This window comes from Xyrauchen texanus, chromosome 20 (genome assembly GCF_025860055.1).
Source record: "Xyrauchen texanus isolate HMW12.3.18 chromosome 20, RBS_HiC_50CHRs, whole genome shotgun sequence".
Taxonomy (NCBI): domain Eukaryota; kingdom Metazoa; phylum Chordata; class Actinopteri; order Cypriniformes; family Catostomidae; genus Xyrauchen; species Xyrauchen texanus.
In genome coordinates this window covers 9,741,752-10,030,109 of record NC_068295.1, presented here as the reverse complement: position 1 = coordinate 10,030,109, position 288,358 = coordinate 9,741,752, and the positions used below count along the sequence as shown (strand labels likewise).

At 38.7% G+C, this 288,358-nt stretch overlaps 1 protein-coding gene across 4 annotated transcripts; it reads left to right on the top strand.

Moving 5' to 3' along the window:
• Positions 1-49,714: 49,714 nt before the first annotated feature.
• Positions 49,715-286,936, top strand: LOC127661124 (adhesion G protein-coupled receptor B3-like). 4 transcript variants are annotated; one of them, XM_052151697.1, is made up of 31 exons: positions 49,717-50,490; positions 52,365-53,130; positions 167,958-168,068; positions 171,349-171,510; positions 175,204-175,368; positions 178,899-179,063; positions 182,308-182,472; positions 183,584-183,685; positions 196,212-196,318; positions 197,480-197,674; positions 203,339-203,407; positions 209,935-210,043; positions 221,030-221,176; positions 227,490-227,565; positions 231,489-231,591; positions 233,094-233,137; positions 244,099-244,225; positions 245,885-245,988; positions 246,094-246,196; positions 267,094-267,244; positions 270,221-270,290; positions 270,742-270,808; positions 271,321-271,406; positions 272,690-272,788; positions 273,799-273,970; positions 274,513-274,608; positions 276,106-276,145; positions 279,255-279,934; positions 281,262-281,297; positions 281,865-281,969; positions 285,888-286,936. In XM_052151697.1, the coding sequence occupies exons 2-31, from the start codon at positions 52,380-52,382 to the stop codon at positions 286,074-286,076; spliced, it is 4,596 nt and encodes a 1,531-aa protein (XP_052007657.1). In that variant the 5' UTR covers positions 49,717-50,490; positions 52,365-52,379; the 3' UTR covers positions 286,077-286,936. The 4 variants fall into 4 exon arrangements, with proteins under 4 accessions (XP_052007658.1, XP_052007657.1, XP_052007659.1 ...); XM_052151698.1 differs by lacking the exon at positions 281,865-281,969 and having other exon boundaries at positions 49,715-50,490; XM_052151699.1 differs by lacking the exon at positions 167,958-168,068.
• Positions 286,937-288,358: the final 1,422 nt, after the last annotated feature.

Here is a 288,358-nt window from a genome sequence, read left to right as displayed (position 1 = left end):
AAATTAAATACATTCATTGCAAACTATTTATATTCTTAGAATTAGCATCATTATGCAGCCCACTGTGTGCCCACTACTTGACTCTGTGCACTGATTTCTTTATGACCATTTGAGCGTTATTGTTGAAGTGCTGACAGGCGTAGCAACATTGTGAACAGCATTTCAGCATTTATTCAAAAGTCTGTGCATTTCTTGTGAGTCCCCTGTTTTCATTTTAGATATGCAGAATGTCTTGTGTCTGCTGGTAGAGGCTCTCTAAAAAAATTAAAAATTAACTTGCAAAACTTCAAGTCAAAAAGCCCATTTGCTCTTTCCATTTATGCCATTTATGTCCAAATTATCTTCTGCAAGTAGAGCTGAGTCAAAAAACATGGTTTCATCTCACTAGGCAGTTGCTTAAAATTTTTACGATTTTCTCCTCAATATCCAGATTGATTTTGCAACTTAGTCTCATAGAAAGAACGTTACAATAAATACATTTGTGCAAATTGAGATTTACATACTGCTTTCTTGCTGCAGTTTCCAGGTGAAATGAACACTAGAGGCATTACAACAACTGTGTTTTATTTACTTTCACACAAATCATGGGCAATATGGCTGTATATGACTTTAAATACACGTCTTTTTCACACTATTACTCACACCCTGCTATGTTATATCAAAACACTTTTACCGTAACCCTTTATTTGAAAAATGATAAGTTTTAGCGCTTGTATTACAGATCCACCTACATTTACATACGTATTCCAACATGATTAGCTTCCATTCTAGCGCACCTGATAGTCTGTTGGATTATGAAACAGTCTGAGTTTGAGACCATTGATCTGATTGAAGTTGTTGGTCACCTAAAACCAAGCACATGTTCCCTGGATATCATCACTCCAAATTTCTTTAGAAAAATCATTGACACGGTTGGTACCGGTCTGTTATTGGTTGTCAACAATTTGTTTATCTAACATGCTGTGATGTCACCATATCTAAAAAAACAAACCTTGATCCATCCTCTCTGTCAAATTTCTGTACTATTTCAAATCTACCTTTTATTTCCAAAATCATTGAGAAAGTTGTATGGATTCAACTACAATCGGCTGTGAATTCTATCCATGCAATTTTTCAATCAGGTTTTAAAGCTTTACACTGTACTGAATCTGCTATTTAAAATCAGTGGGCCTTCGAGGCACAGTATTACCGTGGTTCCACTCTTATTTGTTTAATAGGTGGTTCACTGTTCATAATGTCCATGACCCTGCCTCTAATATAACTTTCAATTGCGGAGTTCCACAGGGATCGATACTTGGCCCGATGTTGTTTTTTCTGTATATGCTCCCTTTGGCTTCGATTTTTAATAAGTATGGAGTGTCTTTTCATCTATACGCTGATGACACTCATTATATCTTCCTATAAAACAAAATGATAAACACCCCTTACAAACTCTGATGGCTTGTTTAAATTAATTAAAAGTATGGCTTATGTGAAATGACAGTTCCTTCTTTAACCTAAATGAAAATAAACTGAAATTATAATTTTTAGGCCCAAGGAATATTGCACTGTAGACCTGGACCTAGGCTCTCTGGCTTCATATAAAACTGACTGTGCCAAAAACCTATGTGTTCAGTTCGATAACAATGTAATTTTGATAAACAGATTAGTACATTCGTAAAGTCGTGCTTTTTCCACCTTTGTCTACTCACTAAAGATATACCCTTTTTATCTAAGAGCAACTTTCAAACTGTGACTCATGCTTTCATTACTTATCATCTACATTAATGCAACTCACTTTATTATGTGTCTCTCAATCGTCCCTTTCCCGATTACAGCTGGTGCAAAACGTTGCTGCCAGACTTATCAAGGGGACTGCAAGTACGAGTCAGTCACACCTATATTAATTGCATTGCACTGGCTTCCGGTTAAGTATAGATTGATTTAAAAATGTTACTGTATGTTAATAAAGACCTTAATAATTTGACCCACAAATATCTGATTGATTTGCTCCATCCATATACACCATTGAGAAATCTGAGATCTTGTGATCTTGGCCTATTTTCTGTGCCTAGATCTAGACTTAAAAAAAGAGGTGATCGTGCATTTAGGGTCGCCGGTCCTAAACTATGGAATAGTCTACCTCTACCTTCAATCACAGCATTCAAATCTGTCCTTAAGACTTACCTGAGTTCTCTGGCTTTTAATATCCCATAATCATTGTGAATTTAATATTTTATGTGTTTTTACCTTGTTTCCAGTTATATCTGCTATAGCATTTTGTTATTTTTATACTGTACAGCACTTTGGTCAACCTTTGCTGTTTTTAAATGAGCTTTATAAATAAATATTGATTGATATAGATTGATGACTCCTACGGTTCTACAATGCACAATTATAGCTGGCCAAGGTGGCTAATACTATTCTTTATAAGGTTTTCACTTGTTTCTACTGGATTTTATTTAGCCAAAAACAATAATGATACAAATTCTTAAATATGGATTATTATTATTTTAATACCATCAACTGATAAAGCACAATAATCATGCACTATGTTGAGTTATTTACACAGTCTTTCCAATTTTTTTCTTATTGGTTGTCCGGTTTCATAGTATATACATGTAAAGGAGTTAAATGTAAAGGAGGAGGCGAGAACCGGCTTGACGATACAAACAATATTTTAATGAGAAACTTAAAAGACAAACACACACACACACACAAACACACACACACACACACACACACACACACACACACACACACACACACACATATATATATATGACGGACATGTCCATAAACTATCTCTCTCTCCCGCACAATCCTCCGCAGTCGGCCTTTATCCCTCTCGGAGGCTTGATTAGCCTGATAAGGGACCGGGTGTGTATAATCACGACCCGGCCCTGCCCTCCGCCCTGCCACAATACACTGTGAAAGTACGAGCAAGAAAAATAAATGTCAATGGTTTTTATACATTTACATAATTTAGTCTAATAAATAATGAAACTATAAGCCATATACTGAAGTATGTAAACATGTTTCCCAAAGTGTTGTTATTAAACGCTACTATATTAAAAAGTTCAGAATCCACAAGGAGGTATGCTGCCTGCAACTTCCTGTGTGTCTAACACAACTGTTTATTTCTTGATTTATTATTAGTCCCTAAATAACCACTGTTCAACGCAGATCTTAAATGTTATTTTATTCACTAATTTAGTCTTTAATTTGACAATAAGTTCTGGTCAAGTACTGGCTGCTGCATTGGACAGTATCAGGACATCATTATAATGAGACAATAAATGAAACAAAAATAAAAATTAGGCTAATGAAATGGAAGATTCTTTTGAAATGCCACAGTATTGACTATTGATGGTTTAATGTTTTTTTTTTCTTATAGTAAAATTATTTTAAATCTTTTAAGGCATTGTCTTCATTACAATGTAAATTAGTATTATTTTTACTTGCGCTTGCACTTGGGCTTCTGCTGTAGCATGGTACTCATATAAATTTGTAGTGATGCACAGAAATAAAAATCTTGGCCAAAGCCGAAACCCAAAATTCTGGACACACTAGGACAAAAAAATTAAACCGAAAATTACTATTTTAATTTAGACTTTGTTTGGAATAATAATTTTTTTATGTTCTTATTAGGGATGCAGCTACACCACTTTTTCTAACTACGCATTATTTCATTAAGCAATAGAGTAGACAGAAAGCAATTACATAAAAATGTGTAGCCTACTAGGAAAACCTTTATTGTTAACCACTATAATGGATACTGCAGTATCCAAATTAACAGTAATTCCAATGAAAATTCAGAAAAGCCAGTTCTTTGCACATTTTTTTTTCATATTGTATCTGGACTTGTAAGTGGATTCAGTTCCCCATCTGTTGCTCACTCGATTTTGTGTCGAAGAAGCGAAACTAGGGGTCTCTCTTGAGTGCCTTTTGCATCTCTGATCTATGAGAAAAGTCCAATGAGAAATTGTCAGACAAAATTTGTATGTCCCACCCCGGACATACGGGTATAAAGGAGGGGAAATGCATCTGTTTCATTCAGAAACTTTCTTCGGAGCCGATGGTTGTGTATGCAGCTCGCTGCAAGTCACACACGGTTCCTCTCATCTCTGAGCTATTACTGTTGGATCTACGGCGCATATCAGCGGCTTTCTCCCTTCTCTGCACAGCAGTGCATTTTGCCCCTGGGCGCTTCAACAGCACAACTAAAAGAGTTGATTTTCTCTAAAAGAGTTATTTTCGCTAAAAGAATAATAACACAGCTGGCGTTGAACGTCCTTTTCAGGACGTGTCTTTATAAAGATGCATTTCCACCCCTGTGTAGTTCTCCGCTTCTGACGGCCACAGGCGCTGTCTCGTGTGTCTGGGCTGCGATCACACCGAGGCAGCGTTTGTGGATGGCTCATGTTCTCACTGCGAGAACATAACCATGGCAACATTGTGGCCGCGGCTTTCCTTCAACAGAAAGAACGCCACTCCAGCCACCCCCTGTGTCGTTCCTTTTTCCCACAGGATTAAGGACGACGCAGCTGGCGATGGAGGCGATCTGGGGATGGCAGCAGGCTCGGTTCTGCCGGGTACCCCCCCGCGAACCACCCGCCCCCGGCACGCTCGTTGCGCGAGGAAACAGTGGCTCGCCAAATGGCCACCCTGCCTATCCTCTTGAGCCCCCAGAGCTGGATGAGCTCATCGCTGCATCGGAGAGCGGTCCGGCTTCTGACGCGGATGACTCGACTAGGCTGCCGCCTTCGGGCCAGCATGCCCAGTTTGAGTCTGAAGCCCAGATGTCCGACATGCTTGCCCAGGCCCTGTGCTCCCCTCCAAGGCCTGTAGGATGATGTCTACACTGACCTCCAGAGCCACTGGACAGGCCACTGGACAGGCCGCTTCCGCCCTGCATGCCATGCCAGTTCTCCACGGTGAAATAGCAGACAGAGGCCATCTCACACATCCTGCCCCGCCGCAGACCTGCCGCCATGGGCCATTCTCCGTCTGCTCGCCGAAGGCGTCCTCCTATGGCTAAGAAACATGCAGCTCTGCCTCAACCCGGGCCCAGCTCTCAGGTTGACCTGTTCGCCTCCCGAGAGACCTCCCACTGCCTGCTCTGGTACTCCCGAATGGAGGCTCAACTTGGGGCAGACATGCTGGCACACAGCTGGCCCATGGGGCTGCGCAAGTACGCATTTCCCCCAGTGTGCCTTCTTGCACAGGTGCTGTGCAAGGTCAGGGAGGACAAGGAACAATTCATTCTAGTGGCTCCTTATTGGCCCACTCGGACTTGGTTCTCGGATCTTGTACTCCTTGCGACAGCCCCTCCCTGGCGAATTCCCCTGAGGAAGGACCTTCTTTCTCAGGGACGGGAAATCTGCACCCAGACCTCTGGAACCTCCACGTCTGGCCCCTGGATGGGATGCGGAAGACCTAGCTGGTCTACCACCTGCCGTTGTAGACACGATCAACCTAGCCAGAGCCCCCTCTACCAGGCAACTTTACGCCCTGTTGTGGCGCTTGTTCGCGAATTGGTGTTCTCCCGGGCTGAAGACCCACAGAGGTGCGCAGTTCGGTCAGTGCTATCATTCCTGCAGGAGAGGTTGGAGGGGAGGCTGTCCCCATCCACCTTGAAGGTGTATGTAGCCACTATTGCGGCCCACCACGACACAGTAGACGGCAAGACTTTCGGTAAGCACGATTTAATTATCAGGTTCCTAAGAGGCACCCGGAGGTTAAAACCCTCCCGGCCAAGCCTGTTCCTCTCCTGGGATCTCTCAGTGGTCCTCTCGGCCTTCAGAGACCTCCCTTCGAGCCGCTAGAATCAGTCGGACTCAGGGCCCTTTCCCTGAAGATGGCCCTCCTGATCGCGCTCGCCTCCATCAAGAGGGTCGGGGACCTGCAAGCGTTCTCTGTCAGTGACACCTGCCTGGAGTTCTGTCTGGCAGACACTCATGTGATCCTAAGACCATGACCGGGCTACGTGCCAAAGGTTCCTACCACTCCCTTCATTGACCAGGTAGTGAACCTGCAAGCACTGCACACTTACCTCACCCAGGTGTGGTTTCCGCAGGGTCTTTTCCCCTGAAAGAATAGGAACTGGGTAAGATCACCTTCCCCGATGCGTATGATAGCGTTAAGATGGCCCCAGCATAGAGAGAGAAAAGGCGGGGCTGGTGTGGCCTGCTCCCATGCTTGGCACGTCGCCTTGTTCCCCCCTGTCAGGGGTAATGAACCAGAAGGCTCTGACGATTTTATGGGGCATGGGGGGAGGGTACGTGCAGTCTGACACAGCTGGTCGCTTTGGCACTTAAATTACATGCCCGCTCCTTTGTCAGTAGTACACGTACATGGCTCAGTGCATGGCGTGATTTAAATTGGACCCCTAGTGTCGCTTCTTCGACACAACGTTGAAGTGAGCGACAGACGGGGAATGTCTTGGTTACAGATGTAACCTCCGTTCCCTGATGGAGGGAATGAGTCATCGTGTCCTCCCGGCCACGTCACTGTCTTTTGTGTAATTGTTATAGGATATCTGTCTACTTTTCTTTATGTTTTGGAACTCAATCAACTTGTGATAATTTGTGATCTATTATTATAGTTTTTAATACTACTACTACTAATAATAATATACTATTCATTATATTATACAATAAATATATATATGTTTTTTTTTTTGTCATAATTCTTAACTTTAAAACCCTCTGACTGGTATTTTGGTGGAACACTCTAGGACAGTGGTTCTCAACCTTTTTGACTCCAAGGCCCCCCACTGTCCAAGACAATATTTGACTCCAAGGCCCCCTCACCCGAAACTAGACTTGTCTAATTAAAATAATTATTCATGGAAAATTTTTGATTCTAGATGTTTCAGAAAGAGCCTGTTTATAATTTGTACATAATTTGTAAAGGTATTTTTTAGCATTTGAAATAAGTAGGATTATTTTAATTATTTTAATATTTCTTATTTTAAATACATTTTTAAATACATCTCTTGGAAGTGTTACGCGGCCCCCTAGTGGGTACCGGCCTCCTGGTGGAGAACCACTTTTCTAGGAAGACTTGAGTGTTTGTGTGTAGGCTATTCACAGTAGTTTTAATATCCTTTTCATTCGAAATCTAGTGAAATGCTTCTCCAGTGATATTCTGAATGCATATTATATAAGCGAACCGCATCTATATTTGAAATGTTGATTGTGTAGAGTGCTCACATTTCTTCCTGAAAGCACAAAAAACAGCAGCTATTCACAAATCCAGTGCATGCTATGAGAGTATATAGAAAGAGCAGCGCTCATTCACTGATGACATGCAGTGGGCATGCAGACTACATATTTATTTATTAAATGCAGCATTTTGCGATTCACAAAACTATCGCATGGCTTTATAAGAGACTTTATATCATACATGAGATATGGACTACTTTAATGGTGCTTTTAGGGTTCTTTTATAAAATTTTGTAGCTTGAGAGTTACAACAGTCACACAATATCGGAGCACTGGAAAACACAGGAGAACGCTTTTCATTAATGTGCTAGTAACCAAGAGAGCAACCGCTTCATCACTTCTGGGAATGTGGATTGCACTCAGTAATGTTTTCCCTCATTTAAAAATGTTTTCTTCTAAAGAAATTAGTAGTATTTTTTAAACATATGTATAAAATAATGACCACTCATTTGAGATGAAGGGTTCAGTCATATCAGTAACCTTGTAAAGGTCTTTTATTCAACAACGAGTAGGGGTACCTCATGGGGGCAGCCATGTTAGCCTCACATGACTTACTGAATACTATGGTTAATCTCAGTGACTGCACTATTTTTAGACACTTTCATTCATGGAATAAATTTATCCTGGCTTACTGTGAATTTCTACAGTGGCATTGGGACCTGAAAATGTCTGTGTTTGAATGATGCTGCATCCATACTCTTGTTGTTCATGTGAATTTCTCGGTAATAGAGGTTCACGTATCTCAGTGGTCTCAACTTTATGCACAGCCTTGCTGCTTTCATTATATGTAATTAAACCAGGATCTTTTCACATAAACAATCCTATTACTCCATGTCAGTGTTTCTGGTACCGGATTTTTAAATTAATGGTTTCCGTTCAAATTTACGGCCAATATTTTCAGACTTTTTTTCATCTTTCGGTTGAAATTTTCAGCAGCTGAAATTTGGTGCATCTCTTCAAATTTAGTATGGTAGCATTCATTTTATTTGGCTCTCCCTTAGATTAATTGATTATGCTTGTATAACTTTTGATAAAAGTGTCTGCTACATAATAAATGCTAATGTAATCACTGGTTACCCATTCTTAGCACATACAAGCTCTGCCATACATATCTAGGAAAAGTAACCTGTATCTTGTTTGCCTCCTTATATGGTACTAGCATTTGTCAGATGTCTTCTGCTAACTTAATCTAAATAGTATCATAGACACCTAGACAGTCCCAAAGACACTGAGCTTGCACAATAAATACAAAAACCCTGTTTTTTTTGTAATAAAAAATTTAGTAATCAAACTAAATTGTTATCTAGAAACAGAAGCCATGTCATTTGGAAAGCTTCCATTTGAGACAAGAAATCAAATGGCATCAGATTGTAAGAGAAAAGTCAAGCTGTGAAATGCATTGCTTATATCAATATAGTTCCATATAATTTTGCTATATAACCGCGTGATTATGGCAACGTTTTAACATAAAGTGTTAAAGTCATAACCACCTCTAAATCATGACCTGCATAAATTGTATATGTTTTTTAGAGTCAAACAGCACCGCCAGACCATTCTCAGCACTGCTCCAGATCTTAAATTATCTCGAAAAACCCTGTGTTAACAAATGCGATGTACAAAGACACACAGCTTCATTTACATGCTGCAGCTCACTGCCTCAAGCTTACACAACAACCAGCCCCACAGAAAAGGAGTTTGGTAAATATGAGGCTGGCGTTGAGTCAGTCAGAACACTTCTGAATGGGAGATCTCTCTCTTTGCCTCTCTTGATCAATTACACGCATATACCCCATGCAGAGGAGATTGCTGTGTTTGCCCAATAGCGGTGAATTACTTTCAATGTTCACAAAATAACCATTAGGCTTTGAGTTGAGCTGTGTGGCTTTTTGTATTAATTGCATGGCTTTTATGTTCTTCCGATTTGCAAGATTGAACTAAAAAGCAAATAATATGGAATATAGCAATACATTGTGGTCCTCACTTTGAATAATTGGAGATGAAAACTTCTCATTTGTAGCCATTAGCCTTTTGCCCAACGTTTTTCATTAGCATAATCGCAATCCATTTGAAAACATTTCCTTTGTATCAATAAGCATGAATAAACCTCAAACCTGGAACCCTGTGGATTTGAAGAATTAAACAATATTTTTAAATCAAAACACCTTTTATATCTTAAAACACAGGAATGGAGACCCAGTAGGAGGTATAGATGTGAACAAAAACTTTGTAGCCACTTTTTACACTTATTCCCTTAAAATAAATAAACACAATCCCAATGGAGATTCTTACATAGCTCTTTAAAGTTTAGCTTTGTTAATGAGATAAGCTAAATTAAGTCTTATTCCCATAGTCTCGCCTAACAATCTCTTTTGTTTAATAATGTTTAAAATAATGGCAGCCTGACATGATAGTGAGCTATTATAAAAATCCACATGATGGTCTAGAGGTGATCCAAATTTTTTTTCTAATTCTTTCTAGGAGTAATTTTTTCCAAGGTCATTTTGACAGAAGTGTTTAAAAAGATGTTTTTATTCCTTTGTTCCATTTATTATTATTATTATAAAAAAAATAGTTTTTAAAAGAGTTAAAAGAGTAGATTTTAAAAGGAGCTATCTGTTTTTGGTCAAGCAATTCTAGATGGAGATTGTCCAGGAAACCTGTTTGAAAACATATAATTTTTTAAAATTCCATTTGATGACACTAATGGCTCAGAAATGACACAATTCAGCTTTATTAACTTTGAACATATTCCTTAGGGAAAATGTCTTCAAATTTGTAAAGATAAGGCACAACAACAAGAACTTATAAATTGCTTTTTCTTTCTTTTTTTTTTTTTAAATGAAAACTTTTTGCCTTGTATAAACTTTTTAGGAGATAAAAAGAATAGAGAAGCACTTCAGGGATTTTCCAAAGAGAGTAATGAGAAACTATCTTACATTTTATGTGATTGCTATGTCTTATGTCTCAAAATGTATATCTCAACTGGTTGTAACAATGTTCCCTTCAATTGTGGAAGAATAATCCACAAGTAATTATCAGAGCTCCAGAAATAAGCTTGTTCTTATCATAACACTCCCTTCCTCACAATTTTCTTGGTCTTGAATTAAGCAGTGCATTTCAAGAGGAAATTATATGTCAGTGTTGAAGTAGCGGGGGATCATGGAGCCAAAATACAATAATATGGCAAAAAGAGACAATATGTAAGGTGATGGATCATTAAAAAAACATTTTGCATTAAATCATGACCATCTTTGGCAGATAATTCATCATTCTAATACTTTTTGCATGGGTCATAAAATTTCACAGCATGGATGTTTAGTGGGTGTTGGGTTCTGCTAGTTTTTTGAACGCCACCCAAACTGGAATTTAAAAAGATCAGAAGCTAAATATTTGCTTTCAAATATTTCAACAATAGCCACTTTTCTACTATCAACCGAATGGTGTTCAGTGTATGTTGTGAAACCATACCATGCCATGCTGGTCCGGGCCAGTTTTCTACTGCGGTGCTTGAATGTACGTAACAAATAAGTCAGTTGTCTACGGCGTGAGAGGTAAACATTGGAGCGAGTGCACTATGGAGGATGATCGCATATTCCAGTTTTTAGGATTGCTTTTACCCTGGTTTTTATTATGTTAAAGCACAGGAAAGACATGTCCCATGATGCAAAAGCAATGAGAAAAAGGCAAAAAGTTCACAATAATTTGTTGAGGGATTGTGCGCCACCAGACACAAAGAACGATAAAAGTTCCCAGACTAACTAAAAAGGACATTTTTTGACAAAATATTATAAGTGTTTTAATGAGCTATATAATGGTGGAGAATAATGCGGGCACATTTTAAGCTTTGTTTTGTGAACGAATGCATTGTCAATTTTGTGTATTTTTGATGTTAATTTTGTATGCGAACGCGCCGAACTGAAAGGCACAAAAAGCCCGTCTCAGTTCAGCACGATTAACAAGTTGCTAAATAATGTCTAAACATTTGGTGCCACTGTTGAGTGATAAAGTAAACTGCAGTTCATAATATTAAAATTGCTTCTGTGAAGACGCGCTATATTTTAATATTACAAAACCCCCTGTTCAGAACGATGTTCTTCTGTCGGGGGATAGAAGATTGAGGGAAGCGATGCTCCTTTTCTCATCTTAGTAAGGCCTGAGATTATAAACGTTATAAAATTACTCCTGGTTTACATTGACGTAGCCAATCAATCGAAAACCTAATACATTTTGAATAAGTGCTATATTTCTAATGTGTATGGGAGCCGAACACAGACGTACAATTCCTGTTGTCCACATTTACTCGTAGTGCAGGAAAAAAGAATCTGCCACGCCGTGTATGTGAAGCATAGCACCAGAAAGAAAAAAAACAGACCCGCCGAGGTTTCAATTGAATAATTGTGATTTTGCAGAAAATCCAAGCATGAGAACTCTCTCCCTGATTTGACATCACACGGGAGTGTTATTCCGCAGACAAACACTAGAGGGCAGCCTGTAAGTGCTTGATTAGTTCTCAAGTTACTCCCACCCCATGACGTCATCTTGCGCCTGCGCAAGTACGCCATCGTGTGGACATTAGCAGACAGGTCCTATATATTTATTTGATTTAGTTCTCAAGTTACTCCCACCCCATGACGTCATCTTGCGCGTGCGCAAGTACGCCATCGTGTGGACATTAGCAGACAGGTCATATATATTTATTTAATTTAGTTCTCAAATTACTCCCACCCCATGACGTCATTGTGCGCGAGCACAAGTACGCCATCGTGTGGACATTCATTGTAGGTCATCTCTTTTCTCAAACCCTATCTCCTTGTGAAGATTTACAGGGCGGTTTTGACTGTCAATCCATGTTTGCAGTTACAAGCTTTGCTTGTGCTAATATTATTGGATGTTAAACAATTCTTCTACCTCCGACTGTTACACTTAATTGGTTTCAAACAAGATTTGAATTTAAATTTAAAGTTAAGTCTCACTACAGTGACTAATGCCCACTTAGAGGAAATGGCGCCCCCTTTGGTGGCCTTCCCTGCTAAGTCGGTTTATCACTTCCTTCCTCCTTGCGTTCTGTTCTAAAATGGTCAATTTCCGGTTGGTTTATTTCCGATGCTATCACTGATATCTTACAGCAATCGTGATTATCATCAGATATAATTCTGATCTCTAACTTTCCTTACACTTATTCAAATTTGGTTCGAAACAAACACATTTCGAATGTAAATTTGAATTAAGTCCCTCATTTCAATTATTATTAATTAATGTGATTAATTATTATTAATTATTTGTAATTTTTTTTAATTATTTTTAATTATTTTTTATTTTTTCTTCTCATTTTTATTTCCCTTTTTCTCTCCCTCTTTGATACGCTATTACGACTGTATCCTTACTATCTTAGATGCTACTTGACATCCTTTTACACGCTTATTTAAATTGAGTTTAACAAGTTAAATATAATTTAAATTAAGTCTGTCTGTCCATTCTGCCATTGTTTACTTCTGTCTTTTCTTGTGGTTGGATTGGTTTGATAATTAACATCATTATCAAATTTCCTCTTTATTTATCATTATTTGGTAAAGCTTTTGCCTGTTATTTCTACGCACATAATTACTCAATTTGGTTTAAACAAGAAAGCCTTAATTCACTTTAAGACTTTCACTTGCTAAATCCTGTTCTGTATTTGCATGTAGAATTCCCTAGTGTGCTGTGGTGATTCGACAGTCATCTCTGGTGGTTCCCAGCAAGCTGGTTTGTCCGACCGGCGTTACCGACGCTGGCTGTATGTGAATCTCGGACTCTTCTGTCTCTTTTCATTGGTGCGGCACGCAACGACATCAGCAATTTGGCCCTCCAAAGAGAGTCAACCCCGTCAGTTGACACACACGGCAAGTTGGAATAATTACCTAAACCAGGGCCTAAAGAGGGGCCACTCTTACGAGGGTTCTAGGGAAAATCCAATCTTGTTGTGCCATCTGACAGTTGACACCTTGGTGTTGCCGGTTGTGTTTAAAGTCAAGTTGTTTGAGAGGGCGCACCGTGATAGTGGCAGGGGGCCCGGGGACACTGCGGTCAAGTGTTTGGAACCGTTGGAAAGATTGACCACACGCTGGTCCCCAGCAGAGTGACACCGATTCACCCCAGACAAACTAAAAGAAGGTAAAATCCATCCACCAGTATAGGCCACATAATAGTAGACATTCCCCCGGTCATTTAAGCATTTGACCCATTTCTTTTCTGTTCTTTCTCTCCCCTAAGCCACACCATCTTCCTGGGGTTTATACCTTGATAGCGCCCCACCCTGTTGGTCCTATCATAAACCCTAAAAGTGGTGGTAGACTTAGGCCCTTTTTCTCCTGCCTATCTATTCCTAACAGTAATTGTGTTCTATTTTACTCTGCTGTTCTGTTCTGTCGTGGTGTGTACTTCCAGTTCACATTAAGACAGAGCCTACAAGAGCCATCAAGGAAAATCTGAATAAAGAGACAAACAGGCAGCCCGCATCCTCAGATAACCCTTGTGGGCTGCCGCCTTGTCAAATTCTTTATTTAGACCTGCACTGACCCGCGAAATTCGGCCCACTTAACTGTCTCACTGTCTACCCCAGTTAGTCAAAATTACGGCTTATAGTAGCCACCTCATTGTAACTCGCTAACCCTACGCATACTTGCATTGGCCTCTTTGTGTGTGCTGTTCTTTTCTCTCGCCTACAGTAAGCCAGTATGTCCCGTTCGTCCAGTCCCGCAGCCCACTGGGATCACCTCAAGGCCTGTTTGAGTGCAATGACGGACACCGTCCTACCCAAGGACGCCAGGGACCTACAGCCCCTAGGTCGAGAGCAACTGGACGCCGAATTGGACAGCCTGATGGCCCACGATCCAACACAGAGCTACGACCACAAAGAATGGACCAAGATCTTCGGAAGTCTTGCCCACAATCTCATCGCCCAGGCACGGATAAATGAGCAAAGCAACCTCGACCTGGAGCAGGAGGCCGCAGCGTTAAAACTCCAAGCTGAGGAGGCCCGTAGGAACCAAGCCAAAACTCAGAATCATCTAGATCAGCTATGCCTCGAGACCAAGGAACAGCAAGATGAAGTAGAGAGACTTCAAAATGCCCTGGAAAATCTTCTCCTGGATACAGACCAAAGAGAACAGACGGAGAGAACAGCCAGAGAGGAACTCGACGAAAAGCTGCAACAAGGCGAGTCTCTCCTTGCAAGAGCAGAGACTGCACTAAAAGACAGAGATGCTAAAGCCAGGGCCTGTGAAAAGCACCTGAACATGGCCCGAGCTGAAATCCATGAACTTATTCAGCACAGAGACCATCTCCAATATGAACTTGACACTGTTCACAGAGAACTGAAACATTCTTATAGACTGCAGAGCGAACAGAAAAGGGAAACGCACACCACAGAGTTTCCCCTGACCAGTAAGACCAAGCTTTTCAGCCAAGAGCTCAGAGCTGAAAAGGGGGGTGAAAGCCCACTGTTAAACATGTCAACAACCAGCCTCCAAGAACCCCCGTCAGCAACAAAAGGGTGGGAGCCCGCACACCAAAGCCTGGTCACTAACCACGGCATGGCTCCCAAAGAACTTGACAAGCTGGCCAGAAACATCCCTACTTTCACCCCAAATCCTGCAGGAGGCCACGACGTGCACGCCTACCTGCAAGACATAGACTTTCACTTGCACACTGTTCCCCACGTGACCATGCGGGACAGATTGTACCTGCTCAGAATTACGTCTAGCCATGACGTATGCAGCTTCCTAGACCGTCAACCAGAGACTGTCAAAACAAACTACCAACAGCTGTGGCAGGCTTTCATCAGAGAATTCTCTGATCCAGAAACTGATCAAGGACTCATCGCCGCCATGAACCTCAAGCAGGCTCGGTGGGAAACGCCACAGGCCTACTACGGACAAATCCAACGAGCCTACTTCGGAGCACGAAATGAACCGGGCATGGAAGAAGATGTCAACTTCAGAACCTTGGTTCTCCGAAACCTGCATCCCATAGTGAGACATCACTTAGGGATCCTGGCCTGTCCTCACAAAATGCCTACCCAACAACTGCAAGACTTGGCCCATAAAGCTTTCATCAAGCAGAAAATTGCTTCTGAAAAGACTGTAAAATTCCATCCATTTGCCCTGTCACTGATCAGCGCTCTGAGCAAACTCTAGAGGGCGCCCAACAGCACCACAGTAACAGAACTTTTAACAACGAGTCAAAACCGTTGCAAGCCGGCAGAGGGCAGCGCAGCTGTGATGGTGCTCGTCCTAAGCACCAGAGCGGGCGCTTTGAAAGATCCTACGGCAGCCCACGGCCCCCCCACAACCAAAAGGGTGGAGCCACGTGGGAAGCCAGCCGACGGCCCAGAAAGAGCCGAACCCCATCGACGAGAACGTCAAGCCCAGACAGCCCGCAGTGGAACACCTCTCGGCATGCCTCCGGCAAGTCCGAGCCTACCCCGCAGAAAAACAGTGATGCCACGGCGGAGACCGCAGAGATCCTGAAGGTTCTGAAAGAGCTTCTTCATAGAACACCTCACAAGAAAGACAAAGAAGGCAGGCCAGACACCTCATGACTAAGTGTGAGGCCTGAAACCAACACCCTGCCTGACTGCCCTCCTACTGAACCAAGCACCCAAATCACCGCTCTTCAGAAACAGACTACTGAACCAGCTATCACGTCACCAAGTGACAGTGACACCCACTCACTGCAGTTGACAACCACTCATCCTGCAGCTGACAACCCAATCCGTCACACCAGTGACCAAGCCCCTAAGATACCAGAAAGTGCTGTTTTGGTTGTGTGTCTCTGCACCGAGTCACCCGAGACCGACCCTAACTGCTTATCGATCACCACACAAGCCCCAACACCAAAACTCCTGGGGAATCTGATCGAAAAGGGGGTAGCACGAAAACTCTATCTCGCCATCACTGTGGAACATGAGGTGAGACTCGAAGCCCGGGGAGACACTGGAGCAGATCTCACTTTGATATCAGCTGAACTTATTGAAAGACTCAAATTTGAAGCCAAGAGGCAAAATCAAACTCTAAAATCTCAAAATTGTGTGCTAAATGTACAGTCATACAGCCAAAATGACGTCCGGCTTGAACAGGTATCTCCCATTCACTTGACAATTGGTCCTATGAGTGGGGTACACCCTGTGTACATCTCGCCGATGAACACATATCCCCTCCTTATCGGAAAAGATCTACTAGACCGCTTCGAGCCCATGCTGGACTTCAGACAGCTGAAGATATGGGCTCAAATGCGAGAACCTCTCCCCCTTCAGCCACCCGGATCACCTGAACCAGACTGTCAGGTCACAAAGGTCACGGGAACTCTCACAGCCAACCACAGTGACACAGCATCAGCACCCGAGCGAGATTCAAGTTCGCTACTCTGCACATTTCAGCTCACCCAAGACTTTGACTCCTTCTGCCCCAAGGTCACAGCTGACCTGCACTTGAATGGTGTAACTGCCACTGACATCATACTTGCACTATGGGCAGACAACTCAGCCATCAGCCTCTCACTATACAATAATCTCATTGAAGACACACCAGACCTTCCATCTGCCAGCAAGCGCACCCGTTTCCCTTTGAACTCAGGTCCATCAACAATGGTGACTGCCAAAAGGATCTGCGCCTTGAACTTGAAGTGGAACTACCGGTGTCTGACCCACTACTTCTTAGTCCTTCCAGACCTGCCCCATGATGTCTACATTGGAGCAGACATTCTGATTCGCCTCAACACTCATGTAGACATTATTAATGAGGTCTTGTGGGCCCCACTGACTTTACAGCCTCCTGTGATTCCAACCAACACTGCGAACCTCCGGTCAGGCCAGACCATTCCAGAGGTCTGCACCTTGGTCAACGAACAGGAAGCTGTAGTACCAGCATTCACCAAAGGGGTCACTGTTCGGCTCAACATGCGCTGTGGTCAAACCCTAAACCACACGCTGGGTTTCTTTCAACCTTCACCCGAATGCGTTGAACTTGGACTCACGCTGGAAGCCACGCCCCTGAAGTGTCATCCCGTGCTGTTTACATCCTCTTCAACAACTGCATGGCAATGGACATCACAATTCCAAAAGCCTACCGGGCAGGATGGCTAGTGAGCCACGGCTTTCATGACTTTGAACTAACATTACCAATCATTGGGCCCATCCCAGCTTCAATGATACCTGAAGGACACACAGACAACACCGTCTTCACAACCCCCTTCAAGATCATCTCCATAACTTCAGTCATGCCAGTGGACAAAGACCAGGTATGCAGAACAGAACTGACAAAGGACCAACACCTTGCAGTATACACAGTCTCCAAACAGCCTGCCTGCGAGATTGATGACACTGCCACACCTTTGCCTGCCAACACGACAGACGACACACCGACAGAGGAGCCGTATCCAGGATTTGAGTCTCAAGTTCAGCAAATTCTAAATGACGCTGACGCACTTAATAATGATGCAGATCGACAAGAACTCAGACGAGTCATTTACAAGTTCAAAGCATCATTTGCCAAAGACTCTTTAGATTGTGGTCTCACCGAGCTCCACACCGTGCGCATCCCAACGCACCCTAATGCTCCTCCCACGTTTGTCAGGCAGTACAAGATCCCCATCGCGTCACACGAACCAGTGCAAGAGATCATCGACTCCATGCTTGAAAAAGGTGTCATCCGTCCATGCAACAACACCTATTCTGCCCCCATCTGGCCCGTCCTCAAACCAAACGGCAAGTGGCGACCCACCATTGACTACAGGAAACTGAATCAACAGGTGCCACTGTCACGATGGTCCATGACTCAGCTGGAGCAGGAAATACCCAGAATCAGAGGAGCCACCATCTTCTCTACACTCGATGTGACCTCTGGATTCTGGACCATACCAGTGCATCCAGAAGATCAGCACAAGCTAGCTTTCACTTTCGGAAACAGACAATTCACTTTCACAAGGTGTCCGTTCGGCTATGCCAACTCACCTGCTGAGTTCAACATCTTCCTGAACAAAGCATGCCCAGATGCCAGAACAAGAGGCAATCTTATCTACGTAGACGATGTTCTCATGAAAAGCACAACAGTGGCTGACCACATGAAAGAAATAGACTATGTTTTGAACCAATTGTCCACTGCCGGCGCCAAAATCGCCCTCCACAAAGGACAGTGGTGCCAAACCAAGGTCAACTACGTGGGCCTACTCATAGGATCACAGGGCATCGAACCACAGTCCAGCCGTGTATTATGGGTAAATGACCTGCCGTGCCCACCACAACACTTCAAGCTGGGCCCGCAGTCATCACAGTATGCGGAGGTTGCAGCCATTCTCATAGCTCTGCAAATGTCATCGACCCATAACATCAGAATACCCCTGATCTGCACAGACTCCAACTACGCCAGACACAGTTTCACATGCCACCTTACAAACTGGAAACATGATGGCTTTAAAACTTCGAACGGCAAGCCTATCAAACACCAACACCTGTTCCAAGAATGTGATGACATCACAAGAAATCACAACATGATTGTCTACTGGAAGAAGGTGAAAGGACACTCAAGGCAACCAGGCCTTGACAAAGACTTGAATGACCAAACCGATGCACTTGCCAAGTCTGGCGCACTGCACGGTACTCTACGGTCACCTCCAACCCTCCCGCCCACCTTGAACGTTGCAGTGATAACCCGTAGCAAAATAACTTTTCCTGCAACAGTGCCACCCTCACAGCCTCTAACGCTGGCTCCGCAGATGTCAAACAACGACATAGCGGACATGCAAGCCTCTGACACATCCATAAAGACTTTCCTAAACCACCTCTCTGACCCCACCAACCACCCTCTACCGCCGTCTGACCTCACTGACAACCCGTGCCTCAGACGACTGCATGACATAAAGCACATGCTGCATGTGATCAACAACATTTTGTGGTATGCACCTGATGACATCACAGCGCCAAGGCTCGTGGTGCCACAGTGCCTAAGGGGGGTCATGCTAAGTTATGCCCACGATGCACCATGTGCCGGACACCATGGCACCAGAGCCACTTATGAGAAACTGAAACAAGTGTCATACTGGCCCCGCATGCAGGAACATGTGACAGAATATGTTAGAGAATGCCTGGTTTGCTGCCAGTTTCAACCGGCAAACCCAAACCACAGAGCTCCACTGCAACGCAGGAGAGTCACATTCCCATGGTCAGACCTCCAAATCGACTGGGTAGGACCTCTGCCCAGGTCGACGAGGGGCAACAAATACTTCCTCACAGTCGTGTGCCAGTTCACAAAGTGGGTAGAGTGTCTTCCAGCACCCAACGACACTGCCCAGACCACGGCATACCTCCTGATGAACCACATCTTCTCCAGGTTCGGACTGCCCCTGAGAGTCAACTCAGACAGAGGCATTCACTTTACGGCCAAAATTCAGACTGAGATACCACAGCTAAAAGAGCAACTCACCACGCAAAGTGCATCCCTGCAGACCATCGGCAAGACCTTGAGAGGAACTGTGGTAATTCGCAACACTCACAGCGTTCTGCTGAACCAGACAGTGAACTCCATGAAACAGCTGTTTACTGTCTTCCAGAACGACTTTGTTCAAACGCAGCTGGTCACAGCCCTGATGACAGACATGCTGCTGGAAGTGAGCTCCTCCATTGACAGCCTAGCCATGGGTAGAATTCCACCATACCCAATACCCTTAAACCTTGTACAAACCGCGCTGGCTTCCGCCATCACAACGACAACTGACCCGTTACAACTACACCTTGCCTACTCTCTGGGTAGTGCCATCCCACTCTACATCGACCCCGAGCAGAGGGAAGTGGGTTTTCTCCTGAACCTACCCATCATAGAGTCAAGCCAAATCTACCGGCTCAAGGACATTGTCAACATCGGGTTTTGGAAAAGTAACACACACATCAAGATCCACACCCCAGATGTGGTGGCCTACCACGACAGCGACCCACGGCTGTACCTGGCCCCAAAACTGCACATGTGCACGTTGACCAAAGACATTCACTACCTCTGCCCCAGTAAACCCTTCCTCAGAGACAACACTGACGGAATCTGTGGGCTGCAACACCTGGGCAGCGATATTCGCTGCCCCGCTGATGCCAAGCCTCGCACTCAAGTCACCGAGACCCAAGCCGAGATCGTAGGCGACAGGTGGCTCGTTAACACTACTGTGCGCACAGCTACACTCACCTACAACCAGCATGACACCGCCACCCGTCTCACTTTGCCCAACCAGAGCATGTGGATTCAAGTCCCGAAAGGTGCCATCCTCCACCTCGATGACCTGGCACTATACCATCTCCCAGGCAAAGAATACGAAACAGAACTGGACATCCCATCTTTTTTCCAGAATCAAAACCTCACCCTAGATCCAGAACTGGAACTGTGGATTGAAAGGGGGGGGGGGCTTCCAGTTAATTGACATTGCTCCTATCGACACAGCCCTCCAAGCCTTGTCTCGAATGCCCATCTTGACCACCTCACCTGTTGTCCGAGCCTGGACCGCAGCTGACACTGCGCTGTGTATCTCTATGGGAATCAGCCACCTCCTGACACTAGGCCTGGCCTTCCTCCTGTACAGGAGGCTCAACGAGATGCAAACATCCACAGCCAAGCTCACGAAAGCCATGTCTGTAGGTTTCCGACGGAACCCCCGGAAGGAGGGGACCACGACAGAGACCACTTTGAACCTCACTGAATTGAGCCCTCCGTCTGAATAACCACCTGCTACAAAACCCTCATGATTCACCTGCCATCCGCCATTGTGACGATTGTCGCCCGATGATGTCTCCAACAGGGACATCACCTGGCGAAAAGGGGGACTGTAGCGTCTGGAGGAATCAGTGAAGTATAATCATTAACTCAGCCGGTCCCGAACAATAAAGAACCCACTGTTAAAACTCCCCTAATTACTGCAATAACGCCGACTAGTCTCCACAGCACAATGTGCTATTGACAAAGAGACAATGAACTATTGACAGGAAATCCTCGTGCCTGCTAAGCCCCCCCTTTCCCATACGACTCGCCTCACACCGCATGTTTTACCATGTGAGATCTTGAATGTAAAAATGTGTGTGTGTGTTTTTCAGTTTTAAACTTAGAAATGTATGTCTAATGAAATATGTTTTAATCCCTGTGTGTTTATTTGTCTGATGATAGATCAAAACTAGTTGAAATTAGTTTAGTAGTGTAGTAAAACCTGTTATAGTTAATAAGAGGCCTTATATGTAATAGCCTAACAGTGTATATCCACTTTTAAGGGTACCAAATATACTTTTCTTGGTATCAAATTAAACCTTACGACTTGTCCTAGATGAATATAAATATAAGATCACCTTAGAATGGTATTTCGGCTATGTTTACCATCTTTTGAGTCATTCAGCCCAAAATCTCTTACCGTCATAAACCCGGTCATAAACATGCAAATGAGCCTTGACGGGACAAAGGAATCATTCTCCTGCCCAAAGAAAGAAGAATTTTACGACCTCCAAAGGAATGTTAGAGAGGGCTGACGCTCACTCAATGCATACTGAGAAGGAGAAATGAACCCTTTTTAATCCTATATATCCTATATATATATCCCTGTGATAAATGTATTAACATGTATCTAATGTTCCATCTCAGGATTTTCCTAAATGTTGTTTGATCTATGTTTTCTTGTAAACTCTAATGGGTTAATGTTTCAGACTTTGCATACTATGGTTAACCGAAATCATATGTGTGTCATATTTGGTCTCTATAACTTGGTATTTTGAAGATTGAAATGACTGTGTACATGATATATCGATAAAAACATCATATTAGTATTACAAGAATATTTCCTAGTTCTAAGAGGAACACTCTTAGGACAAAGGGCAATAAACCAAATTCCCGCCTGGAACTTCCACTCTTCTTATTGGTCGAGCCAATGAGAGGTGGGACCCGTTTTCGAAGGGTATAACTTGCATCAACACTGGCCTTTCGAGCTCTTCCTCTCTTCTCTCTTATCTTCTCGTCTTCTTGGCTGCTCCCAACTTCCCCACTTCACTTCTGGACCTCCCTTGGACTTCTCCCGGACCTCTTCAAGCCATCTTACATCTCTCACTTCTCCTCCCGATCTTCTGCAACCCTCCGGAACCCTCATCAACTATTCAACAGTCACCCTCAAAGACGCTTCGAACTTCTCAGAACAACCCTTCAACTCTCTCTTCAATCTTGCTCAGCTGCACACAAAAGTCCCTTGTGCAAGTATTATTTCATCTGAAATTCAAACGCGTTAAAGTGTGTAATTCCATTTGCTGGCTCTTAAGGGTTAACTGTTGTAATAAGTTGCTATCCTTAATAATCTCTTTATTTTCCTTATTGCTTCTACTCTGTTTATTTTATGTTTATTTTATGTTACATGTTAAGTGTCTGTTTGTCAAGTGTAGTGATATATTCTAGTTCCTTGTATTAAACCCAATTATATGCTTGATTGTCTGTGTTTGTTGATCATAAAACAAAGCCTCTTTAATGTGCGATTTTAAGCTACGAGCTGATATTATCAAGGTAAGTTAACGTGCTTTGATGAGTAAGCTTATAACTAAGAATAAACCTTCAAGGGAATTGATCAGGAATATTTAGCAAAGCTGTTCGCTGGACGAACTGACTGGTTGCGGTAGCCTACGGGTCAATTCCATCACGGGGTTATTAAAATTAATATAGCTTGTCTGCATAAAATCTATATTCCTAATTAATTATAATTCATTGTGTTTAATTATCTATATATTTTTGAAGCAGACTCTTGGACTATATAAGCCCTTTTTGGGACGTTTTTACATGTATTGGTGTCCGGGTCACATCGTATGATTGATCATTGATAACTATCAGTAATATCGTTCATACATTCCCCAAACTGACCTGCATACCCTACAGTTAGTTAGCATCATCTACCTCTCTGAAGAAAAAGACATGTAGAAAAATAATGTACTATAGCCTACAAGTTAAAGCATCATCATAAAATCATGAAGATACACCAAACATTTAACAAAATTGTATTAACCTCACCATAGCAAACTTTGCCAGCCACCTAGAATCAGATGAGTTACCTTGGCATTGGCGATTTGACAATCGTAAGTCGCCACATACTAAAACAAGAAATCCAGGCTAAGAGCGGTTTGTAATCGGTCCGTGCCGAACTGTGCTCAAGTGGAAATGCTACTGGAACCGTTCCTCACCATGCTCAGAAACGTTCGACCCGAAGGTGGAAAAGTGGCAAATATTGCATTGGAACTTTCACTGTAGTCATCATGTGCATACATGTTGCGACTTTCTCCAAATTCTTTGCATACAAAATGTTGTCATATCTCACTACACTATTTCCCCAACAGTGCTAACACTTTCTTTTTCTTATAAAATCTCTTTTCAGATTCAGCATCAGATTTGAAAAAAATATATTTTTTTTTAAATAGCATGCTTGTTCTACAGGAAATGCTGTGTTTGTTTTCCTATGAAAATTATGTTAGAGAGGGTTTGTTTTTACCTTGAATACCATTGAAAGGGACCCATAATGCATCTGAATTACATTCAAATAAAAAAATATATATATATATTTTCCAAGCTGTCTCTGTACATGCCTGGGATGAGGTGAGAATTCTCCTTGCAACCTCGCAACATCTGCGATTTGGTACGTTGAGAAATGGTCTCCACAGGGAACCGGGGTGTCTCGATCAGTGATTTTTAAATTCACCTCTGGACTGAGCTCCTCCTACTCTGGGACCACCGTCACCAAAGTCACATGGACTGTCTCTCTCCATAGATTTAAGAAGATGAGGGGGTAAATCTGATGTGCTCCACCTTTATCTGTACGCGTCACCTCATAATCGACTTCCTTGACTCGCCGCGTGACCTCAATGGGCCCTTGATACTTTGGGTGTAATTTAGAGCTTGAAGAGGGTATTTTGGACTTTATCTCCCTGTGTAAATTCCTGTAGCCGAGCCAGCCATTATACAGATGGTATTGACGTTCTTAAGCCTGAAGCAAATTCTCCTGTGATAGCTGAACAAATGTGTGAAGTTTTGCACTCAAGTCAAGAAAGTTTTTGCCGTTTGAAGGTCCCTCCTCCCAATAATCCCTCACAACATCTAAGACGCTGCGAAGTTTACACCCATACAATTATTCACATGGGAAGAACCCTGTAGAGGCTCGCGGGTCCTCTCACACTAAGAATAACAGTGGCTCAAGCCACTTATCCCAATTTCGAGTATCTTCATGCACAAACTTACGAATCGTGTTTTTCGACCAAGCTGTCCGTTGGCGTGTGGTACATGCTTGTCCGAATCGATTTCATATCCAATAATTTGTACAGTTCACATAGTGTAAATATGAAAATAGTGCCTTGATCAGTGAGGATTTCTTTTGGAATATTAGTCCACCAGAACCAACACAAAGCGATGTCCACGTCTGCACTAATGTCCTGATGAGGTCCATACCAATTCTTTCGAAGAGGACCTCGATCAAAAGAAGTGGGCACAAAGGTACTCTTGGGGTGGCCGCAGACTCACCAGCTGACATTCTCAGCATTCTGAACACCACCTGTGAACATATACATGAATGCCTGGCCAATAGAAAAGGGCCATTAGAAAATGTAGTGTTATTTCTCGTCCTAAGTGCCCCGCCATCGGATTATGATGAGCCATCTGGAATAACATTTCCCGACAGCTCTTCGGTATCAACAACTGGGTTGTATCCCCTTTTGTCTGAGCGTCCTGTAACACTCGATACAACCGATCATTTATAATTGAAAAGTAAGGATATGCGAGTACAATGTCTGATTGGAGCCATTGACCGTCAATCATTTTTACTTGAACAAAGGCGTGCTTAAGGGCCTAGTCTCGCATCTGCTCCAGATATCCCCAGAAGGGAAACCTCTATGGGCTGGGACTTCCCCCTCCCTTGCGTCATCCTGACGCAAAACTGACACAGATGACCCCAGCTTCACCCCCTCATCCATCGAGTCTCAAAACACACACAGAAACACTTTGGTGCAATAATGACTGAAATGCCAGCCAATTCAAACCCAAAATCAGCAGATGGGTGAGATGAGGATTATCCGCCACCTATATTATATATTTTTGCCCCTAAAATTGAATTGCCACAGGCAATAAGGGATATTTGTGAATGTACCCATGTACACACCTCATGTGCTGTAACTAAAGCCTCCTGTTGAAATAAGCATTGTTGAATCAAGGTTTGATTACAACCCAAATCCACCAAGGCTCGATATGTACCACCTTGAATACTCAAAGGTGTCTGGTAAGTCCCTGCTCAGTCTGGAGTGGTATTTGGCATGTAGGGGACCCAGACCAACACACCCACGTTCATTGCCAAACATTGGTCCTGGAACTGGCCCAGCTCCCCGCAGCATCAGAAAACCAGCCCAGACTTTCACCCACACCTGCGGCTACAGTTTCTTCAAGGGGCGGGTTTGGGGGAATTAACGCCCATCTCCGGGAAGCAGGGATGGGAATAGGGCGACGTAGGGGAGGGGAAAAGCTTGGCCATCACCCGGATACCTGTCAAGTGGTCCTCAGCCAGGCAGACTGCATCCTCCAGCTAAGTGGGGTGGTGACACCGGACCCACTCCATGGTCCTTTTGGTCCATGGATGATTCCCCTTGCATCACTGTCCTCCACTAGCAAACCCCTCTGGCAGGCATCCCGGAGCTGCTGAGCAAAAGCAAATGGGTGGTCTATTTCCCAGTAGGTCAGCACCCAAAAGCACTGATGATGTTGCTCTGGGTCCCGGCTGACCCCCTGTAGGATGGCCCGCTTCAGATCTGGGTACTCCAGCAGTTTAGCCACCAGCAGTTGTTGGGCCGCAAGCTGAGCCTGCCCCAAGAAAAGCGGCAGCAGGAGGACCGACCACTACATCCAGGGCCAGCCCGATCCCGAAGTGGACCACTCGAACAGCTCAATGAAAGTTTCAGGATCGTCCTAAGGACCCATCTTGGCAAAGGTGAGCTGAAGTGGGGGTCTTGTGGTTGGGGTCGCTACTGGAGTTCCAAAAGCTCCAGGAGGGCCTGGTGTTGAGTCTGATGGATACCAGCAATGGTCCTGGTGATGTCCACCAACAGCAAGGACTCCATATTGACTTGTCTCTCTCAATTCCTGTTTTTGGCACCAATGTAACAAGATTCAGGAATGAGGAAGTGGGAGATGGTGATTCCAACTCTGGGATGTCACTATTTTATTCACAAAATAAACACATTTGCTTGTTGAAGCTTCAGTTAAAACACTCAAACATTGCCACACGGCAGTGGCCAACACACAAGTTGCTTCTCAGCTGGGCTCTCTCTCTCCTGACTGCCGCAGTCTCCTCTCCTTAAAAGCCCTAATCACTCCTCACTGAAACACAAGACAGGTGTTAAGCCTAGGTGGAAATCATTCATAACTCATCTCCCCAGCCATGCCTCCACCTCCACAATAATGTACTGTGGTTTTGTTAGCCCTTGTTCTGTGTTGACATTTTTTATTAAATTTTTTACTTAGTTTCCCGGTCAAAAATGACTGCCCATCAAAAATTGGTTATAAATCTCTCGTTATGCTATATTATCACCAAATATTGGATTAGATCTTTTTTCAGCTTGTTTTCTTTCAAGTAGCGCAGGTTTTGTATTTCTTTTTGGAGCTTATTGATCATAGACTTCATTGACATGAGCTTATTCACCTCCTTTTTTTTGTGAAAAAAATAATTATTTGTGGATAATTTTGGTAATAATAAATAAAATATGAAAACTTTATGTACTATTTGTTACACTAGTGTGCTTTAATGTTTAACCTGGAAGTTTGTTTTGAAATGCTTTTATTTTGTACAAAATTGCACAAAGTCACACTTGTGGTGTTCCCAGTCAAAAATTTGCAGCCATTGAAAATTAATGGGGAAGATCAAAAATAAGAGAAAAATTGAGTGTTCAGGAGCATGTTCATCATGTTCATGTTCACATATGTGCACGTGTGCTTGCAAACATTAAGGCCTCGGACCTGTGCTCACACACATACACACGTGCACTAACTCACACATACACACACACACACACACACACGTGCATGCACACACAAACATACACATGCTCACGTACACGCACAAACTCTTTTGAGTATTACATGCTTTTTTTTTTTCACAGAGATGAACTATTCGATCCATCCAACATTAACACAAACACACACAGACACACACACAAACACATGCGCGCGCGCACACACACACACACACACACACACACACACACACACACACACACCAGAACTGTCTTTGCCCCACAGTGACCGCTCTCCAATAGAATCTTTCTTTGATGATCTTTCTTTCAACAAGCATTGTGTGTTTTAAATGCAGATCACACATTTGCAAGGCACATGCAAAAAGCTATTGTCAGTCATTTGCATGATTACACAAAACCACCAGGTGTACATTGATTTGGTTTGTTGAAGATTAGAAATTATTTCAGCAAAATGAACAGAGTTGGTATTTTTGTGCCATGAAATGTTCTTTATATGACAGTGTTAATGTGTAAATAGAGTTAGGCCAGTTTACTTTGTCACAACGGTCAGATTTGACAGGGTACACAACAAGTGTTACTTTGTGCCCCTTTTAAAAAGCATTTCTAAAAAAAAAGTCTGTTTTTCAAAGACAGTTCTGGTGTGCATGTGTGTGTGTTTGTGTGGTAATGTTGGATGTATGTTGGTCACAGTAGGATAAAGTTAATCTCAATGAAAAAGAAAGCATGAAATATTCAAAAGTTTGTGTGTGTGTGTGCGTATGTGTGTGTTCAAGTGTACATGCATGTGTGTGAGTATGTGTTAGTGTGTATGTGTGTATATGCACATGCACAGATCTGAGGCCTTTATGCTTGCAAGCAAACATGCACATATGTGAACACCAGCATGTAAGAAAGCATGTAAAACTCTGTGCATGAACATGGGCATGTGTGTGCACGTGTTTGTGTGTGTGTGTATGTGTGTGTGGGTGTACAGATCCGAGGCATTTATGTTTGCAAGCACACAAATCTAAAAATACCCCCCCCCCCCAACGTATAAACACATTGCGATCGAACTCATGAGTAATGTTAGATTAACTAAATCATGACAAACAATATTAGCTTCAACAATCCTACCAGAAAATATTTCCAAGCGGTATAGCAGGTAAACAACTTTGCCAAACAGTAAAAAACAAACAAACAATTAAATCCACTAGGAGATTGATTTCACTCCGCTGCTGTTCTGAGTCTCCTGACTCTTGAAACCATGACCGGTTTGACTTAACAGCTGTCGCACTTGCTTCCCGCTTCTCGTAAGCTTTCTGAGCTTATGGATATGATATAAACATGCAAGGATGAATGACGTATGTCTGCGATTTTGCGCCAAATCTGACCAGACAGCTCAAAATCTCTCAAAATACAAATTTATTTTGTAGGCTTATTGTAGTAAATCGGTGTATGACAAGGACATGGTTTTGAACTTGGATTTTTTTATGTGCTCACTCAATAATGAACTTTTAATAATTGTCACCAAACAAAATAAAAAATAAAATATATAGTGCAGGTTTTAAAAGCATTTGTCTGATGCATGTGTATATGTGTACACATCCTTAAAAAGCCATTGTAAAAATTCTACTTCAGAAAGATCAACGAATTAAATAGCAAAATGATTGCTGTGGACTTTAGTCCAATGATAGGCTTATGATAAATGATATAGAAATAAACAATATATTGCATTCTAAAGGCATTTTCTGTATTGTGAAATAAACTCTTTACTCATCTGCCACAATAATGTAATATATTTTAATAATTGTAATAATTGTATTTGTTATATAGTATTGTATAATAGTCTAATTTTTCAATTTAGTTTTAATTATTTAATATATAAATGCTGAATTATTTTTATTTGGGGGCCTCCCTCAGCAAATGTTTTAATGCGATTAATTGCGTTTCTCAATACATTTCTCAATGACACATGTTGTTACAAAACATGCTTATCATTGTAAGCATGCGTATAATATTTATTTATGATTTGCAGCTATACTCTCCACATAGACTCCACAATTTCCCACTTTCTTATCTTCCTATTTTAATTATTAGAAAGAGGAATTTTCCAGCCTATTGTCTGCAAGTAAGGCTAATTATTTTATCACAAAAAAATGAATTACTGTTGCTGCATCTAGAGCAGCGCTTAGTGCTGAAAGTCTTTTACACAAGTGTTGATGGATGTCACTTGTGACATACTCAGAATCATTTATTCAATACCCGTAAGTTAGATGAGGGAGAGACACTTTCCAAATTCGGAACAAATGCCTTGTAATCGCTAAATAAATGTTATTGTGAAACCGGTATTCTGTTGCTCTTTTTCAATTTAGAAAAAGAGCAACAGGTGCTCTCATTCATTCACAATACAAGATGTTATGCTTGGGAGAAATTTGTCGGCAATCTGTGCAGAGTACACCCCTGGGCGCTTCGACAGCTTTAAAAGAGAATATATTCTGAGCAAAGAGTATATTTTCCACTAAAAGAGCACGCATTTACGGACAGCGTCTTTTTAAAGATGCCTTTCCATCTTTGTGTATTTCCTTGGTGCGGTCGTTATCTCTCTACCTCTGACTGCCATGATCGCTGCCTAAAGTGCCTGGGCCATAATCACGTTGAAGCAGCATTCGTGGATAGTTCATGTTCTCATTGCGAGTACATGAGCATGGCAACATTGCTGACATGGCTTTCCTTCTTCCGGGTGAAAGCTACTCCAGCTGCCCCCTGCGCCGTGCCTTCTACCTAGAGGTACAAGGCCGGGTCGGTTGACACTGGAGGCGATTTGGGGTCTCCAGTGGGTACGACTCCACCGGGTAATCCCCCACGGACCACCCATTCCCCAGCACGCTCGTTTGCACCAGTCCGGTTCTGGGATGAGACAGGCAGCTTACCTCAGTGTCAGCTTAATGTCTATTTTGGAGCTCACGAAATGGATGAGGTTTCGATAGCAGCATCGTTGAACGCTTTGGTGATGTTGGACACCGAGGACTCGACTGGGCTGCCACTTTCGGTTGTATGTTTTCATGAAATCATCAGTTTTTTTGGTAATTTCAAGCATTGCCTTCATTCCTCAAAACAATGATAGACTTATACGTTTCTAGAGAAAGCTGTTTCTTTTTTGCCATTTTGACCTAATTTTGACCTTAAGACATGCCAGTCTATTGCATACCGTGGCAACTAAAAAACAAACACAAAGACAATGTTAATCTTTATTTAACGAGACAAATAGCTTTCAGCAGTGTTTGATATAATGGCAAGTGATTTTCTAGTACCAAATTAGTAATTTAACATGATTACTCAAGGATAAGGTATTGGCGTGATGGCTGCTGGAAATGGGTTCTGTCTAGATTTTTATCAAAAATTACTTTTTTCAAATAGTGATGGTACTTTTGTTACATCAGTAATGTAATGACTGTACTTTGTGATCAGTTGAATGGCACTTTGGTGAATTAAAGTACCAATTTCCTTCCGAAACAGCAAAATCTTTACATTATTCAAAACATTTGGCGGCCATAAATATATATATATATATATATATATATATATATATATATATATATATATATATATATATATATATATATGACGACCAAATGTTTTGAATAACTTACAGATTCTGCTGTGTATATATATATATATATATACACAGCAGAATACACAGAATACACTATACACAATAGTTAGTTCAGGTCTTCAAATCTGATTGGACGAGAGATGTTCCATTGTCTGACACGCTTCACTGTGTGTATTACTCCACTTCTAAACTAAAGTGTAAGATCAGTGCATATCTGTTAAGAACTATGGTTTCTCTTTTTTTTTTTACATTACATATGTTAGCCAGAAGTTGGTGGCCACATGCATTTTTATGACCGTACTTAGTTTGTTTCTCATTTTTTGAAAAGTACATTGAACTGTTGTATATAAGCAATTTCACAATCTTTGCCTGTGGCCGAATCACAGCAGTGCTGATATCTTGTTCGTGTGATATTGCATAAATATATATATATATATATATACATACATACACACAAACTTTTAAATGTAGTTGGTTAAGACATTTTCAAATCTGTCTTCTTCCTTATAGTAAGTGTTTTGAGGTCTCAAGATCGAATTGTGTGAGGACCAAAGGAGAAAGTGTTTATTAACTGATAATCTGCCCTTTTAACTCGTAATTTGTTTAAAAATGAATAAAAGTAATTTTCGTTGTAGCGAATCTAGTGTTCATTTCACCAGTAAACTGGTGACATACATACAATGATCCACCTAAAAAACAAGTTTGCAACAATGCATTTATAGTCACCTCTTCCTATAAGACCCAGTAGTATGTTGTTCAACTCCATTAGCTTGAGTCATTTGTTACACAGCCTTCACAGAGATGGAGGCATCTCAGTAGACAGATTGTTACTCAAACAGTGAATTTAGATGTGCCTAGATGCCTTCCTACCTGCTTACCTGATTGTGGAATATTTACATAGATGGTTGGTTGGTGCAGAGTTCAAAGGAAAAGAACGAAGGGCCCATAGGATTCATGTGGCGTTGGAGCATTGTCTCAGAAGCAGTGCTGGGGAAGAAATGCCTTGATTTAAATTTTGATTACAAATCCAGCCATGGCACAGGCGAATGCCACAAGATTGCAGGATGACAAGCAGAGGGGGGAATTAAATGAAAGATGATCAAAGATTTTCATTTAAAGGGATAGCTCACCCCAAAATTAAAATTATGTCATTATTTACTCAACATAATGTTGTATGCAGGGGCGAAAATTTCATAAAAATGTTGGGGGGGACAATAAACATAACAATTCTCAAGAGCAATTTTTTAAGGGGACACCAAGGTTATTTTGTTGTTGTCTTATTTTATTTCTTAAACAATTATTTTAAGAATGTATCATTATATTATTTACAATACACATATTTTAATGATGAATAACTTACAGAGGAGGTTGGGGACATTGAACCGGAGTGGGCAATGTTCAAAGCTTCCATTGCCGAAGCCGCGGTGGAGAGCTGCGGCCTCAAGGTTTTAGGTGCCACAAGGGGTGGTAACCCTCGAACACCGTGGTGAACACTGGTGGTCAGGGAAGCCGTCCGACTGAAGAAAGAGGCCTTCCGGGATTTGTTGTCCTGGAGGTCTCCGGAGGCAGTTGCAAGGTACCGACAGGCCCGAAGGGCTGCGGCCTCGGCCATGAGGGAGGAAAAGCAGTGGGTGTGGGAAAAGTTCGGAGAAGCCATGGAGAAGGACTTTCGGTCCGCACCAAAGTGCTTCTGGAAAACCGTCCGCCACCTTAGGAGGGGGAAACGGGGAACCATTAAAGCTGTATACAGCAAAGATGGGACGCTGTTGACCTCAACCGAGGAGGTTATTGGGCGGTGGAAGGAACACTTTGAAGAACTCCTAAATCCCAACACGCCCTCTATGGTAGAGGCAGAGCCGGAGGATGATGGGGGATCAGATTCTATTTCCCTGGGGGAGGTCACTGAGGTAGTCAAACAACTCCGCAGTGGCAAAGCCCCGGGGATTGATGAGATCCGACCAGAAATGCTGAAAGCTCTGGATGTGGAGGGGTGTCATGGATGACACGCCTCTTCAACATTGCGTGGAAATCTGGGACAGTGCCTAAGGAGTGGCAGAACGGGGTGGTGGATCCCTCTTCAAAAGGGGGATCAGAGAGTGTGTGCCAACTACAGGGGTATCACACTTCTCAGCCTCCCTGGTAAAGTTTACTCCAAGGTGCTGGAGAGGAGGGTTCGGCCGATTGTCAAACCTCAGTTTGAAGAGGAACAATGCGGTTTTCGGTCCTGGCCGTGGAACGACGGACCAGATCTTTACTCTCGCAAGGATCCTGGAGGGGGCCTGGGAGTATGCCCATCCGGTCTACATGTGTTTTGTGGATCTGGAGAAGGCGTATGACCGGGTCCCCGGGAGAGACTGTGGGAGGTGCTGCGGGAGTACGGGGTGGGGGGGGGTCCCTTCTTAGGGCGATCCAATCCCTGTACGTCCAAAGCGAGGGCTGTGTCCGGGTCCTCGGCACAAAGTCGAGTTCATTCCATGTGGGGGTTGGTCTCCGCCAAGGCTGCGCTTTGTCACCAATCCTGTTTGTGATATTCATGGACAGGATATCGAGGCGTAGTCGGGGTGGGGAAGGTGTGCTGTTCGGTGGGCTGGGGATCTCATCGCTGCTTTTTGCAGATGATGTTGTCTTAATGTCATCATCGGTCCGTGACCTTCAGCTCTCACTGGATCGCTTGGCAGTCGAGTGTGAAGCAGCTGGGATGAGGATTAGCACCTCTAAATCTGAGGCCATGGTTCTCAGCAGGAAACCGATGGAGTGCGTACTCCAGGTAGGGAATGAGGTTTTGCCCCAAGTGAAGGAGTTCAAGTACCTCGGGGTCTTGTTCACGAGTGAGGGGACAATGGAGCGGGAGGTTGGCCGGAGAGTCGGGGCAGCAGAGGCGGTATTGCACTCGCTCTATCGCACCGTTGTCACGAAAAGAGAGCTGAGCCGAAAGGCAAAGCTCTCAATCTACCGGTCAATTTTTGTTCCTACCCTCACCTATGGTCATGAAGGTTGGGTCATGACCGAAAGAACTAGGTCGCGAGTACAAGCGGCCGAAATGGGCTTCCTCAGAAGGGTGGCGGGCTTCTCCCTTAGAGATAGGGTGAGGAGCTCAGTCATCCGTGAGGAGCTCGGAGTAGAGCCGCTGCTCCTTTGCGTTTAAAGGAGTCAGTTGAGGTGGTTTGGGCATCTGGTAAGGATGCCCCCTGGCCGCCTCCCTAGGGAGGTGTTTCAGGCACGTCCAGCTGGGAGGAGGCCTCGGGGAAGACCCAGGACTAGGTGGAGAGATTACATCTCCACACTGGCCTGGGAACGCCTCGGGGTCGCCCAGTCAGAGCTGGTTAATGTGGCTCGGGATAGGGAAGTTTGGGGCCCCCTGCTGGAGCAGCTGCCCCCGCGACCCGACTTCGGATAAGCGGTTGAAGATGGATGGATGGATGGATGGATATTTTAATGATATTATGGGGGGGGTCCTGACCCCCCCGCGATTTCCGCCTATGGTTGTATGTATGAATTTCTTTGGTGGAACACAAAAGAAGATGTTTGTTGGAATGTTTCCCTCAGTCACCATTCTCATTTGTTGCAGTTTTTTCCACACATTGAAAGAGTATGATGACATTCTCCCTAACATGCCTTTTTGTGTTCCATTAAAGAAAGAAAGTCATATGGGTTTGGAACAACATAAGCATAAGACATTTTTGTCAATCTTTAAGCATAGATTTCAATTTTAAATGTGCTAAATTTAGCAAGGAGAGGGAAGAGTTAGGTTAGTGGTAGAGGGGTAAACAACAAAATATCTCAAGATTATTTTATGTTATGATTATAGGTGTATGTTATTTGCTCTGGGCATTTGGGACCAACTTAATAAGAAAAATAGTAGTATGTGGAAAACTAAATCAATTTCCACAGGAGAAAGCAAAACATGCATTTACGTATTAACATCTTTATGAAGTCAAAATGACTTTTCTGTATGTTTAATTCAAAGACAATTAGAATACATTTCAAAATACATATCACAATAAATTCTTCACTGGAGTATAAAATTATACGATTATTAGATCAGCAATGTTTGTATTGCATAATCAGTTCCTATAGATTAAGGCATTGTAAAATCTAGGTGCTCCAGAGATTATTCTCACAAATTGACCTTTTTGGCATGTACCAACTTTTTGTGAAAGTGATTTGCTTACAAGAATGCCAGATACAAAGAAACCCCTTCTGCATAAAAAGCTATTATTAATTTGATAACAGATAAGTCTACAAAGAAAAACAATAACGTGCAAAAAAGTAATAATTATAGTAATAACTATATAGTATGCCTAAACTCAACAAAATTATATTTTTGGGTAGAATATGGAAATTATTTGTTCTTCATGAGAGCTTAACTCTCATGTTCTGTTGAGATTTATGTCACTTATTTTATGTTTGGTGTCCAAAAGATCGTAATGTACAGTGTAAATAATAATAATAGTAATTTAAAAATGTACCCCTTATTTTCCCTTTCAGATTTGTTTAAAAGGTTCCAGTGACCTAAAAAAAAACATTGTGGATTGTGCTGATTCGATATTGTCTTGAAATTATAATCTGCCAATATATATATATATATATATATATATATATATATATATATATATATATATATATATATATATATATTATTTATTTATTTTAATTGGTAGCCTATATTAAATGTTTTTAGTCTTTTCTTCCTGTGATGGGGAGGGTCAGACAGAGGCTACAAGAGTCCAAATGTAATTAAATTCCAGATTTCACTTTGAAGGATGCAGCGCTTGCATTTATTTAATTAAATTGTATTATTTTGAAGTTTTATAATCACATTCGGTGATATCACAATTCCTGTCTATCCACCCCCAAATTTAAGACCTCTTTAAATAAAAATGTAGACTTTTGTTGTATCATTTAAGATATTTAAGATTTTTTATTACCTTAAATTTTGGAAAACGACATTTAAGAAATGTTATGACTTTTTAAGGCTCTGCGGCAACCCTGCTTAAAACTAAAAAAAAAAAAATTTAAGGACATTTGAAGCATGTTGTCAGGTTGAAATTGAGTTTATAATCAGTTCCCAAGTAGATGGGAAAAGTTTATGAAGTATAAATCTGATACTTTAGTATTATGTATATATATATATATATATATTAGGTCTGTTCGTGATTAATCGCATATACAAATATTTAGCCCCTCATATAACAATAATTCAATATATAAAGATTACACATATTTATATCAATATATAATTATACATAGTTATCTTTAAATATTTAAAAATTATATATATATATATATATAATAAAAAATATTCAGATAATTAAAATGCATTACATTCTTGTAGCAGAAGAGTTAATCATTGATAAGACAATACAAAAAGCGGCTTTAGAATACATGTATTGTTTACTACCATATTATTGACCCTAAGACAATCATTGGCATACAGTTCACAGCAATCCATTTCACAAGTGAATTTGTCAATCCGTTGGAGATTTATTATGAGGGCTTGTTTAAGAGCCCTTCAATCTACACCTGCGTCAGACATGCTTGTGTAGCGTCTCGGGTGCGTCGCATCATAAACATAACATTTTTAGTTCCCTGTTTCAAGTTAAATATAGTTTAATACTCAATCTTTAAACACATCTTGAGATCCCTTAGTTCGCATCTGCGCTCCTTCAAGTGTTTTGAACGCAAGAATGTAACGTAAGTTTGTGTTGTTCTTCCTACTGAAGTGTTTTCTTCACTGTATAAACTGTGCGTTGCTCATACAGCTGATATTTCACTTACTGCCCTTAAACTGGTGGTACTGCAAGCTTGCATTTCTCAGGAATCTTCCTTATTATGGTGCGATTAATTGCGTAAATTTTTTTAACGCATAATATTTGGTCCAATTAATCACACTGAATTAACACGTTAAATCATATATATATATATATATATATATATATATATATATATATATATATATATATATATATATATATCAGTAATCAAGATGGCCTTTCAGACCCCAAACAAAACAAGAGGGTTAAATAGTAATTCTCAGTCTTTTGACAGAGAACCAATGAAAGTCACCCTAGCTTCATTCAGGATAAAGAGTTAATATAAATGCTCATAATATGCAAGAAAAAAAAAAAAATGCCCAATGATATAGATGAAGGACCATCTTGAAAAATGTCATGTGCCAAACAAGTTCAGTGTTCCTGTCCAATATTATCTAAACTCTTGCTTGAAGGTCAAATGTGCTATTGAGCCGCAGAAAAGTTAATTTTGGCTAAGCAAACAGCCAGAATAGTTTAGAATTTTCATATCATTCTATACTATTAATAGATTTGACTAAGATTTTTGTGGGCTGTGAAATGGTCCTTGATACGCTTCAAGAATGTGATGCCTCAGGTGTAAGTGGATGAAGCAGAACAGAGATGCAACACACTAGAATCACTTGTGGGCACCATGGCATCTTAACATAGAACATTAAGCTGCATCAGTGCTGGCCTAATTCTGCTGCCCAAAGACAAACATGTAAATGTCAACTCTTCTCTTTTTTTTTTTTTTTTCCTCCAGGGAATTATCCAAGTACTGCAAAATTGAAGGATTGCTACAATTCAGTGACATGTTCTCTGTGATGTTGATGATGTGCCTTGGAAAGAAAACCTTGAACATTTCAGTATAAATTTAATGAGGAAAAAAAATCTAAGCTGTGCTATGCTATGAATTGGTCATGCATGTTTTTAACATGAAGGATTAATTAAGTGCACAAATAAAAATGAGCTATGTGAGTGTATAAGGAGATAATTGCTTGTGTACTTATGTATTGCCTTCTTTCATAGTACATATATACACTAATTGCAGTCCAGTTTTAAAAAAATGTCCTCAACAATTAACCTCTTCAAACAAGGGCCTAATTATACAGTATGAGTTTTGTCGCAGACTATGTCTTTGATGTATGAGTTAGATACTGTGTAACCAAGCTTTTGAGCAGCAACATTAAATTACAGATTATGTCTTAAGTGAGCCAATACATGAGAGAAAAGAATATTTTAAGATAAAGCCTTGAAACATTTTAAAATCTAAAAAATTACAAAAAACAAAATCACATTACAGCACAACTACATCAAAACATGAGTATCACTTTCAGACAGTAATTTGCACAGTAAGATACATCCACATGACATTATCTCAACAATCTGCCAGAATATTACCAGTCATGATATTTCATCTGCAGCCAGTAGAAACTGTTCAGTGATGCTCAACAGTTCCCTCAATGGGCCTCCAGTAATGTGGAACAATATTCCAATACTCAAGTTTTGGAGAAGAGGGCAAACAGTCACAGTAGTCCATAAAGTTAGCCTCATACTAAATTCTGATACAACCCTTCTCGTTCTCTGCCTGTGTTCCCACAGTTCTGCCTTTGTCATGAAACAGACATTTCTCTAAAGTTTTGTTGGCTGCCTCCCACACTGTGTAATTGATTATGTAGATCTATTCATGTCTCAGAGTGAGGGATTCAGCAATTAATTCAACAGCTCTGAATAATAGCTGCTGGTTCATCTCGGGGAAAGCAGTGGGCTGAAACAATAACATTGGCAAATATGAAGCAAAGCAATAAGAAGTTGGACTTTAGGAGAAAGTTGACATGTCATTGGAATATACCAACTCTTCCTTCACGGGAGGCATTTCTCATCCTTCAATCATTTGGAACTGTACGAAGGCTAAAATACCTCCAAACATGTCTGTTGTTTGAGTGATGGAATGTTAGCTTAGCTTCATGAATTTGCAGTAGAAGATTCAAAGTTTGCAGCAAAATATACAGTAGGTGTACCCAAAATAATTTTCTCTGCTCTATTCTACACAATTTGGTAGTTTAAGTTGTGCGAGTAGTATGTTCTCACAGAAAATGCAACAAAAAGAATTACACTACAAGTACCCTGGATGATGCTCTTCTTTTACTGTCAAAGGGAAGTGTGTAATGTTGGAAACTTCATTCAAGGGGTTTGCGGTATAAGGGGCGGAATTACCTGGCAACTGGCAAAACTTCAGTGAAGACAGCACCTTACAAATATGAGTTGAATGTTTTACCATCACTCCACACTGTGTGAATATGTTCATTATTTTAGATATAGCATTAAACACATCACATGTGTTTGAAATGTCACTTCCATCAGCTGTTAAATGGCAAATGCTTCCATGTAGTAAAAAACAGTTAAGGGTATAATTCGGGACGATGGACACTATTTTAAGAGCACTAGCGCTAACTGCAGCACTGCACCATAACTCATAAGCGCAATGTCAATAGGTGTGGCAATGAATTATTGGTATTTTGGCGCAAGTGGGTCTAGCCGCAAAGCTCATTTAAATGTGAAAATTATCAGTGTTGACTTTGCTGCAAGTTTGCAGAAAATTTGCCATGAACTCTCAGTTTTCATAAGGGTTCTTCTGTAAGTGCGTAATGTATAGTGCATCATTTGGGACACAGCATAAGTGTTGGATTACAGATGGCTATCGTGCTACAACTAGCAGCAACACATCGAGTGCATTTAAAAATGTAACTTAAGGCAATAAAAAAAGGGTAGTGTTTCATTTAAGACAAAACTACACTTTGAAAATGTATACATTAGATGGCTGAGTGCCATTGTAAGTGGTTGATACCAAGCTTACAAATGCAACATCTTTGGGATTTTGGACACAAATGACTTCCATATTGTTGTGAATCTATTTTTTGTACAATCCTTACTATGGGATTTCAGTGGGGGAGGGACAAAGTATCCATTAAAATGTCTGCCACAATATCCTGCCATGAACAAAAATTCATTTGAAATATTAATGTACAGGATGTTGTTTGGATAAACAAGGATGGATGGATGTGTTTACAGTATGTGTGTGTCTGTGTGTGTGACAGAGAGAGAGAAAGAGAGAGAGAGAGAGAGAGAGAGAGAGAGAGAGAGAGAGAGAGAGAGAGAGAGAGAGAGAGTTGTTTCTGAATTTCCTTTCATCTCAACATTTCCCCTGACTCATTTTCAAGATGTCTAGTGGGAAGAATCTACTGTCTCGTGTCAACTATATTCAGAGGCAAAACATTTCCGTTGATGTGTGTGTGTTGATGTGTGGGTGTGTATTTGTGTGTTTATCTGGTTGGGGGAGTAGGAGAAGTGTAGGTTGGAGATCATCAGGTAATAACATTTGAATATTCAGATGGCATCAGTAAACTGTGATGAAAATGTATAAAACACAATATTTCTCTCAATACTTTCTCACTAAGACATCGTAAAGATTTCACATTTCTTTTCCAAGGGCAAATTTGGCCATTGGGGTGGAGAGTATATGGTCATGACATAGCAGAGAAAGACACAGTGGCTGTTGCAGTATGATATTTGGCCCCTGTTCTGCACAGAAGACCCCCCTCATAGTGTATTCATGTTTCAATAAGACTTTGAATAGATCTCCCCCATCACAACTCACTGAGCTGAATGCTCCCAAAGCTCCCTGCTCTTCATTATGGCCGCTGTATGTGGGATGCCTCTGGGTCATTCCTGATGTTTCTCTGGCCGCCTGAGGAGTATTTCTGATACAGCACTCATAGCCCGTGCCAGAACAACCAAAGGCAGAAAAATGCAATCTGTGAAGCAAGATCAATGATTTTTAATGAATGAGAAGTGGTGATTTGGGATTAGGGATTTTTTGGGGGGTAAGATTGAAAGATTCCATTACATTTGAGATTCTTTTTTTTATTGTTTGTGGACTGCCGGTGGAGCCTTCTTCCAATTCTTTGAGTGATTAATGTTCTTTATTAAATTAAAATGTGAAAGGACTATTTATAATGGAATAAAAGCTATTTTTTGGACTTCAAGGTACTTTGTTCAACTGGTTGGGATGATTTATCAGTGTCATCATTATTACTAGCCTAAATATTTATGTGTATTTGTGTATGCCTCTTTGCAGGGGTGGAAAGAGTACTGAAAAATCATACCCAAGTAGAACTACTGTTACTTACCAAAAATAGAATAAAAGTAGCTGTCCTAAAAACTACTAAGTAAGAGTAAAAGAGTAGCTCATTTAAAAGTACTCATGAGTAGTGAGTATTGAGTACCAAGTTGCAAAACCTATGCCACATTATAATGAACATTGTATGCCAACTTTTAAAATACATCACTTATCTATGATAACCACTACATGAATCTGTTTCCAAAAAATAAAAGGGAGAAATGATAACATAAATGAAAAAGTTATTTTCAGTAGTCTGATCACCATTATAAATCGTAATGTATGAAACAATTGCATTAAAATCAGTTTATGTGTAGAGTCTAAATTTCCCTTAATGCTGACAGAGCATTATTGTTGAGCATAAAACATGTTCAAACCAAAAAAATGCTAAATAAGCAGGATCATTTGGCATGTCATGTCCAGCACAATAGAGGAGGTAGAGTAGGCATGTTGTTTGGAACAGGGGCAACATCATGCTTAAAAAGGAATAATTCAAACAAAAATTTAAAGTTTCTCATAATTTACTCACCCTCATGCCACCCTGGATGTGTATGACTTTCTTCTGCAGAACACAAATTAAGATTCTCAGCTCTTTTGGTCCATACAGTGAAAGTGAATCAGTGCTAAAAGATTGAAGCTCCGCAAATCACATAAATCAGCATAAAAGTAGTCTAATCCATGTGCCTCCAGTGGTTTAATCCATGTCTTCAGAAGAGGTACGATACATGTGATGAGAAACAGATAGATATTTAATTATTCTTTTTACTATTAATTCTCCTCCCTGCTCAGTGAATCTTCACTTTAACTTTCACTTTTTCTTGTGTTTTTGGTGATTCACATTATTCATGCATATTGCCACCTTCTGGGCAGAGATAATAATTTCTAGCAAAAACTGTTAAAATATTGAAGTTTTTGTCACCCACACCTGTCATATCAATTCTGAAGTCATGGATTAAACCACTGGAGTTGTATATATTACTTTTATGTGCTTTTTGGCCCCACTTCACTTACATTGAATGGGCTGAAATGGGGGGCCACATTGTCCTCAATGTTCAAGATTTAGTTCTTGTATCTTTTAGCCAAGATATAGTTGTGTTCTCAATGCATGATGCACAATTTTCTGAAGTTTGTGACTGGTGGAATGTTCTGCTGAACTATTGCTCTGCAAATGTTGATACATTTGATCATGTCATTGATTATCAATGACATGATACATATATTTATAAAGGCTAAGAATAATTATAAATTATTTTATCATCTCTACTTTCCTGTTAATTTATTATACCAATTAACACACTCTCGATATCAGGGGTCAGTATTATTAAAAAGCTAACAATACTTTCAAATAATACTATTATTAAAAATGTCACTGTTTTTACATTAATACTTTAAAAGCTACTCAAGCTATTCAGCCAAAAGTAGAGAGTGGTTTTCTCGTTTTCCTTGTTATTGTTGTTTGAATAGCCTTTATATGACAAAGACTACTAGACAGAGCTCAATTCGGTAACATGTACACTTCAAGTCCAACATTTTGATGCAAATACGCTTTTTGTCCCACTGTTTACATTCAATTTAGACATAAACAACTGTGTTTACATTAAAACCTCACCAAGACGGGCATTGGCGGAATTCTAAAGTGTATTTGATCATTTAGGCGCATTAGCGCTCAAACATTAGCCGCCTGTCAATCAAACAGCACGCAAGTACAGACGTGAGGAAATAAAAAGTCAGTCTTTTATATTTAATCTAGATCAACCAACCAGTGGTGCTCTTGATATCAAGATTGATGTAATGAACACCCATGTTCTAGATGTATAACATAGGCTAAATATAGAAAACTAAAAGTTTGATCGAGGACATCTCTCTTTTTTCAGATAAACATCTAGATAATTGTATTGCTCAGCCCTATTGATAACATTGCATTAATCTTTCACATCAAAACAATAATCTCAGTGATAGATAGTTAAATTACAGGCTACATTATAGACACACAGAATTTAGTAAGCAGAAAAATGATATTTATATTGATATGTTTCTTCAAATTAAAGGTAGCATTAATGCTGATATCTGGCTTGAGCAAGTTAAACTCACATGACACGATCAAGCAATTGGCCTTTTTCACTGCGAAAAGCCCTTTTAGGTGCTATGTTCAGGTGTTGAAATGTGTTTGAGGAATTCTTCACAGACGGTGGGAAAATAGCTTAGTAAAAGTACAGTTACAGCACTTAAAATGTACTCAAGTAAAAGTAAAAGTATAGAATTTTTAAACTACAAAAAGTACAATTCTTGGGGTAGTTAATTGTAGTGCAGTTGGTTGTTAATTACAGTAACGTGAGTATTTGTAATTCTTTACTTTCCACCCTTGCCTCTGTCATCCTACTCGCCTAATGTTCACCTTATTTTGCTTTTTTTTCTCTTAATAATGCTGGTAATTTTGGTCATTTATAAGCCACTGTGGCATACATTAGAGTTATTTAGCAGAGTTGGAGTATTCAAGTTTGGATTCGGACTCGAAGCTAGACCATTCAAAGCTTTGTATGTAGTTAACAGAATTTAAAAATGAATATGAAATTTAACAAGTAGCCAATGTAACGATGATAAAACGGGGCTAATATGATCAAATTTCTTGGTTCTCGTTAGTACTCTGAATGCTGTATTTTGAAGTTTATTTATTGAGCTTGCTGGACATCCTCCCAGTAATGCATTACAATAATCTAGGTCATGAATGTATTAATTTGTTTTTCGGCATCAGCAACAGAGAGCATGTGCCATAATTTAGCAATATTTCTTAGGTGGAAGAATGCTGTTCTACAAACATTGGTAATATGATTTTCAAAGGACAGATCGGTATCAAATATGGCACCTAAGTTCTTCACAGTTGATGTAACAGTACATCCATCAAGAGTCAAATTATATTTTAGCTGCTTATTTTGAGGTTTTTGGTCCAATAAAATAGTTTTGTCGGAATTGAGTAGAAGGAAATTTCTGGCCATTAAATATTTTATTTCATTGATACACTGCTAATTTGTAGAATTGTGAAATCTCATCAGGTTTTGAAGAAATTAAAAGTTGGGTATCATCGGCGTAACAATGGAAACTTATTCCACGATTCCTGATATCTCCCAGGGGAAACTCCCAGGGGAAACATATATCTCCCAGGGGAAACATATACAAGGAGAAAAGCAGAGGCCCTAATACTGATCCCTTTGGCACTCCATACTTTACTTTGTTTGGTTTGGCAATTCCTTATTTACATAGACAAAGAGGTAGCAGTCTGCTAAATAGGACCTAAACCATGCTAATACATGTAACTCCACAAATGCCAACATAATCCTCTAACCTATTCAAGAGAATGTCATGCTCTATCGTGTCGAATGCAGCCCTAAGATTCTGAAATTACAGGAAATAGCTTTTCATGACCTATGACAGCAAAGGATTGAAGTTGCACATGAGGACAATGATGAGACATTGTTTTCTGAGGTGCAATGACAAATTATTTCATAATTCCAATTTTATTTCTGATTATTTCAATTTTATCAGTAAATAAATTCATGAAGTAATTACTCTTGTGATGCAATGTAAAATATGGTTCTTTTGAGGCTTTATTCCTAACCAATTTAGCCACTGTACTGAATAAACACAGAATTGTTGTGGTTATTTTCTATGAGTTTACTAAAATATGCTGACCAGGCAACTTTTAGTGCCTGTCTGTAGCTACAGACCCTATCCTTCCATGCACCACGAAATACTAATTTTGTATTCTTCCACATGCACTCCATTTTCCGAGCTGCTCTCTTGAGAGCATGAATGTGATCATTGTACAATGGTGCAGGGCTTATTTCTTAAATTGTCTTTAATCGAAGGGGGGCGACACTATCAAGAGTACTAGAGATGACTGTATTTATATTTTTTATTATTTCATCAAGTTCTTCTCGGCTTTGGGGTTTAATAAGTGTATGAGATAGATATGGAAGATTATTAGTGAAGCTCTCTTTAGTGGTCGAAAGAATAGTTCTACCTGAACAATAGCGTGGTGTAGATAGAGTAACATTAGCTGATCGCAGCATGCAAGAGACGAGGCAATGATCCAAGATGTCATCACTCTGCTGCAGAATTTCTATATTATCAACATCAACTCCATATGACAGAATTAAATCTAGCATACGATTATGCCGATGAGTTGGTCCTGTTACATTTTGTCTGACTCCGAGTGAGTTGAGAATATCGATAATATCAATAATAATAAATGCTTATCCCAATGTGTCATTTTCATTATCTATGTGAATGTTGAAGTCACCAACAATTTAAGCTCTATCTATAGTAACTACAAGATCTGATAGAGTGGTGTCGCTTTGCTGAGCGAGTATGCTGCCGATACGTCACCCAAATGACCTGCTGTGGGGGCTCTACAGTCGGAAACAAATTGTGTGTTGCTCTCTGTACTACCCACATCCGAAACAGTATCTACCGGCTTCTTTTTCTCACTGACCTCCACGAGCGTTTGGATGCGTGTCTCCCTCACGCAATTGTTTGTTGTTGTTGGTTGTTCTTGATAAGTGGTGCTTTGAGATCGATACAATAATCTGTGTAACACAGAGGAGAAAAACAGTTGCGCATTGAAAAATACACTCAGGTTAATCGCGATAAAAACAGAAAGCGGATGCACGTGGAAAATGCACTTATAAGAGAATAATGCAGGGGGAAACCCGATGCATGCTGAAAAAAGGCTGAAAACAGATATATAAGCAATGCTAAAACAATTAGCAGGCTACAAACACAGACTCAAGCTAGGCGCCAGCAGCAACAGGTAAAATACACACAGATGAAACAGTAGAAAAGCGGAAAACCCTGAAACACGCAGTAAAATGTCAAAGGATAAAATTATGAATGTATGAGAATAAGAATAAACAATGCTAAGCAGGCTACAAACACAGCGTGCAGCATGCCGTCAGCAACAGGAAGTCCAGTGATGTTGTAAGACTTGTCTGACATGTTGCACATGTTCATGGGAGCTCTTGGAGAAGATAAGTATATCATCAATGAGATTAATTTAGTTGGTTATGACATTTTTATTTTCGTTTTTCTTTTTTTATTAATTGTAAACCACTGGGTAACTTATGCACGTCTTTATTTAGCCTACATCTCTGACACTTCTGAAGGACAATTCTGTTAAATTTATGACAATAAATTATTATTCTCCATGTTTTTATGGTTAAAGCAGAGCTCAGTGAAATTTTATTTGGTTGGTATTTAAAGATTTCAGACTAATTGCAGACCAACGCGGTTGCCGCTGAAGCAAATATCAGTTATTATAATTTTTTTAATCTTCTGTGGCAGCAGCTGCAAGACACACATGGAGGCTTCGGGGATTTAAGTACATGAGCATCACGCAGAATGGCCCTGCATTGTGCGGTTTCCCGCAAATTAACTAGAAAATCATATCTTTGACGATATGGCCCTAATACTATCAGTGGGCTTTTCCAGTGTTTTTGGATGTAGCATTTGGAGTCCGTGAGATGTAACTTATCAGTATAAATCTCAGTATAGACTTATAAAAGGAGTAAAAATAAAAAATGTGTTAAAATTTGAAACATTATAACCTTGGTTGTAATGACTAACGCAGCTTTCACATTCTTTAGTCTATGTTTAACATATTGATGTTGAGTTTACAGTTACAATTTTAATTCAGATTCAGGAACAGATTTATTCGGACTCAGACTCGACTCGGCCTGTTATGGAATCTGTCTTGAGTCTGACTCAGCCCCTTTTGGACTCGAACCAACACTACAATTTAGTATTTTTTTTTTTTAAATGTTAACTACTACCACTGTTTCTGTCTCATCTGTACATGCTTTTATGTATTTAAAGTAACATACATTGAAATACTTTTTATTTGTTGTAGGAAACCCCTTACTGATAAGTAGCCTTTGGTTATCTTATGTAAATGACAAGGCAACAAACACAATTGAAATGGCTTTTATTAGCTATTAATGGATCACACAGGTTTATAGAATAAAGTTAAAAAAAAAGAATTACATTATATGTAGTGTATTAAGAAACAAAATAGAATGAAATTGTTTTAACATTTTACAGGGATTATGGACTACACAATTTTATAGTTAAACTTATTTTATTGCGCACATTCTGAAGATCAAAATGAGTAAAAATAATTAACTTTTACAATTAATTTCACACCATGAAACATTGTAAAAAAAATAATTAATTATATATTTTCAACAACACAATACACTTCCAACAACCAGTAGTGTAATGATAAATAAAAGGATGGGTAAACTATTTAGTTATTTATTATTTTAAGTAGGCTATAACAGTCACCACAACCAACAACAGTCTTCTGAGTGCAACTACAAAAACAGCTGTAACAACCAGAACTGACATCATTACATCAACGAGTGTCCCAACGTGCAATCAAAAGTCATAGATGCACTTGCAGTCTTTATGTCAACTTGCACACATTGGTCCAAACACCGGAAATACGTAAGACAAGTGGGTAAGTATAGGAAGTCCAAAACTGCAAGTGAGGGTATTTGGACAGGGACTTTGTTTAGTTGGAGCTTTATATCAGTACTGATTCTTATTGAGTGCACACCTTGACAGATTGCTACTGCCAAATGTCTTTTTATAAACTTTATAAACGACAGCAGTTATTGTGTCCTTTCTGTAAATGTGTTGTACACCTCCTGGTGGTTTTGAAAACACTTCAGCTTCTCTGTCAATTATCCAATTTGGTGCTTCTAAAACAAGATGCACTGTGTGGGAAACCTTTCTCATTTAACAAAACAAATGAGACCCTATAACTGAAATGTTTATGTAACTAATTATTTTTACTAAAATTGATTTTTTTTTTTTATTGATTTTTTTTTAGAAGCTTTTACACGATGGTCGTCACTGGCACTGACTTAAATCAGTTATTTGAAATATTTCATTAAAATATTTTTATTAGAATTTCAGTGCTGTTGAATATCAAATGAAGGACTTTCAGAGCATTGCATAATAAGATAAGTTTTTTATGATTTTATAAATTATAAGATATGTTGCCATTTTGCATGTATTTTGCCCATGCAAATAACCTACTTAATTTGAGAAATATTGCATTTGGATCCATAAATATTGCAGGATAATATTCATAAGCAAGCAGGGCATATCAACCATTAAATACGGATTATATACCCTCTTGATGTTTAGAAACTTTTAGTTTTAGTTCATAATTTACACATTTTGAATCTGAGTGCCAAATTGTGATTTGTGTAACCTTTTAATAACACATTAAACATTAAATAATGATGTAACAAGTCAAAGAATTACAGCTCACAACAAAACCACTCTCCACGGGATTAACTCTGTGGCCTGTTAGTTTTGTTCACTTGTTGTCGGAACATAAATAGAGCAGGTGTTTGGACACTTTCTGACAAATAAACCAGATTTATAAAACAATATGAAGACAGTTCCCAAGGCAAAGCCATTAAAGCACATAATAATGGAAGCTACTCTCCGAGGTCAAAGAAACAATGGATGTGTCAGCATCGTCCAAGTCATCTTACATTTAAGCCATGCTGCTTTTGTTTATCGTGCTGAAATAAATAGGCCTACTAACGCCTCTAGAGATCAAAGCTCCGGAGCTGTGGTCAGCTTCCCTCTGATCAAGTTAGTTTGATGTTGTAATGACCTTGTCAAAGGCTAAAAACACACAAGAAAGCCTTGATTAGAGTTCATGAGATGAAGCCATTGTTCCTCCAGCCATGTAGTGCTGGAGTAACCCAGTAATTATATGAATCATTTAATCCGTATGCCATGAAAATATTACTGCAGGTTGTTCATATCTATTATTTAGGTGGAAATTATTTAGGTGGAAATGTCTATCTTAAAAGCCATGAGCTATTTAAATAAGTTATATCAAACCTATTTAGACACAAATATGGGATAATAATAGGTTAATGACCCTAAATGACCTTCAGGCGACTATAAATGTTCACATTGTACATCTTCTTTATTATTTTAAAGTCAAGCACTTTTAAAAATAGATTTAAAAAAGAGAAGTACAATTAAACAGTAAAAATACAACTTCGCACAATAGGCCTACCTTTTGCACATAAAATAGAAGCTGATTTCACTGTGGGAAAAACCTGTTGTTAAGAACGCTATCTGTATTTCATTATTCTTTGACTAGAGCATTGCTAATCACTGTAGCTTATACAGCTCTATAACACGCCTAATGGCGCATAGTCTTCCGACTGCAACGTGAACATCTGTTCGGAGACCTCCATCCATCTCCAACTCTTCTAATCCCCTGAATGCGCGAAATTGGGCATGCATCGGATGCCGAAAATTATACATAACCAAAGGCGCCATACTGAATACTGGATAGTCTTTCTCCCCAAATGAATATATTTCGCGTAATTCGTGTAACTCTATTCGGCGCACCTGATTCGGATCAATAATGCCATTGCTACTTCATCCAAGGCGGCTGATTGCTCTTAACACAATTTTAAATACCGCAAATCCACAAATTATGCATATTTTTCTTCTGGTAAAAAAAAAAAAAACATTTTATCTAATGCATGCCCTCGGTGAATGCCCTCGTGATCTCTGTGAAATACAGGTGCATAATTCAACATGACTCATGCACTGTTCACAAAGGAGTCATTTATTTTCCATTCGGCATTTAGGATAAACAGTCTACTTATAAAGTCCACCAATGGCTGTTGTGAGTTTATGCATCTCTTCAGAAGTTTTTACAACTTACCGACTTAGCAACAGCTCAAATAGAAACCCGAGTGGCACATATTTGTAGCTCCCAAGTCTATTTAGTCCACCAAGTTAAAAAGGTTGTGTCACGAATGCGCACATTTTGTAAAATTATCATTGGCTCCAATTTTTATTACAAAGAATATATACTTTTTTTTAATTGCTTGTTCTCATACCAAAACAATTCCTTATGATGGTAATATTCGAAAAAGGAGAAAACAACTTCACACGCCACATGCGAAAAAAATATTCCAAAGACTTTGTTATTATCCCACGCGCCTTCGTTGACCTGCAATAAAATAGTCCATTTAAAATGATTCGGCGGTTGCAGAAAAGACACCGTGCAGTTAGTTCCAGTCCGAGGGACATTCCTCTGCCTTGATTTTCCAATAAAAAGAGTTTTTGTGTTATCCAGGGGAAGGAGGGTGCGATGGTGAGAAACGTCCATACGTGCCTTATCTTAGTGGCAGTGACGTGATATTGCAGCTCCAGTCCTGAGGCTCGGCGAGAAAGCGCTTTCCATCTCACTCCACAGCGAGTCAGCTGCATCCTCCATCCGTCAAGGATTGCGCTCTATACCTGCTACCCAACCTGAGTATCTTTTGAGGGAAGGGCAGACAACGACTAATGATCAGTAGCCTAAGAGATTCGCATTTATTTCGCAGACAACATTTTTAGCCCTCGTTCTGTTGTATGAAAGCATCGTTGCTTACTTCTGTTGCGCTCTCTCATTACTTGGTTCAATTGAGGTTGGAAAAAAGGAGCGAGATGATGGTCCAGCCTGGAGTCTAATGCATTTTTGCTCATTGCGACTTCTATCATCGGCGATGGGAGATACTGATTCGCGAGGGAGCGACACGTTTCATTTCTAAAGGATGTTTCCAAGTATGTGGGAAAAATAGCCATAGCTTTCAGAGTGCAAGGTAAGTCCAATTTATTATTATTATTATTATTATTATTATTATTATTATTATTGCTATTAATAATAATATTTCTTATTATAGAAAGGTAGATGGATAGATAGATAGATTGTTGGTTTGTACGACATGGCCCTTGCCCAAGTTTATTCCTCTTAATTGCATCTTAGAAATCTTAAGTTCATTGTATCTGATTAATGCAATACAAACTACGTGAATATTTAAGAGGACTGGAACGTTACACCAGGGTCAGTGCGAAGTTAACCGACGACAGACAAAATGACATAGAATGGAGCTTCGGCGCCGACTCTATACCACTAATATTTTTTTGGTGGTTCATTTGACCACGTTCATATTTAGACCACCCTACCCACCAACCATCGGCAATCACGGTCCACTTCTTATGGGTTTGGAAGTATGGATATGAAAACAGGTTTCAAGCGACGCGACAAAAGAATAAAAAATAAAAATAAGAAAAAACAAAGCTGCATACACTGCAAGCGCGCGACGCGACGTGGATTGGGGCATAAAGGAAAGTAGCGCGCGATGGTTTCCAATGTGCGCCAATATTGTTGCGTCCTATATGTTAATGTATAAACTCTCTGTATAGGTATTGGGCGCATATTGTGATGTCGCACAAGTGGTGCCGCATTTAAAGTGATCAAGGTATGCATGAGAATAAATGTCCAATAAAATGCTCAGATTGGGAGTGCTCGTGCTGTGATACTGCACAGCTGCAATCTCTCTAAGTCGTCCTCAGACGAGCCTTCCATCGTTGCCTCCAGGCATCCCGATTCTCCATGCATCCGGCCAGTTCGTTGGTGCTCTGGGCTCCTGTATCCCTGCAATGCCTGCAGAATTCATGCAAAAAGGGCATCGAATAGCCTTTTCCCCTGATCTCTCTCTCTCTCTCTCTCTCTCTCTCTCTCTCTCTCTCTCTCTCTCTCTCTCTCTCTCAATCCAATACACTTTCACACAGCATACATGATGATTAAATGTGTAACGTAACCGCTCGTCGCAGAGATAGACCCGTCACATTAAAATCAAAGTTTTGCCTCATAGAAATGAGAGAGTGCATTCAGTAGGCTAATGCTGCTCTCATCTTAAATCCACCACGACACTATATGCCAATCAGGCAATTGCATGATCTCCCCTTGTTGACGGAGACAGAAATGTAATAAAAGTAAATATATAGGTATTATTATTTTTTTTCTTCACCAAACCGATTAGAAATCCCAACAGATTCTGAGCAGACTAAGATATGTAGATGGTATTATGCGGTCAGACATAATGTAGATCACTGCCGAATTGCAAGACCATGGATACTGTCGACTGAATAAAACATGTTTAATCGTGACTTTGCTTTTAAAAATATATTTTGTTTGTGCCATCTAATCTCAGCCTTTTTTATCCTCCCTAATGAGTGAGTCTCGACTGAATATACGGGCTATAAAGACATTCTATAGCACTTATCACTGTGTCCGACACTCTCATTTATTATTAAGTAAATATCTTTCAATGCATAATCATGGTATGAAATGACAATTTGATCACCATATTATGATGCTGTTTTATCCTGCCAGTGCAGATGCCCAAAGTTATTACCCCCAATTTAATAAACACCACAAGGTGGCAATGTTTATCCGAAATGTGTAAAATTCCCATGGAAAGAATCATATGAATCTCTAAAACGGAGATGGTGACTTATCCACAGTTCATGATTGAAAATAGGCAGCACATCTGAACAGTACAGGTAAGTGTTTGTTTTATGCAAAGCTTGGGAGATTCAAGAAGCATTGTTGTCATATGAAAAAGCATGACAAAGCATCATTTCACATCAAACATACAATAAAGGTAGAGTATCTCTGGTTCTCTTGCAGGCCAAATGACATAGGATGAAGGCTGTTCGTAATCTGTTGATTTATATATTTTCCACCTATCTCCTGGTTATGTTTGGATATACTGGTGCCCAAGATTTCTGGTGTTCCACGCTGGTGAAAGGAGTTATCTATGGATCTTACTCGATAAATGAAATGTTTCCCAAAAACTTCACAAACTGCACGTGGACGTTAGAGAACCCAGATCCTACCAAATACAGCATCTACCTAAAACTTTACAAGCGTGAAATAAGCTGTTCCGAATTTTCTCTGCTGGCTTATCAGTTTGATCACTTCTCCCATGAGAAGATCAATGAGCTGTTGAGGATCAACGAATCCATCGTGCACCTGTGTGATGATGCCAAGAATCTTTATGTATTTTTGCATTATGACAAAAATTTTGTGCAGCTCCGGCGGGTGTTTCCATACGATTATAATGGATTGACCATAAAGAAGACAGAGGAAGAGGAAAGATCTGTAGTGGAGTTTGTGGTTTTAAACAAGGCCAGTCCAAGTCAGTTTGGATGTCAAGTGTTATGCACGTGGTTGGAAAACTGCTTGAAGGGAGAGAAAGCAGAATCGTGTGGAATAGTCTACGCTAAATGCACCTGCCCGCAGCATTTAGGCGATGGGGATTCGGAGAGCGTGCTGATGCTCAGTAACGTGGTGTTGCCTTTAAATCCCCAAACCGAAGGATGCCTGACTCCTCAGGTGCGTTCTGCGCAGGTGTGCAATCTGAGTGCAGAGGTGCGACGTCCATCCAAGGAGGGTGAGTATGACAGCTGCTGGCCTTTAATGCTGGAGATCATTTCACAGCTTAAATATACTGTGTGTTTAGGGTGCCCCCTTTGTACTCCTTCACCCTTCCATATGAAAGAACACAATTACAGCTCTGCCACTGATATCTATGACCTCTTTGTTCAATTTTAGATAGATTTTTGATATATCTGGGTGCACCAAACAGTTAAGATCTCACTTGATGTATTTTATGTTCTTATTTGATCTGATATGTCAGAAGTGTAATACTACATGGATTTTCTTGGATGGTTGCTAATTAATTAATTAATTGGATGTTAAGTTACAGAGGTAATAAGTGTAATGTATATTTGCTTAATGCATTCTGTTTTATTTATAACAATCTTAAGTTCTTCTACTGCAGAAGTGTGACATGTTTCAACCATTTACTAATAAAACAAGAGGGCTTTGTGTATTCAAATAGAAATAAACATGACTAATGTACAGTTTGAATCCCCAAAATATGCTTGGGTTACTGAGAGGCATAATACTGTTTTACATTTTTGGGTAAGCTTTTACAATGAAGAGGGTCATTTACCATAGTTGAAATGCCATACTTAGCCTTTTGGCATTTAAATGTAATTGTTATGCTGCTGTTGGCCTTCATGAATGATGAGCGCCTTGTCACACGTCCATCAGCTGCTCAGCTTTGACTCACCACGGATACTGGCAGCAACAGATTGCCACAAATGCCTTTGCAGGAATTCATTGGCAATGCAAAAAAACTGTGAACATTTCTGAACCAAACGATGGGGGAATGATGCATAATGACTTGTATTGAGGTCACAGACGTTACAGATAATTAGCATCTGTAATATTTCATAACTGGCAACAGATAGAGATCAACTGGAGACAGGAATGACCCAGCATACTGTGAGAGGACAAAAGCTCACACAGTTGACTGACTGGGAATGGATGCAGACACTTTCACTTTAATTTCAACACAGTGATTAAAAAATAATGAATAATGGGGTGGCGAGAAAGAGAGAAAGAGAGAGAGAGAATAACCATAATGTGGCTTGCTGAAAATAATACCCCCCTAGGGAGAAAGTGGCATCCTTCCAGATCAAGTGGAACACAGTGCTTTAAAATTGTCAAGGTTCAGTTAGGTTAAGTAGGCCCCCAATTTATTTTTTCATCCCTCTTTCACATAAGCTTTACATTCCATTCCAAACGGTGTCATATTCCATTCATGATCTGGTAGCTTAGAGTGATTTTAATTTTATTGTAGACTCCTTGTGATGTTCTAAATAGGAATCGAGCCTGAAATTGAGATTAAGCCATTGATTATTTTGCTCCCCAGTTATTGTGTGAGTATTTTATTGTTGCATATCACTCTATCCATATACATTGTAAACAGAATTTCCACTTCACAGCATTTTTGTATGACGTTACCTTCATAGGCATTTGAAATACAGCTTTACTATTAAAAAGTAATGTTTCACGCTTCTAACGGAACACACATTCAACTTTCAGCTATCTGCATGTTTAGAGAAGCTTATATCCACTAGCTTATTTTTTTTTTCCACTCCAAAGATTACACTGAAAGCTTCTATTTATAGGTTGAAGGCTTTAGTGGATTGCTATCACAGGTTTTTAAAAGAGCTCACAACCCCGCTGTAGTTTCAGAATGGAGATTCTGCCCTCCCGGATGAACATTTAACGGTATAAGTCTTCAAACAAACTACAACATAAAAAGATCTGTGCGGAGTGGGTCCTAAATAAATGGTCGTCTTTGATATCCCTCAAGCCTGGAAGTGTGCATGGCAACAAAGCGTGGCCTTTGAATGGGGACAATGAGAGGATCACTAAAAAGTGGTTTTCTGGTTCATTGCACTCTGCGGGATGATATCCAGCTAGCCAGCAAAAACATGAGCTTGATTATACTTTATGATAACACCAGTGTTTAAAATTCTGCCTCACCGAGGATGAAAGTAAAGTGTTTTGAAATGTAAAAACATATTAGACTTGTGTAATGGATAATTATGATGGTGTTGCACATTAAATGCACTTGAGCAGGCATTAGGTGATTGTAGTGATATTGCAGTAACTGTTTGGATTCATTGTTTATTAACACAAAGTGTTGGTTGAAAGTGGGCATTGAATAGGTAGATATATTTGATACAACTAACATTATAATATCAGCAAACAGTTCTGAAATTAAACATCTGAATAGTCATTTGTGTGATGATACATCTTTGATCACTACTAATGTAACAGTGTGTAAGCAAAGGCTTTTCGACACTTTAGTATGTTTGAAAGTTTTAAATACAATTAAGATTAAATTGTTTGTTTGATCCTATAAAGGACTCAATGTTTGTACATAGTCAAAAGGGTTCATTGAAAAAATTTGGCACTTTTTGCTAAAAGTTTGACTAGAAAATGTAAGCTTCATTCACATCATTGAAATACATCAAATTTCAAATGTCAGTGTTGCTGCGGTTGGGAAAATGGGATGCCAAGGTTAGTTTCGCACCAAAGGTAGTCTATTATAGAGGCTGCCACAATTTATTCACTGCTCCAGTTTTCAAGTTCATATGATTTTGTTGTCGGATAGTTTAAAGCTATGTTTTATGGGGATATGTTTGGTGACTAGATGAGGTAGTTAGTGTAGCTCATGGAGAATGGTCCAAGTAATGCCAAGGTTGAGGATTTGATTCTCAGATGATGCATAGATGGATAAAATGTGTTCCTTGAATACAAAGCAAGTTGCTTTGGATAAAATTATCTGCCAAATGTGTAAATTAGGTAGCGTTAAAGCTATTTAATGAGTGTTATTTTACTCTAATTTTGTTGATGAGTCTATTTGATGTCCATATTTTATATTGTTTCAAAATAGATCGGCACACTTTTAAAATATACAATTGATCTCCGTCAGGCACCCATTTACATCCAAACACTCTTTTAAATACCTTTATTAACACTAATAAGGCAATCATGTTCATCTTGTGGTAATTAGAAGTATTGTTATTGAAATAATTTAAAGGAATACTTCACCGAACAATTCTGTCATCATTCATGTTTTTCCAAACCCAGATTACTTTATTTCTTCTGTGGAACTAAGGAGATTTTTGGCAGTATATTATCCTCAGTCTCCATTCACTTTAATTACATGTTTTGACCATACAATGAAAGTGAATGGTAACTGAAGCTAACATCTCTCTTTGTGTTCCATGGAAGAAAGTAAGTCATAAGGGTTTGGAAAAAGATGGTAAGTAAACTTTGACAGAATGTTCATTTTTGGTGTTATTTTATGCCACAGGAAGATTATAAAGTATTTTTATGGATGTCTTTTTAGGAATGGTCTCCATAATGCTCATTGTTCTGTATTATGGCCATAAAAGGGACGTGGCAAGCAATCCCACATTCTTATTTGCAAGAGTGCTGTTTCTTCTCTATATCTCTGTATCATCTCCTCTCCAGGCGTAGTGACACTTGACTTGATGTGATACTGTAGCTCAAAGTCAGACGCACCAAATTGTGTCTCCTAAATTAGTCACAAATGAAGCCCTGCTGTAGAAGATGAGCAACTTCTCGGGGCTGTTTCTCATTATTCTCTATCTCTCTATCCACCACCAGTCTGCCCTCAGACATTAGTGGCCGTTTGCTCTTTTGCCTGACCATTGTTGGGGAAGAAACTTGCCTAGCTGCACTGCAGGGTCCAGGCCCTCGTGCTGGGATCTGTTTGGGGACTGATCTGTCACTTTGTGCAAATGACCCTTGACAGGCCCAGGGCCCCTGAGTATGTTGCGAAACAAGAAAGGGGAATTCGGCTAATGTTAATGAAGTGCAAATCCACAGAGAGTCTGTTTGTGCTGAGTCATGCACATGTGATGATACCACTGTAACTTAAAATCAAAATGTATGTGTGGTTACTAATAAGAACGAAGACTGAGAGTATTTATTTAGCATTTTGGGGCTTTTAGACCCAATTTCTTCTCACTAGATGCAGCACAACGAATAGAATAGAATGCAGGTGTCTAGAAACATATTTTTTAACTTGACATAGCATCGAAAAAACTTTAACTTTCTAGTGTATAGTCTATGTATATTTACATAGAAAACCAATTTAATAATTGCGACTTACAAACTCACAGCAAATTATTTAATAACTGAATTAATTAAATAATGAACCTCTATATGTTCCTGTACTATGTTTAAGAACAAAGAAAACACTCCAGGTAATAGTGGCTATTTTCAAATTTAATATCAAACAAAAATATGTGTGAACTACCATTAAAAGAACATTCCAGCCTCAAAGACAAGTTAAGCTCAATCGACAGCATTTGTGGAAACAAATTCTTTCGACTTGTCCCTCCTTTATTTAAAAAAAACAAAAATCTGGGTAACAGTGTACCACTTACAATGGAGGTAAATGGGGCCAATCCATAAATGTTAAAATACTCACCGTTTCAAAAATATAGCCACAAGACGTAAACAAAATGAGTGTTAACACCACTTACTATCTGTGCAAAGTTATATCCAACTTTACAACTTTGTTGCCATGACAACGTAATACCTTTAACCCTAAATCGACCTTAAAAAATTGTTTAAACAACTAATACACAAATTTGAATAGAAGAATTATTGTAAATCTTTAAAAAATTATAAGATTCACTTGTCTGCCTTTAACCCCTCCAATAATTGGACCCATTAACTTCCATTGTAAGTGCCTCACTCTAACCTTTTTTTTTTTTGTGGTAATCAACATTATTTGTTGTATTGATTTGTTTCGTTTTATATGACATCACAACAGTCAAGTCTAAGCTTTTGTAGAATTAAGGTTTACAACTTGTAATTACAAGTTCCTCAAAGATGTAAATGTTTTTTTACAAGTTGGAATCTACGGTAATTACAAAATCTTGTGAACGCACCATTAGTAGAACAGCACTGGGGCGCTTCACTGTTTGTATCACTCAGCTTGTTCCATACTGTCAGTCTGTGCATTGCTCGGCACTGTTGATCCTGCTTTAGCTTAGTTTGGAACTCTTTTCATTAGCAGAACACATATAGGCAAAATAACTAGCTATATTGTGTCTAAAATGTAAGTTACCTGATATGTTAGTATCTTATTGTTAATAAAACATTTGTTTAAAAGCAATGTCACACAATACAGACTGCAGTAGTATTGAATATCTGCACAGCTATGAATGCAGAATCACAGATGATTTTCAGTGCAACAGTACTTTTGCTTGTGTGTGTTACGAATGAGGCAGCGAGGAGAGAGGATCTAAATGCAGGACTTCTTTATTAAATGAACAAACAAATAAACAAAGGAAAAACCCTCAATGGGGAAATAAACATAAACAGAGAACTAGGGCAAGGAACACAGACCAGGCTTGAACTACATTCAACGAACGACAAGGAGTGAACAAAAAGCAGGGCTTAAATAACCAGGGAGTGATGACTGAATTAGACACAGGTGAGAACAATGAACAAAATGGCAGTGGTGATGGCAGGTGGATTCTGGGAAGTGTAGTACATTTAACAATGACAAGTGAAACCCAGGGCAGACAACAAGGGAATCGTGACAGTGTGATATTGCTGCTTCATTTTCTGGCTTGTGAGTGTGTTGAATATAGCATCATTGTGCTGAAAAAATGCTGCTGAGTTTTTTGTGGACTTGAATTATTCATGGATCTTTCTTATCGTTATCTTTATTGATCTTTGCAGAGACATTTGTCTTGAACAAACTTTCTTGTTTTATTGTTGCAATCAAAATAATCATCAAGACATTGAAGATAACAGTGCTTGTTTATTGGAGGTTTAGAAGAGTAAGCCCCTTTGTTGATGCCAGGGCCCAACAGAAAGCTCTGTATCTCCACGCCATAGTGTGGCCTTTTATTCACTTTGAATCTTGCTTAAGTCGATCAGTAGTCACAGTGCATCAAGTTCATCACCATTGTTCCCTCAACTTAGAAGCCATCTTGAGTTCCAGGAATTTCTCGAGGGGAGAATGCCTGCGTCCATCTTTATTCTTGTTTCTTTGCTCTTTTCTTGGCCAAATGTCAAATGTTATGGCTGTGCTTGAGGGGTCTTGGCTTTATGGCCATTTTTTTTAAAGTTCATGTGAAACACTGTTTGCAACTGAGTTTACTACCTTAATCGGACAGATTTTCCAGTGAAACAATGTATATTAAAGAGAAAAAAGCATAGGATGGGATTTTATGCATCAGGAATTGATTGGATTGTGAAAAGTGGGAATGGCTCCAGGTGGTTGGAGGGGAGGAGTTGAAAAAGTAAGAGTAATTGTCTGTCATCAGCTGAAAATAAATTATGTTAATGGCAGAGGAAAGTATTACATTTTGATAATAATGATAATTTTTTTATTTAGAAAACATGCACCAATGGATTGAGCAGAATAAGTACAGTTTGAATGCATGTTCATGCATTAAAAAGGTGTCAATTCTGATTTAATGTTGACTTTAAAGGGTGTAAGACTCCCTTATAACATCCATCCATTAGAATTGCATTTTCCTATGGGATGCAAAGCCTCTGTGATTGATGGATTATTTGTGAAGCTCATATCAATCAAATCCATATAAATAAGACTCCCTCTAAAGACTCACATAATGATACCTGCCTACTGTATGTTAGTTTTTGCAAAGCCAGCATTTTCTTTTCAAGCATTGAGCAAAGAAAAAAAAAGAAAAGAAAAAACAAAACATTAATAAGCACTGGCAGCCTTTCAGAGTGTTCAGCCTTTAAACGTGATGAATTTATGCAATTTCTGAATATCAGTACTCTAAATAGTACAGTATGCGTCAGACATACATCATACAATAGCAACAACACAGCAGAAACAAATTAGGCTATTTTAAAAAAATCGCAAAATTGTCTTGACTATTTTAAAACTACAGATTTTGCTTAGCAGACTCCAAATATAGCTTTCTGAAAAATGAGTGAAATATCAAGACAAACTTGTTGAAGATTAGTGGGGATTATTATATTATAAACTCCTCCCACACAAAAGCAGTTTATTCAGTGTGCTAATGCATCTGCTCCATTGACTTTCATTCAAACATAACAGCCCTCTGGGATCCCATCGCATTACACATTTTTTGTATGAAAGCTCCCCATGGGGAAATATTATTAAATATTAATAATATATTAATAATCATGATGATGATAATAATAATCTTTACACACTTTTTATTTTCTAATATTATATTATATATTAATAAAAAATATTATATATAAAATATTATAATATATTACGTACTATTTTATAGTGGTGTCATTTTAAATCTTTGTTCATGTTCGGTTGCATGCTGAATGTTAACTTATGTACATAAATGGCATACATGCACCGTCTATTTCCATGTCATCCACAGGCCCATTAATGTCTCTGAAAGGAAGGAGTATGTGTGACAGCTCTGTGTGTGATAACTTGTAAACGTCTAGTTGGTGTTGGATGCCAGAAGACAAAATGGATAACAATTTTTCAGGTGCTACATAGCACAAAATATAGCACTTCTTTTACCATCTCTCAAGCCCTCGTCTTTGCAGTTAATCTGTTTTGTAACACTTTAGGACATTCACTTCATATCTGATTGTTCTGAAATAGGGACCACTTTGACTATATTCCTATTGAAGAAATATTATTCAGCACTATACAAAAATCAATGAATGTTATAGTTTTCTTGAATATAGTTGCCATTTCTTCTAAGGAATCAATATATTGTCAGGTTGTTTTATGGCACTAAAAATAATTTCTCCTGCACATTATCCTGTTGAACAGAACTGTCAAAAATGTGTGCATTTTAAATTAAATTCAAATTAAAGTGTATAAGGAAATGGTAGCCCTGATATTCTACGTTGAAATTATATTTGAGTTGTAGATTCTACTGTGTTTACACAGCAATCTGGTGCATTGCTGTAATTGATCACGTGGACAAACAGACATTTCAAGGCACCTCTTGATCTGAAATGTTTTGTGTATATTAATAAGTGAAAACTGAAATGTACATATTCAAAATGCCGGGAGGCCAGTTTTGCCTGTATAACACTATTCCGATTTGAGCATATTGAATATTTTTACAAAAGCTGAAAAAAAATCAAAAGGATTTAATTATAATATAAGTATATTTTGGTATACATTATGATATTACAAAAAAATATTAAACCATATTGAATTAACATTGATTGTCATGCGTTAATATTTATGCAAATGAATTTACATATCCCAGATCATTTCCTTTTAATTTATTTTCTTTGGTATGCTTGAATCTTTACTCTGCTAGTCAGTTCCTCCCCACAAATGTTTGGCAAGTACATAGATGCTTAGATTGCCTGGGAGGTCCCTGACTGCTGAATGACCATATGGTCCTGTTACTAGCATCATCATCAAAATGATGCTCTCATAAAGCATAGGACATTTGATGGCTTCTGATTGTAGGATAACACCTTGAAATGGTCATTCAATCAGCTTTCAGGCACAGTGACTGCGTCATCAGTTAGCAAAAGTGCTGAGATCTGTGTGAGAGAACACTCAGGAGTCTGATTTAGGCTGGTGGTGTTTTTGTGAATCTGAGAGAGTAAGCAAACTGTTTGTCATTCTCATGTTCACTGTGTGTGCCTATGTACTGCACTTTATTGCTGTTAATTTGCATTTCTCAGACCCATAGGAAACCCATTGAAACAAAATATCACATACTGTATGAGAGCATTTCAAAGATAGTTAACAAAAGATAAAAATTGTTCATTATTTACATTTACTAACCCTCATGTTGGTCCAAACTGGAATGAATTTCATTTAAGGTCACCCATAAAGATTTTTAGCTATATGGAAAAAAATATATTAAATGAAAGTGAATGGGGACTGAGGCTTGCATTCTGCTTAACATCTCCTTATTTTAACAAGATTATGTGGATTGTCAAAACATTGATATGAGATAACCCCTGATTTTAGGTGGCTTTTCTGTATCTATCAGGATTATTCTATCCTGGAACAGTTGTATAGTTAAAATGACAGAAAACATTCTGTATATGTGATAGCTTGGTAGTGAAATTACGGTTGCCTGCTAATTTCCATGTCAAAAGTTGTATTCAGAATGGCTTTCTGTGGAGTTTTTGAGGGGTTTCTCCAGTGACAGATTAGGCTGAAGTTTTTTAAAACACTCATTGATTCATTATTATGCTTTAGGCTGACCTTAATCAGAGACCATTCTGACCCTGCATTTGTCACTCTCTTATTAAGTGAATGCAGTTTGCAACAGCCATTGTACTTGTAGAAATAAGCATTAAATAAACATGCTTAATTAAAGAATTCCCCATTTGGAACCCATGAGGTCATACAGTATCCTTTGAATCTTTAATGATCTGCTAGAAACAATCATTACAGCTTAATATTTTATACCTTCTTTTAAGTTGTTTTGTACACATAATAACTAGGGGTGTAAAAAAAAGATTGTTTCGTATTGTATCGTACAATAAAATGCTTACTATACAAAACTGTATGTATCGTGCGATACATAAACAAACACATTATAGTGTAATTAAAACCAATCAACTGAAAATTGAGAGCTGCGGAACAGTCTCCTCCTGCGAGAGGCGGTGCTGAGCGCTCTTAGGAAAACAGAGCCACCAGATAAACACACTTCCAGTACACGGGTGAGAAGATTGATGGTAAGCGGCAAGTACATTGTACTGTAGCGGTACAGCTTGTCAAATTTGCCAAACATGACCTGGTGCTACAGTACATCAAATCAGTGGATTTGTGAGGCAGAAAAAGCAGCAGTAACGGTCGCCTCTCCCAACCGACTCTGAGCGTGACATGCACAGCAAGACACACATAAGATATGAGTCAAAACTGTTTATTCAAAAAACTAACAATGTAAGAAACCCGTGATTACATGAGATATATAATTATCTGCTTTTGACTTCAAAATGTTAACAGCTTTGAGAACAACTCTTGCGCACGTTATAAACTAATAGCGGCAGTCAAAATTACATGCAAAGTGAAACGGGGAAGAGGGAAAACAATTACGTGTGCAATCTATTTTTGCTTAAGCCGCTAAATAATGTTGGATTAAGTACATATATCGTAAAACCAGAGGTCAACTTACTTTCAAGGTTTTTTTATTTATTTATTTATTAATGTTTTGTCAACACTAAATAACATTGAATGCTCAGATTGTTAACGGGGCTTTAAGAGAACAAGGCATGATTTACTAAAAAACTACTTTAAAACTATTTGTACTGAGAAAAGTGCAATATAAATGACTAAAGTGTAGATAAACTTATTTTCTAAAGATAAACATTAACATTTTGAGTTCATATTAGTTTCATTCAACAATCAGACTAAATAAATGCAGTGCTGTTGTTTAAGTTACTTAGAGCTCTGAATTCTGTTGCTAATGTCAGACACTTTTGTGGCATTTATGATTCAAAAACATTTATGTTGAATCCTTGATTACATTTGATCAATACATTTGTGGGTGTTCATATCAAGTTGTATCGGCCCGCATCGTGAGGCTAAGCATCGTTACATGCCTAATAGTAACATATACGATTGTTTGTTAATGCATTAGGTATATTCGTTTTTTTTTTTACATTACATATGTTAGCAAGCAGGAGGTGGCAAAAGATAATTTTTGTGTGTAATATGAGCCAGTTAGGTGACGTGAAGTGAACCCATGTCAGCTGTTTACATACAACATCTCTTCGTGATCGCGTACTGCACTTACCACACTGCACTACTAAAGCTAGGAAATAGTTTTAAATGGCTTTAAACAAACAACTTCAGCATTACGGCTCATCACAGCTGAGACACAACAGACTGATTAATTACACAATGGGTGCTTTTTAAAATGGCGGAGGACATTGTGGTTTATATAGTGGTTGACTCTTAATACCCCCGCTTGACCTTCAGAAAGCTGACAGCATCTCTGCTTGGGTGTGGCAACAGGTGATCGCACACGCTCAGTCTCTCTCTTTCTCTCTCTCTCTCTCTCACACACACACACACACACACACACACACACACACACACACACACACACACACACATCCATCTTTGTTTATCCAATAACTTGTTTGAAACACCACAAGCAGTGACAGTTTTGAATTACTAACAGAGGCTTGTTACGCATCATTTAGTTTGAACCAGCAATGGCAGATTGTGATCCGTCACGTAAGAAAGTAGTTCCAGACACAAATTTTTTTTTTATGACTGTACTCAGTTTTTCCTAATTTTTTAAAATGTACTTGTTCATTGAACTGTTGTATATAAGCAATGTAACACTCACAATTGTGCTATATGGCCCAAAATCAGCACTGCTTTGATTACCTACATATGTATATATATATATATATATACATGTATATATATATATATATATATATATATATATATATCACACAGTATATTAGTAAATGTCTAAATAAACATTAACCAATATTAAAAAATGCTCTAAAAGTATTGTTCATCGTAGTTCATGTTAACTGTTGGTCTACAGTAACTAATGTTAAGCATACAGTACAAACTTATTGTAATGTCTTACCAATAAAATGTACTGCAGTATTATGATAAGACTGCTACAAGTTTCTATTTTTTACTCATTAGGAATCATGAACTAATACTGAACTAATACTGTTTATTTTTAACAGCATTTATTAATGTTGGTTAATGTTAATTTATGAAAATACCATGGTTTAATGTGCGTTTATGTTTGTTCAAAATGGATAAACCAATATTAAAAAGTGCTATGAAAGTATTATTATTAGTAGTTCATGTAAACGAATGTAGTTTACTAATGTAGTTCAATAAGTACTACAATCTTATTGTAAAGTGTTACCCATATTATTTATGTCCATTGCCATTGTAGTTTTAGTACAGCGTGTAATATTTGTTAGCATAGATTGTCATGGTGTTCAATACAATATATAAGGCTATTACAGAATTAATATGTTGTTTTATAAGACTGTACAAGATTTTGTATGAGATTTTTGCAATGCAAATGCAATCATGTCAGGACTGGAGGAATTTAGAGTTGGAACAATTGAAGTGAGAAAAAAATGGCCTGTACTTAAATCTGTCCGGCTGCTAAATACACAGTGTGCCACTTTTCTTGATTTTCATTATATTAAATGACTTGAGTTTGTCACATGATGTCGGCCAAACAGGGATTTACAAGCAGTATTCCAGAGAAGTTTCTTCTCTTCCAGGATCCATTAAAGGTTATTCCAGAAAGCCTTGTTGTCTCTGTATGGAGAACTGCATTGACAGTTAGTTTATTGACATCCCTACTTTAGCATCCAAGTGGGAGGAGCAACATTGAAGACAGTAATTACACAGTGTTATGTTATTTCAGTTATTTAGATTTTTGGGGGGGGTTCTCAGCATGGCAGAAATTAAGCCCACTTTACTATAGGCTGATGAGAAATCCTCCATTACTATACATTTACCTCTATTTATCTGAAAAGAATAATGAGCAGGTCCTCCATTTCACATTACTTGGAATTTTAGTTCATTGGCATCTCTTGGGAGGACCTTCTGAATCTAGTTGGCACAGTTATACAGCAAGGAAAGGCAAATTGGACGGCTCAAGGCATCGATTCTGTTCATAACCTTTCAGAGTGTGATACAGCAAGGTTACTTAGCTGATCAAAACGTATTTGGCTATTCGAGCCAGTACATGAATTTGATTCAGATTTGATCTGAATAGCTGACAGTAAGCCATTCCAAATGTGCTGGACTGATTTGTACGGACAGAGGATGGGGTTGAGGCTTTAGCTGGATAATTCATTGCTAACTCACATGCTTTGTAATGATAATAGTGACATCCGCCGGGTGCTGACATCCTTATGAAGGAAAGTTTTTGTCATGCACTGAGAAAATAGCTTGAACAAGAGGATATATGGAAAGCATTTTACGTTTCCTGTTAAACGTTTGACATTCCCTCTGCATAAAAAAATATTTGTAGACTATTGTTTCCCTATCTGTCACTCACTCGACGTTGTGTCATTGTAGTGACACTAGGGGTCGCCCTTGGAAGCCCCAAACACCTATGATTCTTCAGAAAAGGCCAATGGGAAATGGCAAGTGGAATTTGCATGCCACTCCCCCAGAAATTCAGGTATAAAAGGAGCTGGCTCACAACCACTCATTCAGATTTTTTCTTCTGAACCGAGTGGAGCGAGTTCCACTGTCGTTCCATTCTCTTCATAACAATGGGAGTGGTTCCACCGGGCAAACCCCCACGGACCTCCAATTCCCTAGCATGCTCGTTTGCCCAAGTCAAGTTCTGGGATGAGCCAGGTAGCTCGCCTCAGGGCGAGTTTAATGTCTCTTTCGGAGCTTGTGAGAAGGATGAGCTCTCGATCGCAGCATCAGAGAGCAGGTTGGCACAGTCGACCTTCGACACAGGTAGACCTGTTTGCTTCCTGGGAATCCTCCCACTGCCCGCTCTTGTATTCTCTGACCGAGGCTCCCCTCGGCACAGATGAGCTGGCGCACATGTTAGACCTAAATTAATGTTTAATTAGACCTACTGTAATGTATACAGTATTTTCTCTGTAAAAATAATTTTCTTTACACTGGAAGAAATCTTTTTTTACGGACATATTTTTACAGACATTTCAGCTTAAAATTTCATGTGAAAAACATTTTGTTTACCTTCATTTAAAGGAGAATGTCTGTTTTTGTCAGTAACACATATTAAGTAACAGTGAAAATGTAACGAACATAAACTGAACATAAAATACATAATAGCAGGAAATGCTGCATTCTGAAGATGAGACTATTAATCGGCAAAGCAAGAATATTTCATTTTTAAAATGGCCAGATATTGGTCAAATAATAATTTATCTGTAAATTAAATGATCTTAATGGTATATGTTTAGATGAATATTATACTTTTATTAAGGTCTTACTTTAAGAATTGGTAAACTAAGAAAAATAAGCAAATATTACTCTAAAATGATCCGCTCTGTTGCGTATTCTTTTGTGATTATGACCATTGTTTTTGTGTTATTTATTGCAGTCTCTGAATAGATCAAAAGAATCATGTTGACATTGACCATGCTGTGCTCATGTTTACTTGGTTGTATTTGTGATGAAGAGTTTCTTCAGGAATAGATGATGAGTGAGGCCACCACATCAAAGAATGTGTCAAATGTGCTTGTGTTGTCCTTCATACTTCAAACACACTGCCATGAATATGAATATATGTGCTGCCAGGCTCAGCAATATGTCTGTGAAGACACTGAACCTTACTTCATCACTTGTTGTGTCTATAGTTTGCGAATATTTGCTTTTACTGTGCATTATTTCAATACAGGTGGAAACTAAACAAAATTCTCAAAGCATAATCAATATTGTTACGATCCCTGGTTGTCTGCCCCGTGTTTTCCGTGTCACCGTCACCATGTTTCCCGGTCATCATCACTTTGTCATTGTTCGCACCTATTTATCGTTTGTAATCATCCTGTCCTTGTGTATTTAAACCCTGCTGTTCCTCCATTCCATTGTCGTTTGTTGTTCCCACTGTTTTGATGTTCCCATGTTCGATGTTTGATCTGCTGCCTGTCTTGCCTTGTTTATCGTGCCGTGTTAATCCAGTCCGTGTTCCTTCGTTGTTTTCTTGTTTTTGTTTCAGTTTGCCCATCGTGGTTGTTTCATTTGTTCATGTCTGTTTATTTCCACCGTTGTTCAATTAAAACCAATTAAAATCTGCACTCATAACAAATATAGATGTTTTCTCTTTAGCTTTACCCATTTCATGTTGACATTGTTCAAATTAGACCATTCATATTTAAAGGTTTAACTTTTTTCTTTCTTCTAACAAATCTAAAAGAGTTTAGATAGTAATCTGCAGTTACTTTTTTTTATTAGTGGTAGACAGTGTCACAGTTGCACAACATTGCATGGCAATTACAGTGAGCAGAAAAGAGAGTTTGCCATTAACATCTAACCTTTTTGAGATTTTTGAAATGAGATTGTTAGACACAAAATCTGTTGGAGCTGCCTATGCAGAGCTGAAGGAAGCTTTCAATGGGTGTTCATTTAGCACTTTTGGACATAATACGTTTATGTGAATAACTCATCCTTTTGAGAATTTGAGCTTTTTGGAACATCATGCTGTTGTTGACAAATCCTTGGAGGTCATGTTAAGCTGTAATAAATATTACTGTGAGATCAGCCATTTGTGTTAAGGCTTGGCAGAGAAACTGATTCTGTTTCGTAAATAAGTTAGATTGTGATGGTGATAATAATTGCTCATATCTTATGGGGATTTATTCACTGTCACACCACCTGCGTTGTATATCTGGTATTCTGGGTTTAAACAAAGATGAAATAATAGTGAATACTACTAAATAAATAAGGAACAAAATAGGGCCCGAAATTCAGGGTTGCAAGTAACAGGGTTGCTAATGTAGCCAAAATGAAGCTATCATTCAGTAGGGGCTTGAAAGTTGGTTTATAGCTATTGATACATTTATATTTCCCATAAACAGGGCTGGGAGATTTACTTTTAAAATGTAATATGTTACAAATACAGATTACATAGTGAAAATGTATTCTGTTACATAATACAGTTACCTTGATAAGAAAGTAATGTAATCAGATTGCTTTTAGTTTTACTTTTTGGTTACCTCAAAATTGGATATGTGAAAAGCAATATTGTCTCAAAGACTTTTAATCATGCCTTCTGAATGCAAACAAACTGTATTTGAATAATGTTCTGAGTGATGTAGCTATTATTATACACAGTATGTGTGTGTGTATATATATATATATATATATATATATATATATATATATATATATATATATATATATATATATATAAACATGAAAAACAGGGACAATGCCAGGACACATTAATAGGAAAACAGAATATGTTCAAATGTAGAACAACTCTGCATTTTTAACCAAATCAATTGCTATGTTACAGAAAATTGTTTATTTTCTCATCAAATACAGTTAGAACAGATGCACTGAATTATGTCTTGGTTAACATTAAACAAAATATGACAGGATATTCCTCAGATTCAAAAACACTGCCATGTAAAATGTTGCTATGTATTGCATTTAGCATGTAGACTAATTGGCATTGACCATTCATTAACTTAACCTACTTTATCTTCTTTATCTTCATTATTATTATTTTTAGTGTGTCTTGATTAAATTATTCCTACTTTCTATGAGTTTTCAAATGTTATATTTGCCAGTTTTTCTCCCATACTTTTGAACTGTTCTTAATAATACATTTATAATAAGTATCAAAATCAGATAAATTATCAATTGCATTTTCCCCTAAGAACTTTTTCAATGAATTTGGTATTCATGTGTACAATTAGGATTTTGTTCAGCAAAGAAAAAAGAAATGCCATCCCAATTAGTTACAACACTACAGTGCATTTCAGAGAACAATTTTAGAGTTTCACCTCATGTTAAGATGGAAATGAGAAGTCACACTAAAGATTCTACAGTAGGTGTTCCGGAATACTCACCGTTCGCAAGGGGGGGGTTTCTCCGCTTTTGTTCCCACGAAATCCATCGAAAGACTGTTTCTGTTCATACTGTTGTAGTCTGATGCCGAATTAAGGAACACTTATGACACATTTTTGCTATCCTAGATAACATGATTTTCATATGGGTCTTACCTTTAAATGCTTATTTAAATTACGTATCGGCTGCTTGGAAGAACAGTGCATCTTCACAACTGGAAGGAATAAATTGCACTGAACTTTAATGTTGTTTCACTTTTCTGAAGTGAAGTTGGAAATTTCACAAAAATAATAATTTTTCTCCATTGGCCATTGCGATGAAACAGACCCTTAAATGGTTTGACCTCATTTGGAGTGTTGATGTGAGACAGGTGTTATTTATACGTGTGACAGTAAATCACGCTAGATTCACATGAGTCATGTGAGAGAACCAGAAGAGATCTCCAGCATGATTCTGATCAAATTTGTACCACTGTAAAGTAACCAGCAGTCTTTATCATTTTATGTCAGGAGGATCTTTTGTTTATTTTTTTATGTATTGAAAATTATATTCCTGCTAGTAATCTTAATTTTTACCAAATGTAACTAATCTAAATATGTTGAGTTTTTATGTAACTGTAATGGATTACAGCCTACACTTAATTACATTTTTTGTATCCTGATTACGTAATGCAATTACAAGTATTCTGTTACTCTCCAAGCCTGCCCATAAAGTAAAGACATTTTTTTTGATTGTTTTGTTTTTCTTATATACAGGGCTGAATGGTTGAGTTTGATGAATGGTGTTGACACAACAATTTGTGTTAAAAATGGAATAGGTTCAAATTATATAACTTTTTTGGTGACAATTTTAAGGAATGTAACATTTTACACATTTACATTTATGCATTTGGCAGACGCTTTTATCCAAAGCGATATACAGTGCACTTATTACAGGGACAATCCCCCCGGAGCAACCTGGTGTTAAGTGCCTTGCTGATTAACAGTTATGTGCTTTAGCCCACTACACCACCACCACTTCCACATTTTATAAAATATAGAGAAAGACATGCTGTGAAGTTATTTTCAATACACTGATCACCATTTTTAAATGATAATGTATGAAACAATTACATTAAAATCAGTTTATGTGTAGTGTCTAAATATATATATATATAATCAGGGTTGGGAGGGTTACTTTTGAAATGTATTCCACTGCAGATAACAGAATACATGCTGTAAAATGTAATTTTTTTATGTATTCTGTTAGATTACTCAAGGTCAGTAACGTATTCTAAATACTTTGGATTACTTCTTCAGCAGTGGCAGATTTTTTCACTTGTTTTGTCTATAAAAACTCAAAGTAAAAATACATTATCTGAAAAACCTAAATAACTTATGCTGTGTTGTTTCTAAAACAAGATCAATAAAATTGATGTTGTTTTAAGGATTTTTTGTTATTTTTACAGGGAAAAAAATACAAAAATGATTATCAAGAATACTTTCTAGAAAAAAGAAATTATGATCCAACATGAATTTTCTTGATAAAAAGTATGATTGTGCCTGGTAGAAATAGAAATAGCATTTTAGCTTAGCGTAAAGCTGACAATTTACACAAGGTTTATTTCTATTTCTTCTGCTCCAAACTTACATCAAACTTAATTTTCTGTATGCTCGTATGAATGTAACACTTCATAAGAAAGTGTTTCACTGCTGTTCAAATGCACTTTGGATCACATCATATATATGTATATATGTTTTATATCTGAAAGGATTAAAAATATTAAATTAAACAAGTGACAATAAAATGCAAAGTAATCTCTTCAGTAATCAAAGTACATTTTGAATGTAACTCTATTCTAAATACCAATTATGGAATACAGTTACTTATATTTTGTATTTTAAATGTGTAATCCCGTTAAATGTATTTAATTACTCCCCAACCTGTATATAATAGTTTATGTAACATATCTAATAGGTCTGACAACAAAAACTGGATTTCTCTAATGCTTAAAAAAGTAATTGGACATTAATGTGACTTATTTGTGGAAAGTACCAGCAACTATTTTAAAGATGAAAATGGTTAAAAATAAAATAAAGTATAAAACTTCAAGTTGTTTGAAGGTCAATACAATAGCTACAACAAGCACATGAATAATGTACTTTTGGAAATCCAAAGTACACAACCACACACTGTTGCAAGAGACCAAAAGTAAACAAATTAAAAAGATATTTCATTAGCCCAATAAAGCATTAAAATGGAAAAGAGGGTTATTTATCCCCCTCATTATAATGTAAGCAACAAGCGTATGCTCACAAATAAAACTCGCTAACCAAGAGAGAGACCTCTTCAAAGAATGAGTAATGAGATTAACTGGCCTATTATTAATGGTACATCCATAAAACAGTAATGCGATAGGACAAACAGCAGAGATGAGAGTGTTTCTCAAGGACAAGTCAACGGAGGCTTGGTCATCCAGGGAGAGCTGATAAACACTGAGACTGACACAACCTTAGTTGAGCAAGGCTGCACTTTAAAGTCACCCTGGGAGTCCACATGGAATGCTCTGAATTGTCAACGGGTTTGTCAAAAATGCTTGGTTCAAAAGTGATTATTTTCTGTGATACCCTCCACTGGATTATTTGAGGGCAGGATTTGTCGAGTCTCTGTGTTTTGGAATAAGAAAATGTGCACTTATCGTCATGCTACATATAATAATTTACTCTTGTAATAAAATTGAATAAGCAATTGTATTTCGCTTGAAAATAGAAATTGTTGTTGTAACTGTCATATGCTGATAGTGAAATTAAAAAAAAGTAATTATGGGTTAGTGCAACAGTTACTGCAAGTGTACCCAAATTGTCTGTGAGTTTCCATAAGAGAACTTGGCAATTAAAACACAACTTCTAAATGTGTGTGTCAACATCGAATGTGTGCTGCTATCAAACTATAAATCTATATAATAGTATCTTGCACAATAAGGGTCCAGATAAGAGTTCCTTTATGGAAGTTTAAAAAAAAATAAAAATAAACTGAGGTTGGTAAATTGTTATAAACAAGGTTTGTCAGATATCACAACATTAAAATGCAGTGTAGCCCCCTTAAATTATTGCATACATTGAAGAAAATGTAAATTGAACTGTTGTCACTTTTAGCATCAAAATTTCAGCAAAAAGCCTTTCAGTGCAGTGCCATTTATAGAAGTTTTGCAAATTTCTATTAAGGTCAGCATTTGCTGCATATTGTCTCTGAGAGACATGTTTTGCCCTGAATACATTTTAATTAATTAATTTAAATTGACTTCCTAGACAGTCTGTCTCATTTTGGCATAATTGTTTAAAACATGACATAGCTTGGTAAGATGTGTTGATTTTGGCATGAGGCAAGGAAACAGGATCTTTTTCATCAAACACAGAGGGGCCCACTAATATATAATTATAATATATATATATATATATATATATATATATATATATATATATATGGAGGTTTGGGCTTTTTGGAATATATTCAGTATTGTGTTAAAGTCTTAGGCACATCATTTTAACAAAAAATTCCTTTTTCAAATAGAATAGAATAGAATAGAACAGAAGAACAGGGAGCCCTGCTGATGGCATGTCCCCCACAGAATCCCCCATTGGACACTGAATTTGTCTGGGATTACATGAGATGAATAATATTATTAAATAGGTAGAAAAACTCCACGAATCTGGGAACATCCTCTGTGCCAAGAAAAACTGCATCCAGGTGTACCTAGGAGAATTGGGGCTGTTTTGAAGGCAGAGGTGGTCACACCAAATAATGATTTATTTTTTTATGTTTACTGGACTTTCTATGATGTTAATTGATCAATTAAAATAATTTATGGCATTATTTTTTGAGAAATCCTCACTATGAAACATATTTCACAAGTGCATAAAACGTTTGCACATTATTGTATATAGATTTAGTTTTGTAATAAGGCACAATCTATAAAAAGCCTACTTTGTGCTGGAAAGATTGACACTGAATTGAATGTGTTGTAGAGACTCTTTCTCAAAATAATGTTCCCACTTGCAAAGAAGCAAGAGGCAAAAACAATTAGAGCGGTGATGATTTTCCTTCCTAAAAAACAGGAAAATGCAGTACACACACTGACCTTGGTTCGAGTTATTTTTAAGATTGTTTCTCAAGGCGTATGATTATTCTCTGAAGCGTCATGCTTAAAGTAAATGATAATTTTTTTGTTCCCATGTGATTATACTAACAAATGCTAATTTCATTTCCACCTCATGCATAAGCAGTCTCCTCTTGCTTTTACAATTACAAATCCTTTGATTACTATCACAAGTAACCTTGGCATTATCTATTAGAATCATCTTTGATGCAATGGAAACTGGAACATGAAAGAAATGTCATCAATGTTTATGGAAAGCATCCTCATTCGGTGGCGTTCTCCTCTAAAATGCAAATGTTGCAATGACACTGATTCAGGAAATTGTCAACTTTGTTTAATCCTTTTATTTTTCCATACTGTTTGAATAAATACAATCAATCGTGGCTGTTTCAAGGCTGATCGCGTTCAATTAAGGGAAGGAGATAGGAAATTACCTGGAGCCTGTGTTACATGTGCATTGTGGTGTAAGGTAGCAGGTTGAGGTGTTCCAGCAAAAGTCTGGTTTGATTTGATTTGGCTGTTGAGCTTCATGTGTAGAATGAATTAAATGTGCCAAAAGGGGGGGCCTGGGTAGCTCAGCGAGTATTGACACTGACTACCACCCCTGGAGTCGCGAGCTCGAATCCAGGGCATGCTAAGTGACTCCAGCCAGGTCCACATTCAATTCCAAATCAAGGCATTAACAAATTTGATCAAGTCTGCATTATTCTTTTACAGGAAGCGAAGAAAAGGAATATTAATCTGTTTTAAAACAGTGTCGACATTTTTCAAGATTTAACTTCACTTTAAATTACTAAACCAGTATTTAGTTGCATAACCATTGTTTTTGATAACTGTTGCGCATCTGCGTTGCATCGAGTCAACCAACTTCTGGCACCTAGAAACAGGTATTTCAGCCCAGGATGAATGAACTACATTCCACAGTTCCTGAGAGTTTTTGGGTTTTGCTTCAGAAACTGCATTTTTAATGTCACCCCACAAGTTTTCAATGGGGTTGAGATCATGATGATGTTTGGTGTCGTTGTCTTGTTGAAACAACCATTTCCCAAATAGGCCCAATACCATCCATCCATCCATCCATCCATCCATCGTCAACCGCTTATCCTGTAGGCCCAATACCATGGTATGAAAATCATCCTCATACCATGATTTTTGCGCCACCATGTGGCTTGAGATGACGTAATGTCGATGACCACTAGACCCGAAAATAAAATTTTACTCTCATCAGTCCACAGAATTTCGACCATTTCTCTTTGGGCCAATCGATGTGTTCCTTGGCAAATTTTAACTGATTCTGCACATGCCATTTTTTCAACAATGGTGCTTTCGGGGGCTTTTTGCTGATAGCTTAGCTTCGATCAAACGTCTTCTAACTGTAACAGTACTTACAGGTAATTTTAGATCATCTTTCTGGAGGTGCTGATTGGCTGAATCTTTGCCATTCTACTATTCTTCGATCCGTTTTAACAGTAGTTGCTCATTTTCTTCCACGTGTTTTGGGTTTTTGTTGCCTGTTTAAAGCATTTGAGATCATTTTAGCTTAGCATCCTATAATTTGATAAAAAAAATGTGCCAAAAGGTAACGGTTTTTCAAACAGCAGGAAAGGTGGTTAGTGTCAATGGAGCTGATTTCTTTTGTAGGACTGTGAAAATCCCAGGAGCAGCATTTACAGATATACTCAAACCAGCCCATCTCTCACCAACAATCATGCCATGGTCCAAATCACGGAGATACATTTTTTCTCCCATTCTGATGGTTGATGTGTACATTAGATAAGGTCCTGAACTGTATATGCATGATTTTATGCACTGCACTGCTGCCACACGATTGGCTGATTAGATAATCGCATGGATAATTGTTTTTGCCAGATGGGCTGGTTGAGAATTTCTGTAACTGCTGATCTCCTGGGACTTTGGCACACAACAGTCTCTAGGATTTACTCCGAATGGTGTAAAAAAAAAAATCCAGTGAGGGGCAGTTCTTTGTATGGAAATGCCTTGTTGATGAGAGAGGTCAACAGAGAATGGCCAGACTGGTTCAAACTGACAAAGTCTTTGGTAACTCATATAACTGCTTTTGACAGGGCGGAGGGCGGGGCTGGGTCGTGATTTTACACACCCGGTCCCTTATCAGGCTAATTAAGCATCCGTGAGTGATAAAGGCTGACTGCGAATGGTGGTGCGATAGAGAGAGAGAGAGCTGCGCCATCATGTGTGTGATTGTGTCTTTTGTTTAAGTTTATCAATAAAACGAATCGGTTACCTTACGTAAACTCGGTTCTCTCTAGAAGAGGGAACGAGTATTGCGTAAGCTAGCTTACGCTACGGGAAAGATTCATCTTTTCTGAGATATTGAAGCCAAAAATTATCCTTAATTTTGTATCCATTGTCAACGCAGTGCAGCAACTGCATACCTTGAGCGGGCTAGCTTGCGAGCTCATAGGTTGCTCTGCGGCAACTGCTGCAGCCTATAGGCGAACTTGAGTGAACTTGCGTCCAATGACAGGCGCCCGCGCCGTCACTGTATCAAAGCCCGCCAAAATGGCCGTGGCTAGGGTGCATATAAGCGTAAGTTCATAGGCTGGAACCCTGGTTTTCATTGAATGAAGCGAAAATCGCTCGTGGCGCGAGCGCGGCCGGCTACGCAATACTCGTTCCCTCTTCTAGAGAGAACCGAGGTTACGTAAGGTAACCGATTCGTTCTCTTACGAGAGGTTCTCTCGTATTGTGTAAGCTAGCTTACGCTACGGGAACCCATTGTCAACGGCGTGCGCGCCAAGCATCCACTGCATGAGCCCCGGGGGTGGGGGGACCCGGGGGAGCCCTTGTGAGTGGGGAAATAATATTTGGCCAGCAAGAGTGCGGGCCAGTGTGTGTGTAATACATACGCACATAGTGGGAAGGAAAAGACAGAGCGGCGGTGCCGGTCTGTGTGGAATGTGTCCCATCAGTGCAGCTCACCAGGGGAGCTGTAGCGTATTAAACCGCTAGTAGTTTTGCCTGCAGGGCGGGCACTTCCAGATTGTAAAATCTGACAAAGTTGGAGGGGGAAGCCCAGCCTGCTGCCACACATATGTCGTGAATGGAAATCCCGCTGGACCATGCCCACGAGGAGGCCATGCCTCTAGTGGAGTGAGCCCTAATGCCTAACGGGCATGGTAGGTCTTTTGACGCGTACGCGGCAGCAATAGCGTCCACTATCCACCTAGACAGTGTCTGTTTCGAGGCGGCGAGACCCTTGGTGCGCCCTCCGAACGAAACGAAAAGCTGCTCAGAGCGTCTGAAAGAGGCGGAGCGCACAGTATACAATCTCAGTGCTCTGACTGGGCAAAGGAGATTGGCGTCGCGTTCGCTATCGGATGCTGGCAGCGCCGATAGGGAAATTATTTGTGCTCTGAAAGGAGTACCGATCACCTTGGGGACATAGCCGTGTCTAGGCTTTAAAATGACCTTGGAGTCACTTGGTCCAAACTCAAGACACGCAGCGCTGACAGACAGCGCGTGAAGGTCTCCCACACGTTTAACTGATGACAGGGCAGTCAGAAAAATGGTTTTGAGTGAAAGGTATTTCAAATCCACGGATTGAAGCGGTTCGAAAGGGGGGGCTTTCATACTACAGAAAGATCCCAGATAGGAACCGATGGGGGGCGCGGGGGGTTCATCCTTCTAGCGCCCCTGAGGAAGCGGATGACCAGCTCGTTTTTTCCCAGTGACTGGCCGTGCAGGGGTTCAGCGAACGCCGCGATGGCCGCCACGTACACTTTGAGCATGGATGGGGATCTGCCCTTATCCAGCAGCTCTTTTAAAAACACGAGCAGCGACGACACCCCACGTGTCCGTGGGTCCAGGTCTCTGTCGGTGCACCATTTTGAAAACACAGACCATTTGGACGCATAGAGTCTTCTCGTGGAAGGGGCTCTAGCATGTATGATAGTGTTTATTACTCCTTCTGGCAAAGCGACGGGTAGTCGTTGATCACCCAGCGCTCTGGGTGGGGATGCCAGATCGTGCCGCGAGCTTGAGAGAGGAGATCTGCTCTCACTGGAATGGGCCACGGGGCTGTCAGTGACAGCTGCGTAAGCTCCGGCAACCATGTCTGATTCTCCCAGCGCGGGGTTATGAGGAGCACCGAGTGACGCGTTTCCCCGATCCTCTGCATTACCTGTGGCAATAGCGTGACGGGAGGGAAGGCGTAAAGCGGGCAGTTGGGCCAGTCCTGGGCCAGCGCGTCCTCGCTTTTCGAGAAAAATACTGGGCAGTGAGAGTTCTCTTCTGACGCAAAGAGGTCTATCTCTGCTCTGCCGAATATGCTCCATAACTTCTGAACTGTTTGACCGTGCAGGGACCATTTCCCTGGGGAAATATTGTCTCTGGACAGTCTGTCTGGGCCGTCGTTCAGGTGGCCTGGCACGTGCGTCGCCCTCAGCGAGCGCAGGTGGCACTGGGACCAACTCAGTATGCGTTTTGTCAGATGGAAGAGGTTCCTGGATCTGACACCGCCCTGACGGTTTAGATAGGATACCACCGATCTGTTGTCCGAACGGACCAGGACGTGGTGACCCTGAATGACCGGGAGGAAGCGCACGAGCGCGTACTCGACCGCTATCATTTCCAGACAATTTATGTGAAGGAGCTTTTCCTGAACTGACCATAGGCCAAAAACCGGAGAGCCCTCGCAGACCCTGCCCCAACCCGTGTTGGACGCGTCTGTCGAGATGACTTTTCGACGAGATACAGCTCCCATCGTCACTCCCCACTGATACCATTCGGCCACTGCCCAGGGCTGCAGAGCTGAGATACAGGTCTGAGTCACTCTGATCGGCTGGCGTCCCGTGGCCCAAGCCCGGCGAGATGCGCGGGTGTTCAGCCAATGCTGAAGCGGGCGCATGCACAGTAAACCCAGCTGAAGTACTGCTGCGGCTGAGGCCATGTAACCTAGCATTCTCTGAAATTTTTTCAGAGGCGTGAGGCTGTTCATCTGAAAGGACACGGCTAGTCGCTGAACACGGCGCGCGCTGTGTAGATAAGCGAGCCGTCATCGCCATGGAGTCTAGTTCTATTCCAAGGAAGGAAATTGCCTGACTGGGCTGTAGTGAGCTCTTGGTCCAATTGACTGCAAGACCCAAACTGTTCAGATGACTGAGGAGAACTGTCCTGTGAGACAGAAGCTCCGTATGTGACTGTGCCAAAATCAGCCAATCGTCCAAATAGTTCAGAATTCGCAAGCCCTGACTCCGCAGGGGTGCGAGCGCCGCATCCATGCACTTCGTGAAAGTACGGGGTGCTAAAGACAGGCCGAACGGAAGGACGGTGTATTGATAAACCTGGCCGTCGAAGGCGAATCTCAAGAATGGCCTGTGACGGGGATTTATCTGAATCTGAAAATAGGCATCTTTCAGATCGAGAGAAATAAACCAGTCCCCCTGGCGCACATGCGCAAGGAGTTTCCTGATTGTAAGCATTTTGAACGGTCTTTTTGCGAGCACCTTGTTCAAAACCCTGAGATCTAATATTGGTCTGAGGCCGCCGTCTTTCTTGGGGACAAGAAAATAACGGCTGTAAAACCCCGACTCGCTCAGAGAAGGTGGCACTCTCTCTATGGCCCTTTTGCACAGAAGGTTTGCTATTTCTGAACGAAGCATGCAGGCTGCTTCCGTGTTCACAGTAGTTTCGAGCTGTGCTCTGAAGCGGGGAGGGCGGCGATCGAACTGTAGCAAATAGCCCTGTTTTATTGTGCTTAACACCCATTTGGATATCCCTGGGATAGCTTTCCACGCTTTGAAGCGTAACGCTAGAGGGTGAATGGCCAAGTTGCCCTGATTGCCGCACACAGCGAGCTGAACAGAATGTGTGAGCGCGCTTACTGTGCTTATGCATGACTGCTCGCAGACAGCAGGGACAGGCTGTTCTGTGAGTGACTTCCCGATTGAGGTAAATGGGGAAAGAGTCACATCTGTGAAGTGATGCGCGAGCATAGTCACGGGCATGGGACTTACATACAGAGAGGTGTTTGCTGGCCGTGTGACAGAGCGGACAGAGAAGGGGCGCGCGCACGGATTCGTGGGCGCGTTTATTGACTCTAACACTCGAGCTGGCTGTGCCTGCTTTATGTGAGTGGGCTCTGATAGGGACACGGGAAGTGTAATGCTTGTGTGTAGGGGTGAACACTGGATTGTGGGCACATTTTCTACACATAAGGCATGTTTGCTTTTCACAAAATTTCTTTTGTTCGCCATGAAAACGCCATTTGAGTGCAGGCAAGCAGGCAGTATCACCGGCTTGTTGGCTGCTGAATCCACCACTGCAGTAGCCTGAGAGAAGGGGACTGACAGGGGGCAAAGCTTTGACGGTGGTCTGGCCGCGGCGGGACTGAGCCGTCGTTTCCTTAACAAAGCTAGGAGGACTTCGGTTGCTCAGGTTTCAGCGAAATCTTAGGCCGAGGCCCGCGGGGGGGCGGCGGTCTGCGGCGGCTGTCTGAGCGCCTTCTAGGGCGGCCGCCCTGTCGACGCTGAGAAGTCTGGCTTTGCTGAGCTGGGCACTGTGAAGAGGCTCGTGCAGGAGGCTGGTCACGTGGGCGGCCTGCAGAGGAGCTAGCGCGACGAGGCAGGAAGAGATTCATGGCTTGGGTGGCTTTCTGGACTTCCGAGAAACGGTCAACAATGCCACTCACCGTGGAACCGAAGAGACCGGACGGAGAGAGCGGCGCGTTGAGGAACGTGGAGTGCTCAGCTTCTCCCATATCGGCTAGCGTTAGCCATAGGTGTCTCTCGGTCACAGTCAGCGTGGCCATGCACTTCCCTAGGGCTTGGGCTGCAGCTTTGGTGGCGCGAAGGGCGAGATCCGTCGCGCTCCTTAGATCTGAAACAGCCTCTGGGTGCCTGCCTTTCTCATCCCATTCTCGGAGAAGGTCCGCTTGGAGGATCTGTAAAACGGCCATGGAATGCAGAGCAGATGCGGCTTGGCCGGCGGCAGCATAGGCGCAGCCAACACAGGCAGAAGTAGTTCTGCAGGCCTTAGACGGGAGCACTGGCTTAGACCGCCATCTCGCGGAGGGCGGGCAAAGGTGTGCTGCTACCGAATCCTCGACCGGGGTGATGGAAGAGTAGCCCCTCTCGGTGGCGCCGTCCACTGAAGTAAGAGAGGTGGAGACATGGGATCATTTCCTGGCCGAGAGAGGCGCGTTCCACGATTTAGAGAGCTCGGCGTGGAGTTCCGGCAGGAAGGGAGCGGCCCGGGCCGCGGGCGCCGCGTGGCGACGGCTCTGAAGAAAGCAGCCGTCGAGTCTGTTGGGAGCCTGCTCAGAGGGCGGTGAACACTCGAGCCCGAGGCGGTCGACGGCCTGTGTGAGGAGGCACGTTAGTTCTTCCTCGACTCCGGCGCGGGTTCTGCTGGATTCCTGGGCCGAGGAGGAGGCTTGGGAGCCTGACCACTCCTCGCTGTCCGAAGCCATGATGGAACAGCAGCCCTTATCCACCGCCTCGTCATCCGAGATGGCAACAGTGCGGCCGCTTGGCGGCAACTGCGCGTCCGAGGGAGAGGCTCCGGCGAGGTAGTCGCTTCTAACACCGGTTCCGGCAGCCTTTGGGAGCAGCGCTTCTTTCTGCGCAGCGAAACGAAAGGCGGCGCGGCGGCTTCGGTTTTGAGTGCTCCGAGTCGAGCCCGCAGGGTCGACATCGGAAGCTCCTCGCAGAGGTCGCATCCGCCGTCTGCGAGGGCGAGCTCTGCATGTTCCAGTCCCAGGCAGAGAGCGCATATGAGGTGGCGGTCTCCGGCGCTGAGAGGGGCACGGCATGAGGCGCAGGTGGTGCGAGGCATCTTTAAAAAGACGCTCGTTGCTCTTTTTGTGAAGTTCGCTGAGGAACTAGCTTGCTCTAAAAAGGATACGTCACTGGATGGCGTAGCTCGCAGGACGGCTGAAGGTGGCGAAGACGGCCGGCTTCTTCGAGCGCTGTCCAAGCTTGCTAGATGCCCCTCGAACGGCGACGCGGCTTCTGCAGTTCAGAGATGCGAAGAGCTTCGCTGAATAGATGAAAATCAGAGTTCCAGCCTATGAACTTACGCTTATATGCACTCTAGCCACGGCCATTTTGGCGGGCTTTGATACAGTGACGGCGCGGGCGCCTGTCATTGGACGCAAGTTCACTCAAGTTCGTCTATAGGCTGCAGCAGTTGCCGCAGAGCAACCTATGAGCTCGCTAGCTAGCCCGCTCAAGGTATGCAGTTGCTGCACTGCGTTGACAATGGATACAAAATTAAGGATAATTTTTTGGCTTCAATATCTCAGAAAAGATGAATCTTTCCCGTAGCGTAAGCTAGCTTACGCAATACGAGAGAACCTCTCGTAAGAGAACTATTATTTATATTTTAAAGCCGGTTCTTGCCTCCTCTTTTTCCTTATTCCCTTTACACTACTCTGTACAACTGTGGTGAGAAGTGTCTGTGTGTGTGTGTGTGTTTATGTGTGCATATGTATATGTATATATATATATATATATATATATATATATATATATATATATATATATATATATATATATATATATATATATATATATATATATATATATTAGGGCTGTCAATCGATTACAATTTTTAATCAAATTAATTGCATGGTGTCCCGATTAATTTATCGCATATGCAAATATTATATATATATATATATATATATATATATATATATATATATATATATATATATATATATATATATATATATTTTTTTTTTTTTTAAATATTGCCCTTAGTCTTTCTTTACTGTTTTACTTTTATCAGATGGCCCAGATACAGAGACAACAAGAGTGCAGATTGAATTAAATCCCAGATGCAGTTTATTGTGCTACTCCAGACCCAGTCAATAATTACACATGGAACTCTTATTTTGAAATGTCTGCCGAGCTCGCTCCCAGTTTTGAGCTCACTGATGGATGTTTCACTGAGAAAGTGAATCTGATTCAATCTGCTAACCTGAGCTCTTGAGTTGAAACATTCAGTTCTTTTCTGCTGATTCATGAAAAACATCTGGTTCAAAAGAGTCATATGTTTACAACTCTCTTGCGCTGGATTTGTTGTTGCGTGCGATGCAGCGAGCTCGGCAGAAACAGAACGGGTGAAAAACGGCACAAGACACACTGCCGCTCTAAAGATGTATTCAATAATTTACAATATTATATCTGACAAAACCGCATATGAATGCACATAACCCGACTGTCGCCAATGGCGACTAGATTTTAAATGATCGTTGCAATCAATTATTTTTGGTCGCATATGTAACCATTTTAGTCACAGTCTGGTGAACTGAAAGAAGGTAATTTTATCCTTTTACCTTTATAGTACTGCAACTTACATGTAAATGTACACATGTATTGTAAGTCTTTAAAGCAGACGATAAAGGAATTCATATTGGCAAAGATCTTTCATACAAGGTAATTTTCTGTTATCATGACTGCCAGGACTTCCAGACTAAAGCTCAGTGAGATGTCCAACAACCAGACACCCTACGCCCGTACATTGACTGAAACACTTTCACAATAGGTAACCTGATTATGGCATTTCAGTATTGCTTTCTGACATTTGCCTAGATGGGTAAATCTAGTTCACTGACAATAAAAAAACAAAGCACAGAGAATTCAATACATTCCCTCAATACTGGGAGCCCATAAAAGCATGTAACACCTCTTGCAGTATCACAGAGGAAAGTAGAACTCAAAGCACACAAGTCATAATGGGATGTGACAGACAAATCAGAGCCACCCAGGAAATTGTACCCACACAAAGAATCAATAGCAACACCCCACCTGAGCAGCCTTTCCTTTCCCTTGCCCTCTATCGCTGTACCTCATACTTTTAGACAAAAGGAAGCTGAAGACAATTTTCCCAAAATAATTTTTTCCTTTGATATAGTAGGATTGAGTGGAATAGGTGGCAGCTCATCTCCGAGGATACTTTAAAGTGACGCATGTAACTTCATTACCAGCATAACCAAACAGATTTCCAAAACTTCTGTCTGTATTCGAAATAGCACTAATATTCTAATCTTTCTATCTCTGCAGTATATTGTATACTGTGCACAGTATTCCTATGTAGTATTTGCCAAAATATGCACACAAAAAAAGCAGAGCATACTGTATAGTACAATTCAATGCACTCAACCTGACTTTCCATTTCAAGCGGTTTTATTATCTCATTTTCATTCATTTTTGAAGACATTTTCTTTAAAAATTTAATTGAAAAATAATTGAAAGATTTAATAGAGGAGCACTATTTGTGTGTGTGAGTATACATTGCAATTTCAGGTAACCATAGCATTTTGGATGCAGCCTTTAAAAGTAGCTGCGTATGTAGACAGTAGACTGCAAAGTAATAGAGAAATAGAAATAGAGCTGAAGTCTACTATTACTTAGAATATGTATTAAACTCATTTGTATGTAAACTGATTAACAATTTAGATATAAAATTAAAAGTGAGGGAGGGCTTGTAATGGGGGTACTTTTGGCCCTGTGACAAGTGGGGCCTGCTAAGGTCCTCTGTGGTTTAGCCTACTCATTGTGCTCAGGGGCGATAGAGCCCACACATTAATTTAAGTGACTGCCCTGATATGTGGTTTAGTGATATTCTCTAGGGGATGATGGTGTGAGAGAAATACCATGATCTTAGCAATCAGCCCATTTACTTGTGATAGAATCTGCCCCCCTATCAGTTCATTGCCAGCAGAAAACCAAAATACACACACGGCACTCAGTCTGGTTGAATATCGGTATGCAGTAGATTGATAGTAGTAGTTGGTCCTCATCACCACTGGGCCAGTGAGACAATTTAACACTAGTAGGTACATGTCACACCTCATTCAGATACTAATTTGAATTTACCGTCAGTTGTCCAGTAACCTAATGAGTGAAAAAACACAAGAAATAATCCTTTTTTATTATTATTGCATTTGGGTAAGTCCCACAAAGAAACACCTTATTTTATTATATTAAATAAAAAACAGAGATAAACAGCAGCAGTTAACTAAATGTTTGCTTCAAGTAGGACGTAAAGTGACTACACAGGGTCTGAAATGGGAAATCGTTTATTTGAACTAGTACATTACATGAACTGTCCGAACTAACTGATTCTCTAAAATCAATTGGACTTTCCATTACTACACATAAGCTTATCAGTGAATCGCTTTTTAACTAATCCATTTACATAAACTGTCTAAATGAACCAAGTCACTTCAATTATTTGGACTTCCCAACACTACGAGCAAGGGCAGTATAGATGAAAGTGTTTGATTACTCCCTCAGCTATATTACTGTGTGCTCAGTACAATGTGATTCAATTAAATCAGGGAATTAATTATTTGAACAAGATCATTATATGAACCATCCAATCTAACTGATTCTCTCAAATTTAACACACTTCCCAATGCTACATATAAGTGAATCAGTGAATTGTTTTAAGCCAATTTTTAATTAATTATCCAAACTAAATGATTCACTTAAATAATTTGGACTGGTCAACGCTATGAGAGACAGCGGATTAGGTGGGCACATTTGATTATTCAATCTGTTGTATTACTGTGTGCACAATACAATGCTATTCAAGTGAATCGTGGACTCAGATATTTGAACTTTTTCATAACATGAACATCCGAATGAACCTAAAGACTTCTAAAGATTACATACAGGTACAAGTTAATCTGTGAATCATTTATAACCAATTACAGTACATTAACTATAAAAAAACAAACTGATGCACTTAAATGATTTGGACTTCTCAATGCTATGAGAGGCAGTGGTTTATTACTGTGTGTGCTATATAATGTGATTCAAGTGAATTGGAAAATATAATTTTGAATTTTGAAATGAATTGGAAAAATGTAATAATTTCATTACATAAACCGTCCGAATTAACTGATTGACTGAAATCAATCAGACTTCCCAACGCTCCATAATTAAGTCATTCATTTGAAATTTACTTAAAATGAAAGATGAAAACAAGGAACAAATATATAAAATGCAAATGAAACAGCTTTATTGCTGTGTTTAAGTAGTGCAGTTTAAAACAAATAGGGCACACTATCTTTAATTTCTCCCATGTCTAACATGTTTCCAATGAGAAATAATGATTGTTCTCATCTTGATTATTAGAATAGTCTGTTTCTCACTTTCACTATACACAGTAATAATGTAATGTCATGGTTACTGTTGTAACCTCCATTCCCCGATGGAAGGAACGAGACATTGTGTCGATTGTAGTGACACAAGGGGTCTCTTCTTAGAGCTTTGCTTACCTCTGAACTTGAACTTGAGAAAAGACCAATGTCTGCCGGACCAAACTCCAGACAAGTGTCACTGACAGAGAACATTTGCAGGTCCCCAACCCTCTTGATGGAAGCAGAGGAGGGCCGTCTTCAAGGTGAGAGCTTTGATCTCGACTGAATCAAGCAGCGTGAAAGGGGTCTCTGAAGGCCCGAGATGACCACTGAGAGATCCCAGGAGGGGAAGAGGCTTAGCCGGGAAGGGTTCAACCTCCGGGCGCCTCTTAAGAATCCTGATAATCAAGTCATGCTTACCAAGGGACTTGCTGTCCACTGCGTCGTGGTGGGCTGCGATAGCAGCGACACACACCTTCAAGGTGGAGGGGGACAGCCTCCCCTCCAGCCACTCCTGTAGGAATGAAGCACTGACCTAACTGCGCATCTGGGTTTTCAGATCTGGAAGAACACCAATATGCAAACAGATGACACTTGAGGGCGTAAAGTAATCTGGTAGAGGGAGCTCTGGCTTGGTTGATTATGTCTAAGACTGCAGGTGGTAGACCACTTAAGTCTTCCACATCCCGTCCAGTGGCCATATGTGGAGATTCCAGAAGTCTGGGCGCAGGTGCCAGAGGGTCCCCGTCCCTGAGAATTTGCCAGGGAGGTGCTGTTGCGAGGAGCGTGAGATCCGAGAACCAGGTCCAGGTGGGCCAATAAGAAGCCACCAAGGTGACCTGTTCCTCGTCCTCCCAGACCTTGCACAGCACCAGTGCAAGAAGGCTCACTGGGGGAAATGCGTACTTGCGCAGCCCCCGGGGCCAGCCGTGTGCCAGCGCGTCTGTGCCGAGAGGGGCCTCCATTAGGGAGTACCAGAGCGGGCAGTGGGAGTTGTCTTGGGAGGCAAAGAGGTCAATCTGTGCCCTGCCAAAGCGGCCCCAAATCAGCTGGACCACCTGGGGGTGGAGCTTCCACTCTCCACTGAGCGAGCCTTGTTGCGACAGCGCACCCGCCATCGTGTTGCAGTCGCCAGGGATATGAGTGTCGAGCAGCGACCTGAGATGCAGCTGACTCCAAAGGAGGAGATGGCGGGCGAGTTGTGACGTGACGGGAGCGTACGCCACCTTGGCGATTTATGTACGCTACTGTGGCGGTGCTGTCTGAATGGATCAAGACGTGCTTGCCCTGAATCAGCGGGAGAAACCTCCGCAGGGCAAGGAGTACAGCCAAAACTCAAGGCAGTTGATGTGCCAATGCAGGCGGGGCCCCGTCCATGAGCCAGTGGCTGCGTGCCCGTGGAGTATGCGGATGCCCACTTCCCGTAACGGGGCAAGGGCTGCCTCTGCGACCTTGGTGTAGTTGCGAGGGGACAGGAAAAGGCAGAAGGGGAGGACCTTGTACTGATACGCCTGGCATCGAACGCGAACCGTAAGAAGTGTCAGTGTCGAGGTAGAATGGACATGTGCAAGTACGCATCCTTCAGGTCTACCGCCGCGAACCAATGTTGAGATGGCCGCATCCGTGATTGCAAGGTTTTGGTTCCGGGGTGACAGGAAGTGAGGGAATTTGGGTACCGCAGCCTGAAGGGGGGTGTGCCGATGAAAAAGGGAGAACTGAGGATTCTTCAATTCCAACAGCAAGCTCTCTTGCAGAGTCGTGTGTCACACAGCTCACTGATCACACAACCCTTTGCCTCCGAAGAAAAAATCTGTCATTCGCTCGCCCTTTATACCCATATGTCTGGGGCGGGGCATGCAAATTCTGTATGCCAACTTGACATTGGCCTTTTCTCAAGTTCAAGTTCAGAGGTGCACGAGGCTCTCAGAAGGGACCCCTTGTGTCACTACAATCGACACAGTGTCGAGTGAGTGACAAGGGGAACTACAGTTTAATTTCTCCCAACCTTGAACAAAATATGTTCTTATTTTTTACATTAATGGTACAGTGTGGTTCCTTTATGCAGAACTATATGGATGCTGGTTGATGGATATCTCTGTTGAGGATGTTCTAGCTCTCCATGTCAAATGGCTCAACCTGCCTCGTTAATTGTGTTAGCTCATCAATGGTACTTACTTATTCTCTTAAGGATTCCCATTGCCATGGTAACCATTCTGAACCTGATCTGAATTATGTTGGGGGGAAAAACTGAATAGTAGAATCTGCATTTTAATTTGAACATTCATCTTATTATGGTGAAAGGGCAGTTTAATAATTAAGGTGTTTAATTGCATTGCTACAGCTCTCCGTAGCTGCACTGGGGACATTATGGAAATCCATAGAGTGAGCGGGCATATGGCACTTCATAATTTAAATGGTTATTTTTGTCTGTGGTTTGTCGGGTTGCTGAAAAATATGCAGGAATGTTGAAAATAACCATGGTGCATAATTTGTTGGTTAGATGGTTGGTATATGACACTGTTCTCCTTTTTTGGGTATTGATGCAGTGAATTCAAAATGTTGTGCCTGAATATGTATGACTTTAGTATCCAACTGCAAATGCACTCTTAAGATGGTGGTCATGGGAATGTGTACTATTATCTTTGTATGTAGTGGAAATAAGCCAAGGCTGTTGTGCTGGATTGACTTTTGCTGTTTAAAAACAAAATATTCTTTGGCTGAATTAATTCAGTTTCATACATGGGTCTGTCCTACTATGCAGTACATTTTCATGTCTCAATATGGGATTAATCACTAAACTCACAATTTTAAACATGAACATTTTTAATTTCACTTCTTTGAGCTAATGTTGCCATTTTTTTCCATGTCCAGAGGTGCTTTTAATATGAAATACAGTGTCTTATAATATAATTCTATAAAAGTAACATTATATTTGATCAGCACAAGTCTAGTCAAATGTATTTGTATTGTGCTTTTCACAACAGGCGTTTGTCACAGAATGGGGTGTTTAAGGAAGGACCCAAGTGCAGATGGCATCAATGAGCTTTTATTTAAAATAGAAAACAAACATAACCTCTCTCGAGGGAGAAAAAGAACACAAACAAAACCAACTGAAATAAATACATGAAGAACTGAACTGAACTGAACTGAACTGAACTGAACTGAACCGACAAGGGAAGGGAACCAACCAACAAATGAAACAATACAGCAAAGGACAGCAAACAGGAGGCGCTAATAAAAGGAGAGAAATCAAACAGGTTAACAAGGGACAGGTGAAACCAATAATCTTATTATGAACAGACAAGGAGGCATATAGAGGCAGACATATCAGCAGAGACAAAGGCAACATGTGCTCATGGCAAACCACAGACAAGATGGGACATTTGTGTGAGGGTTCAGCCACAAATAAACAGGCACCAAGACTGAAGCAGCCGAACCCCAGCACAAGACATCGAATCGCGACCTGGATATGCACCACAAAGTGAGTGCAACATGAAGCACGCCCGATGTCGTGGTAGACAAACACAAATCAATTGACACGGGTGCCTGCTGCAAGAATGACATAAGAGTAATGCACTCATGCCAATAACCAACAAGAGAAGAGAATGCATGACAGCGACAGAAGGACAAGCCATGCACTCTCAAATAGACTAGACAAGATACTAAACAACAGTGTCAGAGCTCAGCCACAAAAAACAAAACACAATTAACATAAGTGGCTGAACATTGACAGCGTTGTTTCAAAGCACCTGTACATGGAATTATGCTATAACAAAACATTTATGAATATAATGCTAATATTAGTTATTTATATTTAGAATTATTAGTGGTTAAAATTTAAGTGTTGCAGGTCAATGATTAAACAGATTGATTTTATATTAACTATATTTTTTTGTGTTAAAGTACTTGAAGTCATCCCGAATTAACTGAAGAAATACACATAGATGCATTGTCCTTTGATTTTGGCCGATGAAGGCTTTTGTTAGTGGTTAATTAATTTTCTATGTAGTTTAAGAGAATGCTGACCACGTTGATATAGGTATCATTCAGTGAGGAGCATTGCAGTCTGGCTGGAAGGTTATGGCAGATCATTTTGGTGAACATCATCCTGAACCCATGCTTCAGGCAGTGGCTCATGAAGAATCCCATGTCTATGAGTTTGCCTCAATTCAACCTCTGTGAAGTCTGTCTTCGTAGACTGAAGTGAAGTCTGGCTGGCACATGCTGAAGTTGGTCATCATCACTCAGCAACGCAATGGGAATCAGACATCATGCAGGACGAGAGATGGATCTTTCAGGCTCTGGTTTTTAAATAGAATAGAATTAGCATAGATGCCATTAAATTTGAAGCAGGGTTAAAGAATAAGACAAGTGTTCTCGGTTCCAGCAGACCTAACTAAACAGCATGGCTGTGAATTGAGGGATAAAATAGGTATATGCCTGGCTGACTAGATAAGTCTTTAGTCTAGACTTAAACTGAGAGAGTGTGTCTGAGTTCCAAACACTGCAAAGAAGACTATTACATTGTTAAGGATCCAAATATGAAAATGATCTCCCTTCTTTTATTTTGATATTCTCTGTATTGTTAACAGGCTGGTGTTTTGCGATCGTAATGAGCATGATGGATTATAGTGTGACAGAAGGTCAATTAAGTACTTTGGAGCTAGACCATTCAAAGTAATTAACAGAATTTGTATATTAATACGAAACTCAACAGGTAGCCAGTGTAACACCGATAAAATAAGGCTGATATGATAGTATTTCTTGGTTCTAGTTAGCACTCTCGCTGTTGCATTTTGAACCAACTGAAGTTTATTTAATAAACCTGCAGAAAATCCACAAAGTAATGCATTACAACAATTTAGTCTTGAGGTCATGAACACATGAATTAGTTTTTCGGCATCAGAAACAAATAGCATGTGTCATAACTTTACAAATATTGGACATTTATTTCAAAGGCTATCAAATATAACACCTAATTTTTTGGGTTGTAGAAGTTGACATTACAGTACATCTATCAAGTGTCATTATATTTTAGCATCTTATTTTTTTTTGGTTTTTGTTCTAATTATGAGTAGTTCTGTTTTATCAGAAGGTATAATATATTTAGTAGAGTATAGAAGATTAGATAGAAGAGTAGAAGGAAATTTCTAGCCATCCACTCTCTGATATAATTTATACACTTAGTTAATTTGAAATATTGCAAAATTTCATTGGGTTTGGAAGAAATATAAAGTTGTGTATCATTGGTATAACAGTGAAAACTAATTCCATGGTTCCTGATATTGTCATAGTTGGGAGGACATTCACTTTTCTAGTATTTTCAAAATAAATGGGAGATTTTAAATTGGTCTATAATTAGCCAATTCTCCTGGATCAAGCTTTGGTTTCTTGATAACCTGTTTGATAACTGCCAGTTTAAAATTTCTTGAGATGTGCCCTAAGGATAATGAGGTGTTAAAAATACTAAGAAGTTGTTCTGAAATTACAGGAAACACCTCTTTTAAGAGTTTAGTCGGTATTGGATATAACTTGTTATATATATCCTGTTGTATAACATGTTGTAGATTTTGATAATTTTTGTTAGCTCTTCCTTAGCTATAACAGCAAAGGATTAAAGTTGCTATTAGTGAATGATTTTAGTCTTCTGGGGTGCTGTGGCAGATGGATGCATAATTCCAATTTTGTTTCTGATGATTTCGATTTTATCAGGAAATAATTTCATAAGTAATTAGTATTATGTTGCAATGGAATATCAAAATTCTCATTAGAGAGTATTATTCTGCCTTCACATGTTTTCTGAATTACTGTATATACATTTACATTTATGCATTTGGCAGATGCTTTTATCCAAAGCAACTTACAGTGCACTTATTACAGGGACAATCTCCCCGGAGCAACCTGGAGTTAAGTGCCTTGCTCAAGGACACAATGGTGGTGGCCGTAGGGATCGAACCAGCGACCTTCTGATTAACAGTTATGTGCTTTAGCCCACTACACCACCACCACTCATATACAAGTTTCCTACTAGGAAGTTGCACATGAACAACCCCTTAATTAATAATTACAACTGGGAAACTTGAAGAAACTTTGATACCAGAGTTTTAACGTGGCGAAGGAGAGAGGATGATAGGCTTGATTAACTTACAGCTAATTGTAAGCTCTTGTCATTTCGGTAATATACATTTATGTTAATCAGCAAACATTTGATGTATATTGCACATTTTTACACCAAGTAAATAGCAAGTTATTGACCAAAATTACATTATTATCAGCAAGCGGACTGAGTAGCATGTGCATTTTCAATCCCTCATTAAGTAATGGCTAACTTTAGCTCTTTATTTCATTCCTGATAGGCACACAGTTATTTTCTTACCATTTTGTAAATTATTAAGTGCAATTGTAAGTGCCTGAGGGTGACCAGAGCAAAATTCTGAGAGACTGGTATACACTTTTATACAAATATGTCTACATTACAACAAATTACTTATTATTAATCTTGTTTTTAAAAGGTTGTTTTTAAAAGGTTTCTAAAGGTTAAGAATTGTATGAGTCCAAAAGGTACTGCATAACAAGAATGACCCCAAATATTGTTTTTACTAATTTTATGCAAATCCATTTAGTATAGATATAATTGGAACAAATATTTTGTGTTATGCTTAGAATTTTCTCGATGTCAGACGGCAGTTCTCAAGTCAGACAGATGCTTGTCCTCAAGTCCACGAGAGCACTTCACTGCATCTTTCATGCTCATGAGATCAGTGTAGAAGACCTTGGCTGTCATCAGCATGTTGCTTCAACACTGTGGTGCTGTGATTGCAGCTTCCTTCTCTGATTAGTAGTGACAAATTAGAGAAAGAAAACAGTGAGTAGGATCAGTATTCTGTGTGTGTGAATAGTCTACCATTTGGCTGAATGAAAATAAATTATATATTTTTCCCTTGCCAATATGGATATCCATTAGTGGTGGATTGTGCGTAGACCGTTTTATATTTTGGAGTCGGCTACTGTATGTTCCTCTCAAAAGCTCTTATTTAAACTACTATTTATGCAGTGGAATTGCTTAAAAGTCTTGCAGGATTGTGCTTTACAACATGCAGAATATCAGGCCTTTCCTTTCCAAATATGCTGCACCTCTCCTAGTCCAAGCTTTTGTCATTTGAAGACTGGACTACTGCAATGCTCTATTTGCAGGCCTCCAGCTAGTGTGATTAAGCAGATGGACCAAAATGCAGCGATGCATCTGGTCTTAAACCAATCAAAGCGGGATCACGTATAACCCCTTTTGATTTCCCTCCAGCTGCCTACATCATAATTAAGGCTTTGACTTTGGCCTTCAGGACAGCCAATGAAACAGCACCCTCTTCTGTGCAGTCAATGAACGTGCAGTGCCTGGTGGTCCCATCTCAACGAAGCACGAAGTCCATTTCATGATCATTCACTTTCTCTGTTCCTCTGTGGTGGAATGAGCTGGAATGTGGTGGAACTCCACCCGATCTGCTGAAACCATTTCAACATTCACAAATCTACTGTAAAAATGCATCTCTTCTGTGAGCACTTAACCAATCCACAAGCATAATGGCACTTACCATGTATTAAAAACAATCTCTTTCTTTGTCTGTCTTTTCCTTCTGAATTTTGTATGACAAATTGCTTGTTATGTTAATGCTTTCATTTGCACTAGGCTTGATTACTGCAACTCTCTATACCTGGGAATTAGCCATTCTTCTTTAGGTCCCCTTCAGATGGTTCAAAACGTGGCTGCTAGAGTTTTAACAGGGGCTCGAAAGCGGGAACACGTTACCCATATTTTACGGTCTTTGCATTGGTTACCTGTTCACTATAGAATTTATTTTAAAGTGCTCATATTGGTTTTTAAGTCTAGAAACAGTTTAACACCCTCATATCTCTCTGACCTGTTAATAGATTACCACCCAGTGAGAGCTCTCAGGTTCCGCCGATCAAAGCCTTTTGGTGGTTCCAAAATCAAAGTTCAAGTCTAGGGGCGATCGGGCATTTGCAGTAGCAGCTCCCAAACTTTGGAACAGCCTACTAAGTCAAATTAGAACTACCCCCACACAGCCTATTTTTAAATTTAAACTAAAAACATTTTTATTTGATTTGGCCTACAATTTATGATGTGATGCTTCACTGTATTTGCTCTGTTTTTGTATTATGTGTGACTTTGTGCTGATTGTATCTGATGGTAATTTATGTTTTATTGTACAGCACATTGGTCAACGGTAGTTGTTTTTAATAGTGCTCTGTAAATAATAAATTGATTGATTGATTGATTGATGTTCCTCAATTGTAGGTCACTTTGGATAAAAGCATCTGCTAAAAGACTAAATGTAAATGTACTTAAAGGGATAGACAGAATTACAATTTTTGGGTGAAATATCCCTTAAAAGCAATTGCCAAAGATACAGTATCAATCTACACCTTGTTGCGATGCTGAGGGTTTTGTTTCATTGGCAGCAAAAATGCTTTATTAAACCCTGTGTGTGTGAATGCGATAACGCTGTGATTATGGTCAGTGTTGCTTGCCAGAATGGTCAAGTGTAACGGGCTAATCAGTGTTGTTTTTACTCCGCTAGAGTGTTGTTCACAGCTGTTCCTGAATCAGCCCCCCAAGGCTGCATATGGATCACACCTTTGACCCCTACTGCAAAATTCCCAAGCACAGAGCCCCACCAGCCGAGAGCTATTTTGTTCATGATCAGATAGCTGCTGCAGTCTCTGACCCATGGGTCAGTGCTGCGGGTGGGTGCTGGCATGGTCTAAATCACCGATTTAATCAGTGATTGCTCACTCTTCTGTCCAGGCTTATCACAGTGGGGCATGCAAGAGGGCTGCATGCTTGGACAGACCTTTTATCAAGAGTGGCAATATATGTGGGATCTCCATTGCATCCTTAAGTTGAATTTCACTCTCCATTTCCCCTCCACATTGCATGCCCCCTCCAGTGCATTTCATACTGTCTTTAATTTGCATAGCTTATGGATGCTGGATGGAAAGAAGCTTTCTTTGAGTAGGATGGGTCCTGACATATGTTGCTGGTACAGCAGTAATGTGTGAGCAATAGAGGTTAATGAATAACAGCTTATTGGCACTCATTTGTCCCAGACAACTGGGGTGCATTTAGAGGTTAGCACAGACACACCATAGTTAAACAAAGAGTTAGCTTTTCAGTCATATTTTCACACCTTGTTTATTCACTGTATTGGTGGAGGCCAAGTGATTTCAGAGAGAGAGAGATAGAGAGAGAGTGTGAAATGAACAATACATTAGATTCAAATGATCAATAAGTCAATAGATTGATTTATTCAAAATTTACGGTGCACCTGGTTACATTTGTTTGTGCATGCATTTGTTTCAAATTACAGTATAGAACAAACCTAATGCCATTTACTTGAAGACCAAGAAATTGTTTGTCAACTTAAATTCTCTTTCCTGTGGTGATGTGTTTTCTATTGAAACAGGACGTTTGGCCATGTCGTATTGAAGGACTTTTCTTTAAATAAAAATTACCAGTAACTTTTATTTCAGACTGATCTCAATGTTATGTAGCAAATTAGATGAGCTCAGATGTAGCCTACATAAATTGCCATGGTGGCGTACGCGCCCGTCACATGTCACAACTTGCCCGCCATCTCCTCCTTTGGAGTCAGCCGCGACTCAGGTCGTTGCTCGCCACTCATATCCCTGGAGACCATAAAACGATGGCGGATGCGCTGTCGTGACAGGTCTCGCTCAGTGAAGAGTGGAGACTCTGATTTGGGGCCACTTCGGCAGGGCACAGATAGATCTCTTTGCCTCCCAAGACAACTCCCACTGCCTACTCTGATACTCCCTAACGGAGGCCCCTCACGGCACAGACGTGCTGGCACACAGCTGGCCCCGGGGGCTGCGCAAGTACGCATTTCCAGAGTTAGCCTTCTTGCACTGGTGCAGTGCAAGGTCAGGGAGGACGAGGAACAGGTCACCTTGATGGCTCCTTATTGACTCACCCGGACCTGGTTCTCGGATCTCACGCTCCTCACGACAGCGCCTCCCTGGCAAATTCCCCTGAGGAAGGACCTCCTTTCTCAGGGACGGGGCACTCTCTGGCACCCGCACCCAGACCTCTGGAATCTCCACGTCTGGCCCCTGGACGGGACGGGGAAGACTTAAGTGGTCTACCACCTGCAGTCTTAGACACAATCAACCAAGCAACCAAGAGATGCGCAGTACGGTCAGTGCTTCATTCCTGCAGGAGAGGCTGGAGGGGAAGCTGTCCCCCTCCACCTTGAAGGTGTGTGTTGCGGCAATCGCAGCCCACCATGACACAGTAGACGGAAAGTCCCTTGGTAAGCACGACTTGATTATCAGGTTTCTTAAGAGGCGCCCGGAGGTTGAACCCTTCCCGGCCAAGCCTGTTCCCCTCCTGGGATCTCTCAGTGGTCCTCTCGGGCCTTCAGAGACCCCCCTCCAAGCCGCTTGATTCAGTCGAGCTCAAAACCCTCTCCTTGAAGACGGCCCTCCTGATTGCACTCGCTTCCATCAAGAGGGTTGGGGACCTGCAAGCGTTCTCTGTCAGCAACACTTGACTGGAGTTCGTTCTTGTAGATGCTCACCTCATCCTAAGACCACAACTGGGCTATGTGCCCAAGGTTCCTACGCCCCCCCTTCAGGGTTTAGGTCGTGAACCTGCAACCGAAGCTGTCCCGGGAGGAGGCAGACCCAGCCTCTTTGTTGCTGTGTCTGGTACGTGCTTTGCGTACCCATGTGGACCGCACGCAGGGCTCTAGATGCTCTGAGCAGCTCTTTGTCTGCTTTGGCGGTTGGCGGAAAGGGAACACTGTCTCCAAACAGAGGTTAGCTCATTGGGTTGTTCATGCTATTTCCCTAGCCTATCACACTCAGGCTATGGTTTACCTACAGTAACCAAAGTTGAACTGGTTGAATGGTATTTATAGTAAAACCATAGTATTATGATTATAATTTTTACTACCATAGTTTTCATTTTCCTGTATTATTACTATGTTTTCACTACAAATATCATGGTTAAAATATAGTTACTGTAGTAAAACCATGGTAGATATTATGTTTATGAGACTTATTCAGATACCACAGTTAGTTGGTTAGTAATACCATGATACATATTGTGGGTATTGTGGTTTTACTACAAAAAACATAGTTTGACTATGGTTACTGTAGTAAAACCATGGTTAATTTATTGCAAGGGAATGCAAAGTTATTGCGCTGGGACGCAAAACATATTCAAAAGCATTTGAAGCTTATTGCCAAAGCATGCAAAACTACTTCAGAAGAAGCATCTAAAGGGCTTAGTACAATGTGAAATTGGTAACAATAGGTAGAAAGTTCTTCAGCTAAAATCGATCTGTGCTTACCAAAATTCAAAGTACTGCCCCCAGTTGCCGAATCTGGTAGTGTTGTTGAATGTATGGGCAAGTGTAAGCTCCAGTGGTACCAAAATCAAGTTGTACAGCAAGTTTTTTTTATTTTATTTTTTATTATGTAATACATTCAGGAGGAATGCATAATTCATGCCCTAACCCAAAACCCCTACACTAAATCTAACTCTCAGTGGAATAAAAATGTAATCTTATAGGAAAAATTCTACCTCCGAATCACACTCATCATTGATTGTGAATGCGATTACTTCCTGGTTTTCATGGGACCAGAACCTGTGTCTTTTTCTCAGTGTACATTCTTATGAGTTCTAATGTTCTTGTGGACTTGTTCGAAGTCATCAACCACTGCCAAAGTTCAAGTCCAATCAAGTCAGAATTTCAAGGATGCTGCGGGAGGTGACTTGTGGGCAATTACCCATTTGAAGTCCCAGAAGTCGTAGTGGCATTACGGTGGCAGACGAAGGACATTTATCTTTGTGTTTTCAATAAATAATTGCCCACTGTAAGCTTGCGATAGTTGAACGGCTTGGGAGAGTTGTCATACTCTGTCAACATTTGTTATTTTGTTGGGTATAATTTCAAAAAAGGAATAAACACATGCAGGAAGTGGTGTGATGAAAATAATGCTGTTACTGGTATGTGATAATGTTAGTAGTTCTCTCACTAGCTACAAATGTGCTGGGGCGGGCAATTGCACAACAGAAAGAGCGCAGCTCATCTTAAAGCTCAAAGTTTGTTCTTCCATGGCAACTTGACAAGACTGGTCTTCATATGAACACAAGATCATTCTTTGCATTCTTAGCATTGAGGAAAAACCCTGTGTCTCTGAGATGATCACATTTGAATGAATGCAAAAATGCCTTATTGGAGATAAAAGCCACAAGCCTCCATTTTCTGTGGCATACAGTATTTTTAAGCACTTTGACAAAACCGCAGGCATATCTCCTCTATCCATATTTAAGCTTCTCAGACATAGATAATTACAACCCTGGGTAGATAATAAGCTGAGTGTGCCAATAAAATATTTCTCATACAGATTGTTCCAGCTCACAGATTTTGAGCCTCTGAAATATAACATGTGTTTGATGCATGGTCTGTTTAAAGTGCTTGAACAATTAGCACAAATAACAGCTGGGCAGGATAGCGGTGCATCACAAGGGTGCCTGCTTTTTTTCATTATTTACACATTGGACTTATGGCTGCTACTGTACATTTTCAGCATATCCTGAAACATGGCTAATTGTACAATCTGTTTCTCTTTAGTCTGTCAGAAATTAAACTTTGTTGGTTTTACACTTTTTCTTTCTTTCTCTGTTCTTTTATCTACACATTATTTGATTAGGGATGATGGATTGATCTTGTACTATCAGTGCTTTCTGTACTGATGTTGTACCAAGAGGGTTGATCCTCCTTTTTCTCACTCGATTTTGTGGCCATTAACATCCACTTACTTAAGTGCTTTCCAGGGGATTCTGTGATGTTTTGAGATAATAACAGTCTTTATGATGTTTTTTAGTGTCAGCTAAAGTATGACACTAAAAACAAGTAATGGGCTTTATTAAGTATTTTGGAAAACAGAAGAAGAATAAAACATTTGAACTTTTGGTCTGTTTTGTTTGGAACACTATTAATGTAAAGTGTTAGACAGTAAAATCTTGGCCCAAACTGGCCCAAATAATCATCCCAATACTGTGTGACTGGATCCTGTGGTCATAAAGGAAAAAGGAGTAATGGTAAAGAATACTATAAAACTTGATGATCTGCAAAAGTTTGTAACACTCGTTTTCTGCGATTAGAATATGTAGGCTTCCTATAAGTGAGTGGGAAGTGTCAGCTGAAGCAAAGTCTGTCTTTGAACGATGTCTTTCTGCTCCAAAAAGGACAAAAAGGTTTCCATTGAATTATTGAACAACTCTGGTTTTGCATTTGCTGTCAGCATTTAAAGTGGGCAAAACTGAAAGTTATTCAAGTTTGCAATTCTGCAGGGACACAGGACATCGACCGATTCATTTTTGATGGGTGTTATACCACAACAGTGAAAACTTTAGTTGACAGCCTGTGAATTCATGTAGAGCCGCTGTGCTGCATTACACTCAACAAAGACAAAGTAGGTCATGTTCCTAGACAAATATCTTTTGTTAGGTTATGTTAAATTACGTTATGGTTAGGGTTGTGATTGGCTGATTAAATGTTATTCCAGGAACAGCAAAGGCATTGTTCCTGGAACATGTCCCTCTTGTGTAAATTTCATTGCTAGTTTATACAGGCATAGTTCATCTAAAAAATTATAATTCTGTCATTATTTACTCAACCTTTTGTTGTATGACTTTTGTTCATTTAACACTGTTGTTCCAACCATTCTCAAACAAACTCTCTTGTCTTAAGAGTAATAATAACTAAGCAATTTCAAGTCAAATTCATCCAATTTAATCCAAATTTGGTACCCAGATAGTTTAATAAATTATTTAAGCAGTTATAAAAAATATATTTGCAGCAGTGTATAAATGTTTAAAAACAATTCATTTTAGTGTTCATTTGGTCTGTTAATGTTCGATTTCTATTATTGCTGGGAAGGATGAGTAAGCAAAAATATGCTCCAAATCAAAAGATCTATTTGCATATTTTAAATTGCTGAAGTAAATGTCAAGAGGTTCTGATTTATCATTGATGTTATTGAGTTTTATTTTGCTTGTGTATGGAAGAGCTGGCATGCAAACATTCCTCCCTCCCCCTTTTAGCTTAAAGCAAAAGACGTTAATGTTAAGTTGCGTTTCATGCCTAGCTGAATTGCACAGCTGAGATAACTTGTTGGGTTTCCCCCCCATTCATTCTTACAAATTATGAATTGTGAATCATAGTGTATGCAGAGATGAAAGCAATGTGAGGGCATGTTTTCACCCTGCCGGATGAGTGATATTGGCAGCCCCTTCTGCTTTGTGTGCCCCTAGTTATGATGATGCATTAACAATAATTATTCTAGCCATGTGAAAGGGTCTGGATCAGAATATAAGCTTATCCAAGAAGAAAAACTATGAGACAATAATGCATAAAGAAAGTGGTACTTGCAGGCAGATCATGTGACCATTGGAAATTTCATCACTCGCAGTGCTGTGGGTTGAATTGCATCAGCAAACCATTTCATTGTTTTATGTTCTGAGATTTGAGCGAAACAATTTTCCCTCTTTGTGCACTAAACTAATTGACAGTGCTTTGTGTTTTTATGTCTGATGGTTTCTAAGCTTTCACCATTCCAACATGCTGCTAAAGCAAAATCTTATAAGGTCTAGATTTAATCTGATCAAGAGAAGAAAATGTGACAGATGTCTACGCTTTTTTCTAGATGATAAAAGTGTATCCTTTGTTACATATCGCTGCAGTTTCCAGGTAAAATGTCCTTTGAGTGGGGTCAAAAGCAGGTTTTATTTTTCCAATACAGATCAGGCTTTAATAAGATTTAAAAGGCCAAGAAAGTTCTATTCTAACCCCTGACCCTAATTTACGCATGATCGTGTTTTCCCCATGAAAACAGGTAGTCTAAATGCACATGAAAGATGAAACATTTTAGAAAAGTGTCTTTAGGAAAACAGTTTTTTCTTCAGAAGCCAGATTTTACATTGGACATAAAGTGGCAACTCGACACAGTACCAAAATTGTTTACCATACGAAAGTTATCTAAAATGCCCTTAAATTGTACATTGAACTGTATTCGTTTAAACCACGAAATTATGCCAAATCACCATAGAGTTTGATTGGATGCACAGCATTTGATGTCATAACCAAAAGAATTGGGAAGCATTTTCTCCTCCCTTTTAAAAGTTGGAAAATAAAATTGACCTTGCTATCCCAAATCTGCACAATTGTCTGGTTAGTTGTATGTTATTATTTGCATTTTGCATTGTTTTATCCATGCTGGATAAAACAATGCAAATGCAAATGCACAAATGCAAATGTGACCCTATCAGAACAGACCAGTGACCCATTTTTTGGTCTCAACCAATCAGTTGAGAACTACAGTGTTAAAATACTGGCAAGATAATAATCTTATTCACCACATTACACTGATCTGAACTACAAACCGTTCCTGTCTTCACTGAAAAATAAATGTACTGATCCCTTTTTTTGGAACTCTATGGTCCTAAAAAAGTGCCCGATGTGGTCTTCTACTGTTGTAGCCCATACGCCTCAAGGTTCAACATGTTGTGCATTCTGATAAGCTATTCTCAGTGGTTCTCAAACTTTATTTTGTCCCATGGCACACCTTTGAAAATATAAAATGTACAAGGCACACAATTATTTTCTCAAAATACAATGATGCAGACATCCTCATAATTGTGAAATAGTGTAATAAACCCAAAAATTTAACTCGAAAACATTTTTTAGCAAAACAAAAACAGTTAACAGTTAATTTTTATAATGAATCATTTAAGTGCTTTTAAATGATAATTTGATGCTTTGCCAACAATACAGCATGTTTCGTTAACCTAACTAACCTAAGGCCTACACACACACACACACACACACACCAGAGTTACCGCTAAGATATTTTGGTGCTGGCCAACGTGTTCGGGAATGATAAAGTGGAAAAAATCTGGTACTCATTTCTTTGTTTATTTTCCACTGTAAACAAGATTGACAATCCATAATAATTTGATATAGACTAATAGTGACACGATTAATTCATATGAACGATAAATGTTTTTTCATTATAGCTGCTTTTTCATAAAAACATTTTTTTAAGTCTATCATGGATCATCTAATGAAAAAAAAAAATCATGAACAAAGGAGCAAACAAACAACGAATAAACTGCAGTTTGCCAAATATCTTTTAGTTCAATGCTGAAACAACAAATTGTCAGGTTTTGTCAAAACATTCTCACCTTTTTTTCACCTAATTTCTTTGGCTCTTTATTTTTATGACTATTGCACAAAGCACAAAAGCATTTTGCTGCCAAGTGAAGTAAATGTGTCTAGTGTTTCTCTACAACTTGAGATTTACATAAGCCTGGTCTCCTTCTCACCAAATGATGGCAATGCAAGGCTTGTTTATTGAGATTCTGAAGTGAGAAGCTTGTCTAGAAGCTTCTTCTGAACAACCTCTGTGCCAGCAATTAAGCACTGTTATCACTGAAATGGCATCACACTGTACATTTGTGGCATCAACTAAAGAGGTTGCTGAGGCAACGTGTTAATATCTTCATCAGACATTTTGTCTGACAGTGTTTGAATTTGTTGGAAATTAATTACCGGCTAACGGAAACCTTGACACACACATGTATGCATGCATGCAGTCCATCATGTCTACAATTGTTTCCCATCAATTGTTTGAATTACTCAGTGTCTTTCTTTATTAATTAAAGGTGCTTTGTAGTCAGGTGGTGTTTCAACTTACTGGGTACCATTGAATTGTTTGCCAGCTTCTCTCTACAAATGAGACATTTGGGTAGTGGAGAAGCAGTGTCACCCAACTATGTAAAGCCCAAGGTGATGTAGCTGTCATGGTATTGCCTTTTGACTATTTTCAATATTCTTTCTTTTGGCTCACACTCGAATGAAGTTGCAGAGGATGTTTCGGGGTCTCTTCTTTGTCCTCCTTTGTCCTAGGTACCTATCCATGGTGCTGGGCTTATTAGCTAAGCCTAGTTAGCTTGCTTGCTAGCTGCTACCAATACTGTTTACTTTCAAAGTGTGTGGTTAGCAATATCACGTTGCCATGATTTAGGCTATTTAGGTTGTTAGATTAGGTCTTCTTAATTTTCTTTGAGGTATTTCATTTTTAAAATTGCACATGAGACAAAATATTTTCAAATATATCTTTTTTTACAGCACATATTTCATGGAATAATTAAAAAAGTTTATTTAGATTGTAAGGACAAATTCCACAGCACACCAGCCCACCTCCCATGGTACACCAGTGCACACCGTTTGAGAACCCCTGATCTGAGTTACCGTAGCCTTTCTGTCAGCTCAAACCAGTCTCTATTGATCTGGCTCATCAACAAGGTATCTCAGTCTGCAGAACTGCCGCTTTCTGGATGTTTTTTTTTTTTTTTTGGCACCATTCTGAGTAAACTCTAGAGACTGTTGTGTGTGAAAATTCCAGGAGATAAGAAGTTACAAAAATACTCAAACCAGCCCGTCTGGAACCAACAATCATGCCACGGTTGAAATCATTGAGATCAGTGAGATTTTCTTCCCCATTCTGATGGTAGATATGAACATTAACTGAAGCTCCTGACCCATGTCTGTATGATTTTATACATTGCACTGCGACCTCACGATTGGCTGATTAGATAATCACATGAATAAGCAGGTGTACTGGTGTTCCTAATAAAGTGCTCAGTGAGTATATATCAGAACTCTTTATTAAAGCTAAACTGATATCACAGTGCAGAAAAAGTAATGAACACATTATAAAATATAAGAACTTCCCTTTAGACGAAACTGAATTTAAAAACATCTGTCTGTCACCTAAGGTTTTGTTCATTATTATCTAATATCCAAGACTGAATTCAACTCTGAATGTCATATCTAGAATATTAAATTCTATATAGACTTTATATTGGATTGTAGATTTCCATTAAGAGTTCTGTTGTGCATTTTCAATACAAAGAAATGTAACAGACATGTCTTGACCTAGATTTGGTTGCCATAATTGTTTTTCTGAAAAACGAATCTGCATTCATGTGAATAAATGACTTGCTATACATGTTGTTGCAATGTTCTTCTGGGACTAAACAGCACTGCTTTTTATTGTAACTACATTGTAATTTTTAATGTCCTAATCCATATTACTAAGTGTGTGTAATTTCTCAACCTACTGATAATACTATTCAAATTAACTTATTAATAGGACACTTATACTGTAGATATCTCTGCATGTTAAACTAAGATTTGTAACAGTAAATTGTCTCATTGTTTGAATGAAGAGGCATACAGATGATACAGTATGTCACTCTGCATCCTGTAATCATGCATGGTCTTATCTTTTGTAAGATTTAATATACATTAATATCTATCTGTAGTCTTGCCAACAGTCCTAACAGATGCTTGCATACTAACTTGTCCACCCTTGATTAGAGCAAACACCATATGGTGCCCATTATAACATAAAAATAGATATCCACTGGTTATGATGGGTAGTAAAACATAACCTCTTCTAAACATAGAAAATTAAGAGTTTACATATTTATTTTTATTATATTAACATTATAATATCATCATATTATATTTCTCAATATTCTCCACTCATAATTATAAAAACTGAAGAGTGCCTTGCAAAATACTGTTAGCCATTTGTCTCATTTAACTGAATTATCAATTCTACTTATAAATTAATTTCTCTGTGATACTTTTATTTCTAGGCACTAAAATGTAATCATTTTATTGCAACATTGTATGTTAGAAAATATTCTTGTTTGCAAAATTATACAGCACCTTTATTTCAGAAGCTCTTAATTTACAAAGAAGAAAATATTTCCCTAACAAGAACAAAATTGCCTGAAATTGGCTTCTTCCTGTGAATCATTACAATAACTATCACACTTTATACTTTCTGGATAAATCCCTTCAGTTAAAGAATTATGAATCGAATGACTGCTGTGGAAATTAAGACTAAAGAACATAACAAGGAAATTTAAGTACAACAAATGCATAAACTAGGCAAAGGGTACAAAACAATATCAAAGTTTTGTATATCCCACTGGGCATTATGAGCAAGTTATAGCTACACCAAAGCACTGTGAATCTGAGTAGAAACGGTCATCTCTCAAAACTCTCTCTGTGAACAAGATGAAGACTTGTGAGAGAAGCCACAGAAAGTGCTAAAATAATTTTGAAGGAGCTACAGAGTTCAGAAACTGAAAATAGAGCTAAGGTGCATCAGTCAACTAAATAAAAGGAAGTTTACAACACCTGGAGAAAGCTATCTGTTAGCATTCTGATTCATCTCAATGGCAGTTGCTTGGTTGGGACATGCCCACTTCCCCTGGGCAAAACGTTTATTAAAACATGATGAAATATTTTAAACATATATGTTGCTTGCAAAATTGTATTTATTTTTTGGTCAGAACACACTGCTATTTTTTAATGGCAGTCAACTGAGACCAGCCCGACCAGCCCATGCAAGCATTACTAAAAAAAATCCATGTGCAAGCATGTCTGGTGTTTGGCAAAAAGCATAATAGTTACTCAGTTGGAATATGGTGACATGTTTTGTGGTCATTATGGGAGCAGGATGGATCCATTAAGGGGAAATTTCATACAGTCATATGAGTCAAATATCATGCCTACAATGAAGTATGGTAGTGATATGATCATGCTGATTTTTATTAGAAGGCATGACCCATCTTGTTAAAATCAAAGTAAGAATGGATAGTGCAAATGTACTCTCTCAGTCTGCTGAAGAACTAGAGTTTGGGAGAAAGTCTTTCGGCAGAATGAACACAAGGACAAATGAACTGTGGCTAAAGTACAAAAAGATAAATATTCTACATTTTGATATCAAAGCCTGTTTAAATATGGTGTTAAGTGCTAAGTATTTGACTAACCCGAACAACCTGGAGCAAATCTGCTCTACACTGAAAAAGTGGTAAAATGTTATTCTTACATGATCTGACTCTTAAAGATGACTTAATACGACCTTTTTATAAGCTGACGCAGTCAGGTTGATTAAGTCGTATTAAATTATATTTTTGACTTGAATGGAACCATTTGAAGGTAACATTTTTTAATTTCCAAAACAGGTTTCCAGAACACATCCCATCTTTCATTGGTTGGCCTAATGTAAACATATATATGTATTTATCTTGTGTAGGCAAAGACTTCAGATTAAAAGGTTGCACCTCCAAATCTCAAATGTTTCCAAATGTAGGACCATAAGCCATTTCAGCATATATAGTTAATTTAAACATACCATAAAACATTTGTAACAGACACATCATTGTATGTAATTCAATATGGTGAAAAAGGAAGTAATCAGCTGTTTTTCTTTTAGCTTTTTCCTGAAGAATGAGGTGGGATGCAAAGAGATAGTAATGAAACTGTTGGATGACTGATTTAGTATTAGCAAAGCGTAGCCTTGCTATGGAGTTAAAGGTTCTCTTGCTGATTGAAAGGATGTGCAAATATCAGCAGTTGATATCCTGATATTAAAGTTGCCTTGTTTGACAGCAGCACGACTCTGGAGGATGAGTTGGAGGAAATGTTGGTTTAAACCAACAAGCAATTCAAATCATGGACAAAGATTTGACTTGTCTTTGGAAGAATTTTTAAATACATTTATACACATTAAATACACAAAACAATAAACCGACAATAACCAGCAGTTAGTACTATAATCTACTCCTGCTGCTGTGTAAAACTTGGCTTCATTGATCAATAATATTCAGTGGCACAATGGCAATCATGGCAGAGTGGCAATCGCATTTTGTAACTGATGAGAATTCTCAGGATTTTGAACCGAATTTTAAGAGTGAGTTCGGTTAACCTTTTTTGTGTGAGCGGAACCACACTGGACCACTAGTTGACTGTCATGTCAAACATTTTGGTATACATTTTGCACTGCAGAGCTGATGATTGTATGTACGTGTTGTGTTTCTCCATGTGGGGTTTTTGGATCTTGAAGAGACAAAAATATGAGCTATGTGTCGTCTTGTAGTTTGGGTGTGACCCATTCAAATCCAAACATTCAAAGCTGCTTTTTGTTAATTACGATAAACTTGTTTGTAGATTTTCAACAGTGACATGATTTTCTGGTGTTATGAAAGTTACCAGCTTTGATATTTACTTTATTAATGTCACTATAGTTACAGACATTATTTGCAGCTTTAACGAGATTAGAAAATGAGAATGCCTTCGGTTACTCATTCATACAGTCGATCTACTCTATCCAAGATGATGTTGTATGAACATGGCAATTCAAGAGTCACACCTGTTAGTAAATACAGCTCTCAATCCCACATTCTGACTTTGTGAATATGGCCAGAAACAACTTGTTCAAACCATTCAATGGATCAAACATTGCTCTCCTATACTAGTCTAATTGATATTGTATCCTCTCCAAAATTCCAACTTGCATAGACAAGGCTAATAATTCATCAACATTTTCTGCTTTCCCTTTTTTGCTATAATTAGCATGTCCCCTGGCATGTTGTTGAAGTCATCCTGACATCTCAAAGCCTTAATTTTGCTGCTCTGACTCTTTCATACCAACACCTGAGTCACCGCCGGGCTCTGACTCCCCATTGGCTGGACTGTCTCAGTGCTTCTGCCTCATTACCATAGATATTTGAAGAGGAAGATGCCTCCAGCTCAGCCAAGAGGTGTCACCTGGTCCTGCAGGACTCTGACCTTGTGTTAATCCACAGGGAGGCGCAGTACACCGCAGACATTTTTACAAGGTGGAAAAGAAATGTGCGGTCATGGGGTGTTTATTTATAGGAAGAAGGGTGAGTAGTGATTGGAAATTCAGCATTTATTTCAAACGAGGTGTGTACCGTGCCAGAGCCGTTTATGTGCAAGGGCTGTGTTCGGTGTTATGCGAACGTATGCATGAGGTACTTAGATTGATTAGTTAGATTTAGCTTTGAGGCTTGTTACCACCAGTGATGTGTGAGAAACAATAATAGCACAGCTATTCATAGATGGACATTTTTTTTTTTTTTAAAGAATTGTTACAATTCTTTTACAGTTCCATGGCAAAAGCTAAATTTAGCTAATTTTAGCTGACCACTTTTCAATGTCTTGTTTTTTTACATTGTCATATTGCTTAATATTGTCATGGAATGTAACCAGGGCATGCTGAGTGACTCCAGCCAGGGCTCCCAAGCATCAAAATTGGCCCGTTTGCCAGGGAAGATAGTCACATGGGGTAACTTCCTCATGGTCACTATAATGTGTGGTTCTTGCTCTCAGTGGGGCATGTGGTGAGTTGTGCATGGATGCAGTGGAGAATAGCGTGGGCCTCCACACGTGCTACGTCTCCGTGGTAACATGCTCAACAAGCCACGTGATGAGGTGCGCGGATCTCAGACGCAGAGGCAACTGAGATTTGTCCTCCACAACCCGGATTTAGGCGAGTCACTACGCCACATGAGGATTTAGAGCGTATTGGGAATTGGGCATTCCACATTGGGGAGAAAAGGGGAGAAAAAAAAAACATTGTCATGGAATGTAGTGTCAGTTCCCCTTCTGTCATTCACTCAACATTATGGAAGGACGCAATAGAGCCTGTCCCTCCAGCCGAGGTGAAGAAAGGGTTCTACAGCCCTTCATTGTATCAAAGAAAGGCGGTGGGTTACGGACAATCTTTGACCTGTTATTTCTCAACCGGGCCTTTCACAGACTCCCATTCAAGATGCTGAAGCAGAAGAGCATTTTGGCGTGCGTCCGGCTCAAGATTGGTTCACGGCGGTAGAACTGAAGGATGCATACCCTCATGTCTCGACACATACCCTTCCTACGGTTCAATTTCGACAGCCAGGTCATCCCCTCGCGTTTTCACGAAGATCGCAGAGGCAGCTCTTGCCCCATTAAGGGAAGTGGGTGTCAGCATACTTAACTACGTCGACGACTGGCTGATTCTAGCGCACTCTTGAGAGTTGCTCTGTGCATGCAGGGACCTAGTGCCGAGGCACCTTAGCCATTTAGGGCTTCGGGTCAACTGGGAAAAGAGGAAGCTCTCCCCGGTTCAGAGCATCTCTTTTCCCGGCATTGTGTTAGACTCAGTCTCAATATTGGCACGCCTCACAAGTAAACTTGCGCAGTCGGTGCTGAACTGCTTGAAGTCATTCAGTTGGAGGACAGCGGTTTCACTGAAACACTTTCAGAGGCTCCTGGGGCATATGGCATCCTCAGCAGCAGTAACACCGCTTGGGTTGATGCATGTAAGACTGCTTCAGCACTCGCTTCAGACTTGAGTCCCGAGGTGGGCATGATGCCGCAGCACACATTGCGTGGTCATCACGCCGGCCTGCCACCATTTTTTCAGCCCTTGGACAGATCTTGTGTTTCTGTGGGCATGAGTCCCCCTACAGCATGTGTCCAGGCGCGTCATGGTTACGACAGACGCCTCCAAGTTAGGCTGGGGCGCCATGTGCAATGGGCACACTGCTGCCGGCTACTGGACAGGACTGTGGCTGTTTGGCACATCAACTGCTTTGAGTTGCTGGCAGTATTGCTTGCCCTGTGGAGGCTATTGCTGTTGATCCAAGCATTTTGGAATTTGTTTGGCTCAGAGAGTCTTCAGCAAGGGTTTGGCAGCAGCACTAACGCCGATGAGATTAACAGGACTCAGGGTGTCTGCTTATGTACAGTAGATGATCTACAGTCTGCCATTGCAGCAGCAAGCAGAGATAGATACGAGAACGCTGGTGTCTCATTTAGTGAATAAGGTATTCAAAATAAAAGAGAAAAAGAGCTGTCTGATGGCCTCACAGGAAATAATTACCTGGGTCTTGGTTTGAACTCCAATCAGTATCTAGCGTTTCTGTCAGATGAACTCATTGGATTGATTTGCAGTTGTTTGTCCCGTTTTCAGAAAGGGAAAATAGTCACATTCAGGGTGTGTCTACGCCTATTGGGTCTGATGGCCTCAATTGTGCGAGTCATTCCTTTGGGACTTCTGCAAATGAGAGAGTTTCAGCATTGGAATGCAGCGTTGCACTTATGTCCTCACCTTCACTTAAACTGCTGTGTAAGAGTGACGTCAGAGGGGATGCTCACTCTCCATCACTGGAGACCCATCACACACAGGTTGGGGCTTGGTGTGTGCAGGCAGAATCGTGAATAGGGTTTGACCCGTCTAACTACAGAACACACACTGACTGGATTTACTGACTAAATCTCTAGCATTGAATCACTTTTTACATTTCCTTCATGACCACATTGACACAGACACATTGTTCCATTTTTATGTTCAGTTTCAGATGTTTTGTTTTCTGCAGGAACTTTTAGATAAATTCAAGGCCTATTCTACTGTCAAGGTTAATCTCGCTGCTATATCAGCTTGTCATGGGGGAATGGACTACAATACAATGTGTCAACACCCATGCAAGATGTTTGAACAGGGTGTCAAAACCTCTGGTTCCGTCATGGGATCTGTCTGTGGTCCTGAACACATTTTCTCAGCCTCTCTTTGAGCCAGTTGAAAGTACAGAATAAAATCTCCTTTCACTAAATTCACTAATTGGGTTAGTGAACTACATGTTTTGTCAGTTCTTCACTCTTGTATGCACTTTGAGGTGGATTTATCGAGAGTGTCTCTTAAAATGAAACCAGCCTTTATGCCTAAGGTGAGCGACTGTAAGCCGGTGGATTTGCTAACTTTTGTCCCGCCACCTTTTTTGCTAGAGAACAAGCAGCTTCAATGTTTGTGTCCAGACCCATATAACAACAGCACCTGTCTCATTTGGATAGTAGAGGCTTGTATAATACCCGCCTTTTAACTATGTTTGAGAGCTCATTCTACCAGAGGCATGGCTACCCCATGGGCGCTGTTTAAAGGCATTTCAATCCAGGACATTTGTGTAGCTGCAAGTTTGGCAATGCCTCACACTTTCGTCCGATTTTATAGACTGGATGTCACAGAGCTGTCATTGGCTCATTCAGTACTTGGTGTGGGTAGTCAGTCTGCCAATATGTAAAAAAATACAAATGCACACACAAATAAACAATAACAAAATGAAGCACAAGTGTGTTATTCCCCCATATCCCATAGCTATATCCCATAGTGAGATACTGAACAAGAACTTTGAAAGAGAACTTTAGGTTTAGGAACTTTAGACTCCCTCATCATTGCTGTGATTGGCCTGTCAACTGACAGACTGGGTGTTATTGGTGCTTCCAGGATTGGCCATGACCGAGGTGTTACCCATAGTGAGATACATCACTTCTGTTATCAGGGAACTGGGGGTACGTGAATAACCTAAATATTTGCTGTAATTTTCTTTCCCTTTATTTTTAGATCAGATATTTGAAGGTAAAAAAGAAGATGAAAACAGAAGTGGGGTTTCAGCTCTTCATAATTCGACAACATTTTTCCAGGAATTTGACAGGACATGTGATTAGTTGTGCTAATAAATTAACATTGCTGACACACTTAGAAGTTTCATTTGTGTATAATATTTACTTTTAAATGTGTGTACTGTTGTAAGATTAAGTATCAAGCACCATAAAAAAACTATACACAAATATACATAGGCTTTATTTTATATCACAAACACATCCCATGATTTGATATTTGCAAGACAATTGTCGGTTACAGGTGGCATTAGAGGGAGGGACATCTGTTATCCTGAGAGAGAATGACTATACATTTTAAATGTGTATATCTGTTTAAAGTGAATTTAGTCAAGATTCAGGAGCTCACAAGCAAATAGAAGGCCTCAAACTTAAAAGATGTGTCATAAAAGCCATAAACCTCTCATTTTGATTATACGGGGTGTTTAAATAAGTCCCTGTTTATCAGTTTAACAATACAATTAGGTCGTTTTTGTTCTCTTTGACATACTTTTTTTATACTGTTTAAAAGTGAAGCATCACTCTATGCCCTCATAGTGAGTCTTTCAGATCTCCAGGGCTTGATCGCTGATCATTTCCCATCAATAGAATTGCTTGCAGTTCCATTCCAACCAATTTATAGGGTTTTTTGTACAATCATTTTGATTGTCCTTTAGTACTTTTAAGCGTTTACTCACGTCAGTGTCAGGAAATGGATTGGGTCCTCTGGAGCACACATCACATTCGAGCTTCAATGTTTTGACACTTTGTCAGAGCACTAATTTAGATTAATGGTTTAAAGAGGAGCTGCAGGCGATCTACAGGCTGATGTTGACAGGCCGTCACAGCAGAGTGGTTAGTGCCTCAGAAAAGAAGGCAAACCCTGTGAAAATGTATGAAACGAAAAGCCTTAAAGTTTATGCTTGAGCCTGCACAGTGAGAAGTTTATCCAGTAGTGGGATGGAGGCATTTGGGTAGAGCTATGCTCGGCAACTGCATAATTTAGATGCATTTCATGTCTAGGTGATCTTTCATGCAGAGAGCTGTCAGTAGTTTTAGGGGGTTAGTGGCATTTTCAGGAATATCTCCTATTCAGTTGGAGTGCATATATTTATACACACTAAATACTTTGGTAAAAAGGATTTTTATATATATATATATATATATATATATATATATATATATATATATATATTTGAATTTTATCTCTACAAACAAATTAAAATCTTGCAGATTTCAAGTTAGCATAATAGCTCTAAAAAGTTTACTTTGCTAGAGAAATATGAGAATAAAGAATCCAGTCAATGAATTTTTTTTTTTCATTTAATGAAAGAAAATGTTATCTCATTAGTATGTGTAAGTATGTACATGTACAATTTGTGTATGTTTGCATATATATGTAATATAACTTTCAACATCAATGTATTAAATAATGGTTCGGGTTCACTACAAGTTGAGCTCAATTGACAGCATTTGTGGCATAGTAAACAATTGTATCACTCTAAAACTATGTTAATGTATAATATTTATATATTATTGCTATGCGTTTGAAACGATGTGCATTTGAATGTTTATGGACTGACCCTAGTCACTTTCACTGTAAGTGCCTCAATGTAACCGCGATTTTTGCTTTTTTGCAAGTAAATGAAGAATGAGTCAGAATAATTGTTGGGAGTTAATCAACAATAGCTGGGTTTCCATCTAAATGTTTAAAAAAATGTATGAGCATATCTAAAAAACAATTGCGCTTTTCCATGAACTGTAAATGCGCAATATCTTTGTCATGGAGCAGCTGAATGAATTCTTTGCTTCGGGGAGTCATGTATTTGCTGTAATAAAGCAATTGTACATCATGTTATTAAATGCTGCCAGGAGACATTGCAGAATATGTGCAATAGCTCACATAATGAAGGCTCAAATGGCTATTCCCATTCGCCGACAGCCTCCATATACCTGGGAGCGCCCGCGCTCAAAACAGTTCTGGTGGATTTTGAGGACCCACTTTAACGACGATCTGTGGGTGGAGCACTTTCGACTAACCAGGGCTATGTTTGAAGAATTGTGTGGCAAGTTTGGGCCTTTCATTTAGCCAGTCAGGTCAAGCTCTCACACACCTATACGATCTGACGTAGGCCTACACATTGCCATCTCGCTTTACAAATGGTCATAACACGTCATCGTCCATGCAAAAAAGCCATTTCCATCACTTTAATGTGCATTTAACTAATGCAAAACTCTAGACAATACACCTCCACCTAGTGCATTTATGCAAATTTTGAAAGTTTATTCGCATATCAAGTGTTTCCATTCAGGATTTCTTATTTTCAAAATGCGCATAAAAATAGTTGGGTGGAAATGCAGCTAATATGCCTCAAATTCTGTTGATGGAGCCTCACTTGTATTAAACCCGGAACATTCCTATAACCAGGATTGGCGAATAACAAAATACAAGTAACGGGAATACGTATTTAAAATACAAAATATAAATAACTGTATTCCACAACAGTTACAATTTAAATAATTGGTAATTAGAATACAGTTACATTCAAAAAGTATTTTGATTACTGAAGAGATTACTTTGCATTTTATTGTCATTTGTTTCATTTAATATTTAGTCCTTTCAGATGGAAAACATTTAAATGATGTGATTCAAAGTGCATTTGAACAGCGGTGAAACACTTTCTTATGATGTGTTATATTCATACAAGCAGAAAAAATGTCATGTAAATTGTCAGCTTTACGCTAAGCTAAAGTGCTATTTCTAGTAATTTTACTTGCACATGATACCAGGCACGATCATATATATATATTGTTTTTATCAAGAAAATTCTTGTTGGATCATAATTTATTTTTTCTAGTAAGATCATATCCTTGATCATCATATTCAATCATATTCTTGACAATACTTTTTGTAGTGTTTTCCTGTAAAAATATCTATAAATCCTTAAAAGAATATAAATTTGATTGATCTTGTTTTAGAAACAACACTGCATAAGATATTTAGGTTTTTCAGAGAATGTATTTTTAACATGTGTATATTGTTTTTCTGTACTGGCAGAGTTTTTATAGTCTAAACAAGTGAAAAAATCTACCAGTGCTGAAGAAGTAATCCAAAGTATTTAGAAAACGTTACTGACAATGAGTAAATCTATGAAATGTGTTAAAAATTACATTTAACAGCATGTATTATGTAATCTGTAGTGGAATATATTTCAAAAGTAACCCTCCCAACTCTGCCTATAACAGCACTTATGTTTACGAATCCTTTGATGTTCAGAGAAATAGATATGTTTTTTTAAAAGATTACATTTCTTTAAGGCATTTAAACGTAGTTAATGCACTTACCTAATTTTATATTATAGCAATTTAATCTCATAGAATGAACATTACTATAACTACATTTTTGCAAACTGAGTTTTATGTTTTCAAAATTTTGCTGCAGTTTCCTGGTGAAATGAACCAGAGGTGCTACAACATCTGTGCTTTTTTATTCACTTCCACACAAATCACGGGTACTATGGCTGTTTATGACTTTATAAACACGTCTTTTTTGCACTATTACTCACACTCTGAAACACATTTCCTGTGATACATCATTTGAAAAACAACACATTTTTAATGCTTGTCTGACAGACCTGAGACCGAGCTTTGAGCCCAGCCAAGGGCATGAAATGACGTTGTTCAGTAAATGTTCTTTCATGTTGAAATTGCTTTTAAACACGATCGGTTAGGTTTAGGCATTGGTTAAGGGTAAGGATGTCTGTTTTGTTAACCTCTTATTTATCTTTTAGGATACTATTGGTTAGGTTTAGGCTGTTTTACTCATTAAAACATCCATCTTAATGTTCAGCTTACAGTAAATCCTTGTCTGATTACAACATAATTTCACTCGCTTTTGGCACCCCCCTGGACAGGAAACATTTCTCAATTATTGAGATTGCTTTTCTTTCATGCTTTGTTTGTAAATATATAACTCCAATAACATCAATGAATGATGTGTTCTCTCTAAAACTCAGCCAATAACTGCTCAGTTCAATGAACAGTAACTAAACCCTCTTTCACGCCAATGTAGCAAATTCTGCAGGTTTGCTTCTAACAATGGCTCCTTTTTAGAGTGCATTTCAACTTTCCACCCAGTCACATCACATTCTTTTCCCCTTTTCATTCATTATTTCTTTTACTCTCTGTTCCTTTCTTCACCATCTCTCCCAAAAGCATTTATTGCCTGATCCATTCAGTCCAGCTACTCTCCATTCTGGTCACAACCCCTCCTCCTGTGGTAGGATGTTACCCTTAGTCAAATAAGCTCTCTCTTCCAAACAAACACACACACACACACACACAAACAAGTCTCTTTCACGCCTTGATTTGCAGATTTGGTTCCCTCTCAAAATGCCCTTCATATACAGGCAACATGGACAAGGAAACTCCTTTCTTTTAAGAGCAGCCTTTCAAGCAGTCAGGTCGGAATGTACATTCTTGAATCAGGTTGCCTAGTAATGTTAAAATGTGGGAAGAAGGGAAACAAGCCAGTCTTTGATGTAATTATGTATTTACCTTGCTTTTAAGTGTCTTCTGTTCTCTATTGGATAAATAGTTCATTATTTTCATCTTTCGAAAATAGGATGCATTTATACAAATACATGTTTATCTGACTCAGTCAAAGACGTTTAAATGGTCCTGGGTGTCCCGGTGTGAAGAAATGATGTTATTTGGTGTTGTGGATGGATTTTATGTGCTATCTTATTGATGCATTTTGTATGTTGTAGTGACAAGGTTTTCCAATGTCTTTGAGACAGATTTAGTTTAAAAGCTCAATAAATAGATCCAGGGAAGAATATTTTCAAAACAACAAGAATAGACAGAATAGCCTCACTCACTCAATTGACTGCAATATGAACTATGCAATGTGCAATTGACTTCTAGAGTATTAGAAGTGCTTAATAAATGTGTTTTAAAAAAATACTGTCAACAAATGAAGATATGGAATGTGAAGGCTCAGATGGAAACTGCATGTGATAATAAAATATCAAACCATTTGTAAATTAATTTCACTTTTTTAAGCCATTTAGCAGTTACTTTTAACAAACTAGGCAATTTAAAATAGTATATTTATCATTTTATTATTTAAAACCTAACAAACCTCTTTTGTGTGTGTGTGTGTGTGAGCGTGTATTTATCACTTTGTGGGGACCAAATGTCCCCATAAGGATAGTAAAACCCGAAATTTTTGACCTTGTGGGGACATTTTGTCGGTCCCCATGAGGAAAACAGCTTATAAATCATACTAAATTATGTTTTTTGAAAATGTAAAAATGCAGAAAGTTTTCTGTGAGGGTTAGGTTTAGGGGTAGGGTTAGGTTTAGGGGATAGAATATAAAGTTTGTACAGTATAAAAAACCATTATGTCTATGGAAAGTCCCCATAAAACTTGGAAACACTACATGAGTGTGTGTGTGTGTGTGTGTGTGTGTGTGTGTGTGTGTGTGTGTGTGTGTGTGTGTGTGTGAGCAATTATTTGCTTGCAAAGTGCTGTTTTTTTTTAAATGTCACTTGGCTTGATATATGTTCATTTAACAAAATGGCATTTGTGCATTTTTTTTAATGTTTTTTTAAGTAAAGGTGGCTTAAGTAAAGATAAGAACTTTTGGGAACATTGTACAGTATGTATAACTGCAGCAATTTTTGTGTTTAGACTATGACATCGTTGTAAATGCACATTGTACGTACAAAGCACTCACAGCTACAGTGCTGTGAGCATTATAGAGTATATGTGTGTATTGCAATAAACTAAGAAATGGGGAATTGAAAAAGGTATTAGGGACAGTTTAAAGGCAAGAAAATAATATGGCCAGTTTTCTGGAATGCACATTTTGGGAAAATGGTCCAGAGTGGACCGTAATTCTGCTCTTTTCCCATTAGAACTTTAATTTCAGACATTAAAGCATAGCAGATGCGACTTGATCCTTGCTCTCAGTTGCTTATTAATCATTCAAGCCACTAAACCAGCGTGGAAATGGAAGAGAGATGAACTGGGCAACAGGGACTGTGTAAAGCACTGAAGAGAGCCGGGCAGAGAAGGCAGTATAAAAGCAGAAAGACAGAGAGAGCTCCACTAAATTAATCTAACCAAAAGTACCTACCTAGAACACTAGTAAAATTTATCCAAAACACAAAGTAGACTAAAGTTAGACAGATCCCTACAAATAAACTAAAAATTGTCTGAATATTTTGTATATACTATTTTATTTTATTACAAAATAAATAAATTAATGCTATAGCTGCCTAAAAATAGACTATAAATTGCCTGAATATTGTATTTACCATGTTTTATATGTAAATTCATACACATTTTATTTTTATTACCATGACCCTTTCTTTTTATACTTAATCTTATTTATTTTCTGTTTTGTCTATTTCGGTACTTTAAGTACTTGTACTGGTGAATATGCTAAATGTGAACAATCTTGCCAATCAAAGCTTTGTTGACTCTGACTACGATAGAAAGAGAAAGAGGGAACAGAAACAGAAGCTTGAATTTATTTTTCTTTAGCTGAAATTCCTAAAGGAAATTCTTAAATATGTTGATGAAAGCTGTGTTCGTGTTTACGGGGTGGACGGGGTGGATGTATGGGGGCATTGTTGTCATGTTAATTTGCTGGATGGGTGTGTCATTCATACAGCTTTGAGTGTCTCTTTCTGAGAGCAACAACAAAAAAGAAAAAGGAGGGCAATCATTTTAAGATCCGTGTGGGTCAAAGTCGTGCAAGGTGAATTATTAATAAGATATATGATGAATATTTCCACACCGATATGCCTGGGGTCCACAGAAATGCTGACCGTGCCGACTTAAAATTAAAGTACTAGATTTTGCATTCATTTATGAATTAAAGCTGAAGTATGTAATTTCTGTAAAACTAGCACCACAATGGAATTGCAAAAATAATCATTGTTTTCAAAACAGCTTTCTGAAAGCGCCCTCTGCCTACAAAGATATAGTTCCACCTCCAACTCACGCCATTGGTAATGTTGTTGGGAAGGGTCTTAACAGGAGCCGTCCTTTAAAACTAAAACGTGTTTCTGCAGCACTAGCCTCACCAAACGGAATTGCAAAAATAGTGATTTTTTTTTAATCAGTTTTCCCGAAAACACTACCCCCCATCTTCCAATGAATGAATAAACAGATAGTCCCACCCCAAACGCTTCCCATTGGATTAGCCGGGGTTGCTATGTGAGGCTTGTCAGGAACTGAAAGGAGAGAGTATTTTAACATTTAAAAAATTACACATTAAGCTACGATATATGCAAATCAGAAGATTTGCATATTTGCATTACATTTTTTTACTGTTACTTTTGTATAGCTGCCTCATCCATTCGGAAATTGGATGAAATTATGAAATTGTGTTTGTCTGGTTATATCGAGACCTGTCTAATGACTTTACCTAATTGCATTTAGCAGGTCTCCTCTGCCAGAGGGACCTACTTAAACCAGTTGATGTGTTTAGATGTGACTGAATTATAAAACAAGTTGACTACGGGACTCATTCCCTCTTCTTGCTTGACCTACTTACTTAAAATAGGTCTGCTGCCAACTTTGAGAACTAGCAATAGAGTGTGGTAGTCACTGTTGATAATGCAAGTTTTAATTAGAATACTGGAGACAAAGGTCACATTGGTTTTGTTTTAATGCATCAGGCGGCCTCACTAACACCACAAGCAGTTTGATCTCTTATGATCTTTTAATTATTTTGGGCTTATCTGGTAACTCACACTACTAGTTGAATGTAAAGAGAAAATATAGCATATATTTATTGTTTTAACCTGTTTTGGTGAGGAAATTACTATTGCATTGGCTTAATGGGTTTTTAAATACTGTGAATTGGTGTATATATTTTATGGTGTAGAATGTGAACATCAGACTCTACAAAATTTGTATTATGTCTACTTGATATCAACTGAACTGGCAAGCTTTGTTCTGATTCGCTGAGTAAGGGTGCATAGATTTATATCAGTTAGCCAGGAAACAAAGTCATGCTTAAAAGGTACCGGACTGATACCATAAATACTTCTTAGCAAAAAGTCTGAGGCTTGTGACATCAAATCTTTGAAGGATTTTTAATGCATTTTGCATTAAGTAAAGTTATACTCGAGCACAACTGTATATTCAACTTTGCATGCAGAGTTTGTGAATGTTTGTAAATCTGTAATTAATACTTTTGTACAGACATAAATTCTGACTACAAAGTATACAATACTTCTACTAATTTCTTTGGTCTTGTCTATACAACAGAGTTACCATTATTTAAACAATTTACCCAATTTTTCACAGCTACCTATTATTGATGTATCGTTGAGATCAGATTTACCCACCTCTAAATGTCATGTAAAAAATGTAAACTGTGGTTGGTAATATTTCATGTCAGTCTTCAGTCTAAGTGAGCGGTTCCTGGCCAGAATAAGCTGCAAAATGGGCTAGATTTTATACAGAGAGATAAAAGTCTAGTTCTGCAAGTCTAAGATCTCTCAATCCACTTGTTGGAGAGAGTTTGTATGCAACAGATGGAGTGAAAGTTGTTGGGCCTTTGGTGGATTTTGAGTCTTGCAGATTGCATGCAGAAACAAAAGCCCTGGACTAACAGTGTTAGTTTTGGTTTGTCCTCTTGGGATTTTGCAGCACAGATATAACAGCATCTCGACTTAGCTTAATGTTAGAAATAATTTGTCTACAATAAATTATGCAGCATTGCAAATGTAAATAAATTAATCATGGCTGACAAACATGTCAAGACATGTTAGCCAACCGCAGTCAGCAAATAAAAACACACTTGAGATAGACACTGCTTTTTACCATTCTTTGATTGGCTAGTGTTCCTCTGACTCTTTGACACTGTTTAGAACTGGAGCCCTGTTTTAAGGGTGCTAGCACTAAGCACAATGGTTTAAGTCATAAGTTAGTGGGCATTGCCCACTAATGAAGTTTTGGCAATTTTGTGCAAGCATGCACGCTAAGTCTAGGCTCAGGTTGGTTTGGCGAAATTATGGGGCTGGATCAAGTGCAATTTAATTCTGAGGTACTTCTCCAGCACCATCTGTGTGGTATTACATAGTCCATGCCCTGTCAAGTGCCAGCGACATAATCATAGTAGCACATTTATAAAAAGTTGGTACTGTAATGAACTGTATGCATGCAATGAAACATTTTTAATTAATTTACTGAAACACAAAAAAAGCTAAAATATTTCTAATTTCAAAATGAAATAGCGAAGTGGTCAAAAAATCATGCCAAATCCAAATATTTTACTCTCTCCCACTTCTTTACAACAACAGGTTGAAAAATACCAATACAAATTAGATCATAAATACAGTTTTGAATATAAACATAACCATAACGATAATTGAAAAATAAAACATGATCTATGGATAGTTTAACACAAATCACATAAAGAGTGATTGTCTTGGACATAATTTAATGTTCTACTGTATTTTTAGAGTTTGGACATGAACTTTACTACCATCTGCTGCTGAAATATACAATCTGCAAATGCAGACCTTAACTTTACACTGAGATAAGACCTGCTTTTGAAACATCTTAGTGCAATGACTTATTTCTCAGGAAAATAGCAAATTGCACTTTGCGCCACTTCATTACAGTACACCCACAGTTTGCCGTGAGGAAGAATTAACTCTCTCGTGAATATTGGATAAGATGTTGCGCACGGTCTTAGCGTGTAGCACTGCACTTTGTGTGCATGAAAATAGAGCCCCTTGTATTAAGATGCAGCTTGGGTGATCTGATCAGATGTGGTCATGTAAGACATCGCTGTTTACATCTGGTCACTTAAATGCATCTCCTGTGACCACGGATTTCAAGGTGATTTAATGACAACATACGTCAGTCACTGTACCAGTATGCTGCTGCATTATAATAAATCACAAAAAAATCATAAAAGACAAAGAAAGTGTCCATGAAGTTCTCATGCTTGTGTATGTGTCAGCTTTTTCAAATTTTCAGATCAGACACCTATTTTCTTTTAAAGCCACTTGTAATTGGCAATGTTTTATCTTTTATTTTAGCACAGCAGTTGATTGACAGGTAAGGGGTGGTGCTTTGCTGCTATCCAGGATGCATCTGGATGGATTAGCGTTAACACCTCAAATGGGGTGTGGTCGCATGTGTTTTAAACTACCTCTGTATGTGGTGAACATTAAAAAAACATAAACACCCTGTTTACACCTGTATATAATGCTGACCACTTGTGATCATCTTGCACATCTTAATACCATGTGCAAACTGGGTCTTTTTTTGCTGTTTAAACGGCAATGGTTGTCACAGAGATGAATGTGATTTTCTCAGGACACCTAATTAAGTGATTTCTGTCAGGTAGTAGGAACATTTTATGCATAGTATTCCAAAAAAATCTGATTTTGTCTGGACCTGTGTATAAGTAAAATGATGTAACATACACATGTTAGCTTTAAATTTGTCTTATAAGTTTGTATTGAGTGCAATATTAATAAGGGTTCATCTGACAGCATGTATGATGATATTATTGCCCAGCCAGTTAAAAATGACCTACTTACAAAAAAAAAAGAAAAGAAAAAAAGTGCTTTAAACACGGATGATCAGATTCATGTTCATTTATTTAGGAAATAATTTATTATCACATATATGAGATTGTGTATATTGAGAGGCTATTTGACTTCTCAGGACCCCGAGAAAGAAGACAGAATTGCCCTCATTTTATGTCCTTCAATTTGTGCAGCGTTTAATAAATTCTTATTAAATTAAGAAGGGCAATCTTCCAAGGACACAGCCTTCTTACACTTTACGATTAGTGAGAAAAATAAATGCAAACTGCTTCAACATAGAGGCGCTCTTATCCTCTCCATGAAACTTAGATGAGACTGAGCTATGGATAGAAAATATTACACTGTTTGTCTCATGGAATCTGCTGTTTACAGAACTGTTAAAGATGTGACTCTGTAATGCTTAAGTGATTGAATCTCACCAAACTTACCATATTTGACCCCAAAGTTCAAATAAAGAAATAAGAAATTATCTATGTTTTGGAATCATTAAGAATGTTTTTTTGCATTGTGACATTACTTTTATTTCTTTTAAGCATATTCCTCCCTCTCCAAACAATGCAAAAATATCTATCTTATTTTAATAGAGTAACGATATAATTAGGGATGCACCGATACCACTTTTTCTCTTCCGATTCCAATATTGGATATACATTTTTTAACTAATTGGGTATGCTCTTTAATATGTAAAGAAACACAAACCTCTAATTATTATTTCAATATAAATGTGTAGCTTATTAAGAAACACTTTATTATTAGTATACTGGATAATGTTGCGGCAAAATTAACAGTATTTCCAGTATAAGTCATCAGTTGAAAAGAAGCATTTATTTGGGGGGGCAAAATTTTTTCAACTTGTATCTGGACTTAATTTCTAAACTGGTTAATCTGTTTAATTTAGTGTGGCAGGGCAGAGGGCGGGGCCGGGTCACACTTAGCAAATAAAAATATATTATAATAGTAATATATCGTAATATATCTCAATCGTGCACCTTTAACTTTTAAACCCTCTTGCTTTTGTTTTGACATTCTGAACTCTCTAGGAAGTCCTGTATGTGTCTGTTTGTAGGCATGTTCACAGTAGTTTAATTCACTTCTTATTCAAATTCTGGTAAAAAAAAAAAAAAAGCACCTCCCGTGCCATTCTAAATGCATATTATAAGTGAACTGAACTATTGAGCATCTACATCTGAGATTTTGTTCGTGAGTAGCACTCAAATATTGTGCACCGCGTGAAGGCTAATATAGCCGTGGGTGTGTGTAAACAGAGCTGCGCGTGCATTTTATATATTTACTTATTAAACAAAGTCTTTTGTGATTCACAGAGCTATCGCACACCTTCAAGTGGCTTTGAATAAAATGAACGAGTCTAATTGTGTCTAAAACACAATGAATACTACTTTAATTGTGTTTTAATGGTTCTTTTATGTCATTTTTTTTAGCTTGACAGTAACGAACATGACTAACACACTGTATCGGATTTGGATCGGGCTTGTCGGGCCGATACCCGGTCCATCTAAGAGCTTCAGTATCGGATCAGTATCGGATCAGTACATTCCTATATATAATACATTATATTATACACTCACTGAGGACTTTATTAGGAACACTATGATCCTAATAAAGTGCCCGACATGGTCTTCTGCGCTTGTAGCCCATCCGCCTCAAGGTTCGATGTGTTGTGCATTCTGAAATGCTATTCTGCTCACTACAATGGTACAGAGGGGTTAACTGAGTTACTGTAGCCTTTCTGTCAGCTCGAACCAGTCTGGCCATTCTCTGTTGACTTCTCTCATCAACAAGGCATTTCCAGCCAAAAGAACTGCTGCTCACCAGACAGCCCATCTGACACAAACAATTATGCCATGGTCGAAATCACTGATATCATTTTTTCCCCATTCTGATGGTTGATGTGAACATTAACTGAAGCTCCTGACCCATATCCGCATGATTTTATGCATAGCAATGCTGCAACACGATTGGCTAATTAGATAGTCGCATGAATAAGTAAGTGCAACTAATAAAGTTTTTCGTGAGTGTATAATAATGTAATGATATTCTATATAAGTATTTATAAATGATGGTAGTTTTTGTTGGCACTGACATTAAGTTATACTTATTTAAAAAAAAAATAAAAAAATCTTGTTAAAGTACAAATTTTGTGGGAAGTACAACCAAACTCTTATTAAAATGTTAAAATGTTAAAAGTTGACCTGGGCATCACATTATGACCCGGTTTCCATGAGATTTACTCTGTGCTGTTTAAGATTAAACAAATGGCCAGGTCCAATCAAGCAAAGCTAATTTATTGATTGTTTAATGATCTATAAGCTGTTCTGTGTAGTGAGCAGAAAATAGAGGGTGTGCACATACACACACACACAAATCTGTGATTTGTAAACCGTATTCACGCAATCAACCTTTCAGCCTAATACCACCTTGTCTTAGGTAAAGATAGCCATCAATGATGCCAGAGATACAGGAAGCAATTAGGCTTGACACATTCACATGATTAGCGTTCCTGTTGTTTTCTGGTGCTTGAAAATTTCATACACAATGGAACTGTAATTCGAAGTGCTTTACATAGAAATGATAAAGAAAAATAAAGATACATTAAAGTCCATTTTAAATCATTTGAGAACAAGAATTATACAGAGCCACGCTTATGCACACATAGTAGGGTCATTTCAACCATGAATTACATTTTCATGTTCAAGATTGAAATAATTTCTTTCTACATAATACCACAATTACGTGAAGAAAGTCTCACCTTGGTATGAGCAGGTTTGGCCATTTTTGCCATGTGCTGGGATTTTTTGAACTTCCAAAAAGAAAAGATGGCAAACTATTAAGAAATTTTCCACTTGTTTTCTGTTTTTTAAAAAAAATAAATCATTCTCGTATTTAAATGTTTCAAACAAAACATGTTTTCTCAGGAATATAATTTTAATTGTTAAGCAATTGTATACGTTTTTCATTTGTCCTCAATATGACCTCCATCCTCTTTAACAAAAGCCTGTTCCAGGCAGTGACATCATTTTAAGTAGGAAAATAAGAGCACAAATTCAGTATTAGCAAAGCATCTGAATAATTATGTGATGTTTTATGGTATTAGTTAAATTGCCTTAAATAAATATTCCACATAATATAACACATATTGTTATGAAAATATAAATATTTTAAAAGGTGGTTAAAAATATCAAAATTAACTTTAAATTGACACACATTTGTAAGCTAACACTCAATCCATCTTTAAGCAACTAACTTTAACTCTTTTTTTTTTTTTCCTGATAAATGTCTTGCCATTGTGCAAATAATCAATTCATAATTATACTTCATTTTAAATGTCTGAACTTGACTATAGAGCATATTTCTGAAAGTTTGGTGTACCCTTTTTTTTAAATGCTTCTGTAGTTGTACAATACAAACACATTCATTGGTGAACGTTACGGAGCTCAAAAGGGCACCGCATAACAGGAGTAACCTGATTGATGTTGTCTGTTCTATAAGGAAAAATAGCATAGGTGTGTCAGTGTCCTCTTTTCAAGCACACATTCCTTTAGCCTATTGAGTGGGATACATGGGGGATTTGAGAGAATGTCAGACAGGGTCTTTGGGAGTAATGCAGCCCAGCTGACAGGAGGTCAGTCAGGCTATTCAAGAGCAGTTATTGAGGATCTAGGGAGTTGACGAGTCTAAAAGGCCCTTCCACTTTTCACTCTCTGCGTTGTGTCTCTCACTCGGCTGCCTCAGCATTGCTAGCTGTCTAGGAGAACAGCACACATTGTGCAGGCAGATAATGCACTTCAATCTTCCTTAATGTCACAGCGGATGGCACTGCTCTGAAAGTAAGCTAAAGACCATTTTTTCTAATGGCCTCTGACTTTAATAATTCAGAGCAAATATTAAACGTTTGAACATTATGGATAAAATATAGTGTTTATATTACAGTACGCATTTACATATAGGTTTTTGGAGGCTACTTCTTTTGGAGGCAACAATTTTACCAGCTTATCTACATCCTTATTTATCTATTTTGTTTTTCATTACATTTGCATTTATTAAAAAGTATATTATAAGCATAACAATTTGAGTAAAGGTTAATATATATATATATATATATATATATATATATATATATATATATATATATATTCACTCACTGAGCACTATATTAGGAACACTATACTAATACTGGGTAGGGCCTCCCTTTGCTCTTAAAACAGTCTCAGTTCATTGTGGTATGGATTCCACCAGATGTTGGAAACATTCCTTTGAGATTCTGGTCAATGTTGATATGATTGCATCACACAATTTCTGGAGATTTGTCAGCTACACATTTATGTTGCGAATCTCCCGTTTTTCCACATTCCAAAAGTGTTCTGTTGGATTCAGATCTGGTGACTCGGAAGGCCAATTAGAACACACGTTGTCATGTTCATGAAACCAGTTTTAGATGACTTCTGCTTTTTGACATTGTTCATTATCATGCTGAAAGTAGCAATTAGAAGATGGATAAATTGTGGCAATTAAGGGATTCACATGGTCAGCAACAATCCTCAAATAGGCTGTGGCATTAAAGCAACGATTGAAGCCAAAAGTGTGCCAAGAAAACATTCCCAACACCATAACACTGCCACCAGCCTGGAATGTTGACACAAGGCAGGTTGGGTCTATGGATTTATGCTGTTGGTGCCAAATTCAGCTGTGTGCCTCAGCAGATATCAATATTCATCAGACCAGGCAATGTTTTTCCAGTCTTCAACTGAGCCTGTGCCCACTGCAGCCTCAATATTCTGTTCTTGGCTGACAGAAGTGGAACCCGACATGGTCTTCTGCTGTTGTTGCCATCCGCTCTCAAGGTTTGATGTGTTGTGCATACTGAGATGCTATTCTCCTCATTACAATTGCACAGAGGGGTTATCTGAGTTATTGTAGCCTTTCTGTCAGCTCGAAACAGCCATTCTCTGTTGACCTCTCTCATCAACAATGCATTTCCATTCCAACAAGGCATTCAGTGCTGCTCACTGGATGTTTTTTTTTTTTTTTTTGCACCATTCTGAGTAAATTCTAGAGATTGTTGTGCATGAAAATCTAAGGAGATCAGAAGGTACAGAAATACTCAAACCAGCCGGGCTGGCACCAACAATTGTGCCATGCTCCAAATCACAGAGATCAAATTTCTTTCCCATTCTGATGGTTGATGTGTTAACTGAAGCTCCTGACCTGTATCTGCATGATTTTATTGCATTGCACTGCTGTCTCACGATTGTCTGATTAGATAATCACATGAATAAGTAGTCATACAGTGCTCATTGAGTGTAAATATAACCAGATAGAATTAAAATATTTTATGATCCCTGGTTACAGTATGAAGTAAATTGTTATTTTTCTTTTGTAATTATTTTGTGTTTAATTGTCTGTACTTTTAGTTTGAAAGGACGGTGTTGATGGAACTTTAAGGGAGCGTTGCCCCTTTAAAATCGAAGCTTTGGTGACTAGATGTCATTACACACAGACATGTATATCTATCTGGCATGTATATCTATCTGCTGTTTGACATGCTTTGATCTGCTGTTTGATTTGGGGAAATGAACGCATGTGTCCAAATTCAACTTCGAGGCCCTTTGTTAGAATGCAAGCTATTTTTGTATGAAACTCTCCAGAGATATATATATATGTGTGTGTGTGTGTGTGTGTGTGTGTGTGTGTGTGTGTGTGTGTGGCATGGGGAAAGAATTGCACACAGAGCTAACAAATATAAAAATAGGGGTTTTATTCTGATGGAGTGGTAAAATTGGTTTTGCCCAATTAGCCTTCATGACAATTCAATTCAATGTGCAATTCTTATGTAGCGTGGGGATAAGAATTGCACATGATGAAGTTGATTTCTTGCTCAATATTTGTGTGTGTGTGTGTGTGTGTGTGTGTGTGTGTGTGTGTGTGTGTGTGTGTGTGTGTGTATGTGTGAGCGTGTATTTATCACTTTGTGGGGACCAAATGTCCCCATAAGGATAGTAAAACCCGAAATGTTTGACCTTGTGGGGACATTTTGTCGGTCCCCATGAGGAAAACAGCTTATAAATCATACTAAATTATGTTTTTTGAAAATGTAAAAATGCAGAAAGTTTTCTGTGAGAGTTAGGAGGGGATAGAATATAAAGTTTGTACAGTATAAAAACCATTATGTCTATGGAAAGTCCCCATAAAACATGGAAACACAACATGTGTTTGTGTGTGTGTGTGTGTGTGTGTGTGTGTGTGTGTGTGTGTGTGTGTGTGTGTGTGTGTGTGTGTTATATTTTTATGCTTACAGGAAATCAATGAGCCAGTGCCAAATTCTGTTGAAAACAATTGTGAGTCAAGAATCACCAGGCACTTTGCTTGAGTTGCTGTTCAAATATAGTGTTCAAAATTGGTCACTTATGAGGTTCCATTACATTATGATGTTGCATTTAGGATGCTGCCTATGTAGGCAGTAAACAGCAAGGGGGAGGGCAGATAGGGTGTTGTGGATGGACTCTAAATTTGATCCATTTCTCATGCCACATCAAAACATGACAGGGTGAAGTGTGTCGAATGATAAGCAGTTGCTTGTGACCAACGGAGAATGTCGGACGCTTAATTGCACCCATTAATGAGGCTTAACTTTGCGATGGTAGGCGTCGGCGACATGCGCATTAAGAAACAATTAATTTCCAATATTGCCGTTATCTTGGCTGCCTCTGTGGTACATCATTGATTAGTCATTTCATGCTTCATTTACATGAGCCACACTAACAGCAATATTGGACTGCATGCCATGGGGAATCAAAAAGCAATGTTTTTGGTTTTTTTTCCTTTTGCTTTACATGCCTCACTAGACTGTCACATCCATTTTGTAGTGCAGACTTTAGGAGATTATTTAGGTCTATGTACAGTGACTTTCAATAGTCTGTGTCCATTGTGAAAATTCTACTATTTTGCATTTTTTTCTCATTACATTTACATTTGCATTTTAATACAGATATTTTTCTCATTTACAAATATATTATCAGCATAACAATTTCAATGAAATGTTCAATTTATATATTTATTTATTTTCTTTCAGTACATATGTCCCCAAATACTGGCGTGGACTGGAAGTTTGTGCAAAATCTGATGATCCATGATTATCACAGCAGGATTTGAGAACATTCCAAAGAACATGTTGTGCTTTAATGGAATCAAGGAAATCTAAAAGGAGTTAACATGGTCACATGTCACATATATTTGAATAGTGACACAGAAATCATACAGACTCTTAAATATTTTGTATTAATTTAACATCATAATGTTTCTTTGCTTTACTTTTTCAAAATTAAGTTAAAATAAAAATGGTCACGGGTGCTTTGACATGGTCAGGAAAATGAGTGCCTGAAAATGACCGCCTGGTGAGGATGTGGCCACCGTGTAGAATATTCCTCATCAGCCATGACCTATTTAAGAAAGCGGACATCATTGTGCACCGCCTGTCCTGCTTGGCCAGCTGTCTGTGTGATTTCTTAGCAGTACGTTCAGTTCCCAGTGTGTTAGGGTGTCAGATCCTTATTCGGATACATAAATAAAGGAATGATGTTTCTGCATTGATGTGTTTTATGCGGAACACTCAGTTTATGCAGCAAATTCACTAAAAAGTCAACAGCAGCAGTGTTGCATACAGCATTTCAATGCTTAAACCTACTATACATCTTATTCACTGTCTGACTGTGGCAACATTTTTGCGAAATATTACGTGGTCCCTTACACATATCGCAACAGTTCAGAGGTGAAATGTCCACTGTCATTTAAATCAATTTAAATGTTCATGACATACTCTTTTTTTTAATATATACTTTTATTATCATCCCTGAGGTCCACTTATAATCAGGGGCGAAAATTTCATTAAAATTTGGGGGGGGACAATAAACATAACAATTCTCAAGAGCAATTTTTGAATGGGACACCAAGCTTTTTTTTGTTGTTGCCCCGTTTGCATTTGTATTATTTTATTTCTTAAACAATTATTTTAAGAATATATCAATATATTATTTACAATACACGTATTTTAATGATATTTTAGGGGGTGGGGGGGTCCTGACTTATAATGTTAAAGTTTTTGCACCAAAACAGTCATAATTTAGTCTGTTTTAAGGTGTTTGGCCCTTTAAAACATAAATCACTGTTATGATTGGCTTACATTGGGCAGCCCTTCCAATACAGCCATATTTGAAACTCAATAAGAAGAAAATGAACAAACTCCACACAACATTATAAAGCTACATTTCAGGGTTAACACATAACGTACACCCAACACATTTAATCTGAATGTATCAAACTGTTCAATCAAGCACAGCATAAACTATCAAACAGTCATGACATTTGAAACACTCGTGAATGGAATTCGTTACTTATGGTTTTTTTGGTCTAATATTCAAATTTTAACTGCCTCATCATTCATTAGCAGTTCCTTTGCAAAGTTTGAATAATATTGTGACTGGTTCACAATCAATCCATGCTGATATGAGCCAGAAAAACATGCAGTCCATGCTTAAATGTTCTTAATACTCAAAAGTAATACATTCCACAGTGATGTTGGGGTGCTTCAACCAGTTTCAACAGGCCAAAGCAGAGATGCTGTCCTTCACCGAGTGACATCTCACATCATCCCAGTTTGTTTACACACAGAACGGCATGTGTTTTCCCAGGCAGTGGCACAGCAGAATGAGACAAGTTTTTAAAAGTTGTGATTGTGTGGCTCTTAAAATGCAGTACACATTACCGGTGTTGTGCAGAGATGCATCGAAACGATCAAAGACGTCCATCTAGTGCATGCGTGTAGAAAAAGATTTAAATCCAGGTGACACACCCATCTCTCTCCTCTTCACTTGTGTGACTGACTGAGTGCCTGTGCGTGGGGCCAAGGGTGCAAATAATGAAAAATACGCATTGATTTCTTGCTGAAGAGGCAGTCATATGCAGATGTAGTTGGTCCTTGTGATGTCACATGTTCCAAAAATGATTTTGTTCCAAAAGCTTTTTTTGCAGCTTGATTTAAATAAATGCTCATTTTCTATTAAGGAGGAAGTTTTCAGTTCTGAAACGTACAGAATGTTTGTGGCATTAATTCTTTTAGTGAATTTGGGTGCGAAAACAACACAGACAGCATGTATAAATGCACAATGCTATTAGCAGCCACAATTCGATCCTAGTGAATTCCACCCCACATTCACAATATGTAACCCCAGGGTTCCCTATCTGTCACTCACTCGACGTTGTGTCGATGTAGTGACACTAGGGGTCACTCTTGGGAGCCCCAAACACCTCTAATTTTGAGAAAAGGCCAATGGGAATTGGTGAGTGGAATTTGCATGCCACTCCCCTGGACATACAGGTATAAAAGGAGATGGCTCGCAACCACTCATTCAGATGAGCCATTGATTCGCAGAGAGCTCTTGGGGGGCAGTGGTGGCTCAGTGGTTGAGGCTCAGGGTTACTGACCAGAAGGTCGGGGGTTCAAGCCCCAGCACCACCAAGATAACACTGTTGGGCCCTTGAGCAAGGCCCTTAACTCCAGGTTGCTCCGGGGGGATTGTCCCTGTTATAAGTGCACTGTAAGTCGCTTTGGATAAAAGTGTCTGCCAAATGCATAAATGTAAATGTAAAAGAGCTGAATTCCACTGCTGGTCCATTCACCTCACTAAGAAGCGTATGCTGTTGGATATATGGCACATTTCAGCGGCTTTCTCTCCCTCTGCACGATTGATGCAGTGTATGCCCCTAGGCATACCCTATTGTACCCTATTGTGCCCCTATTGTGCTCCGATTGTGACGAGTTACGAGGATGGTCAGAGGGCCCCTCATCCCCATTCGCTGACCCATCCTATACCGGGGACACGGAGGGAGGTAAGTGCTTCAAGGTTCTCCTCACTGCAGCCACGAGCTTGGGATAGCGAAGCACAAATCGAGAGAGTGACAGAAAGGGAAAGTCTTGCTTACAGTCATAACCTCCGTTCTCTGATGGAGGGAACAAGACGTTGTGTCCCTCTTGCCACAACGCTGTACTACCTGCTGAAATGTCTGGGACCCTGTCTCGGCTCCTCAGCATAAAACCTGAATGAGTGGTTGTGAGCCAGCTACTTTTATACCCTTTTCTCAAAGATCAGAGGTGTTTGGGGCTCCCAAGTGCGACCTCTAATGTCACTACATCTAAACAACGTCTCGGTCCCTCCATCAGGGAATGGAGGTTACGACAGTAACCAAGACTATTCTTGTAACCCTGAATGTCATGTGCTGATCTGTCATCTCTATTGAGAACACACAAGCATCTCTACAGCCATATTCAATAGCAAGATGAGTCACAATATCTTGAGTACTCTATCAAGTAACAAGTTCTATCTCACATGTTACCTTATTTGCAGATCATAGAAATCTGTCCTAGAAATTTTACCAAGCCACACAGTGAATATTTTATGTCCTGCTGATTCGTGCGAGGTATGCGTGTCTCTGTGTGTGTTTGTTGGGGTGGGAGTGAAAGCAGCACTGATAGAATTTTAATAACTCCAAAGTATTGTAGGTTTCAACTGAAGCTGCATGGCTCATAGTGACTATGCAAGTCACTTTGTGTTTGTCCATGCAACTTATGGTTACATACACACCTGAAATATCTACACTGCATGGAACTGCTTGGAAATGTCAAATATAAATAATCCTGCTGCTTACTGCAACATGCAACACATATGTGTTGGATTTACCTATATAACAACTAGGAGGGGAAATCAGCAGGGACCTGGTGCAATATTATATTGGTATCTGGGTTGATAAGATTAAAATTAAATAATATTTCATAAGTTCATAAAAATATAATGTTTAGTTTATTGCGATTCAAAACAGTGATATAGTGCAATCTTTTGCTCACTTATTTGTCATTCATCTTCATCGGGCTTCAGTGTTTAGCACAACAAGTGCTGAACGTTATATTTTAATTTAACATAGAGCCATACAGGTGTTTTTCCTCCCAAAAATATTTATGAAAAAAAAAAAAAAAAATGCTGGCTTGCTAAAAATATAGATATATTTTTAAATGGAATATCAATGATGTACTGTGAGGCAAAATTACATGATTCTTTGAAAATGTCCCTTTACACCTCCAATAAAAATCTGTCACTCAACTGGTAGAGCATGGTGTCAACAACACCAACGTTATGGCTCAATCCCCAACGATTGTACGTTGTTTTGTTTTGTTTTTTGGATACAAGTGTCTAGCAAATGTTTTATGCTATAATTACAGGTCAATTTTGGTATTAGCAAATCCATATTGGCCCCAAATTGAACAACTGAGAAAAGTCTGTAGTACACATCTGTCATAAAGACAACGTACTGTACATCATTCTCATTTTTAGCTCATAGATTATGCTTTAGCAGTGGCACTAAGTGACAATAAGCAATTTTCATTGTTTATTTCTAAAAAATATTAATGCTCCGGATAACATAATGTGAAAAATGTTGTCTTTAATGTAGCTGTTTTGATTGGTGCGCACTGCGCAGACAGGATATGATTCAGTTGCTTCCAGCAAGAATTGTTAATAACTCTAATGTTAATTTGTCATTAGTTCCTTTCAACCAAATAAGTATTGACCAAAAAATGGAACAGACAGTGTTCCATGTGGAATCTAATTAGCAAAATTAGTGAAGCATTTTTTGATGGCACTACAAAATAAAAAGTGCATTTTTGCCACAAATAATGAGCTGTGAATTGTAGAGCTTATTAAAATGTATGCAATTTCAAGATGCAATATATAATTGTCTCATAACCAACTTCTATTTAATTGAACTGTTCAAATAATAGTCCCTGTGTGTTGATTCAATGTAAAGTTCTAATTCAACAAGAAACAGGTGTGAATTAATGTGAGACAGGAAGAGTATTTTCAGAAACAATGCTGCTGGAAACAGATTTTTACAATTGTACGTGTTCCTTCTGTTACATTAATTGCTTTTGAAAATAAAGTGACGGCTATTACTTTAAAAGCTATTTGAAAAATGTATGTTTCTTTATTACCACATGGGAATTATACATTGTTAATCAGTATGTCAATAGATATTTGTCTGTATAAAAATTATTATGGATGCAAAACAAAGAAATGGAACAGAAATAGAATATTTGAAATTAGGCAAATACTGTTGATAAAAATGTATGTACAATGCAGTATGCACATTGAGATATTGTTGTATATCGTCAGCAGTCAGACAATTAACAATTCTATGTAAACAGAAGCATTCTTCTCTTTTCAGAGTGAAAGCCTTATAGGAGGGAGATATGTTATTATAAAAATAGTGCATTTTTCATGTAAAATATATTTTAGATTTTACACCTTCAACAAACGTGAACCATTTCATTTAGTTATTTCTCCTGTTTACCAAGTAATCTATAGAAAAATTGTTAATGTGAATGTCTGAACAAGGCACACGATTAACATGTTTAAAATCAAGCAATAAGCCATGACGTAACAACAGTGCACTGTAAACCCTAATAAGTTAGCAGAGCTCAAACAATTTGAGGTATTCAGTTACATAAAATTAGTTTAAAAACTCCCAAGTTTTAGTTAATAGAACTTTCAGATTTAAATTCGTGCTACATATGCATGCTAATTGCTCTAAACTTGAAATATTGAGTAAGCAACTCTTTCTAGTAAAGCAAACTTAAATATCTAGTACTAGCTAGTACAGTGTGTGCTAGCATGCTGAATGCATTCTAAGGGGGCTTTCACACTTGGTTCGATTGCCTGTTCTGAACCCGAGTTCGATTGCTCCCCCCCTCCCCCCTGCCCCCGATGGACTGTGTTCACATTATATATTTGTATCCGAACCGCGGTGCGCTTGCGTCATCAAGCTGCAGCTGGTGCGTAATCGTGTTGCTTGATAACTGCGAAATGAAAAGGCGTCAAAATTCAATGAATAGACTTGCTCGGTTCACATTTGTTCTTCTTTTTTTTTAACCTTTGGTTTTGTTTTCAACATCAAGATACAGAAACACACTTGCGTCTGTCTGCCGCAAAAATACTGAAATCGTTCAAAAGACAGCGGGCTGTCCGCTGAAGACAATTTTTGCGAAGGCAAGCAGAAATCATCTCTCTGCTTGCAGTGCGTGTGCGTGTGCGTCAATCCCGCTTTTCGTCAAGGTAAGTGTATACACACACACACGCACACTCGCACGAAAGTAAACCCTTTCTGCTCATTTTGAAAGTGACGCGTGTGAGACTGACGACCACATTATACGTCATCAATAGCGGTTCACTTCCGCGGTTTGGTTCGATTGCGTTCATATCAGCAGCGAACCGTACTGGAGTTCACATGAACCGTACCCCAGACCACCTTTTTAAGCGGACCCGAGTACGGTTCGCGGGTGCGCACCCGAGTTCGGAAGACAGCGTTCACATCATCCAAACGAACCGAACTCTGACATCATTCGAACCAGGGTGCGCACCAAAAGTGCTAGTGTGAAAGCCCCCTAATTGAAAACACTATGCTCTGATTAGCATAGCAATTGCTCAACGAGTAAAGCAGTATACAGTAAAATAATGATGTCCAGTTTGTGAACTAATCGTTCTTTGAACCGGTTCTTTTTAGTGAACGAGATTAACTAGTTCACCAAATCGGACTGAATCGGTTGAAACAGTTCGCATCTTGAGTCAACACTGATGCACAAGTTTCTTTATCTTAACCTGTCTCTCGGATGTGCCTGACACTCAAATCGAATTCGGACTGAAACAAAATGAACCGATAACCGGGAGTAATATGATCCTAGAACTGGTGATATCTGCTTTTGCCAACATTTCTTCGCAATTAACTGCTCCAACTAGTTCATAAATCGGACTGAACGCTCGGGTTGTAACAGCTCTTGAGTCAACAGTACAATGAGTTGCTCATAACAGTTCTCGAGTCAACAGTACACTGAACTGAGAATCGCCTCTTTCGGAGGTGTCTGACATTCTGAGAACCGATGAGCTGCTGACCTTGAGCATGTGTGTGTGATTAAGGGGCGAAATGTATGTTTCAGGTGCATTTTGTTAAACAACGGAGAGTTTATTTACTTCATTGTATTAACGTTTTATCAATGTATGAAGATGATTCAGTCTACAGATCTTGAGTCAACAGTACATTGAATCGTTCGCAGCAGTTTTCGAGTCAACAGTACACTGATCCGAGGACAGCAGTTCTCGGATCAGCAGTACATTGAGTCGATCACAGCAGCTTGTGAGTCACCAGTCCACTGAACTGAGAATCGCCTCTTTCGGACGTCAGTGAGCAGCTGATGAGCATGCGTGAACTGAGGATGAAGATGTAAACAAATTTCACCAAGTACTGGTGATGGTGGCGTAGTGGGCTAAGCGCATAACTTGTAATCAGAAGGTCGCTGGTTAGATCCCCACAGCCACCACCATTGTGTCCTTGAGCAAGACACTTAACTCCAGGTTGCTCCGGGGGGATTGTCCCTGTAATAAGGTCACTGTAAGTCGCTTTGGATAAAAGCGTCTGCCAAATGCATGTAAATGAGTATTGTGCATGCAGATTATATCTGGAAATGTGATGAGCTGGATCATGGTTTTTGTAAAAAAGGGTGAGTTGATTAAGACTAGTTTAATCACTTTTTATGGTTTAAATGTGTATAAAATCCACGTTTGTATATCAGTGTCAGAATTGGGTGCTTTGGGTGCAACATGTTAATGTAAAATGTATTGTATGATCACTGATTGAAGCTCTGATGACAATAAACACCCTTATTATTATAACTTAATTAAATAAAATATAATCAGCAGTATGCCTTTCCATATGGCATTATTGATTGTGTTTGTGCAGGTATTCGACGACACTGGCATCTTAGCATTATATATAGTGACGTCCAGGGTTGGGAGGGATACTTTTGAAATGTATTCCACTACAGATTACAGAATACATGCTGTAAAATGTAATTTGTAACATATACCGTTAGATTATTCAAGGTCAGTAACATATTCTAAATACTTTTCAATGGTTCTGACTATAAAATCTCTGCCAGTACAGTAAGACAAAATACACGTTAAAAATGTATTCACCGAAAAACCTAAATATCTTATGCAGTGTTGTTTCTAAAACAAGATAAATGAAATTGATCTTGTTTTAAGGATTTTTAGATGTTTTTACAAGAAAAAAATTATATTTTTCCCTAATATCAAAGATCATACTAGAAAAAAGAAATTATGATCCAACGTACATTTTCTTAATAGCAATATATGATCGTGACTGGTAACATGTGCATGTAAAATGGCTAGAAATAGCATTTTAGCTTAGTATAAAACTGACAATTTACACAAGGTTTATTTCTATTTCTTCTGCTCCAAACTTACTTCAAACTTTCTTCTCTGTCTGCTCGTATGAATGCAAAACATCATAAGAAAGTGTTTCACAGCTGTTCAAATGCACTTTGGATCACATCCATTGTATATATACATTTTTCAATCTGAAAGGAATAAATATTAGATGAAACAAATGACAATAAAATGTAGTAATCCTTCAGTAATCAAAATACTTTTTGAATGTAACTGTATTCTAAATATCAATGATTTAAATTGTAACTGTAGTGTAATACAGTTATTTACATTTTGTATTTTAAATACGTAATCCTGTTACATGTATTTCGTTACTCCCCAACCCTGGTGACGTCACTATGTGATGACGTAAATTAAACTTTTTTTTTTTTTATTTTTTAAACCAGTTCATTCAAATGAACCATCTGAAAGAACCAGTTCACAGACTAAAATTGGACTTCCCATCACTACTATAGAACAATCTTAAATTGTACCTGTCCTCAACCTAAGCTCTAGATCCACTATTCACCATAAAGGTAACCCCTAAAAACTTTAACATAAAAGAAACTCTTCTAAATAATAACACAACAAAAGCTTAAACACTGCAAGTATCCCTCTTTCGGGGGCAGTGGTGGCTCAGTGGTTGAGGCTCAGGGTTACTGACCAGAAGGTCGGGGGTTCAAGCCCCACCACCACCAAGATGCCACTGTTGGGCCCTTGAGCAAGGCACTTAACTCCAGGTTGCTCCGGGGGGATTGTCCCTGTAATAAGTGCACTGTAAGTCGCTTTGGATAAAAGCGTCTGCCAAATGCATAAATGTAATGTAATGTTTCCATTCATCTTGCACAAAGGCTTTATACAACACACAATTGTAACATTTACTCTCACTGATCCCTTGCCCAGTTTCAGTTAAATTTAAGTTTCTGTAAATTTAAAGAGGCAAGTTAATTAAACTCAAAACAATAAAACAATCCAGGTTACTTTACAGATGTATGTTTCGTGAACTCAAAAGAAAGAGAAAGTTCTAAAAACTCATCAAGGTTAATTTATTTGAACTAATTTGTATGATTTAAGTTTCCCTACTCAAAACAATTAATTATTTTGAGCATTAGAGTTTACAGTGTGTGCAATTCATACTTTTGTATTATGGCTACAGACGAGGCTAAACCAACTAGCATTTGTATTGGAACTATCTGTTTTATAATCAGTGATAAAGCAAACCAGAGAAAAGTTTGGTGACCTGTTTTATCCTTAAGTGTGTCCTCTAATGAATTTGAATCAATAATCTGCACATTATGGATAAGAAGGCTCTTGTGGCTGTCTTCCCAATGTTCTCTGCCCTTCTCTCCTGTGTCTCTTTAAATTATGGATTGAGTATAGAGTATTTGCTTCAACATGAGCTTCATCAATGAGACAAGGCAAGTAAGGCACTGGACATCTTCCACATGGCTGCCTTGTGCTTATGACAAAGTGTTCTCCAGGTCTCATAGATCAAGAACAGTGGTCAGTGTGTAGTGTAATGCAAGTGACAGGAGCAGTACTGCAGTGGGAACATGAATTATGTGAGTTCCATCACTCAACGTGCTTGAGGAATTGTGCACTTGTAATAGTGTGTGGCCATTACAAAACCCTGTATTCTGAGTTAAATAGCCAGGTCCATTAAAGTGAGGCTTTCTATCTATCCACTCTATAGGCGATGCCTCACTCTCTTTGTCTTTCTAACAGCTGCATCTCCAGATCTGTACCTGTATGTTCATATGTCAAAGCCATGAGGGATGATTCTGTATTTTTAAATTTCAATGTTAAAGGTGCAAGAAAGTGTGGCATGTTCCACATGGCAGCTAGCATCACTTAGCATAGACCTTTTTAGAAGTGGCAATTAAGGAATATTAAGGGTTGAAATGGTTGATTGGCTGGTTTATTTTGCCAAGTTCTCTTGCTATTCCCACGATCTCCATGAAGTTACAGGAGAAGGAGACGACTGCACAGATTCCTTGATTTGTCAATCATAAGATCTTATTGCACTGGAAAATCAAACAACCCGATTAATAATTCTGTATTTGGTCCCCAAAGCTTTTAAAGAGAATATTAATGTGTTTCTAGCAGAAATGCAGCGAAAGTACATGTTTGTAAAATGCATGTACATGTATGATGTTTTACAGTTTTTTATGTGTGTTTTACATGTCTTTGACCATCCTAGTCAATCTAACTTATAAATATAAAGTTGTGTTTAAATTGTGTGAATTATTTTATTGTACATTCCCAGAAAGTACAATAAAAACCAGCTATCATTGGCTGCTCGCTATATTCAAAAATGCCTTATTTTGTATAATTATTATCACAGTGTTGGGAAGTTACTCTTACTAATTACTTCTTTAAATATAGTAATTCGATTACTGATTACTGCAACAAAAACATAATCACATTACTAAACCATTTACTTTTTAGTTACTTTTTACTTTTAAGTTTTACTTTTCTAAAACACTTTTCACAGAAACATTTTTTATTTTTTTTGCTCAGTGAAATAATATCTGTATTTCTATGTTCCTGCACTTTCTCACAATAAACATCAATTATATATTGGTTGTCATATGCCCTTCAGCTGTCACATAAATGCAACGAGGCACACGTGTACAAAATTCTAGTTTGAAGTCGACAGAAATTAGACTACAGTGTTTTTAGAAATATATGTAACCCAAGTAATTTACCCAAAATTAACTTCATTGAAATTCAGTTACTGTTATATGATTACTAGAAATAGAATTGAATGCATTACACTACTTTTGTTTTTTACTAAAAGTAATTAGATTACAGTAACTAATTACATTGTATCAGATTTCACCAACACTTTTTGATTAACACCATGATACACAGTTTTTAATACATAAATCAATATAAGGTCTTAAGATACACATAAATCAATACATAAACTGTATAAATGTATTTTGTACAAAAATACAATAAATTATTAAATGGGCATTACACAGATATTATGTCCTCGAAATGCATAACACCATGAACATGATATTTGTAAAAGGAAAATGCACTTTATTGATTTGTTTCTGTTATAAGGGAAATACTACATTCATTATACAAAGCAGAGTTGTTGAAAACCCAATGTCACCCATTTCAATACATTGAAGACAACAGTGAAAACAAATGATACCAGGCAGAAATCGGCCATGGTGTGTTATACGATGTTGATAAATACCTGCTACATTTAAATGTGCAACCTTGTATTCATGTCACAGTTAATTCATAAAGTCATCAGTGACTCAGCAACTGGATCAAGGCCCCTTGCTTGTGCATGGTTTCATGTTCTTTGTAAACTGATGTACGTCACATCAGGGAACTAGAAATAAGGACGCTATTGAATAAAAACAAGGTAGCAATGTTTTCCTCATCGGTGTAGACTAGAGTTCTGCAGGGTGGGAGCAGACCAGCAATTATGTATGGATCAGTAGTAGTAATCAGCTCTTACTTTAAATGATGCATGCATGCTTTACTCTTATTGCCGAGTTCACCAATTGTACAGAAAAAAGTTACACTGATCTAAGACTTATACATCACCTGGTATCTTGTCTGTTCATCTAGAAAATAGTCCAACATCATCCAGTGATTAAACAGCATGTTAAGATACTGGGGAGAGACATTAAAAGCGCTTTCTTGTCCTGTTGAACCGTGTTAAAGAAAAGGAGAAAGACATGTTTTTAAAAACCAATCTTGATACCATTAGAGACCAGGTTGATTGATGGCCCATACAGTAAAAAGATGAAACAAAAGTATTCTGACTCATTCTGGTTGCCAAACTTAGTGGAACATGTCCATATTTAATGTGATGTACTAAACCAGTGGTTCCTCTGCTAGGACATCTATGTGTAACGCGAGCCAGCTGGTAGATAGCTGTGCAGTGTGTAAAACCTCACTCTCCTGACCTCTAGAGGTGCACTAGTGACTGATGCTAGAGGCTGTAGCCTTTAGCCTCCTTGTTAGAGCACCTGCCTCCCACACCCGAGACATCTGTTTGAGTCCCGTATGGAGCGGGTAGAACAAGAGCGTCACATATGCACCTTCATACATCCAATAAAAATTACCTTGGGACCAGTCGGTAATTACAGAGAGTTTGGCCGAAACAGACCACTTTTATTAAAATTAATGTGAGAAATTGGATTGGCCAATATGGTGGGTTTAGAAAAGGAGCTAAGTAAAAAAGCTAATCACATTTTTGATAGAGACATCGGCCATCAAATAACTCAAGAATGAGCATGCACATTAACTGGATCAGCCAATGAACAGTGATCTGAGCTAAAGATGCACTATTTATGATATCATTGTTTTCAGATTTTACTGCTCATTTAAAATATATTATTTGATCATAATCTTGACCAGCCGTTGTTCAATCTTTCACCATTCGAGTATAAAGGAGCTGTACTTGTATGCCACTTGTTACCAGAAAAAATAGCCTCCAGGTTGTCTTACTTGCCTTGAAAGATAATATTCATCCATTTTTAAGTGTGTCTGAACACTTTGTGGGGCCACTTTACAGTATAATACTGAAATATAAACATTCAGTGCATTTGGAGAGCATGCTTCCAATATGAATTTAAAATCAGATGAAGAATTAATTTGGTGTGCAAAACAGTCAGTCATGGCTGATCAGATTCTGTGGGAGGTTCTGAAGCTGCAGGTCACATCTGTGAACGCCCTCGCAAACTGTTACCCATGATGCACCAGAAGCTAAGCGAGAAAATATGTTGTAGAATATTACCAAGCAAGAGGGGTGAGGTGGAAATGTTTTAACAAATGTGAATAGCGAGAGCTTGCACAGCCCCATAAATTAATGAACTTTGCTGTTGCAATAAAGATTAAAATATAATCTTTTGATACATTACATATATCTATCTCAACTGGTAGGTGTGGCAGTAGATACACCAAGTTCAAGGATTCAGTTCCCAGATAATACACATAATGATAAATTGAAATGTAATACTAATAGTTATCTCAAATTGTAAAAATGTAGTTGAGTCCAAGTCACGAGTCAAATTTTAATTGACTTGGACTTGCCACAGACTTGGATGCATTTTAACTCGGATGTGACTCGGACTTGAGCCTTTAGAACTCTGAATTTTTTTACAAGTCCAGCCAAGTCCATGGCATTTGTGATGCATTGACAAACAAACAAGCAAACACATAACATTACATAGGGTGACCATACATCCTCTTTTTCCAACTTGACAAAAACCATTTGGCCTGGATTTCAAAATTGCCCTAAATGTCCGGGATTCGGCTTTGTCTTCATAATGATGTGCTCTCTACAGTTAGTACTATCATACATTCTGTGTATTTGATACTCCACCTAATTTTTCACGTGCATATGTCCTTACGTTATTCTGGCTGAGAGCAGCAGCAGCGCACACTCTTTCAATGTACTTTCTCTCTCCCGCTATGTGTGTACGGGAAAGGGATCACCACATGTGCTCTGCCGCTCTCTTCCAGAAACATCAATAACATAAATACACTTTTAAAAGTACTTTCCTCAACTCTGAAAATTATTAAATAGAACAAATATTTTATCAGAATCACGTTACTATGCAAAGCCATTTCTAACTAAAATGTTGACTATATCGAGACAAATCCAAATATGCTACATATTAGGGATATTTAAAATAATATGATGGATGAAATAGACCATGGACATTGTACAACTCAGTCTGTGACATATTTGTTGTGCAACGTCTGTGTGATGTTACCTGTAAAGCTGGCACTTGCGTTTCAATGGCAAAAAAGTTGTAAAAAATACAATCAAGGACAAAAGTAAGGAGAGAAGTCTCTATTCACCTGTTATCTATACTAAATATAATGTAAAAAGGACAACACATCTGTTATGTATACCTTGTCTTGTTTCACCGTTGCCCTTTGTTTATCATTTTTGTCACTTTTGTAATTCCTTAGTTTTCACTTTTGTCCCTTTTTTAGCTCCATAGTCTCCCTGTTAGCTTTCGTGTTCTCCGTTCATTGTTTTCACCTGCCCTCGTTAGTTGTCTTTGGTTTTAGTTTATCACCTTGTTATCTTGTTTGAGTTCTGTTTGTTCATTGGTTCCTGTCTACCTATGTCCATGTATTTAAACCCTGTCTGTTTGTTTCGTCGCTGTCAGTCGTTGAATGTTGCTAAGCCTGGTCTGTGTTCCCTGCCCGAGTTCTCTGTTTATGTCCCATCGTGACTGTTTTCTTTGTTCCCGAGTTTTCCGTGTTCCTGCCTTGTTTGTTTGTTGTTTTGGTTAATAATAAAGTTAAACTGCATTTGGATCCGCATCTCCTTGTCTGCCTTCGCTGCTCAATCGTTACAGAACGACTGACCAACCTATGGATCCAGCGGTTTTGCGAGCTAGATGCCGCTTGCTCGATCTCAAGCAGGAGGACCGCCCTGTCGAGGACCACATTCAGGACTTTCTCCGTCTGGCGAGCGTCTCAACCTTTCCGGACCCAGCCTTGGTGGTCTTCTTCAGGGACAGCTTGGGCCCGTCGCTGAGGGAGCGGCTGCCACAGGCGACGCATGGCTGGACTCTCTGCGACTTCCTGGTGGCGACCCTACTGGTGTGCGAATCACCGCTCGCGGTGGGCGTTGCTGAGAAGGACCCTACCTCACCGTCCACAATGGTGTCTCTTCAGCCACCCCCGGCGCCCCCTGTAACACCAACTCCACCTGTCAGCGAGGTCACCCTCACGCCAGTCGCCTTCCATGAGCCAGCGCGGCCCACTTCGTCTGCCCGGAGGAGGGAGAGAAGACGGGCTTCCGCCTCCCGGCCTGCGCCTGCCCCGGTCTGCGAGCCAGAGCCCACGCATGTCACTGTGAGTTAGCCAGAGCCCACGCACGTCACTGTGAGCGAGCCTGAGTCCTCGTCAGCCACGGTGAGCGAGCCTGAGCCCTCGACCGTCCCCGAGCCAGCGCCTGTAGCCTCAGACGTCAGTGAGCCAGTGCCGATAGCCTCAAACGTCAATGAGCCAGTGCCTGTAGCCTCAGATGTCCGTGAGCCAGCGCCTGTAGCCTCGACCGTCCCTGAGCCAGCGCCTGTAGCCTCGACCATCCCTGAGCCAGCGCCTGTAGCCTCGACCGCCCCTGAGCCAGCGTCTGTAGCCATGACCGTCCAAGCGCCAACGCCTCCCGAGCTTTCCAGAGCTCCACCTCCCGAGCTTTCCAGAGCTCCGCCTCCCGAGCTTTCCAGAGCTCCGCCTTCCGAGCCTCCCGAGCTTTCCAGAGCTCCACCTCGTGAGCTTTCCAGAGCTCCGCCTCCCGAGCTTTCCAGAGCTCTGCCTTCCGAGCTCCCCGCGCTTTCCAGAGCTCCGCCCTCCGAGCTTTCCAGAGCTCCGCCTTCCGAGCTTGCGAGAGCTCCGCCTTCCGAGCTTTCCAGAGCTCTGCCTCCCGAGCTTCCCGAGCTTTCCAGAGCTCTGCCCTCCGAGCTTCACAGAGCTCCACCTCTCAAGCCTCTCGAGCCTTCCAGGACTCCACCCCTCCTGCCTCTCGAGCCCCTCGAGCCTTCCAGGGCTCCGCCTCTCGAGCCTTCCACGGCCCTTCTCCCCGAGCCCCCTACGGCTCCACCTCCAGAGCCTCCTACGGCTCCACCTCCCATGCCTCCTTTGGCTCTGCTCCCAGAGGCTCCAGAGCTTTCTAGGGCTCCGCCTCTCGAGCCTCTTACGGCTCCTCCTCCAGAGCCTTCTACGGCTCCACCTCCAGAGCCTCCTTCGGCTCCACCTCCTGAGCCTCCTACGGCTCCTCCTCCAGAGCCTTCTACGGCTCCATCTCCAGAGCCTCCTACGGCTCCACCTCCCGAGCCTCCTACGGCTCTGCTCCCAGAGACTCCTGAGCTTTCTAGGGCTCCGCCTCTCGAGCCTCCTACGGCTCTGCTCCCAGAGACTCCAGAACTTTCTAGGGCTCCGCCTCTCGAGCCTCCTACGGCTCCTCCCCCAGAGCCTCCTACGGCTCCGCCTCCCGAGCCCTCTAGGGCTCCGCTCCTCAAGTCTCTTGAGCCTCCCAGGGCTTCGTCTCTCAAGTCACTCGAGCCTTCCAGGGCTCCGCCTCTCGAGCCTCTCGAGCCTCCCAGGGCTCTGCCTCTCAAGTCTCTCGAGCCCCCCAGGGCTCCGCCCCTCAAGTCACTCGAGTCTTCGAGGGCTCCGCCTCTCAGGCCTCTCGAGCCTTCCAGGGCTCCACCTCTCAAGCCTCTCGGGCCTTCCAGGGCTCCACCTCTCAAGCCTCTCGAGCCTCCTACGGCTCCGCCTCCAGAACCTCCCAGGCCTCCTGAACCTGCCCCTGTCCGGTGGCCTCCTCCCAGGCCTCCTGAACCTGCCCCTGTCCGGTGGCCTTCTCCCAGGGCCCCTGACCCTGTTCCTGACCTGTGGCCTCCTGCCAGGCCTCCTGACCCGGCCCCTATCCTGTGGCCTCCTCCCAGGTCTCCTGACCCTGTTCCCATCCTGTGGCCTCCTCCCAGGCCTCCTGACCCAGTCCCTGTGCTGTGGCCTCCTCCCAGGCCTCCTGACCCGGTCCCTGTCCTGTGGCCGCTTCCCAGGCTCCCTGACCCAGTCCCTGTCCAGTGGCCTCCTCCCAGGTTCCCCAAACCTATCTTTGCCCTGTGGCCAGCTCCCAGACCACCTGAACCTATCCTTGCCCTGTGGCCAGCTCCCAGACCTCCTGAACCTATCGTTGCCCTGTGGCCAGATCCCAGACCACCTGAACCTGTCCTTGCCCTGTGGCCAGATCCCAGGCCTCCTGAACCGGTTCCTGCCCTGTGGCCAGCTCCCAGGCCTCCTGAACCGGTCCCTGCCCTGTGACCAGCTCCCAGGCCTCCTGAACCGGTCCCTGCCCTGTGGCCAGCCCCCAGGCCTCCTGAACCGGTCCCTGTCCTGTGGCCATCTCCCAGGCCCCCTGACCCTGTCTCCCCTGTACCCTCCCCCAGGACTTCCTAAACCTGTCCCTTTGTGCCCCCAGGGACTGCCTAATTGTCCCCGTGGACTGTCTCATTTCCCTTTGTGCCCCCGTGGACTGTCTCATTTCCCCTCGTTGCCCCCCTTGGACTTCCTGCCTGCCCTCGGTGCCTCCTTGGACTTCCTGCCTGCCCTCTGTGCCCCTTGGACTGCCTTCTTGCTCTTGCGCACCCCCTGGTCTGCCTGTCTGCCCCTGGTGCCATCATTTTGTTTTCTGTGGGTTTTTTGTCTATGTTTTTTTTTTTCTTTAGGATCGTCTGGGATCCGATCCTTTGAGGGGGGGGCTCTGTTATGTATACCTTGTCTTGTTTCACCGTTTCCCTTTGTTTATCATTTTTGTCACTTTTGTAATTCCTTAGTTTTCCCTTTTTTAGCTCCATAGTCTCCCTGTTAGCTTTCGTGTTCTCCATTCATTGTTTTCACCTGCCCTCATTAGTTGTCTTTGGTTTTAGTTTATCACCTTGTTATCTTGTTTGAGTTCTGTTTGTTCATTGGTTCCTGTCTTCCTATGTCCATGTATTTAAACCCTGTCTGTTTGTTTCGTCGCTGTCAGTCGTTGAATGTTGCTAAGCCTGGTCTGTGTTCCCTGCCCGAGTTCTCTGTTTATGTCCCATCGTGGCTGTTTTCTTTGTTCCCAAGTTTTCCGTGTTCCTGCCTTGTTTGTTTGTTGTTTTGGTTAATAATAAAGTTAAACTGCATTTGGATCCGCATCTCCTCGTCTGCCTTCGCTGCTCATTCATTACAACATCAGCTCTAAGAGATTTTTTCCAAAAATATATCTTAACTTTAGGGAAGTAGGCTATACCTGGACACAGCAGGAGGACTGAAAAGTGTGAAGTGTGGTAGAATAAAAATACATTTATAATGGTATCTGACCTTTTCTGTTTAATTTGATGTGCATTATTATTATTAAATGTTTTAATATTAGCATTTATTAAATGTATTAAAAACATTAAATATATTTAATAATTTACATTACATGTATTTCACCCATGATCTTAGATAAAACTAAACTAAATTGAATGGACAAATTGAAAATGAGGTAGAAAAAAAAGAAATTAAAAGTCAAAATAATAATTAATCTGTTGACTTTTTCAATTATGTGTTGATGTTTCCCCTCCACTCAAACATATATTTGAGTGTAAGTGAAAGTGATACTAATCATAAAATGTGAATATGAAATGCAACAGAGGTGTTTTTGTTGCATTTATATTTGCAAAAAAATTTTCTTAGTTGTGAAGTTTAAAATAGGCTTAAAATATTAATGGACTCGGACTCAGACTCAACTCGGATGTGGACTGTTATAGACTCAGACTTGAGTTAGACTCTTCCTCTTTTGGACTCGGACTCGACTCAGACTCGATTGTTTAAAGACTCGGACTTGACTCGGTCTCGACTAAGGTGGACTCAAACCCAACACTACTTGAAATGTCACATTGAAATGTCACATAACTCAAATATATACATTCTTTAAATTTTGGCTTTGAGTAATACTAACTCAAAATGTACAAAAATTGTGGCTGTGTGAAATACCTATAAGTAGAGTTGGGGGTACTCGAGTTCGGACTCAAGTCCGAGTCCAATTTTAATGGACTTGGACTTCTCATGGACTCGGATCCATTTTTACTCTGGCTTGACTCGGAATCAAGCCTCTCGGACTTGGGATTTTTCGGAGTCTGGCCGAGTCCATGACATTTGTGATGCATTGAAAAACAAACATACAAAAATTATTATGTAACATAGGGTGACCATACATGCTCTCTTTTTCAAACCTGAAAATAGCATCTAGTCGGGATTTCAAAATTGCCTTTAAATGTCTGGGATTTGGCTTTGTCTTCATAATGGTGTGCTCTCTACAGTTAGTACTATCATACATACTGAGTATTCGGTTCACACGTGTATATGTCCTTAAGTGAGATTATTCTGGCTGAGAGCAGCAGCTTGCACTTTTTCAAAGTACTTTTTCAGCTCTCTCGACTGCACACTTGTGCTGTATGTGTGTGCAGGAAAGAGATCGCCATTCGCCAGACATGCTCTGCTGCTCTCATCCAGAAATATCAATAACGTAAGTACACTTTTTAAAGTATGTTCCCCAACTCTGCAAATTATTAGATAGAACATATGTTTTATCAGACTTATACGCAGTCATTTCGTACTGAAATTGTTGACTTTATCATGAAGAAATCTAATTTCCTCTAATCAGGGACAAACTTGAGCAAAAGACAAACACCCACAGGTGTCGGGCAGCTGCCTGTAACTCTCTCTCTCTCTCGCACTGCCGTCTCAGGTCGCCTTTACCCATCTCAGGCTTAATCAGCCTAATTAGGGGCCGCGTGTGCGGAATCACAGCCCAGCCCGCCCTCCACCCTTCCGCAATGTGCTATACCTTGATTCAAATAATTAAATAAAACAATGATACTTAAATCACAGATGAGTTACTTGTAACTGGAAAACATTACTTAAAATAATAAGTTAAATTTACTTGAGCCAAATAAGTACATTTGCTTTAAAAAAGCATGCAAACATGTTCTAAAAATCAAGTAAAGACAACTTATTCAATTTTATCACTTTTATTTTTAATTTTTGATTTACAGGTTGAACAATTAAAGCAAAAACAATATTAACAGAAGGAAGGAGAAGGAATTATGCTTAAATACATTGTAGATGTATGTTACATGGCATATACAACTTTATATGGCCCCGGGGTCGTTACAATATCCACGCATATTCTCAAATATAAATCATCGTATACTTGCATTCCTAAAATTATATGTATGCACTAACCCCCCTAAAAAGAAATAAATAAATAAAAGAAAGAAGGAAGGATAGAAAAAGAAACACTGAACAACAAAGCCAAACTGGTGAGGTTAACCATTCTAATAGCCATTACTGTTTACTTAGTTAAAGATGTCTTTACATTCTTTATATATCAACCACTTTTCCCAGTCCCTTTTAAAAGCACATTTTTTCATCTTTAAAATATAAGTTCTTCCATATCCATGATTTCTTCAATAATTCCAAACCATTGTTTACACTTCAAACTTATTCGATTTTAAAATGTATCTTGAATGCACAAGAAGTTGCATTTGGATGTGTACAGTTTTCCCAAGGTAAGAAAAACCTGTAAATATGAGGTCATTTTGAAATTCTGGAAAAGTTATGAACATTATAAAATCTTAGGAAGTCATGGACGTTTCTAGTTTTGCTCAACTTGCTCTAAAATGGTTTTCATTCTCTACAAATGACTGGAAAATTAATAGGAATTCATTGTTCTAAAGGAGTGGGAGCCTGTAATATTTTAGTTTAGGTATCATGACTACATACATCAAAACATCATGAATGCTAAAATAGTCTATGTATAATTTGACAAATGCAATGTGATATGAACCTCAACCTATTGCAAATTTCTTGTTACATAAGAGATAATTTATGCTCCTCTCACAAATAATCTTCTTAAAATTCTTCTCTTTGCAATCACTATCATTAGCAAGCCTATCTCGCAAGCACAGGCATCAATAAATGCCTGCAACACAATGCATGAATCCCCTCAAAACATAAGAAACAGTAAGAACAAATCTAAAATTGTTTTACCTTTAAAATTGCCACTTGAATTCAAATGTATGATGTAATGGGAAAACAAATATAATGAACAGATGATGTGACTGGAACTATAAGAAATGCATTAAGACTTCATGCTGATGTGTTGTTCTTTTTTGTATTTATTTTTTTATTTTTTTGTGGTTAAATGTGCTGGAATTGATTATCAATAACACTTTTTGGTAAGTATCTCAAGGCTGTGGCATTTAAACCACCGGGACAGAACACTGCATCAGAATACTAACATTGTTTGTAGTTTTATTAACTATTTTCTTCTTCTTTCCTTTTTTTCTAAGGGAAAGAAACTGAATCTAATATATATGTGTATATATATATATATATATATATATATATATATATATATATATATATATATATATAGTATATATATGTGTATATACACATATATATATATATATCTATGTATGTATATATATATATATATATACTGTACACGTGTATATATATACTGCATATGTATTGTTATTATTATTTTTAAATTATTTGATAACTTGATATGCTGGCGCATAATAGCAGTTTGATGAAAACTGAGTTAATGAGAATTACAGGCCTTCAGAATGGTATCATGTCATTTAAGTGTAATCTGAAGCATATCTGCAGATATACAGTATGCAGCGCTTTAGCTCTTTCATGAGTGCCGTCTCTAATAAATCTGGCAGATTTATTTTGTGCAAATGTTTTAGGCACCTAAGTGAGGAGAAATTAAACTACTGAAAGGCGTGTATTTGCTCCGAAGCTTATTGCCTCTTTGACGTTAGGCTCAGGCCCGGTTCCAGATCAAAATCATTATGGGTGCTTCTGAAAATAGTGTGGGTGATCTGTTTAAAGCGGAGACGTATCATATTACACATGTTTTAAAAGATTACATTTTTTAAATGCTACTAAATCAACGAAAATAAACTATTTTAAAAGTACATACATTTATTGCATTTTTCTGTGCATGATCTGTCATGGAAAATGACAGCAAAATGCTGTGCCTACAAATTAGTACATCCTGATTTCCAAAATAATTTGTTTATCAGTTTAGATGCAGGGATTTTGTGTGTTTGTGTGGAAATATTCTTTGTCAATATACAGCCTTACATAGCCTATTCAACTGAGCAGGGCTGTGCATCTATTTTGGCACAGGGGCCACATCAGCCTTTAAATAGAACATGGAAGATAGAAGATAGAAGATAAAAAGTTCTGCACAGTTCTTCCATCTTTTAAGCCCAGAATGTGCTGATTGTGACTGTTGTCATCACAACAACATTCCGCAGTCAATATGGCCACTTTATAACAAATAAAATAATAATATGGCCAATTTATACCAGACCAGCTTCCAAGATTGCCAAAATCACAGTGACTGACTAGTTATTTATCAACATACACAGTTAGAATGCTGAAGTAATCTAACTAAAGAGATTCAAATCTGCTTCTGCACTGAAACAGTGAGACTGGCTATACACTTATCATTATATTCATAGCTCACACATATCTTTGATGTATTCAGTTTCTTATTACTGGAACACTGTATTGGTTCAACTGCATGTTCTTGTGTATCGGCCCCTCTTTTTATGTGTCTATTAAATCATTTAACAGTCGTTTTATTGTTTGTTTGCATTTAACAACATTACACAAGCATAATATGCCCGTGTTTTATACATTTCTAAAGCAGCATATTGCAGTCCACATTGTGTGACTTGAAGAGGTAAGAGTTCAAGTTATTTCCTCATCCCCAATAATAGGATACAAAGCAATATTTGCTCATTATCCTATTTCTGCTTATCTCTAATTCTGCTGATTTTATGACTGATCTTTGATATCAATCTTGTCTTATTGAGAATGAAGTCAAATTTCCCTCATGAAACCCACATAGGTTTTAAAACACTGTAATTTTATTAGATAATCTTGATAACATTGTGCAAACAGTTTAGCTTGATAACATTATGCAACAGTTTATGGTCATTCTACAACTATTATATAAGTCATATCATGCAAGTTATAACTATACACATTCACATCTTGACTTGTGTATACTGGAACATCTCCTTATGGTTTAACACGTGTCTACAAACAATACAGAATGGCAGTAACAGCAGCACGCCCTCACCCACTTCATTCATTTTTGGCTTTTTTATTCAGGTTGAGGGGGTTTTGTAGATCAGTGATTACATGAATCGATCAGACATCTGCATTTTTTTTCACTTTTCTTGGTGCAAAGGGCAAAATGGCACATTTACCTATTTAGATGGATATCAAATGCTAAAACTACAGGGAATTATAGTCCTTACCAAGAATATAATTTACCATCTGTTGTTATTTATGCTTGAGGACTTGCTATTGGCTGTTGTTATTGCATCATTAATGAGGTATGTGTGTGCAGGATTTGGGGACTGTTTGTGGGTGTTATTAATTAACATTGAAAAGTTATGGGGGGTGATAGGTATGTTTTGGTTTAATGTTAATTATGTCGTTTATGACATTATGAAGTCACTGTGGGTGAGATTAGTGTTCCTTTGAGTTAGATGTGATACTCTGTGACATAATGTTGACTAGCAAACATCTTGTAAAAGTTCTGATATAAGTGAATCAAATGAATTGGTAAACAATTTAGTAAATTATTCTGTATTTGAAATTCCTCATATTGCCACATGCTAGTAATCCTGCTGATGAAATTAAATGACTTAACCAGTATGACATAACCTTGGAAACTCTGTGTCATACCAAATTGTTTGTTAAGGTTTCAAAACTTTATGAAGTGTGTTTCTAAAGCGCTCATCACTTGTTAAAGTTTGCTGATGACTGACTTTTTTATTGCTTTAGGGAGACATCAGTTTGATCATTATTTTCTATCAAGAATAGGAAAGCAGCTAGTAGTCACTCCTTTTCAGTCAATTCCCATGCTATATTATTATTAATGCGTGCGCCAGAAGTGTGCATATATTTTTGTCAGCCAAAATTCCATTGAGGTGTATGCTAAAAGTGTGTGTGTACTCAAGATCATGCGTGTGTCTCAGCAACAGGGCTCCTTCAGCAGCACTGCATAGATAGATAGCAAATAGAATGCACCATCTAAGTGATGTATGCGGTACTGCAAGATGAGCTCATTGTGAATTTCATAGCAGACTGAAATCCCTATACGTACCCCAAAATGAAATGTAGATTCAATAAATTACAGTTAGATTCAAGAGTCCATTTTCTTTCTTTTCTTTTTCTTTTCTTTCTTTTTTTTTGTATTGCTGTCTGCTAGTTTTCTGCCACCGGTTTTACATACATCAGGATGCTGGATCAATGTTAGTTGGTTTCCGTTCAGGCACAGTTGATAAAAGATGATAAGTTTTGCATTTATGAGAGATTATTTATTTATGGATAGCTACATGTATCATTATTAATATGGTCACACCTACAATTTGGTGACCTTTGAGTCCTCAGTACAAGTAGTGGTATTTATGATGTTTTATTTCAACCCATTGCAATTTGAATAAGCTTGTAAAAATGAATAAATAGGCTACAGTTTGTAATATTACACACTGATGTGGGCCTATAATTTACATTTTAAATAATGAAAATCATTTTAATTTAATAATGCATCTTAAATATTTTTGACAAAAGAGCTTTTTTCAATAGCTTGTATTCTTTTGTGGTAAATGTGTAATTTTAATACTGATTGTGGAGGTTTTTGTGTGTGGCTTGTTATGATTTTCAACCTCGTAATTTCATGATACTGTGACCTTTAATCAAAGATTATTGAAGATGTTATGAAATTATCTTTCTCTTTGGAGGTGGACATCCGCCATGCAGCAAAATAATGTTGGAGTTATTTGAAGTGTGTAACTCTTCTGTTTTGATGATGTTTTCCTTTATTTTGTGATGTTAGTCCTATTTTGTTAAGGATAGCATGTCCAGCCTGTTATTGTCCACTCTGACTCTGCCTACCTAAGCCAGTGGGCATCTGAATTTGTCAAGTCATTTAACTTGGTCTGTATGATGTATAAAATCTTTAACATGTCCCTTTAATGATGAAACATACAGTAAATATACTTATACATGTTTATTCCATTTATAAAGGTTTGCCAATATTATTCTAATTGATCTTTTTGTAGCAGAATTAAGGTTAAAGGTGATATTTTTGATGTTCAGATATGTTCTTCTGTTACAGCTTAATATGCAGAAGCAACTATAAGTCATTCATAGGTTGACTTTTTCAACATTAACATTGAGCATCCATGTCTGCCCAAAATAGCAACATTATCGCAACCAATTACATAAGTTAGGGGCGGTACTATTCACTTGATAGACAACTGGCAGACTTGGGAAACCTGTTTGAAAAATAGATATTTTTTGCATTTTCACACTTCACCTTTAAATAAGGAATTTGTACATTCTTACAATAAATTAATTTACACTTATTCAAAGTACACTGGTATAAGGAAAACAATGCACATGTTACTTTGCTTTAGTAATCTGCTGTTAACCACACAACCACAGATGGTTGAGTTTTGGGGCATATTTTTTGCCTCCCTGCTGAAATTGCACATGCATTTGTCTGACTCATTGGTCATGAGTGATATAAAAATGATTTCGCTGTAAGCAGAGCATGGAACATACGCAGACCTGATATTGGAAATGTAAAAGTCAGTGAGCTATGAAACAGGCCCTATCTTTATACGTCACTCTGGCCAAAATCAAAATATTACCCAGTGTGCTGTATAAAATCGGAATTAAGGGGTATGCTACATTTTGTAAAAGTGGCTTTAACAATTGCATGCTTGATGTACCAGATTATTCCGATAATGCACTCTTCCAAAATTGACGTTGCCCTGTAACATTGCTTTCATCATCCTAACAAAACAACATTTTAGTACAGTTAAAGCTCTCATAAATCAGCTTCCCTGTTCTTTCCTATGCAATGCAATGCAAAAAAATGTAAATAAAATGTGCTTGCTCAACTTTTCTATCTGGTTTTCCGGCAAAAATATCTAACCATCTTTTAAACTAGACACAAAGACGTGAGGAGCAATATGACATAAGACATTAAAAGGATAGTTAATCCAAAAATATTAATTCTGTCCTCATTTACTTACTGACATGTTGTTTCAAACTTGTATGACTTTCTTTCTTCCATGGTATAAAGTGATGTTCATACTTCGTCACCATTCACTTTCATTTAATCTTTTTATTTTATTTAATGAAAGTGAATTTGAGCAGAGTTTGAAACCTGAAAACAGCGTGCCATCTTAGAATGATGTTGGTGCTACATTCCGAGCATTCCCTGCTTCAAAATTAAGAACTTACTCTGGGTACATATGAAGGTAGATATGTGAATTTTCATTGCTTTAAAGTGGGAATTTTTGCTGTAGCACAGAATCTCTCACAGGCCGCATGCTGGACAGAGTTATATGATTAGATGACTAGCTCAGATCAGGGTTGTCGGAGACTGAGTGTGGGCACGAAAGAGGAGTCTCATTTCATGCAAGGTGGCACGCATCAGTCAGTCAGACTGTCTGCTTCCTCGAGTATGCGAGCACTCAAGCAGTCTGTTTCAATCCTGGAGAGATAGTCTGATAAAGTGTTCGCCATGTGTGAAGTAGGTTATAGGAGTACAGAACACCACAGTTAACCAATTAACTATGTGTCTTGTGACCAACGTCATGCCACAAGAACCAAAGAGGTTTGATGTTATTGAGGTAATAACTTTCGGTTAGTAAATATTTTGGTCTGCTTATCATACAAAGTAATCATATGCCTTCAGAAGACTTGGAAAATGATTTAGGAGTCACATGGACTACTTTCAGGTGCTTTTTTAAAGTTGATGTATGTCATCTTTTTGGATGTTAAAATACTTTCTCGTATCCCAGCTCATTATGCAGAAAACATTATAAGTAAACAATTCTTACGTTTATTTCCCCAGCTCTATTGCATTTTCAACATTCCTCTGTTTGTTTTGAGAGACCCATTCAGCCCGACACAACAACGTTGGCTCAACCAATGGCATGAGTTTGGGGTGGGACTATTTGTTAGTTTGGCCAATGACAGATGAAGTGTGTCTCTATGTCTCTATTGTACGTCAATCAGCGATCGCAACGTTCTTTAAATTGAATAGTTTTGTCTTCCACAGAAGACAGAATGTCATGTGGTTTTGGAATTTTTGAGTGAACTATTGCTTTAAAGGATCACCCACAAATGAAAACTCTCCCATCGTATTTTCACCCTTATGCCATCCTGGATGTGCATGACTTTCTTTCTTCAGCAGAAAAAAAAAGGTTTTTAGATGAATATTTCAGCTCTTTTGGTCCATACAATGCAAGAGAATGGGTGCCAAATGTTTGAAGCTCCATAGGTCACATAGGTCAGCATAAAAGTAATCCATAAATCCAGTGTTTAAATCCATATCTTCAGAAGCGATATGATAGGTGTGCGTAAGAAACATAACAATATTTAAGTCACATTCTTCTTCTTGTGTTTTTGGTGATTCACATTATTCATGCATATGCCCCCTACTGAGAATTTCAAGTAAAATAGACTTAAAAATGTATCTGTGTCTCACCCACACCTATCATGTCACTTTTGTAGATATGGATTCAACCACTGGAGTTTTATGGATTACTTTTATGCTGTCTGTATATGCTTTTTGAAATTCCAAAATGTTTGCACCAATTCACTTGCATTGTATGGACCTACAGAGCTGAAATGTTGTTCTAAATATCTTAATTTGTGTTTTGCAGACAAAAGAAAGTCATACATATGTGGGATGGCATCAGGGTGAGTAAATAATGAGAGAATTTAAATTAAACTATTCCTTTAAAGGGATAGTTTGTGTGTTTTAAGAGTATCAGAGGGTTAGCTTAGCAAAATGCTAACAGAAAACTTTATCAACGTTAGTTGAGTCTCATGTGTGCTTCGCATGAGAAGCCCATGGATTGGTTACTGCCTATGTAGGCCATTCCAAATCGCTCACATCTGAGGTTACATTTCAGTTAGGTGCTGCCTTTTTAGGATGCCGCAAACAGTATGTGTACTCAGTAAACAGCAAGTCATCTCACAAGGTTTTGTAACAGAGTCTGTCTGTCTGTGTGTGTGTGTGTGTGTGTGTGTGTGTGTGTGTGTGTGTGTGTGTGTGTGTGTGTGTGTCTTTTAAATAATATTTCAAAGTTCTTTGTGCTTGGAGATATCTGTGAGTCAATGTTTTATTGAAACAATATGAGGACACAGGGTTTGCTGACTGACTGGCCATTTGTCATCTGAAACTTATGATTTTGCTCCCCTCTCTCCTCAACAGACGGTCTGTGATCTGTGCCCATATGCTTTATTACTGTTATTATCATTATGTGAATGAAATATTCACACTGGTAACTGTACATAATGGATCATTGCGTGACAGTCCTTCAGATTAGAATACCGCACATTTTGCTGCTTCAATTCTTTTTATTCTTTTTTAAATAAATGGCCAGTATAAAATATTCTGGATATTGATGCCTTTAGAAATCTTTTGAGCCACCATGAACCTCATATCTTCCCCACAGTGGTTTTGTAACGACTATTTCAGCTAGCGTATTTGCCTTAAATCCCTGTGTCCCCAACATGGAGCATCAGCTCCATAAAGCAAGCATTTAGGCTGAATTGAATGTGATTGCCAACAGCGAGAGCAGTGGGCGGACAGTTCTAGTCGTGAAAAAAAACGCCCTCCCACCTTATGCTGTAACCCCTCAGAAAATAAATGTCGAGTTATTTTGAAAAAGCTTTTCCACTCAAATCAAGGCCAAACACGATTGCTCAACGCAACAGCAGCCTGAAATCGTTCAGAAACTTTGTGTCACATGAAAGTATAATGGACAATGAGAACTAAAGGAAAAGTGCAACACTGTTTTTTAAAAGAGATGTTTTCACATTTAAAAGGATCTTTCACGAAAAAAAAATAAATGCTGTCGTCGTTTACTCACCTTTATGTTGTTGAGCAGAATGGCAGCGTCAGTCACCCTTCTCATTCATTGTATGGAAAAAGATACAATGAAAGTGAATTGTCACTGAGATTGAGTGGTCACTGAGAGGGATTGGAACAACATGAGGGTGACTAATTGATACCAGAATTGTCATTTTTGGAAGAACTATCCCTTTAACAAGTCATAAGTGCGCCCTTAAAATGAGGTTTGCTTCTATCAACCCCTGTTTTCCCTCTTGGAATTGGGGGGAAAAAAGGTGAGATGGTGGTTCCACGATACAAGATTTGTGACTGGGTGGGAGGGTAAATTGCTTGTCTAGAACTGAAAGTGATGTATGAGGCAAAGCTTTGAAAGGTTCTTTAAGGCGTTGATAAATCTCTGTCCTCCCATCTTGCTGCTTTTAATTTGAGTTAGATGCTCAAGCACAAACCGTCTCCATTTTCTGTGCATCGACAGGCCAGTTTCTTGGGAGTCCGTGAGTACTGACTCACATATCCTCTTTCCTACATTGTGCTAGACAAAATGGTTCCTTTAAAGAGAGGTTTATTTTTGCAGTAGTCCATTAAAAATGGATAAAACCATAAGCAAGAACTACAACCCAGGCAGTGGGTTATTGGTGGTGTTTCTGATGGGGAGGTTTAATTATGCACAAGGCTTAAGGCACAAGCTGAGCAGTGGAATCTCAGCGTTCATTTCAGTCATTGTTTGAGTTAAATTAGCACTTTTGAATTGATTAAATTTGTGGTGAAATCCCTTCCATCTATAAAATATTTTTTCAATTACGATAGATAGAAAAAATGGTGGCCGTTATTTAAAAGAAATGTGTATCACAGAAAGGGTAGCATGCAAGGTAACAGTATATATAATAATCTATTTGTTTTTTTTTCAATTCAATTACATATATATATATATATATATATATATATATATATATATACACTCACCTAAAGGATTATTAGGAACACCATACTAATGCTGTGTTTGACCCCCTTTCGCCTTCAGAACTGCCTTAATTCTACGTGGCATTGATTCAACAAGGTGCTGAAAGCATTCTTTAGAAATGTTGGCCCCATATTGATAGGATAGAATCTTGCAGTTGATGGAGATTTGTGGGATGCACATCCAGGGCACGAAGCTCCCGTTCCACCACATCCCAAAGATGCTCTATTGGGTTGAGATCTGGTGACTGTGGGGGCCATTTTAGTATGAACTCATTGTCATGTTCAAGAAACCAATTTGAAATGATTCGAGCTTTGTGACATGGTGCATTATCCTGCTGGAAGTAGCCATCAGAGGATGGGTACATGGTGGCAATAAAGGGATGGATATGGTCAGAAACAATGCTCAGGTAGGCCGTGGCATTTAAACGATGCCCAATTGGCACTAAGGGGCCTAAAGTGTGCCAAGAAAACATCCCCCACACCATTACACACCACCACCACCAGCCTGCACAGTGGTAACAAGGCATGATGGATCCATGTTCTCATTCTGTTTACGCCAAATTCTGACTCTACCATCTGAATGTCTCAACAGAAATCGAGACTCATCAGACCAGGCAACATTTTTCCAGTCTTCAACTGTCCAATTTTGGTGAGCTCTTGCAAATTGTAGCCTCTTTTTCCTATTTGTAGTGGAGATGAGTGGTACCCGGTGGGGTCTTCTGCTGTTGTAGCCCATCCGCCTCAAGTTTGTGCGTGTTGTGGCTTCACAAATGCTTTGCTGCATACCTCGGTTGTAACGAGTGGTTATTTCAGGCAAAGTTGCTCTTCTATCAGCTTGAATCAGTCGGCCCATTCTCCTCTGACCTCTAGCATCAACAAGGCATTTTCGCCCACAGGACTGCCGCATACTGGATGTTTTTCCCTTTTCACACCATTCTTTGTAAACCCTAGAAATGGTTGTGCGTGAAAATTCCAGTAACTGAGCAGATTGTGAAATACTCAGACTCAGATATGTAAAATCACAGGTGAATTTATCTTCCCAGTCCTACCCCTAAACCTAACCCTCACAAAAAACTTTCTGTATATTTATATTTTCAAAAATCCATCGTTTAGTATGTTTTTAAGCAATTGGAATTATGGGGACACTAGACATGTCCTAATATACCACATTTATAGCATAATACCCTTGTAATTACCAGTTTGTAACCAAAATAAAAATCTTCGTAAACCAGGTAAATCCCCCCCCCACACACACACTCATACACACATAATGTAATGTATATGGAACTCTTATTATGATTAGTTTTATTCAAAGACTCTTATTTTGAAGTTTGATCCTTAGTCGTTGATCTGTCTTCCTTCAAGGTTCTCTCCCTTATTGTTTCCAGGAGTGTCTCATTTACCTCTCGTGTATTTAATGCCCTCATGCTCATATTGTTGGTTCTTCTGTAAAGTATGCGGAGTGGTAGAGTTCATGTTTTCCACTGCCTTTCCTTGTTTATATTGGCATACATCATTATATATTATTGTCCTTATAAGAATTTTAAGACAAATCTGGTCAGATTTTCTCACCTGCAGAAGTTTTCTATGTTGAGCTGCCACTCTCATGACATATTTTGTCTGTTTCCAAGAGGATAGTTTTACTGCTAAGAAGTTTCCTTATCATAGCTTTAGAACTTAATGGTGTTCTCACTAACATTTCATTTAAGTATCAACTTTAATGGCCAAAAAACAAAAACTAAATTAAACCGCAATAGTGACTGCATCGTTTCCCCGAAATCAACTGCTTTGAGCTTATGTCACAATTATACAACTGGACACATAGCTAGAGAGTTCAGCCTTCTCTCATTAAGTGTATTATGCATGTCATGTAGCCAAGTTTGAATGGCTGCTGTTTTGTAGCTGTTACCATATTGTCATATTTCATGGAAAAATGGGCTTCATTGAGTTCCGCAAGGTTGAGTTTGTCCGTCAGGTCTGCTATTAAGCACCTTCCATATGAGAGAAGCTATTCTGCATTTACTCAATACCAAGAGCTTTCAGTGTGCTTTGGTATATTACAGAGTGCAGAGGCAAACGTTGAAAAATCTAGCCCATACTCTCCCTCTATCTGGATCATTATCATGTGTGAACAATAATCAGTTCCCTCATTTTATGCAGAATTTTAACATCATAATTTAAAAGGCTCTCTGTGCTTTTGAATATGTATGTCTCCATGTATGACACTGAGAATGAATCTCAAGTTATTTATGCAGGTAACCCTTTCAATTCATTGGGGGCAAAACTAAGAGCTCTAAAAATTATTTTTCTTGTTCCTTTTTCAACAAATGGTCAGTGAATGGAGGTGCTTAACCTTCAGTTGTTGTTTGTTGTCAACCTCAGGATGTCAAACTAAACATATGAGCTGTTTTATATTCCATTAATTTTACAAGAGGTTTGCAAATTTTGCCAAAGTTACCATAATTAGGGTCTAAGTGGAGTTTAAAAAGGTGTGGTTAAAAGGTCCAAATGATGTTACTCCTTGGGTGTCTTGTTTTTAAGAATTTTCTTGATAAGGAAAAAATAATGCAACTTTTTTGTAAAGGGTTAGGGTTTTGTTTGGGTATTAATTAAATAATTTAAATAATTCAATAGTTTTAGTCCAATTGACTGAATATGAATTCAACTGGTAATGTCGAAATTGTCCAGACCTCTGAGATAGGACAGGCCAAAATTATAATTTTAAGGGGGAGGGGTACAGACATCTGACAGCTAATTTAATATTGTGTTAAATAATAGTTCGTCTTTAAAAAAACAAAAAAAACAAAACATTTGTGCCTCTAATTCCTTAAAAATGTAATAGGGCACCGAATTGTCTGTCTGTCTGTCTGCAAGCCTACATATAATTTCACTGCTCTTTATCTGTCTGTCTGCAAGCCTACATATAATTTCACTGCTCTTTAGCCATGGCACAGAAAGTGTGCTGGAGTCTGCATCATGCAGGGCAAATCTCTTTAGACAGCATGTTCCCTATTTTTCAAGTCATTGTCAGAGTAAAGAGCAGTGCTATCCATTCACATCTACCATGGTTAAAGAGGCAGAGCATAGATAGCGGTCTGCTTGGACTGTAATATAGATAGCTCAGGAGCAATCTATCATGTGTAGCTACTATGTGAGAATGCACAAAAATATTTCTGTTCCAGCATCAGAGGCCCCCATTTATACCTGGAATTAACATGAACAGTTTTTGGTGATTGAATCACAATCATATAGCACTTAACTACATTAAACGGCATGTGGAAATGCACTAGATTAACTGTGATCAGATCACTGAAACCACATTTGCTGTACGTAGGTAAATGCAAATGTTTTAGTTATCGGTGCACTAATACATAAAGGGATAGTTCACAGAAAAATTAAAATGCTGTCATCATTTATACACCTAATGATTTTTCAAACCATGGCCAGGTCTTTGGGGGTGGGGGGGGGGGGGTGCTAGGTGCATGGGCTGAGCGTCATGCATCTGGTACATGTTTGATCACCACAGCTGCTGTGGGCCACTGGCTTTATTCTGACAGTACCCGTGCTGAACCTCAGATGAAACAAAGGACACGGGTTATCTTGAATCATAAATCAAGCAAGGGTTGTTTCTTTTTTTTTTTTTTTTTTGTGGCCTGGCATCATCTCACTGGATGTTTTTTCTTTGTAGTTCAAAAGCCCAAGAGTTTTGCTCAAGAAAAAAATGTCAAGGCAAAAACAGCACACAGGTTCCAATATACAAGCATATAAATAAAGAAAGAACTATATAAGGGAATGCACTTCACAAGTCAACATGAAATGAAAACAGACCGTATTTTCTTTATTATATAGCGTTGCTGGTCTTAATGTATATTATTCATCGGTGCAATTATTATTATTTTTTATTTTTTTGTCTTTTATAATCTTTTATAACCTCTGAAATGTTTTTCTTTTTGGCTGACTTCACAAATAAATCATACTTTTTCAACCCCGCAAAAAATGTGCCTCCATTCCGGTAAAACGCCCAGTTTTCACAATCCAATCAATTCTTCATGGATCAAATCATGTCCAGCTCTAAATTATTTCTTATTGATTATCATGTTTCACTTGTACATATATACAATTATGGTAGAAAGGTTTGAGAACACCTTTTCATTGTTGAATTTAAGGGGATAGTTCTGTCATCATTTACACTTCCTCATGTTGTTTCATCCCTTATATGATTTTCATACTTCCATGGAACACACAAGGATACATTTTATAGAAAATTGATGCTGGTGAATAGGAATTGAGGCTGTTATTCCCTAATATTCTACCTAACATCTCCTTTTGTGTTCTATGTAAGAAAGTCATATGGATTGGGAACAAAATAAGGATGAGTATATGATGACAGAATTTTCACTTTTAGGTGTACTATCCCTTTCAGCACTCTAATGCTCTCTCAAAGCAAAGTTTTCATGTGCATTCACACCAAAGACTCCGTACTCTTCACAGATCTTCACACTTCAAACATTACAGCTGGACTGATTAGAGCTTTCACCAGCACATCTCATTTCAGTGCTTTTGTGGATGTGTTTGATGAGCTCTTCATCAGTTGGATCTAGTGTACAGATTGAGGTCTATGATTTCAAACCTTGACCTCAGATGTGCTAAACACCATCCTCTCAGTTTTCTGTAGCACCACTATGAGCTTACGAAAATGTAAGACTGGTCAATGGTATGCACTTATATAGAATTTTTTTTACCTAAACAGTATTCAAAGCTCTTTACACTGTGTCCCAATCACCCATTCATACACCAATGGTGGTAGATGCAAGGCGCCAATGGCTGCTATGCAAGGAGCTAGCCTGCCATTGGAAGCAACTTGGGGTTCAGTGTCTTGCCCAAGGACATTTCAGCATGTGGAGTCATGTGGGCCAGGATTCGAACCACCAATCCTGCCATTAGTGGCAACCCGCTCAACCAACTGAGCCACAGCCGCCCCTAGACTGGGAAAAGAATGTTATAAGACAATCAAAAATTGATTCACTGATGCATCATGATTCTCAAATGATTCTGGATTGATCCATCTAAATTCATGATCAGAAATTTCAATGTATTAACAATCATGTTTATTGAAACAGCATATATAGGAAAAAACATTATAGATACAGATAAGTGACGTGTGGTGTGCAGCACTGCTAATACGGCATACGCAGTGATATTTAGGCTATACCATTAAATGTGTGCTTACACTGTTAACAAATATCCAGACAGGACAGAAGACTAAATATATGTTTTATTTTACAAATTCTTGAAGAAAACAACCAAACAACGTTCTGCATCATGAACTCTATGTTTAAGGTATACTCAGTATTTTTATTTTATTTATTCTTTTTTGCTAATCATTAAACTTTTGTACAGAAATAAATAATAATATATAAAATATATATATAAAAAAGTGTAATATATAGTAAATATCTTTAAAATGATGTACTCACATTATATTTTTATTACACTATTTTGGTATGGATTTATGCAGAATCTTTACACAGAATCTTGCAACATGGCACCTTTTGTCACACACACCAAACACATTGATTGTGCTGCATTTATACCTCAGATCCACACTGGAACAGAGTGTTCCTCCACCGAAAACGAGACTTTTGAAAACAATTTCTATAACAGCATACTTTGGATCACAATGGCGTTAGGAAACTAAAAATGTAGTTTTCGAGCTTGAACAGATTAGTGTGGATGTGGACTTTAACTCAGAAAAGATTTGCGTCCCTATGCTGTTGCTTAAAATTGAGATGAATTGACAATTGTTATGGAATCTTGACTCCCTGAATCGTTTCAAATCGTGAGGTGTCTAAATACTCCCACACTTTATATCCATTAAGAACCTCTGTAATATTTAAAATGAATGATAATATTCATGTCTCCAAAAAAAAATTGCCCTAGGTGTGGATGTGGATGTGGAGGTGAGTGTGAGTGTATGTCTGTCTATGTGTGGCCCTGCGATGGACTGGCGACCTGTCCAGGGTGTCCCCCGCCTTTCGCCCAATGTTAGCTGGGATAGGCTCCAGCCCCCCCCCGACCCTGTACACAGGATAAGCGGTTGACGATGAATGGATGGATGGATGGATAATATTCATGGACCTCTGTCCATTTGGAATAACTAGGGATTGAGTAGGGAAAAACTGGTAAAACATAAATAACAAGCTTTATTAAAGCTTATCTGCTAGGCTCGTGCTATGACTTCTTGCGTCAACTATGTGACATTTAATTGACTTTTATTGGATTTGTGGCAAATAACCACAGATCCAACACTAATTACTCTACTGTCTTTAAATAGTATGATGTTTCAGATTTTAAGTTGTTTTTTCTCTATATATCCTCTTCTGGCTCACTGTTGCCATGGAAATGTGCTATTATGATGCTAAGGTATTCATTAGGTCTGGAGAGGGTTTACGATTCTTCCATTGAACAATTCAAACTCAATCAATGTAGCCTAATATAGTTTACTGTCTCTAATGGAAATTTTCTCTTAAAACATGAATGTGTTCTCTTAAGTGAAGTATATTACCTATTGCCAACCAAGAGTTTCATTTTGTTTTTCCATCCCTGATGAAAACACCAGCTTAAGCCAGCCTGAATTTCCATGCTTTTATGCTGGTTAGTGCTGGTTTGATGCTGGTATATTTGGTTAACTAAGAATATTTAGCTTGTTTAGCTAGTTACTGGAGGCATGAAGGAAACCAGCATAATGCACAACATACACCGATCAGCCATTACATTAAAACCACCTGCCTAATATTGTGTAGGTCCCCCACGTGCCGCCAAAACATTGCCAACCCACATCATCATTCTGAGATGCTGTTCTTCTCATCACAATTGTACAGAGTGGTTATCTGAGTTACTGTAGATTTTGTCAGCTCGAACAAGCCTGGCCATTCTCTGTTGACCTCTCTCATCAACATGGTATGTCCATCTGCAGAACTGCTGTTCACTGGATGTTTTTTGTTTTTGGCACCATTCTGAGCCAATCCTAGAGAATGTTGTGCATGAAAATCCCAGGAGATCAGTAGTTACAGAAATACTCAAACCAGCTCGTCTGGCACCAACAATCATCCATGCGATATCAGCCAATCATGTGGCAGCAATGCAGTGCATAAAATCATGCAGATATGGGTCAGGAGCTTCAGTCTTTTTGACCATGGCGTTATTGTTGGTGCCAGACGGTCTAGGTTGAGAATTGAGCCGAACAGTCTCAGGAATTTACTCCGAATGATGCCAAAAACAAAAAAAAAAGTGACCGGCAGTTCTGTGGATGGAAATGCCTTGTTGATGAGAGAGGTGAACAGAGAATGGCCAGACTGGTTCGAACTGACAAAGTCTATAGTAACTCAGATAACTGCTCTGTACACTTGTGGTGAGAAGAATAACATCTCAGAAAACTATTCTGAAATGTGGGTTGGCAGTGTTTTGGCAGAACAAGGGGGACCTAAACAATATTAGGCAGGTGGTTTTAATTTTGTGGCCGACTGGTGTATGCTGGTGACCATATGATCAACAGTGTTTAAACTATGATATGATGTAGAAAGTATATTAAGTAGACATAAGATATACTTTACTTGTAAGCATACACTGTACACTACTATATACATATACTATATGTAACTACAGTATATACTAGGGCTGGGTATTGATAAATATGTTTAGATTTTTCTTTTTTGATGAACTATTCGTTTAACTACTTGACATCAAAATGTGAAAGAGAATTTCCATGCCAGGACTGAGTCAAAAAGTTACACCCATTCCCATATTTAACATCTTCAAATGCCACTCCAGTGTGCCATTGTGTACGTGAAATAAAAATGGATTGCTTGAGACAGCCCCTTGCCACCACACTAACACATTTTTTTGTGACTTTTATGTGGTAGTGCTGTAATCTATAACGTATGTTCTGTGGGCATTGATGAGGTACAGTAGTGCTAGCTGAAATGAATGTGGTTTTATTTTGTGTTACATTGGAAAAAGGAAAAAGGGTGTTGTTAATGCTCTTGAGCACACATGGGTCAAGGACAGTGCCATAAACATGTGTATGTCCAAATTACTCTTGCAGCCCCAGGTCTGAATTCTTTCATTCTTGCGTTGCATTTGGTATAGCTTATAAATACAGTGACTTTGACCTCAAACCTTTGCTTCTTGCGTGTGTGTCCTGCTGTTGGATTATAAAGGTTTCTGTTTTTGAGGGTTGAAATCTGCATGGACACAAATTAGACACAACCAACAACTTTGTGCTGTAATTTTCTCCTACATCAACAAAGTAATTCCCAATTAGCAATGGAAGCATGGCTGTGTTTGATTATGTTTGATCTGTCTCAGCACCATCTATGAAACATGTATCGAAAACAAGACTGCAATCCCCTAAAGAGAAAACAAATGTTTTATACATGGTTTGAGAAACTATCAAGAAGTTTTAAAAGGCGTTTCAAAGAGGGGTTAGCAATTACTGTATACCCGCTTTGAAGCTTTTCAAATCAGAACACCATATTTATAGTGACAAAGCTCTTTTGATTATTAATTGATTTCGATAAGAACAAAGACAAATTAGACATATTGTTGTGCTGGAAAAAAGTGTACTTAATCCAGAATGAATGATACACAGCTTAGAATACATTTGCAAGATAATTCATCTTTTGATATTCCGTTAGATATAAGAGCACGTAATTCCTTTACTAATTCTGGGTCTTAACTAACTAATTATTCCAAAAGCCTGGATCTGTTGCAAAATACTGTGGATCAATATAGCATGTCCATGCCACCTCCCTTCACCACCCCACTTCCCTTCCTCTGTGGCTTTCAGACGGCTTACACATTTTCCTTTTCTCTTTTTTTTCCCTTTCTTTTTTATTTTCCCTACTGGGGTGGGAGGGGATGGGTGGAGGTTAAATCAATGTCTTGTTGAAAATCCAATGCAAGTTGATTTTGCATGTGTTTCTATGTGTCATAGCTGTGCTTCTAAGCTCAATTAATACTCCCAGCTCACCACTGATAAACCGTCCTGTGCACTGTTCTTTACTTTTGCTATAAACCAGAAAGATAAAAGACAACAATGAAGAGTTAAAGTTGTCCATGTGTGATTTCTTTTTGTTTTGAAGCCATGTACTGCCAAGTGCGACCCACTCTAAGTTGTGCCAGAATTGTACTAAGCTCTTTTTGTTCCTTTCTATCTCTGTTTCTGAAGATTTTGTATCAAAGCCTAGTTTTTCATGAAACTCTATTCTGTCCCTAGAATATGGAATGATCGGAGAACATACTGTTAAAAGTCAGCGACCAAGATCAGTACATGACACAAAGGGCCAACAGGAGCGAGATGAGTCTGCTAAATTTATGGCACAAACTGGTAATATAATAGTTATGCTTCTTTCCATTCCTATGTAAACTAAACTTAATTTTCATCTTAAGTCACTTGCATGCTCTCTTCTGTACTGCACTTTTAAGTGACCATGTTTATTTATCATATTTATTTTTGTCCCTCTACCACTCTATTAATACGTTTAGAAAAGCAAGGCAGAATTATCCATCTCAGCATACTGACAAATATAAAATGTCCAATTGGATTTTCTGGTTTCAATTTGTTTGTTTTTTTCCTATGGCACAGTTAGACTTTTTTAATCCACTAAAAGCAGTAAATATAACCCAGATTTTGTTAAAGGAGAGATTAATTAAATGACAAACAGTCAAAGAGAGCAGCAAACAATGTCAGTTTAAATGAAACATTTGTGGCACTCAGCTTATGCATAGTAAGATGCTTAGTGCCAAAATAACCTTGAAACAGTACCTTTAAAGTGCCAAATTATATATATAAAAAAACAAAGCCTGTAGAAACCTGAAAATAAAATTGTTGCATTATAATGATTTTACTTGGTTTTACTTTGCTTTACTTTTCCTGTTTTTGTTATGTTTTCCTTTTTTTATTTACTTATTCTGCATGTACTATCGATGGTTTATAGCTATTTTGGGGAGGGACGTTAAGCATTATATTTTGTTTATTTTTGCACCTTTGTATATTTGTGACATTTGTGTCATACTTAATATCGTTTGAGTTGCAAATCATTGTGCACACTAAACCTTAACGACCTTGTTTCCATTCCAATCAGTTTCTGTCTTTTTATGTGTTCATTTATTTATTTATTTACATTTATACAAATATGAACAGAATGTCATTCATCCTGCATTTTCTTGTACCACTTCATCCAAAGTTGATCCACCTATCAATCAAATCTAATCTCTGAAGATGGCAGAGATTTTAATAAGGCCATAGTTTATGTACTGAAGGGCATGCCAATAGATTCTCTAGAATGGTTTGCCCATACAAACCAATATTGAGTGTATTTGCAACTAAAAAAAGTTGCATATTTCTTTCCAGAGCAGATATACTTATTTCTGGTCAGTATGCTTGTCAAACTTTAAATCAACAGTGTTTTAAGAGATTTGGCTTACAAAAATAAAACTAATTCCACCCATTATGTTTTGAACACCATTATCAATAGGCACAATTAAGACTTCAATGGTTTGAGTCAAACATTTTCCTTGACATACTATCATTTTAATCAGCAATGCATGGCAATTGGATTGTTATATTGTGGATACTGATAAAATGTTCTTTTAGGGAGACAGTTTGCCTGCTTATTATATGTTTTACAGTGTAAAATAAAAATACAACAATTCTCTGGAAATCAAATGTCTTGTTAGTATTTGGTCTGGCCATGCTATTGCTTATTGGGAATTGCAGCTGTTCCAGAGTTCAGTATTTAATCACCAGAAAGCAACTGATGCTTTTAAACCAACAATTATATAAACCATCTAAACTTCTTATAGCAATCACGTATTGTAATGCCAGCAAACAATGCCAATGATTGAACTGACATTACAGTTTGTAAATCATAATGTTTTCAACTCAGTACTGTAATCAAACGGATCTTTGATTGTTGTATTCGACATAAAAAGTCCATCCCCCAAGTGAATTTTAAAATGTGACCAATGCTATCGAAAATTGCTATAATCTGCTGAATATTCTTGGGATATCCAACCCAACCCATTCTTTTTTTAACAATCTTCAATCCTAATTGATTTTGCCTGACAAGTAGGGTATGAATAAATCCAAGAGAAAAAATCGCTGTCTAGACTAAGGTTCATATAGTCGGTCTGTTTTGCGGTGGAACTGTATTTAGTAGAAAACTAACGCTCATCAATGGTCATTCTCTAACTTAAAAATTTTAAAATAAATAAATAAATCATGTTGCATGCATTCTGCATAGTTCTATCATATTTTTTACATTTATTTCATCTATTAGTTTTGTTTGCTGTTTTCCTTTCAGTTTAATTCATCAAATTGGTTGCATGCATTATTTTACAATATAACTATGAAGTTAAGCCTTAGTATTTCTTATGCTGCTAATACAGTGTTAGCTCACATTATAATATCACGTAGTGGCCTTAAAGTAAAGTTGATATGATCCTGCTTTGAAGATGTAAGCATTTTTATGTAAGAGTTATTCATAAATGTTTACAATGAAGATGAATGTTTTATTACTGTAGTAAAATAACAAATCTCTCAATAGATATTTGAGAAGTTTATTACTGTTTATTGATTTAATATGTATATCATATATAGGCCACTTTAACAAAATCTTTTCTATCTTCCAGAACTGGGTTGCTTAAACGTTTGCCTTGATGTATTCATTCCTGCAGAGTTTTGTTCTTACTTGAATTAAACACACCTGAACCAGCTATGTTCGGAAACAGCGTACTACTATACTACTCTTACTATCACAGTATATGTTATGTATACTGTACACAGTATGAGTATTTTCTGTATGCACAGAATACCTGGATGACAGACTTCATTTGCCAAAATGTGCAGTATACAACATCTTAGTAAATAGAATATGGTATCCTTCAATGCAATATGCTCAAATCGACTTTCCATTTCAAGAATGATGGATGAACTGTGTAAGAGCAGCAACATTTATTTCTTTTTTTACTACTTTTTCAGTCTTTTTTTTTTTTTTAGACCTATTAGTTGATTTGGCTCACAAATGTTAAGACATTTCTACCCCAAATTGGATTGAAACTACAAAACAGCCATACTTATTTATTAGATGACAACTTTACGCCACTTACTGAACAGAATATACAAAACGATGAGGCCATAAGACCAATATAGGAAGGTCTTGTGACATCAATGTAGCAAATAATATATACTGCACATTATTCAGTAAGTAGTAAGCTAGTATTCCATTCCAAAACACAGCCAAGTGCTAAATTGAGAATAGCGTACTACTCTTACTATTTCTGCAGTATAGCCAGTAAGCTATACTGCTAACAAGTAGTAAGGTACTTAAAAAAACAGACAGGTGTGTTTAAACTCTAAACTCTGAGAAAACTTGATCTCCTGGAGCAGGACTGAGTGCCTTTGCTCATGCACAATCGAGCCCTGAAAGTCATTCAGAAAGGATCATATCAAATATACACAAATTATGCTCATATTTGGGCTCATGCCACTTTAAAGTCTTTAAGACTTCCTAAGCAAAGCCCCTACTGCTCCTACTGGCTCCACCCCCTCGGGGTGTCACATGACCATATTACTGCTTTTAACTGGTGTCACCCTTCTCCTACAGGTGACCCTGGTGCTGAGGAGTGGTCCCAGTGGAGCTCTTGCTCAGTTACATGCGGTCAAGGATCGCAGGTGCGAACAAGAACATGTGTCTCACCTTACGGATCACACTGCAGCGGCCCTTTAAGAGAGTCCAGGTTGTGCAATAACACTGTCCCCTGCCCAGGTAGTGTTAGTCACAGACACTGGACTATCCTTCAGAGTCTTTTACTGTATATAATGTTCATTATCATTATTATTTATTTATCTTCATGTCTGCTGTGATATTCACACTTTTCCTTTTATGTTGTTTCATAAAGTTTCTCATTCATATCTCATTTGTCGCTCTTTTCATGTCACTCTTTTCAATGTATGACTAAGCCAAGCTTGTTGTATAATTACAGCACAAACTTTGCTGAAATACAAAGCAAAACTCGTTCGAAGTCCGTAAGGTTTGAATTACCCTCTTGTTTTAAAATCTTTAATTACTCAACGTATCAACCTTTCAATTCATAATTTTTTGGAGGTGCTAGCTTAATGGAGTTGTCTCAGTGATACCTCAGCAGCATTGAACTTGCTGTCACGAGCTACCTGGACTTTTGGGATTTTAAGTAAAGGGCATGAAGAGAGACTTTTTTCTTCATCATGAGCTCTAAAACTGCTGTTCAGCTCTTTTAGGACTTTTCAGGATTGGTAAATTAATGCTGTTTACATGTTACCTCAGCAGCATATTGAACTTTTGTCACAAGCTAACTGGATTTTTATTTTAAGTAAAAGGGCATGAAAAGAGACTTGTTTGTGTATATTGTTAACTCTAAAAATGGCAATTCAGCTGTTTTTAAGACTATTTGTATGGGTAAATCCATATGCCATGAATAATGTACAGAGCAATCTACATATATCTAACTGGCACATATGTTAGAAAAATGTGGAAATTGTTATTGTGACTGGGAAATCATCATTGTTACTTTTGGTAAGTTGATTTGTCAGATCAGCAGCAATCCATACTGGCCCTTTATGTATATACTATATATTTAAAGTACCAGACAGACAGACCGATAGACAGACCGATAGATAGACAGACAGACTTATTTTACATTCAAGATTAATGATGGTGTTCACATTTTGCCGTGGGGAGCAGAATTTCATTCAGTCTTTGAACAAGGAGAGCAAAAACATTCCCAAAAGCTTGAAAGCAGCTCAGATCAGTCCGGTTTTGGAAAAGCCTGTGAGGCACATTTAAATGACATGAGGCTGGACTGCCCTCCTAGTGCTTAAGTGAATGAAACTAAGACCACCATGTCCCTTGAATGCTCAAATAAAACCATTTATTTTCCCTCTGGACTATCTTGGACTGCAGCCTAATTGAGCACAACATTGCCTTTCTTTTGAAGGCAACCCTTATTTACATGCTTTTTCTGTGTAATGCAGCCAAAAAAGAGAGGATTAGAGAAATAAATCTATGGACTAGCACACTAGACTTTCACACTATGTGCTTTATAGTTTGTGAATGTTCATATAGTTACATTTGGCTGAATGTATGGTGGAGCACCAAATAAAGACATAACTCATCACAGCCAATCCGAATTCCCCTCTGTACTCCTGAGACACTTCTCAAATCAAATCAAATCAAATCACTTTATTGTCACACTACCATGTACACAAGTGCAACAGTAGGTGAAATTCTTGAGCAACATAGCAATCATGACAGTGACGAGACATATAACAATTACAGTAAACAACATACTTACACAACACAATTTACATATCAAATGTACACATACTTACACAACACAATAATTATATACAATGCACAGTAAACAATACACACAATATAGAATACACAATATACAATATACTTCTAACAGTGCACTGGATTTATAAGAGGATATATTGGATAATTTATTAGAAATACTAATGTATTACCAAAGACAAGTGTCAGTCTAGTCCAGTGGTTCACAGCTGGCTTTGCTTCAGGACCCAGATTTTACCTTGGGCATCAAGGGTCAACCCAACACAGTACGAAAATTGTCCTTTAACTTAAGCATTTCAATTTGTTAACATCATTGATATTTATTAAGCATAAACTGCATAGGCTTATTAATATGCAAACATTTTTACATGACATAGCAAGTAAACCCATATGCAGTCTGCGCCATACACTAAAAAAAGGGAAAGAAGCTCTTTTGAAAATACAACAACAGTACACTTAAAATCAAATTGCTGATTCATGTTTGAAATGAGAACATAATTATATAGCGTAAAGTTCAAGTGATATTCTAGTGATATTCAATCGTCATTAAAAATGTATATGATCACATTGCTATAAAATGTTCAGACTTCTAAGGGATGGTGTTCACTAAATGTGATTTTTACTGTTTGCTCAATTAACTTATTTAAAATGAGCAACTTCGACAGAATTCTTTAGAATTTGGTCTCAACTTAAATTTAATTGTGTAAAATCCATCTGTTCACTTACTCCAATTGTGTTGGGACTAAGTGAATAATATTTGCTGCATCAATAATAGCTAAAATCGAGCAGGGAATTTCATTTCCCAACAGGCTTTGCATGGGACTGGATTGGGAGGGTACATTTATTATTATTAAAATTAATTGTTATTTATGCAAAATGAAACAAAATTAGTGTTTAATGTTCTGTTATGATGGGATTTAGAGTAGTTTCAACGTGTTTACTTTTTTGGAGGATTCCATTGTGGAAAAGAGTGGAGCTAATGGTTAGGTCGAGGTTGGCTGCGTTACTACTGAAAACGTAGGGTGTATTACTTTTCTCATAAAGCAAATACTGAGAGATCATCAGTATTGACAGATCCCCAATAAGTATATGACTTATTGGGGATCTATAATCTCTCTGAAGCACCGTACCTGGTATAAAGTACAAAAAAGATATTTACAGAATAATATGCTAATGTCAATAGAGTTATTTGGAATGATCAAATTTAAGTTAGGTTAACTCGAATAATTTAGTTTTTTGCAACATAAAGTTTTTTTTTTTTTTCATATCAGTGAAACTGATTTTGAAAAAACTTAATCCAACATTTTTCTTTTCTTTTAGTTTATTATCTTTTACCTTACATTGTAATGGTTTTAGATTATCAGGGATGTCAAGCAACCAAGATACTAAATAATTTGATTTAACACACCAATCAAATTATTGACATCAACAAAAGAAATGGGAAACATTTTCTCCTACTTTTGAAAAGTTGATAAACCTATTCATTTTGCCAGCCTTATTCACAATTACAGTATATGGTTATTTATTTGCATTTAGCATGCTGTTCAGTAGTTAAAACAGGCTTCTTGTAATGGCAAAGTCATTGAGCTGGTTTTGGAGATGCCTGCTTTCCCTGAGTGCTTCAACCAGAGTTTGTTTTTAATTAATGCTCTTTGAGTGGGATTGTGGTTTTCATTATACAGTAAGAGCATTAGAGAGGGGGATTTGATGTTTGGGGGGGGGGGGGGGGTGTGCCCTGCAATCTTGACACTGATGACTGGATTAAGCCTCAGTAAGTGCGCGCGCAGAACGCACACCTGGGACTTTGATTAAGTACACTGAGAAAGGCGAGACGAATCGGGCACGGCTGCAGAAGCCCTCCCGGCACGTCTTTCATCACTCAAAGACAAAAGAATGACATCAGGCATGGAGCTCTGGATGGGGGTGGAGTGGTAACGGATTGGAAAAGGTAAATTGTAAAGAAAAGGGGAAATGATGCAGTTGTTTTGATTCATTGCAGTGGTGTAACAGCTGCAGATAAACAGACTCACTGAGTTAGTGCTGAAGGTGTTGTTTGGGGGATGGTGTGTGTGTGTGTGGGGGGGTGTTTGTACTGTATGTGTCTTAACTCTTTTCCTCTGTTGGCAGTGCACGGTGTGTGGGAAGAGTGGTCTCCATGGAGCCTGTGCTCCTTCACCTGTGGGCGGGGACATCGTACTCGCACTCGGATGTGCACTCCGCCTCAGCATGGAGGAAGAGCGTGTGATGGACCTGAGACCCAAAGCAAACTCTGCAACATTGCTCTCTGCCCAGGTCTGTTTGCTTGTTTTTTCCCTTCTGTCTGGTCAAGGTTACCTCATCTTGTCTGCTTCTTTATGTAGTCTCATATCGTCTCTACTCTTGTCTCTACTCTATTCTTCTCTACACTTGTGTCAGCTTCACTCTACTCGGCTGTATTCTACTCTACTCTTTTTTTGTGACACCAGTGGTTCTCAACTTTTTTGACTCAGAGGCCACTTATTGTTAACGACAGTTTTTGAAGACCCAGATTCTTGAAGTTCCAAAAGAAAATACTTATCATGATTAATTTAGTGTTTCCAGATGTTTCAGGAACTGTTAGTTTATATGTTGTAGGCCTTCATAATGATTAAAAAAAATGTCTAACATTAAATGGAGTTATCATACAGTACTTCAATATAACTTTTTTAAATAATTTCAAGACATCTTGAGGCCCCCTTGGAAGTTTTCTAAGGACCCTAGTGGTTCCCGGCACTCTGGTTGAGAACCACTGCTCTAGTCTACACTACTCTTGTCATGTCCCATCTCTACTCTCGTCTCTGCTCTGATCTGCTCTACTCTACTTTCACCTTGTCTAGTCTCTATGCTACTCTTCTCTCATCTCCACTCTACTCTCATCTTATCTCATTTATATGCTTGTGTTATCTGTAGCCTGCTTTTCTCTGCTCTACTCTGCTCTCACCTTGTCTCTACTCTATTCTTGTCTCAGCTCGTCTCATCTCATCTTGCCATTACTCTACTCTTACCTTTTCTCATCTCTACTCTACTCTACTCTCATGTCTCGTCTCGTCTTGTCTCCACTGTACTCTATTCTTGTCTTGTCCGAACTCTACTCAACCCTATTTTTGTCTCGTCTCTACGCTAGTCTTCTCTATTCTCCTATACTCCAATCTCATCTTCTCATATCTTGTCTTGTCTTGCCTCTACTCTACTATACTATACTCTACTCTGATCTTGTCGCATCTCCACTTAACTATACTCTACTCTTGTCTCCTCTCTGATCTTCACTACTCTATTCTTGTCTTGTCTCACCTTGTCTCATCTCCATCTACTCTACTCTTGTCATGGGCCAACTACATTCTCTCCTCTCCTCTCCTCTCCTCTCTTATCCTCTCCTCTCTGTGGTGTCATTCTCTTCCAAATCCAATGCCTCACTTGTTCCCTTGAGCCTCTTGCTTTTCCAGCTGTTCTCTAATCATTATACATTTTTTTTGTGAATTGAAGACCACTCTACTAATTTAGATGCGGTTTGTGAGTTACTGTCCTCTGTGAATGATTTTGTGGAATTAGGCCTGACATCAAAGCCCCTCCTGTCTATAAGGAATCAAAGCTCATCTCACATTGAGGTTGCCTTGGGGAGTAAGCAGCAGCTTGCCAGTGGTGAAACATTACAGGATCAATTACGGAATTGTTTAATACACGGGACAGAGTGGGAATGGATGCGCTCACAAGCCTTCTTGGTATGTTGAAAGCAACCACGTATGGTGTGCAATAAAACCCACAATGCCGACAGAAGTACTGTTTCAGACTCAATATAAGCACAGAGCTGAAGTGAAAATCACATAAGCACAATTGCCTGTGAATGATAGGCACTTTAGAGATAGCTGCTATACACTGTAAATGTTTTGCTTTGCCTGGATAAGTAACAGATTGTCCAATCTTGGGTATCTTTGTTGGTCTGATGCGTTAAATGTCATATTCAGCAAAAAAATAGAAGAGGCAATTAACCTGTCTTTACACCTTTGTGTTTTGTTTTGTAACATCAGCTCACCCAGTGCATGTGCTGTTGCCAAATTCTGGATTGCATATTTTGGTTTGAAGCTTTTAAAGTTGACGTCAGAGCTCTCCTGTGATGATAAACTCAATTTTCAACAAATTTCCTTTGGATTCACAGTGGAAGCATCGTAATGCATCACAAGCCGAGAATATTCAGATTAAGAGTAGCTTTTAGTGGGTCATGTTGGCTTGTTGGTGAGATACAGGCCAACATGTCACTCAGGCAGTATTATTACCTCTTTCCTCAGGGCTAATGGGGTTATTCAGGTTATTCAGGGTAATATACATACACTGTATTTTAAAGATAATTTTGTAAAAATCCAAATAACTTTACAGATCTTTATTTTGAAGGGTTTAAACAATGTTTGCCATGATTGTTCAATGAACCATAAACAATTAATGAACATGCACCTCTGAAACGGTCATTAAGAATCTAACAGCTTACAGACGGTAGGCAATTAAGGTCACAGTTATAAAAACTTAAGACACTAAAGAGACCTTCCTACTGACTTTGAAAAACACCAAAAGAAAATTGTCCTCGCAGTTGCAGACCACGTGTAACAATGCCTGCACAAGATCGGTACATCCGAATATCACATCTGCAGGACAGGTACAGGATGGCAACAACTGCCTACAGTAGGCCTCTTGTAAGACAGGTCCTTACCAGACATCACCAGCAACAATGTCACCTATGGGCACAAACCCACCTTCGCTGGACCAGACAGGACTGGCAAAAAGTGCTCTTCTCTGACGAGTCATGGTTTTGTCACACCAGGGGTGATGGTCAGACTCACATTTATCATCGAATGAATGAGCATTACACAGAGGCCTGTACTCTGGAGTAGGATTGATTTGGAGGTGGATGGTCTGTCATGGTCTGGGGCGGTGTGTCAGCATCATCGGACTGAGCTTGTTGTCATTGCAGGCAAACTCAACACTGTGCGTTACAGGGAAGACATCCTCCTCGCTCATGTGGTACTCTTCCTGCAGGCTCATCCTGACATTACCTTCAAGCATGACAATGCCATCAGCCATACTGCTTGTTTTGTGAATGATTTTCTGCAAGACAAGAATGTCAGTGTTCTGCCATGGCCAGCGAAGAGCCCGTATCCCAATCCAATTGAGCACGTCTAGGACCTGTTGGATCGGAGGGTGAAGGCTAGGGCCATTCCCCCCAGAAATGTCCGGGAACTTGCAAGTGCCTTTGTGGAAGAGTGGGGTAACATCTCTCAGCAAGATCTGGTGCAGTCCATGAGGAGGAGATGCACTGGAGTACTTAATGAAGCTGGTGGCCCCCAGATACTGACTGTTGTTTTGATTCTGACCCAACTTAGGGACACATTATTCCATTTTTGTTAGTCACAAATCTGTGAAACCTGTTCAGTTTATGTCTTAGTTGTTGATCTTTTTATGTTCAAACAAATATTTACACATGACACTTTGGATGGATGGATGGATGGATGGATGGATGGTGTAAAATAAGTGTGTATTTCTGAAATTTTGTGTAAATATCATTGGCCATCATTATTATTATTTTTATTATACTGCATATATGTGCATTATATCAGCCATTAGCTACCCTGCTCTGTAGATACGGTCATTAGCCTTTATAAAAACCTAAATCTGTGGACCCCTTATCATAAGTAATTTCAGCTTAATCAAAAGATCTGCTATGTTCCAAACACAGCTCAGAAAAACGTACTCACTTTTCACCACAATATTTTCTTTCCTCCACTTGCTGTTTTTGCGTTCTGCATGGGCGCCTGCAGTTGACGGGCAGTGGCAGGAATGGAGTGCGTGGAGTGATTGTTCAGTGACCTGTGCCAATGGAACGCAACAGAGGAAGAGGCAGTGCTCGGCGGCTGCTCATGGGGGATCTGAGTGCAGAGGACATTGGGCGGAGAGCCGAGAATGCTCCAACCCTGAGTGCACAGGTAACACTTAGAATTGCCTTCTGAGTATCTTTAAAAGGATAGTTAACCCAAAAATGTAAATTATGTCATCATTTAATCCCCTTCCCGTTTTTCTAAACATAAATAACTTTCGTTGTTCTGTACGATATGAAAAGAGATTGTGATGAGAAGGAGGGCAGGGCCAGGCTGTGAATCGGCTAATCAGCCGGGAGGGGGATAAAGACGAGCCGGAGGAACCAGTTTGAGAAAGACGCACGCGGCCGCCCTGCATTTTTGTTTCTATTGGTTTTAAGTTAAGTTTGACATTAAAACTTTGTTTAATGTTCAGCCGGTTCCCGCCTCCTCCTTGCCCATCCTTTAACTGTTACAGTGGTGCCTGGGAAGGAGGAGGGATGCGCTGTCGCAGAGTCTTCACCGCATCCGTCCACCAAAGGAGGAGCTGCGGCCGTCTGCCTGGGGACAGAGGGGTCACTGCCAGCCTCCAAGAACTGCGGCCATCTGCCAAATAAAGGGGACGAGCAGTTCCATCCGCCAGGGGCTGGAGTAATCGCTGTAGTCTACCGGGATAGGAGCAAGCTGGCTTCCGCCAGAGGGCAAAGGAGCGATTGAGGAACGGGTGACAGCGTGTCCGGGAGCAGGCGAACACGTTTTTCTCTCTCTCCTCTCTCTCTCTCTCTCTCTGTCACACCGCACACTCTTTCCCTCTCAACTTTCCCTCCACTCGTCTCTCCCAGGGTGCCAGACAGGCGGGGAAGACCTGCCGGCAAGCACGGCCAGAAAGGCAACGTCCCCCCTCTCAGGAAGGGAGGGCAGTGCGTCATGCTGGGGGTTTCCCCGACCTGAGTCTGGTGATGGAGGAGTGTGACGAGGAGGGCGGGGCCGGGCCGTGAAGACACACGGCCGGCCCTGAATCGGGCTAATCAGCTAGGAGGGCGATAAAGACGAGCCGGTGGCACCAGTTCGAGAAAGACGCATGCGGCCACCCTGCATTTTTGTTTATATTGGTTTTAAGTTAAGTTTGACATTAAAACTTTATGTACTGTTCAGTCGGTTCCCTCAGTCATCATTCACTTTCATTGTATGTAAAAAAAATAATAATTAAAGTGAATAGTAACTAAAGCTAACATTCTCTCTATCAACTCAGTTTGTGAGAATTTTATTGGGCCAAACTGTGTATATGCCCTTCAAACAAGATTATAGTCACAAAAATGTTTGGTCCAATTTTCCAGAAGAGAAAAACTGTACATCTAAAATGCCTATATCTAAAGAAAAAAGTATTTTGTTACGTTTAGGAGCACTCTAGCATAAAGATGGCCCCAAAAGCTAATTGACATAAATAAAAAGCCACAAAACTCTACCCACCCTGTTTGCCATGACATCATCTGAATTGTCACCAGGTCTGTTCTATATATGTCCCATACCCACAGTCTATATGTGCTGATGGTAGACCATGGTGGTGGGTTTCTTATGAGGGCAGATAATCAGTATGCCTGGCAGGTAGTTCTCTGAAACACAAGGGTCCCTCAGCATGTAAACACTGGGGCCCCTCAGCATGAAATTGTAAGCTGTAAGAGAAGTGGTTCATGATAACAGACAATCAATGTGAGATTGGAGCTGCTTACATGGTCAGATTGCTCTGTTGAAGCATCAACCACAGCACATGCAATATTTATATATATATACTGAGTATATGTATACACAATATCACCCTTATATAATTATTTACAAGTTATATCTGAATTATCTATATATTGTATATGTAACTTTACAGTGCCTGCAAGGCAGCAATGTAATGATATTTCTAAAACATTCTGGTTAGTGGTTTATTATAAATCCCTAACCCTAAGTGAACCTCTCAATTACACTAATTGAAATTAGTAGAACATTCAGCATTTAAAATGCAACCAATAGTGATATTTGCTTACTGAATTGTGATTGGCCCACTTTTCATTGGCCCCAACTATTTTGGGGCCAATGAAAATAGTCTTGCTTCCTTGCATATGTTTACCTTTTAGCCAACTTACAACTTTACACAGTAACTAAAGTATATTTATGTGTGCAGCCAATTGACAAAAAGATGCATTCTACATTAAGTGTTATGACAAGGGCAAAATAGCGCAGCATCATATTTATTTTGTTTCACAAGAAATCACTTTCAGATATGGCTTGATTTCATTATAAATATTATACAAATTATAAATATGATAAACTTGTACATTTTATCATAACATATAAATATGATCAAATATAGACTGAAATTATAAGAATTGTTTCTATTTCAGTGGTAAGAATATTATTTAAGAATATATGGCTTGCACGCCATCAGATATTGAGCCTTCTTTGAACTGGAATATTAAAACATCATCTCCAAGATGTGTTTGACACTTTTATTGAGGTTTTTTGATTAAAGAATTTATATAAAGCCATGTAGTTTAAAGAGAGGCCGCATATCTCCCAGTGCTTTTATATGGTTTGACCCCTATTTATTTATTGATTTCTGAGTAACTTTTCACCGTCCCCCACATAGTCTTAATGTTAACTTAAATGTGTCCTTGAACAGAAAGTACATTCAGTACATGTGAATGGTGGTCTACAGGTGAATATACCCCCTCTCACATATGATTTATAGCACAGCTGAGGGGTACATCTGCCTTTTCTATTTTTTCCTTTCCAATTCCAAGATTCAACATTTTATGCCATTAATTAAATGCCCGTAAAATATCCCAGAGCCTTTTAAAACTGTATCATAAAATGTGTTCCAGGACTGGCAAAGTGAGAACAAATTATTATCCCTGTTGCAGGACACCCTCATGCTATTAAAGCAGAGGCAAATATCTGATCATTGAAAATATCTTGGGAATTATTTTATTTATTAAATAAAGGGATTTAAATTTTATGGCATCTCGGGATGTTGCAGATCATTTCAACGTGACGAGCCTCTAAGCAACTGGTTGATTTTAATGCTCAGGCCCTTTTTTTTCATGAGTATATTTTATAATGTTCCAAACTACATTTCTTGTAATTGTCTTGAGCTTTCACAGAGGTCGGTTAAAAAACCGTTCAAGAGTTCATATCCACATAAAGGTTTAATCTTGATATTACTTTAAAAGGGATGATTATTATGAAAGCTAGAATGTAAAAGAAGATAAATAGGATAAGATAATTCAAACAGATATCCCAAACTAACCCCCGCTCAGGTGTTTACAATCTATTTAAATATGTACTGACACTTTGTACATCTATCTTTCTATCTATCTATCTATAGCTAATGGTCAGTGGAACGCCTGGGCACCATGGAGTGGGTGTTCTAAGTCCTGTGACGGTGGTTGGCAGAGGAGGGTGCGTTTGTGCCAGGGGCTGGCGGTCACGGGGCAACCATGCGATGGTAGCGGGGAGGAGGTCCGCAGATGCAGTGAGCAGCGTTGCCCAGGTAACCCTGTAGATAATTGAGAACCAAGAGTCAATTATGTTAGAATGGGATGAAAGGGGTGAATGAGAGACGGCTGCGGGGATAATCATCTTTTACGTTCAGAGAACCATGTACGTTTTTGCACTGCATCACTATTCATGTGAGAAATAATGATTGTACACTGTATCTATATGTTCCATCGAGGGGAGTAAAGGTGGTCACCAAAATGTTGGCCAGTAATTGATGTTTATGTCACATAAATTATGGAATGTTATTCCCATGCAAAAGAAACAGAAACTCTATGGAAATGGTGGCTATGCTTAGATGTATTTATGCATAATACTGTTTATACATATGTATGTTACATGTACACTCACACCAATAGTCAAGTCAAGTCAGTTTTATTTGTATAGCGCTTTTCACATCACACATAAATTTAAAGCAGCTTTACAGGAAATCATGCATTAACAAAAAAATGAAACTGTAATATCTTATCATTCTTATAATAGTTATCATTGTGTAGCTTGATTAAATATTATTGTAAGCTTTGTATAGAAATTAAATAATTGAATAATTATTGTATTTAGAACCCCTGTGAGCAAGTTGAAGGCAACTGTGGCAAGGAACACAAAACTCTGTGTGTGTGTGTATATATATATATATATATATATATATATATATATATATATATATATATATATATATATATATTTACATATATTAATTTGCCCTGTCAGATGTGCTGCCACACAATTTAATCAACAATTCATTTGGAATAATTATAGTTGTTTATGTAATGCAAATGTTATAATATATCGCCTTACAAGTTATGCACTATAGTAAAAGTGTTCATATGTCATAAGATAGCATTGTGTGAGGAACAGGACAAAAAGTAAGAGTATATGAACTGATAATCTGCTGTAATCATCATTTGAAAGGGAATAAAAGTTGTTGTTGTTCCAACTCTAGTGTTCATTTCGCCAGGAAAGTGCTGAGATACAAAAAACAAGCCACATAAAAATCATTTTTCAAAAATGTTAATATATTCATGTGATTCTATGAGACCAGGTTGTAAAAAAACATTCTTATAAACTTATGTCTAAATGTATGTGTTTTTTTTCCTGAACCACAGCTCCTTATGAAATCTGTCCAGAAGACTATGCCGTGTCTATGCTGTGGAGAAGAACTCCCTCTGGGGAACTGGCCTTCAACAGGTGTCCACCCAACGCCACAGGTAAGAAATGCCATGACAGTCAGTAACAGAAACAGCTAAACTGTACAGGCGATCAGACAATGCACCAAATCACACACACACACAAAGACACAAATAAAGAATAGAAGCCCGTCACAGTCACTTTCAAAGAAATAAAAAGAACACAACTTTTTTATTGTGCTTTTCTCTAGCAGTGCATTTATTTCAGTGGAGTTGAAATTATTCATAAATTCAAAAGGCTACGATGACAAATGTTTCTGACGAGTGTGTTCAGCTACACTGTGAATGCGTTTTAATGGTTTATGCTGTGTGTACCTTGAGATTGTTGTCATTTGCATACCATGGAACCCTACAGCATTTTGTCAACAGCTTTGCGAGGCAGCTTTCTGCGGTGCAGATGAAATATTGAGGGAAAGCAAAAAACGAGAGTGCGTTCTTTCAGCAAGATATAGTGGCTCCAGGTCTCTTTCTCTCTCTCTTTCCTTGGACCGGTTGCTTTTTCTCTAAGATTGCTGGTTTGAGTCGTACTAATTGTGGTCTGAGAATGGCAGAAGTTCTCAGTGTTGTGTTGTTCTCAGTCGTGCTTCTATTATCCTCCTGATATCTCAGGACTGTGGCACCACTCTCCTGTTGTGAAGATGTTATGCCATTCCATATAGTGTATTTGAAAGAGACTGAAAGATGCACCACAGACGCCAGAGATAACCGCAAGCCGCTTGGTGCAACTGGAACTAGCCAAGCAGAGACTGATTACAAATGTGTTTGTGTGTGACATTGTGTTTAACTATAGTTTTATTGTTGTCAGTGGATATATTAAAGGGATTGTTCCCATAAATATAAACATTTTGTTATTTACTCACCTTCAAGTTGTTCCAAACCCATAGGACTTTCATTCTTCTGTTGGTCCATATAATGCAAGTTAATGTGACCAGATCTTTGAAGGTCCAAAAAGCATATGAAGTCAGCATAAAAGTAAGTCAAGTCAAGTGTTTTTTATTTTCGTTCAACCATATACAGTTACTACAGTACACAGCGAAACAAGACACCGTTCCTCCAGGACCATTGTGCTACATAAAACATCATAGGACAAACACAGAACCACATGAGACTACACAGACTAAATAACATTCCTACATAAAGTGCACATGGAAACATGTGCAAAAAGTAAGGGACAGTACAATAATTACTAAAAGGAACAAAACTATAAGCACTGTACGATTCCAGTAGTTAAATCTAGATCTTCAGAATCGATATATGTGTGGATCAGAAACAGATCGATATGTGTGTCCTTTTTTTCTATAAATCTGTACTTTCACGTTATTATTCTTTTGTTTTTGGTAATTCGCATTATCGGTGAATATCGCCACCTACTGGGCAGTGAGGATAATTTGTAGCAAAAAAGTGCATACATATTGATCTGTTTCTCACCCACACTTCTGACAGTATGGATTTATCCACTGGAGTCTTTTTGATTACTTTTATGCTGCCTTTCTATGCTTTGTGGAACTTCACATTTCTGACCACAATTCACTTGCATTGTATGGACCTACAGAGATTCAACATAGACTTTCATTGCATTTTGCTTACATCTTCATTTCCACAAAAGAAAGAGAGTCATACAGGTTTGGAACAACACAAGGCTTTGTAATAATAAATATTAAGATACTTTAATAAGATATACACTGGCGGCCAAAAGATTGGAATAATGTACAGATTTAGCTGTTTCTGAAGTAAATTGGTACTTTATATCACCAAAGTGGCATTCAACTGATCACAACTTATATATATATATATATATATATATGATGTTAAAAACAGCACCATCACTATTTGAAGAAAGTCATTTTTGATAAAATTTAGACAGGCCCCATTTCCAGCACCCATCACTCCAACACCTTATCCTTGAGTAATCATGCTAAATTACAAATTTGGTACTAGAAAATCACTTGCCATTATCTCAAACACAGTTGAGAGCTATTTGGTTTTTTAAATGAAGCTTAACATTGTCTTTGTATTTGTTTTTGAGTTGCCACAGTATGCAATAAACTGGCATGTCTTAAGTTCAATATTAGGTCAAAAATGGCAAAAAAGAAACAACATTCTCTACAAACTCATCAGTCAATCAGTGTTTTGAGGAATGAAGGTTATACATTGATTGAAACTGCCAAAAAACTGAAGATTTCTTACAAAGGTGTACACTACAGTCTTCAAAGACAAAGGACAACTGACTCTAACAAGGACAGAAAGAGATGTGGAAAACCAGATGTACAACTAAACAAGAGCATACGTGCATCAGAGACTCTAGTTTTAGAAATATACGCCTCACATGTCCTCAGCTGACAGCTTCATTGAATTCTACCCACTCAATACCAGTTCCCTTCCGAGGGAACTCGCACTGCGTCGTTGAAAACGACTCTTTGGGGAACGCACCTTAGCGTTCGCCTCTGAATTATGAATGAAACTATTCCAATCTTGATTGGTGTTGCGTCATGACGTAACATGTGACGGCATAACCGGATGCATAAAAGTGACGCCGGTACACACACACATCAGCTTTCGCTCGTCAGCAAGCGCTCTATGTTGAAATTGTTTGTCTTATTTGGTGTTGTTTGTCCGATTTAAAAATATTATGGCCACCAAACAGTTCAAGAAGTGCATGCACCCCTGCCCTCGTTTCATTACGTGTAGGGACACGCACGCTTTATGTGTGAACTGTTTGGGAGCGCAGCACGCACAGGCAGCTCTCGAGGGATCTGCCTGTGAAAGTTGTGAAGCACTACCCATGAGAGTGCTGCGCTCCGGTTGGCGTGCTTTGATGAGCACGGTCAGGCTTGCGTTCCCCACGGTTTTGGTCCCGCGTCTGTTGAGGCAGCGCGGCGATTGAAATCGTGGGGTTCGCAGCGGATTTTGCAGATGAGAATGAGACTGCTGCGGCACGTTCTCATTCTTCGTTTGAGGATCCCGAGCCTACTGTGAGTGGTGCAGAAGCCCGCGTCGCGCTTCTTCTGCCCATGATCAGGTCCCGTTGCTTGAGCTCACTGCTTCCGAGGAAGTGGATATGCTCAGCATCGATCGCGGACGACCGTGAGCCAAGCACGCCAGTTTTTGGCCAAGCTTATGAGGAGCTGATTGAGGTTGTGACGCGTGCGTGGCCAGACTGAATATCAGCTGGCCACAAAATGAGCAGGGAACGCAAGTTGAAAGCAAATTAGACGTGCGTTTCCTGCGGCACAGATCAAAACCTCAGCGCCGGGGTTTGCCGTTTTCCCGATCTCCACAAAGATATCTAAAACGAGATCGTGGGGTAAACCGCATTCGTCCCGTATCTCCAGCCCCAGTGTTTGATTACAGACGATGTTTTGGGGGCACGGGATATGGGCTAAAACCCGGCGCTGCCTAGTAAGCCCTGCAGAGATACATCTGCTTTAATAAGTAGGGCTTACATGGCCGCACACAATCGGTGTTGGTTTCCGCCGTCTCTGACGCTTCGGGCCACATCAATTTCCAGCGAACGCACACCGTGCCGTTCGTGTCAAAAAAAATAAATAAATAAAAAAAATACAAAAAAAAATAAAAAAACCCAACAAGCATCAATTGTGGTCACAAGAACCGTATCGACTAAATCCTGCCGGTTTCCCGCTTCAGGAAGTCGAGAGGCTGGTTCCCTTAGTTGAAGCTTCGGGAAAGAGGTCCTACCGAGGTGGTAGAACCTCGGAGGGCTGTCCCCCCCTCCGAGGTTTTTGCACTGAGTCCAGTGTATGTTTATTTTTGGTAAATATATATTTTTTTGGTTTAATTTTGGAATTGTTTCTGTGACACTTCACTGAGAGTTCGTACACCCCTACTACTCCACTGGCCTTTAATAAAAATCCTCTTTGGGATGATATCTGAGTCCTGAGCCTATCTACCATCTCCCCTTGATCTCTACGGGACACATTATGACAAATGGTTTCCCGAAAGAGGTCCTACCGAGGTGGTAGAACCTCGGAGGGCTGCCCCCCCCCCCCCCCGAGTCCTCAGGAAATCGGTGTCGGTTCCCGCCGTCTCTGACGCTTCGGGCCACATCAATTTCCAAAAAAAAAAAAACACACATCAGTTGTGGTCACAAGGACTGTATCGACTAAATCCTGCCGGTATCTCGCTTCAGGAAGTCGAGAACAGTGCTCGAAAAACACCCGAGACCAGCCTCGAGAGGCTGGTTCCCTTAGTAGATTTTGTAGAGGCATGGAATCATCTTCCCAACATATCTGCATGGGTCCTGCATATAATAAAATCAGGGTACAGACTGCAGTTCGGGCACCGCCCCCCCCCCAAATTCTCTGGGGTGGTGCAGACTACAGTGGTTCCGGAGCAGGCTCAGGTGATGGAACAAGAAGTGCAATCTCTGCTGCTGAAGGAGGCCATAGAACGTGTTCCTCATTCAGACAGGGAGTCCGGTCTTTACAGCCGGTACTTTATAGTTCCAAAAAAGGATGGGGGGTTGAGGCTGATTTTAGATCTCAGAGTTTTGAACCGGCCTTTGAGGAGGTTCAGGTTCAGGTTCAAAATGCTTACCATTCCTGTCATCGTGAGTCAGATCAGATCCGAGGACTGGTTTGTCACGATAGATCTAAAAGACGCCTATTTTCATGTACCCATCCTTCCATGTCACAGGAGGTTCCTGAGGTTCGCTTTCGGGGGCGAAGCTTACCGAACGGTTCTTTGCTAGGCCGAACGTTTCTTCCGTTCGGCCTAGCACTCTCTCCCCGCACATTCACCAAATGTATGGATGCAGCTCCTGCTCCTCTGAGACTTCAGAGCATCCGCATACTGAATTTTATCGATGACTGGCTCATTCTGGCCCAGTCTCGAGAAATGGCGGTTCGGCATCGAGATGTCGTCCTTGGCCATATTCGAAGTTTGGGGTTGAGACTCAACACAAAAAAGAGTGTGTTACAACCATCCCAGTGCACAACGTTTCTGGGTGTTGTGTGGGACTCGGTTACGATGCAGGCACGCATGTCTCCTGCACGTATCGAGTCCGTTCTGGCGATGGTGTCCGGGTTAAAACTAGGCCAGGCCATCACTGTAAAGCAGTTTCAAAGACTGCTGGGCCTCATGGCAGCGGCATCCAACATTATACCTTTGGGCCTTCTACACATGAGGCCCCTCCAGTGGTGGCTGAAAGCCAAGGGGTTTTCCCCCAAGGGGAATCCATTTCGTATAATCAGAGTAACGCGCAGATGCCTTCGTTCTCTGCTAATATGGAAGAAACCTTGGTTCCTGTCCCAAGGGCCAGTGTTGGGAGCGTCATGTCGCCGGAAAACCATTTCGACAGACGCCTCCCTCACTGGCTGGGGCGCGGTCATGGACGGCCGCTTTGCCAGGGGTCTGTGGCAGGACCATCATCATTCTTGGCACATAAACTGTCTAGAGATGTTGGCTGTGTTCAGGGCTCTGAGGAGCTTCCTTCCAGACATCTAAGGTTACCATGTCCTAGTACGTTCGGACAATACATCAGTGGTAGCTTATCTGAACCAACAAGGGGGACTCGGATCGCGCCCTCTGTGCAGACTGGCGCATCAGATAATTCTTTGGTCCCAAGGGAAAATACTGTCTATCAGAGCAATGTATGTTCCGGGGGTTCAGAATCAGGGAGCAGACATCCTGTCGAGGCAGGGGCTGAGGCCCGGGGAATGGAGACTTCATCCAGAGGTGGTGAAGTCGATAAGGGACAAATTTGGACCATCAGAAGTGGATCTATCCGCGTCTCGAGGGACGTCCCACTGTCCACTTTGGTTCTTCCTCTCACATCCAGCCCAACTGGGGTTGGATGCCATGGTACAGGCCTGGCCGAGGCCTCGCCTGTCACGCATTTCCCCGATCGCTCTGCTCCCGGGAGTCCTGGAAAGGGTCCGCCAAGAGGGCATCAGTCTACTTTTGGTTGCTCCGATGTGGCCGGCCCGAGTATGGTTCTCAGACATAATTTCACTCCTGATAGCTCCGCCACGGCAGATTCCTCTGAGGAGGGATCTGTTGTCTCAGGCAGGGGGCACAGTTTTCCACCCTCGTCCAGAGCTGTGGAAACTGTGGGTCTGGCCCCTGAGGGGTTCAGTACCTAAATGCTGGTCTATCAGCGGGGGTGGTTGAAACCATACTTGGCTCTAGGGCTCCGTCTACTAGGAGATTATATGGCCTCAAGTGGAATGTGTTCTCCACTTGGTGTAGAGAACATGAATTAGATCCAGTTAACTGCCCGGTGGCTTCAGTTCTGGAGTTTCTTCAAAATCGTTTCTCTGCGGGTCTCTCCCTTCCACACTTAAGGTGTACGTGGCTGCCATTTCGGCTTTCCATGCACCACTGAGTGATGGGCCTCTGGGGAGGCACCAGCTGGTCATTCGTTTTCTCCGTGGTACATGGAGGATGAGACCGACAACCAGGTCCAGGGTTCCTGCCTGGGACCTGGCGGTGGTTCTCGAAGGGTTATCCCTGGCCCCCTTCGGACCCCTTCAGTCGGCTTCGCCCAAGGACCTGACGTTCAAGATGGCTTTTTCTTAGCTATTACCTCTCTAAAGAGGGTGGGAGATCTTCAAGCCCTGGCAGTAACACCAGCTTGCTTGGAGTTTGACCCTGGCGGAGTTAAAGCCATTCTGCACCCGAGACCTGGCTATGTGCCTAAGGTGCCTTCTAACGCGCACGGTCCACGGTCCTGCAGGCTTTTCATCCTCCACCTCATGTGTCGGCAGAAGAAGAGAGGCTCCATTTGCTCTGCCCTGTCAGAGCTTTGGTCATTTACCTCGAGAGGTCCTCTTCTTGGAGGAGGTCGGACCAACTGTTAGTGTGTTTTGGGTCACCTAAGAAGGGGCTCCCTGCCTTGAAACAAACCATTAGTAATTGGATTGTTCAGGCTATTATCTCGGCCTACAGGTGCGCAATTTGCCTTCACCCTTGGCCATAAGGGCTCATTCAACTAGAGGCATGGCGTCCTCTAGGGCTCTCTTATCGGGAGTGCCCCTCCAGGAGATCTGTGAGGCAGCCGGTTGGGCTACCCCGCACACTTTCATCAGGTTTTATAGTCTGCACCTCCCTAGTACGCCTGGCGCACGTGTGCTCTCGTCCTAGTTGAGTGCCTGAGTTCAGTTTCACTCTAGGGCAGGCCTTTTTTCGGTGCGTGGCCTAGTGGGCATTCGTTCCCCAAAGAGTCGTTTTCAACGACGCAGTCGCGAGTTCCCTCGGAAGGGAACGTCTCGGGTTATGACTATAACCCTTGTTCCCTGAGAAGGGAACGAGACACTGCGTCATCCTGCCATGCCCCTCAATGCCTGAGAGCGGCTTGCTTCATCGCTAGGCTAATGTGTGTGTGTACCGGCGTCACTTTTATGCATCCGGTTATGCCGTCACATGTTACGTCATGACGCAACACCAATCAAGATTGGAATAGTTTCATTCATAATTCAGAGGCGCACTCTAAGGAGCGTTCCCCAAAGAGTCGTTTTCAACGACGCAGTGTCTCGTTCCCTTCTCAGGGAACAAGGGTTATAGTCATAACCCGAGACGTTTCATGTACAACAGTAAAAGAAAACTCAGGGGTGAAGGCCTTATGGGATGAATTGCAAAGAAGAAGCCACTTTTGAAACAGAAAAACAAAAGGAAATGGTTAGAGTGGGCAAAGAAACACAGACATTGGACAACAGATAATTGGAAAAGAGTGTTATGGATCTGAACCCCATTGAGCTTTTATGGGATCAGCTAGACTGTAAGGTGCGTGAGAGGTCACATCTATGGCAAGTGCTACAGGAAGCGTGGTGTGAAATGTCACCTGTGTATCTAGACAGACTGACACCTAGAATGCCAAGGATCTGCAAAACTCGTATTGCTGCATGTGAAGGATTTTTTTCATGAGAACTCTTTGAAGTAGTTTAGGAAGTTCTGAATGTTTTTTTTTCTTTATTTTTCACATTATTAATGTCTTGACTATACATTGTGATCAGTTGAATGCCACTTGATTGTGAATAAAAGTACCAATTTCTTTCCATAAGAGCAAAAATATGTACATTATTCCAAACTTTTGACTGCCAGTGTACTACATAATTTTATTTTGTTTTTTAATGGTAGAAAAACTAATGATGAGAGTTCAATTGAAATTAATGTTAAATCGTGTGCTGTTGCATACTGTGTGTAACACATTCCACTCCACATATCCTCAGAAGAAACAAGTAGAATTTTAACACTGAATGGCCAATTCCCATGTGGATTGTTTTGTGTTCATGGTGATTATGTCACATTGTTATCAAGGCTTTGCAAATAGGCTGTTTTTGAAGTATAGGGGAAGATTTTGTTTTGTGAGTCAGGTGTTCCTTAAAGCCATGGAAGCAAAAAAATGGCACATTTAATTCTAAAGGTCAGAGAGAGAGAGAGAGAGAGAGAGAGAGAGGAATATGGATAGGAAAACTAAATAACAATAATAATAATAATAATAATAAAAACAATTATAAATGTATAAGTGGAACAAGTGAAAAATTGAATAGTGAAAAAAGTATGACATGACCCCTTTAAAATCATGCTGGAATTTGCATGAGGAAACAAGAACTTTTCTCTTTTGCCTTGTCCCATTTTTGAGTGTTTCTGATTGCATGAGATTTGTGTGATCTTTGTGTGTATGTGTATGAGATTAAATCTTGTTTGGCCCCTCAGTGGTGCCGTGTGGGTTTTAATGGTGAGATCTGAGGATGGGTGCTTTAATCCAGCTCTGTGGGGGGTTTTCCGTGATCTGTGAGCATGCTGTCCCTGCATGGATGACTCAGCTTGGGGGCAGGTACTCTGGCTGCAGCTGCATCTCAGGTGGGCTGAGTGTACGTTACGATGTTGGCTGGGTAGCAGGCGATGGAACTGTGCTTGACTGAGAGCTGATAAGAGAGACTGTGAGTGGAGTGTGCGTGGTGGATGGTTGATCTAACAGCGAGGTGCGCAAGATGTGACAAAATGTGTTGGATACGCTCTGACGGTTGGAGGCGAGGAATTTTGTTTGGAATTGTGTACGTATGTGATTTTGTTTATGTTTGTTTATTCGTGGCTTACAAGTGTGGGCGACAATCTTGTTGATATCGCAGGTTGCAGGGTTTCGTTCGCAATAACCAAAAACAAAAAGTCTAATCCTTGCATGACAGCCCATGTAGGTTAACATTATTATTCTATGAGAGGGAATTATGACCTACTCTTTAAAGCTGTGGTTCTTAATTGGTTTTGCTTCAGGACCCAAATTGTTTTTTATTAGGACCCACCATCAAGTGGTGACTCAGCAGAGTGCCAAAACTGTTAATCATACAAAAAAGTGCCTTGAATTCAAACTTTTCCACATCAAACTCAAATGTATTCATATCACTGCATAGGCCCAACGGTGTTGGGGAGTAGTTAACTAAAAGTAGCAATGCTACCAATTTTAAGTAATGAGCTTAATTTTCTAACCAGTAGCTGTATTGTCACAAAACTTCCACAGAAATTGTTCATTAACTTAAGCCTTGACCACCCTTTAAGGGACTTTACCAGAAGTCCTGGTTTAATTTTTTTTAAGCAAAATATTTTGTTAAATGCTGCTGTTTATCACTATATTTCCAGTAGGTGTTTTCTAGTTTTATTAATGTATATTAGTTTAGTATACACAAGTATACATTTATGTTCATTTTGATGATGTCACTCTATTTCTTTAACCCCTAAAATTTACCTTGGTTTTACTACTGTATATTACTTTTGTAGTAACCATGTTTTTTTTAGTTTTTTTAGTTTTTTGGGGGGTGTTTGGTGGAACCAAACAACCCGTGATCAATTTAACCATGCTCAATTTAAACATGGCTTTATTGCAGTTATACTGTAGAATTCGTATAGTAATAATGGTTTTACTATAATAATATTGTAGTAACCATGTCTGTTGTAACTTTGGTTAAATTTGTGGTTACTATGCTTTTATGAAAAATACCATGGTTAAAGGGGTCATGAAATGAGAATAACATATTCCTTGACATTTATACATATAAGGTAACTGTACTGTAAAAACATACTGTACATTTCAGAACTCAAAACTTCCTCCCCAGTCTAAAAAGAGCATTTATAATTGCCACCCTGCTGAAATGTCTCATCAGTTTGTGACGTCATGACACATTGCTCATCTGTATATCCCACAAAATGCATCATCGCACCCTTGGCCCCACCCACTGGCGTGCAATTCAAGTCAAGAAAGCAGACCTACTGTGGCTAGCTATTCCTAACATAACACCTCAGGTGACTATTTTGGATTATTTTTGAATATATTAATGCACTAGACAGACATCTTTGACCACTTGATATACATATCTCGTGCTGCTTTTAAAAGATGTGATGTCAAGTTACAACTCTGAAAGGAAGAAGCAGTTCTCTCATTCAGCTGTTACCTGTGCCATGCTATACTTCATGGACACGTTCTTTCGACCACATGCGCTATTTTTAATTGTTGGTATATGTAAACATAGGACGTCTTTGACAATGGATGTCTTCGACCATTTTGGTGTGTTTCCGGTGATGTGTGCCTCATTGCGCCTTCAGTATGTATGTACATAATTTCACCATCCTTTGGACTATGTACAGTACTGTGAAAAGTCTTAGGCACATAAGATTTCTCACTAAAACATTTGTTTTAAGATGGTTATTTATATCTTCAGCTTTAGTGTGTCAATACAATCTAGAAATTTTAGACCTCCAAACATTCCTTTTGCAAATAGAATAGAATAGAATAGAACAGAAGAACAGGGAGCCCTGCAACAGATGGCATGGCCTCCACATAACACATGGATGTGCGTTATGTGTAAACCCTGCAATTTTGTTTTATAATGTTCTTCCGATTGAGTTTGCTGAATTTGAGTGGCTGCATAATGTTAGCCAATCGGAACAGTTGGCGTTTACGTTGAAGTTTTAAGGAGGCGCTTAGGTCAAAACTGAGCATTTCAGACAGAGGGCCAAAAACAGGGTAGAAAATTATCAAATACTGTATTAATAAATTGTGGCTGTTCTGGTGCAAAAAAAAAAAAAACTTCCATGACATTATCAGTGGACCTCACAGAAGATAATAAAACTATTAACAATTGCACTTCATGACCCCTTTAAACAATGGTTACTGTAGTAAAACCATATTTAATTATTGTAAGGGAATGCCACACTAATCACATATATAAATAATAGATGATATTATTGAATTCTGAACTGATTGTAGAATTAATGTTATCCAATTGCTATACAGTGGCAAGAAAAAGTATGTGAATCCTTTGAAATGACTTGCATTTATGTATAAATGTGTCTTAAATGTTGTGGTTTGATCTTCATCTAAGTTACAATAATGAACAAATACAATCTGTTTTAAACAATAACACACACATTATTGTATTGTTCTTGCACATATTTAGTATATCATTCAAACATTGGAAAAAGTATGTCAATTCCTAGGCTAATGATGCCAACAAGAGCAAATTAGAACCAGGAGGTTGCAAACCTGGCATACAATTAATGAAACAAGATTGGAGGTGTGGGTTAGAGATACTTTGACTTATAAAAAGCACTCATTTTGAGTTTGCTATTGACAATAAGCATTTGCTGACGTGGACCGTGCCTTGCAAAAAAGAGATCTCAGAAGACCCATAATCAAGAATTGTTGCTTTACATAAAGCTGGAAAGGGTTACGCAATGTGTCTGTAAAAAGCTACCAGAAATGCTTGGTTACGGTTATTGCAACCAAAGGAGGATCGACCAGTTATTAAATCTAAGGATTCACTTACTTTTCCACAGCACTGTGAATGTTTAATAGGATGTGTTCAGTAAAAACATGAAAGATTATAATTTTTTGTGTGTTGTTAGCTTAAGCACATTGTGTTTGTCTATTTGTTTGTCTTTGATCACATTTTATGTCTATTTAATGCAGAAAACCAGCTAATTCCAAAGGGTTCACATATTTTTCTTGAAAATGTATATCTAAATCTTAAAATAGATTCAATGTAATAAGCCACCTTTTGTTTGTAGCTTGACTGTAGTTTTACTATTTGAGGTTATGAGTAGCCTATAGCTTGGGAAGCTTTATAAAATAGCTTTATTTCAAGGATGTAATGCAACCTGTTCATTTTGTCTTCTACCTAGTTACAGTCGAATTTGATTGGACGCATGGCCATGACATTAAAAAAGGGATGTCTTCTCTCTTTTAAATGTTAGCAAGCTGATTTATTTTGCTATCTTAACCATGCACGATTAAATGGTTTGTTGTATTTTAGTATTTGCAAATAGTATAATTTTCCCTAGCTTTCTACGACCCGTTTTTTGAACAGACCATAAACCCATTTTGTGGGTTGCGACACAACCTGTGCTGTAAAGAGCATAACTGAATTTGTTTGCCCACATGTACAGCACATGTGATTTAGAAACAGTGATGGCTGTGTTTCTCTTGCTGAAAGATGTGTGGGCTGGCAGGTTAAATGATAAAGGGGAAAAAAAGGAACAAGTATACATTTTTCTCTCTCTTTATCCCTCTCTTTCTCTCCCTCATTCTTTTATGCAGGCACCACTAGTCGACGCTGCTCACTGGATCACCGTGGGGTGGCCTACTGGGAGCAGCCCAGTTATGCTCGATGCATTGCAAATGAATACAGATACTTGCAGCAATCAGTAGGTGCAACGTCAGCTTTCTGTGCATGGCTTCTGTCTGTGACAAGTCATAAATTACCCCTGCAGTCGTCACAATCACCCAAACTATTTCCACCAATATCCCTCAGCCACCCCCCCACCCCACCCAATTCCCCAACGGGCACCCCAGGCCACCGTGCAGGTCTTTGCAAGATTAACTGCTATCATTGAAGAGCCAAATTAAACTGCTAGTATTGCAGTTTTCGAGACCCCACAATAATAGAGGACTCTCGAATTTCCTTCCTAGATATACATTTCCTTTGAATACACTTGCTCAACAATAATTTCTTTTTTCAGTCTCTTTGGTTTTTAACTTCCTTTTCTTATTTGAGCCATGTTTAAAGGGATACTTCTCAACTCAAAAGGAGATATTAGGCAGAATGATAGCCTCAGTCACCATTCACTTTCATGTGAACTATCCCTTTAAATGCATGCCTAGTTGTTGTGTTATTGCTAAGTAAGGCTTTTCAACACACTTTAGCACACAAGCACGCACAAACACTCTTCTATCTGCATTCTGTAGCCTATTTCTTTGAGTCAGTGAGCATGACATCATGCTAGTGTGATTTATGCTTGTTTGTTTAGTGGTATGTTACATATATAAAAGGTGAAGTGTGTAATTTGTTAGATGTTAAAGGGATAGTCCACACAAAAATTGCAATTCTGTCATCATTTGTTCACCGTCACTGTTATTTCTAACCTTTTTGACTTTATTTCTTCCATGGACCACAAAGTAGATGTTAGGCAGAATGAAAGCCTCAGTCACCATTCACTTTAATTGTTTTGGAAACAAAATGCGTTAAAAGTGAATAGTGGATAAAGCTAACATTTAAGCCTAATATCTTATTATGTGTTCAATGGAAGAAAGCGATATGGAAAGTGATGTACCTACAACACCCTTGCATTGTGAATTGTGAGATGTCTGTTTGTGTTATTTTTGCAATTTAGTGGCACAGAAATTACACACATCCATTTTAAGAATTAGTTATTTCCTCTAAGTAACACAATTAGGCATTACTTAGATAAAATACTACTGGTAGTTTTCATTATCCCAACGTCATTCCTGTACCATGAATAGGTATCTTAGTATTAAAGACTTTGAAGGACACAGAACATAGTCTCTTTCCCTGTGTCTGTCTCCAGGTCCAGGGGCACATTGCTAAAGGTCAGAGGAATCTGGCAGGAGATGGCATGTCCCAAGTTACGAAGGTCCTCCTGGACCTCACCCAGAGACGCAATTTCTATGCAGGTGACCTTCTCTCCTCTGTGGAGATCCTTCGAAACGTCACTGACACCTTTAAAAGGGCCAGCTACGAACCATCTTCTGATGACGTGCAGGTAAGGGAGAACCAATATGGTTTCCTTTGTTTAATTCATATTGCATTGTGGTAAACATTTTAGATCTAAATGTTTAGTTAATGTGATTCAAATACTTAAATTTCTATCAATAAAGATAATTGTGCTGTTTTTTAGAAAACTGCGCTTAAACAAATCACAAATGATAAATGGATCTCCACTTCTGCCCCTCATAAAGAGCTTCTAGGATTTTGACACTGTGTGCCAGCTGCTAATAAGAGATACTCATTAAGTCTATCTCATTCGCACTCTCAAGGCATGGCCATAACCTTCACGATGCCGCAATTTAACCAATTGCTCACAAACCATTTGAGAGAATGTGGTATTTTTACATAATACAGAGTGTAATGTGATTGTGTGTAAGTTTGTGTGCTGGATTGGTGTAGGAGTGTTTTTTCAAAGCTCTGATGTGAACTGGAGCTGCCCCTCCTCCCCACGCCTGTGTACCTTTTGTGTTTTCTGGAACGTATTAATGCTGTGTTTAAGTGGATGTATTACCACCAGAGGGAGCATAAGCATTCAAGTAAAAAAAACAAGCATGTCAGAGCCAAGACGCTGCCTCTCTCCTGCCTTTCATGGCACAGATGCAGAGCAGCAAACAAAAAAGACAGGCACACATCCAGCTGGATATCTTATTTAGCTAAATCACAGCAGCAAACATTGAGTAAGCACCGGGTCAAAAATGCACTTTTGGCCACTCCGAAGAGTGAATTCAAGAAATATATATTTATTACCTGCCATAACACTGCATTTTGAATACACACACACACACACACACACACACACACACACATATATATATATATATATATATATATATATATACACACAAAATATTGGACACATTTTGGCATTGGCACAACCCCCTTCTGGAGTAACTTCACCCTCTTCCAGAGATACTTCACCCCATTTTGGAGATCGCCATGCTGCAGCAATGCCAACTTGGTTTTGGTGGCTTAATGTGAGGCATATTACACATACAGGTGAAACTCGAAAAATTAGAATATCGTGCAAAAGTTCATTAATTTCAGTAATTCAACTTAAAAGGTGAAACTAATATATTATATAGACTCATTACAAGCAAAGTAAGATATTTCAAGCCTTTATTTGATATAATTTTGATGATTATGGCTTACAGCTTATGAAAACCCCAAATTCAGAATCTCAGAAAATTAGAATATTGTGAAAAGGTTCAGTATTGTAGGCTCAAAGTGTCACTCTAATCAGCTAAACACCTGCAAAGGGTTCCTGAGCCTTTAAATGGTCTCTCAGTCTGGTTCAGTTGAATTCACAATCATGGGGAAGACTGCTGACCTGACAGTTGTGCAGAAAACCATCATTGACACCCTCCACAAGGAGGGAAAGCCTCAAAAGGTAATTGCAAAAGAAGTTGGATGTTCTCAAAGTGCTGTATCAAAGCACATTAATAGAAAGTTAAGTGGAAGGGAAACGTGTGGAAGAAAAAGGTGCACAAGCAGCAGGGATGACCGTAGCCTGGAGAGGATTGTCAGGAAAAGGCCATTCAAATGTGTGGGGGAGCTTCACAAGGAGTGGACTGAGGCTTCAAATGTCGTATTCCTCTTGTCAAGCCGCTCCTGAACAACAAACAACGTCAGAAGCGTCTTACCTGGGTTAAAGAAAAAAATAACTGGTCTGTTGCTCAATGGTCCAAAGTCCTCTTTTCTGATGAGAGCAAATTTTGCATCTCATTTGGAAACCAAGGTCCCAGAGTCTGGAGGAAGAATGGAGAGGCACACAATCCAAGATGCTTGAAGTCCAGTGAAGTTTCCACAGTCTGTGTTGGTTTGGGGAGCCATGTCATCGGCTGGTGTTGGTCCACTGTGCTTTATTAAGTCCAGAGTCAACGCAGCCGTCTACCGGGACATTTTAGAGCACTTCATGCTTCCTTCAGCAGACAAGCTTTATGGAGATGCTGACTTCATTTTCCAGCAGGACTTGGCACCTGCCCACACTGCCAAAAGTACCAAAACCTGGTTCAATGACCATGGTATTACTGTGCTTGATTGGCCAGCAAACTCGCCTGACCTGAACCCCATAGAGAATCTATGGGGCATTGCCAAGAGAAAGATGAGAGACATGAGACCAAACAATGCAGAAGAGCTGAAGGCCGCTATTGAAGCATCTTGGTCTTCCATAACACCTCAGCAGTGCCACAGGCTGATAGCATCCATGCCACGCCGCATTGAGGCAGTAATTAATGCAAAAGGGGCCCAAACCAAGTACTGAGTACATATGCATGATTATACTTTTCAGAGGGCCGACATTTCTGTATTTAAAATCCTTTTTTTTTATTGATTTCATGTAATATTCTAATTTTCTGAGATTCTGAATTTGGGGTTTTCATAAGCTGTAAGCCATAATCATCAAAATTATATCAAATAAAGGCTTGAAATATCTTACTTTGCTTGTAATGAGTCTATATAATATATTAGTTTCACCTTTTAAGTTGAATTACTGAAATTAATGAACTTTTGCACGATATTCTAATTTTTCGAGTTTCACCTGTATACAGTGGCAAGAAAAAGTATGTGAACCCTTTGGAATTAGCTGGTTTTCTGCATTAAATAGACATAAAATGTTAGCTCATCTATATCAAAGCTAACAACACATAAACAATTATAATTTTTCTTGTCTTTATTGAACACATCCCAGTAAACATTAACAGTGCTGTGGAAAAAGTAAGTGAATCCCTAGCCTAAAGACGACAAAAAAGCAAATGAGTCAGCAAATCTGGCATCCAATTAAAGAAACGAGATTGGAGGTGTGGGTTTCAGCTACTTTGACTTATAAAAAGCACTCAAACATTTTGAGTTTGCTGTTCACAAGATGCATCTGCTGATGTGGACCATGCTTTACAAAAAATAGATTTCAGAAGACTTATGATGATGAATTGTTGCTTTGAATAAAGCTGGAAAGAGTTACAAAGTTATCTTGTAGATCTAAGGTATTCATCTGTTATACAAATTGTCTATAAATGGAGACGATTTAGTACTGTGGGTTCTCTCTCTAGATTTGGTCATCCAGCAAAGATTTCTCAAAGGGAACACCACAGAAACAGAATGCGCAATAAGGTAAAAACTTGAAGGAATCGTTGAAACTGGTTAAAACCTCACAAGTTCACAAGTCTACTATGGAAAACATTAAACAGCCATGGTGTCTATGGCAGTACATCATGAAGAAGCTGCTGCTTTCCAACAAAACATTGCTGCGCTCCTGAATCTTGCCAAAGAACACATTGACTCTCCACAACACTACTGGGAAATTATTTTGTGGACTGCTGCATGTTCTTTCTGGAAGAACATGCAGCACTACGTATGACGTAAAAGGAGCATTGTATAAAAACTTGAAAACATCATCCCAATGGGAAAATACAGTGGAAGGAGCATCATGATTAGGGTCTGCTTTGCTGCTTCAGGGCGTCGAAGATATCCTGTTGCTGTGCACCAGCTGAAGCTCAGTAGAAGTTGGGTGATGCAACAGGACAATGACTCTAAACATCAAACTAAATACACTACAGAATGGCTTCCAAAAAAAGAAAATCCACCTTTTGGTGTGGCCAAGTCAAAGCCTGGACCTCAACCTAATAGAGATTTTGTGGAATGATCTCAAGAAAGCCGTTTACACCATACATCCCACAAATATGACCGAGCTGATGCAGTTCTGTAAGTACAAAAGGTCAAAAATTCCTTCTGAACTTTGTGCAGGTCTAATCCGCAGCTACCGGAAACGCTTGTTTGAGAGGTTATTGCTGCTAAAGCAGGAATGGCCAGTTGTTAAATGCTAGGGTTAACTTACCTTTTGCGCAGCACTGTAAATGTTTAATGGGATGTGTTCAATAAAGACATTGAATATTATAATTGTTTGTGTGTTGTTAGCTTAAGCACATTGTGCTTTGTCTATACTTGTGACTTTGATGAAGATGAGATAATTTTTTTTGACCAATTAATTCAGAAAACCAGTTAATTACAGTTGGTTCACATACTTTTTCTTGACACTGTATGTCATTCTGTAAAAAAAAATAATTCTGCATGACTCGCAACATGCTTTCTTTAGTAGATAGTTTGAATGTGTTTGATTTGAATCACTCATGACGTTTATCAGCAAGGGAGACTATCATTCTTTCATTCCAGCTTAATCCATCTAATGGTGCAGTTCCTAATAAAGTATACATAATAACATATTATTTACTCACCAAGGCCCTTTTACTCAAGTTTATTGCTTGACGAGTTTTATTTTGGACACTGAGTATGCAGCTCTCCTTGTGCCTTCAAGCTTGAATGGCACTCTCTCTTCTCCTTGTTTTATTCTTCCCCACATTTGAGAGCTTAGGGAAGATCAACCAATCCCTGAATTGAAAGTAGCAGAAAATCCCTGCTGTGTTTTAGAGCCGATGCTGCTGGACGTACCCATAATCAGTAATCCACTGCTGCGATTCTCAGTTTGATCCATAGTAGCTGTTTACACATTTAAAATGCAGGGGAGATTCTATAATGTATACTTTATGTGTATGTACCTTTTCAGGGAACACCTATACATATTTAGTTTTTCTGTACCAAGGACTATGTAAAATGTAAAGCCTATTTGGTAATATTTCACTTGAAGCCTGTGAATACAGTAATGTTAATCAACTAAATAATTTACATTTAGGCATTTGGTAGATGCTCTCATCCAAAATGACATACAGTGCATTCACACTATATACAATATACAAGCTATAACTCAAGAGGTACCTCTCATGGGATTTGAACCAGCGAATTTTAAATTAAACAACCACCATTCTACCACCCACAAATAATTCATAACCTTTTAAATATACCTAGTTAGTTGTATTAGTTGTATTATGGTCTCATGAATAATAATTGTAAATAAAACAACAGTTACACAATACTTTCATATGCATGTATTCCTCTAAAGAACATAATTCATTACATTTATAACATGTGATCATCAACACTTTTCATATGTAATACCATTTGTGATAAAGCAAAATACGAGGCCTAAACATAATGGAACATATATTATGTTATTATATTATATTACACAGTATTATTAATTTTTATTTATTTATTTTGGAACCCTAAAAAGCAGCTTTATTTTCTTTTTAAAAATTATTTATATTTTTATAAATTTTTAATATATTTCAGAAACACCAACATATAACGTACAGCATACAAATCAAGACAAAAACATTTAATTTTCACACACACACACACACACACACACACACACACACACAGTTAAAACACACACAAACACACACACACACAATGGTACTAATAATATATTAAAAAGTATTCATAATGAATATAAAATTATTTTATATTATTATATTATATTATAAAGCTTTTGCTGCAATTATTTTATACAAATATATAGTGCTTTACAATTTGTATTATAGGGCATTGTGAATAATTTTATATTCATTATGAATAAATTGTAATATATTGTAAATAGCTTTAAAAAAGTGTTAATATCAATTCCCTAAATGTTTATATATTTAAGAGTGTATAAATTACATATTTAAAATATCAATCCAAATGGGCTCAAATTAGTTCCCTTCTTTATCATAGATCATTTATATGACAGCAATGTTTTACTAACCACATTTTTTTTTTCTCTCCACAGAACTTTTTTCAGATCATCAGCAATCTCTTGGAGGAGGAGAACAGGGAGAAGTGGGAGGATGCGCAACAGGTGGGTCTCAATGAATGTCTGAGTGTTTTTGAAGCTTGCAGGTCAAGATTGCTTTGTTATAGTCACATTGCAGAGATTATCTGGTGTTGTGCGTCCCTCTGTGGCTGAATATTGTGCGATGAGCCCTCAGCAAATCGATTTCTATCACTGGTGCAGATGCTTTAGGTAATTGTCAGGTCAAAAAGGCAGCTGTCTCTACAGGCAGGGCTGCGACAAATCAAGCTCTCTCTTACAAATACAGTCCTCCCTGCTGTGCTGATTGTTGGAAGGACAGCTGCAATATACACTGCATCCACTTGGTGGCAGCAACATTGGCAGCATACCGTATGTCCAGACCTCATGCTTTTATTCAGTGATGATGGCATTTGGTGCGTTCCATTCTGAAGTGCTCATCCAAAAATATTGATCATCCTGCACAACACAAACTTCTGTCCAATCAAATGCTTTCTAGAATGATAATGCCCCCTCATCCTAACGACTCTCTTCAGTGAATGTGATTATGCCAAGCAGAATTTTTATTTTAGTTTTATTTATTTATTGTTGGTTTGCTCCTGGAACATTCCTATTAATGAGATTTTTAAGTCTAGGGTTTATGTTTTTGTTTGGGGCTTATACACCATAATTTTAGGGGTGGGTTATAGATATAGGTGGGGATAGATAAGGACTATGTTTCTTTGACAGGAATTTTGGACCAACAAAAGATGTCTTGATCTGTAAAATGAAAAATTAAATGACATGGAAAGAAAAGGAACCCTTCAATATATCGCTCCTGATGTTCCTGTTTCAAAATGAAATGCATCAACACAAGAAAGAAAACTGCATTTGCCAAGTGATTTTTCATGGAGTCTTTAAGTCTACACTGGTAATACCTCTTAAGCAGACAGTGGTAATGTTACTGTCAATCAAACATAAGCTGCTTTGGAGCTCCTTCATCTAATGTGTTTGCCCGCAGTCTGAGAGATGTGGTAAAACATGTTTCCTTGAGCAAAAAATGGTCCCTTGTGTCAACTGAATTAGCCCATAAATGGAGTTTACAGTAAGACAGTGTCACAAGGGTTTTATTGGAAAGTAATGTGTTTTTTCAATCTGAAGTATGTTCGGAGTTCAGGTCACGGAGCAGGTCACGAAGGAGTTTTGCATGCAGTCGCTGGAGCAGATAGGCCAGCTTTCAATTCACATTCCTTCTCAGCTTTGTCACAGATTAAATCTTCAAACTCAAATAATTAGAGAACATCTTAGGTGGTTGTCACCTGCTCTGGCAAATGATTGGCCTAAACCTGTTGTTTTAAAATCACCTAGGATTTGATCTTCTCTGCTACCATAAAAAGGTAGCATAAAAGTAATCCAAAAGACTCCAGTTGTTCAATATATATTTTCAGAAGCTATATTATAGTTGTGGGTGAGAAACAGATCAATATTTATGTATTGTTTTATTATCAATTCTCCTTCCTGCCCAGTAGGTGGCGATATGCACAAATAATGTGAGTAGCCAAAAAAAAAGAAGAATTGAAAGAGACATAAATATTGATCTGTTTCTCACCCACACCTATTAAATACCTTCTGAAGATATAGATTTAACCACTGGAGTTATATTAATTACTTTTATGCTGCTTCTTTATGATATTTGGTCCTTCAAATGTTCTGGCCATCATTCACTTGCATTGTATGGACCTACAGAGCTGAGATATATTCTTCTTAACATCTTAGGTTTTTGGTGAACTATCCCTTTAACCCCCTAAAAATATTTAACAGTCTTTCTTGTTAGTGATAACAGAGGTTACAATTATCCCTGGTGTATTCTAAGGCAGGGATTCTCAATGGGGTAGGTACCACCCTCCAGGGGGCTTTCAAAGGATGCCAGCAGGCACTGAGAGCAAATTAGTAGAAAGGGGGATGTTAGGTTACAATGGGTGGCATTTATCAGTCATAATAATCAAATCTATTGTCAAGTTCCTCTATGTATTAAAATGTTTATCTAGACTTGGAGTTTGTCAGTTGGTTCTCAATTATACGGGTTAGTACACATTTTTACCGTGGTTCATCTGATTTTGAAGTCTAGCGATGCATCTGAAGAATCTGGTTTAGCAGCCCCAAATACAACCTCGGCCAATGCACCTGTTTGGTGAGAAGTAAAGCACGAGAAGTGGAAACCATTTGAATTCGGCACAGTATACTTCATCACCACCCTTGAATTTACTATAGTAACACTATAGGGGAATGAAGTAGGGGGGGCGTTCATCAAAGAAAGGTTGAGAACCACTGCTCTAAGGTATTACTAACATGCAATATGTTGCCATAGTATATGTCTAATAAACATGCTACTACCATGGTACCATGATTCCAAAATCATTTTAGTAAATTTTTGTTAGAAGGATAATTAGTTTGTTAGTGTATCTGCTTACAGTTGTGTTTTATAGACTGTATATATACTGTATACAGGTTTATTGAATTTCTTGGTATGTTGTTACCAATGTGCTGTTCTCAGCCTGATCTCATGAAAAGTATGTGATGGTGGGGACAGTTTTGCTAAATTATATGTGGTTTTATTACACGTATTGCAACAATTTTTAGGTGAAATGTCCACTGTGTGATGCCAAAAGCGAGTTTAAATTTTTTAATTAATTCAACTAAACCCACCCACCTCCCTACCTTAAACGTTAAACCTTAAACTAACCAATAATGTCATAAAAGCAAATGTGATATGAAAACACAATTGCTGAAGCAACCTCATCATTTTTTGGTGCGTCTATCGATTCAAAATCGAGCTCGAGATCACTCATACCATGGTCCTTTGCATCACAAGTTCAACGCTTTATCATTTGAGCAACTGCACAACTTGATCACACTTGAACTTAAAATGTATCATGCACAATAGTAAAAGTGTGTCATAAGATAGCATTGTGTGAGGAACTGTGTAAAAATCAAGTGTTAACAAACTAATAATCTAGTTCTGCACTGGCAATATTGTATTGTTTACATTCATGCCAATAAAGCCCCATTGAATTGAATTGAATTGAATTTAATTAATCTGCTGTTATACTAGCAAATTGTTTGAAAGTGAATAAAAGTAATTGTTGTTGTTGTGCCTCTAATGTTTATTTCACCAGGAAACTGCCACAATACGTACAGCTATCATGTAAAAATATAGATATAGGAATGTGATTTTATGAGACCAGGTTGGCTAGTCTCATGTCTGCTTACATATACATTTATTTCTCACTAATTCTAGTTCTAGTTCACTAGTTCTTCTCACTAATGGCTGAAATCTATATAGCATAAGAATGCGTTTATAATATGTAATATATTTTTATATATTCAACTTTGTAGTGACTGTGATCTACTGAACACTCACTGATAACTTTATTACGAAAACTTTGGTCCTAATAAAGAGCACGACATGGTCTTCTGCTGTTGAAGCCAATCCGCCTTAAGGTTCGATGAGTTGTGCATTCTGAGATGCTATTCTGCTATAAACATAGATTGGTTATCTGAGTTACCGTAGCCTTTCTGTCATCTCGAACAAGTCTGATCAATCTCAGTTGACCTCTCTCATTAAAAATACATTTCTGTCTATAGAACTGCCGCTTACTGGATGTTTTTTGTTTTGGGGAACATTCTGAGTAAACTCTAGAGACTGTTGTGTGTGAAAATCCCAGGAGATTAGCAGTTACAGTAATACTCAAACCAGCCCGTTCTGATGGTTGATGTGAACATTAACTGAAGCTCCTGACCTGTATCTGCATGATTTTATGCATTGCACTGCTGCCACATGATTGGCTGATTAGATAATAGCATGAATATGTAGGTCTACAGGTGTTCCTAATAAAGTGCTCAGTTAGTGTATATGAAAGCACACTTTATATTATTTGTGTGAGAACACAGCAACAGGGTTGGTACGTATAATGGCCGTCGGCCCCAGCCATTTCCCGCACTGCTGTCTTCCCTGCACATATCAACAGCCCAGCGCTGTTGCCATGGAGAGGAATGCTCTCTGCTGTCCCCCGCCAGTCTGACCGAGGGGGATGGGCCAGTCTGCCTGCATGCCCTCGGCATCTCTCTCTCTGTCTGCTGTCTGTCTGATTGGCTTGGCCCAAGATCGGCCCCCTTGTGAAAGCGGAGCAAGACTCCTGCCAGGGGTATTATTAGTTATCTGACTCCTTCGCCCTGTTCCTGCATCTCACTAAGGGTGCTAATTATGAAATGTCACTTAGTGCTATTTTTCTACACCCCGCTTTTTTCTTTATTTTTATTTTTTTCTCTTTTGCAGATTGGTTGCAATGCATTTTTGCACTTTGTTTGTTGTCACAGGGACAGAGGGTTCAGGATGATGCTAATGAGATGAGAGACCAAAGGCTGCACAGCATCATATGGCCTTTAAATTTGTATAGTAAATCTGTTGGGTAAAAGGTTTAAGATCCTGCTTCCTGCAATTAGTGATGACAATTTTTATTAATAGGTTCTTTAAAAGGTTGATCACAAAAGATTGTGATTTTTATGCTGTTTCTTGAAGTCAACATAAATTAAATGTATTTCTAAAAACACCTTGCTGGTCTTATTGTGTGTGGTTCATTGGTGCATGTTATTCCACAGAAAAAATGTTGGTCTTTGTAATCCTTTATCGATGTAATAACTTGTTAATGTACACTTCGGCTGACTTCATCTTGATAATTTGGGTGTGGAATGTATCTAAAAAAACTTTAACCACTCTCCTCCAGCAACCCGTCTGCTCCGACTGCTGTGGGCTAGCTGGCTTAAATTTTTGACTTTGAAAAGGAATATCGGAGAGGTTGAATAAGATCGAGACAACACTCCTGAATATTTCCAAGTGTTGAGGCAAAGTTTTGGGCTCATAAACATTATTCCAGATCAGCATTCATTTCTATATATTTATTTTTGTTTTAGTCATAGTTTCAGTCTTCTGACAAAAATGTCAGAAAATGTCATATAATTTCAGTGAATTAAAATAATATAGTTTAGTTAATGATAATTGCAAAATGACAATAAATATCACATACAATATACATCAACTGTTCTTGTTATGAAAACCTGCTCCTGAAATAAAAGCATAAAATGAATGTACTGGATGTTTAGCTACTTTTCAAGTTACTGTATTCTGTTTTTTCACGGTTTAGAGACTGTTATAAATGTTCCATGCTTTAGCCAGTTTAGGATATTTTCATTGTATTTAACATTGTAAATCCCTTTTACTTTTCAGCCACTGCCCTCCATCCACCTGGGCTCTATACTTGTTTGTAATGCCTATTTTTCACAATCCAATAAATTCCTGATTAATATAATCATGTCCCACCCTACATGTTTTTGCAACTGTTGCATCAAGTTGACTTTAAATATTGAATAGTTAAATACTGAATTCTTGAATGGCCAGAAGATCAGCCTGAAAAATGCTTACTCTTAATTTAAGCTGAAAGATGCTTTCTCCTAGCCTGTCTGCTCTCACTAAAGACCTTTGAGCACTCTCAGAATGATGGCAGATGTAAATAGCTGAGTTCCGTCACCGGAAGGTCTTTTCTCTGACACTGATGACTGGTCCTCTAGAGAGGCTCTGAGCTCTGCACAATCATTCTGCAGCATGAGTTTGTCTTTGTGAAACTGTGAATAGACAGGTTGCACAGCTCTAAAGAATTAGATGCCATTTAAAATTACTGTTATAGTCTCTTTTCATATGGATTAGTCTGAGTGTGTTTTTACTAGGCTAACTGTTTCCTAAGTTGCTCTTTTTTTCTACGTGTTTTGGTTTCATTTAGCTGCATTTAATGTCAAGTTTAATTGAATTGTGTCTCTATATCTGTCTATCTAGCTGTCTGTTTGTCTGTCTGTCTGTCTATCTGTCAGTCCATCTATCATTCTGACTGTTTGTCTCCCTGTTTGCCTGAATGCCTGCCTGTCTTACTGTCTTTCGTTCTGTCTGTCTATCTGTTTGTCTGTCTATCTGTCGGTCAGTCTATCTACAGGAATATGTCTGTCTGTCGGTCTATCTATTGACTGTCTGTCTGACTATCTGTATGTCTATATATATATGTCTGTCTGTCTATCTGTTTGTCTGTCTGTCTGTCGGTCAGTCTATCTACAGCAATATGTCTGTCTGTCGGTCTATCTATTGACTGCCTGTCTGTCTGTCTGACTATCTGTATGTCTATCTATATGTCTGTCTCTCTGTCTGTCTGTCATTCTGTCTGACTGACTGTCTGTTTGTCAACCTGCCTTCCTGTCTTTCGTTCTGTCTATCTATATGTCTGTCTGTCTGTCGGTCGGTTGGTCTATCTACAGGAATCTGTCTGTTTGTCTGTCTGTTTGTCTGTTTGTCTGTCTGTCTGTCTGTCTGTCTGTCTGTCTGTCTGTCTAACTATCCGTTTGTTTGTCTGTCAGTCAATCGGTCTGTCTGTCTGTCTGTCCAATTTAATTAGATGAAAAATCCATCTAATGTCTGATGGCATCTGTGTTTGATAGTCATTTGCAAACAGAGTTTTTTATTTTATTGATTTTTTCCCTTTATTTTCCCTTCCCAGATTTACCCAGGGTCGGTGGAGCTCATGCAAGTCATTGAAGAGTTCATCCACATCGTCGGCCTGGGAATGAAGGACTTCCACAATGCCTATCTGATGACAGGAAACCTGGGTAAGACCTTCAGACAGTTCTGAGAAAGCTTCATACCTCCCACTCACAGACTGCAGGTCTCACTGATTCTTCCCATCAACTCTGTGTCGTCAGTAATTGAGGATAAATGGTGCATAGAGAGGAAGGGGGACACACACCATCAGTCAATAATGTTTATTAAAAACAAGCCCTTTTCACTTAATGTATTTGTCTTTAGTTATAACTTTTACAGCATGCATTGATTTCCATCCACCTACACCTTTCCAGAGCTAATTAATTTTTTTTTAGTTTAGTTTAATTTTCATTAGTTTTATATTTACTGTTAGTTTTACTATTTTGGGGCTGCCAAAGTTAACTGATAGTTAATTTTTAAATGATATAATTTAAATATGGTTAACAACATTACATTTCTCATGTAGTATAATATTATTGCTATCTAGTGTTTTATGATGGCTACTTCAAATTTTCTAATACCAAGAATTGTGCATCAACAACAACAACAACAAAAATGACAACAACTTAATTACTTAATTTTTTATTTATTTTGGTTAGTATTGGAGTCATGAAAATGTATTTTAGTTAAGTTTAAGAGTTTTCCAATTATGTTAGATTTAGAAAATTTCATTTTAGTTTTCGTTAACAAAATTACCACATCTTTCTGCATATAACTGAGTCTTAGTGTAGCTTTAATATATCTGTTTGCCTTTTTTTCACTGCAGTGTATTAAGGTTTTTTAAATATTTCTAAAGCATGACTCATCTGTTTACATATAATCCTCCCACGTCACTTCCTCCATACTACTTTTCCTTTACAGTCATTTCAATAGAATGGGTGTTGAATAATAGAACCGGTGGTGAAGCACATTTGCTTAGTTCTCTTTGTTAGAACGTACGGGACATTGACCCATGAAATTGCAATCTGCATGAATTGCAGAGCTCAACAGATATGAAATGACTGGATTAGGATGACCTTGCTGTCTATCAGCAAAGACAGTACATACTAGAGTCTACAATGTTTTGAATGGTACTAAAAGCTAACTGGCATTAAAGAGGCAATTCCACTGAAGGGCACCTTTGTATCTTTTTTAATGTTAACTTATTGTAGGTTGCTTGACATAAAAAGACAGGATTGTCTACAAGTGTCATGAAGTTGTGTAAAATGGCGTATCCTTATATTTAAAGATTAGTAATATGAGTAGCTACTATAAGAATCTCCTTCAAAAACATTTAGAGATTATTGTTTTGTGTGTTTGCTCAGTTAAAAAAATCAATTAAACAATTCTGAAATTACAGATTGCATAATTTAGGTTACATTTATAGAGGTATTTGCTGTTTAACCTTTTCATCCGCATTAAGATTTTTTGATTTACATTTTATGAAAGCATACATTTTAGTTGCTGTTCACTACTTTTAATTACCCTTGTGCCTTCTGTGCTTCATTTTAAATGGCCATGCAGTATGATAAATTAATTTAAATGTACAAACATTCTGTGTTGTCTCTCAAATAGTATAAGGTCATGAAAAGAATAAATAATATAATACTGCATAATGGGTTTAAAAGTGCTATCAAAATGGAATTTAAAACAGTTTTAGATGGAATACAGATTGTCAACTGCAGGTGATGTACATTTATATTCTTGTACATGCTAATTGTCACTTGCTTTGTAAACCTAATTTTTGCAAAGCAGTGGTGTGCTGGGGTGGAAGGATAAATTAGGAGACTGATATTTTTTTAATGAGTAGTACTTATAATTCACTCATTTAATTGTGTTTATGTTTTATAGAGAGAGTTTTGTGTTTATTTTGTATTATTATTATTATAATATGCATATCCTATTTTTTATATTCTGTTATCTTTCTCAAAAATAGTACCATGGTATTAGAATATTTTTTTAGTCACAGTCTGTTGTAATGACATGTTTTGACATGTGCTATTGTAAAACCATGGTATTATTTTTTTGGAGTACCATGAAAATATCATGAAATATGAATATTGTAATCATTCAGTACCATGGTATTACCCTGGTAACATCACAGTGCATCACACTGCTAATCTTTTTCTTATCACTTTTCTCTTTACTTTCTTTCATCTCTGCTCCTACACTTCATCCTGTCATCTCTGCTGCTTCCACTCCACTCCACCTCACCATCCCTTCTATAGAACTGATATTATATATAGTACTTTCACAAAATTTTCTTTCATATTAATGTTATTTTACTGTATTCTGTCATAAAAAATAAATAAAAAAATAAGACTTACACAGCAATAATGTGGAAGAATCATGGTACAGTGAGTAGGGCATAGTGATGATCACTTTTGATTGGAATTCGCCCCGATCTGCTGTAGCGTGTACTGTTAAAGGCACTCCCGCCTTATTTTCTTTAATGCTTCTGCGATTTATGAAGAAATATCGCAATGACACATTATTACTATTACTGTAAGATTAAAAAGATAATTTTTTGTGTGTGTACCTGTAGTCTGTAGTCTGTAGTCACCACTGTTGCAGAGCATATTTCTCTGTTGTTGTTTTCCAAACATTCAATTCAGACATGGCCACATCAGTAAAGTATGTTGTAGGATGAAATGCAGAGCCAGAACATGGACATTATAATTATTCTGGAGAGAGGAGCTGTAAACATTTTAACGTCTGCCACTGACAAGGCAAAGTAAACCTGTGATTGATCTTCTAGTAGTCTGAAGGTTGAAATGAATGATGTTGCAACTCACAGCTGCTGGTAACAGAGGCATAAACAGCCTGAAGCTATTCAATCAAGAAACCAAGAACATTATTGAAGCACATTATAACAAAAAATTATAATAAAAAATAATAATAACCAGTCTTTATTTTCTTGCTTTACAGCAAGAATATCTATAATATCTTTAATATATATTATTAAAAGCAAATATGTTTACTTGAAAAGGTAAATTGCATAAGAAATAAAGTCTTATTTTCAGAGTAATGTAACTGAGGTTTATGCTTTAGAAAATTGTCAGTGGGATTAGAAAAATAAACTTGTTTTCCTTTTGAATTAAGTTTATTTTACTTACCCCCTTGGCAAAAATAAATAAATAAATAAATAAACAAATAAAATCTCGTTTTAAGCATTAAAATCACAATTTTTTATGTTTTTATTTTTTATTTCTCTAAATACGAGACGTAATATCGTCATGTTACTGTTGTAACCTCCGTTCCCCGAGGGAAGGAACGAGAAGTTGTGTCAAATGAAGTGACACAAGGGATCTACCTGGGATGCCAAACGTACATCTGAACCTGAGAAAAGGCCAATGTTGGCAGACAGAATTTGTATGCCCTGCACCAGACATACGGGTATAAAGGGAAGCGGGGCAGCGAGTGCCAGTCAGGATTTTGCACTGAGGAGCCGAAAATAAGGTATGGACATTTACGGTGGTAGGTCTAGAGCTGTGGCAGGAGGAACACACCATCTCGTTCCTTCCCTCGGGGAATGGAGGTTACAACAGAAACCACGACGTTCCCCTTCTGTCACTCACTTGACGTTGTGTTGAATGAAGTGACACAAGGGGTCCCCTCTAAAAACGGCACGCACTGTCCATGTTACGTGAACTGTCGAGACAGGTGCAAAGAGGCTACTGCATGCTAGAGGCAACTATGTCGGCTGCATGTAGACCTCCCCAATGCACCCAAAGAGATGTCTAATACAGAACTTAGGTTTCCCGGGGTGGGGGCAGGTGCTACATGACTAGCATGGGAGCTAGCATGGGAGCAAGCCCGGCAGCCGCTGCCTTTTCTCTCACACAGGACGTGAAGCGTCTAATCATACCATCTAAATGCTATGAAACACGATGGGGAAGGCGGTCTTTCCCGGTCCTATTCTTTCAGGTGGAAAAGACCCTGCGGAGATCACATCCTGCCCTGTCTAGTGGGAGGTAACACGAGGCAAATACACCACGAGGGTTGTGAAGCCGTACGTGGGAAATGGTGCGGTGGTAGGTCCAGTAATGAGGGGGGACTCTACAGCACGGTGACCGGGGCTGCCCAAGGGAAACGCGGGTCTGCCGACAGGGGGACCGTACAGCGGGAAATACATCACGGGGAGTTTGCCTGAGAAGAGAACTAAGCCCATGGTGCCCGACCCCAGTACAGAGCACCTGTGACTCGTAGTGGGTCTGGTCACGAATTGCTCCACTGAATTTGCCGACCAAAAGGCTAGGGAGGAGAACATCCAGGGAGCGACGCTTAGTGGCTAACCTGGGATAGAATGCACACTGGATCAACTTGGTGAAGGTCGCTGTGTGCAAGCGGAACACCCGGTCGGTTGTGCCGCATTACCGAGTTCTACCGGCTCAGACCTGACAAAACACGGGACGAGACCGACTCAACCCTGAGATTGTAAAATCTGGCAAAGGTATTGGGTGTTGCCCAGACAGCTGCTCTGCATATGTCTGCTAAGGAGGTGCCATGGGCCAGTACCCACGAGGATGCCACACTTCTCGTAGAGTGTGCTTTTACCCGCATGGGGGTTGGCACGGCCTTGGTGTGATAAGCTAAGGAAATAGCATCAATGACCAAGTGAGCTAACCTCTGTTTGGAGACGACATTCCCTTTTCGCCGTCCGCCGAAGCAGACAAAGTGCTGCTCAGAACATCTAAAGCTCTGCGTGCAGTCCAAATAGATACGCAAAGCATATACCGGACACAGCAACGAGAAGGCTGGGTCTGCCTCCTCCGGGACAGTTTGCTTGCAGGTTCACGACCTGGTCCCTGAAGGGGGTTGTAGGAAATTTGGGGACTTAGCTCGGTCGCGGCCTCAGGATAACGTGAAAATGTGCCGGACCGAACTCCAGGCAGGTGTCACTGACAGAGAACGCATGCAGTTCCCAACCCTCTTGATGGAGGCTAGCGCGATCAGGAGGGCTGTCTTCAGTGAGAGGGCCTTGAGCTCAACTGAATCAAACGGCTCGAAGGGAGGTCTCTGAAGGCCTGAGAGGACCACAGAGAGATCCCAGGAGGGGAACAGGCTAGGCCGGGGAGGGTTCAGTCTCCGGGCACCTTTCAGGAACCTACCAGCCCTAGATGGCTGAGGTGCCTGAGCACCTGGTCCCTGTGAGCACACAGTAACTCTCGAGAGTGAGCCAGGATAAGCCAGTCGTCGAGGTAGTTGAGTATGCGGATGCCCACTTCCCTTAGCGGGGCAAGAGCTGCCTCTGCGATCTTCGTGAAGACGCAAGGGGACAGGGACAGGCTGAAGGGGCGAACCTTGTACTGATACTCCTGGCCATTGAAAGCAAACCGTAAGAAGGGTCGGTGTCGATGCAGAAGGGCCTCGTCTACCGCCGTGAACCAATCTAGCTGTCGAACGCAGGTAAGAATCTGTTTATGCGTGAGCATTTTGAACGGGAGTATGTATAAGTCCCGGTTGAGAACTTGCAGGTCCAAGATTGGTCGCAACCCGCCGCTTTTTTTGGGTACGATGAAGGGCTGTAGAAACCCTTCTCCATCTCAGCTGGAGGGACGGGCTCTATCGTATCCTTGAGAAGCAGGGTCGTGATCTCTGCTCGTAAGGCGCTGGCTTTCTCGCCGTGCACGGAAGTGGAGCGAATACCGCTGAAACGATTCGGGAGCCGGGCGAACTTAATCACGTAGCTGAGTCGGATGGTCCAGGCCAGCCAGTGTGACAGATTGGGAAGTGAAAGCCATGCATCCAAACTCCGCGTGAGTGGCACTAACGGGACAATTGCTTTTGACGTACCGGGTGGGGCTTCATGGTGGGGGGAACAGGTAATAGCGCGTCAGGGGGCAGAAGAGCGCCCGAGGCATGGGTGCTGAGAAAAGACTCAAAGCACTTACCTTGCTCCACGCACATGGGTTAGGGGCGGGTTAGAGACTGAGGAAGAGGTCCTAGAGAGGCATCTTCTGAACTCGTCAGCGCTGGCCTGCCGGGGCTAAGCAGTCGCGGTACCGGAGGAAAGGGAACTGCATCCGGGGAGCCGGGACTGTAAAGTTTTGGGGCTGGGGTGCCGTGAGAATGGTGCGCATCGGCTGGATGACCCAGTGTGTGAGGAAATCGCTCTTTATTGAGAATGTGAACAAGGATTCTCTTCCTGGCCCTCCACCGGGAGACGGAGTGGTCTTGGTACCAGCTCCGGAGCGAACATCTGACTGCCTGGGTCGCCCATCTCAGGAGTGCTTCGGAGCTTTCCTGGTCCTGGAAGGCGTCCTGGAGACAGGGGGCATATGCTTGCCTGCGAGGTGCTCAACGCTGGGGCTGAGAGCTGGGCCCAGTTTGAGGCGGAGCTACCTGTTGTCTAGCCGCAGGTGTACGCCCTCGGCGAGCAGGCGGGGTGCGGGGCGCGCTGGCTTGGTGGCGCCACAGCAAGATGTGCCATCTGCTTCTTCACCGCCAAAAACTGCTGGCCGAAGTCGTTGACGGTGTCGCCAAGCTGGGAGATGGGGGGCGTTGAGAAAGCGTGCCTTGTCAACGTCGCGCATCTCGACCATGTTCAGCCAGAGGTGACGCTCCTGGACCACGAGTGTAGCCATCGCCCACCCGAGTGCCTGCGCTGTGACCTTGGGTGGCGTGGCGGACATCTGCGCGTCAGCCTCAGACCTGGCAAGCAAACCCGAAGGTGGCAGCCCAGACGAGTCATCAGCATCAGACGCCGCTGTGACGCTCTCCGATGCAGCGGTGATTGTCGTCATCCAATTCCGGGGGCTGCGAGGCAAACCACACTCATCCCGAGCTCGGACGGAAGCAAGCAAGCGTGCCGGGGGGCGGGTGGTTCATGGGGATTTAGCCGGCGAAACCGAGCCCGTCGTTATCCCCAAATCGGCATCATTGCCAGCTCATGTTTAGAGGTACGTTTGGTGTCCCAGGAAGATCCCTTGTGTCACTTCACTTAAGTCTTTTTGCATCTCAAGTAAATGTATTTTGTTTTAAGGATGTTTGGATATTGGAAAACAAGATAACATTTTATTTGCAGTATGTCTACTTCTGTTTAGAGCGACTTCTGTTGCTTTAGTTGAATGTCCACTGTTTATTATCTGATCGGCTGCCATTTATTTTAAATGGATACTGTTTAAGGTGATAAAGCTGGTAGAGATACTAGCGATGGCAAAGTCATGAGTTTGATGCCCAGGGAACGCATTATGATAAAACACATAACTTAAATGCATTGTAAGATGCTTTGTAAAAAACATTATGCATAAATGTAAATGGTAAGTAAAATAACTTTTAGAAGACTAGTTTGAACCCACTGGTTATTTTATAATTCCACAGAGGTTTTATGCTTTTACCCAAGATCCGGTAATTTTATTATGCCCAATTGAATTGGCCTGTTTCAATACCATTGATTTTATAAAAGTTGCTTTCAGCCCTTGATACACAAGGCACAGTATTAGCCCAATCAATTCTCTATTAGTTAAAGCTTCAGGAGGTGATACTGAGATGGGGAAACGTGTTAATTCTGCAGAGAGGGTTGTGCAGTACAGTAAAGATTCCAGAATTAATTTGCAAATCAACAGCATACAGATGTTAAACATGCAAAACATCAGTATATTTGTGCTGATCGTGCCTTCCTTCTGAGTAGCATTCTGGCAAAGACATTGAACCCTGATACATTGTAATGATATTCAATATATAGTGAGACATCTTCATTAGTTGCCTATAGAGAAACATTTAAATGTATTGCATTTTGTGGTATAGATTTTATTTCTTAACCAATTGATTAAGCATGACATTGAATGGAGATTAAATAGTCTACTGCTTTTCAGATTTTTCTCCTGAAAAAAAAAAAGCACAGAAAAATAACATCAGAGACCTTAACAATGTATCAAATGGTGCTCAGACTGGCCAAAATACCTAATTCTACAATCAAAAGTCATTGTTTTCATGAGCTCTTACAGTTCTCATAGAATTTTCCCAAAACTTAATGATCTGAGCAAGGCTATCCACAATGATTGTATAGCTCTATACTATACTTTTATGTCTACAATTGTCTCATTCCATTGAATTTTATTTCTCTTAAATAATTTTAGGAGACATACATAACATAAATAAGATGTCCATTAAGTCTCCTGAGCTATGAGCAACCTATCCGAGAAAGAAAAAATTCCTCTGTGTATGCTTTTGATTAAAAAAAGCAAATCCTTATGGCTAAAGTTTTAATCAGAAAATAAATCCTTATTTGTTTCTTGGCATCCATTTAGTAATTTCATTTTCATTTTCAGTGAGACTTAATATCCGTCTTTGTTAGAATCTGCTCTTTTTCATTAAACAAACAAAGCAGTGCTGCCTGCACTAGCCAAATGAAAATCATCTGTCATAGTTAGAAATTGCAGAATATATTTTCTTGCCAAATTTATGGCATGCTCTTGACACTACAATAAATGCCGTCTGTCAGCACTGCACACTCTTCCATCCTCTTTTAGCTAAATAATCTTGATTGCAGAGATCAGCAGCTCGTCTCCCTGTAAGAATAAACAATGACTTTGTCTTAGTTGCAGGTCTTTAAAGCAAATTTTTTTATGTGTGTTTAATGGACATCGATAGGTTTGCATTGATTGCTCAGATAAGTGTAAGAGGCCCATTCGTCTATTCCAATAAATAGTCTAACTCTTGCTTTTGAGCATTTAACCAAGATTGCACCAAACTATTTTATGTAAAAAAAAAAAAAAAAAACGCTGTGATTTTATCATGGGTAAGAGGTGATCCCATGGTTAAATCACTGTAACACATTGTAGCAGGGTGGAGGGCGGGGCCGGGTCAAGCCTCTGAGAGGGATAAAAGACTGACTGCGGAGGCTTGATTAGCCTGATAAGGGACCGTGTATAATCACTACCCCAGCCCCGCCCTCCGCCCTGCCACACATTGTAATGGCTTGTTGCACACCAATATGATAAAAGACACCAAAGTTCAATAAACTTTTACATTTATCAAGAATAATAATCGTAATAAACCATTTTGTTTATAATATATTATCCTAACTGTTGGCATTTGTGGTTGCCAAGCAGCATAGCAACTTGGCGTATTACAGACATATTCACCTTGCAACATAAGTTATGCTCAGCTGACAACATTTGAGTCAAAAAACTATATATTTTGACTCATCCCTCCTTTTCTTTAAAAAAAAACAAAAAGCACTTACAATTGAAGTGAATGGGACCAATTTTTGGATTGCTTAAAGGCAGAAATGTGAAGTTTATAATTTTATATAAACACTTACATTATTTAATTTTTTGTTAAAACTTGTGTATTATTTGAGCTGTAAAGTTGTTTATATTGTAATTGTTTTGGTGATTTTAGGGTTTATGGTTTTATGTTGCTACATTGTGGCAGCAAAGTTGTAAAATTGTGTATAACTTTACACAGAAAAGGTTAGAAAGTGATTTATGTTTACACACCTATTTATTACACCTTGTAGCTATGCTTTTGAAAAAGTTGGCTTTCTTTAAAAGAAAAAGAGAGACAATTTAAAATTACGTTTTTTTGTAATCAACATTAAGCCACATATGCTGTTGATTGAGCTTGCCTTATATTGAACCCGTAACTTTGCTTTAATAAGGAATGTACACTTACAGGTGTACGTTCACAGGTGTTCATAGGTTCTAGTCAAATAAACGTGGCATCAGACACATCTTATCCATTCAGAACTTAGAATCTGAACTATCTGTTTTATAAATGTCTGTTTCAAACTGGTTTCAGCCTGTTGTTTCTCTGGAAGTATCAGTGATTAGGCTCATTAGTCACAGGTGGGCACAGGTGCCAATACCTCCTGGTAGGGTTCCCTGAGGACCGTTACCCACTGAGGCATCACACCACAATCATGAGCAGGAAAACCGCTCTGAGAATATCCAATCCAAAGGGATCTTGCAGAGTTAGGCTGAATTGCACTGAATTGACCATACAGTAAGAGGAGCCCTTCACTCTGCAACACTGTTCTTATTATTGACTAAACAGTACTTTACAAAATATTTAGAATTACTTGACTTTTTGGTCTGTTAGATGTTGATGTTTTGTTTGTTTTTTTTTTCAGCTAAAAAAATTGCAACTAAAACAAACCCACAGTTATTGTCAACTAAAATTAAAAGTAAAATTGACTAAAATAAATGAATATGACATGATTAAATATTGACTAAATAGAAAATTTAGTTTTTAAATAAGCAGATTTTTTAATTTTTTGTTTTTATTTATCAGTGTATTGCAGTGCATGTCAACATGTTCAGCAAGTCAAGCAGGGGATGGTGTAAATCAGCTCGATACATACAAATTGCATACTGCTACAACAGTGCAAGTAGTGGGTAGCACTTTATACTGTTCCGAACATCGACTTCTCTTAACTCTTCAGAACCATGCTTGGATACCTGAATTTAGATCACAAAAAGGGTCACTTATCTCATGCCATTTTTAGATCTCTATGTGTGAGCTTCTTCACCAACAGTTCTTAAGTTCTACCCCATGTGCTCCTACGACTAATACCCACCCCATCCACACAGAGCAGTAGGCCACACACACACACACACACACACACACATGTTGGTCTACCTATCATTATGAGGACTTTCCATAGACATAATGATTTTTATACTGTACAAACTATATATTATATCCCCTAAACCTAACACAACACCTAAACCTAACCCTCACAAAAACTTCCTGCATTTTTAAATTTTTAATAAAACATAGTTTAAAATGTTTTTTAAGCTATTTAAATTATGGGGACACTAGAAATGGCCTCATAAACCACATCTACCCTTGTAATTACCAGTTTGTAACCTAAAAACATTGTTCTCATAAACCACATAAACATGCCCACACACACACACACACAAATGCATACACATGTTCGCTTTTAGATAATCCTCACCTACACCTCAACGTTTATTACCTGTCCTCTGACCAGACCAGTCATACCGACACCTGCACACACACACTTTTTAGTGTATCCTCAACCTCTGAGTTCTTCCTGTGCTATAAAAGGGTGCTTGGTTAACGATCATATTTTGTTGTTTCTCCTTTTCTTTCTTTTTTAGTTGCAAATATACAGAGGCTGCCAGCTGTGTCTGTTATGACTGATATTAACTTCCCTATGAAGGGACGAAAGGGGATGGTCGACTGGGCGAGAAATTCAGAGGACAAAGTCGTCATTCCCAAAGGAATCTTTGTTCCCCAGACAGCAGGTACAGTTATGTCACATTGCAGAAAATGATGTTTGTGATACAGTATGTGTTATGACTGCTACATTGAGGCTAAATTAACTAGTTTGTCAAGGCCAAGTTTCAATGAACCCATGTTAACATTATGCCTTGTCCTAAGTAAATTAATTATATATATCATTAGTTAAAGAAAGGCATAATAAAATAGTAGTTGTTAGCTCTGCTTTGAGATCATTCTTTTTGGTGGTGTAGTACTGTACACAAACTGACAATTTCTTATGCAATCGCTTACAATCATTAGGAACACCTGTACACTTACTTATTCGTGTGATTATCTAATCATCCAATCTTGTGGCAGCGGTGCAATGCAAAAATCATTCAGGTATGGGTCAGGAGCTTCAATTTATGTTCAGATCAACCATCAAAATGGGGAAAACATTTGATCTCAGTGATTTTGACAGTGGCACAATTGTTGGTGCCAGACGGGCTGCTTTGAGTATTGCTGATCTCCTGGGATTTTCATGAAAACAGGCTTTAGAGTTTACTCAGAATGGTGCCAAAAACTACAAACATACAGTGAGTGGCAATTCTGTGGATGGAAATGCCTTGTTGATGAGAGAGGTCAATGGAGACTTGTTTAAGCTGACAGAAAGGCTATGGTAACTCAAATAACCACACTGTACAATTGTAGTAAGCAGAATAGCATCTCAGAATGAACAACACTTCCAACCTTGAGGCAGATGGGCTAAAACAGCAGAAGACCACGTTAGGTTTCACTTCTGTCAACCAAGAACAAAAAGCTGCAGTGGGCACAGGCTCACCAAAACTGGACAGTTGATGACTGGAAAAATGTAAGCCTGGTCTGATAAATCTAAATTTCTGCCAAGGCACATAGACGATAGGGTCAGAATTTGGTACCAACAACGTGAATCCATGGATTCAACCAGCCTTGTGTCAACAGTCCAGGCTGGTGGTGTGGGGAATGTTTTCTTGGCACACTTTTGGCCCGTTAATACTAATCAATCATCGCTTGGATGCCACAGCCTATTTGAGGATTGTTGCTGACAATGTGAATCCCTTCATGGCCACAATTTACCCATCTTTTAATGGCTACAACATGATAATGCACCATGAACATGACGATGAGTTCACTGTTCATCAGTGGCCTTCTCTGTCACCTGATCTGAATCCAGTAGAACACCTTTAGGATGTGTTAGATCGGGAGATTCACAGAATGAATGTGCAGCTGGCATATCTGCAGAAATTGCGTGATGCAATCATGTTTAAGAATCTCAAAGGAATGTTTCCAACATCTTATGGAATCAATGCCAAGAAGAATTGAGGCTGTTTTGAGAGCAAAGCGAGACCCTACCCAGTATTAGTATAGTGTTCCTAATAAAGTGCTCAAAGGATGTATATTCTTATTTATATTTGTGGGTGTTTCTTCAGCTTTGGGCAATTTTATGGCCATGGGGTTGATTTTTATTTCAACCCCAAGATATATATTTTTTTTTTACATTTTTTGTGATGTGAAGGTCACATTTAAACTAATTTGGAAATATTTTACCATGCCTTCATAATTTATTTGTGGTACTTTTTAAATACCTTTTATGTATGTATTGTATGGATTTAGCCTTGTGCTAGACCCAGACTTTCAATAATAAACAATGAAACTACATTATAAAAATACAAATTATTACATGTTTAAAACTATGATCATCTAAACAAAGAGTAAAATAAACACAAACCATTTCAATGTATTGTGTGCAAATTATTTATATAACTTTTAAAATTCACAATTTCAACCACACCAAACAATTTTGCTCCAATTAAGTTTTTTTTAAGTTAGTGTACTTGCCAACTAAGTTGAGAAAAGTGTCAGTGAAAAGCATTCTTGAGATTAAACATGAGACAAGTGATGTATATACAGTATATAAATCTCTCTTATATATAGAGCCGTGACCAAAAGTATTTGCAGTGACATACATTTAATAAACTTTATCACAAAAACCCAAATTTCACTGTTTTTTGGCCCTGTCACAAAATGACCAGCTAACATAATTTCACTAATCATATCAGCAGCACCTGTGAAAATGTGAACTAGTACTAGTCAGGTGAAATCACTCTATCGTTCTGATTGGATTATAAGAGCAGACTGATTGCTACTGTATAAGAGGAGGGATGAAGTGCTTCCAATCATTGTGTTCTTGTTAGGAATGGTTACCTCTAAAGAAAGACGTGCAGCCATCATTGCTTTGCATCAAAATGGACTCACATGCAAGGAAATTGCTGCAAAGAATATTGTACCTGAAAGAACAATTTACCTGATCATCAAGAACTTCAAGGAAAGAGGTTCAACTGCAGTAAAGAAGGCTTCAGGATGTCCCAGAGTGTCCAGAAAGCTCCAAGACCATCTCCTCCTGAGGAGTCAGCTACGGAATCATGTCACCACCAGTTCAGAGCTTGCTCAATATTGGCAGCAGGTTGGTGTGAGTGCATCTGCACGCACAGTGAGGCGAAGACTTTTGGACAATGACCTGGTGTCAAGAAGGGCAGCAAAGAAGTCACTTCTCTCCAATAAAAACATCCAGGACAGACTGAAATTATGCAGGAAGTACAAGGATTGGACAGCAGAAGACTGGTGTAAAGTTATTTTCTCTGATGTTACCCCCTTCTGACTGTTTGGGACATCTGGAAAAACGATAGTCCAGAAAAGAAAAGGTGAACGCTACCATGAGTCCTGTGTCGCGCCAACAGAGAAGCATCCTGAGACCATCCATGTGTGGGGTTGCTTTTCATCCAAGGGAGTGGGTTCTCTCACAAATCTGCCCAAAAACACTGCCATGAATAAAGAATAGTATCAAAATGTCCTGCAAGAGAAACTTCTTCCAACGATCCAGGAAAAATGCGGTGATGATCCGTGCCTTTTCCAGCATGATGGAGCACCATGTCACAAGGCAAGAGTGATAATGAAGTGGCTCTGAGATCATTATATTGAAATTTTGGATCCGTGGCCAGGCAACTCCTCGCATCTTAATCACATTGAGAACCTGTGGTCAATCCTCACAAGGCAAGTGGACAAGCAGAAGCCCACAAATTGTGATCAACTCTGAGCACTAATAAGGCAAGAATGGAACGGCATCAGTCAGGATTTGGCCCAGATGCTGATATCCAGCATACCAGAGCGAATTGCAGAGGTTATGAAGAACAAGGATCAACACTGTAAATATTGACTCTTTGCATATATTGAATGTTTTTGCCAATAAAAGCCTTTCAAACTTATGAAATGCTTATCATTGTTTTCCAGTATACCATAGAAACATGTGAAAAAATAATCTACAAATACTGAAGCAGCAAACTTTGCAAAACACAACATTTATGTCACTGCCAATACTTTTGGCCATGGCTGTATAGAGAGAGAGTTTCTTCAATTTTGGGTACGTTTAGCACTGTGGACTTCTAAAAAGTTGCATTAAAATATTGTTCACATATTCGCTAGTTATTTTTATTTATTTGTTGGTCTACTAACAATGTTTAACAAATTAATGTAAATATAAATAGATAAATACAATTGACTCCTTTGTCTTGTTAAGGCTAATTTCAAAGCTAACATTTTATGTATCCTAATAAACACATTTAAATTGTAAATTTTTTTGCATAATTTGGCAAAACTACACACATTTAAATTGTCACACTTTTTGCATAATGTGGTAAAACTAAAGCTTGATTGAAAATGACAGACAATACAAATATTCTGGTCACAAGTAATATTTACCTTGATTTTTCTTTGCTTTCTTCTTCTTATTATTATTATTATTATATAGCTCTCGGGAATAGTTAGTTTTGATTGTCAATTGTGGCATATTTTTTAGAATGACCATTCAAATTGACCGTTGTCCCTGTCAGGCAACCAATTGTGTCTAATCCATATTTCATGCCCATTTATTTATTTAGTAGTGGATGTGTAACAAACTGGTTAATCTACACAGGAGTTATGTACTGTTGCTCATCCCTCTGGAATTTATCATAAACCTTTTGGGATTATTTAGCAATAATAGCAAACTGACTGTTACTTTTATTAATTTCTAAGGTCATACAATCTTTGCGCCAGTGGGCTCTATAGATTTGAATGTTAGCATGCTATGAAACAATGTTTTTTCCAGGTAAATTTAATCATCAGTAGGATATTAAAATTAAAGCTTTCATTATTGCTTATTGTGTTTTTTATATAGCACATTATGATGCAATATGTTTGTGCAAAATCTCAACGACACAACATCATTCAGGTCTACCGCCGCAAACCAATCTTGATGCCGAACGCATGCTAAAATGCATATCTGTGTCAGCATCATGAACGGGAGTCAGGGCCTGGGTCAGAACTTGCAGGTCCAAGATTGGCCGCAACCCACCGCCTTTCTTCGGGACGATGAAGTAGGGGCTGTAAATGCCGCAACGGATTGGAAAGCGCTAGCCACGCTAAGAACTAAGAAGTCGGGTTCGGACAGTAAAAGGTGTCTTCCACGACCTCATCAGTTCATTGTGCATTCTGGGAAGAAAGGGACCGGGGGAACCCGAACCCAGGAACCAATCATGCTGCGAGGGATCAAGGGCAGGTGGAGGGTTCCACTCCAACCCGACACCTGCAGTGGCCCGGTCAAGCATGGCGGTCAGCTCCGCGTCGGCCTCAGACTCGGCGGGCAGACCCAAAGGTGGCAGTCGTGTCTTTGGTGTCTGACATAAGACTCATCCTGGTCGCATGCTCCGAAAGAGGTGTTAAGCTGGCCCTGAGGTGAGCGGGGTCAAACAAGCGGGCAGGTGAATGGGAGGTCTGCAGGGAGTCACCCGCCAGGGCTGCTCAATTCCCATTGAAGTCCCCAAATCGCCTCCAGCACCAGCCAAGCCAGCCTTGTACACGTAGTTAGAAGGCCGGGCGCAGGGGGCGGCTGGAGCAGCTATTCAGAAGGAAAGACGCGACCACAACGCTGCCATGGTCCATGTTCTCTCAATGAGAACATGGACCATCCACAAACGCTGCCCAGACACGTGAGGCAGCGCCCGTAGCCATCGGAGGCTCAGGGCTAAAGTGTGCATCCAGGAACTACCCAAAGGCATCTTTAAAAAGATGTTCACGGCAATGTGGTTTGCTCTAATAGAGGAAATATACTCTTTTGCAGTAATATATTCTATTTTAGCGCCGTCAAAGCACCCAGGAGCATAATCTGCTCTGATCGTGCAGAAGGAGAAAAAGCCGCTGGAATGTGCTGTATATCCAACAGCATACACTTCTTAGAGCTGAATGGAGCGGCAGTGAAAATCAGCTCGCTGACACACAACCGCTCGGCTCCGAAGAAAAAATTCTGAATGAGTGGTTGCGAGCCAGCTCCTTTGATTCCCATATGTCCGGGACAGTGGCATTCAAATTCCACTCGCCAATTCTCATTGGCCTTTTCTCAAAGATCATAGGTGTTTGGGGCTCCCAAGAGTGACCCCTTGTGTCACTACATCGACACAACATCGAGTTAGTGACAGAAGGGGAACAGTTGCTTGGATTAACTGCAAATTTTAGGATTACAGGATTATATAATCACAATTTGCCTGTTTTAGAGAAGACTGCACTAGTTCAGCCACATCAATTCAGATGACACAGCTTTGCCATATCTCCTCTAACAATGATAGCACAGAGAGCTAAGCACCAGAGCACCAGACTATTTATTTAATTAGAGTAATCAGTCTTATCTGAAGTGTATCTGAAGGAAGTAATGGAGGACTGAGTTTATACATAACTCACTCCAGTTTGCCTTGAGCTACACTAGAAGGCTATTCAAAACTGTTTGAACCAGGATTAGCCTTGCTGCCTGTGGAGGGAGATCTTTGCCTCTTAGTTATCAATAACCTCACTAGCATAGTCTAATCTAATTCATTATTGGGAGGGAATTTATGATGGATTAGCAGTCAGGATTCTTTATAGTATCTATTCCGAGACTTTTTAATTGTTATTGAATGAGTATGTTGCTTATTTAGAGGTTTATTAATTAATGAAGCTTTTAAAAAAAAAAGCAATCATGTTAAATTATTTTGGATTAAAAGTATCCCACATGGAACAGGTGTTAAGGAATTCCTATTCATTTCGGAAAGCATTCTAATCCCTGTCTCTGTGAACAGCACCTCTTGAGACGTGAAGCAAATTTGTACTTTAAATGATCAAATAATCCTCAATGTCATCAAGAGAAGTCATTGAATAGGGAACTTAGAAAAGCATGTCTTCTTATAAAGATGCTATTTTCTAATTACATAACATAATATCATTTAACCAGACTTCCTCTTTCTTCTTTTTCAGATTTGGATGGTTCTCCTGTATTCATTCTTGGGATGGTCCTCTACAAGACACTTGGCCTTATGCTGCCTGCTCCACGGTAAAACTGGCCACCCCTGATATGCATGCACAATCTGTACATTGTCCATGCAGTACAAATAAATGTTTTTTAAAAGGGAGTTAATCGTTGGAGGGCAAGATAAGTGACAAAGATACATAAAAAAATAATAATTAAGTTCCATTAAGAAATCACACAGTATAATGCTAAAAATGTATTCTCATGGTTTTGACTCAATTCTCAAAATATTACAACTTTACTATTATAAGTTTACTATATTCTCATAAAAAATGTAATTTTCAAAACTTCATAACTTTATACTCATAACAGACCTAATATGAGAAATATGTTCAAAGCATAATGACACAGTACTCTCAACATTTTAGATTTATTTTTACATGGTACTGAAATATTACCCAGAGACCTAGTATATCTGTTAGGTTCCATATATATACTGTATATATATATATATATATATAAAGTGATTGATAAAGTAGGGACTATTTGAGGGCTTTGGATCAGCTGTGTTGTGCAGTCATCTTTTACTATGTTTTATATTTATATTTATAAAAAGTTTATATTCTGTGAATCTAAATTGAATGGCCAGTGTGTTAAGGCCTAGTGGAAAATATATCCACAAAACAAAAATATATAGATTACATTTGTGTAAGACAGCTAGCTGTTCCTTCAAATCCCTTCAAAACAAATTACCAGTCCAAAAGCATAAGGAAGTGAAACAGACTATAGTGTTTTATCTCCCAGTTTATATGTCAGAATGGAATTATTGGTTATTCTTCAAGAGTCACTCTTAAAGCTCAGCATCAAAACCTTCTGTTCCATTTGAGGACTTCCACCCAAACCTCTGGAGAAACAGAGGACAGCACAGACCTTTTCTAGTGTGGCCCTGAGCTGCCAATCACATCTCAACAAACCTGAGGTTTCCTCAGCGGAGTTACCACTGACAGAGTGAGAGAAGAACAGAGGAAGAAGTGCAGTCCTCTGTTCTTGAGCTTTGTTAGATTCAGTGAGCCCAGTAGAGAAATGGAGATCAGTACAAACAGTGGAAGATAACAGAAGATAAGTGTTAAAGAAAGAAACAAACAACAACGAGACACAGCCGAGGGAGATGTAAAAACAGATCATGTTGAACATTTCATCAAAAGACAAAAAAGGATGTGATTGTTTTTACAATGAAAACATTAACACTAGTTAATATGAAAGGACCTATATTATTTAGTCATTTGTTGAGGTGACGCTTAGAGTCTTGTGCAATTTCATGCCTTTCAAGCTTTGCAGACATTCATAATAACATTAAATAATACTTAAGCTTGATTAAATATAATTAAATGGCTGGTTAATCATGCACACATAATATCTTTGATCAAATCTATGCATTCATTTTGAATTTCTGAACATGAATATTTTTAACTCATGATCAGGGTTTTCAAACAGGGCTCCGTCGAGAACATATTTTGAATTTGTCTTAAATTTGTATGACATTTCTGAGTATTTGAATAAACAAAATATGATGTGATTAAAATAATTCATTATCTTATAAGCATTTTGTAATATAATGTTAATGTTTTGAATACAAGTTATTATAATGTGTTATCAAGAAAAAATATAAATATATATTTTTACATGTCCTTGGGTAGGGGTCCCTGGGTCTGTAAAGGGTGAAAACCCCTCACTTACCCATACTTACACATACACTTCCTGGCCAAATAAAAAGTTACCATTTGGATTTAAATAAGCAGATACCTAAGAGCCTATGATTATCATTTTTGCAGTGATTAATATGTTTCAGCTGGTAATAAGTCTTTTAACAATAACTCATGCAATGTTTAGCTTCTCATTTCTTAAACTAATGTTAGAAGACATATCCCGTGGTCGTGGAAAAGATGTTACTGTGTTTCAGAATGGGCAAATTATTGGTCTGCATAAAGAAAACAACTTAGGAGATTGCTGACATTATTGGAATTGGGTTAAGAACTGTCCAACGCATTATTAAAAACTGGAAGGATAGCGGTGAACTGTCAGCTTTGTGGAAGAAATGTGTTCAGCAAACAATCTTGAATGATCGTGATCGGAGTTCACTAAAATGCTTGAAGTCACATCATAAAAAATCGACAGTAGACCTCGCGGCTATGTTTAATAGCGAAAGTAAGAGCATCTCCACACACACAATGTGATGAGAATTACAGGATTGGGACTAAACAGCTCTGTGGCCACAAGAAAGCCACTTGTTAGTGAGGCTAATCTGAAAAATAACTTAAATTTGCTAGGATCATAAAGATTGGACTGTGGAGTAATGGAAAAAGTAATGTGGTCTGATGAGATTTACCCTGTTCCAAAGCGATGGGTGTGTCAGGGTAAGAAGGGAAGTGCATGCACCTGTCATACATTTTGCCCACTGTACAAGCCTCTGGATGCAGTGTTATGATCTGGGGTTGATTCAATTGGTCAGGTCTAGGCTCAGCAATTTGATGCAGCAATAAAATGAAGTAAGCTGACTACCTGAATGTACTGAATAACCAGATTATCCCATCAATGGATTTTTCTTCCCTGACTGCAAGGGCATATTCCAGGATGACAATGCCAAGATTCATCGGGCTCAAATTGTGTTGTTCAGGGAGCATGAGGAATCATTTTCACACATGAATTGGCCACCTGACCTTAAACCCATTGAAAGTCTTTGGGATGTGTTGGAGAAGACTTTACAGAGTGGTTTGACTCACCAGGATGAATGCACGCCGTAATCAAAGCTAAATGCAGTCCAACGAAATAATACAGTATGCAGCTTTTTGGTATTATTCGTTTTTTTAAGTACTAGTTTTGATCAGATTTTTTTTTTACAATAACTAAAAATAAAGAGTTTACTGTCTCTTTAGTTTTACATTTGACAATGTACATTTTTGGCATTTTGGCAAGGTTACTTTCAGCTATTAAATTCTCACTGTGGACTCTTGAGTAACTACTTGTTGGGCATCTATTTTCTCTGTCTGTCTCTTTTTAAATGGACCATGAAATCATGCTCAAACCTTTTTGTTGACAAATGTTACACAAGTAAAATTAGTTTAGTTAGCCCTCTGGAGGAGGGCGAGAGATGAAAGGATTGAGAAATAACTTAAGTTCAAAGGGTACTTGAGCTTATCAAACATGGTTTTGCACCCCTTAAAGCTATAGATAGGCTACGAGCACTTTACGTATTTCAGATATATACAGATATAAATATTTGATTTGGCCATTAAAGAAAATAGATAATAAAGTTAAAAAAAAAAGTGTTTAAAGAAACTTTTTGAGTCTAGTCAGGTCACAGGCGATTGACTTATTCTCATTTGAATGTGATTGTTTTCCCCTGAGGCAACCATTTGGAGTTAATTAAAAACCTGAAGCAAAAACAAATTTCAATTTGCCATATTTAATATGCTGTTACTTTGCCAAGCTTTACAGTTAATCAAATAATTTTTAATGTAACACACTGGCTTTCATGAGTTTTTTGTTTGCTTTGTACATTGTTGTTGCCTTCTTTAACGCTGACATATCAAGTTCATGGCTGTTGTTATATAATGGAAGCCTGAAGTGCTTCAATAGCACCCAGTGGGTTTAAAAAGGTTTTTTAGTTTAAGTTTTGTATTGTTTTGTTTTTCATTTTCTTTTGTGTTTTCTTTTGCAATATCTCATAGTAGTTACATGCATTTCAACATTTCTTGTCCCTGTCTAGATAGATAAGGGAACACAGTTTCTAGTTCTGAATGAATTACCAATAATGACAACCTCACATTGATGACGTGTCCTAAAATGAGCCCACATTCTTCTGTGCCAAATGAGCCAGCATTCCTTAAAATGTGCAGAATGGACAGTTTAAACAAAAATCAATACTAATGATTATGGAAGTGTTGAAATGATACAATTAGCATTACTCGTTCGACTGAATGTTGTGTGTGGATTTATCTAACTTACAGGAATAACACTGCTGTGAACTCGAAAGTGATTGCTGTGACTGTCCGACCAGAACCCAGAGTTACAGAAGCCCAGCTGGAGATTGAGTTAGCTCATCTAGCTAATGTAAGCACCAATCAGGTCAATCACACCAGTAACACAATCCTGAGAGTCTAAATTACACCAATATAGAAGTAAAATACATATTTTATAACTCAGTGGTTATTGGCTGGTTTTGCTTCAGGACACAATGCAAATTCAAAAACCCATATTTTATATTGGACATGAAGACCCGACACTGACTCTGGGTTGTGATTTATTTGACCTTTCATAGTGTTTTTAATGGTTTTCAAGGAAGAATGCTTGTTACACAACCTGTCTGTGGCCTGACCTAAGTTGGCAAGTGATTAATGAATTTGCAACAAAATAACATTTGATTGGAGTTTGATTGGATGTTCGGCCTTTAACATCAACAACATCCTATCTATCCTAACAAAGCATGGTGATGTGATTATTTTCATTTTATTATTTGCATTTAGCATTTTTACCTGCTGTCTGAAATCCTATTAAAAGAGACCTTAGAGCTATTTTTGGATGATAGCTATTGTTATAAGTTTAGTACAAATATAGTTTTTTAAGCAGTGTGTGAATATGCCAAATTAATGCAATAAATGCAGTCAATAAAAAAAGCCTGTCACACAAGGGAAGGAATTTACATCCTTTCAAAAAAAAAAAAAAACTCTGTTCATTACCAATATCCTTTGTGAATTGCATTATCTGCAATACTAATCAAATTGATTGATGTTCACTCTTGTAAATTATGAAAAAAAAAAGCTCATTAACATACTAATAAATGCAGTGCCATGAAACATATGGCCTTTTAAACAGAAACTAGAAGAAGTATTGGAGTGTATTTGAGCTAAAGTTGATAGAAAACAGGTCCTCTTTTCCTCCTTGACATTGTGATTCATGACAGCCAAGCAATTGATTGCTATTCAATTGCACTGTCACGTGTTTCAGGCACATTAATCAACAAACAAAGAGCAGTAATTAGTGCAATAATTAATTTGCCATCTCCTCCAGTTGTTTCTCCCCTCATTGTGACTGAGAGCAGATCAAGATATAGACAGAAGAATACAATGGAAGCTTTTTACTCTATATATTTCAGTTTATCACTTAAGGAATAGTTCACCCTAAAATGAAAATGCTGCCGTCATTTACTCAATGTCATGTTGTTCCAAAACAGTATGAGTTTCTTTCTTCTTTGGAACACAAAAGGAGATGTTAGGCAGAATGAAAATCTCAGTCACCATTCAGTTCCATTGTATGGAATAAAAAAAGTTGCAATGCAAGTGAATGGTGACTGAGGCTAAAATTATGCCTTTCATCTTATTTTGTGTTCCACGGAATAAAGATAGCCATGCCATTTTGGAACAACATAAGAGTGAGTGAATAATTTCAAAATTTACATTTTTAAGAAAGAACAATCACTTTAAATCAAGTGTATTGAGATAGTGGGCTTCTGAAAATGTCTGTTTATCGGGATGTACTTTGATATGTTTAATTATAGTGTTGCTTGTCCAATCACAGATCAGTAACAATGTATGTTTGTGTGTGCTTTTTCACAGGGAACATTGAATCCATTCTGTTCGTTGTGGGACAGCTCTATTATGTAAGTGAAAGTAATTTTTTTTAGAGCGTATATAAGTGATATGTGTGTAATATTGTGTTCAGATTTGTAAAAATGTGCCTTTAATGCATTAATTTCATGGCCAGAGGCAATAGTTGTGCTTGTTGAAATATCCAGCTTTGGTATCCATGGAAACGTGTTTCTGCTGCCATCAAATTGAAACAGTGGTTGAAATCAGCAGTAATAGAATTTTGATTGCCATTTTTTTATTTGCTATTTTCATGGAATACACATGATAGAAAAATATTTTAAACATTTGTGTTGCTCGCCTTTACCTCGTGCGACCCATCATCCACATGTGTGGACATTGTTTTATGGCTTTGCTATACACAATGCATTATTTAATTTAATTTAAACTGACTGATCTCAGTTCAGGAGACTGTGCTGTCAGTCATGGGTTCAAATTACGCCATACGGAGTCATGTGACCAAACCACGTTGATCACTGCGGAAATTGTCTTTGGGAGGAACGCCAACATTACTACATACTTTGAAACCTGTTTGACTCCAAAGATTAGAGTCTCTAGTTTCATCTGATATGCCATTTTTAAAATGTGAGTGATTTATCGCGAAACGGCACGCTGTTGAGCATGCACGTGGACTGTTTGCTCATTTTCATTTAAAATATCCTATATTCACTGTTCATTATCACAATGTGAATGTTATTGTTTATCACTAATAATCGCTATTGAGGATTCATCCGAAAGCTGGAAAATGTTGATTTCAGAGGCTTTATATGGAGTTTGGATGAAAATTAGGTGCATTTCAAACTGTTCTGAGACCAGTGCAGACAGACAGCACACTGGAGGTTGAGTCATTAACTAAATAGGGAGCAAGGGAGCAAGGAAGCATCCTATAGCTCTCTATGCAGCTAGGTGCATTCAATCCAAAGTTCAGTTTTAGGCTGCAGATTTATGACATGAGACAATGGTAATCAGTACCTAGATTCAGAATTGTTAAGGCAAAATTTGGTTGGGAGTGATTGGATGATGCTGGCCAGTACTTTGAATCAGAATTATTTATGCTAGTTTTTGATGTAATGTGTGTAACATCTCAAAAACAGGAATAATCAACACTCCTGGATGCATAATAAACAATTTTATCAAAAACAAATCTGACTTATAAAGCTTGAAATTATTTAATATTTCACAGCTTAGTCTCACTGTCCACAAATGTGGACATACATTTTTAGGAAACCATTTGGTCAAAATTTGTATTTATTTATTTATGCATTTGGCAGACGCTTTTATCCAAAGTGACTTACAGTGCAATTATTACAGGGACAATCCCCCCGGAGCAACCTGGAGTTAAGTGCCTTGCTCAAGGACACAATGGTGGTGGCTGTGGGGCTCAAACCAGCAACCTTCTGATTACCAGTTTGCCAGTTATATGCATTAGACCAATAATAATAATAATAAAACTTACTTTTTTTACTACAAGTTATTTACAAATCAAAAAGAGGAATTGAAAATGCACATAGCAGTAATGCTCAGGTTAAAGGGACTTTGGTAACGCCCAGATTTCATTAACCAATCAATTCCTGAATGATAAATTAAGTCCCACCCTCAAATCTTTTTTTAGTTGACTGCCCTGTCTCACTTAAAAAGAAAATATGTCAAATTATGAAAGTAATATAGTTTACAAATGATGCTTCATAATGACTTTAAAGAATCCTAATATTATTTTACGCTGAGAAATACGTTGCCTTTGACAGTGTATAAAAGACCAGCTGCTCTAACCCTAAAGCATAACTTTCAGCATTTTACAGGAAACAGTAGTGTCACTGAGCTCATATCAATTTGAGATTTTCATTTCAACCAGTGCACTTTAAGTGGGTGTTTGAGAGTAATTACTCCAGTGTCACTAAAGAATGAGGAAAAGATGAAATTGTCAAATCCCCAAACACCACGAGGCTGTACAGCCGGCCCAGTCGCAATCAATTTCATAGGTGGTGAAACTTAGAGAAGGGGATATTTTATAATACTATACTCTAATGCACACGTTCTTGATTTCCAAAGTGCTTTTTGAAGAAGTAGATGCATGTAGTGCCAAAAATACTAGTTTGCTACATATCATAAAGGGTAGAAATGTTTGGACACACTGACAGAATTCATGCTTCTTGTGACTGTAATAACCTTGTGATCTAAAGATGTATGCTTGAAATGAGTTTTTCAGACAAATATAAACATATATTCTTTACTAAATTAACATTTTATCTTTTTTTTCTTTTTAATGAAATGGATTAAATGGATTAGTGGTCCTGACAATGAAAGAAAAGCAGCTAACCAGTGCCCAGCATCCTTTAATACTGTTTAAAAAGCATCCTAGCTGGATATCTCATAATGTTGAAAATAAAGAGAATGTTTAGTTTATGTAGAGCTGTAATCTATTTTTAAGAAGCTAAAAAAAATATATATATATATATATTATAATTATTATTATTATTATTATTATTTTATCATTTTGATGATTTCACTATTATTCTAAATGTGGAAAATAGTAATAATAAAGAATGAGTAGTTCTGTCCAAACTGGTAAAGTGATAAATGTTAGTTTATTCTGTGTGGAACACTGCAGTCAGTTTGGAACATGATATCGATTGCCCAATTATTTGGTACATTCTTGTGTGTGCTCTGTGGTTGGGATTTTGGTAGTTAGAAGACATTACTTATTTAAAGTGAATTCAGGGACTTTCTCTTAAGGAAAAGAGCCTTGATCTAGGGCATAATTGCGACTGTTAATGAATTGCTCCATTTGGGGTTTGAACCTAAAACCTTTGGGATATAACCTCTAAGCTAACACCACACTGTCTACAAAATGCATAAAACAGCATCATTACCGTTATCAAGAGATAATTATCAGGAGAGAATGTTGTGGGGTGAAATTTAACAATGTCATATTTTCTATTGTTGCTTGTGTTTGTGACTAAAGCTTGAGAACTCTTTCGTAGACGTTTCATCTCATCTTTGCTTAGACTTCATTTACTTTTGGTAGCCTTTTCCCCTTTGTTTCCCTTGAGTGTAATTAATAAAGCACACATTTATCTTAGCCAGGCCATGTAGTGACATTTTTTATGCAAGATGTGTTCACTGGAAATGACCGTCAGGTTCATTCAGGTTCACAGGAGGGCTTTCCTGTGAGTATAATGGGTGTGAGGGGTTTAGGAAATTTATATGTCTTACAACTTATACATCATTTTTAATGTAACAGGGATTTCAAAAATTTGATAACATTTCATATGTGTAGGCCTACAGTATATGTTAACACATAACTTCTTTTCTTACTTTTCCTTCTTTTCATGTATCGAAAATAGGAATATTGTAAATTGTAAAGTGTTACCAAAATATTTATACAAAAATATGAACATCTCTGAGATTATTTAGTGTCTAAGTAAACATCTTATCATATCAGTAGGCTCTGTTTTGTTTTGGTCTTTCTAATATCTGTGTGGACTCATTAAATCATTTACTTTTTTTTAGTCCAGTCTGGCCCATGCTGTAAATTGATAATGGCTTCTATGTAATCATAATAATCTTCAAATATGAAAAATGCACAGTGGTTTAGAGGCAATATAAGTGAGTATTAGCCAGACCTCTGTGTGCAGTGACCGATAAGAACACAAGGAAAGCGAATTTACCAAATCCAATATTCACTGAATCAGGGCCACCAGAGTCTGCCCCCTTGAGTGTAATTTTAAGGACTGGAATGGGTTTTAGCTGTGTGGTATTATCACAGACTGCTTATAAAGAGGGAGGGATGTATAAACATGCATCATATTTGCTAATGAAAAAAGAGCCGCTCGTTTTGGGCGCAAATAATGTGGATTTCATGAGTATTCATGATCATAAATTTGCTGTTGAGTTTAGTCTCTAATCTGTTTGTGTGTTTATTTATGTGGACACATGTTCATTACTAAATCTGTTCTTTAACTTGTTTATTCTTTGCGCAAAATCAAAATTGGCCTGTGCAAGCAAACAATTACGGAACACAAATGCACAACTCTATCAGCTCTGTTTGCTGTGATTGTGCATATTTCGAGGCGTAATTTTAATTACCCCAAGAGATTTGCTCAAACAACAAGGGGTAACAGCTGGTGATTTCGGTGATAGTCATATCATGATGCTTTGAAAGTCATTATGTATACAGTGTATACAAGAGCTCAGTGTAAATCAGACATTTTTAACCTCTGACATTTTCAGGTTCAGAGTGAAACCTTAAAGGGATAGTTCATCCAAAAATGAAAGTTGTGTCATCATTTCCTCACTCTATTGTCATTTTAAACCCGTTATACTTTCTTTCTTCCGTGGAACAACAACGGAGAGGTTTTCAAGAAAATGCATGCCGCTCTCTTCCATACAGTGAAAGTGGATGGGTACCAGGGCCTGTCAAGCTACAAAAATAACAAAAAAGTTAAAAGTAGTCCATATGACTAATGCACTATAATCCACTGCTTTTGATTACATATGGTACAGTGGCTTTTTTATGAGGAACAGATTCAAATGTTGTTGTTATTTACTGAAAATTTTGCGTGACAGCTGTGGTTTCTATAAACGTTTATTGTATAGAAAAGAGCACCTTGGACATTCTGATACAAATAACATGAGAATGAGTAAATGATGACAGAATTAAAATTTTTGTGTCAAGTTTTTCCTTAAGATGCAATAAAGTGCATAATATTTCTATTTATAATAACATGTTTCTGTTATCCCATACCAGTTTCCCTATTAATAATAGGAGTGGTGGTGGTGTAGTGGTCTAAAGCACATAACTGGTAAACTGGTAATCAGAAGGTTGCTGGTTCGATCCCCACAGCCACCACCATTGTGTCCTTGAGCAAGGCACTTAACTCCAGGTTGCTCTGGGGGGATTGTCCCTGTAATAAAGACTCTGTAATTTGCTTTGGATAAAAGCGTCTGCCAAATGCATTCAGGAAATTCTTTATCTGAATGGGCTTGAATGCTTATGTGTTTGTCCTCAGCACTGTGTTTATGAGACCAGCAAGGCCTCTTGCAGGACAGTGTTTTAAAAAACAATAGTATATATAGTATAATATAGTAATGAGCAGGGCTGGACTAGGAAGAGAAATCGGCCCAGGATTTTACATAGCAACTGGCCCAAAAGCTGTCATTTTCTGCGTTTCGCTGTGCCGTTTTGTGGTCCGTTATGTTTAACCCGGCGGCTCATTTTAGGCCCGTTCGGCCCATTTCACGGCTGACCCACCGGCCTGCTCGGTTCTGCCAATGGCCAGTCCACCCCTGATTGGCCCCAAACTGTGTCGGCCCACCGGGAAAATACCCGGTATGCCAGATTACAAGTCCAGCCCTGGTAATGAGCAATTTGAAAAAAAATTAAGACATTTTGCCTGCCCTGAATTCCTGAAGTCATCACATTCAGTCATTTCACATCAGTTTTCGGGAATGTCCAAAAAAAGCTAAATAACTATGGCAAACTTATTACATTAAAAAGCCTCTATCAAAAGTTCAAAAACTCCCCTACGCATATCAACGTGGGCCTTCTTCAAAGAGCGTCTAACCAAATCAGGAATGTCTTATCCTAGTGTTGTTAAATAAGACATCTTGATTTAAAGATATAATATTTGTCTCTATAAGGCCAAATGTTTCTTAGCTTTGCATCGGTCATGCTGGCACTAACTTGAATTAGAATTTAATAAATTTTTGCATGTATGATATATCAGTGGAAGCACACTTTAAAACACATCGTACTTTTTTCACTTGTAAAATGTTTTTCAGAAGTAGTAGAGGTGATTATTGAAATAGCAAAGGTTGGTTTTCTGCCAGCTGCTTTTCTAAGAGTGGCCTTATGTGTCCTTTTCATAAGAAGTGGTAATCTTGAATAAAAGTAAATGGTAACTAACAAACACTGCACATTTTGTACGTATATCTCCCTTTTCTGACACACCCAATTCAGTTACCTTCAAATAAATTGTCATTCTCTTTTTATTCATTAATATGCATTTTTGTAACAATGTTCTATTTGTGCTCTGTAGTGAATTAGTGCCCATTACCTGGCATCTTAACATCAAAATAATACAAAATGTAAATAACATTTTGTATTAAATATAATAATATGATTTTTTTGCCAAAAGTGAAATTAATACTAAAACTAAAAATACTGATACTGAAACTATACCACCTGAGTCCTCATGTCAGAATTGTGGTCAATTCTGGTTAAATCAGAATGTTATTCTGTGACCCTTAAAGGGATCACTCACCCAAAAATACAAATTCTGACAAATTAAATTATTCACATTCATGTTTTTCCAAACACGTATGACTTACTTTCTTCCGTGGAACACAAAAGTAGATGTTAGGCAGTAGGTTAATGTCAGTCACCATTCACTTTCATTGTATATTTTATCCATACAATGTAAAGGGAATGGTGAATGAGACTTTTAATCTTCTTAACATTTACTTTGTGTTCCACATAAGAAAGATAGTCTTACAGGTTTGGAACGATATAAGGGTGAGTAAATGATAACAGAATTGTAATTTTTGGGTGAACTATCCCTTTAAGTGGTTCAGCACCATGGACATTACATTGGCTTGGATATTAAGACTCCAGTCATTATTTCCTCCATGTACAATCGCCTAGAAACCGAGTCTATCTTGAGCCCAGCGTAATTCATACACCCACAGACTCCTCCGCAGACGGCATGTCTTTCAATACTCTCCCAGACCAGAAAAGCCAAGTGAGTAACGAAAGAGTAGATGCCAGTAAACTGAAAATAAAGTATTTTCTCATCCAACTCCTATAACTAAACTGGAATTACCAGAGCAATGAATCTTCATTGATTTCATTACGTTTCCAGAATGCAATCACCTTTCTTTTACAGAATTAATGTCCTTCTAATTTAAAGATGCCATTTACCTTCAAGCATGCGTGATATTACTGTTTTGAAAATTATGATAAGGTGGCATAGCTTCTGTTTTAGTGACTCATACATTCAATGATTGGATGAATTGACCACATATTGAGTGCATCACATCAATTAGGTTTGCTGACACAGTAACCCACAGCAATCCATCCCACGACATCCCAATAAACAGCAAGAGTTGTTTGCTGTCAGCTTGCATTCAATTTGTTTAGATGGGACAGAGATCTGGAGTGGTGGTGGTGTAGTGGTTTAAGCACATAACTGTTAATCTTGTATTCAGAAGGACACTGGTTCAAGCCCCACAGCCACCACCATTGTGTCCTTGAGCAAGGCACTTAACTCCAGGTTGCTCTGGGGGGATTGTCCCTGTAATAAGGGCTCTGTAAGTCGCTTTGGATAAAAGCGTCTGCCAAATGCATAAATGTAAATGTAAATGTAAATGTAGATCTATCTATCTGTCTATCTGTCTGTCTGTTGTGTGTATCTGTGTATCTATCTATTTGAATGTATGTGAACAACGTACTACATAATTACATTATCCGTTATTACATAATATCTGTTACTAACTTGCTAATTAATGTTATTACAAAGTCTAACCCATGTATATGGAAAAGAGTACATTTTAAAGCATAATTTAAAAATTTTAAACTGAGCATTGCTGCAGTTTAATTATGGAGATGTGTAGACAGTTTTCCTGTGGGAAGGGTTATGAAGGGTTGCATGTCATACAGCCTCCAGAAATGCATGGTTTGGAGGTACTGTATTTCAATGGTACTTTTTTTATAAACCAATTATATTCAACTGGTTAACCATCACACTTATTTAACCCTTGTGCGACCGTCTTTTTAATTTTTGTTTTTTCAATCATTTTGGCTGTGCTAATGCCAATGGTATACATTTTGCTAAAAGGTGTGTATTTTGGGGGGAATTTAGATATTTCAACCTCAGTTCCTAAAATATATCTATAATACACAGTGTACACAAAATAGTTACACTCAGTATGACCTTCAGGACAAAAATGTCCCCATTGAAACACATTCAAATTGCAATATTTGATCCCAGTTCCATTAAAGCATAAAATCATGAATTCTATGATATTATGTATTCATTCCGGAGCCCTGGCTGGCTTAAAAAAAAAAAAAAAAAATTATATATATATATATATATATATAATTGAAAGACCAGCAGTGGCGGCTGCTGGTCTTTCAAAGAGGGGAAGCTCATTTTCGGCCTACATTATAAACTTATTTTTTGCACTAAATCAATCTTAGGTGTTGATCTGCCCTGCTGTTTAATTCTAATTTTTTCCTCGTAAGGAAGACTTTCAAATGGCTTCGCCAAAATCAGGTCGACAATATTAGCACCGTCTGCCATCGTGCGCAGTTTCACCCGTACGACGCTAGCCTAGCCTACTGTATGAATGAATGAATGAACGAACGAACGAACAAACGAACGAACGCTCTAAAACAAAATATATTAAACTTGGTAAAACTGAAACAAGGAATGTGGTGTATAATTGTGTGAAATGTATTATGCAAATTGACTAGCAATTTCGCCAAACAAATATAAAGAAATAGGTTGCAGCAGTTTGTCTTTTGACTACACTTGAGAAATCCGCGATGGGACTGAGCTGAAATAGCTTCAGTGACTTCTTATAGTACAGATTCACTGTCAATCAAAAGGAGATGCAGTCTTTCGACAGATCCTCCAATCATCACGCAAAGCCCGGAGTCCGGGCCAGCCCACTCCTCATTCACCCCCAGAGACGCTAAGCGTCCGTGGGCGGGACATAATCGCAGCATTTATCCAATGACCGTCTATTTTCGGAGCACTGAAAAAACTGTTCAGAGCAGCCCCATTGAAGTCAATGGACGCTCGGCTTCAACAGGGAAATGCACTGACGCTACGGGAATGTATGAGAAGTAAATCGAGTCAGCCGACCTGCTATATGTAATGTAGCTGATTCTGAACGAACTCGTCTTCGAGATGAACGTGTTCTAACGCATTTTTAGTCAATAAATTGTTTACACAATAGTACATATTTGACCATTATTTTTTGACATTACAGGGAAGCTGAGCTTCCCTTGCAGTCTTAAAGAAATTCCCACTGATATATATATATATATATATATATATATATATATATATATATATATATATATATATATATATATATATATTCCACCAGATGGCACCATTTTTCTCATGTTTAGCCTATGGAGCTAATACATGCTTTTTCCTTATTTTCTGTTCGCTGTATTATAGAGCACCTCAAACCATTCGAATACTTTATGCAGTTAAAATTGAACAACCTTGCAAAGAAGATATTTTACAATACCCTAAGGACTGTTTATTGCCTGAAAAGGTTATTATTATTACTTTTTGGTTTGCTGTGAACACCTATTCCCAAACCTATCTATCTATCTATCTATCTATCTATCTATCTATCTATCTATCTATCTATCTATCTATCTATCTATCTATCTATCTATCTATCTATCTGTCTGTCTGTCTGTCTGTCTGTCTGTCTGGTTTATCTGTGTATCTATCTAATTGAATGTACGTGAACTACTTACATTATAGTGTTCATAATGTACATTGTAATGTATTTAAGAATGTCTTGATCTATCTGTCTGTCTATCTGTCTGGCTGTCTATCTATCTTTTGACTGTCTGTCTGTCTAGTATATCTGTGTATCTATCTATTTGAATGTACATGAACTACTGATCTGTTATTACATAATAACTTTCACTGACTTGCTAATGAAAGTTATTACAAAGTCTATCCCAAGTATATGTAAAAGAGTGCATTTTAAAGCTTAATTAAAAGCTTGAATGAGAACATTGCTGCAATTTAATTATGGAGGTGTGCAGACAGTTTTCCTTTGGGAAGGGTTAAGAAGGGTTGCATGTCATACAGTCTCTAGAAAAAGGCTGTATTTGTTATGCATCATTTAGAGGCACTGTAATTAAAAGCTACTTTTTTATACACCAGTTATATTCAACTGGTTAATCATCACACGTATAAAAATTTAAAATAAGTTTCTACTTTAGCATTGTTGACATAGCATGTATAAACTAGAGGCATTTTGTAATACCACAGCTTCTGATATTAATATTTTACACAACACAATGTCAAACATTGACCAGTTAATTGGAGTAAACAAGAACCTGGACCTCGTTTCAGCTTATTTATTTACCTATATTCTCCTATAAAATACTCAATTGTTAAAATAGTCTTAGTGTTGTCTGTTGAGCTGATTTGACCTTTAGATGTAACTACTGCAATATCAACCGAGATGTGTAAACATTAATAAACAGGTGAAATGTCTATTCTATCAGTTTGCTCGCCAAGGAGAAATTGGCTGCTACCATCCAGCCTGCTTTCACGGGGTGGTTAGAACGGTTCCGCTCGAATTTTCCCCGACGTTTGCGCCTCGAAAAACAATACTGCAAAATGTAAAAGTGTAGATAAGGTTAAATTAAAGATATCCAGCGATAAACGCTGCAATCTGGATGAACGAACAAGAGAAGGGAGTTATTTCTGAGGCACCCCCCCTCCCTCCCCCCTCCGTTCGAGCGCTAGGCGGGAGGCGAGAGAGTATCAATCGGATGCTGTCCGCCGTTTCTAGCCTGAATTGTTCCCTCAGGAAAGCTTCCAAAAGCCGCTAATTAGAAAAGCGAGAGGAAATATACACTGATAGTGAGAAATAAACGAAACCCGAAGCTGAACGAGAGGGGATAAAACAGCCACAGATTCGGTAAAGACTCGTTATTTTCTTGTGTGGTGTGTGTGTGTGTGTGTGTGAGCAGTGAGTCGTTCAGCACCACAGCGCTGGAAAGCTCCACAGAGCTTCGCGCCTCAGTCGGGCGATCCGCACTGAAACGCGTCGCGTGTACTTTCTTGTCGCTTGAGTAAGAAGTGAAGTGAATGAGATTTAGACTGAAATTGAGCGCATTGTTAAGGATTTAGAGTGGAGGATTTACACGGGGGAAAAAAGCTTGTTAAAGCGAGCTGCGGTCCGAATAAATCTTGTCTGTGTTGTGTAGGAACGATTCGTGGGGCAGCTGGAGCTCGAGAGGATGCAGAACTGTGCTCACCGATGCATCCCACACCAAATGCTTATGTGATCGGGTATCTACCTTCGCCATTTTGGCTCAACAACCCAGAGAAATAGTAAGTACAGGCATTGTCTTCTCCTCCCGATCTGATAAGCTGTTGTATTGATTGAAGTGTCGCTGGTATTCACATGACTGTAAAAGCTTTAATAATGTCTTATCAGGTTATGATACAGATCTACCTGCGCTCATTTGGCAAATCTTGTGTGTGTGTGTGTGTGTGTGTGTGTGTGTGTGTGTGTGTGTGTGTGTGTGTGTGTGTGTGTGTGTGTGTGTTTACGCACATAATCGCCTGTGTTTTACTATTTGCCATCAAATATTTATGAATAGACTTACTATTAGCATTGATATAATAATAATTAGGCTAGTGGTAGGAAATTATGCTGATTTTCTGGACTATAGATTGTACATTCTCTTCTTAATGTTTTCTATTTACAGAACGATGTACATGAAGATAACAGTAAGCTATAAAATAGACAATCTTAATCTCTGTTTTACCCTTTCTATACATTGATTGAAGATTTGTATATCACATTTGACATATTATTCCATCAGATGGCCTTTTCACCAATTATACTTAATAGGTTCAGAAGCAGGTTATGTGCTCCATAAGAATAGACGGCTATATTGTATGGCTCTGTTTTACTTTACAGAATAAGAGGCAGCCATTTTTTCTCTACCCATGTGACCAGACATTGAATAATGGCTCCTTTGTGAAAATGATAGTGTTGTCTTCATCTTGGTTATGCAGCAGGGGCAAAGTTTGATAACTCCTATCATTGCAATGCACAGCTGATATGTCACAATGACTTGTGGGTCCTGGGAGCCAGATGGGTGGTGGTGTGGTGTGTGTGTGTGTGTGTGTGTGTGTGTGTGTGTGTGTGTGTGTGGGTGGGGGGGTATGATATGGAATTCTGGGGAAAAGGCATAAATAAATGGAAAATGCGAGAGGGATGGTGTGCATCATGAGGGTTTAGTCGAGGCCTGTGCATCCAATACAAGCGACACATGAAGATGGTAGAGGGTAAAATGTATCAACTCATGATATATGTTATGTGTGGTTACACTTAACTGCTCATTTAATCTCTCTGTCGGAATGTCGTAAACACGATAACATACTGATTATTAATCAAATTATTGAACATCCCCAATTGGACAAATACTAGTCAGCACCCCACTGAGAGCAAACCACATGATGGTGACTACGAGAAGGTTACCCCATGTGACTCTAACCTCCCTAGCAACCAGGCCAATTTGGTTGCTTAGGAGACCTGGCTGGAGTTACTAAGAATGCCCTGGATTAAAACTCATGACTCCAAGTGTAGTAGTCAGCACCTTTACTCGCTGAGCTACCCAGGCCCCGGTCCAACAATAATTAAAACAGAATAGATTGTTATCTATAGTGGTTAATTATCAGTGCTTTGTTACATTAAGCACATACCTGTTGATAATGAGCACTGTGCATTTGTATGGAGGCTAAACACATTTTATTAATGTAGAGGCTAAATACATTTTATTAATGTGAAGGGAAGATTGAATATTGCAGGACAAAAAAGCTTGTGCTTTAATCTTCTAAATTTGGGCAGTATAAATGGCCATGCAGCAGTAAGTGTCCATCCTGTAATGTGCTTTATTACCAGGCACTGGAATGGGCTTTTATTAGTGGTACAAGGGTCTGAAAATCGCTCACTGAAGCTCTTGTGTGTGTCATTCACAGGCTATGGAGTACTCAGGGGTTCCATCTGTGACTCTAATAGTAGGCTGTGGTCTTTCCTGCCTGGCCTTGATCACACTAGCTGTGGTGTATGGTGTTCTATGGAGGTAAGTGCATAATTGGTATTAGGCAGAAAGGATATTATAAATAACTGAGGTTGGAGGACTACCAATTGGTCTTAATATATACTTGATAAAACATTTTATTTGCAGGTACATCAGGTCGGAGAGATCAATTATTCTGATCAATTTCTGTCTTTCGATCATCTGCTCAAACATTCTGATCCTAGTTGGACAGACGCAGACACATAATGCGGTAAATATGTCTATTTAAAAAATCACTTTTATATTGTGTGTTATTCAAATATTGCCACATTAAGATTAGAAGATTAAGCCCTCCAAGCAGCAACTGAGAATCTGAACATTGATTTTATGGGATTTGCTCATATTAAAGGGATAGTTCACCCAAAAATTCTCTCATTCTCTCATTTACGAACACTCATGCCATAACAGATGTGTATGACTTTCTTCTGTTGAACACAAACAAATATTTTTAGAAGAACATTTCAGCTCTGTAGGTCCTCACAATGCAAGTGAATGGGTGTAATTTGTCATGCATGGTGCCATCTACTAGGCAGGGGGAAGAACTTATAGCAAAAAAGGACTTAAAAATGAATCAGTTTTTCTCCCACACATATCATATCACTTCATTAGACATAGATTTAAGCACTTGTAACAAGGTAAAAGGGGAAGGAGGAGGTGAGAATCGGCTTAACAACATAAATGATAATTTAATGATTTACTTAAACAAAAAGACACAAACATAAACGCATACAGGGCAGCTGGCTGTAATTCTCTCTCTCACAAGCTGCTGCCTCCAGTCGCCTTTATACCTCTCGAGCGTGATCAGCTTGATTAGGGGTTGAGTTTGCAGCATCATGGCCCTGCCCCGTCCTCCGCCCTGCCACACCACTTGAGTCTTATTGTTTGTTTTATGCTGCCTTTATGCCCATTTTGGTGCTTCAAACGCTTTGGAGCTTTTGGAACCTGTTAAGTTGCATGGTGATACAACACTGTGCATTGTGATACAGAGCTGAAATATTCTTCTAAAAATCCTCATTTGTGTTCAGCAGAAGAAAGAAAGTCATACACATCTGGGATGGCATGAGGTTGAGTAAATGATGAGAGAATTTTCGTTTTTGGGTGAACTGTCCCTTTAAGTCCACTTTGGTATCTCGTATGTATTTCTAGGCTTGGTTTGTGTGCGGGCGGATCTTGTAGGCTTGTCTTGCTTTGAGACACCTACTTTGCTGTGGCATTATTTCCATCTTGCCATCTCAGGGTTTATACTGCACATGAAACCTTGACGAAGATCTTTTTTTCTGTTTGTCAAATGCTCTTCCAGTAACACAAACAATCCAGCCCCCCAGTCCATTTTAATTTCTAAGCTTTGAGGCATTGTGATTCACTAAAAGTCAAGCTGGCTGGCCTAATTTTCTCTGAAGTGACCTACCTATCCAGTTGTTCAAGTGTTTGTGTCATGTGCTACACATTGTGCTAAATGCTCTTAATGTTATGTTTGTAAAAAATGGTTATGGCTGAATTGAGATCTTTTCTTATGGTAATCCATTTATGTGCATGTTTTTAAGTTTGTATTTATATTCACATGCAAATTAGACCCCCAACTTCCGATAATTGCGATAATGGTAAATATAAGACATTGATCAATCCAAAATGTATCCTGTGAGCTTCTGAGCATTCTTAGCATCATTTAGCAATCCAATGTTTCTAGATTATATTTTTGAGTCTTGGTTCAGTACTCAGTCAGCCTTGGTAGTTATTTTTAGCAAATGAGAACATCACTCTGTGTCCAATGCCAAAGAGGAATGAGGATGATGCCTCTATGTTCATAGCTGCTAAATACATTTACCTGAATCCAGTAGGCTGCGTTCTGAATTATACGATGAAAATATCCAGTGTATGATGTGGATCAGACATGTAAGGTTATGTCCTGGTAAACCATAAATGGAATAGACGTGTGGCCAGAACTGTTGTTCATCTGCAAATAAGTTGGAATGACTGGTGTTGTAACATGCTATTCTTTGTGAGTGAGTTACGATGACATAATCAAACAGGTTTTGCTCCTTTTTTATTGGATGAGTGAATATAGCTCTCAATTAGCACATCAGAGGAGTAGAAAATGAACTGTCAATTTTATTCTCAGAAAGGACTGTCAAGCAAGCAGCTAAAATGGCAGCACTCAACATGTCAAGGACATTTCTGAATTAAGAAGAGCTATCCCAATATTCACATTGTGTAGTTTTTCCTTGTTTATTTTGTCATTGGAAAGAGCTGATTACTGAGCTACAGGAAGTGGAATGGTTGGCAGTGCGCTGCATATCGATTTTATAGCACTTGAATAAACTTTAAGCAAAAGTCCCTTAGTGTTCACAACCCAAATGGTCCAGTTATATAACGGTCCCTCTGCAATATCCAGAGCCCACGTGAATGTGAACATTTGTTACCATTGTGAATGGAACTTCTAAAGTTCAGGGTGCAGTTAGAGTGAAAGAATTTATAAGCTTTTTAAATGTTTTGATTTTGATTTAAAAAGGACCAAATAGGTAGTAGTAGAACACTATAATAACACAATAGTTTCTTTAGCTCACAATGTGGAGAAGTTGTAAAATAATTCATGATGTAATTGTGGTATTTTAGATATTTAGATATGTATTGTGAGCGAAATTGTGTCACATTCACTATTTCAAATTCAAGATCAGAGATGATTAGATATGGAAAAATCTAATTTTATAAATAACAAAGAACAAAGTTTATAATTCAATCACTCACATATAACACTCATTTACCCTCATTTGAGTAAACAAAAAAGGGGTTTATTTCTCACTACTTACAAGCTTGTCAAGACAAGCACAGCTGGTGGTTTTTGGTTATCATCAGAAGAGGGTTTACACAGAGGAGAGCATTATTCCTATGCTGCCCACACAGATAGGGCTTCTGAGTGAGTCAACACATTGCGGAAATAATACATTACTCAGGCATACAGTCACACATTTCAATAAAGTTTTTTTTCTCTCATGGCATCAAGCCACACACTTTTTACAATTATACTAATTGTAATGAGTGCTCTGGGGTAGATGGAAGTTAAATACAAAGGTTAATAATGTCCTGTAAAGAGGCCCAGAGAGTCCCAGTCAAATCTTAAATCCCTTTTGGTTGCATGTTAGTTTTATTAACCCTGTTGCAGGACATATATTTCATATAAATATAAAAATAAATTGTATAAATGTATTTCTAGGAATTTTCTTGATCATTAACTCGTAATTATCTAAAAGGAAGTACATAAGGAAAAAAAGAGCAACAGAGAGTACACAAGTCTCAAGGCAATTACTTACAAGTCTAAGTCAAGTCTGAAGTCAATTTTTATAGGACTTCAGTGTGACTCAATTCCAAGCCTCAGACTTGAGTTTAAATTTCTGTCTGTTACAGTGAATTGATGAAAAGATAAGGCTGACTATATAGCTCTGTTCCAAAAACCTAGTGTGCTGCCTTGCTGGCCCTGTCCCAAATGCTCCACTCAGCCCTTGAGGGTCTCCTCTAAGTGCAAACCTATGTGATGCTAGTCAGCAAGTCCATAACAGTATATGGGTATAAAAGCAACCATTTGGGACAGACTTTAACTGGGTTGTTCACTTTTACAGATTGGCAAAATTATAATAAATCATGTCATTGACAAATAAAAATGAATTTAAAACTCACACGTGAATATATATTTTTTTATTGAATACTCCCAAGTATATACATAATAAAGCATTGCAAAATGTAAATAAGAACCTCTAAAGAAATATGCACACAGTGTACATTTACTCAAAGATATTTTAGACAACAAATAAACACAAATGAATGGTTAAAAGCATTTGTGTAGGACACAGAGAACGACAAGAAAAGGAGAAAACAAGTTTCACAAAGGACAGTAGCTTATTTACACAAATTATTTAAACAACAACCCCACTTCAGACACATATTTGTTGTAAGACTGAACATTGCTGTTTAAAGATATAAGGAACTTTGCAAGCTTAGACAGTGAGCAAGAAAAGATGTTTCATTTGTAAATATTTTAGATACTCCCAATAGTACAAAATTCCCCTTTGGAACTTTTATTAATGTAAACGTATGTATTTTTTATTTCAAAACAATTCTTGCAATTAGCTATGATTGGTTAAGATGATTGATTATAAGTGTGGGCTTTGGTGTTTTTCAGTATTGAATTAATTGTATTTTTTGATCAACATATGTGATTCTACCATAGAATTTGGCAAAAAACGAGCAATCTAATTAGGCGAAATAATTTTTCTAGTTTTACATTTTGGAACATCCTTTGTGTTGGGAGCTTGCTTAAAATGCTGTCTTTGTAGGAAAAGGTGTTTTGTTTTTGTTTTTTTACCATTAATCATTCCATTTATGTTAAAGTGCAGATTTATTTGTATTAATGTAATGTAAATGTATATTTGTTTTGGCACGTTATCTAAGAATCATAATTACGTAAGTATTTTTAAGCTTGGAAGAATGTATAGGTCTTGATGACAGCAATAGACCAGGTACAGTATGCTGTTACCATTAAGGTCCATACCTTAATTACATCTGGAGCTCTGCTCTGTCCACATCAGTTCAGCATTTTAAATGGTCAGTGCTTCAGTGTTACCATAGCAATAACATTTTATTCTATGCTGTATCACTGTCTTGCCACTCAATTATTTTGCCATGATTGTGCTCTAAAGTGACAATTTAGTATAATTTCTGCTTCATCACTGTTAGAGCCGATACGACGAATGTGTGTCACAGCAGAACAGAGGTTTTGGCCTCTAGCTGAAGGTCACACATGTGAAAAGATGGCCATGCAAGGAAGAGCGCTCAGCCTGCAGCCATTCCAAACGTTGAGCTGATCTGAAGGCCTATCATTGCTGATCATACACTCTGTCATCTCCATTTTTTAATTCCACACCACATAATTTTGCGTTCAACACGAGAGAGGTTTCAACAATTTTCTCTATTCACTCGCCATCAGCAGGTGTGGCAAAAAGTTATATTTTAACACTTTGGTAACAACCATTATAAGAAGAAGCTGTATTGTAGACTTTTTTATTTTTTTAATGGAACAAAGGGCTAACATATTTTTTTCATCAAAGATATAAAGAATTTCAACTGCAGTCCCACAAAATGATTAAGACTGATGACAACAGTTCAGTCCTCTGTCACTTAATCAAAATGTGTTTTTCTCTTTCCCATTATCTGGGTGATCATAAGGTTCATCTAAATAGCAACTATTACTCTTGGAGAAAAGGGCACAAACTAGATGTGGGCGAGGCTTAAACCAGAAGTGCATTAAAACTAATTAAAACCCCAATTTTTAAGTATTACTCTAACATTTACATTTCTTTTAATAAATATGCCTTGTGGATGCCTTTTCATAATAATAGCCTAATTATAATAATAATAATAATAATAATTATTATTATTATTATACAGTTATTATTTAATAAATATTATTAAATATATTATTACCAGATTAATATTATTACCAGATGAAGCTGACTTTGTAGGCTAAATTAACTGTGGAATATGTTGTGGTTTCTCCTGGTATTTCAGATATTAATATCTGCATGAAACAGAATTTTCATTTGTTTGTGCATGTATAAAAACATTATTCTGGAGGCAAGAGGTGTCAAGCAAAATGTGAAATGTCAAGCACACATTTTGCAGTGAATAATAAATACAAATTCAAACATTAAAATAAATTAAAATAAAATTAGTGTAGCCTACAAACAGGTGAAAGTCCTGTAAGTCTGTCATGAATTTGTATTATAGGACACCCTTATTTTGTTAAAGAATAATAATATTAATGTTACATTTATATAGTGCCTTACCAAAGTTCAAGAACACTTAACATTTTCAAATTTAGCACAGTTTAAAGAAGAAGAAGAAAAAAAAATGGAGCATGTGTAAGGATTACCCTGGCGACCACCAGGGGTCGCTGTGATGGTTTATTGTTGACTTTGTGTCTTTTGTTTTGATTATGGGTTTTGTAGTTCTTTTCCTTGTCTTTGTTCATTAGTTCTTGTGTTCATTAGTCCCATGTGTTCCTTGTTTTCTCATTAGTCTCTGTGTATTTAATCCCTGTGTTTTCTTCTGTTCATTGTCGGTTCTTGACCTGTTTATCCAGTCTCTAATGTAGCTTTGTGTTCATGTGTTTTGTGTGTCTTTGAGTTTTTCCATTAAAAGCTGCAATTGGATCCTGCCTCCTCCAGTCTGCCATCATTACAGAAGAACCGACCAAAGAAATGGATCCAGCAGTGTAACTGATATCTCTGAAGCAGGAGGGTGAAACAATTGAAGAGTTCACTGAGCTTTTTTGTGCCCTCGCAGATTGTGTAAACTGGTGAGAGGTCGTGCTAAAGGATCTAATTCGATTTGGGCTTTACGAGCCCATCAAGTCATGTATGACAGGAGGCAGCTTTAACTGTACTTTGGAACTGTACATAGATTATCCTATCGAGCCTGTCCAGTCCCCAGCAGCCATCGACCAGTCTGTTGCTCAGTCCAGTGGCCAGTACCTGTCAGACACAAGCTACCAGTTTATTCAATGCCCAGCAGCCACCCACTTCCAGTATGACACCTGTCCAGTGGCAACCACCCAGTCTGCTGACCCCCGTCCAGTGACTCGGCCTTCTGAGTCTTCCATGGCCCTGCCCCTCGAGTCTTCCATGGCTCTACCCTTGACTCCCTTAGTGCCTTGCTCTCTGAGTTCCCAGCCATTCTGAACTCTGAACCCTTTGAATCCCCAGATGCCATAATCTGTGAGCCCTTTCCTCCTGTATCTCCTGAGCCTGAGAAGGAATATTCCTAATAGACAAATACTCTATGGAACATTTAAACCTTTATGGAGCATTTGACGGATCACAAGCTCCAACTTGAAATCATCACTTCAGGTCAGGAATTTAGCAGCGTGATCCGGTTTAGGCTATAAATAAATGCATGGGAATCACGTGTGAATCGTGTGATATATTAACAAAGACATTTCAAGAAGTGGAAAGTTTGATGTCATATCTTAGTCATATCTTACACTTGATAAACTTCAGAGGCACACAATTAGTCGAGACCAATCCCATCCGATTTGAAATTACAACGTGCGCATTTTCATTCACAATGTTTATGCTTTAGAAATATTGGCTGCACAGATTCATAAATTTGTTGTAATTTTGGATATGTTTATTTAAAATGTCGCTTCATTGTGATTTTTGGATAATCAGTAATACAAATAATTTGTATATTATTCTGATGAATCCATTATTAGTTTTTAAGTCATTATTCGTGCCTTTCCAAATAAGGAATTTGGCTTCAGGGACATCCCTACTAATAAACATAATAAACAAAGCACAAAAAAAATGATAAAATAGTTTCCTTTTAAATTAAAACTTTTTTTACTGATACTGATTTCATTGTTGAATGAAATACAAAGGTATTTATAATCAACATTGCTCTTACTTTGTCCAGCATCTTGGATTTATTTTGTCACTGATGCCTTATGGGATTGCATTACAGGTAATTTTGTAGTCGAGTACTCTAACACAAATAAAACAAAACAAGTAACTGATTACTTGAAATAAGAATGAAAGTTTTAACTTTCATCTTTTAAACCTGTTTTTTTATGACAAAATTAGAACTATGCATAAATAACAAGATCTAGTTAAAAAAAAAAACTGTTTGCACTCACACCAAGAAATATACTTTTCAAATCTTCTTAAGCAATACAATTACTTTAAATAATGGCAGAATTTTATTTTTTGGGTGAGAGAAGCAGTTTTAATGTTGCCCATGGCAGGCAAAGGCACAAAGGAAAATCAAATTGCAATGTTTGAGTAGCCGCGGCCCATGCATTTATAGTCTAGGCCTTCAGTGCTATTAATGCCATTAAGAAAACATGGTTTCACAATGAATAAGACACCTTATGCCTAACATACATTACATGGCAGTCAACTAATAAAATCAATTGACATTTTAAAAACACTTTCACGCACGAAAGCCAGAACCAAGGAGGTCTAATACCAAAAAAAAGCTCTCTAATAATGTTTGTGATTTAAATTTTGCTTGCAATACATTTTGTTTCGTCAGGGTACACGGTTACTTTTCAAAACCTAATCCGACATGAATGCTCAAGCAGCCTAGTTTACAATTAGAAAACTCCTGATGTTGCTATAACAATGCAAAAAGCACTTACCAATTTGCTTGAAGTGAAAATCAGTCCTGTTTAATTAATCAGTCGCACAATCATCCAGAACATCTCAGATTTTTAAATCCATAAAGATCTCTTTCTCAACGGCAATACCAGCAGTGATTACAGCCAACTCGAGATCTCACACTCTTCGCTTTAAAATTACGTACATCACTTAAGGCGTGATTGCATCACTCAAGGCCAGCTAGAAGGCCTGGACTGAGACTTATCCTAAAGACCACACCCACAAGAACAAATAAATCAATCTGACTTAATATTTATTCACTGCAGTGTTGAGGAATTGTGCAGAAATTCTGAAGGTCTGACAGGGTGGAGCTCAGACTCACGTGCTGCTTTGGCTAAGGGGCATGGCTTCGGGCATGCGATTTGTGAAGCAGTTGTCACAATTTGCTTGTAGGCATTGAGGAATAAATTGTGATTGGATATTTTTTTTAGTTTTTTGCTATTTGTTTGTAGATTAATTAGGAGTTGAAAGTGATTACTTAGGGAAAAAGGTCAATGAGAATGAAAGGATATTAAAATATTTATTTATTAGGCATGTTACACCAGCAGAGAAGGCTTGGCTGGCCCTGAGAAATCGTGACTGTATTTTAGTAGTGTTTTTAAAAAGCTGAAGGAGTACTTGATTAATTGATTACTTGTGCACATCCCTAGTTAAAACAAGGTCTCTTAGGAGGCAGCATAATTTTGTTGCTTACCTTTTGAACCAGGCTTCGCATCAGAAGCACACCTTGATGTGTTTTTATTGGAAAAATTTAATTGAAATTTCTCTAATGAATAATATTTTTCTTTTTTTTTTTTTTTCTCTGCTGGAAAATATTTAATGAGCTAGTTGCTCTTGTGTAGATTAAAAAACAACAATTTGCGAACCATAGTGTGTACGTGTAACGTTGCTGCTGGCATGGGCAATAACGATTAAGTGAGAACCCAAGTGCAATTTATTAAATAAATGTGAAATCCAAAACCCTAACTATAAATGTGAACTAAACTAAACATAAACATGACTTTACTAAAACATAGCTTGACATAAAATGTGGTTTGACATAAACAGCTACATTCAAATTCAATGACTGACGCAGGTAAACACGAGAGCTTAAATACTAGATATGGGCGAACATAAACCAATGAACAAACAGAACACCAAACAAGCTCATTAAACAATAAAAACAAGACACATGAATATGGAGAGAAAACAGAATGTGAATAGGAACACATGATATGAAACAGGAACCAAACTTTAGCTGACTCTGGCATGGCGTGACAGGGCCTGGAGTTGACTCTGGCGTCGTGGTTACATGGCCTGGAGCAGATTCTGTTGTCATGGTGACATGGCCTGGAGCTGACTTTGGTGTTGTGGTGACATGGCCTGGAGCTGACTCTGGCGTCGTGGTGACATGGCCTGGAGCTGACTCTGGCGTCGTGGTGCATGGCCTGGAGCTGACTCTGGCGTCGTGGTGACATGGCCTGGAGCTGACTCTGGCGTGGCTAGACAGGTCCTGGAGCTGACTCTGGCATGGCGTGACAGGGCCTGGAGTTGACTGTGGCGTCGTGGTGACATGGCCTGGAGTTGACTCTGGCTTGGCTAGACAGGTCCTGGAGCTGACTCTGGCGTGGCGTGACAGGGCCTGGAGTTGACTCTGGCGTCGTGGTGACATGGCCTGGAGTTGACTCTGGCTTGGCATGACAGGGCCTGGAGCTGACTCTGGCGTCGTGGTGACATGGCCTGGAGCTGACTCTGGCATGGCGTGACAGGTCCTGGAGCTGACTCTGACGTGGCGTGACAGGGCCTGGAGCTGACTCTGGCATGGCGTGACAGGTCCTGGAGCTGACTCTGACGTGGCGTGACAGGGCCTGGAGCTGACTCTGGCGTGGCGTGACAGGGCCTGGAGCTGACTCTGGCTTGGCGTGACAGGTCCTGGAGCTGACTCTGACGTGGCGTGACAGGGCCTGGAGCTGACTCTGACGTGGCGTGACAGGGCCTGGAGCTGACTCTGGCGTGGCATGACAGGGCCTGGAGTTGACTCTGGCGTCGTGGTGACATGGCCTGGAGTGGATTCTGGCGTCGTGGTGACATGGCCTGGAGCTTAATTTATCATATAATTAAGTTATTTAATCTTGTAATCTTTTTTATTTTTACAATTTTGTTTTCTTTGTGTCTTCAATACAGGAGCAGGCTACAAGTTAGCTCGGATCAAACACATCATTTCAGAAAAGTCCATTGACCAAGACAAACCAAAAATAAATATTCTGTCATCATTTTCTCGCCTTCGTGTCTTTCCAAACCCATATGAGTTTTGTTCATCTTTTGAACACAAATTAAGATATTTGAAGTAAGTTGTCAGCTGTTTTTGTCCATACAATCAAGGGTAATGGGGACCAAAACTTTGATGCTCCAAAAATAGAAAAAGACATCTTCAGTGTAATCCACGTGACTCGTGTGGTTTAATAAAAGTCTTCTTAGGTGATTAAATTCCAATGTTTTTTATTGTACCCAAAGGAATCAAATCACCTAAGAAGATTGTTTTAAACCACATGAGTCACATGGATTACATTGACAATGCCTTTATATCTTTTTGAAGCATCAAAGTGTTGGTCACATACACCTTCATTGTATGGAATGAAATGGCAGACAACTTTCTTCAGATATATTCATTTGTGTTTGGAAGATGAACAAAAGTCATAGGGAATTGTTATGTAATGTTTTGGACATCTTTTCTTTTACTACTGATGTTCTGTATTTTTTGCTTGAGGCTGAATATCCACCCAATATACCCTGTAATCGACCCTTTTTCTCTCAAACATGGAACATTTCTACGAGTGTCTTTACAACCTCTTCTTTCTGGGGTTCATGTGGGTATGCGGTGTACTGGAAAATATCTTAAGCCAGCTTTTCCAAGATGTCAGACTTGAGCCCTGGACTCATCTTCAGAGAGGTTCATGTTTCCTGTTTTGAAAACACAAGGGCAGCCAGGATGAATACATATAAAGCGATGACCATGCCCAAAGTGGCTATGCTTAAGTTTGTAGTGTTTGAGAATTTCTGATTGCCTTATCACTTGAATGCCACAAACTATACACTGATACATTGAACTGACAAACACACAAGACAGACCACACACAACAACGTTGTGAATTAACAGATGTTACAGAGCCACAAATGAGCATCCAGATCTTACTTAAATGTAAATAATTGTTCCTCTGTAAGTGATCACAAGTGTGAAAAAACAAAAACAGAACTATTACTTTTTAACATTAGTCACCATAGCTGTAAAGTATCTTACTAAAAGCTTAGGATCTACCAAAATCTCCCTGTTCTGCTCTAAGAGAAAGAGAGAAGCAAGTGAGCACACATAATGATTATTATTGTTGTTGTTATTTTGAGATATATTCATATACCACACCATTAAATCTTGTGAAAAGAGGGGATGTTTTTGCAGTAAAGCTATTTTCATTAATGCACATTAACTACAGGTAGGGTTGCCACCCATCCCGTAACATCTCATATTTAACCAACATCCCATATTTAAAGATAAAATTATGCATCCCGTATCGAATTAATTTGGGATAAGATTTGTCCCAGATTTAAGCTGGTCAGATGGTGTCATGTGAAATCATTCCAGATCGTTAATTTAACATTGATATAAGTTGGAAAATTTGCCTTTGATGGCTAAAACTGGAATTTTTTTCTAGATAAACGTTCAATAAGATCAAACAATGTATGAATACTGTCACGATCCCTTGTTGTCTGTCCCGTGTTTTCTGTTTCACTGATCACGTTCCATGTCACATTTTCCTTGTTGTCCGCCCCGTGTTTGACTTGTCTATTGTCATGCACTACATTTCCCATAGTTCCCTGCCTTCATCACTGCCCATGCACTTCATTGTTCTCACCTGTATGTCGTTTAGTCATTAGTGTGTCTGTGTATTTAAACCCTGTTTGTTTCTCCATTCCCCTGTCGGTCTGTGATGTATGTAGATGCCTGGTTCCCGTGTTTTCCGTCGTTGTTTTCCCCGCCTGTTAACTCCTTGTGTGCCTTTCATGTTTTTGTTTTACTTTTTCCCATTGTGGATGTTTCATTTGTTCGTGTTTTTTCGTATTGCCCTTGTATTTCAATTTCAATATTTCGCTGCATTTAGATCCTCGCCCCTCGTCTGCTTTCCTGCTCACCTACAAGCATAACAAATACAATCACTGAGTCATAAAGACAAGTACAGGTGAAGGAAAAAAACAAACATAAACCAGCCAAAATGTATACATAAATAAGATAAATAAGACAAATAATCTAAGAAAAAAAATAATAATTAATTAATATAAAAGATTATTTTATATATATATATATATATATAAGTCAAGGGTCAGGAAATAAGGGACTTTTTTTTTAAAGTCCCTTATTTTAAAACTTCAAAAATGGCAACCCTAATTACATGATCTCTATCATGTAACACCATATTGTGAACTTTACAGGTGGGGAAAAAACCTGTGGAAATTCACAACAGTAAAAAATATTACAGTTCACAAACAAACACACACACATTCGTTGACTGTCAAATTACAAGGAGACACAATCTCCCCCGCATGCCTCAAATTTACATTTACATTTATGCATTTGGCAGACGCTTTTAGCCAAAGCGACTTACAGTGCAATTATTACAGGGACAATCCCCCCGGAACAACCTGGAGTTAAGTGCCTTGCTCAAGAGCACAATGGTGGTGGCTGTTGGGTTAGAACCTGTGACCTTCTGATTAACAGCCCTGTGCTTTAGCCACTACGCCACCACCACTCCATAAATGTGTACATACTGCAGGATCATACTGCAGGAACGAATTATATTTTTTTTTATTCAAATCAAAAACTAAATTTAAATGAATGAAATTAGCAAAATGTAATAATGTTGAATTTAATTAGGGCCAAAATCTTTTTTTTATTTTTTTTTTCTCAGTGTACTCACATTTCAGACTTTCAGACCAATTATGAGACCTGTGAGAATTTACTAATTATATTCTGCTAGTGTGTGTGTGTGTGTGTGTGTGTGTGTGTGTGTGTTCAATGCTTAGACTTTTGTTGATCGTTTAAGAGAAACATCCTGGGAAATGCAGAAACAGAATCTGCTGTTATTTCATTAGCAAACCTATGGTGTCTTATGGGACTCCAAGATCCTTAAATGAATCTCAGTCAAACTTTCTTTTATCTCTCGCTGTAAGAATATGTGCTATCTAATCCAATAGTTTTTTTGTCAAGTATTTTAGTGCCAGTATGTACCAGCTGTCAGTGAAAATAAAACAGCTGCATTATATAAACCAGATTTGATTCGCTTTGAGGCACACAACTTTTACTTTAAATACAAATTAAAACTCATGAATGTTGAAAGAGACAGTGTATTTTCAGGTCTTTTCAGGTACTGCAACCTTCAGGCATCTTAGTGAAGTTCAGATCATTTAGGCGAATACATTGAAGAAGATTGGTTTGGGGCCACAGTGACACTTAAAAAAAGCTTTTTTTCTCAATTTTGAGAATATATGAGTAGACTATGTAAGACTAGCATAACTACCGAAAATTATGATCTTTGTATATTAAATAATCCGTTGGCTGATAGGGGAGACCTCACCTCTAATTAAAAGTGTTATGTTAAAGAAGTGTGATTTGTGATGTTAGCTGAAAAGAAATATTGTTTCAGAGGCAAACAATTTTAAAGCAAGTTATTACACTTTGATAAAAGATTACAAAGAAAAATATTTTTAAATTTCTATTTGAACCAACGTGGACAGATTTATCATGCATAGCTTGAGAAAGTAAATGGGTCAGTTTTGATTACATGTTGCTCTTATAAGGAGTGTTGGTCAAGTTTTTTAATATATTTTGCACCAAGATATATCATGTTTGCAAAGGTAAATGTTTCCTATCTTCACTTTGAAGATGTGTCTAAAATGTACTCCTTTTGATCAGTCTCTGACTTGTTTATTTTCTCATGTACTAAGATGTAAGGACAGCTTGCAGCACTTTTCCAAATGCAGATATCAAGGATTTTTTTGATTGGAAAGAACCAATGCGTATAATGTTTGGATATGATGAAAAGCATTCATAACTTAAAATGAACTTCCCTTTTGGAGGTGTGTTTGGAATTCTCATTTCTAAACTATCGCATAAGTAATACTCAATCTACAGTAGGAAATGGCTGAGAAAATATATATTTTTTCTTTTATAGAAAACTTTGTTTCATAATTTGTGGTGTCTTATTAAGTAGGAATTGATGCTGGCATACTTTATTAATTGTTTATATTTATATTTATGCATTTGGCAGACGCTTTTATCCAAAGCGACTCACAGAGCCCTTATTACAGGGACAGTCCCCCCAGAGCAACCTGGAGTTAAGTGCCTTGCTCAAGGACACAATGGTGGTGGCTGTGGGGATTGAACTGACAACCTTCTGCTTAACAGTTTAGTGCTTTAGCCCACTACGCCACCACCACTCCAGTGATTATTTGCTAGTGTAGCATTTGTGCTTTTATTTTACCTCACACTTTATATTTTCGGAGCTTGGAAAACCAGCAGCATTTGTCATAAATATTAATGTAATTTACGGCATTTATGTCAAAACAGCAAACAAACATGCATGCCAGCTGAAGAGTACTGTTTGTTTCAGGGTAGATGTGGAGAATATGTAACATTAATTGGCTAGGGGAAAGTGTTTCCAGCGATAATATTGACAGAGTGTGAATAAATAGTTATAAATAATAAACTGAGATATTGTGCTACAACTCAAGGAGGCATTTTGTAATGAAGGCAACATCCCTGATAAATCCAAATTGAGGAACTATGGGGAATATGACCTTTTGTTGCTTAATGAATCTGGTTTAATTGGCCTGGGTATCAACATCATGTCTCAAACCATTGTTAACAATACCAAGATTTACACTATAACACACAAGACCACTTAGCACCACCAGTGATGGAGTTAAGAGCATGAAGTGGTTTTGAACAGCACTCAAGTCTTCTTAATTCAATTATTGTTGGTTAACACGGCGGCCTTTCTTATTTACTATTTGAAGATGAGAGGTGAGAAAGACCACATTCAAATTGCCAGACTGCAAATAAAGTTAAATGCTACATTAGGCAAGGTTTATGCTAAAAACAAATGTTGAAATTGCCCGACGGAAAAATTCCCTTATATTCAAGATACAATTTTTAGAAGAAAAAGTCTTAATATTTCCTGAGATTTTAATTATATGGTTAATGCATTTTATTTTAAGGTTTAAAGGCTTTTTGCAATGTTGAAATTTACTAGAGTGGAGCTGAATGACTTCATCAGCTTTCTTCTAATAACCTATGTCTGTTACACTTGGTAATATCTCATCGGAGGAAGACTATGCAAAGACATAATTTCCTTTATATATTTCCTTTAAAATGACTCAGATTGTGCTATGTTATTATATTTATTCAAAGTGTTTTTTAATCACATCTTCAAAAAGAATATTAAGACTCCCTCTAAGAATCTGAAATGAAAGAATTGTGTTTTGGTAAGATAGTGTGACGGATGAGTCACGGATCAAATTATTCAGCTGAAAGTCAAGGATTTGAATGTTTTTGACACATCAGCCACTTTGATGATCTGTGGAGATAGCTTTCAATATAAAACACACTCTAATTTGTTTTTATCTATAACTTTTGCCTTTAGGCAAAATGAGTCAATCTTGTTTCATGTTTGAACAGATGAATGATAAATAATTAAGGACAGCTTAATGGGCAAACTGACCTACTGAACTGTCAAGCTTATGACATTGGCATCTATAAATGTTATTTTGGGTAGTACTTTTTCCAGCATATATAGTTTTGGGAGGAATGTAGTACATCTACAGATATCCTCTGACAGCCCAGGTTTTGCACGTCGTGTGAGTAATATGACAAATTTACATTAACACTTTTCCTTTAAACTGAATACTAAGAGAGCAGTGATTTATAAATTAACAACCTGGGCAATGTATCAGATGATAAATGTGTACATATTATTGCTTGAACTGAGAAAACATAATTTGTGCTAAAGGGATAGTTTGCCTAAAAAAAAAAAAGAATTTACTCACCCTTATCCTGTTCCAAACTCAGATGGCACAATTTTTTCGAACACAAAAGGAGATTTTATGCAGAGTGTTCACATTCTCTGTTACCATTCACTTTCATTGCATGGAAAAAAAGATGCAATGCAAGTGAATGGTGACTGAGGGTAACATTCTGCCTTGCGTTTCTATTTGTGTTCCATGAAAGAAAGAAAGTCATGTAGGTTTGGAACAACATGAGGGTGAGTAAATGATAACAGAATTTTATATAATTATTTTATGTCTTCAGAATTGTGATGCATGTATTTGATTGATAATTTTCCTGTCTAATTGAAACTCACATCTTAAATTAGCATGACATTCCAAAGTGCTAGGATTGCTGATTGTGGTTGTTCCATTATACATGTTTGAGTTCCTTTTAACCCTTTCATACGTACCATCACACATATGTGACGGTTAATAACTGGGCCCCGCAGAGTAGCGTCACACATATGTGTTTCTGCAACAGCCAGTTATCTTACAATCTGCTTTCGCGCAGACACTGTAATTTGTATTCTCTCAAACAGTTACTCATACAGTCTTTTAAACCACAGAATATGGTTTAAAAGTATTTTATATACATACATCCAACTTGTCACCAAATTACCACGATTAAAAGTTTACAGCTCTTATACGCACAGTCAGTACATCAAACGTGATCTTCCTCTTAAGCGTGCTGCTATTTGTTTACATTAGTAGCAGTGGTCATTCGTCAAACAAACAGCAACTCAAAGAGTCTTTTCTAGCAAATAATACATTTATTTTAAGTAACAAACAGCCAAATTGTCACCAAAGTACCACGATAACAGTTCACAGCATGTATAAGCACAGCCATCACATCTAAACGCGATCATCCAATGCACGCAGCCACGTCTGCTGATTAGGTGCAGCTGCGGTCTTCATTATCACAAACAGCAACTCAGACAGTCTTTTCAGGCATATAATACATTTGTTTTCTGAAAGAGACAGCCAAACTATCACAAAAGCACCATGATAACAGTTTAAAACTCATATACTCACAGATGCTGATCAAGCATGATTATCCATGCACGCAGCTAAGTCGGTTTACATTAGCGCTTGTCACGCACACAGACACACACAATGTCTGACATGTCAAACGGTGCATAGGCAAACCGGACTGCTGATATTATTTCTTCATTTTTTTTTTACAGCTATAAAAAACAAATAAATAAAACAAAAACATTACATAGAAATAACCCATTTGTTCACATGTTTACTATATTATATACAGTTTTATATGACAAGAAAAAGAGAAACTTATGTTATTAAGTTTTTTAATAAAATTATTTAAACAAATACTCATCTACGCAAAAATAACTAATTCCAGGGGGCACTGCAGAGGAATTTAGATCATGAAAAGGTTAATTAGTTAAATTCATGTATTACATTTTAGTGAAGTAGACACTTTACAATAAGATTGCATTCGTTAATGTTAGTTAATACATTAGGTATCATGAACAAACAATTAACGATATATTTTTACATAATTTCTTAATCTTTGTAAATGTTGTTAATGTATAAAAATACTATTGTTCAATGTTAGTTCATGTCAGTTCATAGTGCATTAACTAATGTTATCAAATGCAACTTTTGATTTTAAAAATGTATTACTATATGTTAAAATTAATATTAACTAAGAATAGTAAATGCAGTAAAAGTATAGTTCTTTGTTAGTTCATGTTATTTCATGTTGTTAACTAATGTTAACAAATGGAACCTTATTGTAAAGTTTATCATCAAATAGTGTGTCAGAAAGCTTATTGAAATGAGAAAGTTTTACACCAGAGTGCTGGTGTATAAGCATGTAAATTAACTCACTACCCTTATAGTTAATGTACCACTCTCCCTGTCTCGTGCTGCCAAATATGAATCCCTATTATACAGTGATTTTCAACCCAAGCAGCACACACCAGCATCAGCCCTTCTACACACATACACATACACACACCTCCTTTACGTCAGCCATGTTGTACTTTCCTGTTCTCCTGAACTTCCTCTGTTGCCATAGATACAGACACAGTGGGCTCAATATCTCCCGGCAATTTGCCTTTGTAAAGGGCAGCGTGCACTCAGGATTTCAGCTGAGGCTGTGTGCCACCCCCTCCACTTCCTCTGCTGCCCAGCTCTTCAGGCAAACCCACACGCATACAGATATAGTACATTTGGTACTTAAAGATACAAGTCAAATATTCCCACTCAGGTTATGAGCTTTGGTGTGGGTATACTGTATATGCTTTTAAATTCCCTTGCAAAGCAACAATCTGACCGCACATTGTTCTTCTTTGTGATGCTATCTATGTAAGACATTTTGATGCTGTATGAAGTATGGGCATATATATATATACGTCATATATAGAAATCACCTGGCTAATGCATACATGCAATGTATATTGTTGGTGCTTGTCCTTCTGTTGTTGTGTTTAGCAACTATCCAAACTATGTTAACTGACGTTTGTGCCTCTGAAAATGTAATGGTAAGATTAATTCCAGTTGTAAGTATTTTGAAGCAATAGAGCACAATTCAACAGAATGCTAAGTGTTCATGTAAAGATAAGTGTGAAAGTTTAGTTGCAAAGTTCCATTCCATAGTTCTATTTTTCCTTCTTCCCCCATAATTTACTGAACATTCTTCACTGACGTATCATTTCAATTTTTTGATATGTCACTAATGGACCCTTTTCACAGACTGTGATGACATGTTTCTGCCCTATTACGGAGCTTAAATCTAGTAAACATTTTTATATTTTAAATGTTTGAACTATTTTGTGTATTTTATTTAACAGTATTCTTTGTTATATTACCTTTGCATTAAAAAAAAAGTAAACACTGCTGCTTTTTGGTTTCAAATACAGCTGCAGAGAGTGACAATAAATTTGGCATCTTTCTCTCTTCTGACTTCCATAGTCCACAGCTCTCTATTTTTTCCTCAATTGGAAAGTAGTGGAAACACAATAGTTGATTTTTTTTTATTTATTTTACTGTTAGAGCAAATAGGAAAATTTGCTGTGGTCTCCCATTCACAGCTGTAGAAGTTTACTCCACAAGAGTTTACTTGGGTGTTCCAAACCCATACATTTGAAGTAGGTCCATTGTATGGATACTGCAAAATGTCCCTCTCAATCAAAACGTTGACTTATAACAGTCCTAACATGTTGCTGGCACACAATGAAGAGATACAGTGGTGTTAGTAATGACTCTCTTTAAGCTTTTCTCCTAAAAAGTAACACAAACTGAGGAAGTGACAGAAAGAAAAGTCCAAAGGGCCATAGTGTCCTTGTCTAGAAGTCATGGAACAGTCCAAGCAGGACTGGTCCAGAGTTATGAGACCAGGTGGCCGCTTGGCTAAGAAGAACCCTGGCTGAGAATAACAAACTGATTCTCAAGGATATTGGGTCCATTGAAGCTGAGGAAGAGACACCATAGCGGTTTAATGGCAGCGTGGAGAGCTCGTCAGCATCAGGTGTGCCCTATCACATGCTGCTAGCTGTGATCCATTTTCACTGCCCATTTTTTGGCCACACCAGGTGGACTGACAGCAGACGGAATTCTTCATTATTTTTCTTCCAGCTTGTCTCTGGCTCCTGCAACTGAACATTATGCCGGCCATGCCTTCACCACCAACCTTGGAAGTGGGTTGATGCTCCCAACTATCGTTCCATGCCGCAAGTGTCCAGATTCTCCCTCTGGCCTTGGTTAGTGGTGCGGGGTCACTGGATGGTGGGTGATGTTCTCCACATTTAACACATTTTACACAAGGAGGAGATGCTCCTGGATCAACATTCCTATCAACCTATCAGATCCTGAAAATAAATTTATTCCAGCAGGCAGTTTAGGGTCAGGAGTAGAGGTAGAGTTAGGGTTAGGGCTAGGGCTAGGGCTACAATTAGATCATAGGATTTTAATCTAAGAACATTTCCTAAATGGGTAAATTGTGTCATGCCTCACCTTAAATGATTCCTTAGGGGTAGTGGTACCATTCTTCCCTTTTTGGTTGTCCCATCTGTTTTGTTTCCAACTCATCCTGTCCACAATTATGCCAAAGAGAAAGATGCCGTTGACTTACCAATTAAATGCCTCTAAAAGGATAGGGAACTGGTGGTGGGAGGTCCAAGGTGACACTTGTACGAGAAGGTGTTTTGGTCCTTCACATTTATGTTTATATTTTATAAAATTTTGTCTACCAAATTCAGCATGGAACATGCTCATTCAGTGAGAAAGATAGTAATATTTTGTGATTTCTGTGCTGAAGACTCTCTGCTTGCTAACTATTGGTGACAAAGTGTGGAGAATGTCTGGAGAACATATGTTCTAACCTCAGTGAGATTTCCTAGATTTGGAATGAGAAGCATGGGATGATGGTCTACATGGTAGACTATTGTCGAGTCTGGAGAAAAGCATGTTCTCTGTCTGACACTGTTGTTTTTCAGCCTGAATTAAAGCAATACAACCTTTGATTTCTCTTTTCTCACATGACCTTGCTTTTCATCAAATCAATAGAAGAAGAAACAATGATGCATCTTTTTTTTTTTTTGCCTCTCTTTAATTTTTAAAATCTTGGTGGATTCAGTTAAACTCAGTTTACATTTCTTGTGATTTAAATTTTTTCAAGTGAATTTTATTACATTTCACTCAAAGACTGGATCAGGCAGGGCTTTTTTCAATCTGCCACCAAAACAGTGCAAGATTACTGTTTAGACTGATTTAAATTTTTAAGTTTTACACCTGAATTTTTATCTCTCTCTCTCTCTCTCTCTCTCTCTCTCTCTCTCTCTCTGTGTGTGTGTTGAATGGACAGGGTGTATGCACGATGACAACAGCATTTCTGCACTTCTTTTTCCTGGCTTCTTTTTGCTGGGTTTTGACAGAAGCTTGGCAGTCCTACATGGCCGTGACAGGGAAAGTTAGAACCAGGCTCATCCGGAAACGGTTCCTCTGCCTGGGATGGGGTGAGTGCTTGGATCTCCATTATATCTCTGCATCTCTCTCTCTCTCTCTCTCTCTCTCTCTCTCTCTCTCTCTGTCTCTCTCTCTGTCTCGCTCTCTCTCTCTCTCTCTCTCTCTCTCTCTCTCTCCCCTCTATATAGGCTCCATCATCTAGATCATATTAATTTCTCAAATGTGGACAATGCGAGTTAGCTTTTGAAATTTTTAAATAATATCAAGTATGTTCCATACCTCCCAAGGGCTTCTTATACCTGGCCACTTTACACACACATCAAATTCATTACAGAAAAGCTAACACTCGTCCCTCCAGTTACCTAGCAACAAACAAGGCGCTCTCTTTCCATCATTGCAGTGTTTTGCTGTGCGCTGAGGAAAAGACTAGACAGGAGAAGACTGACAAGGACAGACATGTGAACCATTTATTAGTTCGGATATTTGAAAACATACATTCATTAAAAATGATGAATATCTGTGTGATGTTTCTTTAATTAGTGGTATGCCCCAGTGCAGTTTTCACATTTTAGATCTTAGTGTTGTATTATAACCATAAGTTGTTTGTGATCTGTATCTCGCCGTGGAATTCAAAGCGATGCCTACAATCAAATGAACTTGTTGCTCCCTCTTTTGTATCAGTCTGTGACTCGATTTCCATAACAGCGGTTGCTAAGCAGTGAATATGAGGAGACAAAAAGAATAATTAGTGGACACCAGCAGCCACCATTGGGGTCATTACACCACTGTCTGCCTCTAGCATGAAACATATGTGTAAAGTATTAAACCAACAGTTTACCTAAAACGTAAATGTTGCCATCAATTCTCACCCTCCTGTTGTTACAAAGCTGTATGACTTTATTTATTCCAGTGGATCACAAAAGGAGATGTTAGGCAGAATGACAGCCTCAGTCACCATTTACTTTCATTGTTTGGGGAAAAAAAAGATGCAATGAAAGTGAATAGTGAAGGAAGCTAACATCCTGCCTGACTTCTCCTTTTGTGTTCTACAGAAGCAAGAAAGTCATATGGGTTTGAAACAACATATGACTTTTACAATCATTTAGATTTTTGGGTGTACTATCCCTTTGTATATATTACATGATTATAGAAGGTAAAAGTGTTTGTCCTATACGATCCAGATCACGCATTTCTGCCAGAAATTCCATCATCAGTCAGCATTCATTCATCAGTATGACTTTTTGTCCATGATACTCTAAAGGATTTAATATAATGCAAAAAGCTACTTATTTCCATAACACAAAAAGCATGGTGGTCACTTATTGTTAAGTTCTGTTGCAACATGGGTCCTGTTGCTATTCAAAAACTCTACCAATGGACTATCATTCTTTTGTAAGGAACAGCTAAATTTTTAAATAGCCTTTCTTTTTTCCTTCTGGTCATGTCTTATCTTGCTGAGGGCACAAAAGTGAGCTAGTGCTGCAGCTAATGCCAACTTAAATAAAATTTGAAAATTATGCCCCTGGCTGAGCCCCTTAATCAAATGTAACTCCAAATCAACTGCCACTCAGGTCATAGAAACATAAGAAGGACATAAGAAGAAATGACGCCTCTCAAGAGAATGGTGAAATTGCTTTGCCCTGTGGTAAAAAGAGGCATGGCACATTCCGATTTTACCCCATTGTTCTTTATATCTGGCAAACTACATTCTACCGAAGTGATATAGCTTGAGTTTGTTCAGCTAAACAATAAATCAGCAAGCATAGTTTGTATGTCTGAGGAAACAGTCATAGCAGAAAGGGCAGTTTCCAGGTCAAATTCATTAATCCTTCTCAGATTTTTCTCGCATCCAGATACTAAATGCGACCTTTGAGGGTGGAACAGCGATGCTGTGTGCACTGCAGTGTGCTTTCTGAGTGGTAGAGGATGAAATTGCTGGGTGGCTAGGGGAAGAGCTTTAGTTAGATACAACAAATGGGAGGTGGGACTGCCAGGCCCCTCGCTGGTTGTTCTGACAAACTGATTGCATCAATAAATTCAGCCACCAGAGGGAGAGTGGGACGATGTTAATATTCAGATCACAGGACAGTGGTAGGGACAGAAAGAGCCCTTTCATTACGGCAGTCCTACTTGAAACCCGCAAAGACAAGAGACAGAAAAATAGAGAGAGGGATGATAAGAAAGATATGCTGATATGACATTATACTTTAGCCTTACAATCAATATGTGTTCATCCAGTAAGACTTATTATTTTGCTTCAGCCTTTCATTCAAAGCAGGTGTGACATGGTAGTTTAAAATGTAAAACTCCTGGGATTCTCATTGGTATGTTTGCCTGCTCGTGTGTCACAAGCAATTTAGAAGTTGAAAAAGATTCTAACTTTCCTAATTTGAAAATCCAATGTGCTTCTACAGTTCTGCAGCCAGCATATTTTGAATCTAATTGGTTCTTGCTAAGGCAATTACTACTACTATTACTACAGTAGATTCTTAGGGTTATGGATTTTAACAAATCCCTATTCCTAAGTATTTAACATTGGCACCTAATTTGATCCGCACCGATGTGCTATGGACACGATATATTACCTTTATATCATGCTGCTTATTGAGGAAAGGTGTACTATTACTTTTCTAAGCGATCAAACAAAGATTTTCCCTGGCAGTTGATAAAACGGACAAACAATCTCATAGACTTGTAGGGATTTGAGGGATTTAAGCCAGGCACAAGAATATTGTAGACACTTGGGGGTGGGCTATTTTGATTTGGGCCATTATGCAACCACTCAGAACACCCTTGCAACCACCAAGCAATGTCCTAGCATACAGCCAGAACTAGCTCTCATGATAACATAGTTCTTTTATGGAATAGCACCACTTACATTTTGTTCAGAAAATATAAAAGTATAGTTCATTTTTTATTCTTAAACTTAGACAGAATGTCCTGTACTTACATGGCTTGTAAATGTCTTAAGCTTTGAAGCATTACCCAGTATTTGGTCTTTAAACATTTGCATTTGTCTTTTTAAGGATTACCTGCCTTGGTTGTCGCTATATCAATGGGATTCACGAAAGCTAAAGGATACGGGACACCCCAATAGTAAGACATCCTACTTTCTTTTCACTGTTCTTCCTCTTTATTCAAAAGTCCCACCACAGCGCATGAAAACCCTTCCAATTAAAACATTGGCCAAAAAGACAGGAGAATCTGCATGAAGTAAAGTAGCAAGCCATGGGATTGCAGCAGTCCACCCAAGTTTTCTCTTGAGGATACCTGGAAATAAACAGTGTTATTAAGATCTTCTCATAGTTCTTTTTCCACACTAAAAGTCTCTCATGTAGAACCATGGCATATGGCTACAGATCCCCAGACACCCAAGGACGATTTGACTGTGTACTGCTGTGCTCCATTAAGTTGATGCCTGATGTTAAATTTTATGCAAGATTTGCTGATATTTGTGTTTTTGTTGTTGTTGTGTGTGTGTGTGTGTGTGTGTGTGTGTGTGTGTGTGTGTGTGTGTGTGTGTGTGTGTGTGTGTGTTTGTTTGCAGCTGTTGGCTATCTCTGGAAGGTGGTCTTCTCTATGCATTTGTGGGGCCTGCTGCTGCAGTTGTGCTGGTAATTATACAGTTTGTTTATTTACAGTCATTTGCCAGTCTTAACTACACACACCAGTGCCTTATGGTGTTTTATTCAATTTACTTGACTAGTCTAGCATGCAAAATTTGAAATGGAAAATACAAGATCCAAAAGTTTGTTTCTTGACTGAAGTAAGCTCTAATACTGGCAGGTCACATGTTAAACAGGGTTTAAAAAACAGTTGCAAATTAAAAATGTATATTTATATCAGCATACTCTTAAATGCTAGCATCATGTGAAATATTCAAATTCAGTAAAAATCACTGTACTTTAATCTATCCAGAGAAAGATTTTAGCTAAAAAGGCAGTTATTACAATAAACTGTGCTGGAAATGTTTTGTAAATGCACTGCACATGGTTAGCTGTTATTTAATAAAATGCAATTTTCTAAAAAATAATTGTGTGAGTTTTTGTCTGTCTTGTATATGGGGTAGAAGAGAGGTCTTTTGCAGTTTGATAAGATTAGGTTCTGAATTTCTCTGTGTGTCCAGGTTAACATGGTGATTGGTATTCTGGTATTTAATAAACTGGTTTCGAGAGATGGGATCCTGGAGAAGAAGCTAAAACATAGAGCAGGGTAAGTGCCAACTTACTCAACCACACAAACACATGCACACAAATGGAAAATATAAAACTTCAAAAGGTCTGATCTAAATACTAGTAAGCTGCCTAGCTAGAAAGCATTTTAAGTAGGGTGACCAGATTCCTGCTTGTGGAAAACAGGACAGATGGAAAATCTGGAAAGATGGTAAAATGGAAAATCGACACATCCTTGCCTAGGCGCAGATCAATGCGAAGTAGAGGGTGCATCAGCATCTGTAACTGTTGTCACCTTGTACATTTTTGCTCGCAGATATTTTTCTTAGTCTGTGCTTGTCTTTCAAGAGTTTATCATAAAATGCAGAGCAGTCCAGACCAAAATTAAGATGTTTGAAAAGCATTGCCTTCATGACTGTTACACTGAGTCGAGATTGTCTCTGATTCTCTGTCTTGACTCTTTTTTAGAAATTTTAATTATTTTTGAAGATCCTCATTAAATGTACATTTATGCTTCCTTGACATTTTATACTTCAAATAACATGGTGTGATTGTATTGGTTTTACAAGCCATATTCTTGGCTACATTTGTTTAGTATACTCACGTGATTGAGAAAGTCACATAGGCAAAAGAGACATTTTAGGATAGGGGAAATATGCGACAAAACTCGTTCCAGAATGAGTCAGGACACTAGAAAAAGTGCTTAAATACAGGAATTTCCTGGGAAAAATGGGACATCTGGCCACCCTAATTTTAAGGCATCATAGAAATTACACACTTCACCTTTTATAACGGCAGGGAAAGCATCCACCATCTTTGCTTTGGTAAAATCAGACCACCATGTAAATTCCTGACAGCACTTATCCCATATCTGATAATAAACCTAATATTATTGGGCACTTTAAAGGGATAGTTCAACCAAAAATTGTAATTCTGTCATAATTTACTCACTCTCATGTCATTTTAAACCCACATGGTTTTCATTTTTCTGTGAAACACAAAAGGAGATGTTTGGCAGAATGTTAGCATTAGTCACCATCATTTAAGTATCATTATATTGTAAAAAGATGCAACGAGAATTGCAAAGTGAATGGTGACTTAGACTTACATACAGTCTAACATCTCCTTATTAGTGCCACAAAAAAATTAAAAAAAATAATTTAAAAAAATCATACAGATTTGGAATAAAAGTTAATGAGTTGACAGAGTTGATGAGTTGAGTTAATGTTGACAGAATTAGTACTTTTTGTGTGTAGTATCCCTTTAATACTAGTGAACAGCAATCAACATTTTCTTTGTGTTGTCTGGTTATTTGTTCTGCAGGCAGATGAGTGAGCCCCACACAGGATTAACTTTAAAATGTGCCAAATGTGGTGTAGTTTCAACTACTGCTTTATCAGCAACAACAGCCAGCAACGCCATGTAAGTGTCTACCGATGGCTCAGTAAATCGATATTAAGCTGGATGCGAGGAAGTGTGTGTGAGTTTATGTGTGTGTCCTTCCCCTTGCTTTGGGGAAGGAGATCTGTGAAGGTGTAAACGAACAGCTGGCTCATTCTCTGTCTGTAATGTTCAAACACTATTAGTTGTTGTGGGCTTTCGGACTCATTTATGTGCCGATGGCAATTTATGGCAATTTGAACAAGAACATGATATATCTGGTAAGAAACTGGCAAACCAAGTACATTATCTTCTAAAACAATAGTTTCAGAAGTGAAAATCCCATTCAATTTCTCCATAGAAAGATTTAATTTTTTAACAATATTATATAAACCTTTCAAGACAGACCTAACGTAAGCTCCATGTTTTTTTCTGTAAGTAATGGCATGGTTTTGTTAAGCAAAAATCATGTTTAAAACCTAATTCCCAGAAATGCGTTAATCCTGACTAAATATGCACCAATCAGAGGAGTCGCTGTTACTGTGGTAACAGAAATTGCACTAAAAGAGCCCAGCAGTGATCGCCCACTCCCATAAAGCACTTCAAATTATGTAACGGTCTTCCAACAACAAATTGTATGTGAATATTTTGCAATAAATTTCAAACCTTCAATAAACTCCTTCTTTATTTAATATTTTTCGTCAATGACTTATAGTAAAGAGTTTCATATTGTACCTTTCTTTTTGATTCACTTACATCATTTGCAATGCATAATGTAATAGGATGAGTAGTGCATTCCTTAATAAAATAATCTATGACTGTCAAATACTTTTTTGCTTCAAATTAAAGGTTGTTTTGTTGTAATTCATTTCAGAGCTGGTTGGTTTGTTCAAGGCTTAGAACTCTTTGTTGAAGAATTGTTTTGAAATAAATACGAACAAAAAAATAAAAGTGTGCGATGTTGTGCTGTCCTGTGCTTTTTTGTTATTCATTTCATACTCACTTCTCTCTCTTTCTCTCTCTCTCTCTTCCTCTCTCTCTCTCCCTCCCAGGGCCTCTCTGTGGAGTTCCTGTGTTGTCCTCCCTCTTTTAGCTCTCACCTGGATGTCTGCAGTGCTGGCCATGACGGACAAACGTTCAATATTATTCCAGATCCTCTTTGCCGTTTTTGACTCCCTCCAAGGCTTTGTCATTGTCATGGTCCACTGTATCCTCAGAAGAGAGGTATGCTGGAATCATTATAATCACTTCTCTTCTTCTCCAGCATTTCATTAGACTAATATATTTGAATCCCTATACACAGGCCCAGTTTGTTTTGTCTTAGCCCAGTTTTACTCTTAACATAAAAATAGTGTCTATTTACTTTTACACACATTCTGGTTTTACAGTATTGTGCAAAATTCAAATTTCTGTTGGACCAAATTACTCAGATTATATCAGATTATGGAAGTATAATGGGATGTGAACAGTGTTTCACAAGTAATTTAAAATCTATAAAAATGTCAATGATGAGAGAATTTTCATTTTTGCATGATCTATCCATTACAATAATTGTATTCCCTAAAGGAAACCTAAATGGTAATTTCAAATGGCAATGCAGATGACAAAATACTTATATGTATTTGTTTGGTCTGGTTTGTTAATTACATGTTATAGATAGAATATGAGACCAAATCCAAAACCATTGAGGTTTTTTAATGTGCTGAATTGAAATATTTTGGATTGTTGCTCAGACTCAGTAATCTGACTACATTGACTGATAACAGGTCCAAGATGCCTTCAGATGTCGCCTTAGAAACTGTCAAGACCCCATCAGTGCTGACGCGACTGGTACATTCCCCAACGGGCATGCGCAGATCATGGTAAGAAACATACCTCCTGGGAGTTTAGTATTCTTTAACTGTATATTCAAAGTACTGGAATATTCTTATATCAGCTGTGAAAACACTTGAAATGTTGGTGCTAATGGTGAATCGCTTCTTGCATGGTAATATTAGAACAATAGAAGTAAATCAGAATGCATTCCCTATTATTAGTGATATACCATCCACTTATAGTCCTCCTGATGTAATAGAGCACTTTTCCTCTGCATGATCCTTTGGTATTGTAGTACATTATTCAGTCCAATAATTATCCAAATAGCCCATTACTTACTCTGTAATTAAAGGGCATGGCAGTCCACTTTGCTCAACTAATAACACCAAATCTTTTGTCCATGTGTTTTGGCTTTTCCTTGGTTTTTGCCTTTCATGAATTTGGACATATTTCACACCGATCTTTCTCACCCTTTTTTTACTTGATGAAGTAACTGCTGTTAAAATGGTTCTGGAGATGTGTGGCCCGTCTGTAGACCCACAAAGTACCACTGGCACATAACGGTCGCAGTGCTCATTTATGTTTTGATTTAAAGTTTCTTTCCAAGAAACATTTCACTATAATGAGGCCACCAATGTGCAGGCTGTCTTTGATTTGGCACTGTTGATAGCACCTCTATCACCCCCTATTCTTTACTGACACCTGAATAGTCAAATGCTATTTATAAATTGTTACAACAGAAGACTACAAAGAGTATTTGCCCTGTGAGGCTGTGGGACATTGTTAGTCTGTAGAAACAAGCCAGCAAAATTTTAGAATTTAAGAAGAATCCCATGGTTTTGTAGATAAGTTAGTTTTTGTATGCTAAAGTTGATGCAATATTCTGCTTTTACATGATTATTTTATTAGCATGAATATGTCAGTTTGCATTGATTGTTTTCTTGTTTTTAAGATGCTTTTTTAATGCAAAAAACCTTTGATCTATATAAATGTATGTCTACAACTCTTAAAAGTTAATGGTAATGTTTAGCTTCTGTTAATTTTAGTTCCCTATAGTCAAAATACCAAATCCTCAAGGAATGTGTACAGGATTACTTAGAATTTATATCATAATTTGAAAACAATATTAAAGTGTCCTAAAGTAACAAAAAAGTACATACAGGATACAGAGAAATTCCAGCTATTAAATAGTTAACTATCCTCTTTTTTTACCATTTACAGGAGTAAAGTTGTAGACATTTTGGATATTGTGTAGACTTTCAGAACCCTGCTTAGTTGGAATAATGTCATGCTACTGGACAGTTAATAGAAATCTCATTGGGAAAAATCTAGTTTTTGTTATGTGTTTTGTTGGGATCCTACTAAGAGGATAAAAAAGATAATTCCCATTTGGATTCTTTAGAATTGGTTCCAAATTATGAATGAAATTCCAATAGGATTCCTTTAGAATTTTTTGTAACTATCTAATTAACTCCTGTTGTAACACTACATGGATAAGAAGGGTCTCATTGTCACGATGGCTTTGTCTTTCCCTCCTTTCACAGACAGACTTTGAGAAAGATGTGGACATTGCCTGTCGATCAGGTAAGAAACAGATGGCGCACTAGTAATGTGTTCCTAATGACTTCTCTGCCTTGGGGCAAAAAAGGCCCATGAGAATAAACATTGGGGTTGCACATTAAAATAATAAACAAGTCTCACTGGGGCCGGGCTAATCATCCAATGTGATATCATTAGCATACGTAGGTATTTGTACCTAAAGTGTAGTTCTAGCTCACATGCTAGTTTTTTTGTTTTTTATGTTAGAATAGATACTGATAAGTACAATATCATTGTATGGACATTTGTAACTTTATAAACATACCTATAAATAGTATTTACAAATCCCATTTAGGTTCCTATAATACTTAATTCTTCAAATGCATAGATTGTTTTTATTACACAGTATTTACAATACATTACATAAAATATTTTTTAATGCCAATAAATTTATTACAGTTTTCAAAATCAATTTCAATTCTGACCAGCCTTTAGAAAGAGGATTTGTAAACATTTGTATGTCTCTAAAATAAAGCTGTTCATACTCTGATATTGCATGTATCAAAAGCAGAATTAGTCATAATTGTTTAATTGCCAATATCGTATTCTCTTTTATCTTTAGTACATTTGGTTGCCATTTGGATTAAAAGTGAATTCTTGGTTGACTTCTTAGATGTACTGTTTAATTGTCTCCCTTAAGTAAATGCTTGGTGAAGAACAATGAAGCTTTTTAGTCCTTTGAAACTGGTTTGAAACACAATTTTTCCTTCAAGGTCTAGACATAATTATTGTATTGTTATGCTTGGAAATAGTTAGGTTTAAAAAGTGTGATTGTTCTAAGGTCCAGCCAGCAAAGATCAAAGCATCGTGGTATGAAGTCTTCATTAGTGCTCTAAATTTTCTGGGAAATGTTTTTTTCGTTATGGAGCATCGTTAAACCCAAAACAACATGGTGGCTTCTTTTATCACATTACCTGAAATTACTGACCAGGATTCTTCCTTGGAAAAATTATATTACACTTTGTTTTGACATTACTTTAGAGGGGTCATGTCATGGATTTTTCTAATTGTAATATTTTCACTGAGGTCCACTAAAGTGTTTTGCACCATAGACAGTCAAAATTTTGTTATATATGATAATATTAAACTCTGTCTCTGGCCCTCTGACTGAAATGCTCAGTCTTTGGCTCTCCTCCCATTTAAGACCTTAGTGTAAAGGACCACTGTTTTGATTGGGCAACATTGTATTTGAGCCCCTCAAATACAGTCATATATGTTTGAAACTCATTTAGAGGAGAGAATGAACCAGCTCTACCACAACAAAATTAATATATCAGTGTTTGCACATGACGCACATCCAACACAAAATAACAATAGCAACAAAGTTAGTGAAACACGTAACATCTGAATGTATCAAACTTTTCACTTAAACCCAGCAGCACCATAAAACATATACATTAAACAGTCGTCATTTGATAAGATGTTCATAAATTAAACTGGTTACTTACGGGTTTGTGGTCGGGTCCAATAGTGTTTTTAACTGTCCTTAATCTTTAAATAACAATTTATTTGTTCACAAGAAATCCATGCCATAATGAACCACACACACAAATAATCTACGGTGAAACATGCCACACAGTATAATACTGCACTGATGCAAACAGGAACAGTTCAATTTCAGCCGATCTTCCCTTATGTTGGGATGCTTCAACAGAGGCCAAAAGAGATGCTGGTCTTCACTGACATGATAGCTCACAGTTTTCATGTCTATTTACACACAGGATTAGACATGATTCTCGTAGCCAGAGAGAGCAGTGGAATTAGCAGAGAAAGACACGTTTTTAGAAGTTGAACTTGCTCAGTTCTTAAAATGTGGCACATGTTACCGAAAACGCATCAAAACTATCAAAGACATCCATCTTGTGCATGTTTACATACACCAAAAACTAAAAATAGCACAGATTGCTGCAAGAATGCGTCCAGAATGCAGGGCAGTTGAATGAAACAGAATTGGGTCTCCATTTAAAAGTTATAACATGACAGCATCTTTTCAAAGCAAATACGTCTGTCTAGTGCATGTTTGTATACAAACATTATTCAAAATAGTCCATATGGGCACAAGAAGGTGTCCTGTGTAAGTCCTTGGTGTTCAAGGTTTAGCAGGCCTATCTGTCCAACTCTCTTCACTTCAGCCAACTGAGCGCCAGTTGGTGGGGGTATAATGATGTAAAAGTAGACACTGATATTGTTGCTGACGAGAAATATGTCAGCATAAATGAAAGGCATTACACAAACACTACCACAATGTATAAATGTAATATAATTATTTTTTCATTATATTAATGAGAAGTTTTAATTATTTTACGTGGATTATCAACTGTCAATGCAAAACATTATAATGCTCCTAAAATAGGCTTCATTCTCTTTAAGCACAATATGTTTATTTATTTATTAATTTTGATTTTGGGGTTGATAATATAACCTGGACTTGTTCTTGACTGATTTAATGAGAAAGTCCTTGTCTTCAGCCTGAAGGCGGTTTTGTTTAGACACCACGGTATGTAATGCATTAATGTGTACAACCAGGTGGATTTTTACTATGCGTTGTTGTCCTCTGGTCTCCTTGCTGTCCGTTTATGAACAGCAACAGTAATTCCCTTATGGATTTGTGGAGACAGAGCTGTGCTGCAGAGAAGAGTCTGTTCTCAAAGTGCTGCTGATGCTTCTGTCTTTGCATCTAGATGTCGGTTAGATGTGTGTGTCTCTTTCATGTGAACTGAAGCAATCCAGTCTAAATATGTACACATCTCTGCAATAGCAGAGGACTATCTGTAAGGAGGTTTATGCCAAATATGGTATAGACTATTATTTCTAACTTTCCATGCTGATCAATGTTGGTTACAGCTAGTCTAGCTGAGCATGATTCTAGTTTGTAACAACATGAGGGTGAATATATGAGGAATTTTAATTTTTGGTTGATTTTTGGCCCCGTTATTAGTCACTTACACTGTGAAGATATTGTTTAGTCTGCTTGACTTTTACATTGTTTCTTAATTGACATTACAAAATTATGTACACAGGAATAGTCAACAGCATATTCTGTCTTGTGTTACACACACACACATTCACTAATGATATCCCTTCCTATCTGCAGCCCTCCACAAAGACATGGGCTCTTGCCGGGCAGCCACCATAACCGGCACCCTTTCCCGCATCTCTCTCAATGATGAGGAAGAAGAGAAAGGTCCCGAGGGGCTCAATTACTCCACATTGCCTGGCAACATCATGTCTAAAGTGATCATCCAGCAGCCCTCTGGACTTCACATGCCCATGGGCATGGGCGATCTGGGCGACCAGTGTTTGGATGGCACGGCAGATATGCGCAGGACGGTATACCTGTGTACGGAAGACACCACCAGGCAGAGCGAGCAGGAGCTGAGCTGCCATGACATGAGCGGCCACCCCCAACCAGGGCAGTTGGAGACGGACTACATCGTCCTGCCCCGCAGTTCTGTTGGCGTGGTGTCAGGAGCCGGTTCCAGCAGCGTTCCCACCCTACTGAAGGATGACAGCAAGATGAACATCACTATGGACTCTCTGTCACATGACAGGCTGATGCATTACAAGATGGGCCCCGAGTTTAACCTTGGCCACTCGGGGATGGAGCACATGGGTATGGGAATGGAGCAACAGTATCCCATCCAAGCCGAACACATGCAGAATCTGCCTTTTGAGCCACGCACAGCGGTGAAAAACTTCCTGGCTGAGATGGAGGAGAGCGGAGGACTGTCACGGAGTGAAACCGGCTCAACTATATCGATGAGCTCTTTAGAGGTGCGCATTAATGAGACTTCAAATTCAGTGTTGGTAGTTGGGCCGGAAACATTCTCTATACCAGTAAATTAATGCAGAAACTTCTAGCTACTCAAGCTATATCTCACATGCCATTCCATTCTGAAATGTGTAAAAATGCTGGTTCCTGTAGAAAAAAATCTTCTTATTTTATTTTCATAGGGGATGTGATTTTTAATGATAATTGATAAACCTTAAAAGACAGACCTACCGTGAGCTCCGAGGTTATTACTCAATGGTATATGATTCTTTTGAAGCCATCAGTCTGTGTTATTTCAACTATTTTTTTAAAAATGTGTTTGCTAGTTGAATTTGGGCTGAAGAACTACACTACCCATGATCCTGCAGAGAAAGATCACGGCAAACAGAGCGTGTCAAAAGAGCACGGCAGCTACCGCCCATTCCAATGACAAACTGAATGATGTAATTGAGTTTCCTCCCTACACTCTCATACTACTTTAAGTAAATTTTAATATATATGAATATTTTGCAATAAACTTAAAAAAAAACACACATATCGATTATATACATTTAATTATCAATTTTGAATCAATAGTTTCATATTTTTCTATCTTGTTTATTCAGTTACGTCATTCACAGTGCTTTATGGGATTGTAAGTACACCGATTTGTACTTTCGTTTTTTCTTCTGATTTTCAAGTACTTTGTTTCTTCGCATCAATGTTTATAATGTTCACCTCTGAGCTTGTTGTTTTGGTTCCTGGATTAGAAAATTTTTATAGAGGATTTCCATGAAATCTCTTTGTAAAAAATGTATAGGAAAAATACTTCCGGATCCAAGACAAGTGGGCAAGCACTGTTGCATTAAAGTACACATTGCATTCTCAGTTCTCAGTACACTATCATAAGCATTAGAATAAATTCCTGACTCTATTATCAGTTTTCTCTTTCTGGTCAACTGCATTAATGGCAGAGCTGCTGACCAAGTTTGTTAAACTGTCGACATGTTTAGAACAAGCCATTCCAATAATAACACATCAGCACAGACATTTGAAGTTAACTCAATCACAAACCTGAATATTGATGTTTGTTTTCGCAACAGTAATGCAAGAATGCACGTACAATGTGTTGTGTCTGCATTTAAATACTTGTGTAGGGTATGTATCTGGCCTTACAGCTTCAAGACATGTGTAGCTCTGATGAGCAAGAAACACATTTGCTCATTGTCGTGTCTTAATTGAATAATAAAAGAAATGGGACAACATTTCAGATTTCAATACATTAAGTTACTATTTAAACTATGGGATGTGTTAATGTTATGCTTTTGTCTTTATTTCTTGGTTTTATAGAGAAGAAAGTCAAGGTACCAGGATCTAGACTTCGAGGTGAGTGAATCCTCTGCTTGGTGAAGTGCATGCGTCAGGCCTTCGTTGCATAAACCGAAAGGCCATTTGTTGCATTCACCCTTTAATTTACTACTCTGTGTAGCACTTAAGCTTATTGGAGTGGCATGCCCTGACACAACTGTGATTTATGAAACGTTGTGTTGTTTAGTGTAAAAGCAATGCCGTCAGCTGCCACATATTCCCATTTTATCCTTATACATCCCCTGACTTCAAGCTGAAAATCACAAAAAAGCCTGCACATATTCACATTTTTAAGGTCACGCTTTAAAATAAAAAGCAGCATCCCCCTGAGCGTTTCAAATTGAATGTCAAGTGCTATCACCAACCCTTCATGTGCTGTTTGCTGTTTGCCATAACCTTGCCAAAGCATTCAGCCAAATTTTCAGGGTGAGCACGGCGTTTTCATACAGTAATACATTCTTTGAAAGAAGGAAACGTAGGCAGGTTTTTCCTGTTGCAAAGTTCTGGTTCTCAGCTTGACTGAACTCCAAATCCTACCTCCCACCCCTCTCCTTTCCCCTCCCCCACCCACCCTTGCCATTGCAGAAAGTCATGCACACCAGGAAAAGGCATATGGAGCTGTTCCAGGAACTCAATCAGAAATTTCAAACCCTGGACCGATTTCGAGACATACCAAATATGGGCATCATGGTGAGTAACAGGAAACAGCGATAGCAGGGCGGTTGGTTTCAGTGAGTCTCATTGCCAAGCACCAAGGTGCTGCATTGTCTATGTTTAGCTGTATCTTCTGTTGGCCCCCCACTCTTGTGCATCAAGGAAGTGAGTGACTCAAGGAATTAATAGTTTTCATCCCAGTGTATTCATGTGAAAAACATATTTGCATCATGCATGCTTCCCTGCCCCAGGGGGATAGAGGGAAGGTTTAAAGGGAAAGCTCACCTCAGTCACCACTCACTTTCATTGTATTGAAACAAGATGCAATAAAAGTTGTAACTGAGGCTAACATTCTGCCTAACATCTCTATTCATGCTTCAGAAAAAATAAAATTGTCATATGGGTTCGGAACTACATGAGGGTGGATAATTTATGACAGAATTTAGATAAAGAGAGGCCGTCTTTGTGATCGCTGTCCTGCTTATTCACTCATTCAAACACAAGACCATGAGCTGTAACATGCTTATTATTTCTTTCACCATTGGCTAATCACGCTTGTTGAATGCACGGAACAAAATCACTTGATTTGCTAAAGATATTGTAGAGGTTCTCTGTGGTTTCCGCATTACGGTGCACCAATTATCTGTAATTGTTAGGCTGGTGGGATTGTTTGATTCTAACAACCATCAGAACACTATCCAGCACCATGAGGTAGCAGGCCCGGTTCCAGATCAAAATCACTGAGGGTGCTTCTGAAAATAGTGGGGCTGCTAAAGTGGAGATGTATCGTAATTAGACATTATTTAATAGATTAAATAAAGTTAAAATGTTACTAAAACAACGTAAAGTTTTTTGGTGTGGTTTTTTTTTTTTTTTTTTTATGTATAAAATATTTATTGCTTTTTTTTTTTATATGATCTGTCGCTGAAAATGACAGAAAAATGCTGCACCTGCAGATTAGGACATATTGATTTGCAAAAGCATACACATTTATAAGTTTTGATGCAGCATTTTGTGTGTTTGCTGGGATTTAAGGAATTCTGCTTGCCAATTTACAGTATTAGTCTTACATATTCAATTGAGCAGGGGTGTGCAATTATTTTGGTATAGGTGCCACATCAGCCGTTAAGTAGAACATGGAAGATAGAAGATAAAAAGTTCTACATAGTTCTATCTTTTAAGCCCAGAAGTAGTAGTGCACAATTTTCTGAAATGTATACTGATGGGACAATTCTGCGATTGCTTGAAATGTTGCTGCTTGTTTTCTATCATGTGTTAGTAAAACTGAATAAAGGTATAAGTATAATTATTAATAGTTTATTTTACCATACTTCAATGCAGTGGTAATTTATTATTCAATTTAACACTACATCAGGAGTCTGGTTTAATAATAAAACAAAATATTCTGAAATTATAGATTCTAAAAGTATATTTTAATGTTTGCCGCAAAGTGGACAAAGTTGTTTTATTGTTAAAACATTATCAACCCGTTTACATGCTCATGGGTCATGATGTGGGTCTCGTCAATGGTTTGTTTGTTATCCCATTCAGCACACAACTGAATAAAGTAATAAAGTTTGCAAGTATAAATCTCTGATTGGGGTGTTGCATCTGTTATCTGGCAACCCTGGGCATATTAAAAGCTTGAGGGTGTGCAGTAGTTCCCAAAGCCTAATGAAAGATAGTTCCCAACGTTCATGATAAATCAACCCACTGGCAGTAGTTTGCCCTGGTCTGCAACTGAGGGTGCTCTAAGGTTCGTTTGAAGGTGCTTAGCACCCTACTGAACCGGGCCTGTGTAGTAGAGGAGCGATCAGTGTCATTTTCAGTTATGTTTTCCAGCTGACTGGCAATGCAAGGTTCATTCAGTTAATCAGTGAAGTGATTTGTTGGTGTTTTTGATTTAAGTAGCTCAGTATTGTGATTTGTGGGGATAGACAACACACACACACCATTATATCCAGCTCCTGATGATGTGTCCTTTTGGCAACATGTTCTACCCATGTTTAATCAGATCTGCAGAACTTTACCATTCACTGCCTGTTTCCACTTATCCTAGACTCAGACTTTCAATAATAAATTGTTAAAATTCATTATAAAAATATATTTTTTAAACTATTATAATTTAAACAAAGAGTGAAAATAAACATGAACCATTTTAATGTTTATTGTGTAAAAAAACATTCAGAATTGCTTCCGTCCCGCAGTAGTGGTATTTCCACAACATTTCCGCCACACCATACAATTGTAGTCCTAAAAACTTTTGTGTTCAACTTTTTTTCAAAGGTTAGTGTGCTTGTCAACAAAAGTCAACAAAAGTGTCAGTAAAGAGATTAAGATGAATTATGAGACAAATGATGTTTGAAGAAAACAAAGAAAATTCAAGGAAAATTTTGAGATCTTGAATTGATGCCTTTTTCACTCATCGATAATCGGAAGATTTTACTGATGATAATCGATATATATCATTTTTTTTTTTAAAGATATACATAAGGCTACCAGTTGCACAATATTCTTTGTGTTTTCAAACATATTTCTCAACACAACTTTGGTAAAGTGTGAGCGGTAGTAAAGGGGGATGCACACCAGACGTGTCAGGTGGATGACATTGCTCATTCTAAAATTCTAAATAATTATTTTCTATGAAGGTACATACACAGAGCGGTCTCGCCGTCTCTCAAGGCTGCTCAAAAATATGCAGCACCAAGGAGCGTAACTCGCATAGTTTTCCATAGCATTTTACTCAAATCATGATCAAAGGACACAGATTATTTACTCTAACCATCAATGGATGATATTTTGTGTATCTTTCATATAGCTTACACAATGTATTTTCAGTTTGTGGTTTGATAGCTTGAATGAAACCTCTTCAAAGATACATACAGAGAAATTGTATAAGAATATCTAATTGTTCAGTTTGTGCAGATAAACCAGATTCATACACTAACCTGCAAACTCATTAATGTCACTTTCATTCTTGAAGAAGTAGATAAAACTTCGGAACATTTGTGTGTATGCGTCCTGTGCAAGGATCTGTAAAATATCCATCCTATCTTCAGTAAATGTTATATCACCCCTTGTGGTTTGAATTATATCACCCAAATGAGTGAATTGGAAAGCATGCAAATTAGGCTTCTAATTTAAATGTTGGCAAATGTTAATATATAGATGCCTCAAAAATATACAGACATGCCGATCAATAATCAATATGTCTATATTTTATGACATGCCTAGTAAAATGTTTCAAAAATGTAAAGGATTACTTCCATCACAGAATTCTATTAAACACAATACAGAAATGAAGATGTGGTGGAAATGAAACTGTTGTGGGAATTTTCATGACTTTCAAATGATAAATAACTATGCGATTTTATGAACATTGTTAGATTTTGTTTGTAGACCAAAAAGTAGTGAAACTATTAAAAATGTTAATAAAGAGACTTTACTTTCTACAAATCCTCATTGCTAACATTGCTACTTGAAGAAACACCAAACTACTGTACATTTGGACAACATATATAGTTATTGTATTTTGTCCTTTCCTCAGCAGAACTTATTTTGTACATCAAAATAAAAAAATGACCTCGGGACCAGTTGGTTAAAGTCTATTGAGAAAAGAAATTGCTAAATTTAATTCTGCGAAAAGGTCTAGCCTCGTGTCTTTGCAGATGCCACTTGGTTTGATATTTTTATGTCTAATACAATGGCATTCATACAGTATATTTAAAGTGTCCTCCATTTTTGGAACCACTGCATAGGAGAGCATATTACAACATAAGTTAAAACTTGATGATTCATGCTTATGTTTAACTTTATTTCAGCTTCATATGTTTGACAGTATTATGAAACACTAACTGTGTTTGTGTCTATACAGCAAAACCACTACTATACTTGTATTTAATGTTCCATGTGTGTGATATTTCTAACACTGCTGGTTCTCATCCTTTTCCGTAGGACAAGGCAATGCCAAACAAGAACCCCTGGGAGAGCTTCAACCCGGCAAGTGAATATCAGAACTACGCTACTATGAATGTACTAGATTCAGACACAAAGAACTCTCTTGAGATGACTAACGCTGAGTGGGAAAAGTGTGTCAGCCTCCCTTTGGACGTCCAAGAGGGAGACTTTCAGACAGAAGTCTGAGGAATAATGAAATGGGGATGCGATCGAAGGTGGACAGATTTTGCACTGAAAAAAGAAAACACAGAAGACTTTTCTCACAGCCTTGGAGAAACTTATCTGGATTCTAGGAGTATAGCAGGGACAATATGTGCCAATAAGATTTTAAAAAAAGAACGACAGATTAAAAAGACTTTAGAAAAGACAAAAAAAAAAAATCAGTTATCTTTTCTTTTTATTATTCACACTTGAGTATTTAGTGGGGGCTGACATGTACAATATCAAACATCGTGTGTTTCAAAAAGTACCATTTGGAAAATAATTGGTTCTAAAAGCTATATCTTTCCATTTGAGACCTCAAAGAGAAAAACAAGACACAACGTGATGTCCACCCACGTTTTTTTTTTTTTTTTTTTTTTTTGCAAGAGATGAGTCCAAGAACACAATGTATATACTAAAGCAGGTTTTTAAAAAGTTTATAACAAGTCAGTTTGGCCATTACTACACTTTTTACTCTGAAAACTATTCAGAGGAAATGAGGATTATTTTCTGTCTGTTAAAAATGAATGTTTGTCAAGCTACATTCTTCATTGCTTTAAATGCAATAAAGGTAACACTCACTTTTTTATGAATAATATATTTCAAAACTTTAATACTGCAGAATCTGCTTGGAAGCTCTGTAAGCTCTCTCTCATCTGCAGCCCTGTATAAAATATTTAAAAATCCAAAATGTTGTATGGTGTAAATAAAACTTTTGTCTACATATGTTTTACTGTGCCAAATTTATTTTAATGAGAAAAGAGAAAACGCCCCCTTGATGAGAGAGTTATAGCGAAAAATGTTAACATTTGAAAAAGGAATGTAAATAAAAGAGGAAATATGTTCGTACTGCTTCAGAGAGCTTGCCAACTTACTCCTGTGTTGTGCTACATGTTTCTGTCCATCTATCTGTGCCTTTTTCTGGACAACCTCCATGGTAATATTCTCAGTGTCATTCTTTATTCAACAGCAGTAGAAAAATGTTCTGTAATGATTTCAGACCTAAAGGCAAATAACAACAGGTTATTATTAACAGCCATAAGTGGAAAGAGACAGGTGCGCACTGCTCTGCATATACAAATAGCTCTGTAAAGCTAAAAATAACAGGAAGTGTAGTCACTTCAGGGTATCGGCAAGTCGCATATGGTGTACCTTATGTGCCGTTATGCTATCAGCCGAGGACCTGACATGAATGAGAGAAATTAACCAAAAACCTTCTCAACAAATATCATACCTCTTGCACCTTACAACTGTCAATTTACAGTACATGCCAACATACAGTATTGGTAAAAGAGATAGTTCACCCAAAAATGCAAATTCTGTCATCATTTACTCACCACCATGCTGTTTATGACTTTCTTTTGTCCATGGCACACATTAGCATACTGCCTAAAATCTCATTTTGTGTTCCACAGAGGATAGAATTTCATATGGGTTTTGAACAACTGAAATTTCAATTTTAAGTGAACTATCCCTTCAAATTGAAATAGCTAAACGGCTCAAGCATTTTTCTGTTTTTATGAAGCATTCTTGTATTATTTTTGTCATTTATGCCTTGAAATGTAAATACGAATCAAAATCCCAAAAAATGTATGCAGAAAACCTCATTCTCTGTGAATTTGGAGGCAATTTTGCCCTGATAAGTTAAGCTTGAGGCTGGTGGAAGTTTATTTGTATAACAGCCCCCTTTACAGAGTGAAGAGGTGGAAGCACAGGCAAATCTTCTTTATTGGTATAGCTGTAATTCAAACTCGGTGATAATTTCCCAAGACAAGAATTGGAGCTCACCTGAAATACAGAAAAAGTCTGCTGTCACACACTGCTGCTAATGATAGAACTCCCTATGAAGTCAATAGCATTTATTTAGTTCCCTATAACATAGGTTGCACTTGAACAACTCATCCTGTAATATTACAGATATAGAAATCAGGCCTAACCACCTATTTCCTAGGGGTCTTACTGGGGAAACGGATGTGGGTGCGACTTTCTCCAGAAGTCGTTCTATACCATTCACTAGCTCTGACTGCAGTCATTTTAGACCCTGTTTACAGCTGGTATTACGATCCAATTCAGATTCAGTTGTAAACGGGGTAGTCAGAAACGCATCACATCACATTTGAGTTGTAAACGCCATCCTGAATTATGTGTCCCGTACGGCAGTGAAGCATCACCACTCAATTAACTTCTGCGCTGAACAAAAGTTTTAATTTATGTACAGATTCAAAAGGAAATAACCATCCAATCGGACAACTTGAAAAAGCAATTAC

What these genes read in the sequence shown, in the direction of transcription:
- LOC127661124 (XM_052151697.1), top strand. Translation starts at nt 52,380, where the DNA reads ATGAAGGCTGTTCGTAATCTGTTGATTTATATATTTTCCACCTATCTC. An exon ending in GCGACGTCCATCCAAGGAGG is followed by an intron (nt 53,131 to 167,957) that starts GTGAGTATGACA and finishes TTCTGTCCCTAG; the next exon opens with AATATGGAATGATCGGAGAA. An exon ending in AGACGCAGACACATAATGCG is followed by an intron (nt 246,197 to 267,093) that starts GTAAATATGTCT and finishes TTGAATGGACAG; the next exon opens with GGTGTATGCACGATGACAAC.